Genomic DNA, 288,358 nt, shown 5'->3' with positions numbered 1-288,358 from the left:
AAATCTAGGAACCAAGATCAGTTAAAAAATAAATAAAAGGTTGAATATAGAAAATTTAGTTATATTTGTTTAAAATTTTTAATACATTTTCTGATCATAGAGATAATGACATTATTCTAACACATTTAGGCAATATTAAATGTCAAGAAGAAGAATTTCTGTCCCTTATAGAATTGCTAATTACATGTTAACAATTTGTTCTGTTTTCTTCTGGGAGTATATTGGGAGTTAGCAGAGAGATGTATCTCCACAAACACTGTTGGGATTATATACTGTTGTGTGCTGCATGTGGTCTAATATTTAATATGAGAGCATGAACTGTCTTTGAAATTATTGCCAATAATTGCATGAGGAAATTCTAACGTGTGGATGTACCATAAGTTACTTAACCATTTACCTATTGTTATATTATTTTCCTTTTCCCTAAAAAAGAAAAAGAATAGTCATAAATGTAATTAAATTAGTTCATTAAAGAAAACTAAGTAGTTCAAGAATATACTCATTAAAAATTCAAACAAGGGCTTCCCTGGTGGCGCAGTGGTTGAGAGTCTGCCTGCCGATGCAGGGGACATGGGTTCGTGCCCCTGTCCGGGAAGATCCCACAGGCCGCGGAGCGGCTGGGCCAGTGAGCCATGGCCGCTGAGCCTGTGCATCTGGAGGCTGTGCTCTGCAACAGGAGATGCCACAACAGTGAGAGGCCCGTGTACCGCCAAAAAAAAAAAAAAAAAATTCAAACAACACAGATAAAGTGAAAGTCCCCTGTAACACTCCCAAGACATTCCCAGTCCCTGCCCCAGAGATAACTACGGTGATCAGATTGGTGATATGTCCTACTGTACATTGACATATATGCTTGCTTTGTCAGAAATAGGTACTTTTATTTCCAGAACTTTTTTTTCTAATACAAATTATATATTCATTTAGTAAATCAACAAACATTTATTGAGCACCTACTATATCCCAGGCAGTGCTCCAGGTACTGAGTAGTATCTTGTAGAACAAAATAACCAAAATCCCCATCCTCATAGAGCTTATATTCTAGTGAGAGAGCCCAACAATAAGCAAGATAAAGAAGTAAAATATAAAGTATGTTTGTTAAGTGCTAAGAAGAGAAAGGGTAATATGAAATGCAAGGGAGGGGAACATTTGAAATTTTAAACATGGTGGCCAGGGAAGGCCTAGCTGCAAAGGTACATTTTGAGTAAAGACTCAAAGAAAGTGAGTGAGTGAGCTACCTCTTGAATGTCTGGGAGAAGCCCTTTCTAGGCACATTAATAACATGTGCAAGGGACCTGGGGTCCATGTCTCAAAGACAGCAAGGAGGACAGTGTGGCTGGAGCCAAGTGATGAAGGGGGACAGCGACAGGAAATGAGCAGTGAGGGTACAGATCATGTCACATAGGGCCTCGTTAGTGAGGACTTTGATAAGAAGTCGTTGAAGGATTTTGAGCAGAAGAGTGACACAATCAGATTTACATTGGCACAGAATTATTGGTCTACCATACTGAGAATAGATTTTAGAGGGGCAAGGGCTGAAACAGGCCAGTTAGGACATTGCTGTTCTGTGGTACATATTGTTCTACAACTTGGGTTTTTTTTCACTAACAATATCTCTTAGAGATGTTTTCATGTCTGTATCTAGAGCTCTCCTTTATTCCTTTTATCTGCCTCATGTTATTCCTTAGAATGGATGATATTGTCATAATTAACCATTTCTTGGTTGATAGACATTTTGGTAGTTTCCACTGATTTACAAACAATGCTATAATGAAAATCATTGTATATACCTCTTTATCTACATGTAGATATCAAGAAGTGGAATTATCAAATGCAATGATGAATGCTGTTGGTATTTTGATTGGCACTACACTGAATTTAGTTTATTTGGTGGGAAATTGATATCTTTACAACATTAAGTCTTCACATCTAGGAACATGACACATCTTTCTATGAGTTATAAATTTTTTTCACATAAGTCTTACACTTACTTGAAATATGTCAAAGGTTATTAATTTTCATGTATTAAATTTGTTTGATCCTCAGATGTTTCTTTTATTTCCTCTAGTGACTTCTTACTGCTAGTTTTGAAAGACATTGTGTTGCAGAGACCAACTCTTCAAGTTATTCTGATGAGTGCAACTTTAAACGCTGAGCTCTTTTCAGAATATTTTAATTCCTGCCCAGTTATCACTATACCAGGTGATTAAAATCCATCATTAAATATGTATTGTCCTAATAAGCAAATATAATTATTTTAAAGTTCATTTGAGATATAAATGAATGAGTAGTTATATCTGTTTCTAGAAAAGAATTGATTATTTTATAACAAATAAAATCATAACCATATAATGAAATTATTAAAGAGTAATGTTATATTCATTTGCTGGGAGATTTCAATTTATATGTGCTTTTAAAAAAAAAGTCTAGGTTATTAGGATTTCTAGCATTCTGTTGTGTTTAACATCAAAATGTGAGTTTATAATGGTAATCTATCATAAAGGGAAAAGTTGTATCTGTGTATAGCATATTTGTTCATTGCTGGATTCTGCTAAACTTCTGGATGTTGGTCCACTCTGGGACCAAGTGAAATTGGACAGTCTGTGTCTTCTTTTGGTGCTTTCACAGTCTCATTGTGGGATTAATTTATCACCTTGGGCTTTGGTTTATCATTCTGCAGTTGATTGGTAAAGAACAATTTGGAAACACTGAGTGGTGAATAATTCGTTCTAGTTATAGAGGATATCGACAGTAGATTTAAAGATGAAATTATATGCTTGATCTAGAATACAATTGTTGACTGTTTAAAGGTCCCCTGCAGGGAAGCAGAGGGGGATAAAAAGGTTTAACAGATTTTTTTTAAAAAGAGGTTAAAAAAAGTCTTACTAGCAAATGATCATCTCTCCAACTATGCACTTCTGTTTTATTTACTAACTAGAACCTACTCCTTCTATTTTTATCATGAAAAGCTTTTTCTGAATACTTGTAAGACCACAGAGTAAATAGTACCTTACTGTGCCAGGCTTCGTTTTAAGACAATTTTACATATACAAACAGTTTCAAGATAGTTGAACGGGTATTCTGAGACTTTTCTGTTTTATTTTCTTGTTTTCCTAGGTCGTACATTTCCTGTTGATCAATTTTTTCTGGAAGATGCAATTGCTGTGACAAGGTAAGGAAGATATTAAAGTTTGGTGAAAGTCCTTGAAAACAGAATTACTATTTTACCTCCGTGTGCCTGGATGCTAATAAACGGGTTAATTTTTCTTCTAATTTTTCTATTTGAGCATTTTGTTTTCCCCTTTCAGCGAATATTTATTATACAAATTATTTGAATTCAAAGGCAATATTATATATTAAGAGTACTGACTCAGGAATCCCTAATGTAGACTAAGGACCTTGGGTGATAATGATGTATGGATGTCAGTTCATCAGTTTTAACAAATGTACCACTCGGGTTGGGGATATTGCTAATGGGGGAGGCTATGCGTAGGGCAGGGAGCAGGGGGTGTATGGGGAATCTCTGTACCTTCTGCTCAGTATTGCTGTGAACCTAAAACTGCTTTAAAAAGTAAAGTCTGTTTAAAAAATGATGGGGAATTCCCTGGCGGTCCAGTGGTTAGGACTCGGTGATTTTACTGCGGCATCCTGGGTTCAATCCCTGGTTGGGGAAACTAAGATCCCACAATTTTTGTGGCATGGCCAAAAAAATAAAAGAAAATAAAAATAAATAAAAAATGATGGACCAAATCTATGGAGAATTTAACATGGAAAAAAAAAAGTACTAATTCTGCAGACAGACTACTAGTATTTAAATCCCTCTTCTTACCAACTGTAACATTGGTGAGTAGCTTAATCTCTCTGTGACTTAGTTTCATCATATGTAAAGTGTGCATATTAAAAGTAGCCTCTTCAAGAGTTATGAGGATTAATTAATATTTGGAGTTAATACTTGCAAAGGGCTTAGAACTGTGCCTGGCATATATCAAATGCTTTATATATGTTAGCTATTATTATCATTATTATTCTGTCTTCAAGGAGTTTGCAGTACATATGAGTGTATAAGTTCTGTACCGGATAGAAGGTGGTAATGTCTGTTGGATATCAACAGATTTCTCCCCTCTGAAAGCTCTGTTTCCTCTTCCTACTCTTTGACCTTGAAGATTCCCCAGGGTTTTATCCTTGCACTGTTTCTTCTCACTGTTAAATTCTTGCTTGGCTCTCTAAGACTCATGTGATTTCAGCTGTCACCCCTGTGCTGAGAACTCCCAGATTGGTATCTTCATTCCTGACCTCTGAGCTCCAGAATGGAAACAACTTTGATGTCTGACACCTTAAACTCAACCCAGAATTTTTTCTTTCTCTTTGCTCCTTCCATTCCTATTAAGCCCCCTCCTAATTCTACGTTATTTAATGATACACTATTCTCAAGCTAAAAACCCCGAAACAGTGGCTCTCAAACTTTAGTGTGCAGTAAGCATACTTGGAGAGCTTATTAAAATTGTTGTTTTGTGGGCCCAATCCCACTTCCATTGAATGTGAATCTCTGGGGAAATCATCTTTCAGCTAGTTTCCCTGTCTTTTTTCTCTCACTTTTCCAAATTCACTGCCTCCAGAATTATCTTAAAACAGAGCCAAAAGCATTCCAGTGTGTTCCCCACCAGCAATAGGGCACGGCAGACAGAATCCTGGACTGGTGGAAGAATAGCACTTGAATTGGGCAGAAGCAGAGCAACATTCTGCTGAATGAGCACGGAAAACAGGTGAATAGTGTCATTCCTCACCAACAGACCCGCATCCACAACCACACATTTCTTTGTCTTCTTTCCTCAGGTATGTGTTGCAGGATGGGAGCCCATATACGCGCTCCATGAAACAGATGTCAAAGGAGAAGCTCAAGGCGAGGCGCAGCAGAACCGCGTTTGAGGAGGTGGAGGAGGACCTGCGCCTCTCCCTGCACCTCCACGATCCGGATTCCACCAAAGATGCCGTGCCAGATCAACAGTTAGATTTTAAGCAGCTCCTGGCCCGCTATAAAGGTAATGTGCTTCCTGGGGGGAATATTACAATTATGCCAAAGATAACTAGTTTTTCTCACGCCATGATCCAGAAGAAGAAAAACGTGGCTCTTGTTTCATAGTTACCTTGTCTTTAGTTCATCAGAACAACCTTAAACTTAGAAAAATAACAGTTCTAATACATATGAGATTAAAATTGTTATTATATTTACCAGTGGGTTTTTTCCTGATTGTAAATGTGTTCATCATAGAAAAATTGGGAGGTAGTAAAATATAAATGATATTCTTGAGTGTTTTGTAACTTTGCATTTTGATATGATTTCGAATTCAGAATTAAAAATTTGCAAGACTACAGTGAACTCTCATATATCCTTTACCCTGATTCACCAATTATTAACATTTTGCTTTATTATTTGCTCTGGGTGCATATATTTTTTTTTTTCCTGAATGTTTTGAGTGTAAATTGCAGATATGATGCTCCTTAACCCATAATATTTCAGTATGTATTTCCTCAGAACAAGGACATCCTCTTACATAACAATAGGATATGGGAATTCCCTGGCGGTCCAGGGCTTAGGACTCTGCCGCTCTCACTGCCGGGGCCCGGGTTCAATATCTGGTCGGGGAACTAAGACCCCACAAGCTGCACGGCATGGCCCCAAACAAAAACAAACAATAGGACATGATCAAAATGAAAACATTAACACTAATACAGTACTACTGTTTAATCCACAGTCCATATTCTAATTTTGTCAATTATTTCAATAATGTACTTTATTGCTATTTTTTTAAATGGTACAGGAACCAACCGAAGATTACATATTGCATTCAGTCATCATGTGTCTTTAGTTTCTTTCTATCTGGAGAAATTTGCCAGCCTTTATTTTTCTTCTATGATTTACATTTTTAAGGAGTTTGGGCCAATTATTTTGTAGACTGTCCCTCTGTTTGGGTTTATCTAACGTTGCCCCATGATTAATTTTAGGTAATGCACTTTTGGTTAGAAAACCACAGAAACAATGTTGAGTCCTTCTCAGTGCATCATATCAGGAGGCACATGATGTTGGTTCGTCCCATTATTAGCAGTATTAACTTTGATCATCTGGTTAAGGTGATGCCTACGTTTCTCCTCTGTGTAGTTACTATTTATTCCCTTTGTAGTTAATTAAGTTAGTTGTGGAGAGAGATTTGAAACTATTTATCCTATAACATCCTCAAAATTTCACCCACTAGTTTTAGCATTTTTCAGTAGGCCTCGAAAATGACATCTTTTTTCAGGGCCCACCCTGAGCTGAGCATTTTTATATATGTTGTTAGGTGCTCCCTCCTCCCATGCCGGACTCCATGCAGCTTTGTTCCTAGATAGTCTTCCATACGTTCAGCTGGGCTGAACCCATAGAAACCCTAAGGTTACTACTTTTGCTTTCTTCCTAAAGCCTAGACAGGTGTCAGCTGCCTTTCCTGCTCTCTTTTCCATGGACTGCCACCCCAACTCCTCTTGGTCCTTCCAAAAAAAAAAACAAAGGTGTTTACCTTTCAAGGAGTAAGAGCCTCCAACCCCTGTTACTGTGCTTCTATAGCAGAAAAGGCAAGTGAGTTTTCCTTTTTTCTCCTTCCACCAAAGATGCAGTCCTGCATGGGAAATGGTAATCATAAAGGAATTAGGGCATTAGCCATTTGTTCTGCTGTTTAGGAAGATATACGTGGCTCCCAAACATTTCACTTAATCTTCCCAACATCCTGAGAAGTAAGGTTAAGAACATAGACATGTATCTTACAGGCTCTCATAAAACCAGTTATATGCAAGTTCCTCATCCTCTCTATTCCTCAGTTTCCTTACCTATAAAATGCCGTTATTTAGGAGATTAAATAAGAATACAAATCCACAGCATAGTGCCCAGAGCTAGTAAGTGCAGATTTGTGATTCTCATGAAAATGTCTGACTCAAATGTGTTCTTTCTGTACATCATACCAGCTGACAATTCCCATTTCCTTATTCTATTAAATTAGTTAACAGGAAAATCTCTTTTGAAATTCCAGAGTTTTCTTTAAGAATTATGACTGGATCTAAGCCACGGTCTTTCTAATGTCAAGCACAGAGATATCAAAGTTCAGAAAGCACCTCTGAGAACTCTTTTCTAAGGATTTGAGGTTGGGAAACCTGGCTCTACCACTAGCTTCTGTATGATGCTGGGCTGATTGATCACTTAGCTTCTCCGAGTCTCCTCTTTCCTATGAAACAAAGACTTTATCTAGTTGATCTCAGTGCTCTCTTTCAGAAAATTAAACAACGTTCCCTAGCTCAATTTTTAAAACTTTTTCTAGTTAAAAAATAATAATAATCAGTCTTTTAAAATATATAAATGATTAGTAAAACCTGCCAAAGTATAAAAAAAAATTTTTTTTAATGATTTTCGTTTCCCTTTTTCTCAGTTAGCTGATTCTTTCTCCTTTTTGAAAAGTCTGGCTATTTGGAATCTTGGCAAATAAAAATGATTCCTGCTCTGCCATCCACACCCAACCACACTTTTGCTTGTGTAGCTTATTTCTTCCTTTCTTTCATTTTTTACCAACATAGGGTTCATTCTTCAGAACAACATTGTTTAGCAACTGCTTTTGCCTCTCTTCAAGCTTTTCAGCAAAGCGTAAAAAACTTCCCTTCCTTCATACCAACTACAGTTATTTTGCTCCAGTTAGACTCTATTTCAGGTGATGGGTCATTAGAAAGAACTAAAAAGAAAAGGCAGCCATCTTCAGAGAATTAGTCTCCCCAGGCATATGCTGTTTGTTTTTAAAAGAGCTGAGGCTTATAGTACAACACAAGGAAGTATGTCTTTTACTGGGCTTCCGATGAATTAGAAGATTGTAGACCCTGAACCTGAGGGTCGATGGGTAGACTTCAGGGGTATTGGTGAAGCCATTAAAATCACATGTATTTTTCAGGGAAGATTCATAACTTTTATGATTTTCCCAAGGAACTTAAAAGTCACTGTTATAAAGTTGCTGCTGTAAAGTCACTGTTGTAAAGTAAAGCTGTGGCCTCTGTGCACTGATTTTCACAGTTACTGTTGCCTGGACTTTTGGCTGATCTGACTCACAAGTTGATTGAATCTGGAAAGGTTTTCTGAAATATATTTGATATATTTATATATCAAATGTATTTGATATATATATAGAGAGAATATACTTATATAATATATAAATATATATAATATATATCTGAAATATATATAAAATATATTTTATATGATAGATAAAAGGGGAAGGAAAGAGAAAAGTTAAAAGTTGCTTCTCTCGGCCTTTCCAGCAGGGGCAGGAGCCTGCTCTTTGGGTCATTGTTCAAGCAAAAAGTGCTTCTAGTGAGCCTGTATTTTCTGAGAGACTGAAGGAAAAAAGTTCATTTCAGTACATTAAATGTGAACATCTGTGTTATTAAATCAAATCAAGACACCCACTTAGTTCCCAGGCATATTTTCTTCAATAAGGTGTAACTATCCTGATTTTTACCTTTCTTTCAGGGGTTAGCAAATCAGTCATCAAAACAATGGCCGTTATGGATTTTGAAAAGGTTAATCTTGAATTAATCGAGGCCTTGTTAGAGTGGATTGTGGATGGAAAGCACTCCTACCCTCCAGGTAACTGCTGCCTGTCTTAAGTGTGAGACGGCAAAGGGCAGGGAGTCTACTTCCTGAGATGGTGGGGATTGTGGGGACAGCCTCTCTTCCTGGAGCCCTCGCCCTGGTTCCTCACCTTTTCACCCCCAGTTGTGTGTACAGTTGCTTATTAGGTTTTTCAGGAGGAAATTTTACCATTTACCTTTTGAGAAAGTTTTACCTTTTACCCACTGAGCACAAAGATGTTAACAAGACAAAGTCCAAAATGAAGAAGGCTGAAAAGAAGGCCTGGGTGTCCACATGTCAACACTCAGTCCCTGGCTAAATGAGAGTCTAATAATGAGTGTTTGAATCATGTGAAGACTATACCCGGAGGCCACAGGGCAATGGGGTTAAGAGAACAGGCTTTGGAAAGTCTGATAAAATTCCCTGCTACTCCCGAGCTCTGTTACCTTGGATAATAAAGTCCTTATCTTTTCTATGCCTCAGGCTTCTTGTTTGTAAAATGAAGACAATAATAAATCCTCTATGTTGAGGATTAAAAGAAACCATATACAAAGCGCTTAGCACAGTGCCTGACATATATTTAATGCCCAGTAGCTACTACCCGTAACAATATTATAGTTATGCTAGTATATTTATCATTGTTATTATTATCACTGTTACTACTACTACTCCTACTGTTATAACACAGAGCAATCCCTCCCTTCCCCTTGCTCAGTGTCTTCCCAGTGACCTCTTTACCTCATTTGTAGTCCGTTATCTCCGGAATGAATGTCCCAGATCTTCTCATAACTGAATCCTTCACATCATTCAGCTTTCCAACAAATGTCTTCTCTTCAGAGGAGTCTTCTCTGACCACCCTATCTGTTGTCTGTCCCCTCACTCTATCACAACATCCAAAAATGGTTTTCATTTTCAATATAGCACTCAACACTATCCAAAATTATAATTCTGCTTACTGATGGTCTCCTTCAGTAGAATGTAAGCTCTTTAAGAATAAGAATTTCTCGTGCACCACTGTATTCCTCAGACCCTAGAACAGAACCTGGAATCTTTAGGTATGGAGTAAATATTTGTTGCATGAATAGATGCAGCCATTGTTGAGTGATAATTAAGTGGAATCGTAGATCAGAAAACTACATTATATGCTCACTACACAGTGCTTAATGACTGCCCTCTTCTGATTAGATCTTAATCATTATGTGGTATCTTCTAAGGAAACGTGTGAGCCACATAAAATTATTGAAGTGCCTTGTTTCTCATTCCTTGGCAAGTAGCCATTGTTGGCTAATGCATTGTCACTGGATGGAATATCTTATTTCATCCCAAAGGAAAAGACTATTACTGAAAAAAATCAAGTATAGCATCCAAAAAGAAATGTTAGAAAATTATCTGAATTCAAAGCAAAGTTGATGTAGTGATTAGGCAGTTGGTGAAATATTTGTGAATATTAAAGATATCCTTGATACAGATGGCCAAGCCATGAGGGCAGAGCAGATCAGAAGGCACAGAAAAATACAGACAAATTTTTTTTTCCATCCATATAGATTATTTTACCACTCTTAAATTTTGTGCTACTTTAGTGGAGAGAAGCGTGGGGTAGGTAATGGAAAAAGCATGGATCTGGTACCAGAAACCCTGTATTTGTTTTCATACTCCCCTCTTATTAAGTTCTGTGACCTGACCATGTTACTGAGTCACCTTAAGGGTACTATTAATCTTCTTAACGGGTGGTTATGAGGATCAAATGAGATAATATATGTGAACATTCTTTGTAAACTATGAAGTACAGTATTAAAACCAACCTTGAAAGATAATCTTTTGTCCTTCTTCAGCATTCAATTTTTGTAATAATTTAGTTTCCTTATTTACTTAGTGGGGAGAATAACCATGATAAATTATTGGTCATGAGTTCCTTGTGGGCAGATCTTTGTTTTATTTTCCATTGTACCTAGCACAGAGCTGACAAAGACACTCAATAAATATTTGTGGGATTAAAGGCGGGGTTAGTGAAGACAGTGTCAATTTCCTCTGTGAATAAAGCACAAAAGGAGGTGACTATTGCTGAGTGACTGCTCTTGGCACAGAAATACACTATAATCAGTTATCACTGCTTATTTTCTTTACTGTAAAATCTTAAAGCCCATAAACCATTATTATGGCATGGTAAGTTAATATACTGCCTCTTCAACACATATCTAAATTTAGATTACCAGATTGGCTGGCCAATTATAGTTTCTTTTTCTCATTTCCAATAAAATGTTTATGGATTTTATTTACTAATGGGGAGAAGAGTCTTCCTGTCATATAAGATTAGAAGGATAACTCTTTCTATAGAAACAGAATGTCAGTGGCCAGTGCACTGAAGAAGTATGTTTAAAGAGCTTTGCTAATGATTCTTGTATAACGTTAGGGCATTATATATTTCTACACATCATTTCTTTTTCTGTTTTCGAAAGATATAGTACCTCATTCATTCTGTAGTTATTAAGTCAGAAAATATATTCTAAAAGTTTGTTTTCCATTTAGTTCCCTGGGGACTTTACAAAGAAAAGAAAATTGACTGTGAAAAATCTCAGATTATTACATTTTTCGTTTAAAATTAAATCTGTATTAGTTTTTTCTTTTTCACATCTATCAGATTGATTCTTTTTATATACCCAGGTGCTATACTTGTATTTTTACCGGGACTAGCAGAAATCAAAATGCTCTATGAACAGCTACAGTCTAATTCTCTATTCAACAACAGACGTAGTAATCGGTAAGTTAATTGCTTTCTATATTCTTAATCATCCATTGCAGTTATGTGTGAAAATGAATAACCAGGAAGACCTCTTTGACTGTCATCACCCTCTTTCAACCCTGGTGTCACTGCTCAAAACTATGTTTGTTTATGCCAGCTGGGAATAGACAAAACAGTTTGTTCCAGGGAGTCAGTCATTTCCATTCCATTATATAAAAATGTTTCTCTTCACTTAGCGTAGCGACTCAGCAAAATTGCATGTGCAGTTAACCCTAGAACAACACGGGTTTGAACTGCATGGGTCCACTTATACATGGATTTTTTTCAATGGTAAATACTATAGTACTACATGATACATGGTTAGTTAAATCCATGGCTGCAGAACCACAGATACAGAGGAACCACATATACAAAGGGCCAACTATAAATTATACATGGATTTTTGACTGCTCAGAGGATTGGCCTTCCCTAATCCGCATATTTTTCGAGGGTCAACTGTAATTTCAGTTGCCAGATACTGGGGATTGGAGAAGCCAGTGTTAATAACAACAAAGAAATGTTACCATTTTGAGAAAAAATAATTTTCAGTGGTTCCTATTCCAGTAGTAAGACAGACTGGGTGTGTCTTCATATCTAAGGGGACACTGCTTGACAGATGAACACCCCCTAGAAATATAAGACTGAAGTTTCTTAGCATACATGACTGTCTCTGTCTCTCTTTCTCTGAATTTAAAGGTAGGGAAAAAAATGATTCTTTGTTGGTTAGTGTGCTCCAGGCTTGTTACTTGTAGAATTGTAGAATGTCAACTATTTAGTCCTCTTGATTATTTACTAGTGAATTACACTCCAGTTTTTCCCAAGTTGATACAAAGTTTTTAGTTCATAGAACTGAGTAAATATTTTTTAAGGGTCAGAAAGAGCTTTCCCATTTAGAAGACCTGGGCCTTGAGGACAGGTTGTGGAGAAGCTGCTGATTTTTGGAGTCACATTGTTAGTTTTAATAGAAATTCACCCATTATAACCCAATTTCAGTGTTTTGTACTAGAACACTAAATCCTTTTTTTTTTTTTTTAGATGTGTTGTTCACCCACTTCATTCATCTTTATCCAGTGAAGAGCAGCAGGCTGTGTTTGTAAAACCTCCTATCGGTGTAACTAAGATTATAATTTCCACCAACATTGCTGAGACATCCATAACCATCGATGATGTTGTCTATGTCATCGATTCTGGGAAAATGAAAGAAAAGAGGTATCCTCTTTTGGTGATGTAAGAGAGGGGCTAACGATGCCTCATTTGGAGCAACACAGCTGTTAAAGGCTAATGCTATTAAGCTACATGGATTACGTTTGACAAAATACTTTATGAAAACTCTGTAGATATGAGTGATTCTGTAGCTAGGATCATGAATCTTATATTCAAACAGAGGTAGAAATTTTAAGTTTTTACCTTAGAAATAATTATTTTTCCTTTTTCTTATATGCTTTACATGTGCTTGAATGAAAAAGAATTGGTATGGGAGGTGATGGAAATGTTAATTACCAAAAGGTTGGTAATCATTTCACAATGTATACATATATCAACACATCACATTGTACACCTTAAATATCTGTAATTTTTATTTGTCGAAAATAAAATGAAAAAAAAAATTTTTTTAATTGAATAAAGAAACTGTATGTAGTATATAGTACAGAAACCATTTAAATTAGCACAAAGTGCTCCCACCAGGGACTCAACTACCCCAGAACATGCGGGACACTGTCCTTCTACAGAAGTAGGATGGTTCATCTGTTCTGTCCATGCTAAGTAAAATTTTGGCCACATTTTTATAAAGTAACTGCTTTTTACCTTTTCTTTTACTTTATAGATACGATGCCAGCAAAGGGATGGAAAGTTTAGAGGATACTTTTGTCTCTCAAGCCAATGCCCTGCAAAGAAAAGGTCGAGCAGGTCGTGTTGCATCTGGGGTCTGCTTCCATTTATTCACCAGCCATCACTTCAGTCACCAGCTTCTAAAGCAGCAGCTACCAGAAATACAAAGAGTGCCATTGGAACAGCTCTGTCTAAGGTACATCTTGATCCTTGTGTTCCGCTTCCGAAAGGTCCCAACGTTTCTCACCCTAAGTTCCATGTTTTCATTTACTTAGTAGAAGATGTTTTGCTAGGCGTGGACTTGGATGAACTCATTCATTTGCAAAGAAAGAGCTCTTCAGTGTTGCCTTTACCATTCCTTTTAACTTTCTACACATAAAGATCTCTTGCATTGCAGAGGATGGCCCTAAAATAGAGCTTAAGAATACATTTATAAGTGAGGAAAGTAATCTAACTTATCAAGAAATTTCTGCTAGGGCAACACCAATATTAAATCATCACAGGGGGAAATCTACACCCTCATTATCAGTTAGAACAAAGTGAACAAAAGCAATTTGAAAACGCCGTTATTTACCTGATGAACAAACAAGAACAAATACCATAAAATAGGATTTAACGAATGAATGATTAAACTCAGTGTTATTGAAGCTGGAGAACCTTTGGTTCAACCTTTCTGAAACTTTGCGTAGCGTATATAAGAACTCTAAAACTAGGGGCTTCCCTGGTGGCGCAGTAGTTGAGAGTTCGCCTGCCGATGCAGGGGACACGTGTTCGTGCCCCGGTCCAGGAGGATCCCACATGCCGCGGAGCGGCTGGGCCCGTGAGCCATGGCCGCTGAGCCTGCGCATCCGGAGCCTGTGCTCCGCAACGGGAGATGCCACAACAGTGAGAGGCCCGCGTACCGCAAAAAAATAAATAAATAAAATAAAACTATCCATGCTCTTTGACCGAGTCATTATTTTGAGGGAGTATGCCCATAAAATGTTTACCCAAAGGGAAAAAAGTTACTTGTACAAAGATGTTACAGCTCTTCTTTTATCCAATAGGTGTATTTTGAGAGCCTTCCATTACATTAGTAAAAATGTAAAGGAATTATAAGTGAAATAAATAAACTTTATATATGTTAGATTTTTCTCTTTCGAAAATTGCCTAAATTCATAATTTAAAACAGCTTCTCAAGAGCTGTCACAAGGCAGGACACAATGCAGGTTAATTTTATAAACAATTATTATGCAATTTCAGATGTGGGAAAGAGAGTAGATGGATCATTTGAATTTTATTTCATGATTTGAACCCACTGTTATAGAAAAAAGCATTTTGGAAGTTTATAGAGAGAAATATATTCTGAATCTCAGTAAATTTCAGAATCTGAAAGTGTTTCTGTAACTTATTGCTAGGAGAAGTAAAAGACATAAGAGATTTTTTTTTAATTTATTTAAACTGGCATGGTTTGGTTTATGAACGCATATATCTGGGAAATTATAAATTATTTTCATTCACAGAAGAAGCTTACCTCTTTGTGTCATCCCACCAGAAATAAAAATGACAAATTGTTTTGTTTTCTTTTTTCAGAATTAAAATTTTAGAGATGTTTAGCACTCATAATCTCCAATCTGTGTTCTCTCGGCTTATTGAACCCCCGCACGCTGATTCTCTCCGTGCCTCAAAAATACGATTACGAGACTTGGGAGCATTAACTCCAGATGAAAAACTGACCCCTCTAGGGTATCACTTGGCTTCTCTGCCCGTAGATGTGAGAATCGGAAAACTAATGCTGTTTGGGTCTATCTTCCGCTGTTTGGATCCTGCTCTCACCATTGCTGCGAGTTTAGCTTTTAAGTCTCCTTTTGTAAGTAAACAGCATCCATCTGAACTGGAGTCTGTAAGTCTCTAAGGGGACCATGGGGGCTTCAGGGTTGTGTGAGCCCCTAATACTTTTCCTGTGAGTATATTATATGTGAATCTTTCAGGCACAATGTCTCTTAACTTTTATTGGATCCTCAAAGAAATCCATGCCCCAAATAAAGATTAAGAACTAGAGAGCCAGCTTATTTAAGTCATCTAAATGTGCTTTTTATGTATCTGCTTTACTTGCTCATTATAGGAAAACCAGAAAAGCAAGCAAGCAAAAAGTGCCCCTGCCTGATTTTAAAAAACAATAAATATATTGGAGTACTTTTTTCAACAGCTTTGTTGAAATATAATTCACCCATGTAAAGTGTACAGTAGTTTTTAGTATTGTGCAGTCATCACCCTAGTCAGTTTTAGAACGTTTTTAATCACTTCATAAAAAAAAAACCTCGTAGGGGCAGGACAGGAATAAAGATGCAGACGTAGAGAATGGACTTGAGGACACGGGGAGGGGGAGGGGTAAACTGGGACGAAGTGAGAGAGTGGCATGGACATATACACACTACCAAATGTAAAATAGATAGCTAGTGGGAAGCAGGCACATAGCACAGGGAGATCAGCTCAGTGCTTTGTGTCCACCTAGTGGGGTGGGATAGGGAGGGTGGGAGGGAGACGCAAGAGGGAGGAGATATGGGAATATATGTATATGTATAGCTGATTCACTTGGTTATACAGCAGAAACTAACACACCATTGTAAAGCAATTATACTCCAGTAAAGATGTGAAAAAAACAAAAAAAAAAAAACCACCTCTTAGCTGTCACTCTCCTGTTTCCCTCCAACCCCCCATCCACTCCATTCATAGATAACCACCAGTCTCCTTGCTGTGTTCATAGATTTGCCTCTTCTGGACATTTCCTATTAATGAAACAATATAATATATAGTGTTTTGTGATCGGCTTCTTCACTTAGCATAATGCTTTTAAGAGTCATCTATGTTATAGCATGTATCAGTGCTTCATTCCTTTTATGACCAAATAATATTCCTTTGTATGGGTATACCACATTTGGTTTATCCATTCAGCACTTGAAGGACATTTGGGATTGTTTCCACCTTTGGCTATAAACATTCATGTACAAGTTTTTATGTGAACATATGTTTTCATTTGTCTTGGGTGTATACCTAGGAGTGAAATTATTGGGTCAAATACTATTTAACTTTTTGAGGAACTTCCAGACTCTTCCAGAGTAGTGGCATTTTACATTCTACCAGCATTTTATCAGGATTATAACTTTTCCACATCCTTACTAACACTTGTCATTATCTGACGTTATTATAACTGTTCTAGGTGGTGTGAATTTGTGGTTTTTGATCTGTATTTCTCTAATGGCTAATGATATTAAACATCTTTTCAGTTTCTTATTGTCCATTTGTATATCTGTCAAGAAATGTCTATTCAGATAGTTTGCCCATTTTTTAATTGGGTTATTTGTCCTTTTATTATTGAGTTATAAGAGTTCTTTATATATTCTGGATATAAGTTCCTTAACAGATACATGATTTGCAGATATTTTCTCCTATACTATGGGTTGCCTTTTTCACTTTCTTGATCTGTTCTTTGAAATACAAAAGTTTTTATTTTTATGAATTCCAATTTATCTAGTTTTTTGTTGCTCGAGCTTTTGTTGTTGTCATGGTTAAGAATCCATTGCCAAATCCAAAGTCTTGAAAATTTATCCTTATGTTTTTTCCTATAAGTTTTATAGTTTTAGCTCTTACATTATGGTCTTTGGTCCATTTTGAGTTAGTTTTTGAATATAATGTGAAGTAAGAATCCAGCTTCATTCTTTTGCATGTGACTGTACTGTTGTCCCATCACCATTTGTTGAAAAGACTATTCTTTCCCCACTGAATGGTGTGAGCATTCTTGTCAGTAATCAACTGACCATAAACACATGGGTTTATTCCTGGATTCTCAATTCTGTTCCATTGAGTTATATGTCTATCCTTAGGCCAGTTCCATGCTGTCTTGATTCAAAATACAAAACTCTAGTTTTGTAGTAAGTTTTGAAATCGGGAAGTGTGAGTCCTCCAACTTTGTTCTTTTTATTAGTGTCTTGAGGATTTTTACATTCATAAGAGTTATTGGTCTGTAGTATTCTTTTCTTGTGATGTCTTTATCTGGCTTTGGTATCAGAGTAATACTGGCCACATAATGATTTGGAAAGTGTTCCCTCCTCCTTTATTTTTCTGAAGATTTTGTGAGAATTAATGTTAAGTCTTCTTTAAATGCTTGGTAGAAATCAGCAGTGAAGGCACTTGGTTTTTTCTTTGTGGGTAGTTTTTTTTTATAATTAATTCAACCTCTCCACTTCTTATAGGTCTATTCGGATTATCTGTTTCTTTTTGAGTCAGTTTTGATCATTTGCTTTTTCTAGGAATTTGTCCATTTCATCTAAATTACCTAATTTATTAATATATAAACATAGTATTTTATAGTCCTTTTTATTTCTGACAGCCTGTTAATAACATCCCCTTTCATTTCTGATTCTAATAATTTGAACCTTCTCTCTCTTTTTCTTGATCAATTTAGCGAAAGGTTTGTCAGTTTTGTTGATCTTTGCAGAGAACCAGCTTTTTGTTGGTTTTCCCTACTGTTTTTCTGTTCTCTATTTTATTAATTTCTGCTCTTTGTTTCTTTCCTTCTGTTTGTTTCAGTTTGTTCTTCATTTTCCAGTGTCTTAAGGTGGAAGTTTATTGATTTGAGATCTTTCTTCTTTTTTAGTACAGACATATACAGCTATAAATTTTCTTCTATGGACTGCTTTAGCTGCATCCTGTAAGTTTTGGTATGTTTTGTCTTCATTTTCATTCAAGTATTTTCTTTTCTTTTTTTTTTTTTTGGTGCATTGGGTTTTTGTTGCTACGTGCGGGCTTTTTCTAGCTGCGGCGAGCGGGGGCTACTCTTCACTGCGGTGCGTGGGCTTCTCACTGCAGTGGCCTCTCTTGCTGTGGAGCACGGGCTCTAGGCATGCAGGCTTCAGTAGTTGTGGCGCATTTCAAGTATTTTCTGATTTCCCTCTCTAGTTTTTCTATGACTCATTGGTTATTTAGGCATGTGTTGTTTAATGTCCACATATCTATGAGTTTCCCCGTTTTTTCCTTTTACTGACTTCTAATTTCATTCTGTTGTGGTCAAAGAACATACTTTGTATTATTTTAGTCCTTTAAAACTTACTAAGCTTTGTTTTATGGCTAAGTATATGCTCAGTCCTGGAAAGTATTCCATGTAGACTTGAAAATGAATATTCAGCTGTCATTGGGTAGAGTGTCACTCTTCCTTTATTTTCACCATGGCTTATCTCAGATAGATAGGGGAATAGATGTAATAATTTTCTTCAGTTTTAATGTTATACTTCATGGAATTATAAACTCACAGATCTGCAAAAAGATCTTAGTTTCAGCCCCCTCATTTAACAACAGATGACAAAACCAAGCTATAGATGTAGCTTGCTCAGAGACATACAGTCAGTATTATTGTGAACAAGACCTCCATTGCCTATTTCTCAAATCATCAAAATAACCTCTCACTGTCTGTTTTCTTTTATTGGAACGCAGAAATTGTTCATTAGAAATATTGATGTCATCCTTAGCCAAAACTGAACACCTGTCCTTTGCTGGGTTCTATAAACATAGTTAATTCCCAGATGTAATCCTTTTCCCACTAGTCTTCCTAAAAAGGAAGAAAATTTATTTTCAAATAGAAAATAAAATTTTATTATTGTTGTGTTAGCTATAAAGGTGTCCAAATATATGAAAATTAGAGAGAAGCACCGTAGTTGGTTTAGAATGACTTTCAGTGTGATACAGCTTGGGCCTCAGTGTAACTTGCTCTTGCTGGTGTCTTTAGTACATGTGTATGTTGCAGCAAGAGAAGGCAGTGAAAATTAAGTTCTCAGCTGATTTTACTAATTTGTAGGGAAAAGGAGGACCTGTAAACATTATTTTTAAAAGGAAAAAAACATGAATTATGGGCATAGAAATAGGGGAGACTTAAGTATAGAAGATGAATAAGAATCTGTAAAATAAAGATACCACAGAGTTAACAGAATCTTAGATTTTAGATGTAGCTTTTAGAATGAGTGGCTCTTTGATGACATCTTGCCACTAGGAAGTAAAAGACCCAGTAGAGGTTATTTTGGGTGGGCAGATGGACTCACAAGGACAAGTAGGACTGTTAGCTTGGCACTTAACCACCATAATTACTTTTAACCAGCCACCCACTGTGTACTCTGTTCCACACAAAATACTTCCCGAGGCACCTGGCTTCAGCAGTAGGAAAGTGCCATTTGGAACCCTGGGTAAAACGTGTCCTTCAAACCTGGTTCTCCTCATTTAGGTATCTCCCTGGGATAAAAAAGAGGAAGCTAACCAGAAAAAGCTAGAATTTGCATTTGCAAACAGTGATTATCTGGCCCTTCTACGAGCATATAAGGTAAGCATACAAGCTAATAGCTGAGATTTATTACCAGAGTTGGCACTAAAGACAGTAACATTTTGATTTTCTCCAAAATTTAGGGATGGCAGCTAAGTACGAAAGAAGGTATGCGTGCAAGTTATAATTACTGCAGACAAAACTTCTTGTCAGGAAGAGTTCTTCAGGTGAGTTGTTTCTGTGGAAATTTGTTTTCATTCATTTTCTATTGTAGCGCACCAGAGGGTGTTGCAACTTTATCTTGCTTGTCCTGCCTTGACATTGAAAATGTTATTTTTGGAATATGCTTGGCTTTACCACCTGGGTAAAACAGACTCCTGAACTATGACATCTGGCCTTTTGTGCTGAACCTTTCAACTGATCTGTTCTTCCTCTTTTCAGTGAATCTGTGTTTAACTTCTGTGGAGGCTAGAGGAATATAGGCACTCTGAAGATTACTGCTTACTGGAAGTCAGTTTTTTCCATAGTTATACCAAACATTCTTAACCCGGATCCATAAGCCCCTGAAACTGTATGCAAAGTCATACCCTTATACATAACGTGCAGTATTCTGGAGAAGGGGATCATAGCTTCATCAGATCCTCAAAGCGGTCTATGACCATCGCCAAACCCCTTACCCTGTCCCTAAAACCAAAGACTGAATACTGAACCAGATTTTCTTTGTTAATTCTTCTGTCCGTCAGAGGCTACTATGTCAATAACAAGTACACAAGAAAGAGAAAGAAAGGTTTATTATCTTCTGTGTAATAACAGGTAGGGCTCTGTCTTCTGTTGTAATAGTATTTTAGGCCGCCTTCCAAAGTGGCATGAAAAGCCAGAATAGGGCTTCCCTGGTGGCGCAGTGGTTGAGAGTCTGCCTGCCGATGCAGGGGACCACGGGTTCGTGCCCCGGTCCGGGAAGATCCCACATGCCGCGGAGAGGCTGGGCCCGTGAGCCATGGCTGCTGAGCCTGTGCGTGCTCCGCAGCAGTAGAGGCCACAACAGTGAGAGGCCCGCGTACCGCAAAAAAAAAAAAAGCCAGAATAATAACGGTGCATTATCTTTACAAAGCATCTATTTTGAGGCTCGGGAGGGGGAAGGACTTTATTTCTAAATTAGAAGATGTCTTGGACTAGAACACAAAATTAATGTTCGTAGTACTTACCACTACCTGACAGCTAGTTCTCTCTCTACCCCATAAGCTCCATCAGAGACGAGATTTTTTTTCTTTTTTTTTTTTGCGGTTCTGTTTTTTTGTGCTCCCGTTGCGGAGCACAGGCTCCGGACGCGCAGGCTCAGCGGCCATGGCTCACGGGCTCAGCCGCTCCACGGCACGTGGGATCTTCCCGGACCGGGGCACAAACCCGTGTCCCCTGCATCGGCAGGCGGACTCTCAACCACTGCACCACCAGGGAAGCCCCAGAGCCGAGATTTTATGTTTTGTTCAATACTGTATCCCCAGTGCCTAGAACAGTACTTAGCACATAGTTGATGCTCAGTAAAATTCATTGAATGCATGAATGAACGTTATTTAAAATGAAGTAAGAGACCTCAAAACCATCCCAGTATTTGCCTTTATTCTTCTCTGCCTTTAGGTATACTGCAGTGAGGCGTTTTGAGAAGACAAAGGCTCTAGCTTTATTCTAAGTACAACAAAAGCAATGATTTTCAATCCTGGCTACACATTAGATTCACCCGAAGGAGCTTAAAAAAAAAAAAAAGTAAAAATACCCAAATTCCACTCCAGGCCAATTACATCTGGATCTCCAGGGGTGGAGCCTGAGCATGTTTATTTTTCTTGTTGTTGAGTTCACCAAGTGATTCTAATATGCTGCCAGGGTTGAGAAGCACTGGTCTAAAGAGTATTTTATATGTAAGGTGCAGTAATATTTTCTTGAGTCATTAAGAGTTTTAAGTATAAAATAATATTTCTTTTAAATTACATTTTTTACTAAATTTATTCTTTTTCTTTAGGATGTGTGTAGATTTTGCTGTGATCTATGAGGGCCATCAAACAGCTACCTCTGGACTTCACTAAAGTCCAGCTTAGATTGTATTGTAGAATGTTTTGTGTTTCTTTTTTTAATCGACTTTTTTTTTTATAATTTATTTATTTTTGGCTGCATTGGGTCTTCATTGCCGCATGCAGGCTTTTCTCTAGTTGCGGTGAGCGGGGGCTACTCTTCACTGCAGTGCACAGGCTTCTCATTGCGGTGGCTTCTCTTGTTGCGGAGCATGGGCTCTAGGCCCCCCGGGCTCAATAGTCGTGGCTCGTGGGCTCTAGAGCGCAGGCTCAAGTTGTGGCGCACGGGCTTAATGGCTCCACAGCATGTGTATCTTCCCAGACCAGGGCTCGAACCTGTGTCCCCTGCATTGGCAGGCGTATTCTTAACCACTGCGCCACCAGGGAAGTCCTAGAATTAGTTTTATTAAGATATTAAAACCTTGTCGTGAAATAGAACTCTGGTATATTTAACTCCTAGTTATATTTTGCCATGTTATACATCTGTGATTGACAGTCCAAGAAAATACTTAAATTGTCATCAGATACAGGGTAGCATTGCTTAGCTTTCCATTCCTTTGTCATTATCTGCTTCTCTATTGTTTGATACACAGCTCATATTTGAACAGATGCCAGAGGTTTGTGCTTTTCATTCTCACACTTGTGCTCAGATGCAGAAAGGGGTTTCTAAATCTAAACCACTTAATAGTATTCCTATTCGTAGGGAAAATGTGAGCCAGCCAAGTTCACAAAGTAAGAGAAAGAGGGAAGGTTCTGAGGTGGGTGTTCTGCATCTTTTAAGAGAGAACACTAACCACTCTAGGCTCGGGTAAGGCACTAAGAGGACCTGAGCAGAAAGGAAGTAGGAAAAACCAGACAGTGTCACAGCACCTTGAGCTAGAGTTCCACAAAGTAAACTACGTTTTTGGCTGTCCTAAGAATTGCGAGGAAAATCAGACCTACCCAAAATCCAATTAATGGTGTGTTTGTTTTTTAACGTAATCTAGAATTAAATGATCTTTGGGTTTTCTGAAATTTGTGAATTTCTGTGTAGTGGTTTTACACTGCTGGTTTGTATGAGTGAAAACTGCCCTTTTGTGAATGAACAGACAAGATAATCTTCACACCTGTTTGGTAAACCCATATGAGTCTCATTACTGTACGCTGAACTAATTCGTTTTTGTAGTCATTCTTACCTTTGATATGTTGATGCCCCTGCTTAAAGATTTTTTCCATTTCTTTCAGGAAATGGCCAGCCTCAAACGACAGTTCACGGAACTGTTATCGGATATAGGCTTTGTGAAAGAGGGACTCAGAGCAAGGGAAATTGAGAAAAGGGCCCAAGGAGGAGGAGATGGTATCTTGGATGCCACAGGAGAAGAGGTAAAGAATGTGTAGTTAGTTCTTACTTCTCTTTGATGATCACACTCATAGTCTGTTACCTCAGGAACACTTGTAGGCCTTGTTCGCTTAAGCCCTATGAGCAGTGGGTTAGTGGCATTCTTGATTTTCTTTCCACAAATGTCAGCTAACACTCAGAAAAACAAGAGTTTTTTTGTTGATTGTTGCTTCTGTTTTTTTTTAATTTCACATTGGTTCTTGGTAGGTCCATCAGAGGTAGAACGGACTTTCCAATAATGTCTTCTTAATCAGACCAGCCTTTTTCAAACCCAGGATAGTTTTGTATGTAATAAGTATCAGAAGAACAATTCAAGATGAAACCTATGCCACTCTGTTCTAAGTACAGTTAGTACTTTCTGGAAATTGTGAACATCTCATGAACCAGAATCTTTCTCTCGACCGATCCTTAGGAACACTGGCTTTGTAACTGCTCTGCAGAGATCTAGAAAGTAACTGTGGACTTCTTGGAATGGGTACTGTGTGAATGTGGTCCAGTAGATTTTTTTTTTACTTAGAAATAATTTTTCTAGCAAAGTGATAGAAATGAGATGCTTTTTAGAAATCAAGAGAAATATAATAATTTCCAGGGATAGACAGAAATAGCCACATTACTTAAAAGATTAATGCTGTATTTCTTATAGGCTAACTCAAATGCTGAGAACCCCAAGTTGATATCAGCAATGCTGTGTGCTGCTCTATATCCAAATGTAGTGCAGGTAAGGAAACATTTTTCCTGGGTCCTCCCACTTCCTGTTTGATTTTAGCCAAGGGATGTAAGTTAAGACATGCACATTAATCATCTTAAAGACACACACACACAGCCTTTTAAACATAGTATATATTTCCAATTCTTCAGTTCCCCAAATGTGTTGATACATCATTCAAGAACACATTTATTGTATAAAATAAGGTGCCTTTTTAATCCTTCTGACATTATGACATTCCAGAAATTAAAATGGACATAAATGTCACTGTCAGCCAGTCTGTGCATAACTAACCTATGTTAGGTAGAAATTTGATTCTACTACAATTTCCCTTATGCCCTCTACTCTGGACTAAAATTAGATAAGAACAAGTCAGTGCCTTGTCACGGGACTGCCTATGATCCCCCTCTTCTGGAAACCCTACCTGAATGTACTGTCGGACTTTTACCTGAGATTTGATTATCCAGTCCTTGTCAAACTTAGAATGTGAATTTGTCGGAGTACTGAAGCATTTCTCACTTAACTTTTTGATAAATGTTCAGTTGATGTCTGCTGATTCATTTATGGCTTGTTTTTGCTTAGTGCTTGCATGCTTTTCAAATCATTTGAAATTTACTTTAAAAAAATCATTTGGAGAAAAGCTATGGAGACACTTAAAAAATCAGGGGTGAGGGGGATGAATAAGCAGAGCACAGAAGATGTTTAGGGCAGTAAAAATACTCTGCATGGTACCATAATGATAGATAACATGTCATACTTGCCCAAACCCACGGAATGTACAACAACAAAAGTAAACCCTAATGTAAACTATGGACTTTGGGTGATGATGTGACAGTGGGGTGCTGTATAGCCACTGAGAAGTATGTTTTAGGAAAATATTTATAGAAAATGATCCTATATTCGTTTTAATACATATATATTTATTTCTATATATAAATATAGCAGAAAACTAAAATGATATATGTCAAATATTAATGTTAGTTATTTCTTAATCATGGGATTACAGGAGTTATTATAGGTTATTACAAGGTATTGACTATTGGTCCCTGTGTTATATAGTAGCAATGTTATTTTCTACAGTAAATATGGAGGGGTGTGTGTGTGTGTGTGTGCACATAAGCTTTTCTTTTTTGTGTGTGAAACAATCTGTTTTTCACTATTTTGAAAAATTCATTTGGAAATGTTGGATTGGTATTGGAATTGTCAGCAGATTCCTGGTCCAGTGTTGCCAGCTGAATCTCTTTCCCTGATAATCAGGGCAGACCTGAAACATCAACGTGGTTTCTCCCCCACGTGGCTGGTGTGTGGTATAGTCACCCAGAACTACATTTACACCCACACCTCCTCATGGTTAAAAAAAAGAAAAAGAAAGCATGCTTGTACTGCTTCCAAAAGGAAACAGAGAGGGAAGCAGCAACAAGGACATTCAAACAAGACTTTTTTTGTCAAGGGATACATCCTACAATGGAAATACGTATTTTTTATATATAATTTTTTTTTTTTTTAACAAATACTTGTTGTTTAGGTGAAAAGCCCAGAAGGGAAATTTCAGAAGACCAGTACCGGAGCTGTCAGAATGCAACCGAAATCAGAGGAATTGAAGTTTGTCACCAAGAACGATGGATATGTACACATTCACCCTTCATCAGTGAACTACCAGGTCAGGATGGCTGGGTATACTTAACAGTCAGGTTCCACATCCACAGATTCAACCAATGCGAATTGTGTAGTACTGTAGTATTTAGTATTGAAAAAATCTGAGTGTAAGTGGACCCATGCAGTTCAAAGCCTTGTTGTTCAAGGGTCAAATGCATTTACACATGGCAGGTCCTGGGGTGAGAAACAGTCCCTTCACTTCAGCCAAACCTTGTTCCATCACTCACTGTCTTTAGCAGCATCACTGACTTGGGGAAAGTTGAATAAGCACAAATGTACTGGAAATTGAACTATTAAGCCTGCTTTCAGATATAAAATTGTTTCTTTGCGGTGGTGATTTAAGAGGTCATGATGTAATTCTCTCACTCCATCTGTGCCTTAAGAGGCCATGACCTGTGCTTGTCGATCCAACATCCTCAGCTCTCCTTCTTCCTTCAGCCAATTGTTGGGAGGCTTCTGCTCCCACCCCTCCACTAAATTCATCAAAAGTCATGAATAACCTCCTAGTTGTCAAATATAGGGAACAAATTCCCTGGCTCTCATCATACTTGACTCATGAAGTATTTGACATTGCTGACTTCCCTACCTCTTGACAATCTTTGATGCTTTTTGCTTCTGAAATATCACTTTCTTCTCTCTCGCTGATCATCCCCCTCTAGCCCCTTTACCAGATCCTCTTCCCTTACTCTGAAATCGTGGTTCTGTCCTTGTTCTCTTATTACAGTGTACATAATCTTCCTGAACCACCAGGGCACAACATCGTGGTTCTAACTGCCACCTACATGCTGACACAGACCCCAAATCTCTCTCTCTCGTCCTGGGCTTTTTTTTCTGAGCTGTCTTGCTAGAAATCACCACCTGGATGCCTTCTAGTCACCTCAAACTCAAAAGCTAAAAAATCAAACTCATTATCTCTGAATTCACTCCTCTGTGTTCCCTGTCTTGGTGAAATGGGACCATCCAAATCAGAACCCTGGAGTCACATGGACCCTGCTTCTTTTCTCCTGATGCCAGTCTAGTTGGTCACCAGGTCCCAACACTTCCACCTTTTGACATGTCTCAGATTTTCCTTCTCTTGTCCCTGCTGCTATTTCCTCAGTTCAAACCCCAAATATCTGTCTCTTGCCTGAAGTACTAATCTTACTTCTGGTGCTTTCTCTCTCCAACCTTTCATACTACTGCTGCCAGAATCATCTTTACAAAACACACATTTGATCATGCCATACCCTTGCTTAAAACTCTTCATAGATGGAGTCTACTGTAAACTCTCCTACGACCCTTCACATCTAGCCCCTTCTTAGCCCATGTCCCCTGCCCCAACCCACTCCTGTCATTCTTTATGCTCCAGCGATACCAGACTACCAACAGTGTCCCCCGGTGCCATGACACAGGACACACTGTCCTCTATGCCTGGAATGGCGTTCTAATTCCCCAGCAGGCCCCTACTTATCCTCTAGGCTCCCATCATATATCCCTTTCCCAGTGTCCCTCTCCTAGTTGCTCCTTACTTCCGTTCCGTCACTGTATAGTGTGCATTTTTCCACTGTTGTACTTATCACATTATTTTATAGCTTATGGTATGTCTCATTCATGGACATGTAAAATTCCTGAAGACAGGAATTGAATTTTATTCATCTCTGCCTTCTTGATGTCTAGCACGGTGCCTAGCCAGCATAGCTGAAAGCAGATGTTCAATAAAGCTTCATCTCGATAAAGAGATGAAGGAGGAAAAGAGAAAAGGAGAATGCAGGAAAAGAGTTTGAAGTGTTAGGGCTGGTCAACCTGTGAAACTACTGAGTAAAGTGTCAGCAAAGAATGAAAAGAAGTGTTAAGCTCAGAAGAGTCTGAGGACCAGGAAGTCATCTGCCCTCTTGGCTGCATGTGTACTTGGGAACCGGGGGCCCCAGTTACCTCCACTCGTCCTCTCCTGCGTTTACCATGACATTTCTTCAGTGAATCCAAGTCATTCATGCATCCACTCAGTATCTGCTAGCACCTCCTCTGTGCCAGGCATTGTTGCAGGCCATGGAGGACAGCGGATGAGCCAGGGAGACAAGGTCTCTGCCCTCAGGGAACTTACATTCTAATGGGGAAGACAGGCAAGAAATAAGTAAACAAATAATCTCAGGTTAATGACAAATGTTATGAAGGAAAAGAAAACCGTAGGAGATCGAGAGTGACAGAAGAGGGGCTTTTTTTTTTTAAACTATAGTTGATTTACAATATTGTGTTAGTTTCAGGTATATAGCATCAGATTCGTTTCCGCTATAGGTTATTACGAGATATTGCATATAGTTCCCTGTGCTATACAGTAATCCTTGTTATTTATCTTTTATATACCGTGGTGAATATCTATCAATATTAATCCCGTACTCCTAATTTATCCCTCCACCTCCCAAGAGGGGCTACTTTACATAGAATGACCAGGGAAGAACTCTCAGGAGAAAACAATTGAGCAGATCCTAAATGAAGTAAAGGGCAAGTCATGCAGGTATCTAAAGAGAGGACATTCCAAGCTGAGGAAATAAGTGCAAAGACCATGAGATGGGAGCATATTTGGTGTGTCCCAGGAAATGCAAGAAGGCAGCCAGTGCAAATGGAGGGGATGGTTAGGGGTGGAAGTGGTAGATGAGTTGGGACAAGCGGGCAGGGATCAGGTCGTGTAGGATCCACAGAAGGATCTGAGATTTTATCCTTGGGAAATCTCTGGAGGGTTCTGAGCCCTAACTGGTTTTTAAAAGATCACTGTGGCCTCTGTATGGAAAAGAAACTGTGAAGGTGCAGAAGCGCAGGTGCATAGGAAGCCGCTGCAGTGGCCTGTGAGATGGCAGTTGCATGAGGTGGCAGCTGCAGAAGTGGTGAGAACGTGTCAGTTCATCATGTATTTTGAAAACAGAGCTGGCAGGACTTAGTGATGATATAGATGGAGTGAGGGAGAGAGAGCAATCAAGGATGGCTCCCAAGTTGGGAGCGTGAGCAACTGGGTGCAAACTGGGTGAATGGGAGTATCATTTAATGAGACAGTGAACACCACAAGGAGGGGAAAATTGAGAATTCCTTTTGAACACAACAAGTCTGAGATGCCTGTTAGACGTCCGAGTACAGACATCAAGTAGGCAGTTGCACATACAAGGCTGGAGCTCAGGGGAACCTACAGGCTGAAGGTAATTTTGGGAGTCATTGGACAGGTGATGATTAAATCCCTGGGACTGGTGGAGTTCCCCTTATGTTGCCAGTGACATAACTGTCATATGTTTCAGGTCAGACACTTTGACAGCCCCTACCTGCTGTACCATGAGAAGATCAAAACCAGTCGGGTGTTCATCCGAGACTGCAGCATGGTGTCTGTGTACCCGCTGGTCTTGTTCGGAGGAGGACAAGTGAATGTGCAGCTCCACAGGGGAGAGTTCATTGTCTCCTTGGATGATGGCTGGATCCGTTTTGCAGCAGCTTCACATCAGGTAAGGGATAACGAGTCTGTCGCATGAGGCTCAGGCCATGAGGGGCTCTGATAATAGGAAGTATAGAGCATTTCTTCAGGGAACAAGGACCACAGAGCTGAGTAAGAGTGAATGGTGGGTCTGCAGGGGACACTAAGCAAGACTGAGGCTGAAGTGAGGCCGGGGGGGAGCCTTAGTAAGAGTTCAGGAAGCACACTAGGAGGGGAAGCCCAGGACAGCTGGTGTGAAAGGCTTCGGACAGAAGCTGTGAGGGAGGTGTTGGCACTTCCTAATTGTTATACAAATACAAGTTCAAAGAAAATCAAAATATAGATGAGCAGAACTAAGTAAAAATCACCCTGATTCCACAACCACCATTAAAAAAATGTCTCAATTATTCACTATATGGAGTCTCTAGAAAACGTTTAAGGGGGAGTATATTTAAGATATAAAAATTTTTAATATTTGCATCTCTTAGAAATCTTCTGTTGCAGGAGGCAGAAACACCAACTCAAACATTACAGTTAATTCCCTTTAAAGTCTGAAGCGGCACAGTCCAGGAGAAATATATGTGCCACATACCTAATAATTTTTTTAGTAGCCACATTACAAAAAAGTAGATAGGTGAAATTAGTTTTAATATTTTATATAGCAGAAAACATCTAAAAAGTTTTAATTTCAACATGTAATCAATATAAACAATTGAGATTTTTATACTCTTTTTTCATACTAAGTCTTCAGAATCTGGTGTGTATTTTATACTCACAGCGCATCTCGATTCGGATCAGGTACATTTCATGTGGTCAGGAGATGAGCCACATGGGACAGTACAGGTCAAGAGGGCCAGGCAGTGTTGGTTTGATTCAGCTGCTTAACAACAAAAGCCTGTCTGGCCCTGTGGTAGCAGGACGGCTGTAGCGGCTCCTGGGTCACGTCCGTGCAGCATATACTGTCCAAAAGGGAAGACAGAACGCTTCTTTCCTAAAAGTTCCAGCAAACCTCCTCTCCTAAACCAACTCCTGTGGCTGAAGAATGTCATGGACTCTAAGGCCTGGACCACCTGAACCATTCACTCTGGCAGGGCACATGGCGTGAGCCTGCGTGATGCAGACAGAGTCCACCCTGCAGGGTTGCCAGACAGCGGAGCAGCAGCCGAACAGATGCTGGCAAGACACGCACAGTGGCACTGCGTCAGCACAGGCAAACCGCCGTAAAACATGGAGGCTGTCTCCCAACCCTGTCCCCACCAACAAAAGCGGACAAATTCCAAAGTTAAAGAGATTTTTTTGGTTTAACATCTGCCATTTTTAATTCTCCATTTTCCTGCTTCTCCTCTCTGAGCAAATTGTAAAAGTCGACGAAGCTTTAATATGGAGCACACTATATAAAAGCCATATTTCCCGATTTAATCTTTCCTTTAAATGAGATGTGAGAGAGGAGGCTTTTTAAAATGGACCCCACTTAGTATATTACAGAGCTCACACTGAGTGTATGTTCCTATAATTGCATCAAGAAATTTTAGAAGAAGTTTTAGAAAAAAATGTTTAGTTCCCCCACCATGGAATTAAAATAGCAGAAATCTAGAATAATGATAATCATAACTGGAGAATTTCCTTTAATAACCTTTCCTCCCCTGTTGGTCGAAGCACTGCTTACATTGCAACTTTCATTTTAGGTGGCTGAATTAGTAAAGGAACTTCGCTGCGAACTTGACCAGCTTCTCCAGGATAAGATAAAAAACCCAAGCATAGATCTGTGTACCTGTCCTCGAGGGTCACGGATCATCAGCATGATTGTGAAACTTGTCACCACACAATAAAGACCAGGCTCGGGAGAGTGCTTGCTACTCACCTGCTTGCTCAGCTGGGAAATGACGGCAGCACCTCTACCTCGAGCTGCAGCTCCGCGATGGGGCTGCCCTGGTGAAGGAGCCCAGGGCAGGCACTGCCAAGTCAGCTGAGGCGATGCACACCTTTAGGGAAATTTTCCACACTAAGTATTTCTAACCAAGCAGTGGGCATTCCCAGCACAATTTGGAGTGTCGACGTGAGTTCGAAAACCAACTTGCCTGTATTTTTCTCTCTGACTGCCCTGGAATGAATGAAATTCATCTGATTAACAGGAAAGTGAATATTTAATACAATTCTGTTTTAATCTATGTATGTATGTATGTATGTATGTATGTATTTCATTTCGGCTACAGGCCATTACATAGACTTCATTCGTGAGGGATTTTTACTCATTAAAGTTCAGCTTAAAAAACCAAACTTAATGAGCACTTATTTGTTATCAGAATGTGAGCTGGTTTTATCCATAATACACTTCTTTTTTTTTTTTTAAATAAATTTATTTATTTATTTTTGGCTGAGTTGGGTCTTCGTTGCTGTGCACAGGCTTTCTCTAGTTGCGGCGAGCAGGGGCTACTCTTCGTTGTGGTTCGCGGACTTCTCATTGCAGTGACTTCTCTTATTGCAGAGCACGGGCTCTAGGCACGTGGGCTCAGTCGTTGTGTCTCGCGGGCTCTAGAGTGCAGGATCAGTCTTTGTGGCACACGGGCTTAGTTGCTCCACAGCATATGGGATCCTCCCGGACCAGGGCTCGAACCCGTGTCCCCTACATTGGCAGGTGAATTCTTATCCACTGCACCAGCAGGGAAACCCCACACTTATTTTTATTTATTTATTTATTTATTTTTTGCGGTACACAGGCCTTTCACTGTTGTGGCCTCTCCCGTTGCGGAGCACGGGCTCCAGACGCACAGGCTCAGTGGCCATGGCTCACGGGCCCAGCCGCTCCGCGGCATGCGGGATCCTCCCAGACCGGGGCATGAACCCGCGTCCCCTGCATCCGCAGGCAGACTCTCAACCACTGCGCCACCAGGGAAGCCCCCCACACTTATTCTTAAAAGCAGAATAGTCTGGGTGTTTTCATTCTCTTGTAGGTTTTCTATTTAGGAATCTTATGAACTCACCTGGATCTAATGGCCACATTTCACATTACCCGAAGGAGAATTTTAATGGTATTCTCAGAACAGAGTTGGCATGGTTAAGGTAGAAAAGGTTGCCATACTAGTGTCAGATTTGCAGCCATAAAAATACCTTCCATGGGACTGTTATTTTCAACCACCACTTAGGGTAATGGGGCACTAGCATTCTGAAAAAAAAAGTATATATATATTTATACTTTCCCTGGACATTTTTCAGTGTGACCAAGAAGAATCCCAAAAAGCTGGCTGGAAAAAGTATTCCTGTATTTCGGTAGTCCTCAGGTAGAGAGTTACTACAGGTTTCCCACTATACATGGAATTCACACTAACTCAACAAAACCACCTCAGTGAAGGATGTTCACTTTTCAAGGTATTTAAGTTCTCAGGAAACCACTGAAACTGTCCAAAACAGTCATTTTGAAGTGTGTTTAAGCTTCGGTGCACTTAAAGAGCTTAGGCTCTAAGCAGTGTTTTTAAAAGGCATTAATTCGGGCTTCCCTGGTGGCGCAGTGGTTGGGAGTCCGCCTGCCGATGCAGGAGACGCGGGTTCATGCCCCAGTCCGGGAAGATCCCACATGCCGCGGAGTGGCTGGGCCCGTGGGCCATGGCCGCTGGGACTGCGCGTCCGGGGCCTGTGCTCCGCAACGGGAGAGGCCACGGCAGTGAGAGGCCCGCGTACCACAAAAAAAAAAAAAAAAAAACAAAAAAAAAACAAGGCATTAATTCATAAAATCACTTTAAATAACATACATATGCATAGCACCCACAGTATACAAGTTCTGACTTGCTATTGAAACAAGGCTCATATTACAAAACCGATTAGGCTGGGACATTTAGGAGAAATGAAAGAGAAAACTGCACTAACCCTCTAAACAAGTTTTTTTCAAACCAGTTTTGACTGTTGGCGCTATAGCAGAGCTCATGCTGCCCTAACTAGAGCCATCTGCCCACGTGGACCTGCAGGTTTGAATGCAAGTTTGCAGCAGAGCACGCAGCTGCAAGGTAGTTAATAACGAAACTTTCCATTCAGAGTGCTGAGAAACTGCTCTCTCAGGGAAGCCGTGCTGGGCTGGTTACTTTCCACCACACACAAATGCACAAATCCATAGCAGCACTATTTACAATAGCCAAGGCACAGAAACAACCTAAATATCCATCAACAGATTGAATGGATAAAGGAGATGTGATGTATATAGACACAATGGAACATTGCTCAGCCATAGAAAAGAATGAAATAATGCCATTAGCAACAACATGGATGGACCTAGACATTATCATACCAAGTGAAGTAAGCCAGACAGAGAAAGACAAATATCATAGGCTATTACTTATGTGTATAATCTAAAAGAGTGATTCAAATGAACTTATTTACAAAACAAACAGACTCACAGACATGGAAAACAAACATAGTTATCAAGAGGATAGCCAGGTCGGGTGGGGTGGGCGTGGGGAGGAGGGATAAATTAGGAGTTGGGATTAACATGTACACACTACTATATATAAAATAGGTTAACAACGACCTACTGTACAGCACAGGGAACTATATTCAATATCTTGTAATAACCTATAATGGAAAAGAATCTAAAAAAGTATATATATGTATAACTGAATCACTTTGCTGTACACTTGAAACTAACACAACATTGTAAACTAACTGTAATTCAACCGAAAAAACAAAAAATGCACGAACCCTATCATTCTGTAGATGTGCCAGAATGTGAAAAATGTTGGAAAGCCTTGACTGAAGGAATTCATAAGGAAATCCTCACCCCCAAACTAGTTTTCTTTAAGTCATCATTAAAATTATGAAATAAGAAATGAAATAGGATTATCTCTTTTTGATTAAAGTCAGAATACAGTAGTATTTCAAGGTGAAACTGGATTTCTAAGCCCCAACAAGATGGTCAGAATTTAATGTTAATTTTATGGAGAACCCTGTAAATGTTTTCTTAAATATCTGTTTTACTGGAATCTAGTTAGGGAACAATATTAATGAAATACTCGCTACAAAATTAGTCTGCACTGCCGTTTTGTAGTACATGTAATTGGGAAGTTCTCAGGAAATGAGACTATCTCAACACTTACAGAGGGGGTGAGATTGATAAAACATTAGCTTTGTCTTCTTCCTCAAGTTCCATATCTGAATGTTACCATTCAAACTCGCTGACATGTAATGAACTTTGGCCTTTAAACTGCTCGGATAACAGAATGGGGAGGATAAAAGTATATCAAAGCATGCAGCCTGTGGATCTATAGGCGTGATCATTGTTTTTTCTTTCTAGGCAATGGTCTGAATATGTCCCTTAGAGGTTATCATCAAATAAGATCTTGTGAAAGTGAGATAGGCTGGGACCTGGGACCCTTTGCTGCCGTGCTTGCACCTGGACAAACATCTCCTCAAGCAACAAAATAAAAAAACAACTATAAGGGACTAAAAATAACTGTGTGCATGAGCAGTTGGGGCAAATTATGATCAACAAGATACAAGAAGACAAAAATCCCAACAAAAGCAGGGTGTCAGGAGCAAAAGCAGGGTAGTGCACATGCCCCCTGCACACGGCACCACCAAGGGGGTGAGCAGACCACCTAAGCCACCCCTGACCCGACCCCTGGACCCACGCCCCTACCCTCAGCCCCACGTAAGGGACCAGCTTGCACCCCTCAGGGAGTGAGCAAGGGGAGCCCCAATAAAGCCTTGCTTGAATTTCTTGTCTGGCCTCTTGTCAATTTCTACTGATTAAGGAGGCCAAGAACCCTGGTCGGTAACATAGGGACAGAAAAGACTGAAAAAAGAGAAAGAGAGAGATTGTCGTATCAACCCACTCCCTGTGGGTATCTATTCAGGCACCAACCTGTAAACTTCCAGAAAGGGCCAGTGAAGGTGGCAGCACCCTGTCCACTGCCCACCGGGGTGATCAAGCCTGGAAACCAGCCAGCTGTATGTTGTCTGTGGGACTCTGAACCACAGGTGGGACTCACCCACGCATACACCAGTATATAGAAATCTGCCTTTTCAGCCTGTTCCCAATGGGACTTCTCTTGGTGGCAGAAAATAAAGGAGAGAATATTGGGACAATCGTACTTCCAGACCCTACATGATATGAAGTTTGAAATCTATTACTCTCAGAAATCTCCCATCAGGGAGAGACTGCTGGACCGAGATCTGCAAAGTGTGAAAGGAGCCTCTCCCTGCTCTGCTTGTCACCTGCCAGCATGAGCTGTTACCTGCCCGAGGGAGCAGGTCTCACAAGCTGAGAGGAGTGATGCTGTAGCTGCCTGATGTCCACTCTCTCAGGATAGGAAAGAAGAGACGACAGAGAGAGGAGAAGTAGAGAGGTTTCAGGAGAGGGAAAGGGACAAAGGGGAGGGGAAAGTGGTGAGGGGAAAAGGACTAAGGGGAGGGGAAAGCGTTTCCTGAATGAGGGCACTGAGGCCCTCAGGGGCCAGGAAGGCAGACCTACCAAACGCGGTGACGCTGAAACAAGAGGTTCAGGCAGCTTTGTAAATTCAGCACCTGCGGAATATCCACATGGACAACGGGTGCCCTCGCAGCTGGGACAGGTCTGGCCTTAGCAGCTATGGGCTTTGTGGGCATGTACATGCAGGGGCTGGGCTGGGTCAGGGTCTGAGCTGCCTCCACAGCTCCCATAGTGGGCCCAGGTGCGTGACTACTGCAGTCCTAGGACCGGCTTCAGTGGATTTGTGCTGGTAGCCTTGTGAAAACAAAGCCTGAGAGGCACCAGGGCCAACCGCCAGCATACAGTGGACCTGGGGCCAAGGGCAATGCCAACAACAGTGTACTTTGTGAGCCCACACAACGGGTTGTGAAAGGTGACACAACAGAGTACAGCCACAGGTGAACAGCTCCAGCAGAGGAATACTCAGTGGCTCCTGGGAGTGCTCCAATCCCACCTACCTTGCACCACAGATTAGAAACTCAGCTCAGAATGGACCTGGCAGCTCCTACTCCATCAACTAGGGAGCAGACCCTGCTCCTGACAGGGCAGTGACAACCACAGAGCAAGGAGGAAGGCCTGCTCAATATCCAGTGCAGGCTCTGGTCACCAGGACATCATTCACACCTCCTATCAAGGGGATAACGGCCAGTATACAATGAAGAAAGAAGCGACAGCCACCCATACTAAAAACAGCCCTCGCACCACTAAATATTAAACCCACACAGGCTACACAGGAACATTCCCACATAAAAATAGCCCTCCAAGACCACAGTAGATAATTGTTTCCCCTAAACTCATAGAGCAAGAGAAATATAAGTAAAATGAAGGAGGAAGAGGAACCACTCCCAATTAAAAGATCGAGAGATTTCCCCTGAAAGAATAAAACAGACCTCTTCAGTCTAACAGACGTTGAGCCCAAAAAGGAGATAATGAAAATACTGACAGAATTAAGAAAGGCTACCAACAGAAATGCAGATTACTGTAAAAGGGAACTAAAAACTATAAGCAGAAGCCAAGAAAAGTTAGAGAAGAAAGCTGAACTAAAGTCTATAAATAGCAGAATGAATAATGCAGAAGAATGAATATGTGATCTAAAAGATGAATAATGGAAATCACCCAATTAGAACAGCAGACAGAAACCAAAATTTTTAAAAACTGAAAGCAATATAAGAGACCTATGGGATAATATAAAGCATGTCAATCTACACATAATAGGGATCCCAGAAACACAAGAAAGAGAAAAAGGGGTTTAAAATGTATTTGAAGAAATTATGGCTGAAAACTTCCCAAACCTAAAGAAGGAAATAGATATCCAGATACAGGAAGCACAGAGGGTTCCGAACAAGATAAACCCAAACAGACCTACACCAAGATATATTATAATAAAAATGGCAAAAGTTAAAGATGAATAGAGGATTCTAAACGCAGCAAGAGAAAAACAAAGAATTAATTACAAGGGAACCCCCATAAGTCTATCAGCTGATTTCTCTACAGAAATGTTGCAGGCTGGAAAGTAGTGTCAAGACATATTCAAAGTCCTGAAAGGGAAAAATCTGCAACCTGAGATACTCTACCCAGCAAGGTTATCATTTAGAATAGAAGAAGAGATAAAGAATTTCTCAGACAAGCAAAAACTAAAAGAATACAGCAATACTAAACCTATCCTAAAGGAAATATTGAAAGGTCTTCTCTAAATAGAAAAGTAAGAGTACAGGAAAGAGAAAATCACAATTAGAAAGTAAATCACTTAAATAAGCCAGTACACAGATTTTTTAAAAAATCAAAAAATTTCTGTGAAAGCAATGATAATCACAATGAACAGCAAAAGGATGAACATGAAGATGCAAAAGAGGACATCAAAATCATAAAATGTGGGAGAGGAGAGTAAGAAAATGTAGATTTTTTTTTTTTAGACTGTGTTTAAGTCTATACAGGAAAGGGTTAACATACTTGAAAAACAGGGCAACCACAAATCAAAAACACACAACAGATTCACAAAAACCAAAAAGAACAGAACATACACATAATACAAAATAAAATCATCAAACCACAAAAGGAAAAAGAAAAAAAAAGGACAAAGAAGAAATATAAAATCAATGGGAAAACAAGGTTTAAAACGGCAATAAATACATATCAATCAATAATTATCTAGAGAGGACGAGGGGAAGATGGTGGAAGAGTAAGACGCGGAGATCACCTTCCTCCCCACAGATACACCAGAAATACATCTACATGTGTAACAACTCCTACAGAACACCTACTGAACGCTGGTAGAAGACCTCAGACCTCCCAAAAGGCAAGAAACTCCCCACGTACCTGGGTAGGGCAAAAGAAAAAAGAATAAACAGAGACAAAAGGATAGGGACGGGACCTGCACCAGTGGGAGGGAGCTGTGAAGGAGGAAAGGTTTCCACACACTAGGAAGCCCCTTCGCGGGTGGAGACTGCAGGTGGCGGAGGGGGGAAGCTTCGGAGCCACGGAGGAGAGCGCAGCAACAGGGGTGCGGAGGACAAAGCGGAGACATTCCCGCACAGAGGATCAGTGCCGACCGGCACTCACCGGCCCGAGAGGCTTGTCTGCTCATCCGCCGGGGTGGGCGGGGCTGGGAGCTGACGCTTGGGCATCGGTCGGAGCGCAGGGAGAGGACTGGGGTTAGTGGCGTGAACACAGCCTGCAGGGGGTTAGTGCACCACGGCTAGCCGGGAGGGAGTCCGGGGAAAAGTCTGGACCTGCCGAAGAGGCAAGAGACTTTTTCTTCCCTCTCTGTTTCCTGGTGCAAGAGGAGAGGGGATTAAAAGCGCTGCTTAAAGGAGCTCCAGAGACGGGCACGAGCCGCGGCTAAAATCGCAGACCCCAGAGACGGGCATGAGACGCTAAGGCTGCTGCTGCCGCCACCAAGAAGCCTGTGTGCGAGCACAGGTCACTATCCACACCCCCCTTCCGGGGAGCCTGTGCAGGCTGCCACTGCCAGGGTCCCGGGATCCAGGGACAACTCCCCGGGAGAACACACGGCACGCCTCAGGCTGGTGCAAAGGCACACTGGCCTCTGCCACAGGGTCGCCCCGCATCCATACCCCTCCCTCCCCCCGGCCTGAGTGCACCAGAGCCCCCGAATCAGCGGCTCCTTTAACCCCATCCTGTCTGAGCAAAAAACATGCCCTCCGGCGACCTACATGCAGAGGCGGGGCCAAATCCAAAGCTGAACCCCGGGAGCTGTGCGAACAAAGAAGAGAAAGGGAAATCTCTCCCAGCAGCCTCAGGAGCAGCGGATTAAAGCTCCACAATCAACTTGATGTACCCTGCATCTGTGGAATACCTGAATAGACAACGAATCATCCCAAGTTGGAGGTGGACTTTGAGAGCAAGATTTATGATTTTTTCCCTTTTCCTCTTTTTGTGAGTGTGTATGCTTCTGTGTGAGATTTTGTCTGTATAGCTTTGCTTCCACCATTTGTCCTAGGGTTCTATCCGTCCGTTTTTTTTTTAATGTTTTTTCTTAATAACTAATTTTTATTTTAATAACTTGATTATATTTTATCTTACTTTATATTATCTTCCTTCTTTTTTTCCTTCCTTCCTCCCTCCCTCCTTTCTTTCCTTCTTTCCTTCTTTCTTCCTACTTTTTCTCCCTTCTATTCTGAGCTGTGTGGATGAAAGGCTCTTGGTGCTGCAGCCAGGAGTCAGTGCTGTGCTCTGAGGTAGGAGAGCCAACTAAAGGACACTGGTCCACAAGAGACCTCCCAGCTCCACATAATATCAAACGGCGAAAATCTCCCAGAGATCTCCACCTCAACAGCAGCACCGAGATTCATTCAACAACCAGCAAGCTACAGTGCTGGACACCCTATGCAAAACAACTAGCAAGACAGTAACACAACCCCACCCATTAGCACAGAGGCTGCCTAAAATCATAATAAGTCCACAGACACCACAAAACACACCACCAGACGTGGACCTGCCCACCAGAAAGACAAGATCCAGCCTCATCCACCAGAACACAGGCACTTCCCTCCACCAGGAAGCCTACACAACCCACTGAACCAACCTTAGCCACTGGGGACAGACACCAAAAACAACGGGAACTACGAACCTGCAGCCTGCAAAAAGGAGACCCCAAACACAGTAAGATAAGCAAAATGAGAAGACAGAAAAAAAAAAGCAGATGAAGGAGCAACATAAAAACCCACCAGACCCAAAAAATGAAGAGGAAATAGGCAGTCTACCTGAAAAACAATTCAGAATGATGACAGTAAAGATGATCCAAAATCTTGGAAATAGAATAAACAAAATGCAAGAAACAGTTAACAAGGACCTAGAAGAAATAAAGATGAAACAAACAATGATGAACAACACAATAAATGAAATTAAAAATACTCTAGATGGGATCAATAGCAGAATAACTGAGGCAGAAGAACGGATAATGACGTAGAAGATAAAATAGTGGAAATAACTACTGCCGAGCAGAATAAAGAAAAAAGAATGAAAAGAACTGAGGACAGTCTCAGAGACCTCTGGGACAACATTAAACACACCAACATTCGAATTATAGGGGTTCCAGAAGAAGAAGAGAAAAAGGGACTGAGAAAATATTTGAAGAGATTATAGTTGAAAACTTCCCTAATATGGGAAAGGAAATAGTTAATCAAGTTCAGGAAGCACAGAGAGTCCCATACAGGATAAATCCAAGGAGAAACACGCCAAGACACATATTAATCAAACTGTCAAAAATTAAATACAAAGAAAACATATTAAAAGCAGCAAGGGAAAAACAACAAATAACACACAAGGGAATCCCCATAAGGTTAACAGCTGATCTTTCAGCAGAAACTCTGCAAGCCAGAAGGGACTGGCAGGACATATTTAAAGTGAAGAAGGAGAAAAACCTGCAACCAAGATTACTCTACCCAGCAAGGATCTCATTCAGATTTGATGGAGAAATTAAAACCTTTACAGACAAGCAAAAGCTGAGAGAGTTCAGCACCACCAAACCAGCTCTACAACAAATGCTAAACGAACTTCTCTAGGCAAGAAACACAAGAGAAAGAAAAGACCTACAATAACGAACCCAAAATAATTAAGAAAATGGGAATAGGAACATACATATCGATAACTACCTTAAATGTAACTGGACTAAATGCTCCCACCAAAAGACACAGATTGGCTGAATGGATACAAAACCAAGACCCATATATATGCTGTCTACAAGAGACCCACTTCAGACCTAGAGACACATACAGACTAAAAGTAAGGGGATGGAAAAAGATATTCCATGCAAATGGAAACCAAAAGAAAGCTGGAGTAGCAATTCTCACATCAGACAAAATAGACTTTAAAATAAAGACTATTAGAAGAGACAAAGAAGGACACTACATAATGATCAAGGGATCGGTCCAAGAAGAAGATATAACAATTGTAAATATTTATGCACCCAACATAGGAGCACCTCAATACATAAGGCAAATACTAACAGCCATAAAAGGGGAAATCGACAGTAACACATTCATAGTAGGGGACTTTAACACCCCACTTTCACCAATGGACAGATCATCCAAAATGAAAATAAATAAGGAAACAAGCTTTAAATGATACATTAAACAAGATGCACTTAATTGATATTTATAGGACATTCCATCCAAAAACAACAGAATACACATTTTTCTCAAGTGCTCATGGAACATTCTACAGGATAGATCATATCTTGGTTCACAAATCAAGCCTTGGTAAATTTAAGAAAATTGAAATTGTATCAAGTATCTTTTCTGACCACAATGCTATGAGACTAGATATCAATTACAGGAAAAGATCTGTAAAAAAATACAAACACATGGAGGCTAAACAATACACTACTTAATAACGAAGTGATCACTGAAGAAATCAAAGAGGAAATTAAAAAATACCTAGAAACCAAGGACAATGGAGACACGATGACCCAAAACCTATGGGATGCAGCAAAAGCAGTTCTAAGAGGGAAGTTTATAGCAATACAATCCTACCTCAAGAAACAGGAAACATCTCAAATAAACATCCTAACCTTGCACTTAAAGCAATTAGAGAAAGAAGGATAAAAATACCCCAAAGTTAGCAGAAGGAAAGAAATCATCAAAATAAGATCAGAAATAAATGAAAAAGAAATGAGAGAAATGATAGCAAAGATCAATAAAACTAAAAGCTGGTTCTTTGAGAAGATAAACAAAATTGATAAACAATTAGCCAGACTCATCAAGAAAAAAAGGGAGAAGACTCAAATCGATAGAATTAGAAATGAAAAAGGAGAAGTAACAACTGACACTGCAGAAATACAAAAGATCACAAGAGGTTACTACAAGCAACTCTATGCCAATAAAATGGACAACCTGGAAGAAATGGACAAATTCTTAGAAATGCACAACCTGCCAACACTGAATCAGGAAGAAATAGAAAATATGAACAGACCAATCACAAGCACTGAAATTGAAACTATGATTAAAAACCTTCCAACAAACAAAAGCCCAGGACCAGATGGCTTCACAGGCGAATTCTATCAAACATTTAGAGAAGAGCTAACAGCTATCCTTCTCAAAATCTTCCAAAATATAGCAGAGGGAGGAACACTCCCAAATTCATTCTACAAGGCCACCATCACCTTGATACCAAAACCAGACAAGGATGTCACAAAGAAAGAAAACTACAGGCCAATATCACTGATGAACATAGATGCAAAAATCCTCAACAAAATACTAGCAAACACAATCTAAAAGCACATTTAAAGGAGCATACACCTTGATCAAGTGGGGTTTATTCCAGGAATGCAAGGATTCTTCAATATACGCAATTCAATAAATGAGATAAACCATATTAACAAATTGAAGGAGAAAAACCATATGATCATCTCAACAGATGCAGAGAAAGCTTTTGACAAAAATTCAACACCCATTTATGATAAAAACCCTGCAGAAAGTAGGCATAGAGGGAACCTTCCTCAACAAAATAAAGGCCATATATGACAAACCCACAGCCAACATCATCCTCAATGGTGAAAAACTGAAAGCATTTCCACTAAGATCAGGAACAAGACAAGGTTGCCCACTCTCACCACTCTTATTCAACATAGTTTTGGAAGTTTTACCCACAGCAATCAGAGAAGAAAAGGAAATAAAAGGAATCCAAATCAGAAAAGAAGAAGTAAAGCTGTCACTGTTTGCAGATGACATGATACTATACATAGAGAATCCTAAAGATGCTACCAGAAAACTACTAGAGCTAATCAATGAATTCGGTAAAGTTGCAGGATACAAAATTAATGCACAGAAATCTCTGGCATTCCTGTACACTAATGATGAAAAATCTGAAAGTGAAATCAAGAAAACACTCCCGTTTACCATTGCAACAAAAAGAATAAAATATCTAGGAATAAACCTACCTAAGGAGACAAAAGACCTGTATGCCGAAAACTATAAGACACTGATGAAAAAAATTAAAGATGATTCAAACAGATGGAGAGATATACCATGTTCTTGGATTGGAAGAATCAACATTGTGAAAATGACTCTACTACCCAAAGCAATCTACAGATTCAATGCAATCCCTATCAAACTACCACTGGCATTTTTCACAGAACTAGAACGAAAAATTTCACAATTTGTATGGAAACACAAAAGACCCCGAATAGCCAAAGCAATCTTGAGAACGAAAAACGGAGCTGGAGGAATCAGGCTCCCTGACTTCAGACTATACTACAAAGCTACAGTAATCAAGACAGTATGGTACTGGCACAAAAACAGAAAGATAGATCAATGGAACAGGATAGAAAGCCCAGAGATAAACCCACACACATATGGTCACCTTATCTTTGATAAAGGAGGCAGGAATGTACAGTGGAGAAAGGACAGCCTCTTCAATAAGTGGTGCTGGGAAAACTGGACAGGTACATGTAAAAGTATGAGATTAGATCACTCCCTAACACCATACACAAATATAAGCTCAAAATGGATTAAAGACCTAAATGTAAGGCCAGAAACTATCAAACTCTTAGAGGAAAAGATAGGCAGAACACTCAATGACATAAATCGCAGCAAGATCCTGTTTGACCCACCTCCTAGAGAAATGGAAATCAAAACAAAAATAAACAAACGGGACCTAATGAAACTTCAAAGCTTTTGCATAGCAAAGGAAACCATAAACAAGACCAAAAGACAACCCTCAGAATGGGAGAAAATATTTGCAAATGAAGCAACTGACAGAGGATTAATCTCCAAAATTTACAAGCAGCTCGTGCAGCTCAATAACAAAAAAACAAACAACCCAATCCAAAAATGGGCAGAAGACCTAAATAGACATTTCTCCAAAGAAGATATACAGACTGCCAACAAACACATGAAAGAATGCTCAACATCATTAATCATTAGAGAAATGCAAATCAAAGCTACAATGAGATATCATCTCACACCAGTGAGAATGGCCATCATCAAAAAATCTAGAAACAATAAATGCTGGAGAGGGTGTGGAGAAAAGGGAACACTCTTGCACTGCTGGTGGGAATGTGAATTGGTACAGCCACTGTGAAGAACAGTATGGAGGTTCCTTAAAAAACTACAAATAGAACTACCATATGACCCAGCAATCCCACTACTGGGCATATACCCTGAGAAAACCAGAATTCAGACAGAGTCATGTACCAAAATGTTCACTGCAGCTCTATTTACAATAGCCCAGAGACGGAAACAACCTAAGTTTCCATCATCAGATGAATGGATAAAGAACATGTGGCACATATATACAATGGAATATTACTCAGCCATAAAAAGAAACAAAATTGAGCTATTTGTAATGAGGTGGATAGACCTAGAGTCTGTCATACAGAGTGAAGTAAGTCAGAAATAGAAAGACAAATACCGTATGCTAACACATATATATGGAATTTAAGGAAAAAAATGTCATGAAAAACCTAGGGGTGAAACAGGAATAATGACACAGACTTACTAGAGAATGGACTTGAGGATATGGGGAGGGGGAAGGGTAAACGGTGACAAAGCGAGAGAGAGGCATGGACATATATACACTACCAAACGTAAGGTAGATAGCTAGTGGGAAGCAGCCACATAGCACAGGGCGATCAGCTCGGTGCTTTGTGACCGCCTGGAGGGGTGGGATAGGGAGGGTGAGAGGGAGGGAGACGCAAGAGGGAAGAGATATGGAAACATATGTATATGTATAACTGATTCACTTTGTTATAAAGCAGAAACTAACACACCATTGTAAAGCAATTATACTCTAATAAAGATGTAAAAAATATATATATATATCTGAATACTATGAACCTTTAAATTAAAAATAATAATAATAGTAATTATCTGTCAGTGGACTAAATGCTGCAATCAAAAGACACAGAGTGACAGACTGGATACAAAGGCAAGACCGTACAATATGCTGCCTACAAAATACCCACTTTAGGGCCAAGGACACACATAGATTAAAAGTGAGGGGATGGGGCTTCTCTGGTGGCGCAGTGGTTTAGAGTCCGCCTGCCGATGCAGGGGACTTTGGTTCGTGTCTCTGTCTGGGAAGATCCCACATGCCATGGAGCAGCTGGGCCCTTGAGCCACAGTCGCTGAGCCTGCGCGTCCGGAGCCTGTGCTACGCAATGGGAGAGTCTACGGCAGTGAGAGACCCGCGTACCGCAAAAAAAAAAAAAAAGTATTATAAAAGTGAGGAGATGGAAAAAGATATTTCATGCAAACAAAAATGACAAGAAAGCAGTGGTCACAATACTAATATTAGACAAAATAGACTTTAAAACAAGGCTATAAACAAAGATTAAAAAGGACACTATATACTGATAAAGAATCAATACAAGGAGAGTATATTACACTTGCCAACATATATGCACCCAATATATGAGCACCCAAATACATAAAACAAATACTAAAATACATAAAGGGAGAAACTGACAGGAATACATTAATAGTAGGAGACTTTAACATCCCACTCATGTCAATCGACAGATCTTTGAGACAGAAAATCAATAAGGCAACATAGATCCTACATGATACAATAGAACAGTTAGACTTAATTGATATCTTCAGGACATTACAGACAAAAAAAAAGCAGAATACACATTCTCTTCAAGTCCACATGGAACATTCGCTAGGACTGACCACATACTAGGACACAAAACAAACCTCAACAAATTTAAGAGTATATAAGTTATTTCAAGCATCTTTTCTGATCACAACAGCATAAAACTAGAAATCAACAACAGAAAAAGAAAGGAGAAAAAAAAATTTCATGGAGAGTAAACAACATGCTACAAAAAACCAATGGGTCAACGATGAAATCAAAGAAGAAATTAAAAAATAACTTGAGGAAAATGACAAGGAAATACAACCGTACAACATCTACGGGATGCACCAAAAGCAGTTCTTACAGGGAAGTTCATAGCGATACAGGCCTTCTTTAAGAAACAAATCTCAAACAACATAACCCACCACCTAAAAGAATTAGAAAAAGAACAAACAAAACCTGAAGTCAGCAGAAGGAAGGAGATAATAAAGATCAGAGAGGAAATAGAGATTTAAAAGAAAAAATAGAAAAGAAAAATCAATAAAACCAAGATCTGGTTCTTTGAAAGGGTAAACAAAATTGACAAACCTCTGGCCAGACTCACCAAGAAGAGAGAAGACCCAAATAAACAAAATAAGAAATGAAAGAGGAGAAATCACAACAGATACCACAAAAATATAAGAACCGTAAAGAGTACTATGAACAATTATATGCCAACAAATTTGACAAACTCGAAGAAATGGACAACTTTCTAGAAACATACAGCCAACCAAAATTGAATCAAGAAGAAATAGATAACCTGAACAGATCAATCACTAGAAATGAAATAGAATCTGTAATGAAATAAACTCCTTATAAACTAAAGTCCAGGGCCAGATGGCTTCACTGGGGGATTGGACCAAACATACAAAGAAGAACTTCTACTGATCCTTCTCAAACTCCTGCAAAAGACTGAAGAGGAAGGAACACTCCCAAAGACATTCTATGAAGCCACCATCACCCTGATACCAAAACCAGACAAAGACACTACCAAAAAAGAATATTATAGGCCATCTTTGATGAATATAGACACAAAAATTCTCAACAAAATATTATTAAACCAAATCCAACAACACATAAAAAAGGTTATACACCACAACCAAGTTGGATTCATCCTAGGGTCACAAGGACAGTTCAACATATGCAGATCAATCAATGTGATACACCACATCAACAAAAGGACAAAAACCATATGCTCACCTCAATAGATGCAGAAAAAGCATTGGATAAAATTGACCAAAACTCTTAAAGTGGGTAGAGAGGGAACATATCTCAACATAATAAAAGATATTTATGACAAACTTACAGCCAATATAATACTGAACGGTGAAAAGCTGAAAGCCTTCTCACTAAAATCTGGAACAAGACAAGGTTACCCACTCTCACAACTTCTCTTCAATATAGTACTGGAAGTCCTAGCCACAGCAATCAGACAAGAAAAAGAAAAGGTATTCAGATTGTTAAGCAAGAGGTAAAATTGTCATTATACACAGATGACATGATAATATATAGAAAACCCTAAAGACTCCACACAAAAACTATTAGAACTGATAAACGAATTTAGCAAGGTAGCAGGATGCAAGATTAACATACAGAAATTGGCTGCATTTAGTGCACTTTACATTAACAATGAAATATCAGAAAGAGAATATAAACAAACAATGCCTTTTAAAATCACAACCAAAAAGAAAAAAAAATACTTAGGAATAAACCTCACCAAGGAGGTGAAAGACCTACATGCTGAGAACCAGAAAACATTAATAAAGGAAATTAAAGATGATTCAAAGAAATAGAAAGATATCCCATGCTCTTGGATTGGAAGAATATTGTTAAAATGGCCATACTACCCAAAGCAATCTACAGATTTAATGTGATCCCTATTAAATTATCCATGACATTTTTCACAGAAATAGAATAATACTAAAATTTATATGGAACTATAAAAGACCCAGAATTGCCAAAGCAATCCTGAGGAAAAAGAACAGAGCAGGAGGCATAACCCTCCCAGACTTCAGATAATATTACAAGGCTACAGTAATCAAAACAGCATGGTATTGGCACAAAAACAGACATACAGATCAATGGAACAGAATAGAGAGCCCAGAAATAAACCCACACACCATGGACAATTAATCTTCAACAAAGGAGGCAGGAATATACGATGGGGAAAAGACAGTCTCTTCAGGAAGTGGTATTGGGAAAGATGGACAGCTGCACATAAATCAATGAAGTTAGAACACACCCTCACACCATACACAAAAATAAACTCAAAATGGCTTAAAAACCTAAATATAAGACAAGACACCATAAAACTCCTAGAAGAGAACATAGTCAAAGGATTCTTTGACATAAATCGTAGCAATGTTTTTTTAGTCAGTCTCCCAAGGCAATAGAAATAAAAAAAATAAACAAATGGGACAATCAAACTTAGCTTTTGCATAGCAAATGAAACCATAAACAAAAAGACAACCTACAGACTGGGAGAAAATATTTGCAAATGATGCAACCGACAAGGCATTAATTTCTAAAATACACAAACAGCTCTCACAACTCAATAACAAAAAAAACAAACAACCGAATAAAAAAATGGGCAGAAGACCTAAATAGACATTTCTCCAAAAAAGACATACAGATGGCCAAGAGGCACATGAAAAGATGCTCAACATCGCTAATTATTAGAGAAATGCAAATCAAACCCACAGTGAGGTACCACCTCACACCCGTCAGAATGGCCATCATTAAAAAGTCTACAAATAACAAATGCTGGAGAGGGTGTGGAGAAAAGGGAACCCTCTTGCACTGTTGGTAGGAATGTATTGGGCTGGCCAAAAAGTTCATGTGAGTTTTTCCGTAACACCTTACAGAAAAAACGGAATGAACTTTTTGGCCAACCCAATAAATTGGTGCAGCTGAGACAGGCTGGGACCTGGGTCCCTTTGCTGCAGTGCTTGCACCTGGACAAACGTCTCCTCAAGCAACAAAATACAAAGAAATTATAAGAGACTAAAAATAACTGAGTGTATGTGCAATTGGGGCAAATTACAAACAAGATACAAAGACCAAAAGAACCCAAATGCCATTTCTGAAGAGCCTGGAGCAAAAGCAGAGTACTGTGCCTGCCCCCCGCACACCCACCACCAAAGGGGTGGGCAGACCACCTAAGCCAGCCCTCCAGCCCAACCCCTGGACCTGCTCCTGTCCTCACCCCATAGAAGGGACCAGCTCGCACCCCTCAGGGAGCGAGCAACGGAACATGTTACTTGTTTTCACTCTCTCCTGCTGCAGCAGGAGCCCCAATACAGCCTTGCCTGAATTTCTTTTCTGGCCTCTTGTCAATTTCCATTGATTAAGGAGGCCAAGAACCCTGGTCGGTAACATACTTTGTGATGACAGCTTGCAGGGACAATTGTCCCCTTCCCAGGAGAGGATCTGGGCACCTCCGGGACGACCAAATGCAGCTTCCCCGTGGGTGACAAGTGGCTGCCTGAACCTCTTGTTTCAGCGTCACCACATTTGGTAGGTCTGCCTTCCTGGCCCCTGAGGGCCTCAGTGCCCTCATTCAGGCAACGCTTTCTCCCTCCCCTTTGTCCTTTTTCCCTCACCACTTTCCCCCTCCCCTTTGTCTCCTTTTCTCTCTCCTGAAACCTCCTTCTCCTCTCTCTGTCCTCTCTTACTTCTATCCTTCCGAGAGAGTAGACATCAGGCAGCTACAGCATCACTCCTCTCAGCTTGTGAGACCTGCTCCCTCTGGCAGGTAACAGCTCATGCTGGCAGGTGACAAGCAGCGCTGTGACAGGCTCGCCTTGCACTTTGCAGATCTCGGTCCAGCAGTCTCTCCCTGATGGGAGACTTCTGAGAGTAATAGATTTTCAAACCTCATATTGTGTAGTGGCTGGAAGTCCGATTGTCCCAATATTCTCATCTTTATTTTCCTGCCACCAAGAGAAGTCCCATTGAGAACAGGCTGAAAAGGCAGATTTCTATATGCGTGTATGAGTCCCACCTGTGGGTCAGAGTCCCACAGACTACGTACAACTGGTTGGTTTGGTACCTGAATAGACATCCACAGGGCATAGGTTGAAAGGGCAATCTTTCTCTTTTTGAATCTTTTCTGTCCCTCTTCCCTTTACCTCTCCCTTGGTCCTCACCCCTAAAATCCCACCTCCTTTATCCTAAAGGCTTCTTGTCTCTAAGTTTCTGTCCCTGGCGTCTTTGTTTTATGTAGTTTTGTCTGTCCAAATGCTCCTGCAAGTCTCTGCCGAAATTGTGGGCAGGGTGGATCATTTAATTCTTGAAATACAAACACAGCCCACATTGCCCAAACTCTAGCCTTGGGTTGCTTGGTGGTATTTTAAAGAGGAAAAACTAAATAAGTAAATAAAGAAGAGGAGCTTGCATCTCTCTCCTCTGCATTTGCAGTGTAACTATTCTGCCTGGGCTCTCAGGAACTACCTGATCCATCTGTAGCCTCCCAGACTGAGGGGCGGAAAAAAAAGAGGCTTTTTAAATTCAAGCAGGAAAACTAGGAGATCTCTGGTTCTGTCTTTATGTAAAAACTAACTTGTAAATGAGCTGTATTTAATTGGCTTAAAGGAAACTGAGTGCTTATATACATTCTCAGAAATATAAAAGAAACTCACCAGAAAACATTTCAGGTTCATGTGATCTGGGAAATATTCAATATTAAATTAATATCTGGTATTAAAGGTAGCTTGAGCTTATGGGTTTAATTACTACAGACCTGTCTTTAGAGTCTTCAACATTAAGTATACTTTTAATGTACCTAGGGTTACTGGAAGTCAATAAGTGCATATTGTTTATGTTATAAAATCTGTCAACAAGGAGAATAACCTGATATGGTTAAACTTTTAAGTAAGTATAACTGGGATAAGAATTTTTTGGTAAATTCTATAGGAGTAATTATATTTTGGAAATGTCCATCTAAAATAGTCTCTCCAGATTTTGGTAACTTGAAACTAAATTAAGTTAAATGATAGAAATTCATTGAATAAATATCCAGGCCCTTTCAAATAAGATGAAATATTGGAACATTAATTGTTGAACAGGTCTAAATTTACCTACTTTTGTCTTCTTGTGAGAGGGAAACTAAAGATGTTTGTAGGACTTCCCTGGTGGGCCAGTGGTTAAGACTCCACGCTTCCATGGCAGGGGCTGCAGGTTCAATCCCTGGTCGGGGAACTAAGATCCTGAATGCCGTATGGCCAATCAATAAATAAAGATGTTTGGGTTTATTAGACACGTGTCTTGGACCACATACTACATTGAGGAAATTGTGCTTTGGGATGATGCATGTTTCTAGAGGTTATGGGATATTCCAGTCAGGGAATGCTAATGTAAAAGACAGTTCATGGTTGCTTAAGGAAAGTAGGATGTATGTTTTCAAGAAAAGAAGGTATGAGGAATATTTTGTTAAAAGAAAAAGGGTGATTTTGCCCTAGAGCTCATTATTTCTGAATAGGAAAAGAATAAGGGAGAAAATATGGCTAGAGAAAGTTCCAGAAGGTTTGTGGAAAAGGAACATTGGGAAAATAACTTTTATGTGGTCAGGACTTTCTAAGTTTGGATTAAATTTAATTAGGTGAATGGATTTTGTTAAGAGTAGGCTGATGCAAGACTGGATTTGGTTTCTCTCTCTCGTAAGAGAACAAAGTTTTCCTGGAATGCTGCTTTTGATAACAGAAGGTGTGAGTTCCTGTGACAAGTTTAGGGATGACTTTATCAGGCTGGGGTTGACATTCTCTCTTACCTGGCAGGACATCATGGTTATTCTGGCCCACTGTTGCACCTCGGATGAAAAGGAGTGTATATTGAGAAAGGCCAGGGAACACACAGATGGCCTACTGGCCACCAATCCACACCACCAAATTTATCAGGTAGATGGGAATGCAATCCCAGAACATGACCCACACTGGGACTCTGAAGACTGTGCAGGCCAGGCTAGTACTTGTCTATCAGAGGGAATGAAAAGGTGTATGGTGAAGCCTGTAAATTATGATAAGGTCCAAGAGGTTACACAAGAAAAAAAACAAAACAAAAAACCGGCAGTCTTCCTGAGCCAGGTGACAGAGGCATTCAGGAAGTACACGAATACATAACCTCAGTCCACAGAAGGGAGGACACTACTGGCCATGCATTTTATCATCCAGGTTACTCCTGATATCAGGAAATTACAAAAACTTGAGGCTGGGTCCCAAACACCGCTGTCAACCGTGGTAGAGGAGGCCTTCAAGGTCTATAACAACCGAGAGTTAATGGAGGAAGGTAATAAGGACAAGAGGCTAATAAAGAAAACACACCTTTTGGCTGCTCTGATTTACCCACCACCCCGAGGGGACCCTGGAGGGCCGAGAAGACTGGACAGACCACCAAGAAGCCGCCTGGACCCAAACCAGTGTGCCTTTCGTTGGAAGGAGGGGGGCAGTGGAAAGGGGAATGTCCTGAACGCCCTCCTGTGGGATTAGGCAACCCCAACTGGTCCCAGTTCCTTGTGAATCTCTCAAATGAGAGATTCCCGCACCCCGACTGACGGGACCTGAGTGCCTGCCCAGCTCCAGATCACTCGATCCATCCTCATCACTCCAGCGGGGCCTCAGGTCACCCTCAATTTGGCAGGTAGGAGAACTGAATTTCTTGTAGACACTGGAGCCACCTGCTCTGTTCTGACTTGGCCGGCTGGCCCCCTCTCCAACCGGGACGGTACTGTGCCAGGAGTTGATGGACAGACAAAGGTAGGACGATTTACATCTCTCCACGCCTGTGGCATCCAGTCCATTATTATTCTCACTCCTTTTTGTATATGCCAGAATGCCCTGCCCCTCTCCACAGGAAAAAATTGCTGAGTAAGTTAGGAGGTAGAATATTCTTAGGCCATGGCGAAGTCCAAGGAGGTATTCCAAAATATAAGTCCAAGGAGAATTCAAACAGAAAATGCATCTATTAGTAGCCCCAGATGACCCACCTGCTGGCCATCAAAATATTCCAAGACATCCCTCAAGAAATTAGAAAACAAGTAGATCCTGCAGTTTGGGATACCTCAGGGCCAGGAAGGGCAAAACGCGTTCCCCCAATAGAAATAAGATTAAGGCCTGCGGAAAAATACCCCTGGAAGAGATAACATCGTTTAAAGCCTGAGGCCCTGAGGGGAATCCAACCGCTGCTCACCAGATTCCTAAAACACGGACTCATTAGGCCCTGCCAATCCCCTTACAACACCCCGATCCTTCCCATTCAGAAGCCTCACAAGGAATATCAGTTTGTGCAAGACTTACGAGCAGTGAATAGGGCCGTTATCCCTATACATCCACTGGTGCCAAACCCATACACCCTTCTTGTCCAAGTCCCGGGAAGCGCTCAGTATTTCTGTTTTTGACCTCACAGGTGCATTTTTCTGTATTCCCCTACATCCAGACTCTCAATACCTTTTTGCCTTTGAATGGAGGAACCCTGACACCCTGGAGGCTACCCGATATACCTGGACAGTGCTTCCACAGGGATTTCCAGACAGCCCCCATCTTTTTGGGAACGTGTTAGTAAGGGAACTGAGGGAACTGGGCCTTGAGAAGGGAACTCTGCTTTAATATGTTGATGATTTATTGATAAGTAGTGAGACCAAACAAGATTCAGATCAAAATACTGTTAGGGTCCTAAATTTTCTGGCAAAATGGGGATATAAATTCTCCCCAACCAAGGCTCAGATCTCTTAGCAACAGGTTCAATATTTAGGTTTTGTTTTGACCCCACGGGCATGAACCCTGGCCATAGATGGAAAAACAGCAATTAGTGCATTACCATCTCCAACCACAAAGAGGCAGTTCTGAGGCTTTCTTGGGATGGCTGGGTTCTGTCGTAGTATCTGGATTCCACATTATGGCCTTATAGCTAAACCCCTATGTGAGGTTCTAAAGGGAAAAGAAAGGGAACCCTTTCAGTCGAATAAGGACCATCAGCGGGACTCTGAAACTCTAAAGACTGAGTTGAGTGGAGCACCACCACTGGGGCTTCCAAATTTGGACAAGCCCTTTACCCTACAAGTTCATGAGAGCTCAGGGGCAGCACTAGGAGTCCTGACCCAAAAGCTGGGACCGAATCAGAGACCAGTGGCTTGCTGTTCAAAACAATGGACTCAGTAGCCCTGGGACGGCCAAGCTGTCTGCAGGCGGTAGCAGCCACAACCCTGTTGGTTAATGAGGCTTCCCGCTCACTCTGGGACAACACTCAGATGTATTAACCCCTCATCAGGTACCATCTGTGCTGGAAGTCAAAGGACAACATTGGTTGACTGGAGGATGGTTAACAAGATATCGGGCCCTCATAATGGACACCCCCGACATTACCTTAAAGGTGTGCCAAACGCTGAACCCAGCAACTCTGCTTCCATCGGCCGACAGTGAAGCCCTACTGCATCAGTGTATAGAGACCAGAGAACAAACTTACTCCAGCAGGTCTGATCTTCTAGATGAACCTCCTAACAGCCCTGAGGTTGAACGGTTTACTGGTGGGAACAGTTTTATAGAGAGAGGAACCCAAAAGGCGGGTGTGCCATAGTTAGTTTAGATGAAGTCATAGAGGCCAAGACCCTGCCACCCCAGGCACTGGCCCAGAAGGCTGAACTTATTGCATTAATGAGAGCTTTGCAATTAGGGAAGGATAAGCAATTAAATATTTTTACTGACTCTAAATATGGGTTCCACGTGCTACATGCTCATGCTGCCATTTAGAAAGAAAGAGGAATGTTAACCGCCTGAAATTCCCCCATAAAACAAAGATTCGTTTCTGGCTCTTTTAGAAGCAGTGCAGGGGCTTCCCTGGTGGCGCAGTGGTTAAGAATCCGCCTGCCAATTCAGGGGACACGGGTTCGAGCCCTGCTCCGGGAAGATCCCACATGCCGTGGAGCAACTAAGCCCGTGGGCCACAACTACTGAACCCACGTGCCACAACTACTGAAGCCCTCGCACCTAAAGCCCGTGCTCTGCAACGAGAAGCCACTGCAATGAGAAGCCACTGCAATGAGAAGCCCGTGCACCGCAACGAAGAGTAGCCCTCGCTCACCGCAACTAGAGAAAGCCAGTGCACAGCAATGAACACCCAACGCAGCCAAAAATAAATAAATAGATATATAAATAAAATTTAAAAGTTAAAAAAAAAGAAAAGAAGCAGTGCAGCTCCCAACTCAGGTAGCAGTAATCCACTGTAGGGGCCATCAGATGGATGGAGCCTTTGTGAGCCGAGGGAACAGCAAAGCTGATCAAACTGCAAAACAGGAAGCTCGACTGCAGGAGCCTGAGCAAGTTATGGCCCTAGTGATTGGCCCCCCTGAAGTCCCTAGTCTCCCCCAGTACTCCCGAGGGGAACAAGAAAATGCTGAGAAATGGGGCTATGAGAAAGGAAGCACAGGCTGGTATAAAAAGGAGGATAAGTTTCTAATCCCTGAGGCCGGAAACTTACTAAGAATTTACATGATGCCACCCACTATGGGAGGGATAAGGCTTGATACAAAAGGCTTTTCCAGGGAAGGGGCTTAAAAGAACAGCAAAACAAGTAATGCTTGCCTGTGATTTAAGTGCGCATAATAACACAGGCCTATCCAAGCCCCCCTTCATTACTCAGGCCAGAGGGACATGTCCTGGGGAAGACTGGCAGCTAGATTTCACCCAAATGCCCCCACGATCAGGACATAAATATCTTCTGGTGTTTGCTGATACTTTCACAGAATGGGTTGAAGCTTTCCCCACCTGATCTGAAAAGGCTATGGAAGTCTGTAAGCCCCTTTTAAAAGGCTATGGAAGTCTGTAAGCCCCTTTTTCTTTAAAGAAATAATTCTCTGGTTTGGACTTCCAAAGTTCCTCCAGAGCAATAACAGGCCCTCTTTTACAGCTGAAATTACACAGGGGCTCAGACAACGGCTCTAGGGATAGACCACACAGCTTGGCACGCCCAGGCTTCAGGGAAGGTAGAGAAAATGAACCATAAAGAAAACCACAGCAAAGCTCTGCCAAGAAGCTCATGCCTCCTGGACCAGCTTGCTTCCTGTTGCACTCCTCAGGTCCGTGTAGCCCCCAGGAGTGGTCTGAGACTCAGCCATTTGAAATGACGTACGCAAGGCCTTTCCTTACTACTAACATTCTGCTGGGTGAGGAAGTGAACCAGGTGCTGAGATATATTACTAATTTAGGACAAGTTCAGAAGGCAATCCAGGACTAGGCCCACAAGGCACTGCCAGCTCCCAATAAAAATACAGATGCAGGAGCATTTCCTTCACAAATGAACCCTGAGGATCAAGTTCTTCTTAAAACCTGGAAAGACAGGTCCCCAAAAGACCAAATATTGCCAAAATGGAAGGGCCCCTATAAAGTAATTTTAGACACCCTCACTGCTATCAAACTGCAAGGGATATCTAGCTGGGTACATTTGTCCAGACTAAAGCTTTTACTTCCAGAAACCCCGCAGGTCACAACAGAAGAACAATATACCTATAAGCCAGTGGGAAATCTTAGACACCTATTCAAGACAGGCACCGGGACTTCCCTGGTGGTCAAGTGATTGGGACTTTGCTTTCCAATGCAGGGGGTGGGGGTTCGATTCCTGGTCGGGGAGCTAAGATCCCACATGCCTCGTGGCCAAAAAACCAAAACATATAAGGGACTTAAAATAGCTGTGCATGGGCAGTTGGGGCAAATTATGAACAACAAGATACAAAAAGACCAAAACCCCACACAGCAGCACCAAGGGTGTGGGCAGACCACCTAAACACCCCCTCTGGCCCGACCCCTGGACCCGCCCCTACCCTCCCTCCATGAAAGGAACCAGCTGGCCTGCGGCTGGGAGGGAGTAAGGGAACCTGTTACTTGTTTTCCTTCTGCCTGCTGGCAGCAGGAGCCCCAATAAAGCCTTGCCTGAATTTGTCTGGCTTCTTGTCAATTTCTATTGATCAAGGAAGCCAAGAACCCTGGTCTCTAACAAAAGTACTTCGTAAAATTAAAATATAGCTAATGTAAGCAAATTAGGACCGAGGGTGTGGTTTTCAGATGCAGCCCAGGCTGTCTCTGTTGGGGTGCCACTCTGTTGTGTTCTCAATTGCTGGGCTGAGAGCTGGTGAGCTTGGGCTTCACTTTCTGAGGGTGTCTTGTGGGTGTCACCCAGTTGCCACATACATAATGGATTCCTGGGGACAGCAGAGTATGCTCACAGTGCCATTATTTTGCTTGAACAAGCCTAGGCAGACGCTGGCTCTTTCTTCCTAAATCATGCTAGAATTAAGCATAATTCCTAGGGTTTATTTTCCCCAAAATGCAGGGAGAAAGTTTGCTTAAAATAATACATACAAGGTGAGCTGCTGTCTTCAGAAATTAGAGCTTGATCGTGAATCTGTGTCAGTCAGTATTTGAGTGACACATTCTTAGAGTGACGGGCTTCTTCCATGTCTGAAACCGCAGTGACTGTGTGAACAGTAAACCACATGAGTCATTAACACGTAGAGACTTTTCTTGCCATTTCCAAGTTATCACCCCCAAATGGTATATCAAAGAGACTGGTCTTAAATAGGATTTGCAGTCAATCACTAATCCTTAAGGTGGTTTAAAATCTTTTTCATAATTTGTTTTATCAAACAACAGAAAAGGAATTCTTTTGAAGAATAACTCGAGCCCTGTATGTGAACCATCAGGAAAGCACAGAATCAACGTTTCATAAATATACAGGACAGCAGCCCAAACATGAACTTTTTCCCACAGACAGTTTGGCCTCTGCTCCATCTGTGCCTGAACTGGGCCGGCTCCAGGTCTGCTCCGGAGTCAGTTCTAACCCAGCTGCTTGGGTAAACAAGCCAGAACACAGTGCCCCAGCAAGATAGCTAGGAGGAGGATGGCTTAGAATCAATAAACTAGGTTTTTTCACCTCTATTTTAACCTTTTCAGAAAGAAACAAATGGCAACAAAAGCCAGCACTAGAGGGGTTTGTTTGGAAAAGCAACTACCCAGGGGTGGCCTTGGAAATTCAGCCCAATCCCATAACTACCAACAGTGAGAATCAGTGTTTAGGATGATGACCCTGACATGTTACAAATACACTATTGCTAAAAATGGTATCATAAAGTATATAGTAAAGTGATTTAACATTTCAACAGCAGCATTTCAAAGTGAAGTTTTAAAAAATTATGCCTTATGTAGAAAATGCAGTTACTGCTACCTCTTCTAACCTGGCTTTTACTAAAAATGGCCTGAAGGAGTTAATTTTCCTTTTATGTTGAATGATTTTACTTTCATCAAGAGACTATCCATAGCTGTTTTTTTCTACGACAATTAAAGACAGGATAACTTAGCCAAGAAGACTCATGTACTTCATGAGAATCTCCTTTTAATAAGTTTTGTCTCATTCCATCCCTGGGTTTCAAATGTGTTATTTGAAAGGTTAACAGACACTTTTGTTGTAAGACTTTACTTGTCCAGAGAGGTTGATTAACTGTAACAAATACAGGACCTTATGTACAAAAACTGAAGAAGTTTCCTCACAGGAGAAAATGTAGTTTTTGTTTTAAAATCAGTGGTTCTCAACTGGGGGCAATTTTTGGAGATCTGTCACAACTGAGGGGGGAGAGGGTATTTTCGGCAACTAGTGGTTAGAAGCCAGGGATGCGGCTAAACATTCTACAATGCACAAGACACCCCAACAAAAAAATCATCCAGTCCAAAATGTCAGTAGTGCCAAGGTAGAAAAAACCAGTCTAAATAAAATGAGACAGGGCTTCCCTGGTGGCGCAGTGCTTAAGAATCCGCCTGCCAATGCAGTGAACATGGGTACGAGCCCCAGTCTGGGAAGATCCCACATGTCACGGAGCAACTAAGCCTGTGCGTCACAGCTACTGAGCCTGCACTCTAGAGCCCGTGAGCAACAACTACTGAGCCTGCGTGCTGCAACTGCTGAAGCCCACGTGCCTAGAGCCTGTGGTCCACAACAAGAGAGGACACCGCGGTGAGAGGCCCGCGCGCCGCCACGAAGAGTGGCCCCTGCTCGCCGCGACTAGATAAAGCCCGCGCGCAGCAACAAAGACCCAGTGCAGCCAAAAATAAATAAATAAATAAATAAAAATGAGACAGGTAACTGCTTATAAAGTTTAACTGTTATTAGTCAGATATAGATTATGCCCATAGTTGTCTTTGAAGATGTAGATATACTTGGACTAACAAAAGCAAAACCTCCGCCAAATCAATTCTAATAAACATGTACTATGTGAAGAGGAGCTGGAGAGGACATGATTTTATAAGAAAATAGAGTACTTGAGAATTTGAGGTAAATGTATGTATGAATGGCAAAAGTCAGGCACAGATGGGTAGGGATGTATTTCCTTTAAAAACATGTTCCACCATCAAATTTTGTTTTTGTTTTTGTGTCCTTTTTGGCCACACCTTGCGGCATGAGGGATCTTAGTTCCCTGACCAGAGATCGAACCCATGCCTCCTGTATTGGGAGCGCGGAGTCCTAACCACTGGACCACCAGGGAAGTCCCGAAATTTTGTTTTTTTAAGTCACTTTTTTTGAAAATGTGAAAATAAGTCAAAGCATGCTTTTTTGAAAATGTGACTTGTATGTGACACTAGTACTGCTAGCACTTTCCACTGCAAAAGTTCTCATACTTAGGCCCACATTAAGATGTTTAAATCACACACACACCCTTACCTTATCTTAGTGTTATTTGAAGAGTCCAACCTAGTAGACTTTGGCCAATAAGCTAAAACACAAATAGTGTTAATAAAAGGGGGGATGGGAGTACACAGCACTACAGGTGTATGACTGTAAAGTGTTTAAATCTAACATGAAGACTAATTAGGAACTATAATTTCTATGCTCAGTAACCCATCTCCCATAAATTGAGCTGGAAAAAAAATCACCTTCTGTTACGACTTATTAGTAAGATTACCAGACTGAACGTCAAAAATGTGTTATGTGTTTTAGAAGACAGATGTCTTTACAAATCAGAGGCCACGCTATACCACGGGCACCAAGGGACTATCCCATGTGAGGAAACTAATCCACTACTTATAGACTCAGCACAAAACAATCTGTAATTAAAGACATTTCTGTTAATGCCACCCTTCTGTCTCTGAAATTCACCTGCGCACTTTCCCATTTCAACTCAAGCTGTCCCCATTATTTCTAGCCCATAAATCTTTATACCATCCTTTTCCACAGTAAGCATGGCTAAGCCTGGATTAATTGAAGCATGCAATCTGATTAGTTAACAAGGCCGATTGTCCACTTTATAACTAATGTGTGCTACATAGCTAGTTTGAGACCCATACTGGGGTTGCAGAAATTCCTCCCACATTTATTTACACTCATAATTTCAATATAACCAACTTATTTTAATCAGGTGCTATGTGCCAGTCACCTTAGGAACTCTGGATACAAAGAAACAGGCACACAGGAGAAACAGGACAAGAGAGAAATAAAGTTTACTTGAATAAATTCAATCAGGAACTAATTTACCCCCCTACAAGAACCTCTGAAGGTTGCAAGGAGACGGGATGCCTGAATGTTGAAATTAAAAGAAATGGTACTGAATGCTTCAACCAAGCCCCTTAATTCTGTTTTTCGAGACTCTCATCTCGTTCAGCAATTAGGTGTGCTTCTTTAAACTTTGTGAACGACTTCTGCATATCAAGGAATCTGTAGGGAATGAATTTATGGCCTACTCACTCTTCAATATGTATTTGGATAATGTTAAGTAAATAAAGAGGAATGCAAAAGTGTGTGTGTGATAAATGAGCAAGGCCATGGGATACAAGATCAACATACAAAAATTATTTCTATATACAAGCAATCAATAATTCAAAAATGAAATTAAGAAAACAATTCCATCCACAATGGCATTAAAGCAATACCAGGAATAAGTTTAGCAAAAGTAGCGTGAGACTTGTTCACTGAAAACTATAAAACACTGTTGTAAGAAAATTAAAGATCTAAGTAATAGAGACATTCCAAGTTCATGGAGTGGAAAACTCAGTATTATTATATAAGATGACAATTCTCCTTAAGCTGATCTATAGATTCAACACAATTCCTATCAAAACCCCACAGGTGGGACTTCCCTGCTAGCACAGTGGTTATGAATCCACCTGCCAATGCAGGGGACACAGGTTTGAGCCCTGGTCTGGGAAGATCCCGCATGCTGCGGAGCAACTAAGCCCGTGCACCACAATTATTGAGTCTGCACTCTAGAGCCTGCGACCACAGCTACTGAACCCACGTGCCACAACTGCTGAGCCCGTGCACCTACAGCCCGTGCTCCTCAATAAAAGAGGCCACTGCAATGAGAAGCCCGTGCACCGCCATGAAGAGTAGCCCCTGCTTGCCACAACTAGAGAAACCCCGTGAGCAGCAACGAAGCAGCCAAATAAATAAATAAATTTATTTTCTTAAAAAAACCCATAGGCATTTTTTCCAGAAATAGACAGCTTCATCCAAAGTTTGTATGGCAATGCAAAGGAGTCAGAATAGTCAAACAACCTTTAAAAAGAACAAAGTTGGAGAACTTATATCAAATCTCTTACTGTAAAGCTATAGTAATTAATACAATGCATTACTAACATAAGGACACACAAATGGATCAATGAACACAATTGTAAGCCCAGAAATAAACTTTTATAGTTTATCATCAACTGATTTTCAACAAAAGTACCAAGGCATTTCAATAGAGAAAGCAATCTTTTCAACAAATTGTACTGGAATAATTGAATCTCCTCATGTAAAAAAAAATTTAGACCTTTACATCAGACCATACACAAAAATTAACTGAAATGGAGCACAGGACTTCCCTGGTGGTGCAGTGGTTAAGAATCCACCTGCCAGTGCAGGGGACACAGATTCAAGCCCTGGTCCGGGAAGATCCCGCATGCCGCGGAGCAACTAAGCCTGTGTGCCACAACTACTGAGCCTGCGCTTTAGAGCCCGTGAGTCACAACTACTGAGCCCGTGTGCCACAACTACTGAAGCCCACGCGCCACAACTACTGAAGCCTGCGTGCCTAGGGTCCGAGCTCCGCAACGAGAAGCCACTGCAATGAGAAGCCTGTGCACTGCAACAAAGAGTAGCCCCCGCTCGCCGCAGCTAGAGAAAGCCCACATGCAGCAACGAAGACCCAATGCAGCCAAAAATAAAATTAAAAAAAAAAAAGAAATGGAAGATAAACCTAAGTATAAGAGTGAATTAAAACATTTAAAAGAAGAGATAGAAAATCTTTGTGACATTGGGTTAGACATAAAATTCTTAGCTTTGAGACCAAAAACATGATCCATAAATGAAAAAAATTGATAAGCTGCACTTAATGCTATTTCTGAAGTGCAAGAATTTTTTGAATTAAGAAAACTCAACCTACTGTATAGCACAGGGAACTCTACTCAATATTCTTTAATAACCTATATGGGAAAAGAATCTGAAAAAGAATGAATATATGTATAAAAATCTCTTTGCTGTGTACTTGAAACTAACACAACATTGTAAATCAACTATACTCCAATATAAAATAAAAATTTTTAAATAATAAAAAGAATTCAAGACAAGCCACAGACTGGGAGAAAAAAGTGCTTTATCAGATATTTAATTTGCAAACATTATCTAGTATATAAGAATTCTTACAACTCAAACTCACTTTTTTAAATGGGCAAAAATTTGAGTAAACTTTTCAGAGAAGACACACACAAATGGCTTAATAAGTACATGAACACCACTGAACATCATGAGTCATTAGAGAAATGCAAATTAAAACTACAAGGAGATACCACTTCATAACCACTATAACCACACTAACAAGTGCTGGTAAGGATGCGGAGAAATTGGAGCCCTCGTGTATTGCTGATGGAGCGTAAAATGGCGCGGCCACGCTGGAAAATAGTGCGACACTTCCCTGAACCGTTAAACATAAAGTTACTATATAACCCAGCAACTCCACTCCTAGGTTTTTCACCCAAGAAATATGAAAATATATGCCCACACAAAGACTTGTCATGAATGTTCACAGCAGCATTGTTCATAATAGCCAAAAACTTAACAATCCTAATCAATCCATCAACTGGAGAATGAATAAACAAAATGTAGTATATTCATAATGGAATAGTATTCAGTAATAAAAAGAAGCCACTGATACATGCTACAACATGGACATCAAATTCAAGATTTAGGGGAATATCTTAGTAAGTTGTGGTTCATCAACACAATAGGATATTGTCCTAAATATTCTATAAGTGAATAAATTTAAGTAGAAGGAGCCAGACACAGACTATATGTTGTATGAGTCCATTTATAGAAATGTACAAAAAAATCAAATCCACAGGTACAGAAAGTAGATTAGTGATTGCCTGGAGCTGAGGGCGGGAATGGGAATTGACTGCAAATGGGACAAGGGATCTTGTGGGGATGGTGGAAATGTTTAAAAAATTAGATTGTGATGATGGCTGCACAACTCTGTAAATTTACTAAAAAAAAAAGTCACTGAATTATACACTTAAGGTGGATGAATTTTATGTTAATACCTCAATAAAGCTTTTAGAAATATGTATGAAGATGCCTTTGATTAGGAAGAAAAAAATAATTACAGTGGAGAAATCTGACGAACACCACCTAAACCAAGTAATCACAGTTAACATCACCAAATATGGGACAAATCAACATCATATGCCTCCTGATAATGATGCACTGAGAAGAACACACTATCATTTCCAGGGTACTCCCACCCAAAAAAATGCATACCGTATTGGATCATTCGGAAACAGACAAACCTGAATTATGGGATATTCCACAAAACAACCAGCCTCTATTCAAAACCATCAACGTCATGAAAGTCAAAGTAAGATTGAGGAGCTACTCCAGAGTAAAGGAAACTAAAGGCACATAATAACTGAATGTAATACATGATCCAAGTAAGTCTTTTTTTGATACAGTGGACACTGAACAATAGGCAAAATCTGGATGTCTGTATTACATCATCCTACTGTATCAATGTTAGTTTCCTGATTCTGATAACTGTACCGTGGTTATTTAAGAAAATGTCCTCATATTTCCATCATGTCCACAATTTATTCTCAAACAGTTCAGGGAGAAAAATGAACACACTCATACACGTGCACAAAAAATGCAAATGTGGTAAGATGTTAGCATCTGCTGGCTAGGGATATATGACAATTCTTTGTCCTGTTCTCGCAAATTTTCTGTAAATGTGAAATTAGCTCAAAATAAGTTAGAAGCAATGCATGTATAATTACAGTTGCTCATTAACATATATAGCCATGTAGTAAAAATTAGAAACACAAACTGATGACAAGATAAGTATGGGGGAAATAACTTTTTGAAAACGAAGATTAAAAAAAAAATAAAGATGTGAATCAAACAGTTCCCATACTGGAAACACATGGAAAAATGCTAATAAATACAAATTAAAGCAACTTTAAAACACCATTTTATGTTCAGTTGTCAAAATTAAACAAAATATTAATACTCTAAGGGTGTAATGAAATTTGTATACACATTATTGTTCTTGTTGATGTAAAGCAGCATAAAATATTTAAAGAAGAAAAACCTACGTGTATTCATACTCTTTCACACAGTACTTTCATTTCTAAGCACTAGCTTTCGATAATAGCAATAAAGACATATTCATGAAGATATTTTTTAGCACCATAATCTATGATAGCAAAATGAACAAATGTTGGGACATCCCTGGTGGCACAGTGGTTAAAACTCCGTGCTCCCAATACAGGGAGCCCGGGTTCAATCCCTGGTCAGGGAACTAGATCCCACATGCATGCTGCAACTAAGAGTTTGCATGCCACAACTAAGGAGCCTGCCTGCTGCAACTAAGACCTGGTACGACCAATTTTTTTTAAAAAAAAAAGAACAAATGTCAAAAATCTAAGGAAATGTTTTAGTAAGTTGTAGTCCAACAACACAATAGTCTTAAATATTAAAATTATGAAAACTACAGAAACAGAAAACTAAACTGTATACATTGATTACAGTTATGTAGACTTTTAAAGGATTCTACAGTAACATGCAAAAGTAAAAAGCATGTTTGGGTAATGGTATAATTTTTTTAATAGAAATCCTTTAATGTCTGAAAAATCAAAACCAGTTGTATAATAATAAAGGCAAGAAAAGCTGTTGGAGGTAATGGATATGTTTAGGGCATAGATTGTGGGGATGGTTTCATGGGTGTATGCTTATCTCCAACTCATCAAGTTATATACGCTAAATAGGTAGCTTTTGTATGTTATTCTTACCTCAGTGGTTTAAAAAAAAAAGATTGTATTTGGTAGTGGAAGCAATTAAGTATGTTTAATTATAGTCCTTCACTGTTCCGATTTCTCCCCAAATTTATAGTAATCCATAGCCTTGACCCTAGTATTCTAGAGTCTACTTCAAGAAGCAGCATGAAAACTCCACCAGTTCTCAAGTAAAACTGCGAATGCTTTAAATTTCATTAATTTTATTGAAAACAATTCATGGAAAAAATCAATTTCAGCCATAACATTTGGAAGAAGGTGGAGAGTTTTAGGAAATCAGATGAACAATGGGATAGCAAGATACACCACAGAGGCTGGAAAGTTTGCTCCAAGATCAAAAGATACTCAGTGAAAGTCCTAACCACCTTTTGTTCTGAGAAGTATCATTCACACCAGCTGTGCTCAAGGACTGCCCTGGCTACCGCCTCCAGCTGGCAGAGCCAGCTTTGGGGAAGGATCTCCCTCCGGGAATCTGGAACCAGAGGAGGGATCAGAAACAGGTGAGTTAACTCCTAGGGAGAATCTGAGCCGAGGGACTGGCTGGCCCAGCTCCCTAAGCAGGCAGGTTTCCATAGCAGAGCCAGATCATGTACCCTTCTTTAGCACTCAGGTTTTGTTCGCAAGGCAAATTTTTAAACAAATCAGATGACTCAGTTGCCAAGAAAGTCTCTGTCCCCAGCTCACTAGTCTGACAGCAAATAAATCCACCAACACCAGCGCACCTGTCCCTAGGTCAAGGTTCACTCCTGACCAAACACTGGATAATTTCCTACAGGTCTTCTTTCAAGGCCTCCCTCATTTTGCCGGAATCCTTGCCATTTAAATTTGTTTTTAGGGGCTTCCCTGGTGCCGCAGTGGTTGAGAGTCCGCCTGCCGATGCAGGGGACACGGGTTCATGCCCCGGAGCAGCTAGGCCCCTGAGCCATGGCCGCTGAGCCTGCGCGTCCAAAGCCTGTGCTCCGCAACGGGAGAGGCCACAACAGTGAGAGGCCCGCGTACCGCAAAAAATAAAAATAAATAAATAAATAGATAAAGAAATTTCTTTTTATTCCCTGTCCCCTATCTGCTGTCCAAGGACATTCCAGGGCTTGAGGGGAAAGGCTATGACCTAAATTTCACTTTTAAGATTATGGAACTTTACAAAGTTGTGAGGGAAGGCCTTTCTGTTCCCCAAAGCTTCTAAACTGCTTTTGCAAGTGTGATCTGGAACTGGTAGCACTACCATTATCTGGGAGTTTGTTATAAATGCAAGTTCCTGGCCCCTTACTGAATCAGAATCAATTGCTGAGACCTACTCCCAATGTGTTAAACAAGCCCTCCAGCTGATTCTGATGCTTGCAAAAGTGCAAGAACCACTGGGTTACATCCTGTTATTAGACAACTATGCAGGAAAGTAACAGCTATGTTATCAAACTGCTTTCAAAGACCCCCTAAAACCTGAATATTTTGAAGTATTTCTTCCAAAAATACCACAAGATTCTTTTTGTATGGATGACAGGGGACATAAGTCCACCTTGACCCCTGGCAGACCAGGCTAGTTCAAGGATCTCCTAGGGAAAACCTAGGAGAGAGCCATATCTTTCTGTAAATACAAACCATATCGTTTCTGTCAATATTCAACTCTGCCACTAAGGCTCAAAAGCAGCCACAGACAATACACAGACCAGTGGGTATGACTGTGTTCCAATAACATTTTAATAAATGGAGGCAGTAGCCTGGATTTGTCCCCATGGCCTGAAGTTTGCTACCCCTGTCCTAGGGAATAAGCTGCTTGGGGTTTTAATCTGATGAACCCTGGGGTCAATGTAGACATTCCCCTGAAAAGACCCCACAGGCATGCAAGCCATGTAGTTGCCCAGCTTTGAGTCCAAAGAGAGAGCCCGGAAACAGCAACAGAGACATCAATGGTTTAATAGATGGGGATCTTACACATCTGAAGCAAAGTCCTGGAGCGACACCCTCACTGTGCATGGCAGACGGCGAGCAGGACATGGTAGCAGTCTTTGCTACACAGGGGAGGAGGCTACCATTTATAGGGGGAATTGACGTCAGGGTGGCTCATCAGTTACCAGGGAAACCAGCAGCTGAGACCCATCCCTTGCAGCCCCTCAGGTTAATGACCAACAGGAGGGCAGATGTTTCCCTTTAATAAACTAGCAGGTGGAGCCATTCTGGACTAAGGCTTAGAACAATCACTGGCGGTGGCAGGGGGCGAGCACGTCCAGGTGAGCAGGGTGTAGGCGCAGCAGGGACTGGTCACACAGGGCATGTACAGAGAGCAAGAGAACAGCCACCTTGAGCCATCTGACCACACGCTCCACCCCTACACACCCTGCACGACCCTTACCATCTGGGTCAGCCCCTCTTATGCGATATTCCTGGGGTCAGGTACCTAGAGGGGCACTGCAGCCCAAATACCACACATGCAGTACACACAATAGCAGCCGAAGAGTATCAAGAGTGCAAGACGTGGGCAAACTTTGAGGCCAGGCACTTTATCCCGTCAATTTTTCATGGAAATCCTGAGGAGGACATTTTGCTGTAGATCCAGCAATCAAACTCATTTCACAGTGAGGCCACTGTTATCACCCAGTCCGCGAACAGATTACCTCTGCTCGGACCAGGGACAAAATGTAATAAATGTTTAACAGGCACAGGAGATCGTGACCATTAACGAAAATACAAGCAGTAACAGCATTCTCAGGTAACACCACCCCTGCCTGTGATTTTTGTTCTGGCCTGCAGTGCCATTCCACCTGTCCACCCTCAGTGTCCATAGCCAGTGCCAATACAGGCAAGGTGTAGAACAGACCTCGAGGTTAATATAATGGGGCCTTCCTCCAGTAGGGGCCTGGGTTAATTACCTTAGTAGTGGTAGGTGGGGCGGGTAGAAGACAGGTGAAATCTGTAAGTCCCTTTCTAATCCTATTCCCCACAGGGCAGCAAACCCAAACCATGGGGGACTTACCTGCCAGTCCCAGAGCCATTTATTTTATTTATTTTTATTTTTTTTAATTTTTTTGCAGTACGCGGGCCTCTCACTGCTGTGGCCTCTCCCGTTGCGGAGCACAGGCTCCGGACGTGCAGGCTCAGCAGCCATGGCTCACGGGCCCAGCTGCTCCGCGGCATCTGGGATCCTCCTGGACTGGGGCACGAACCCGTGTCCCCTGCATTTGTAGGTGGGCTCTCAACCACTGCGCCACCAGGGAAGCCCCAGAGTCATTTATTTTATAATGTGTTCCCCTGGAGGTAGATCCTGTGGCGGGGGCAAACGTGAATTATCACCCTGACCAGTAGTTGGCAATGGTCCCTGCAGTGGTTAACAGGTGAACTCCAATGGTGCTGACTAGTTGATTCTGGGTTAACATGGAGTAAGCACTGAGACGACTGCTCCTGGGATCTTCAGTTATAGTTCGTAGGGCCTGAGTTAGCCTCCCAGTCCACACAGAGAGCGGTTTTCCCGTCTCAGCTGTAGTCCACTCATCCTTTCAACTAGCCTGCTAGCAGTGGGGGTGCAGGGTAGGTAGAAATGACAGTGTGTCATTTCATTGGCCCATTTCTGAATTTCATGGCCAGTAAAGTGGATTCCTTGGTTGCTATCCATGTCCACAGAGGTCCTATATGTCACACACAGCTGTTCTAGACCCTGAATAGTGGTTTTTACATTGCTCCAGGACTCGAGTAGGCCTTTTATGTCTTCCACCTGTTATAACTCTCTGTAGACTGCGTATAGCTACTGTTCCATCACACTGCATCACTGCTTTGCCCCCTTCCATAGCTGGGAACAGAAGCCCAAGGGTACTCTTATTATTTTGCCGTTGCCATAGGCCTGAACCAAACCCTTCCAGGTAACTGGCCATGTCCAATTCACAAACCTGTCCCTAAGTTAATACCCCTAAAGCCTGTCTGTAGTTGTTTAAGGGTGGTAGGTTGGGGGTGTACTTGCCCTTTGTGGATAATTCAGGTCCTGACGTTTTGTCTGTATTCACCAGCCATCCCCGTGCAGTCAGATGAGCCACGAGCATAGCGCTGCTACTTTTAAACTCAAAAGAGACTTGAGTGGGCAGAGACTAACTGGTGGCGGAGTGGTTGAGGGTCCGCCTGCCGATGCAGGGGACGCGGGCTCGAGCCCCGGTCTGAGAAGATCCCATGCCGCAGAGCGGCGGGGCCCGTGAGCCATGGCCGCTGAGCCTGCGCGTCCGGAGCCTGTGCTCTACAACGGGAGAGGCCACAACAGTGAGAGGCCCGCGTACCGCAAAAAAACACAAAAAAACAAAAAACAGACTGAGTTTAACAGGATATCATCAATACAATGGAAGAGAAAAAACACCTTTCACGGTAGTCAGCTGCCACAGGGCTCCACATGTTAGTGGGCGGCCACCTTGGGATCACCCCCCGACTCCCCACTGCCTCCCGCAACTTTCCGTCCCCGTCCTTCCTTCGCTACATCTTGGCACTCACGGGAGTTCCCTAGGCCTCCTGGCTGGGTTGTGAATTGTTGGGCTGCACCTCGCAGGTCTGCAAGCCTTGTGGATGACCAGCCTCGAGGCCAAAGAAAGAGCCCAGTGACAGCGCCAGCTTATTGGACAGGGCACCTTACACGTCCGAAGCAAGATCCTGGAGAAACACCTCCACCGTGCGGGGCACACCGCAAGCGAGACGCAGCAGCCTTCACTACTGGGAGGAGCAGGAAGCTACCTTTTACAGGGGGAACTGACGTCAGGGTGGCTCATCAGTTACCGGGGAAACCAGCAGATGAGACCCAACCCTACAGCCCCTCAGGTTAACTAGCATCATGGGGGCAGGTGTTTCCCTTTAATAAACTAGCAGGTGGAGCTGTTCTGGCCTAAGGACCAGAACAATCACTGGCTGCGGCAGGGGGCAAGCACATTCATGTGAGTAGGGTGTAGGCGCAGCAGGGACTGGTCACGCCAAGAGCAAGAGAACAGCCATCTTGAGTGGCATGACCATACAACCCCCAAACTAACAATCTGAGGTGCTTTTGTAGGCCAGAAACCTCCCTGACTGGCTTCCAAGGGGTAGAATCAGATGTAGTTAAGTGTACTTCCTGCACTGTCTCCCCTCAGTGAAGCCTGACAAGGGGAATAGAGACTGTAGGAAAAAAGCACTGTGACCCAGAAGCCTGGGCTGAACCCATCAGGCAAAAGAACTGGGTTGAGCTCAGCAGCAGAATACCTGTCACACTTACCTCTTTCCTCAGAGATATCAGCCAGTGCTCACTTTTTAAGGCTTTGAGAGTTTATAAGGTTTATGTGTTAAGATTTTACCAAAACGTTCAAGTTTCAACCAAAAAAAAGAATATATTCTGATTCAAATGCTATAACATCATTACATCAAAAAATTTTTTAAAATAAACGTTTTAAAACAGACACATCTAGTTAGTGCAAGGGATGTAACAAGACTGTGATTTTACCTTAGCATTTATATTGAATCTAACATGTTGCATCTTTTTCACATACATTTCTTGCCTAACAGAAAGGGAGGTGTGGGCTTCCCCGGTGGCACAGTGGTTGAGAGTCTGCCTGCCGATGCAGGGGACACAGGTTCGTGCCCCGGTCCGGGAAGATCCCACATGCCGCGGAGTGGCTGGGCCCGTGAGCCATGGCCGCTGAGCCTGCGCGTCCGGAGCCTGTGCTCCGCAACGGGAGAGGCCACAACAGTGAGAGGCCTGCGTACCGCCAAAAAAAAAAAAAAAAAGAAATGGAGGTGTATCCCCATCAAAAGGAAAGGCTCTTATAATTCTGATGTCCCTATGTTAATTTTATTTGTGATGTCATCCTTGCCCAGTTCACTTATTAGCACTGATAATCCCCATCTTTGATTTTACCAAAAACAACAAAGAATTTTCAAAAAATGAAGTCTTATTTCAATCAGTGCATCCATAGTTTTGGCCTCTCACTGGGAAGCTGCAAGGTGTCCTTGAATAAGATCCTGAACACGGGACAAAATAATTTCATTAGAACTGTTGCAATTTTCTGGACCATATGGTGGATCTATAGTCAAGACCCCAGCCACACAGAGAGTCCTTCGTGAATCTCCCTCTTCAGTGATGGGGATGTGGTTCTTCTCCAGCCATTTCTTCAGGCTGTTCTTTCTCTTTTCCAGATCCTCAGGGCTGTACGCCTTACAGTCTCCAGACATGAACAAATCCATCAGCTTCTCTCTCACGCTATGGTCCCCTTCATTCAAAATTTCAACAGTCTGCACAGCATGTCCCATAATTCCGGTCACAGACATGCTGCCATCTTCAAGGAAGTTCACAAGGACAATACTTTGGAGGAAAAGTAAGTTCAGAGCACAGTTGCAAAAGAAAAACCAAAAGGCCTATAAAACTATGGAAGAAGCAGTGAAATGAGAGTCAGCATCAACCCCCAACAGGTCACTAGAACAACAGGGAATGCTCTTCCCCGTTTTAAATTACTCCTCTCACCACCAAATGTTTTCACTTGTTCAATACGAATTCTCTGATGGTCCTAAACATCTAAGGCTTTTGTCCAGCCTAAAGCTAATCATTGTGGGATGTCATTAAAGCATTACTTAAAGAGTTATGAATGCTTTAAATGTGTATTAGGAAAGAAGATAGGGTACAGATTTAACTTTTAGAGTTAAAAAGCAACTGAATAACTCTCCTTCAGAGCAGACCAAAGAAAATAACACAGCACAAAATTAATGAGAGAGAAAACAAAAGAGTATGCAACTAGAGACTGTCATACTAAGTGAAGGAAGTTCAGAAAGAGAAAGACAAATACCATATGATATCACTTTTATGTGGAATCTAAAACATGGCACAAATGAACCTATCTACAACACAGAAACAGGGAATTCCCTGGTGGTCCAGTGGTTAGGACTCTGTGCTTTCACTGCCAAGCACATGGGTTCGATCCCTGGTTGGGGAACTAAGATCCGTAAGCCACCTGGCGTGGCCAAAAAAACAAACAAACAAACAGGAAAACAAAAAAACACAGAAACAGACTCATAGCCATAAAGAACAGACTTGTGGTTGCCAAGGCAGAGGGGGAGAGGGACAGGGATGGACTGGGAGTTTGGGGTTGGTAGATGCAAACTATTACATTTGGAATGGATAAACAACAAGGTCCTAAGGTATAGCACAGGGAACTATACTCAATATCCTGTGATAAACCATAACGAAAAAGAATATAAAAAAGAATGTATATATGTGTATAACTGAGTCACCTTGTTGTACAGCAGAGATTGACACAATATTGTAAATCAACTATACTTCAATTAAAAAAAGTCAAAAAAAAAAAAAAAGTCAATAAGGATCATCAAAGCCAAAAGCTGGTTCTCTGAAAAGGATATATAAATTTCACAAAACTCAGGCAAGATTAATAAAAAGAGAAAGAAGGCACATATAAATAATATTAGGAATAAGGTAGCGAAAGTTAATAGTATAAAATATTAAGAACAAATTTAGGTAAATAATTTTGAAACTGAAAACAGAAAACTTCCTAGAAAATATAAATTTCTACTACTGACTCAAAAAAAGAGAGAGAGAGAGAATGTAAATAGTCCTATAATCTTTTTTAAAAAACCTGAAATAACCAGTTTAAAATCTTCCCATGGAGGGGGAAAAAAAGGCCCAGACAATTTTACCAGGAAGTTCTATAAAATTTTCAAGGACCAGACATTTCTAATCCAACCAAATTCTCCTATGGACTATAAAAGGGAGACTATGCCTTAACTCATTTAATGAGGCTAATATAACCTTGAGACCAAAAGCAGAAAAGAACAGGATTAAAAAATAAAACTATAAGCTAATCTCACTCATGAATACAAATGGAAAAATCCTAACTAAAATATGATATGATATGGTGTATGACATGATGTGATGCAATGTGACGTGATGTGAATTTCATTTCTGTGGTACTTTTCCCAAAAACCTATAACCCCAGTCTATGAGAAAACATCACAGGGAATTTCCTGGCAGGCCAGTGGTTAGGACTCTGCGCTTTCACTGCCGAGGGCCCGCATTCATTCCCTCGTTAGAGAACTAAGATCCCGCAAGCCATACGACACAGCCAAAAAAAAAAAAAGAAATCATCACACAAACCCAAATTGAGAGATATTCTATAAAATACCTCACCAGGACACTTCAAAAGTGTCAGGGTCATGAAAAACAAGTAAAGACTGAAAAACTGTCACATATCAGAGAAGACTAAGGAGACAGGATGCCTATATGTAATGTAGGACCTTGGACTGGATTCCAGAACAGAAAAAGGCCATTAGTGGAAAAATTGATAAAATCCAAATGATTGTAGTTTAGTGAGTGTAAATTTTTAATTCCAACAAATGTTTGACAGTTGTGTAAACTGTTAACATTAGGGGAAGCTGGGTATATAGGTACTCTCTGTACTTTCTTTGCAATTTTTCTGTAAATCTAAAATCATTCCAAAATAAAGTGTGTGGATCACCACCTTTAAAGTTGCCTTGCAAAAAATAAATCTGATCCTAATCAAACCTCTAGTTATGAATACCAGTTTACAGGAAATACGAAGGATAAAAGAACATGTTAAACTATGCCATGATAAATGCAATGAGCTAAATCCAGAGTGTGTTGAATTCTATAGACAAATGATTCCATTTCTTCAACAAATAAATGACATGGAAAACCAAAGAGAAAGTACAGTTATAGATTAAGATTCTTCAGAGACATATCAACAAATTGATACGCTTAAAAAGATACATTGGAGACAAACAGGAAAATCTGAACTCAAACTAGGAATTAGCTAATATTAAAGTTATTATTACTTTTGCTAGGTGTTATAATGGTATTGTGGTTACATTTATTAGAGTCCGAATCTGCTAAGAGATATATTGAAGGATTTATGAACAAAATTATGTCTGTAATTGGCTTTAAAATATTTGGAAGGGGGAATAAGATTAGTGTTCATTATACTACTCTCTTCACATTTGTGTATATTTGAAATTTTCCAATAAAATGTAATATAAAAGGAGTGTCCCATTTCTACGAACTTGGCTGGTCTGACACAAATCTATAATTAGAACAATACTTAGCTTCAAAGGAAATTAAATTCTTATGTGGGAATAATTAGCCTTTCATTTATCTGCTTTCTTAGTATGGATGTAACAGTGCAAAGGGGTGATTTCTGGGAAGCAGGACCCATACTCACTTGGTAGAGACTGGGTCTATGGTTAAAACCCATCCTTTATACTCCTTCTCACTGGCTGTCACTCTGACTTCTTTGTAAGTGTAATCTTGCCATTCTAAGGGGCCTTTCTTCATCCATTCATTCATGGTTGCCAGCTGGCTAGATCTAAAACAACCACCAGTTCGGATTAATATATATGTTCCACCCAGGCAAATGTCTTACTCCAATCTCCATTCTAGAGGTAGAGAACACCTGCAATTTGCCTCAAGTTCCATATCAGAAAGACAGTTAAATTTTACTATTCAGTCTGAAAGCCACGGGGACATCGAGTTGCCGCGGGTCCCAGTCTGGGATAACTTATCTGGCACACTCCTATTTCACCTCCCAATCCCACTCCAGATCGCCTTCACGCTGGCTTTGATCTCCAGTCTACAGATGCTCAAATCCTTGAACTCTACTCTCCTTCCATCAAAGGAGCTCACGCCACACGACTCTTAGCCAAAAATGAAAAAGAAAACTCCTCTGATATCCACCCACTCCCTCTCTGGCTCTGTGTCTCCGCTGGATCCCGCCAGGGAGAGGCCCCCGGATCTCTGACACTTTTCATCTTAAAATTTGTTTGGAGGATGCGTAAACGAAGGGGCAGCAGCTAAGGCTCTAGAGCTGATGCCCTGGCGTAACCCGAAGCCGCATGATACTTTGAGCTGTACTCAAGCCAGGTGATACTTAGCGTGTAATCCTGACAAATGAGAAAAATACCAGTTAAATCTCCTAGCACCGCCAGGTCCTCAGCAGCCGCGTTGGAAGGAAGGAGTCTCTTGAGCCGAGCCTGCCGGAGTCCAGCGTGCTTTGCGCCGTGTCGTCACTTCCTTCCCCCAGAATTCTCTGTTTTGTAGTCCGTGGCCTTGGTCACAACTCGAGGTCTGAGAGTCCCGAGGCCTGGGGTGATGAAATTGGGGTTCAGGGTGTGGAGCGGGGCTAAGATTTTTTGTAATAATAATAATATTTCTTGTTCGCTGGGGTCCGCCTTTCACTGCCACATTGTACATTTCAAGATAAAAATTTTAAGAGGGAAGACTCGTGCCACCTCTTCCTTGACAGTGGAAGTGGAATTCCGCTTTTGCCATGAACCCTCCAGGTAAATCCTAAAGCTCTAGAAGTGTGAGGTGACAGTGCCTTGGAGAAGAGCCACAGAACCAATGTATTTCTTCTTTGGCCTGTGTAAGGCAATTAAGATGCCCACTCTTTTGGGATGTGCCTTTGGTACAGTCCTGAGGGTGTGCAGGAGCTGGAAAGAAAAGCGTAGGATTGGGTTGAAAAAACGCAGGAGTGGAAAAGTGCAAGAGACTCGCTTCCACCACAGATTTCTGGTCACTGGAGTACTTCGTTGGCTTCTGGCATGGTCCAGAATTTTTTCCGGACTATGATCCTGAAAAATGGTACAAGGTGGTAAATGCTGATTGAATTCCTGCAAATGTGAACACGAAGGGAAATTGACAAAAACTGAGTTAGAGGACTGTCAAACCACGGAACAGAAAACACCGACAGTTAATCCGCTTTACCCTTGCTACTTGGGATTTGAGTTGCATATAATACTTGAAGTTTTTGTTTCTTAATGTCATCGTTTCAAAAATCCTTCCCCAAACCTTCACTCATTGAATGATTGGCTTATGATATTAATGTGGCTTTCATAGATTAGATTTTGACATCTAATCTACAAAATCTAATTTATCAGTTAAAGTCCTCTATAGATCTACAAAGAGGTAATATAAATAGCAGTTATCATTGTTATGGTACTGTGAAGTAAAATATTTGAACTCATAAAAATTCAGTCTAGGGCTTCCCTGGTGGCACAGTGGTTGAGAGTCCGCCTGCCGATGCAGGGGACGCGGGTTCGTGCCCCGGTCCGGGAAGATCCCACATGCCGCGGAGCGGCTGGGCCCATGAGCCATGGCCACTGAGCCTGCGCCCGGAGCCTGTGCTCCGCAACGGGAGAGGCCACAACAGTGAGAGGCCCGCGTACCGCAAAAAAAAAAAAAAAAATTAGTCTAAAAGAGATACAACCAATTTGTGACAATTGGTCATTTGCATTTTAAGCCTACTATCTATACTGCAGAATGAAAGACTTTGGCCTTTGTTTTCTACAGGTAAAAGCTAGCCTCAAGCTTAAAGTTACCCCCTGTAAAGCAATGAGTGAGACAGGGCCATTTCCCTCCCTTCTCTCCCCTCTTCCTTTAGGCTCCTAAGTAAACTAAAGTCTCATTCCCAGTATCCACTGATACAAATCACTGACTTCTAACAGAATGAGTCCAGCGCATTACCTTATACAAGTTCTCAGAAAGACCCTCTCCTGCAGCCTGTCCTCACTGAGTTCAGAGAGTGCGGCACTTCCTTTCCCTGGTCAACTCCTGCTCTTGGTACCCCTGGAGCCTCCCTCATCTCCAGTTGATGTCCCTTCTCTCACATTCTCTACTCTTCTCCCTCTCTTTCCCCACCCACTCCATCCATCTCCTTCCTAAGATCTACCTCTCTCTCAAACCTTCACATTTAACCCTTTCCTCTGCCAAGACCAAAATTGCTTATTTTAGATTTTGGAGCACATTTCGTTTAGTAAGAAAGACATTCTAAAGAAACTTTTCTTAAATTCCCTGAGGAAAATCAGAAGTTAAAAACATTGTCAATAGTCTTATGCTGTTTACTTTATCATAGTGCAAAGATAAACCTGCCCTGCCCTGGCTAAACTATCACAAATTTCAGTTCACAGTGTTGAGTCTTAAAAGTAGGTAAAAAATGAAGTGGGGGTGGGAGTGGTAATTTACTGAGTATATTTCATGAAAGGTAAGGTCAGAAGAAAATAACCCTGGTCATTTTCGCCCAAGATTTTTTTAGTTTTCTTGCTTTCTCATTCATTCAATAAATAGAACCCATTAGAAATATCCATTCTTTATCTCTGTTTATTCATCAAGCATATATTGTGTACATATACATGCTACGCTTTCTGTTGAGAACTAGGAATTAATAAACTAATTGTAAGAATGTTTTGCCTTTGGGGAGTTGATAATGTCTTCTTGTACTTGTAACCAAGTAAGCTAGCATTCTACCTGGAGGTGGTAGTAAATGTGAAGGGGTGGGGAAGGCATTCTTAGAAAAGCTTTTTAAACACGTACCCCTTGGGCTTCCCTGGTGGCGCAGTGGTTGAGAGTCCGCCTGCCGATGCAGGGGACACGGGTTCGTGACCCGGTCCGGGAAGATCCCACATGCCGCGGAGCAGCTGGGCCCGTGAGCCATGGCCGCTGAGCCTGCGTGTCCGGAGCCTGTGCTCTACAACGGGAGAGGCCACAACAGTGAGGGGCCCGCATACCGCAAAAAACCAAAACAAAACAAAACAAAAAAACCCAACAAACACGTACCCCTTGGACTTGATTTATAGGCAATGAGACACACCCACAAAAAATTCTGTGTCTATGGGACACAGAACCTGATCAAGGGCGGTGTGGGTTGGATTGAAGAACAGTGGACAGGGGGTTTTAGCAACACTGGTTTCAATTTGGTTAAATCCTGTAGTGTCCTGGCTCCTGCACACCACTGACTGAGCTGTATGATTTTGAAAGTCATTTGCCTTCTTAAATTTCAGTTTCCTCATCCATAAATGAAAACATGGAATTAGATGATCCAAGATCCTCTCAGCACTAAATTTTCATGACTGAGACATACACAGTCACTTAGGAAAGCCCTGTAAACTCTCAGGGCAGGGGCCATGTCTGTTTTATTCACTGCCATATACACCACCTCTAGCAGATTGCTTGGTATATAGTAAGATGCTCAATTTGAATTGAATTTTTATTTCTTAATAAAAATTATATTTTATTGTTATATAGCACCTAATATGTGCCATGCACTATTCTAAGAACTTTCAAATATTAACTCATTTTTATGAGTGAATAAACAGACCAAAGACAATGGAAGATATGTGCGTAATGGAATGATATGGTTAAATTGGTGTATTAAAAAGGATGCAGAGAAATTGGATGTGGGGAAAATAGGGAGGTATAGAGCATATACAGCATACAACTTTATGTAAAATGTAGCCTTTCTACTAAAACAAAGCAGTGGTATTAGGTGGAAAAAATTCCAGAAGCAGTTTCCAAATGGAAAGTCAGTTTTTGGGAGGCAGCATCTCCAAATTGATTCATTATCTGACTAGCCCAGCCCAGCCTAGCCCTACCCAGCCCTGTCTACCACAAAGAGGGCAGATCTGTTTTCCCAGCAGTAGGGTGAAGATAGAATTTTTTCCTAGGATAAAAACGATTTGAACAGACTCTGGGGACTCTAAAGAACTAAACAAATGTAAGGCATAAAAGTTTAGAAAACTGCTTCTGTACTGCTGTATCTCAGATATGCCCAGATAATAACTTTATGGCTAAAAATCAGTGCCTTTTTTTTCCCATTGAGTTCCTCTTATTTAACCAAGTAATCAATCTAAATGGTAAGATGTACATGTTTTACACAGATTTTTTTAAAATTTTTATTATTTTTTGGCTGCACTACACAGCATGTGGGATCTTCATTCTCCGACCAGGGGTCCAGCCCGCGCCCTCTGCAGTGGAAGTGCAGAGTCTTAACCACTGGACCACCAGGGAAGTCCCGAGATTTTATTTTTATTTGAAAAAAGAAGTGGAGTTAACCATTTTAATTTTTCCCTGGAATTGCCTTGGAACAAAAAAGGATGTTCGGTACTGAGTTCCTAAGAACTACTGCAGTAGTCCAGACAGGAAATAATAAAGTCCTAGCGTAAGTTGATAGCAGTGGAAATGAAAAAGAGAGAAAAAAAAGAATAGCTTCAACAAATATTTCAAAGGAGAAATCAAAGGATTTAGTGACTGTTTGGGGGCAAGGACATGTTGAGAACTTTGACACTAGGCCTTTAACAGAAATTCTCTTTGTTCTTTTATTCATTCATAACTTCCTCTTCCTTTTTATTTTTCAAGTATCTCAGGCCTCCGAATAGTTATCTACTAAATTAGATAAGAAAATTTTATCATTAAATTAAAAATGCTTCAATAGGCCTATACCTGTGTTTATGACACAGGAAGGCAACAGTGAGGTACCTCCTCCAAGCTCTTATAAACTAACCCTCAAGATTAAATGGGTCTGATTAGATCTGATACATTTGCACAAGGAGACCATCTATTATCTGGGTAACTAAGAATGTGGAAATGACCAAATTCCAAACTAAGTGAGTTTGTTGTACCCTCTGGAAGCAGGACTATATTTTAGTAAATGGAAACAGTTATATTGTATCCTACGTAGACTGAGTAACCCAGGGTTGGCAGAAGGCATAGAAGAAGGAACGTCAGCAAGCAAAACGCTGGGAGGTATTTCTTAGAGACCCTGAATCTGGAAGGCAGGGGCTTTCCAGAGACGTATGCATATTGTGGGGAATGGATGATTCATCAAGTCTCACCCTGGCCTGGAATAGATGTTTCTGAAACTATCTGCCTCCTTATACTCAGATTCCATGCCCACCAGACTGCCTTGTGACTCCTCTACTGGTTTTCTAGGTACACAGTTTATCAGGAGAGATGGTTCTCGAGACAGAAACATGAACACTATAGGGAGGGTGGGAGGGAGGGAGACGCAAGAGGGAAGAGATATGGGAACATATGTATATATATAACTGATTCATTTTGTTGTAAAGCAGAAACTAACACACCATTGTAAAGCAATTATACTCCAATAAAGATGTTAAAAAAAAAAAAAAGAAACATGAACACTTTCTAGTCAATAGAAAGGAATAGACCAGAATTCACAAACCAGGGCCAAAAAGTCTTATCAGGAAGTGCAGATACGTTTAATATCTGCACAGTGTTTAATTTTGTCTTTCAGTTTGAAAGCCTTTAAATAGGTTTTCTCTCTCTTCTTCACAACTCGTTTCCACCACTTTTATTGTTTTACACTTGGCTGATTCATAGGTTTACATTACCTGCCTGATTCCTACAGGAAATTGAGTTTTCAACTCTGGAATAGTCCCTACTACAAATGAATAAATTAGCGGAGTAAATTATACCTTAATCTCTGGTGAGTTTGGTGAGAATCAGCCTCAATGTGTCTAGTCAACTCTTGGGCCAGTAAAAGGCCAGAACCTGGGCTGTGGGTAGCAACTTCAAGGAAGTGCCAGTTGCAGGATTTCCTGTTAGATCTCCATACAGACTTCTCCAGGTGATTTCTTGATCGCATTGTCGCCTTGCCCCCTTTTCAACTGTGCCCCTCTGATACCATTTTGTAGCTTATTGTTATTCACATGTGTGCTGTGGCAGTTACTGTAGGTTGGTTCATTTAACAGTCCTTTCCCACAACCTTCTAATGAGGCTTGAAAGCTAAAACTTAATCTCCAGCTTCCCTTGCTGGGAGAAGTGACCATATGAATGCTTCTGGCCAGTGAGATATACATGGACGTCCCTAAGAAGGCTGTCCCTTCTGAAATAAAAAGGCAAAGTCTCCTAAGAAGGGGAAAGCCTTTTTGGTCCTTTAACCATTTCTCCTCCAGCCTGCCTGGAGGTGAGGTAGCCTCTTTCCACCACAAGGAGAGATGCATGAGAAGGCCTATAGGCCGCACGGAAAAATAAAAGAAAGAGAAAGAGACACAGCAGACCTGAACTGCCTACCTTTGTATTTATTTTGTTTGGGACAAATAAACTCCTCTCTGTTTAAGCAACTGTTTCAAGTGTTTCCACCCCAACAAAATCCTTTTCTAATTTATCTCCCTAATAAAGTCCTCAGGAGAGAGACCATGCTTTATCTTTATATCCTCAGTACCCTGTTCAATAACCGCATATAGTAGGCAGTCAACATAGATTTGTTTAGCCAATTAATAAATTTGCTATTTTGGGGGACAAGCTGGGACAAACAGAAAACCATAATTTAAGCAGAGAGTTACTTATTTCATAAGTGACCAAGATAAACTAAGAACAGGATAAGCAAATTGACAGGTCAAGTTTTAGATTGGCAAAGCAGGTAACAAACGGACCTTTGCTTTTTTCAAAAAAGTAATTTAAATCCTCTGCACTGAAGATTACAATGTATCACCATCCTTATTAGTAGTAGTAGTAATAATAAATGCATATTAACTCAACCTTAATGAACATAGAAAAGCCATGAGATCAGAACTCTTATTACCCTTAGTTTACAGCTAAGGAAACTGAGGCACAGAAGTCCAACGCCACATAGCTAGTTAGTGACAGAGCTAGGATACAAACCCAGGCAATCAGGCCAAAGCCTAAAAGTCTATTTTTAGTTAGTGAAGAACACGTTTTTCCAAAGTAAGAGTTTCTAACTCCGAAATACCAGCTCTTCATTGTGCTCCAGTTGGTTGTCTGGACACCCAAAGCATTAAGTTAATGTGTTTCACCCATGTGTTCTGGCAAAGCAAACTCTCCCAGCAACTTCTACCTCCAAGCGTGACTGCAAGGAGGATACACACAGCCAGAATTAATGGTCTGGAAATTAGGGACTGATTTTATCCCTAAAGCAGGTGAAGCCATACAAAGCCCCATTCCTACAGCTGCTGTTAGCTCTCAGTTTAGCCCATGAACAATGGCAACAGGGTAGATGCAAGCAGTTCAATGATGTGGAAGAGCTGATCTTAAGAGGAATTACACCTTACGGAGGGCAACTAAAGAGAGCGCTATGCGGTAACTAAACTCTCCTGCCTACAACCTAATCTTTTCTTTTTTTCTACCCAGTGAATCTGTTCTCTTGTCCTCCTCCAATTATCTTCAAAAGGTTTATGTGTGTGTGGAAGGGAGGCCTCTTTCTTCTCTATTCTGTGGCAAATTATAGGCCCATATTTGAGCTTCCTAATGGAAAAGGGTAAAATATACCACTGATCACACAGGGGAAGATATCTTCTCTGGTATAAAAAGCCAATGAAGGGCTTCCCTGGTGGCGCAGTGGTTGAGAGTCCGCCTGCTGATGCGGGGACATGGGTTCGTGCCCCGGTCCGGGAAGATCCCACATGCTGCGGAGCGGCTGGGCCCGTGAGCCATGGCCGCTGAGCCTGCACGTCCAGAGCCTGTGCTCCACAACTGGAGAGGCCACAACAGTGAGAGGCCTGCGTACCGCAAAAAAAAAAAAAAAAAAAAAAAAAAAAAAAGCCAATGAAAAGCATTGTGTACAAGGGAAAACCATTCAGAGTCTATGCTATTCAGTACATCGTTTTGAAATGTAAGATCTTAAAGTCTTTCTTCTTTCTTTAACGATTAAATAAAAACATTCATAGGGCACTGGGATTCCTAGTATAGCTACTTTCCCTATTTTATTTGTGAGCTGTATACATTATCTAGTGAGACGTCAAAAATATTTTTTGTTTTTAAAAATGATGTCTAACTTAATCGATAAATTCATAACATATAAGAGAGCCAGTACATTTTATAATGTACCTCATTTGCCTTCTCTTTTTCAGAAATGCGCATCCCTCCATTTGCCAGTCTAAGACATTCCATTTTATTGGTATGCAGAAGGAAAGAGGGAAAAGTAATGGCCAATTCATTTCTTCCTGGTTACTGGTCAGATTCTTAGCAGCTGCCTCTTCTTGGATTTCTTCCACAAAGAAATTATTTTTCTACCTGTTAATTACCTTGCTGACTGTAGATACTTCACCCATTAAAAAACAAAACCACATTTTGTGTCTAAATCACTTTTCTTTAGCTATTTGTTCAAGGGCTATGTGAGCCCTAAACTGTAATCGGGCTTCCACGGAATAGTCTTTGTAGTTTTTTATGTTTTCTGGGTTTTTTATTGCACTGGCATAACCTCCTTTTAGATAGTATAGAATTCCCAGTTCATGGTATGAATACGGCACCAAATAGTGGTCCTGTTTTAACAATTTCTCCTTTTGAATGACATGATTAAAGTAGTGCTCGGCCATCGAATATTTGCCTAAGTATTTCAGGCACAGACCTTTCAGTAAATTTAAGAAATTTATGTCATCTGTGCCATACTCTTTACTTGGATTTTCTTGTAAAAGTTCTCCTCCTTTGTCCATTATTGATAGCCAGGTTGAAATAAGCTCTAGGTTTTTGCTCATGACTCGGAAACCACTCCAGGCATACATGAGTTCCAAAATGGGCTGTGCTGTAAACCAGCCTGCAGTGGTCGCATAGCGCTGACCCTTCTCAGCAACAAACTTTTCTATTGGCACAGAAGTTCCTAAAATTCTGATTCTCAGGTTATCCACGTTTAAGAAGAGAGAGCTCATGTCCTCACTTACCGATTTCACAAAATCAGAAGGAAGCACGGCCAGTAGGGAAGCTTTAGCGAACGAATACATTGCCTTGGACCACCTGCTGTGTTGAAACAGTAGCTCAGCAGAGCGGTAAGCCTGCTTCCAATCCAGCAGAAAAATGTGGTACCACATGAGTTCCCAGTAACAGAGGTGATGAACCTGCTTCCATTCGTTCTGAATAAAAACGCACTCCTCTAATGTTAATTGGGCAGGTTTAAAATATCCTTTCAACATACTAAAACATGCATGAAAAAATTGAAGTATGACACAGTTTGGAAATTTCTGGAGGTAGATTAGGGAGAGATTCTCTGCAGCAGAACTGTGGCTCTTTCAACACCAAAAGCTACGGAGATATAACTGTAATAAAAGAATAGAGTCACAACACTTAAGATATTATTTGTATGGGATTCAGATGCACTGTCATGAAGCAAAGTCAAGCCTACCTCTCTATTGCCGGAATATCAACAACATTGAGTAGTTTAAGTGTCTTTCGTGGCACAAGTGATAATATCAAATTGAATACTCCAAGTCCAAATTTTATGCCTCCAACCAGGTGTCTGTAAGTTTTACTCTGGTAATTAGGTATCTGTGTTAATACTCGCTGACAGTCTTTGTATATTTGGCAACTTAACCCAACGTTGATCCCGCTTTTAAGAAAACGAAGCACACTGTCATCCTGTATAAACGTTACAGTGGATGTCAAGATCAAACACTCAGCATAGCAGACTTCTGCATGCAATTCCTCTTCTTTGATAGCATTTATTCCCTGCTTATTCACTAGACGAGAAAAACTCATCATCCTAGATTTTCTTCGGTAACTATTACAGGTTCTCAAAGCTTCCTTTGTGGCAGTCATCCCAATTTCTATCTCCTGTGGATCAAAAGTCAAGAAGGCCTTGATGACCGTAAGGATACCATAAATTCGGGCAGGGTACACGCTGTTTTTCGACCATGGATAAATGAGGTGTATGGCATCTGAGAATCTGTTATTTAGAAGTAAATACAATCTAGTTGTGCATTCCTCCAGGGAAGATATTAGATCCATTGTTGTTGCTGCGGGGATACTTTCATAGGCATCTTTGAACTTGTCCTCCTTATCATTTTCTCCCTTACTAAATGATGTAAGGCCATCCTCATTATTTTCTCTTTTATTCAGAGGAGGTGACATATTTATTTCCTCCCTTTAGAAATGAGAAATATCTGAAGTGGAGTGATGTGGCTGCAATGAAGGTAGCTCCTGCTCTCCAGACTGGGGTCACTTCCTCCACAGCCTGAAGTGTTGCTGTTATAACAGAGGCAAACAAACTAATAGTTGTGAGGTGTAGCATTAGGATATTCTCATCTCTGTCGGACAAAGGGGGGAAAAGGACAATTTTATTTAACTAGATGAATTTCTGAAAAGTTCAAATCATCTGGAATGTACTAAAGAAAACATGCTCTTTTAGAATACTGGGAAGCAAATCCTTTGTAAACAGAAGACCTCTTTTGTTAACCATCCCTCTAGACTACCATTTTCAATAGATCATTCTTTTGTGTATTTGTGTTGTAGAACTGTACTATGACAGCTGTACAAAGAGAGTGAATTCTCTACAGGAAGACCTTGGGGGCAAGAACCTGGTGGGAAAGAAGAATGTATTTGCATAGGTCTCTAGTTAAGACTAGAGGAAGGGGTAAGTTGTCCAGATCAAAGACTAGAGATGATGGGAATTAAAAATCCACCCCATGTTATTCTTAGTACCACTGCTGTGCTTGTATATATTTTCGTAGAAAACTAGGTCTTGATAAAATATTACGGTTAGTTGTATAGGACTCTGGACATGGACAGTGCTGTGTAAACTAGAAAGATTTCCTCGCATTGCTGCAATTAGGAAAAGAACTCAAATGTAATAGTTTTGATCACAGCGTTACTATAGCATCTTGGTAGGAAGGTGGGGTGAGGGTGGGCACAATGAAAAACCAATTCCAACTAGCAAGCTACTTAATATATTCATAATAATACAATAGGTTCAATTAATCTATTTGTAAAAATAGAAACCGCAAAAAAAAAATAGAAACCACAGACAAAATACTTCAATAGTAAATTTCACAATGCTTAACAATAATTACAAACAGTTTAAAATGTACTTTAATTCTGTATTTTTATATGTTAAAAGACAGGAGGGGAAAGTAAAACAGAGGAGAACATTCAAAGGAAAAGAGAGAGAAAAGCAGAAGAGATGCAGGTTTTTACACAGAGGGAAGAGAGAAAACAGAGGGAAAATAAGTTATATATGAGAAAAAATGAATGGGGGAGGACAGCCTCGAAGATATTATTTTAATAAAATTGCTTGTTTTTACACCTTAAGGTTTAGTTATGTTTCAGTATTAGCAACTGTAATCACTATTCGTTGAAAAGCTAAGTTAATTACACATTTAACTAAAAGGCTCAGCTCTGACTGGAAAAGCTCTGAAGCCCATTAAGAGTAAAATTATTTTGGGGACTGCAGTAGTGGCTAGATTAAGGTTGGCTGGAGAAACCTAGATGAGGGCCATACTTAACCCAAGGACAAAGTTTCCTTTCCTCTGGCCTAATGCTTTCAAATTATATTCCCTAGAATCCCTATTCCCCAGCGAAGACGGCTCAAATTTTACTTTTTCTGAAACCTTACCTAAGTCTGTCAGCACAATCTCTCTGATGGCATGCTGTATATATCTTTATTAGTATTTATCTCACTGCACTGTAATTATTTATACACCTGCTTTCACCACTGGCCTGGGAGCTTCAAGGCATGATTTGTATTTTATTCAGCATTATATCCCAGTTCTAGTACAATCCCTTGAACAAAGTAGGCATTAATAAATGGTTGCTAAATGGATTCGGGTGCCCACACCTTTCTAGGAATTTCTTGAAAGAGAGCTGTGAACTTACCTTTCTGCTACTTAATTGCTAGGTTTGCTACTCCCAGAGTCACCATGTTACGCATTAGAGCCTCGGACCTTATTCATCTTATAACTGAAAGTTTGTACTCTTTTAACAACCTCTCCCTATTTCCCTCACCCCCCTTATTCCCTATTCTTAATGTTCCCATAAGGAGACTTTTCTGCTAGAGAAATACTCCTGGCTGGTGGGCCTACTTCTGGCTGGGAGTTGATAGAAGGAACTAGGGAAGTGTCCTTCTATGCCTTCTGAATTCCTTCTTTTGGAAACAGCCTGTGCAAAGTCTGAAACCAAAAAACAGGAAGTTTGTTTTCTGCTCTCCAGCTACATGTGGGACCAGGTGGGTAAATTTGTTTAATTAAGGGATGGCTGCATAAGTTAGCCCGCGTGGCAGCACATCTGAAGTCACGATAACTATCAGCTTAGTCAAAAAGGTCATGTTTTGATTTCCTTCTGCCTCACTCTTGCATCTGTATCTCATTGGTTCTGAACCCAGGGAAGGAAAAGGGATGTTATTTGCTGACTCCCAAAACCATCTCCTTCTCCTCCTTCTCTTGTATTTCCTATCTGGATGGTTGATGCCATCATTCACCGTAGACTCTTTTTTTTCCCCTCCCGTATCCATCGGTGACCAAACTCTGGCAATTTTACTTTGCTGAATGAGGTGCCTCTCTCTTGTCCTCCAAATCACCCTGGGCATACTTCTTTAACAAGGCTTATCCCTAAGGTTAGAAGATGGTAAAATGCAAAGACTGTGAGTTAGGCTGCTAAGGTATGAATCCTGATTCTCCCACTTGCTTGGCCTCTGTTTTCTCATCTGCAAATAGGGAATAATAGTACTTCTACCAAAAAGTGGTTGGGAGAATTAGGTGAATTAATACTTGAAAAGCAGTCGGGATAATATCTGGCATATATAGTAAATACTCAATATATTATTCTATACCCATCCCCCCAGAGCCTGGAATATAGTAGGTGCTTACTGAATTTTTTAAATGGGATTTAGGATGCAGACTGCTATGTTTGGGAGTCCCAAAACTTTTGGTGATAGAGGCAGAGTCATACTCCTATCATTCTTTTGCTTAAAATGCGCTATCTGAAGTGTCTTCTTTTTTTTTTTTTTTTTTTGCTGTACGCGGGCCTCTCACTCCTGTGGCCTCTCCCGCTGCAGAGCACAGGCTCCGGACGCGCAGATTCAGCGGCCATGGCTCACGGGCCCAGCCGCTCCGCGGCATGTGGGATCTTCCTGGACCAGGGCACGAACCCGTGTCCCCTGCATCGGCAGGCGGACTCTCAACCACTGCGCCACCAGGGAAGCCCTGAAGTGTCTTCTTTACTCCTATCTGCTTGTCTGTGTTTGGAAGGATCACTCTAGTGATTAGGAAAGGCTAATGCTGAGCCAGGAAGATCAGACAGCTAGGACGCTCGAGTAAGGTAGAGAAGGAAAGGCTGAAGATACAGAAAGGAACAATTCAATAAAAAGGAGGTAGTTGGGGGTGCACAGAGCACAGCTGAAGGGAGGATAAGATGAGAAAAATCTCTTCCACTAACACAGAAGAGTCTTCCTTCCAGTCATTCATTCAGTACATACTTAACTGAGCTCTTTCCACAGGCTAAGCACTATTCTTGGTGCTGTGGGTACAGCAGTGGACAAAACAAAGACCCTGCTGTTGGGCTTCCCTGGTGGCGATGTGGTTAAGAATCTGCCTGTCAATGCAGGTTCAAGTCCTGGTCCAGGAAGATCCCACATGCCACGGAGAAGCTAAGCCTGTGCACAACTACTGAGCCTGCACTCTAGACCCCGCGAGCCACAACTACTGAGCCCACGTGCCACACTTAAGAAGCCCGTGCGCCTACAGCCCATGCTCCGCAACAAGAGCAATAAGAAGCCTGTGCACCGCAACGAAGAGTAGCCCCCGCTCACGCAACTAGAGAAAGCCTGCGCACAGCAACGAAGATGCGACGCAGCCAAAAATAAATAAATTTATTTTTAAAAAAACAAAAACAAACACCCTGCTGTCATGGAATTAATTTTCTTAGGGAAGAGACATGAGGGAGGGACATCGTGATGGGGGAGAAAAGCAATAAATAAATGAATAAATAGCATGTCAGCTGGGTTCTTTGAGAAGATAAACAAAAGAGATAAACCATTAGCCAGACTCATCAAGAAAAAAAGGGAGAAGACTCAAATCAATAGAATTAGAAATGAAAAAGGAGAAGTAACAACTGACACTGCAGAAATACAAAAGATCATGAGAGACTACTACAAGCAACTCTATGCCAATAAAATGGACAATCTGGAAGAAATGGACAAATTCTTAGAAATGCACAACCTGCCAAGACTGAATCAGGAAGAAATAGAAAATATGAACAGACCAATCACAAGCACTGAAATTGAAACTGTGATTAAAAACCTTCCAACAAACAAAAGCCCAGGACCAGATGGCTTCACAGGAGAATTCTATCAAACATTTAGAGAAGAGCTAACACCTATCCTTCTCAAAATCTTCCAAAATATAGCAGAGGGAGGAACACTCCCAAATTCATTCTACGAGGCCACCATCACCTTGATACCAAAACCAGACAAGGATGTCACAAAGAAAGAAAACTACAGGCCAATAACACTGATGAACATAGATGCAAAAATCCTCAACAAAATACTAGCAAACACAATCTAACAGCACATTTAAAGGAGCATACAGCTTGATCAAGTGGGGTTTATTCCAGGAATGCAAGGATTCTTCAATATATGCAATTCAATCAATGAGATAAACCATATTAACAAATTAAAGGAGAAAAACCATATGATCATTTCAACAGATGCAGAGAAAGCTTTTGACAAAATTCAACACCCATTTATGATAAAAACCCTGCAGAAAGTAGGCATAGAGGGAACCTTCCTCAACATAATAAAGGCCATATATGACAAACCCACAGCCAACATCATCCTCAATGGTGAAAGACTGAAAGCATTTCACTAAGATCAGGAACAAGACAAGGTTGCTCACTCTCACCACTCTTATTCAATATAGTTTTGGAAGTTTTATCCACAGCAATCAGAGAAGAAAAGGAAATAAAAGGAATCCAAATCGGAAAAGAAGAAGTAAAGCTGTCACTGTTTGCAGATGACATGATACTATACATAGAGAATCCTAAAGATGCTACCAGAAAACTACTAGAGCTAATCAATGAATTTGGTAAAGTAGCAGGATACAAAATTAATGCACAGAAATCTCTGGCATTCCTGTACACTAATGATGAAAAATCTGAAAGTGAAATCAAGAAAACACTCCCATTTACCACTGCAACAAAAAGAATAAAATATCTAGGAATAAACCTACCTAAGGAGACAAAAGACCTGTATGCCGAAAACTATAAGACACTGATGAAAGAAATTAAAGATGATACAAACAGATGGAGAGATATACCATGTTCTTGGACTGGAAGAATCAACATTGTGAAAATGACTCTACTACCCAAAGCAATCTACAGATTCAATGCAATCCCTATCAAACTACCACTGGCATTTTTCACAGAACTAGAACGAAAAATTTCACAATTTGTATAGAAACACAAAAGACCCCGAATAGCCAAAACAATCTTGAGAACGAAAAACGGAGCTGGAGGAATCAGGTTCCCTGACTTCAGACTATACTACAAAGCTACAGTAATCAAGACAGTGTGGTACTGGCACAAAAACAGAAAAATACATCAATGGAACAGGATAGAAAGCCCAGAGATAAACCCACACACATATGGTCACCTTATCTTTGATAAAGGAGGCAGGAATGTACAGTGGAGAAAGGACAGCCTCTTCAATAAGTGGTGCTGGGGAAACTGGACAGGTACATGTAAAAGTATGAGATTAGATAACTCCCTAACACCATACACAAAAATAAGCTCAAAATGGATTAAAGACCTAAATGTAAGGCCAGAAACTATCAAACTCTTAGAGGAAAACATAGGCAGAACACTCTGTGACATAAATCACAGCAAGATCCTTTTTGACCCACCTCCTAGAGAAATGGAAATAAAAACAAAAATAAACAAATGGGACCTAATGAAACTACAACGCTTTTGCACAACAAAGGAAACCATAAACAAGACCAAAAGACAACCCTCAGAATGGGAGAAAATATTTGCAAATGAAGCAACTGACAAAGGATTAATTTCCAAAATATACAAGCAGCTCATGCAGCTCAATAACAAAAAAACAAACAACCCAATCCAAAAATGGGCAGAAGACCTAAATAGACATTTCTCCAAAGAAGATATACAGACCACCAACAAACACATGAAAGAATGCTCAACATCATTAATCATTAGAGAAATGCAAATCAAAACTACAATGAGATATCATCTCACACCAGTGAGAATGGCCATCATCAAAAAATCTAGAAACAATAAATGCTGGAGAAGGTGTGGAGAAAAAGGAACACTCCTGCAGTGCTGGTGGGAATGTGAATTGGTACAGCCACTATGGAGAACAGTATGGAGGTTCCTTAAAAAACTACAAATAGAAATACCATATGACCCAGCAATCCCACTACTGGGCATATAACCTGAGAAAACCAGAATTCAATAAGAGTCATGTACCAGAATGTTCATTGCAGCTCTATTTACAATAGCCCAGAGATGGAAACAACGTAAGTGCCCATCATCGGATGAATGGATAAAGAAGATGTGGCACATATATACAATGGAATATTACTCAGCCATAAAAAGAAACGAAATTGAGCTATTTGTAATGAGGTGGATAGACCTAGAGTCTGTGATACAGAGTGAAGTAAGTCAGAAATAGAAAGACAAATACCGTATGCTAACACATATATATGGAATTTAAGGGAAAAAAATGTCATGAAGAACCTGGGGTAAGACAGGAATAAAGACACAGATCTACTGGAGAACGGAATTGAGGATATGGGGAGGGGGAAGGGTGAGCTGTGACAAAGCGAGAGAGAGGCATGCACATATATACACTACCAAACGTAAGGTAGATAGCGAATGGGAAGCAGCCGCATAGCACAGGGAGATCAGCTCAGTGCTTTGTGACCGCCTGGAGGGGTGGGACAGGGAGGGTGGGAGGGAGGGAGATGCAAGAGGGAAGAGATATGGGAACATATGTATATGTATAACTGATTCACTTTGTTATAAAGCAGAAACTAACACACCATTGTAAAGCAATTATACCCCAATAAAGATGTTAAAAAAAAATAGCATGTCAGCTGTTGACATATGCTAGAAGAAGAATAAAACAGGTTAAGACAGAATAAAGAATTTAGAGACGGATGAGGTGTGAGGTACTTGCTAGTATATGGTGGGGAGCCAGGAAAGGTCTCCCTGATAAGGTGAAATTTGAGCAGAGATATAGAAGATGTGAGGGTCTCTTGATTTCTTCTTTCAGTCTAAGATAAGTGAACATCCTGTGTGTTCCTATGATGCCCTGTGCTTACCTCTATCATAGCACTTGATATATATATTTTTTCAAGTATCTGTCTTCTGACTGCATCTTTTATATATGTCTTCATCACACAGTACAATGACTGGCACTTAGTCATTAACCTAAATGAATATTTATCACATGGCTATAACAGTTTTCAATTCACATACACTAAGATAAATTCAGGATGAAGTAATCAATCAACTGTTAAAACTGTAAGTGTCTGCACAGATATAGAGAAGAGACTTGTGGATGCCAAGGGGGAGGTGGGGTGGGGGAGGAATGGATTGGGAATTTGGGATTAGCAGATACAACTACATATAGAATGGATAAACAACAAGGTCCTACTGTTTAGCACAGGGAACTATATTGAATATCCTGAGATAAACCATAATGGAAAATAATGTAAAAAAGAATGTATATATTTATATATATGTATAACTGAATCACTCTGCTGTACAGCAGAAATTAACACAATATTGTAAATCAACTATACTTCAATTTTAAAAATTTGAAAAAAAGAGAGAAAAAGCTAAACTTGTAGCAACAGAGGTTAGAATGGTGGTTACAGGAGGATGGGCGGTAGGGGAATTGGAGAAATGTTGTTTAAGAGTATAAACTTGCAACTGGTAGATAAATAAATTCTGGAGATCTAATGCACAGCATAATGATTAGAGTCAACAATATTGTATTATAAACTTCAAGATGTCTGAGAGACTAGATCTTAATTGTTCTCACCACAAAATAGGAATGATAATTATGTGACATGACAGACATGTTAGCTAACACTACAGTGGTAATCACACTGCAATATGTAAATATATCAAATCAACTTATAAATCTTAAACTTACACAATGTTATATGTCAATTACATATCAATTAAAAAGGTAAGCTTCTGAAAAAAACTATAAGAGTCTGGAAAATTTAACAGTGAACACAAATAATTGAAGTCCTTAATAAGGTAAGAGTTCCTATGAATCAGTAAGATAGAAGAAACACTCCAACAGAAAAATCAGCAAGTGACATAAACAAAATGCCAGTGAGCATAATGTTCAGTCTCACTGTAAATCAACAAAATACAAATGGAAAAAATATCCATTAAAAAATCAAACTTGGCAGATAAAAAATTTATAACATCCAATATTAATGAAGGTGCAAAGAACCAAATATCCTTGTGTGTTACTTGGTGGGTGTATAAATGACTATAACCCTTTTGGAGAGCTACTTGGCAACATGTTTTAAAGCTTTTATATTTTTTTATACTGTTTGATCCAGTAATTTCACTTATGGAATTATTCTAAAGAAATAATCAGGGATATGCAATTTATACAAGTTGTATACACTTCAGCATTATTTATAATATAAAAAAATGAAAACAATCTAAATTTCTTACAACAAAGGATACCCATACAATGGAATACCATGCAAATATTATAAGGTTGTAGAATTATTAATGACTTGGAAAATTGTTTATGGTATAATATACCATATTAGTCAGGGTTCTCCAGAGAAACAAAACCACTACCAAATATCTGGCAGCATAGTAAACATATAAAGGCCATATATGACAAACCCACAGCAAGCATCATACTCAATGGTGAAAAGCTGAAAGCACTTCCTCTAAGATCAGGAACAAGACAAGGATTCCCACTCTTGCCACTTTTATTCAACATAGTTTTGGAAGTCCTAGCCACAGCAATCAGAGAAGAAAAAGAAATAAAAGGAATCCAAGTTGGAAAGGAAGAAGTCAAACTGTCACTGTTTGCAGATGACATAATACTATACATAGAAAGTCCTAAAGATGCCACCAGAAAACTACTAAATCTCATCAATGAATTCAGTAAAGTTGCAGGATACAAAATTAATATACAGAAATCTGCTGCATTTCTAAACAGTAACAATGAACTATCAGAAAGAGAAATTAAGAAAACAATCCCATTTACCATTGCATCAAGAAGAATAAAATATCTAGGAATAAACCTACCTAAGGAGGTAAAAGACCTGTACTCAGAAAACTAGAAGACACTGATGAAATAAACTGAAGATGACACAAACTGATGGTAAGATATACCATGTTCTTGGATTGGAAGAATTAATACTGTTAAAAATGTTCATACTACCCAAGGCAATCTACAGATTCAATTCTATCCTTATCAAAATACCAGTGGCATTTTTCACATAACTGGAACAAATAATTTTAAAATTTGTATGGAAACATAAAAGACCCAAACAGCCAAAACAATCTTGAGAAAAAAGAACAGAGCTGGAAGAATCACACTCCCTGACTTCAGATTATATTACAAAGATACAGTCATCAAAACAGTATGGTACTGGGACTTCCCTGGTGACGCAGTGGTTAAGAATCCGCCTGCCAATGCAGGGGACACAGGTTCGAGCCCTGGTCTGGGAAGATTCCACATGCCACGGAGCAACTAAACCTGTGCACCACAACTACTGAGCCTGCGCTCTGGAGCCCACGAGCCACGACTATTGAAGCCCACGCACCTAGAGCCCATGCTCTGCAACAAGAGAAGCCACGAAAATGAGAGGCCCACACACCACAACAAAGAGTAGCCCCTGCTCACTGCAACTAGAGAAAGCCCACAAGCAGCAATGAAGACCCAACACAGCCAAATAACAAACTAACTAAATTAATTAATAAAAAAAAAAAAACCAGGGACTTCCCTGGTGGTGCAGTGGTTGAGAATCTGTCTGCCAATGCACAGGACACGAGTTCAAGCCCTGGTCTGGGAAGATCCCACATGCCGTGGAGCAACTAAGCCCATGTGCCACATCTACTGAGCCTGCAGTCTAGACCCCACGAGCCACAACTACTGAGCCCACGTGCCACAACTACTGAAGACCATGTGCCTAGAGCCTGTGTTCTGCAACAAGACAAGCCACCGCAATGAGAAGCTCACGCACCACAACGAAGAGTAGCCCCCGCTTGCTGCAACTAGAGAAAGCCCGCACGCAGCAACAAAGACCCAATGCAGCAAAAAAAAAACAAAACCCAAAAAAACCCAGTATGGTACTGGCACAAAAACAAACATATAGATCAGTGGAAAAGAATAGAGAACCCAGAAATAATCCCATACATTTACTATCAATTAATCTATGACAAAGGAGGAAGACTATACAATGGAGAAAAAGTAGTCTCTTCAATAAGTGGTGCTGGGAAAACAGGACAGCTACATGTAAAAGTATGAAATTAGAACATTCTCTAACATCATATACAAAAAATAAACTCAAAGTGGATTAAAGACCTAAATGTAAGACCAGATACCATAAAACTGCTAGAGGAAAACATAGGCAAATCTAGAAAAATGGTACAGATGAACCTGTTTGCAAGGCAGAAATAGAGACACAGACATAGAGAACAAACGTATGGACACCAAGGGGAGGAATGGGGCTGGGATGAACTGGGAGATTGGGATTGACATATATACACTAATATGTATAAAATAGATAACTAATGAGAACCTGCTGTATAGCACAGGGTCTACTTAGTGCTCTGTGGTGACCTAAATGGGAAGGAAATCCAAAAAAGAGGGGATACATGTATACATATGGCTGATTCACTTCACGGTACAGTGAAAACTAACACAATATTGTAAAACAACTATACCCAAATTAAAAAAAATAAAAAAAACAAGAAGTGATGACACACACACACACACACACACACACACACACAAAAGAAAAATACAGGCAGAACACTCTTTGACATAAATCGCAGCAGTATTTTTTTGGAGCTACCTCCTGGAGTAAATGAAATAAAAGCAAAAATAAACAAATGGGACCTAATTAAACTTAAAGCTTTTGCACAGCAAAGGAAACCACTGATAAAACTAAAAGACAACCTACTGAATGGGAGAAAATATCTGCAAGTGATATGACTGATAAGGGGTTAATATCCAACATATATTAACAGCTCATACAACTCAACATCAAAAAAACCAAACAACCCAATTTTAAAAATGGGCAGAAGACCTGAATTGACATTTTTCCAAAGAGGAAATGCAGATGGCCAGCAGTCACATGAAAAGATGCTCAACATTGCTAGTCATTGGGGAAATGCAAATCAAAATCACAATGAGATATCACCTCATATGTCAGAATGGCCATCATCAAAAAGAACACAAATAAGAAATGTTGGCAAGAATGAGGAGAAAAGGGAAGCCTGGTACTTCATTGGTGCGAATGTAAATTGGTGCAGCCACTATGGAAAACAGTATAGCAGTTTCTCAAAAAACTAAAAACAGAACTACCATATGACCCAGCAATTCCACTCCTGGCTATATATTTGAAAAAAACAAAACCACTAATTCAAAAGACACATGTACCCCAATATTCATAGCAGCAGGATTTACAATTGCCAAGATACGGAAGCAACCTAAGTGTCCATCAACACATGAATGGATAAAGAAGATGTGATGTGATACACACAAACACACACACACACACACGCACACACACAATGGAATACTACTCAGCCAAAAAAGAATGAAATGTTGTCATTTGCAGCAACATGGATGGAGTTGGAGGGCATTATGCTAAGTGAAATAAGTCAGACAGAGAAAGACAAGTACTGTATGCTCTCACTTTTATGTGGAACCTAAAAAATAACAACAAACTAGTGAACATAACAAAAAAGAAGCAGATTCACAGACACAGAGAACTAGTGGTTACCAGTGGGGAGAGAAAAGGGGGGAGGTATAAAATAAACTACAAGGATATACTGTACAACATGGGGAATATACAATATAGTTTTACATTAACTATAAGTGAATTTTAACCTTTAAAAATTGTGAATCACTATATTGTAATCTGTACCTTATATAATATTGTACATCAACTATACTTCAATTAAAAAATAATTTTAAAAATTCTAGGATAAAGTAGACTTGTTGCTTTAAATACCAACGGTGTCCTACAGAAAAATGGTAGTACATCTGCAGGTTTCACAGGCACATTTTTATAACATAAAACAAATGTTTCACTGCAACTCTCAGAGTTGATAAAAAGCCAAAACAAGTTACTTTTAGGGAGGCAGTATGGCTCAAAAGAAAGCTCTATGGACTGAGAGAATCAGAGGTTCAGATTTGGACCTAAATAGCTGTATAACCTTGGGAAAATAATTTGTAAATATTAATCGATCAACAACCATGTGAAATAGTTTCTTAGTAGAATTCATTAATGCTACAAATATTACTGAGAAACTAGTACTCCATAGGCCACGCACAGCGCCAGACAGTAGGAATGTATCAGTGAGTAAAACAAAGTCCCTGCCCTTGTGGATCTCACACTGTGAGAGACTCTCACAGAATAAATGAAGAGTCAGAGGTGAGAAGAGCTATGAAGGAAAATAAAGGTGAGTAAACTGTATAGAGAGTGCGGGAGAAGCGCATATTATAATGTTGAAGCACTATTACAAAAGTACTGTATTTGCTTAAAAAAACACAAAATCTTCAAACAATACAGAAGACTACGCTGTACAGTTAAACGACGAAGGCTCCTTTCTGTCTTCAACCAAATTCCACTTCCCAGAGGCAACCACAGTTAACAGTTTGGGAGTATACATATTAATGCTAGATTCTTCCCATATTAACTATCCCGTTTAATTCCCCCGTTACTACTTCCACTTAAGATATTTATATTTATTTATTTATATTTAAGATTACATTTAATTTTTTATTATAAGTAATACAGGTCATAACAGAAAAAAATTTTTAAATAACTAAAACTCATGTAAACTACATTCATAATACCACCCACCCACAGATAGCATCATTAAAACCTCCATTTTCTTCTGTGAAATCCTGAGCCTACAATGACAAGTATAGTAACATGTTCCAATTAACACTACTAAACAGTGATTCTCAGTTCAAACTTGGAATTCGTCTGTCTCCAAGCCTCTCACTTTAAAAAGAAAAATTATAGAAAACTGTAAAATACAGAAAAATAAAATAAGAAAACTTAAATTACTTTCATTAATGATTTATTTTTACAAAACCAGAATTATTCTGTACATGCACATTGTTTTGAAATCTGCTTTCCTACTTAACTATATACCATTAACATTTTTCTGACATTACAGTCTTAAACAATGTGGGGTTTTTTTTAAGTAAATTTTTAAAATTTATTTATTTATTCATTTATTTAATTTTTGGCTGCATTGGGTCTTCGCTGCTGCACGCGGGCCTTCTCTAGCTGCAGTGAGCAGGGGCCACTCCTCGCTGCTGGGTGCAGGCTTCTCATTGTGGTGGCCTCTCCTGCTGCAGAGCACAGGCTCTAGGCGCGCGGGCCCCAGTAGTTGTGGCTCGCGGGCTCAGAGCGCAGGCCCAGCAGCTGTGGCGCACGGGCCTAGCTACTCCGCGGCATGTGGGATCCTCCCGGACCAGGGCCCGAACCCCTGTCCCCTGCATTGGCAGAGCGGACTCCCAACCACTGTGCCATCAGGGAAGCCCCTACAATGTGGTTTTTAATGGCCATAACATATGTAACAAATTTATGTGCCATAACATTTAACCAATCCCTTTATGTTTGATTTTCAAGCTATTTCCAATTTTTGACATTATAAATAAGATCCTACCAACATTTTTGCATATAAATCTTTATGCATATCTATGATTAATTCTAGAATGAATTCTAGGAAATAAGATTGCTAGGCCAAAATATACGTACAATTTAATAATTTTAAAACATTGCCAAATTGACCCCCTCAAATGTATTATTTCACATTCCCATTAGTCTGTGTAAGTGCCAATTTCACTGCACTCCTGACAAAAATAGCATGTTGTGTTAATTTGCATTTTTGGTAAGGTTAGACATTTTTTCTTTTTAAAAAATATTTTTTTAAAAATTTATTTATTAGTTTTGGCTGTGTTGGGTCTTCGTTTCTGTGCGAGGACTTTCTCTAGTTGTGGCGAGCGGGGGCCACTCTTCATCGCGGTGCGCGGGCCTCTCACTGTTGTGGCCTCTCCCGTTGCGGAGCACAGGCTCCAGACGCGCAGGCTCAGCGGCCATGGCTCACGGGCCCAGCCGCTCCGCGGCATGTGGGATCTTCCCGGACCGGGGCACGAACCCGTGTCCCCTGCATCGACAGGTGGACTCTCAACCACTGCGCCACTAGGGAAGCCCCTTAACCACGTTTTTTATCTCCTGATACTTCAGCTTCCTTATCTGCAAAATGGGGTTTAATAATAGTACCTATTTCAGAGAGTCGTTAGGATTGGATGAGGTAAACCAAGTATATAACATTGCACGGTGTCTAGCACACTGAGTGTTCAATAAATGTTAGTAGTAGGAGGAGTAAGTAGCAGTAGGTTGACTAATCTTTGTCATTTGCTAAAAATTTGATATGATCCAGCGCATGGACGAAATTGAAGTTTCATCAAAGCTGGGGAAGAAACTCCGGAACGTGGTGGTGACCAGCCTTAAGTGGCCACTCCTAAAATGTTTTTGTCTCTTCACTCGATGACTTCAGTAAGGGAAATTGTCACTTTTCTTCTTTGACCCAGTCCACACAGAGAAAAATAATCTGACACATATAACACAAAAACTCAGAAAAAGCAAGTTTCTTCATGAAAAGTAAATCCCCAGGAATCCCAAAATCACATGCTGAAACGTTCTTAAGGTTTCTGTGCAACGGTATTTTCCTGTGGAATAGGGAGATATGTGTTCAGGAGCAATGTGGAAATTGTCACTTTTATTACAAAATTTAGTCTTGGAGGCTAATATCTGTGAGATTAGGTATACTTAAAAAAAACCCAGAAAAACAAATAGGGACTTCTCTGGCGGTCCAGTGGTTAGGACTCAGTCCTTCCATTGCTGGGGGCCTGGGTTCGATCCCTGGTCGGGGAGCTAAGATCCCGAAAGCAGCACGCCCAAAAAAATAAAACAAATTAAAAAAAATTTTTTTAAGCAAATAAAATCTACTTCAAATCGTATGACAAATGGATACATACACTGTAACTCTCAAATAGATAATTAAGTTAAAACTGCATATGAAAGAAATGGCTTGAAATTCAGAGATAGGAGGACTTTTGTTAGATCACTAGTCTAACAACCTCATTTTTCAAATGAGACTAAGACCTAGAATTGCAGCATGATGAGTGCAGTGTTCCCAAATCCTGCTACAAAGACTGTCAGTCTGTCTGAACTTCAATGAAAATTTTTCCCATCTCAGAAAAATATAAACTATTGCCAACCACTCTTTCTTGGGAAAAACCATCCTTTATTCTGTGACTATGTCTTTCTTTTTTTTTTTTTTTTCTGGTAAAATGCTCCTCCCCCCAATTTTTTTTAAATGAAAGGATTCTGAGGATATTTTTTTTTTAAATCTCATGTGTTTTCTTGATAGAAAAAGTTTGTCCCCTCCATCCCCCCAATTTTTTCAGATCTATCTAGCTCCCCAAATTCAAGAATCTAGAATCTCTAGTAAAGAAAAAAGCATGACTCAACCCCCCCCAAAAAATTGAGAAAAAGTCAGAGAGTAAGAAAATTTTAAAAAGAAGAGGGCTTCCCTGGTGGCACAGTCGTTGAAAACTTGCCTGCCAATGCAGGGGACACGGGTTTGAACCCTGGTCTGGGAAGATCCCACATGCTGTGGAGCAACTAGGCAAAACATCAAACAAAGTCTCTAAGTACAGCTGAGAGATGGTCAATAACATAGATTCGCTCCTTCCAAGATAGTGCTAAGTGCTAAACTCAAAGTCTAAGGTAGTCTAGCTCTCTCTAATTAAGACACCAAGCTGACCAAGTCCCTTTCATTAATACTCTTCCTTTAGAGAAGGAACAACGCAAGTGATTGTTTTAGGACTTGATAATATTACGGTTTCTCACTTTTTAATAAAATCAGGCATTCCTCAGAAAGCCTCCCTCTTCCTGGATTGCTTTACATGCCTAAACCATCCATTTAGGTAATATTTGTATCAGTGGATCACTCTTGCATCGCAATTTTTCCTAGTTTACTCCTTGCAGTTGGTCAAAGCACTGGTGCTCTTTAGCTGTTGCTCCCCTCTTCCTCCTATATACTTCAGTACTGATTGCAGCCCAGTACTTGGCTAATGAGAAGTTAATTTCTTTACACGATATGAAAGACTTATAAACATGCCTCTAATAATTTTTCCTTCCCAGAATTTAAAAGTATTCTAGAGGGAATAGAAGAGTATGAAATGTTGAAACAAGAAAAGGAAGTTGTGATTGAACATAGCTGTTTGGATTGACCTACAGTACAAACATACACAGAACATACATAAATACATATTAAAAGACTAGTGTTGGGGGAATTCCCGGGTAGTCCAGTGGTTAGGACGCCACACTTTCACTGCTGAGGGCCTAGGTTCAATCCCTGGTTGGGGAACTAAGATCCCGGAAGCCTTGAGGCAAAAAAACGAACCAAAAAAAAAAAAACTACTGTTGGTAATACTATTCTAATAAAGACTATTCTAATAAAGACTGTTTTTTATACTAAAAAGTAATACATGTGCAAAAGGTCTAAACTTGTTTTTCTTGTTTTAAAGTTTTCACATTCAAGCTAAAATGGAGACAATGACTTAAAAGTGAAACTAAAAATTAAGATAAAACGTGAGTATTTCTTTAATGCTTCTCTGGAAATAGTGAATCTAGGAAATGCAGATAAAATTTGAAAGCTGCAGCTTTCAAAAGAATTACCCCTCTCTTCATAAACTAATAATATTATCAATATTTAACAACAGAAACTTAAGAATTATTCAATGGATATTAGGAAATATTAGGATATTTGTTGAATTGAATTAAGTAACTTTCACATTCAAACTGAATCTGGAAATGTGACATTAATTTAACCCAAAATTCTAGAGGCAGAAAATTATGTATGTGAAACTGATTTCAGAAGAATCAGCAGGAATACAGGAACTCTGTACAAAAAAAATCTCCCTGCTTGGATTGACATTTAGTGAAAAGAACTGGTTACATGTTCTTAGAGAAAGGGTTTTCAGTATAACACTGTACGAAAGTAGTATATAGTACTATTATTTTTTCATGGCAACAAGGTTAGTAAAGCCCAGCCTAGAACTGGCCCTCCTTTAATGAGAGAGAAATAATACTTAGGTACAGAGGCAGGCAAACCAGTCGAGGTTTACCCTTTTCCCCTTAACGTGTTGAAATCAGTTTGTTGTAAGTTGGACAATTGCTCTTCTTATTGTTTACACTATTATTTGCTTAAAAATTCTCTTTTGTACAATAGACTTTGTATTCAGAGCCAAAAAATATTTATTGAGGCCTATGAGGAGGTATGCAGTATAATAAGCACTACCTTTTTTTTTTTTTTTTATCTGTACGCAGGCCTCTCACTGTTGTGGCCTCTCCCGTTGCAGAGCACAGGTTCCGGACGCACAGGCTCCGCGGCATGTGGGATCTTCCTGGACCGGGGCACGAACCCGTGTCCCCTGCATTGGCAGGTGGACTCTCAACCACTGCGCCACCAGGGAAGCCCAGCACTACCTTTTAATAAGTTACCTACACTTTGTACCTACGCACTTTCTATATAAAGAATATATAAAGGAGTATATAAAAGTTCTTTATTCTTTAATCCTTTTAAGAAAAACCCTGTTAAGCAGATAACAACAAAAAATAAATAAGGGAGAACAAATATAACAGACTATAAACTTCTATTTTCTTACTAGAGGTTTTCTTGAAATAGACCAATTTCTTCCATAATTCGAAAAATTATGGAAAAAAATATAAATTCGCAGCATTACTCTGAGAGAATTCATACTTTACCTGAATACACGCTTATTTAACTAAGCCCCCTTTCTCCTATACTCTGTATCCCACACCTATACCTACCAAGTGAAGTTACAGCAGATGAAAAAAATAAAAATACCTAAGAATTTCCCCTTGTTTTGTGGAATATTTCCAACTCGTGTATTCCAAGTATTTATAGTGTAATGTCTTTTTTTTTAATGGATGGTAAAAAAAGAAGTTAAATCTGTATTTATACAGCTGGTATCTGGCAAATACATTGTATAAAGTTGAAGCTGGATTTTTAAGCGATTCTCACAAAGAAAAGATTTTCATTTATTGAATATACAGAGTGGCTGAGCAGCAAGGCTGCTACTCAGAGAAGACAAAGTCCTCGTCCTCAGGATCTGAATATTAGTGGATGAGATGTGGTACTACAATACAACGCAGAAAGCACTAGAAAGGAAGCACAAATACTCTGTGCTTCAAATGCAAATAATTTCAGAATTGCCACTACCAAAAAGATTTAAGGATTCAGGGCAATATAACAGTGGGAAAAAACACCCTCTATTCCTTTGTCCTCCTGACTCCAAGAACTCGGGCCGTGTTGCTGAACACTGGTGGCTGGTTCTGAAGTGGCTGGATGGTCGGTGCAGGGCGGGCGGTCCCTTGAGGGCGTCACCCCTTTAGAGGCCTGTGGTGCAGAGACCACTACTCACAACGGCGGGGTTCATGGAGTTCTCACCCTGGCCAAACTCCCGATTACCTCTGACGAGCCCCGAAGATCAATGAGTAGCAGTCTAGGCCAGGTTCCCCAGCAGAAAGGCGGCGACGGCTGCAACATCAGCGGTTAAATTTTACAGCCTTTCATAAACCCGGTCTCGTGCACCTGCAGTAAGATTACCAGGGCTGAGGGTTCCTAGATTGGGGAAAACGAAAGCGTGGACGGAGAAAGGAGGAAAATAAGGAGGGCACAGGGAAAGGGAAGGGGGCGGGCTTACAGGCGAGCTCTTGGCGTTGCCATGGGAACGTATCCCTCCGCCAGTGATTCGCGTCTTAGCCTTTTCAGTTCCCTCCGCGCCGCTTCTCGGCTGTTTCCTTCCTCCTTTGTGCCGCGCAGAACGTCGAGATGACGCATGCGCAAAGAAACCCAGCCGCCGCATATATAAGCGCGAACCCAGGCTTTTCCTCGTAGTGCCGCCGGGACCGTTGGCGACTGTTGCTGCGTTGTAGGCTTTGTAGTAATCGATCTCTGGGCGCTGCGAGCTGAAAGAGCCGAGCTCGCAGGCCAGTCATCATGTCGCGTTACGGGCGGTACGGAGGAGGTAAGAGGGTAGGGGCCAGTGAGGGACGTTGCTGTGGGTGTAGTGAGTCTTTAGAGCCGTGAGGTTGGCGCGGCGGCTGGGAGACTGTTATTCCGCGTGCGTAATGGCGGCTTCGGCGTACACCATACGAAGCCGGAGACGGCAGGGGCGGGGTATCGAAGGAGGACAGGAGGTGGCTGGGGTAGGTCTGTGCCGGGGTTGATATCTGTTCTTGGGCATTTTCGTCTCCCCGCCCAGCCCTCGATCCCTGTTTTGTTGTTGCCCTTCGAGCCGCCCGCCCGTACCTCACGCCCCCCCGCCCTCGGCTGCCATTTTGCGCACATTGACGACCATGGTGGCGCATTTTCTTGGCGTTTTCCCGCCACTTTGGCGGACAGATGTGGTCGCAGCCGTAAAAGGAGTGAATTTAAGACTGAACAAAACTGTGGCAGTTTCGAGCTGCGCGTTCTCGTTAGTCGGTCGGACTGCTGAGTGGGAATGGAGACATAACATCTTTAGGTCTGGCGGCTGGTGCCTTTTTCTCTTGGAGCTCTGTCGAGCGCGATTTATACTCTGGGGCGGGGGACTTGGAGTCGTGGGCGAGCCTGCGCCTGGGGCGGTTGCCGCGGACGATGAGAGCCGGCGCAGCCCCGCTCTCCCGGTCTGGCTTCCGCCGGGGCCAGCTCGCCGCCGACGCCGTTGCCGCCGCCGGCCCGCGCGCGCTCCTGGCGCGCCTGGGCCTGCCGGGCCGCGGGGGCGGGGGCGGGGCCGGGGCGGATCCCGCCCCATGCCTCGGAGTGTCCTACCACGCGGCTGTGCTTGTGTTTTTTGGAGGTTCCCCTCCACCGCCCCCATTTGAACGTTAAGAACTTTGTCGTACGCTTAGCTTTTCAGAAATGTACGGACCTGTTGGTTTTAAGGCCAAAGTCAATCCTTGACTTTAGCGTTAAACATGCTTTGCAGTCTTAAGGATGGACTCTTCTAAGGCAAAGAATTCAAACTTAAGCCCGTTTTTTCATAACATACATTTTTTTTTCTATTTGCGTTTTTAAACAGAAACCAAGGTGTATGTTGGTAACCTGGGAACTGGTGCTGGCAAAGGAGAATTAGAAAGGGCTTTCAGTTATTATGGTCCCTTAAGAACTGTGTGGATTGCCAGAAATCCTCCGGGATTTGCCTTTGTGGAATTTGAAGATCCTAGAGATGCAGAAGATGCAGTGCGAGGCCTGGATGGGAAGTAAGTAACATGTCGGTTATGAAACTTAAGTGTTTGTGAGAATATTCCTGTGCTAAGCTTGGATTCTGTTGTCTGGAGGAGATTTTAAATAGTCATTTTATGAAGACAGGAACTGGGGAACAAAGGTGGAGTTTGAAAGGCTTCTAAACGTATATAGCTGAAGCTTGTGAGGGCAAAGAGTGGTTGGAAAGTTCTAAATATAGGAGTCACGTGTTTTGTTTTGTTTTGTTTTTAAGCATTAGAATTTCGTTGTTTTTCTTTTATAGAGTGATTTGTGGTTCCCGAGTGAGAGTTGAACTATCAACAGGCATGCCTCGGAGATCTCGTTTTGATAGACCACCTGCCCGACGTCCCTTTGATCCCAATGATAGATGCTATGAGTGTGGCGAAAAGGGACATTATGCTTATGATTGTCATCGCTATAGCCGCCGAAGAAGAAGCAGGTATTTATTTTAATAAAGGAGTGGTTGGTGTACTGGTTAATCAAGTTAATTTTCTTATTAGCAAGGCAGAAACTAGTATTTTTCTATAAACTTGAATGTTAATTGTACAGGTGTATTTTACAGTTTTTGTTTAATTAAATGTTAATGTATTAATAATCAACCTGGTCAAAACCTTTCAGGTTTCTTCGTTTGAGTCAGTCGCCTTGATTCAGAATGTCACGAGCCTTATGATATCATGCTGAGGCGCCTTGCAAATCCGACAATTAAGATCCTCCTAGACCTTGAGGTGATCAGCATAAGAGGCCAGATCCCCTCGAGTCATCTACACCTAGCTTCACCTTATTCTTTAAAGGGCAGAAAATTTGAGACGGTGATCGCCGTAACAGTAAATTTGGCTTACAATTGGGGCCCCCTCCGGTTTAGAAAGAGGAACACCAGATTGACCACATTCCCAACTAGAAAAATCTTCTTGCGTCAATCAAGCCTCACCTGGCTCATTTGGCTGTCAGTTTGATCGTCGTTAGATTGAAGAAAACATCTAGATGCAGCGATCGGCTATAGATACTTCTAGATCGTCTAGATCTACTAGACCATGGGCCAAAGAGGGTCGACCTGCAAACTTGCAAGGTTTATTTTAAATACACCTTACAGTGTTTTATATTATGTAATTCTAAGATGTAATTGAGCTTTTAACAAATCTTTTTTTAGGTAGTTAAAAAAAAAAAAAGACAACTAATAGGCCCAGAGTTTATTTCCAAATGAGACACTAAGTTTAAATAGTTTTGAGATTTGATTTCAGCAGAGGCACACGAACTCTAAAAAGAAGTTGCCATCTAACATTTTGCTTTTTTCTGACTTGAAAAATAGGTCACGGTCTAGATCACATTCAAGATCCAGAGGTAGGCGATACTCTCGCTCTCGCAGCAGGAGCAGGGGAAGGAGGTGAGAGATGTTGCTTAATTCAAGTTTTAACAAGAGATAAAAAAAAAAAAACTTTAATTGGAAGTGGACTTAAACAACTTTGATTTAATTTTTAGGTCAAGATCGGCATCTCCTCGGCGATCAAGATCTGTGTCTCTTCGTAGATCAAGATCAGCTTCACTCAGACGATCTAGGTCTGGTTCTATAAAAGGATCGAGGTATTTCCAGTATGTAGCACCTTTTTTTCCCCTTATTTGTATTTGGATTGTCACGTCTTAATGACAGCAGTGGAGTATCTTAAGGACCTAATTGACATGGAATGCTTCAGGAAAACGTTGAATGTGTACACGTCCAGATGAAGAAAAGCCCAACTAAAGACTTTAAGGGCTGTTACAGAGGTGATAGAGGAGGGTCCAAAGCACAAATCCTCAAATCATTCCAGTGAACACTCTGGGTAAACATGTTGGAAACTTTTCTGGAGTCAGCTTGTATCTGTTGTATAGGTAAATGATAATAGCACTAGAAGATGATAGTTGCCAGATACCTGGTAAGAAACCCTTTAGAACCAGGAGGAGATTTATTTAGAGTTAGAAGCAAGTTAAAACAAAGTTTCTCTTTGGAATGGTGGGGGTGAGTTTGAGATCATGGAAAGTTTGTTTAGGGTAACATACATATGGATGAACATGGCCTGTTTAACCAGATACTTGGGTTAGACACTGAAATTTAAAAAGTTAAAAATCAAATTAGGCACCTCTGCATTTTTTACTTCCTTTGTAGAAGACCTTAAAAGGTGATGGAAATGGATAAAATTCTAGATAATGAGTTGATAGTGCTACTCATGTGTCAGTGGTAGGGAATGCTACTGGGAATTATTACTATTCAGTAATAGCACAGTCTTTATAAATTCAGGGATTCAAAAACCTGTGGTCCAATTGAAAAATCTCTGGACTCTATAGATAAATGCATTTAACTTGGTTGCAGGACCTCAAGATGTGTATGTCGGCCTGATTTGGTTTGTGTGACAAATGGATGGCCCTTGAACCATGACAGTTTGTTGGTGATCCAAGAACAAAGCCTTACCCAATCGTGGCTTTTCACTTAGCTTACCACCTGAAGAAATGGTTTCAGTTCAGGGGGTTGCTTTGATTCTTTTAAGATAAAATACCAGTTTTTCAAATGAACACCATATATTTCTTTTGGATACTCTACACTGTTTAAGAATATACCTCTGTACAGGAACTGTGACAACCCAACTCATGATAGATAATTGAAAAGGTGGTTCTTTATTTGATAACAGAACTTACCGAAAGCAATTACTTGTCCAGTCTTGGACTGATATATGGCATCTTGCTCTGTTTTAGCCACTATTCCTAGCCTATCTAATAAGGTACTCAGTAGTTGCTGAAGGAAATTACTCCTATGGACTAATTGGTATAATTGTATTTCTGTTTTTTATTAAGATCCCGATCCAGGTCGAGATCAAGATCCAGGTCTCTTTCACGACCAAGAAGCAGGTAGGGTAAAAATCTCATTGATGCTCTTCTAGTTACATGGCACCAATATCCAAAGTGTTTTTGAATTGCTGACATTTCAAGTGTTAGCTGTAAGCTTAGGTGTTGAGTAGGAACACAATACCTTATTAATAAACCAAACTTTAGTATTTCATTTATACATGGCCTCTTCTGGCTGACTTCCTGGACAAGGGTGTGTCAAGCTACAGTGAAAAAGAAGTTGGTGAATTTGGGGTTATAGTAAGTCCTGTGTTAGAATTGATAGATGCATGGAGAAGCATTCTGAGTTCATGGTGCTTAGAGTAGAGTGTAAAAGATTATTTGTGATAAAATAAAGCAGTTCGCTTATTTTATGAAGAACAGGTGTTATAAGATTAGCTTTTGTTAGTGAGAAATTGGTAGGTTCATTTTCAGTTTAACTGCAGGACAATTTAAGGTCAAGACAGTTTGGGGGTTCATTTCGTGGTATTGTGACTTAAGGGGTTGGATAGTATTTTTTTCTTAATAGAATTTCTCTTTAATAGAATTTATTAATAGAATTTCTCCTGTTTTGACAGCCGATCGAAGTCCAGATCTCCATCTCCAAAAAGAAGGTAAGCTAAATAATTTGTTGCCAGATCTTAACTGTCAGGTGTGGCCTCTGCAGAATTGTTTGCTTACTGCCTGCTTTCCGGGCTTTGAGCTCTTTGGAGAATTGGTGCTATATATTAAAATACTAGATGCAGAGTTTCTTAGGTGATCCAAAAAAAAAAAAAATCCCCAAAATTCAAGTAGTTGTTCTCTTTAACTAAATTTTGTAATATTCTTGAAGAAGCTATTAAGCCTTACGTAATTTTTTAGACTTCTGCTGTAGGAATTTACTACTTTTGGCCACCTTTGAATTTATTGAAACTTGAGTTTTGCCTTGACATATATGCAAGAAGAGTTTCAGTAGACACTAATTGGTTCCAAACCTAATGTTTTTCTTTTTAGTCGTTCCCCATCAGGAAGTCCGCGAAGAAGTGCAAGTCCTGAAAGAGTGGACTGAAGTTCTCAAGTTCACCTTTTAGGGAAAAGTTATTTTGTTTACATTATTATAAGGGATTTGTGATGTCTGTAAAGTGTAACTTAGGGAAGGGTAATTCAACCATCTAATCAAAACGGATCTGGACTATTACTCTGTAAATTCACAGCAGTAAGGTAATATAAATTTTTGTTGAATGTATTAACATCCTATGGTCTGAAAATGTGGGTTTTTATTTGGCACATTTAAAATAAAATGTTTCTAATTAGATTTTTGATTTGTGTTCAGTATTAATGCTCCTCAATTTGGTAGCCTTCAGGAGTCAACCTTGATATTAACCATATTCATACAGACCTACATTCAAAGTTTAATGGTGTTATTTAAGTTTTGAACATCACTGAATAGTATATATACACTTGGAAGATTCCTTTCTACACTTAGAGTTTTGGGTAAGATGGTAAGAACTCGAGTGAGTCCCCCTTAGCATGAATGCATCATGACAAGTCCCTAAATTAATCTATTGGAGTTGGCGTCATTAGATGTTATCAGGCTAATGATCTCTTTTGTCAGGCTATAGGGACCACTGACTTGCTATAAAGTGAGCGCAACAGGAACTGAGCAAGAGTAGCTGGACTTAATGCTGGAGAAACTGATTTTTCTGAAGCCTATTTAAGTATAGTAACTAATTGAGGTTTTCAGCCTATTAGATAGGATGGTGTCAAATTCGAGTTCTCCATTCTAGGAAGTTATACTCAATGTTCTTTTGTTTCTTTGTTTTCAAACATTAATTTTATGCCAAAATTTTTGCATGTTTGAAGAATTGTCTGAATTTGGGACAAAACATCTTCATGTAAACCAGCTTTGCAAAATTTTCCAGCCCAGATATTCTCCTCTGTCTCTTCAAATGGATTGCCTTATTCTGAGCAGAGATCTGTTAATTCCCAAGTTAGGTTTTTCAGTTCACGAACACCAACATACTTTATCTTATTTTGCCAGGCTGGTGCAAAGTAATTAAAGATGTCAATCAGAAATGTTAAAAAAGACTAAAGTAGTTTTGTAAATCGAACCTATATTTAGCAACACCTCATGTAGTTATTTTTTGGTAGCATCTGGTAAACTTCAGAATGTTAGAGCCAGTAGATTCTTTATTTGGACTTTAAATATCTTAAGTATCGTAGGGCAGTAACAATTTTGAGTTTTCTGGTCAAGCTTTTGGTGCAAAAAAAATTTCATGCTGGTGGCACAGCTGTCTGCCCGTGCTTCTTATGCTTTTAAACAAAGTTATTGGATAACTTTACAATTTGGGAATACTGATCTGCCTCAAATTTATTTACTGGTCTGAATGATCATTAGTATGTTGGAAGTTTGGATGTTCTGTTTTTGGAATTTTGACAACTGGCTGCGTTATATGGTTGGTACAAAGCTATGTGTGTAATCAGCAGGCTTATTTGTTGCACTTGGTCAGCTTTAATTGTTCTGTATTATATAAAGATAAGATTACTCAACAATAAATCTGCAGAGAATAAACAGTCCTGATATTCAATTTTTGGAAGTGGGAGTTCTGAGCCAAGAGTAGGAAACATCCTGTAGCTTTGGGATGGATTACTAGCAGCATCCTAGAGATTAGTGTGAAAGGGTAAAAATGATATGGAGGAGGGGTTAGGGAAAAAATTATTTTAAGAAACAAGCACAGAAAATTCTATTTACCCTTATGGGAAAGAGAATACTGGGTGTATAGACCAACACCTTTTGTACCCTTGACTGCAAGTCCTGTACCCGTGTTTAGTATACCTCTTAAAATGATACATTTGTTTAGTGCACCTTTTTTTTGTTTAGAGGTTGGGACTGCTAAATTGATTGTGATTGACTTGATAAGTGCTGGTCTAAACTCATTGCTTCTAAATTATTAACCTGGCATTGATTGGTAGCTGATTGGACACGTCAGACATTGAGTGCTTTGGGCAATGAACCTTACCTTGGTTCTCTCTCCTAGGTATAGAGGTAGGTAAAGCATAACTCATGACTTCACTTTGGTAGTTCTCCTTTGGGCTTTGAATTAAGCTAAGTATCAAGTTAAAGTGTAGTCCTACCATTTTACCATGTCCCCTCTCCTGAGGACAAAATAAAATTTGAGGGGGTCTTGAAATACCATCAATTTGTGACTTTGGGTTAAATGAATGGTAGTGTGGGATTGTGGTTTTTGTCTTTGTGTAGCCTATCTCAAAGTCTCAAGGAACACAGTGATTTCCAGGATATATTAAGCTTAAGTAGGAATTGAAAGCTCTGAAACTGACATGTTGGCAATGAGTTATCAGTGAAGGACAGGAGCAAAGAATTCATTAGATCTGGCTCTGAGTGAGCAACAATTGCTTGGAGACCTTTGCAGGGGAGTGCTGTATAGTATAGCCTAAAAGATGTATGCATAATTTTATAGCTGGGAAGACACGAAGGCAAAGAAGGTCAAAGTAGCAAGAAATACTCGGGGCCTGGCTGGTATTGGAGTGTTCGGAGGGTGGTGAGAACTGGTGACAAGCCGAATAAATGAGACAAAGGTGCCTAGGTTTAAGGTATGGTAGTATTAAAGCTGTTGTATCCAGATCTAAAAGATGGGGAAGAAAAGCACCTTTAGGCGGTTTCAAAGCCTGTTAATTTTTTTCACAACTTAATAGGTTTACAGATACCATTCTAGTAAAAAATGTCAAAGGATATTGTCACTTAATCCTCACAACAAATTAATACTGTTAAAAACCCCATCTCATACAAGAGGAAATGGGCTCAGGGAGATTGGTAACAATACTGTACTATTAACCAGCTAAAAGGTAGGAAAAGTTTGATTCCTACTTAATGGTTTCAAAGCCCTAACTTTTAATAAAGCACCTTACTGCTCCCTTAAAATAAGACCACATTATGGAAAAGTCAGGAAGTAAAAGAACAAAATAACTCTTGGTCTTAGTTAATAAACTTTTCTTTCCAGACTTAATGGGGAAAAGATGCTAGATAGAAGGGTAATTCTAGAGCACAGCCCTCAAGGCCACTTCTCAAACCTAATGCTTTTTACTTTTCCCACAGGCTGCTGGCCCAACCTATTTTCCATTTTTTGATTTGGTAATATACTCGATGTGTATACAGTGAGAAGGCTCCCAACCCCTAACTCTCAGCTGCCCACTTACCTCCCCAAAGGCAACCATTGTTGTCAGTTATATAGCCTGAGTACACATAGATATTTTCTCTCTTTTTTAATATTTAAAAAAAAATTTTTTTTAGCCACACCACGTGGTTTGTGGGATATCAGTTCCCTGACCAGGGATTGAACCTGGACCCCAGCAGTGAAAGCTCCGAGTCCTAACCACTGGACTGCCCAGGGAATTCCCACTTTCCTTTTTCTTTTAACACAAAATACATACACCTTGTTTTTCTCATTTAATATCTTGGAGATCTTTCATATAAGTAAAACTGGCACTTTTTTTTTTAAGTTGCATACTGTTTAGTTGCTTGGATTGTGCATAACTTATGCATTAAACTTTTGTGCCCCTTCAATGTGCCAGGTACTACTAGCTTTGGAATATAGAAGTGAACAAAGTCTTTATCTTCATGGAGCTGGAGCTCTGGAGAGACAAAATGAACAAATATCAGGTGGGTAATAACTGATAGGGAGAATGATGAAACAGAAAGGGTAGGGGATTGGTTGCTGTTGTGTAAAGGGTGGTCTAAGGAGGCCTCTGATAGCAACATTGGGGCCAGAGAGAAAGTTACACCAGCTTCTGAGGGCACAGTCCATGCAAAGGCCCTAAAGTAGTCTGAGCTGTTGGAGGGTAAGGAAGCCCGTAGGAAGTGAACAGAGGGGAGAGTGGGAAGAGATGGCATAGGAAGGGAGGGGATGTAAGATATAGATCATGGAGGACTTTGTGTCCTTTGGGAGGGACTCGCTGTTTTCCTTGGAGAGTTTGAGCAGAGTGACAGGAATTGAATCAATTCCGTACAAATAGATATGAGGGTGGTTTCTAATTACTATTATAATGCTGCAGTAAATAACCTTGTACAATACATTGCACATGTGACCCTGTATCTAGGATAATTCCTAGAAGTTGAATTTTTGGGTCAAAGGCTCCAGTGCATTTATATTTTTGCTAGGTACTATTTGCCCTGGTGGAAATGGATAGGAGTGCCTATTTCTCTCTGACATTGCCCAATTGGTACACATGGTGTAACCACATGGTGGGCTGTCAACCTTGTTGATTTTTACCAGTCTTGTGTTGAAAAATGGTGTCTCAGCATAGCTTGTTTTAATTGCGGTAAAATACATGTTTTCCTCCCACTCTAAATTGCCGTGTGTTCAAGTCTGGTTTAGGTTTCCTTGCTCTCAACACACTGTTTATAGTAGGAGACTGTAATTGCCTGTTTACTTTTCCGTCGCTATTCTACCACAAGACAAGTTGTGACAGCAGGTACTGGGCCTTGTTCTGTTTCTTCATTGCCTAGTGCTTATTAACACTTAAATATCTGATGAATGAAAAGTGAATTCATGGATGAGTGAATGAATTCTAATCTGTTAAACCAAACAGAAAATTGGAACCTCCTCTCTTCTGTGAGACCCTTATAATTAATCACCATTTCAATTAAAAGTCCATATTTTCAGTTTAGCAACCTGTAAGACTGACTCCTGTCTGATCTGCCTGCAGGGGATTTAGATCCTTAGGCTGCTATTTACAATGCCCAGCTCTACTCTGCAAATCTAGTGCAAGGTTTTTATCCCCTCATCTGGGTTAACGCTGAGAGTTCTGCTCAGAAGGGGTGTGGGGAATTTCTGTGCAGAAAGTTCTCTGCAGAAAGGGTACAAACTTACTAACACCCCAAGAACTGGTGAGCCTAGGTGAGTCAGCCTAACCTACATAAGGAAGGTCAAGTCATCCATTTCTTAATGACTGTCAGATGCCTAAGGTTATGTCCTATTCACCTCTTTAGATTCCCTGGGTTCTTAGTGACTGAAGCTCGAAGATGGCTGGATGTGATTCTATACAAAGACCCTGTTTTTATCTCGGTTTATAATATATCTCTAAGAAATCTGGATTCTAGGAAATGAATCCTTTCGCTGCCAAGGATAAAAAATCTGGCTGTAAAGAAATAATCTCTCTGGCAGAGGTAAAGGTAGATGGGTCTGTTTATCTTGGTCATTGACATTGTTGGACTATCACCAGAGTTCCTGGGCCCCTATAACAAGAATTCCTTTGCCTAAGAACGGGTACCCTGTGACTTTTTGTGTTACAGTGGCTGAGTTGAGTAACTGCAGACTGTAAGTGCCACAAAGCTTAAAATATTTACTCTCTTGACCTTTAAAGAAAATGTTTGCCAACACCTGGTTTAGACATTTCTCTTTTCTCTCTCTTTTTTTCTTTTGGCCACGCTGCACGGCTCTCAGGATCTTAGTTCCCCGACCAGGGGTTGAACCCACACCCTCATCAGTCAAAGCCTGGAGTCCTAACCACTGGACCACCAGGGAATTCCCATGTTTCTCTTTAACTGTTCACAATCTTCAAAATAATTATCTCTGAAGATCTTGAGTACCAGGATTATTGGTAGGGTTGCCAGGGCCTTACCAAGACATACTTTTGATCTGGGAAGATTGTTTCTCTGTGACTCATTCTTGAGGAAGTACTTCCTGAAGCTAGAGAGCAAATTCTAGCTAAACACACTAATGTGCTTAAAATACTGGTGAATGTTATGAGGCAATAATGAGGAAAGCTTTTACACTAGGGCAGTGGTTCTCAGGCCTGGTTACAAATTAGGATCACCCAGGGAGCTTCAAAAATATTCTAATGAAATCAGTTGCTGAGGGTGAAGCTTGGGCATTAATATTCTAAATATCTCCCTTGGTGATTCTAATATACAACCAAAATTGAAAACTGCTGCTTAAAGACTAGTGCTAACCTGCTCCAGCTTCACTAGTTATTAGACAGACTGGCCTAGCTTATTGCTATTAGAAAGCAGCACTCACATGTGATTCAAAGGAGGATTCTACAATACATCCTCTAGGATTCTCTGATCCTTTCTCTAACCAAATGACCCTATGCGGGAATGGAACCTTTCTATGAAAAAGGGGTTTATATTAGTACCAGTAGAGGTCACTGTGCTCAAAGAAATACTCATTTTTTAAAAAGTTAGCATTCTGTTCAAGAGATTTGAAGGAGTATTTATCAGAACTATTGGGTTATATCCAACACTAAGTCAACTCCAGACATGGCCTCTCGTCACAATTGCTTCAAAGCATCTAAGGCTCTATTGCATGCGTACATTTATATACATTTATAGTTGTTATATCTTCCTGATATATTGATGTTTTTATCCTTATAAAATATCTCTCGTACTATTTCTTGTTTTTTTTTGTTTGGTTTTTTTTGCGGTACACGGGCCTCTCACTGTTGTGGCCTCTCCTGTTGCAGAGCACAGGCTCCGGACGCGCAGGCTCAGTGGCCATGGCTCACGGGCCCAGCCGCTCCGCAGCATGTGGGATCTTCCCAGACCGGGGCACGAACCCGTGTCCCCTGCATCGGCAGGCGGACTCTCAACCACTGCGCCACCAGGGAAGCCCCTATTTCTTGTTTTTAAGTATTTTTTCTGATATTAATATAGCCACTCTACCTGTTTTATGATTAATGTTTGTGTGGTATATTTTTTCCTTCCATTTACTTTCAGCTTATTGGTGCCTATACAGTTGACCCTTGAACAGCGTGGGTTTGACCAACATGGTCCACTTACACGTGGATATTTTTTCAATAGACTCTACATACCTATGTGGTCCACAGATGCAGAACCACAGATGCAGACGGCTGACTGTAGTTATATGTAGGTTTTTGACTTGGTGGTCATAGTGGTGGGGTACTTCAAGGATCAACTATAGTTAGTTGCTTGATCTTGCTTTTTAATTCAGTCTGACAAACCACCTTTTGGTTTGTTTAGACCATCTACATATAGAATATTGATATGGTTGGATTTATAATTGCCATTTTGTTGTTTTCTATATGTCTCCTGTCTTTTTCTCTTCCTCCTTTTATGGCTTTCTTTTGTATTAAACATTTTTTTAATGAACTATTTAAATTCTTTTTTTTTTTTTTTACTGTATTTTTGAGTTATTTCCTTAGTGGTTGGCTCTTAATTTATCATAATTTACTTCAGATTATTTATTTATTTATTTTTTGGCTGCGTTGGGTCTTCGTTGCTGCTCGGTGGCTTTCTCTGGTTGTGGCAAGCAGGGGCTACTCTTTGTTGCAGTGTGCGGGCTTCTCATTGAGGTGGCTTCTCGTTGCGGAACATGGGCTTGCGGGCTTCAGTAGTTGCAGCACGCAGGCTCAGTAGTTGTGGCTCTCGGGCTCTAGAGCACAGGCTCAGTAGTTGTGGCACACAGGCTTAGTTGCTCTGCGGCATGTGGGATCTTCCTGGAGCAGGGATCTAACCCATGTCCCCTGCATTGGCAGGTGGACTCTTAACAACTGCGCCACCAGGGAAGTCCCTACTTCAGATAAATATTCTGGTAAAATATAGAAATTTTGCTCCAGTATATTTTCTTTTCTTGAACTTCCTTCCCTGTGCTATATTGTATATTATAAACTCAATGATACAGTGTTTAATTGCCTTATACAACCTTATATCTTTTAAAGAAAAGACGAGAAGATTTACTGTTTCTGATATTCTTCATTTCTTTCCATGGATTCAAGTTATTGTCTTAATTTCGTTTCAGCATGGAAGACTTCCTCTAGTATTTCTTGTAAGACAGCTCTGTTAGCAATGAGTTTTCTAATTGTTTATCCTGGAATTTTTTTCTTTTTTTTAAATATTTTTTTTGATGTGGACCATTTTTTTTTAAGTCTTTATTGACTTTGTTACAATATTGCTTCTGTTTTATGTTTTGGTTTTTTGGCCCTGAGGCACGTGGGATCTTAGCCTCCCCAACCAGGGATCAAACCCGCACCACCTGCATTGGAAGGCGAAGTCTCAACCACTGGACCACCAGGGAAGTCCCGATCTGGGAATGTTTTTATTTCACTTTTGCATTTGAAGGGTAGTTTTGGGTGATACAGAATCCTTGGTTTTTAAGCACATTGACTATGTCATTCTACTGCCTCCTGGACTCCATTGTTTCAGATGAGAAGTCAGATGTTAATTGTACTGGTGGTCTTCTGTAGTGACAGGACTTCTTTCTCTTGCTTTCAAATTTTCTTTTTGCTTTTTGTCATTTAACAGTTTAAATGTGACGTATCTGGGACTTCCCTGGTGGTTCAGTGGTTAAGAATCCAGCTGCCAATGCAGGGGACATGGGTTCGATCCCTGGTCCGGGAAGATCCCACATGCTGCGGAGCAACTAAGCCTGTGCACCACAACTACTGAGCCTGCGCGCCACAACTACTGAAGCCCTTGTGCCTAGAGCCCATGCTCTGCAACAAGAGAATCCACTGCAATGAGAAGCCCGTGCACCACAACGAAGAGTAGCCCCTGCTCACCACAACTAGAGAAAGCCCACATGCAGCAACAAAGACCCAACGCGCCCCCCCCCGCCCAAATAAATAAATATGATGTATCTAGGTGGGGATCTCTTTGTATTTATCCTTGTTGGAGTTATTGAACTTCTTGGATGTATAGATTAATGGTTTTCATCAAATTTGGGGAGTTTTTGCCATTAATGTTTGAAATATTTTTCTGTCCCTTTACTTTTGGGACCTCCATTACACATATGTTGATGTGCTTATTGTTGTGCCACAGATCTCTGAGGTTCTCTTCCATTTTCTTCAGTCTTTTTTTCCTCTGTTTTTCAGATTGAATAATTGCTATTGATCTGTCTTCAAGTTCACTTTTTTTTTCTGCCATCTTTAATCTGCTTCTGAGCCTCTCTAGTTGGAATTGTCATTTGTTACTGTACATTTCAACCTCAGAATTTCACTTGGTTTTGTAATCTCTTCAGTGTTTTTTGTTATTTCTGAAAACATTCTTGTGTTTATTTTTAATAGTTTCTTTTTCTTTAAAAACAAGTTTTATTTCCTACAGCAGTGGTCCCCAACATTTTTGGCACCAGGGACCAGTTTTGTGGAAGACAACTTTTCCATGGACCTGGGGTGGGGGTTGGGGGGTGATGGTTCAGGCCGGAATGCAAGCAATGGGGAGCGGCAGATGAAGCTTTGCTGGCTCGCCCACCTGCTGTGCAGCCCAGGGGTTGGGGACCCCTGTCCAATAGGACTCCTCAGAGTTTTTCTTTTAGCCGTGCCAAGCAGCATGCGGGATCTTGGTTCCCTGACCAGGGATTGAACCCATGCCCCCTGCAGTGGAAGTGCAGAGTCTTAACCAGTGGACCATCAGGGAAGTCCCTGTGTTTATTTTTAAGCTCAGCTTTGTAGGGGTTGCCCTGTGCATAGCTTGCTTATGGTCAGCAACTGATAGTCGTGCTCAGACACCTCAACCAGATTTCTGCCGTCTGCTGATGGATCTGTGTGAAGGTAGGGAGTTGATTCAGTGTTTAGGCTGTTCTCAAGTCTGTTTTAGCTTTTTGCTAAGTCCCTTTTAACTTCCTCTGCACATGCATGCGGCCTCAGGGTTGGCTAGGAGTGTATGAATAGCTTGGCCCTCTCTGGTCTCTGCTATGTATGTGTGTAGCCTCTGATCACCCAGAAGTCTGCTTGCTCCAACCATAATTGCAAACTCAGGCTAGTAGAGCCATCAACCCTCCCTGCTGTCGTAGCACCAAGATTATTTTTATTGACAAAGCAGCTGGGCATGATATCACCTACAGCTCCAAAATGAGAACCTCCCCCGCCTTCCGACCATAGCGATCTCCTGGTCTTCTGTTCTGTTTTGCTCTGGCAGAAGCTCCACAGTGACTGAGCTGGGGGAATAAAGGGAATGGGAGCAGCCCCAGGCAAGGATGCCACAGTCTTCCACTGTTCCTACTCAAAGTTCAGCAGTTTTTCAAACATAAACGTGTCTTGGGTGGTTGTATGTTTTGGGTCAGTTCCCAGAGCACTGGGAACTGTTTTGTCAATTTCCTTCTACATTTGAAGAGAGGATTTGCTGACTTCCTTACACTGCCAGCTATAGCTGGCAGTGCTACCCAGACCATCTGAGAGTTTAATTATGATTTGAGTAATTGGAGAAGTTGGAACTTAAGGAAGATAAATTCCTCAATTGGAAAAGGACTGCAGTCCTGTCGAAAATATCCAAAAAGCCCATTGCAAACTTGTGATCCAGTTGTTTAAAATGGTTATAACTGCTAATGGGAACTAGCTAGGGAAGAGGGTATATGCTGTGCTTCCCTCCTTTCTTCTGCTGGTAGTTCTGTATTTTTTCCAAGTTCTACTTTTTTTTTTTTTTTTGCCCACATGTGGGATCTCAGTTCCCCGACCAGGGACTGAACCTGCACCCACTGCACTGGAAGTGTGTGTTAACCACTGGACCGCATCTTACCTTGTTAGGCAAAATGAGTGGGAACTGGAAAAATGAAAATCTCACAGTTAATAATAAGAACTTGTGTCATATGAATTTGAAACAAACAGGAATCCATAGATCGTTGAACTGGAGTCAATAATATGCTCACCTGTGAAAGATCAGTACTCAGAATAATACAGCACTAGTCTGATTGTGGGTAGAGGGTTGTATGGACTCTACAAAGAAGGCATGGACTCCTGGGGACCTGGAGACTTACTCTTGGGGGAGGGGGTTGCATTTGAGTGGATATTTGCATTTCAACAAGGCTTTAATAATTCTGTAGTTATATATGGTGTTTTCCCTATTGAGTACCATGTTTGTTTTCACCACCTCACATGAATTGCACTAGTGGCTAATTTAGTTCCAGCCTGCAGACATATACTCACCTTCCAGATAATTACAGTCGGATCCCTTTGCTTTACAGGTGAGAAAACAGGCCAAATGAAATTAGATTGTTTGCCCATGTAGTAAAAGCCAGGAGCAAAGTTAGTGCTCAGGGCTCCCAGCTCTGTCGTGGTGCAATTCTATATCATCTGGTTGTTACTATTAGTCTTGTTTTCCCCAGAGAGACTGTGATATCTCTAAGGAACATAACTACATCTTGGACATTACCTGTTGAGCCCCTTAAACCCAGGAGAGAACCGTGTACACAATAGGTGCTCAGAAAATCCATGCTGAAATGAATTAAAAAATAAACTGGTTTATTTTTGTTGCTAAGAGAGAGGGGAAGTATAGGAATTTCCATAGGCTGCCATTTAAGTAGTGTTCCTCTAGGAAGATGCTGGGGCTGTATTGGAGAGTATGGTAGAATCCAGAGCACCATTTATATTTGGTCCATTTCCCAAAGGTCCATGCCTGACAGATCTAAAGTGAAGAAACTGGGAGTTTTCTGAAGATGCAGATTTTGATTTTATTTCAACCGATTATTAGCGTATAATAGTATAAGATACATTTCTTTAAAACCCACCAACCCAAACCCATCACTGATGATTCAGTTATTCAGGAAAGGAGGGAAGCCCAGGCTCATCTACATAACACAACATCTGTTCTCAGTGCAATGTGCAATCCTCAGTCAAGGCCCTCCTCACACTAACACAGCTCCTGTCTCCAATGGCTTCCTTCCCATGCCTTGGCTGGGCTGGGCTTTCTCAGTTAACCGCAAAGTCAGAGAATCAAATTTACAGATTCTTTCTGGACATTTTGATCTTGCACTTTAAGTCACACCATCTGTAAGGCTCAGAGGCAGACTAAAGCTTCTTATAAAAGTGAATCTGGGAAGAAAGGATGGCTCTAACAGAGTAAGGGTCAGATCCCCCTTTGCCCATCAGTGATGCTCGGAATGCTCTGGAAGATGAGTGGAGGCAAAGAAGGGGACCTGAATTCACATGACCTGACCTCGAGTCCTGGCTAAAATTTTTCCTAGCTCTGTGCCTCTAGGTGGGTCATTTATCCCCTCTAAGCCTCAGCTGGCTCACTTCATCATCTGTTGCTGTATCGGGGCAGAGAGGTCCCTCTGCCAGCAGGTTGAATGAGTTAAGTGACCTCTGAAAACTCCAAAGTGCTGCACAGTGCAAGGTGGTGTGAGGTAGAGAAGGAGGAAAAAGAAAAGGAATGAGAGTAGGATCAAAGAAATAAAGGGTGAAAAGTAGAAAAGAAAGAGGCAGAATGGAGAGACGGAGCCAACACAAGGAGCTCAGTTACCACTTCTGGGCTACGGTCAAGGCTTAGATGACATTGATGGCTGCGTCCTCTTCACTGCACGGAGAATAGAGCTGATCATTAGACATGGCCTGGAGCCAGTCTTTGGGAAGGAAATCTATTCAGACTGACTATCATGACAGCTACCATTTCTATGATTTTAATTCAGAGGATCACTTTTAAAGCCTCTAAATCTTCATCTCTGCATAGGTGACAGGCTGCTGAAGGGGCTCCCAAACCTAGCCCTGGAGCAGGTCATATCTTTACACTTCCTTAAGCCACAGAAAACTTGAACCAAGTGGTGTGGTCATACTCCTCACCAGGCTTCAGCAACACAGGAGGGAAGTGGGGCTGTGAAGGGGAAAACAATACAGGTTACACCTTGCCAGCCCAGGTTGCACCCTTAACCATTCAGGATGGCTTCTGGACTGGTCTCTAGACCAGTTCTGTGAACCAGTTGCCAGTGTAAGAACTGTTTATTATTGGTTTGCAATGAGATAAAGAACTTGAACCAGAATGAAAATCACATCCCTAAACACACTTTATCACAGCAAGACTTTCTTAAGGAAGCAGGGTTGATTTACATTCTGGTGCAAGCTGCAAGCATCTTATTATGGGCTGGAGCTTTGAGGAGCATTACTCTACGCAATAGCTAGAAAAGAAAGTTATGGGGAAGTAAACAGAATGAAAAGATTTGGAGGATCATCTTAGCACTGTGGTTGCAGAAAATAATAGATTTTTTTTAACATGTAAATGCCATTTTAGTAATGTGGTTAAGAGTTTCCTGTGTTATTCATGACTTGGAGAAGAGGAGAAGAGAACACACACAGACTTTTGAATCATACAGACCAGGTCTGACTTGAGTGTTATGACCTCTGTCATCCAGTGTGACCTTGGACACACCACCGCTCTAACAAGCTGGCTTGTAGACTTACCTGATTGACTGCATCAGGCCAGTTCTGGGTCTCAAGGCAGAAACCGGAGTGTTTGGGATAGAGTGCTCCGTGCTTGCCCTTCAGTGTGCCATCCAGGAAGTTGCCCGTATAAAACTGGACCCCCGGCTGGGTGGTGTACACTTCCAGTACCCGCCCGCTCCCAGCATGATGGACCCTAGGGATAAAGCCAGACCACATATATATAGGTCCAGGGTGGAAGAGCAGACAGGGAAAAGCTGAGAAGCAGTTCTGAGACAGGAATTAGACCCAGTCACAGAGCAGGGACAACATATATGGAGGAGACAAAGGTAAGAAGAGCATGGAGGGAACTTCTGGCAGCCTCTCAGGTGAGGCATGAGTAGGTGGTTTTGAGGATCCCCAACAGCAACTTCTCACTCTGAGCCTGGCTTCTCTGGGGAAGGGCAAAAGGGACTCACCCCAGTCAGCTACGTTTGTGTGTGTCGGGGGCGGCCAGGTTGCAGACAGGTAGTTAGGCTGGGATACTTCCTCATAAAGAGGTGGAGCTCTCTGCTTGGTCTGGCAAGACAACCAGCTATGTCTTCTGAAAGAGAATAGATGCTTCTCCAAATTAAACTGCCTGCCACCCTTGGGGCTAGAGCAGGCAGGGCTATTTCCCCCGAGAATAGATCTGTTCTGGGTTTCTGCCAAATTGTTTCCTTTTTTAAAAAAAACAGGCCTCTACAGATGGGAGAGTACCTACCTGGTCCTATACTTGGGGTCAAAGGGATATATAGATAAAGAAAGGCTGGGTCTTACAGACTTACCGAGGTAAGACATCCCCACAATGTGTAGTCAACCAAGAGGTTCGGGGAAACATGTTTGGAAAGAGAAAGGCCAGGATTTGAATAGTGGCGGGGAGGTCGGAGGGTCTCCTCACGTGGGGGCCGTGGAAAGAGAAATGTGAATAGGAGGGACAGAGGAGAAAAGCAGTCTTTTCTCTGCTTTATTTAAGACCCGTTCATTCTGCGAACATTTATTATTTGCTAGTGCCGAGCATGGTATTAGGGTGTTAGGGTAAAGGTAGAGATTCACAAAGATAAGATGGCACGAGGTACTTGGAATTTAGTGAGAAGGAGAGTGTGGACACAGATGCCTGTCAGACAAGGCTGGAGGTGGTGAGTGCTATAAGGGAAATGCAACCTCCAGCTTGCCATGGAAGTAGGCAAATCATACATCAAAAGTCAAGAAAGGACAAAGGGCTCTGGAAGTTCACGGAAAGCAGAGGTGACTTCAGTCAGGAGGAGTTGGGGCTTCTAACAAAAAAAAGGGCCTTAGAGAACAGGCAGAGATGGGGAGAGGGGAAGCAAAGAGACAGGATGCCAGGTAGGGGCACAGGGAAAACGGTATGAAGGGGGAGGGGGGAAATGTATTCACCTATGGAATAGGAGCTTTGAAAAGGCACATAGGATGTGGTAGTTGGTCCCCTGTAGCAGAGTAAATGGCATTAATATGGCAGAGGAAAAGCTCCTCAAATAGGAGTTGGTATCTTTTCTTCCCAGCAAATGAAAGGCAAATGAAAAGTACAGGCAGCAAATGAAAAGTGCCTACCGTGCACAAAAACGCTTTTCTTTAGATCCCTTCAGACAGAAATTGTGGTCAAAGCCATTCATGTGGAACTCCTGCAGGTGTTTTCCAAGCTCCACTGGCTTCCTCAGGTCAAATGCAGTTCCCTGCACTGGAGCAACTTCTCCTGGTGGGAAGAGGAAGAAAAAAGAATGACAAATGCCTAAATAAAATCTTTATATCCTAAAGACCCACTGGTTCTAGCCTCCCAGCCTTCATTTCAAGTTGTAAAGGAGGTAGGAGTCCAGATCCTAAGAATAATAAATTATTGGATCTCCTTAATTGTAAAATGTCACTGACTGCAAGATGCAGTAGCTATAACACTCAGAATCATTCAAGTGTAAAAAAAGTACAAAAATCAAGGAAACGCATAATTTCCGTTAAGGAATAAGTTGGATAAAGGGTGATAGTTGTCCTAACCATTGAGTCAATCACCTTGTTAACATTTCTTGCTTTAATGCTGAAATATCCCAGGGCTCATAACTGAGCATTAATACCTGGTACTGGCTAACCAGATGCTAACAGTGTCCCTGAGATTAGTGATTTTCGAACCATTTGGGGCCATTATTAGCCAAAGTGACACTGGTAGCCACTCTTCCTCAATCACTTCCCTGATCAGTCTGTAGACTTGAAACATAGAGGGAACTGTTAATAACAACACTGGGACAAATGAGTTAACCGGGACAGTTGGGGGGAAACTAGAATGTATGGCCACTCTACTATTAGCCAATTTTAGAGTCAATCCTTTGTTTATTTATTTATAAATAAACATTGCTGCATTGGGTCTTCCTTGCTGTATGCGGGCTTTCTCTAGTCGCGGCGAGCAGGGGCTACTCTTCGTTGCAATGTGCAGTCTTCTCATTGCAGTGGCTTCTCTTGTTGTGGAGCACAGGCTCTAGGCTCGCAGGTTTCAGTAGTTGCGGCACACAGGCTCAGTAGTTGTGGCTCACGGGCTCTAGAGCATAGGCTCAGTAGTTGTGGCACACGGGCTTTGTTGCTCTGCAGCATGTGGGATCTTCCCGGACCAGGGCTCAAACCCGTGTCACCTGCATTGGCAAGTGGATTCTTAACCACTGCGCCACCAGGGAAGCCCAGAGTCAATCCTTTGAATGAAAGCTTTGTGTCTCTAGGAGTGCTTCTTGGAGGAGTTATAGTTGGCAAGCACCACCCCCTTCCTATGTGTAAGCCAGATTCCTCAACCTCTAATAAGTATATTTGTTCTTATCAAGGTGGGGACATTCTGAAGCCTCTTCTCAGTGATGTGGGTGGGTGACCAGTCCTGAGGGAGGACACTGCAGTGTGAAGACCCTCAACTCTTAAAGGGCAAAGCACAGAAGGAATCTGGATGGGAGCCCCATTTTGGTGGTTATTACACAACAAATGATGCCCATTCAAGACTATCCCTTCGTGGTGTTACAGAACTCAAGGGTGTTGGGACCAGAAGGGTTCTCAGAGCTCATCTGGTCCAAACTGCTCATGTAACAGATAAGACTGAGACCCACACAACTTGATATCATCAAACAACAACCTGTGATATTGATATACCATATTTCCTCAATTTAAGACACTCATTTTCTCATATATATATATATATATATATATATATATATATATAGTAATTCCACTCGGCTTGCAGAACCTTAGTTCCCCCCACAGGATCGAACCTGGGCCCCGAATGTGAAAGCGCAGAGTCCACTGGACTGCCAGGGAATTCCCTCATTTTCATATTTTAAAATCTCTGAAATCATGTCATGTCATGCTTTAACTGGCAGAGGTGTTTTTTTCCTTCATGGAATGTAAAATAATGGTGAACTTTACAACTGATGGCATCTTAGAGTTGATAAAATATGTGAAAATAATTTGCCACATCTTCTGCTCTACTAAAACCACTGAACAAGAAATCAGGGCTTTGAGGAAGTTCCCTGGTGGTCCAGTGGTTAGGGCTCCACACTCTCATTGCCAAGGGCCCGGGTTTTGACCTCTGGTTGGGGAACTAAAATCCTGCAAGCCACGTGGTGCAGCCAAAAAAAAAAAAAAAAAAATCAGGGCTTTGAGGGTTTAAAAGAGGAATCAGCGTTATCTTGTGAGTAATTTCTCTGGAGGTCCAAGGGAGAGAGCAAACTTCTCAACAGACAGTCCTCTAGACATGTTTGCCAAAAGGCTATAACATGGGTTTTACATTCTTCTGAATATTGTGCCATTTTGCTTTATCACCTTTCATTCTCTTCCCAACTTTCAGATCTGTTCTTCCCTAGATGCTAGGCTGAGCCATCTGAAACAACGTACACAAATATTTTGAATTTAGCTCAGTTAAGAAAGCCCAGGGAATGTGTGGAAGAATTCCTCCTCATAGGCATGTTCCTGGAATATGACAGAGCCAGAGCAATGGACTAGGAGCCTACTCACAGTCACTCTTCTGATCGATCAACACATTAAACACCTACTGTATGCCAGGCACTGTGCTGGGCAGAGCTGATACATAGATGAGACATGACCTGCCTTTTTAAGCCGCTTGCAGTCTGAAGGAGGGAGAGGACACATAAGCCGCTCATAACCACAGAGTGTGAAGAGTGCTCCCAGAGGCACAGCTGTAAGAAAGAAGACAGGCGGTATGACTGGGTTGGCTTAGATGTGGCGGACTGGGGAGATTTCATGGATAAAAGTTTATTAGTTGAGCTGAGACTTGAGGTGAGGTCATGGTAGGTTGAATGGGTGAAGAAGGTTGAAGAATAATCGATGTGGAGGAAACAGCTTAAGTACAAGGTGGTAGTGTGTGTGTGTGTGTGTGTGTGTGTGTGTGTGTGTGTGTGTGTGTGTGTGTCCTGTAATAGTAGCAGCAGCAGCAGTAGTAATAGCAGTTGTAGGGTAGAATGCCTCAGATGAGGAAAGAGATTAAGTAAAGTTAGATGAAATCACTTCTCTGAGCCTGGGGTTTTTCATCAGTACAACAAATAAGCTGGACTAAATCACTGACTTTCACCCCCTACCCCATTCCTGCAGAATTTGTTATTTCAGAGGGAAGCTCAATAAACACAAGTGTGCACACACACACACACACATAAAATAAATATACATATACCGTTGACCCTTGAACAACATGGTTTTGAAATGCATGGGTCCACTTATACATGGATTTTTTTCAGTAATACATACTACAGTACTATACTGTCCTTTTTTTTTTAAATTCTTAATTTTATTTTTTTTGGCTGCATTGCTGCAAATGGGCTTGTCTAGTGTGGAGAGCAGGAGCTACTCTTCGTTGCAGTGCGTGGGCTTCTCATTGCGGTGGCTTCTCTTGTTGTGGCTCACGGGCTCTAGACGTGCAGGCTCGGTAGTTGTGGTGCACGGGCTTAGTTGCTCTGCGGCATGTGGGATCTTCCTGGACCAGGGATCGAACCCGTGTCCCCTGAATTGGCAGGTGGATTCTTAACCACTGCACCACCAGGGAAGTCCCTACACTGTCCTTGATTGGTTGAATCTGCAGATCTGGAGGGCCAACTGTAAAGTTATAGGTGGATTTTCGACTGCATGGAGGGTTAGTGCCCCAATCTCCACACTGTTCAAGGGTCAACTGTATACAACATAAAAAACATATATATAAAAGCCAGAGTGAAGCCAGTATAAGCTCTGAGCAGCTCACCTAGAAAACCCTAGGAACAGATGACAGCAGAGGTGCACCCCATCCCACCCCCTAAAAGTATGACCCACTTAGGAGTGAGAAGCCCCTGGTCCTAGGATCTTCCCCAAATACAAAGAATCCCAGGTTCCTCTGCAGCAGGCCAGGCAATCTGGCCAGTCTTTCTTGAGGGGGAAAGAGGAAAGGGACTCTGTTTCAGAGCCTTACACAATGATACAGTTTAGTACATTTAAAAGTTTTTGTATTGTCCCAGAACTGAATCATATATTTTGAAGGTAAGTACAGACATTAGGTGTTTAACATACTCTTTCAGGGTGAGAGTTATTTTTCCTTTCACGCGGTCAGATGGATAATGTTTTAGGAACTTGGTTCCTGCTATTTTTAGAGGAGAGATATAGCATGCAAAGTGGGGCTGGAATCTTAGGAGGCTAAGAAAAATGAGGAACTTGTACCTTACCATTAAAAAATTAAATAGGAAAAAGAACTGACTTTTAGCCATTTAAAGCATTTGGTTCTGCTTCTTTGAGTTCCTAAATACTAAGAAACATGAATGTCCTGTCTTTGGGTGAAAAGAGGGTATCCTTTTCTTAACTCAGAACTTCTGCTCAGAAATGTAGTCTTTTTGGCACGTGAGGACTGGGGTCTTTGAGTTCACACAGAGCCGCGAGGGTGCCTGGGTTCCAGAGCTCCTGAGGGAGACACGGAGGCCTGGCTAAGACCATCCTAGTGTCTGGTGTCCACTGTTCAACCAAGAGGATCCTTCTCTTACCAGAGTCAGCTTTAGGAAAGGTTAAGTGGTATTCTTTTTGAAACATCCTTTAAAAGCATCTATTTCCTTTGTCTTGGTTCTACTTTTCCAAAAATGAATTCTTGAGTAGGTAATATTTACACATGTAATCAATTTAAAAGATATCAAATGTAAAAGTTACAAAGTCGTACTCTACAGTGAAAAGAATTTCTCTCGTCGTTGTTCCCTACAGATGCAGTTTCCTTCAACAGAAGCAACCATTGTCACTTGTTTCTCATGCACCTTCCAGAGATACTACAAGGATATCCAAGCATTTAAGTGCACGTCCATGCACATCCACAAACTCACAGCCCGTTTCCACCTTGATCTTTTCACTCAGTTTATCTTGGAGGCTGTTGCTAAATTTATTCCTAGGTATTTCATTAGACAACTCCTTATGCACTCATACTTTTCTCATTTTTTCTATGATAATCTATTTAAAATTTCTGTTTGAGGTCACAATTACAAATTTATATATTTTCCTAGAAAATTATCCATTTCATCTATATTACTCTCATGTTTATTTGCAAAGAGTTGAGGAAAGAAATAATTTATGATCCTTTCAGTTTCATCTGTCTGTGGTTATTTGCCTATGCTCGCTCATATCTAATTCTGTGGACTGAATAGATTAGCTAATGCTATATCTATTTTATTGGGGTTTTTTTTTCCCTCCAATGAAGCAGCTCTTGGATTTATGAGTACTACCTTTTCTGATTCTTTTCAAAATTATAATTTCTTTTATTTTTGTTAATTTTTCTTTTGTTCTCTTGGGTTTATTTTATTATTCTTTTTCAAATATCTGCATTAGATGCCTAATTCATTTAACTTCACAATTTTTGATTAATATAAGTAGTGCTAAAATTTTCTGAGTATTACTTTAACTATATCACATGTAGGAGTTTCCATTATAGATAACTGTAATATAATATTTGTTTACTATATATTCCTATATATTATTTATATATTTCCACATAAATAATTATATTTTTTATTTTCTAAATATCCTTAGTTTTGGGGGTTGACTTCCTTTTTGATCCAAGAATTATTAAGAGACAGTTAAAACATTTCTAGGTCAATATTGGCTGTGTTGTATTTTGTGAAACTGCCCGAGGTTTTCTTCATGGTCTTAGATATAGTCATTTTTTGGTGAACTTCCGTTGTGAATTGCATCCATTGTGAATTGCATCCTTTAGAAAACAGAATGCTTTCTGTCATGAAGTCAGCCTTTTCTGATGTTCAGATTGAGACCCCCTGCTACTTTGGCTTTCACTTGCTCGGTTTGCTTTTGAATTCTTGTATTTTCAACCTTTCTGAGTCACTTGGTTTGTACACAGCATCCTGTTGGGTTTTGCTTTGTGATTTAATCTGAGAGACTGTTTAATAGGGGCGTTTTATGGCATTAAGATGAAACGTATATTCTAATTGTTCTTACTTTGTCATTATATTTTATGGTATGCTTTCTGTGTTTATGAATTCTAGTCACTTTAAAAAAAATCTTTTACAATATGGTCTGTGTGTATGTTCCTGATAATTTAGAAAGTTTGTGTTTTTGTTTTAGTGGTTACATCTATATACAAGTCACTTCAATATAATATACTTAATTCTCTGTTTCTTAGAATCTTCTGAACTTCTCCCTCCCCTTTTCTCTGGGTTTCTGACACATTCTAATGTAATTCTAATAAAGGCACTTTTGTTTCCCAGTAGATGGCGCTAGAGACACAATGTAAAGAGCTTGCTTTATAAACATACACCTTGTCTGAGTCCAGTCGGTCCTCTAAACCCCGAGCAGTTCTGGAGGAGGGCTGAACTTTTTGGATCTCGAAGGCCAAATCCTGGATGGTAGTGACCCACCGAGGCGCTACTGTCCTGTGAAGTCTGGGTGACCAACTATATCCCACACTGACTTTAAAAAAGACAACAGAGTTTCCTTAGGAAACAATTAGACTGGGAAAAAGAAGCAGCTGTTAACATGGGCTCAGGAAGATTTTAATCTTACTAACCCATATTCCCAGTGGTATTTATGTTATGCTTTCTTCCCTAACTTTAAATGGTGCTCACAATATTTAGTTCTTTCTTAAAGCCATATTTGACTCAAAATTGAACCCTTAAAATAGTCCCAATGTGATTGCCCGGATCAGTCAATCAATTACTTACTTTTCTTGACTTCAAAGAAATAAGAAAGTCATGGAATTTTCATGAAGGAAGGACCCAGGGCATATTTCATGTCTATTAACCTGATACTGAGCAATCTATGATATCGAGCAATCAATGTTTACTCTAGCTTTTCTCTCTGTAAAACAAAGCTGCTATTATTTGCCGCCCCATACATTACATGGAAATATTTGATAAATGATATGTTTGAACATTTTCAGGAGGATGGCATAAATAAAAGGGCTAAATTTCAGGAAATATATATATAACACAAAGCAGAGCTTAGAGAGGGTAAGACTTCAAGAACGGCAGAGAAGCCCTGACTTAAAATTTAGACACTTGGGAAAATTGTAAAAAGAGATTTTTGCTGAATGAGAAGAAAAAGAGAAGGTTCCAATCTGTCTTTTCCAGCCTCATGCCCTGACACACTCCCTCATGCACTTACTGGTCAGGCAAATGGGAAACTTAGAATTTGTCTCCCAGATTCACTATGTCTTTGGACCCTTTCTTGTAACTGGAATGACGTTTCTGGGCTCCCCTACCCCACTCTGGCAAAGCCCACCAGGTCATTTAAGAATGCTTATTCTCGGGATTCCCTGGTGGTGCAGTGGATGGGAATCTGCCTGCCAATGCAGGGGCACGGGTTCGATCCCTGGTCCAGGAAGATACCACATGCTGCAGAGCAACTAAGCCTGCGTGCCACAACTACTGAGCCTGTGCTCTAGAGCCCGAGAGCCACAACTACTGAGCCTGCGCTCTAGAGCCCACGTGCCACAACTGCTGAGGCCCGCACGCCTAGAGCCCATGCTCCACAACAAGAGAAGCCACTGCAATGAGAAGCCCGAGCACCGCAACAAAGAGTAGTCCCCGCTCGCTGCAACTAGAGAAAGCCTGCGCATATCAACGAAGACCCAACACAGCCAAAAATAAATAAATAAATAAATAATGCTTATTCTCTAATGCTATTTCCTCTGTGAGGGACTGTATCCTCCACAGCTAGAACTAATCCCCTTTTCTACTTTGTTCATCCCACTTTGAACATACTTTCCCCAAGACATTCATCCCATTAAGGCATAGCTATAAGGTTATATCAAGCTTTCTATCTGTAAGGAATATGAGCCCCTAGAGGGCTGGGATTGTGTCCTACTGATTTTTGACCCTCTGAGCATTAAACAGAGCCTTTACTTGACTGAAAACCTGATGAATGAATGAGGTAGAGGGAAAAAAAAGAGGGCAACTGTGAATGTTGTAGCATCCTGTGACAAAGTCAGAATGAAAGATCTAGAAAGGACCTTAGGAATTACCTCATCTAGTACCCCCGCTTTGCAGATGAGGTTGGAACCCAGACGGCTAAAGGGACTTGCCCAAGGTGACACATCTGCATAGTGTCACAGCCTCCAGGCCCCTACTCAGGCACTCTCCACCTCACCCTGGAGTGACTTGGGTACAGCCCCTCCCACCCCCAGCCCTCAAGTACTCTTGATTTTTCTAAGACTTTGGAGAATGAATGTGCAGTTCTTTCAATTTTGGTTTATGTGTGAGTTTGTGCTTTGGTGCTAAGAATAGAAGGAGATGTCAAAATAGCTGTCTCAGCAACACTGAGTGTACAGAAAATGAAGCCGAAATGGAAAGGGTGCCTTCAGAGAGGATGTCACATCACCAGACTGGTTTTGAAGCCACCAGAAAGCTGTGGTGTCAGCAGAGAGAAGCCGTTTTCAGATGAGGATTTCTTATTGTCCTGAATAAGGTTGGCTGGGTGTGCGTTTAGGTCTGAGCAGCAATGCCTGGCAGATGGTGGGCTCTGACCCAAAGGTGTGGGGTTACAGCTCTGGGGGAGTGGCCTGAGGCAGTACTTCTGCTTCCCCATTTCAGGGAAAGTCTGACTGCAGGTCCCACTAAGGACCCACCTGAGGTTACTGTCATGAATTTTGAGTGAGACCAGTAGCTGTATGGTGGCAGCTGTAGAGGGTCTGGGGGGGTAGGATTAGTCAGGGTTGGGCTTTGTTAGGAGAATACAAAGAAAAAGGAGAGGGCAAGGGAGGGGAGAGCATATGAAAAGGGGTGATTCTAATGATGGACTTTTGATCTTAGTAGGGGAGGAGGTGAACAGTGAAAGGGTGGTAGGATCAAGTGACTATAGGTTCTTGTGGCATTGAAGAATTATTGAAGCTGAAACAGACATCTTAAACAGTGATCATAAAAGGCTGCAATAAGAGGTAGTGACAAAGTCAAGGGTATGACTCAAAGATCATAGGAGTGAGTAGCTGGAAACCTTGGAGGACGAGATCATTGGGAGAGGACGTCAAGAAGCTAAAAGGTCAGGGTATCATCCATATGGATAATGAAATAACGTAGAATTGTGATGAGAGTAATGTTGGAGTGTCAGTGAGCCAGGAATAAGGTCAAGTCTACAGAGGACCTCAACAAAGAGAGCTCACATGAGTGTCACCCTGGCAACTACAGCTGACTCATTCTTGCAAGAAGATGATGTAGACCTGAGCAGTGGAAACAGGCCTCTAACATTCCGGATGCCTGTCACAAGGCCTTAAATCTTCCTCTAGCTCCTCATTCCTGACAGAGTTATAATTACCTGCCCTCCGGAAGTACAGGAAAAACTCACTGCCTTCATGAAACCCATCTGCTTTGATTCATATCTCTTATCTCACATGAAGGAGTCTTACAGGCGCTCGACCTTTTCCCCATGACTGCTTGTGGCATGACGCATTTTTCAAAGATGGCCACACCAGGATATATTCATCCCACAGGCTCTACTTACAATGTGATGGTGACACTCCTTCAGTGAGAGGTGAAGTCTTTTTTCCCTCCCTTAAGCCTGGATGGACCTTTGTAACTGCCTCAACCAATAGAATGTGGTACAAGTGATGCTATGTGATTTCTGAGGCCAGGTTATAAATACAAAGTGGCTTTGGCCTGGCCCTCTCTGCCTCAGGACATTTGCTCTTGGTTCCGGCCGCCATGTTGTAAGGAAGCTCAAGTCACATCGAAAGGCCATGCGTGAGGTTTTCTGGCTGACAGCATCCAGCCAATAGCCAACATCAACTGCCAGACATGCAGGTGAATGAGCCTTCTGATGATTCCAGCACCTGCTCTAACCTTCCAACAGAGGCCCTAGACATCATACACAGAGACAAGATATGCCCTGTCTAAATTCCTGACCACAGAAGCAGTAAGAGATAATAAAGTGGGAGTAACTTATCACATAGCCATAGATAACCAGTATACTGCCTTGGGATGTTTTCACCTCTTGGCACTTGATTTGACAAGACAGGAGGTGACAAATTTTGACAGAAGTCCCTTTAGATGATTCTACCTTAAGAACACTAATCCTTGCAATTACTTTTGGATGGGGGAAAAACAAATATAAATTTGCTAGTTCACCCATTTTTGAGTATCTTTTATGCACCAGGCATTAAACTGACCCCAGGGAACTTAGAATCTGATGAAAGAGACAGACAAAAACATAAAAACTTACAGGAGAGTATGACAAATGCAACGAGAATGGCATTCAAAGGGCTCCGATGGAGCAGGGAGCAGCAGCACCTACCTAATGCAGCCAGGAGGGTCAGGAAAGGTTTTCCAGAGGTGGTGACAGGAGGCTAACCTTGAAAGGTAAGTCAGGATTGGCTAACTGGACAAGGCGTAGGACTACTGTCCTCCGTGAATGACAAGAGTGGTCATGTGAATATCACTCTGGCAACTACAGCTGCCTCATTCTTGCAAGAAGATGATGTAGACCTGATTATTGGAAACAAGATTCTCTAACATTCCAGATCCCTGTCACAAGGCATTAAACCTGTCACAGGAATGGACTCTTGTTGTCCGTATTTGGGGTGAAGGCAAGACAGTTATATTACACTTGTCCTCTGGGCTCCTAGCTCTGACTTGATTTTTTGGGCAAAAGACTTAAGAAACAGAGTAGAAGGTAAATTAGTCCTTATGAACTCCTGATCAAACACTGACTACTGACATGGTTTTCTATGTAACATCATCTGGACATGAACACTCTTCTCAGTATCTGACTGAGAAAATTCACCCGGGGTGAATTTTAATTCAATGCTTTTAATTTCGCATCATCTGAAATAGCTCTTTTCCCTACCTGGTGGCCCTAGGGCCTGACTCTCTGAGAAGATGAACAGATGGTCGCTGCAAGAGTCACTGAATCTTCATGTTTATTCATTTTTTAGCCCCTCTTTCCTGGCAGGTCCCCTTTCTAGCTCATCTTCACACAACCCAGTAACACAAGTACAGTGTTATTGGAAGAAAACCAGAGTCCCTCCAGACAGTCCTCAGCACCGGTGACTCCTGTTTATAATTACAATTAAAAATCATTTTGAGAAAAGAGAAAAGAAAGCAAAAGAAAATCTGGCACAGACTTTGTAGAAAAGTTTGGTGGAGGGAAGAAATTTTCTCCAATAATTTTTTCTCCCTTAAAAAAGAAATGTTTCTGGGACTTCCCTGGTGGCACAGTGGTTAAGAATCCGCCTGCCAATGCAGGGGACACGGGTTCGAGCCCTGGTCTGGGAAGATCCCACATGCCACAGAAGCAACAAAGCCCAAGTGCCACAACTAACCACTGAAGCCCACGTGCCTAGAGCCCGTGCTCCGCAACGAGAGGCCCCCGCAATGAGAAGCCTGCGCACCGCAATGAAGAGAAGAGTAGCCCCCGCTTGCCGCAACTAGAGGAAGCCCATGCACAGCAATGAAGACCCAATGCAGCCATAAAAAAAATAATTATTTATTTATTTTAAAAAAGAAATGTTTTTTAAAATATTAAGTATGTTATTTGAAAACTATTTTCTATGATTTGTCCTACATGTTGATTACAAATCTATGTAAGATGTCTTAGGATTTCGACAGACTTGCTAACTGACCTTGGTAAGTTTCTATGCCTCTGTAAGATTCAATTTCCCCACTTATAAAATGGAGCTAATATTGGTATCTACCTAATACAGATACTGTGATGTTTAATTGAGAGAATGCTATGAAGGAGGTCGTATCTCTAGACCAGCACCTGGCACATAGTTAGTGCTCACTCTGTTACACATACACACACACACACACACACACACACACACAAACACTCCAGAAATACAGAGAACAGAGAAAACAATTATTCATTATAGTTTAAGTCATTAATACTAAAGGAAAGTGCATTCCTGCCTCCAGGGGGCATTGACATTTTCATTACAAAGGATTTTTTAAATTTTGTTTTTATTTTTTGAAACTTTCTCTCTTAGTGATTTTTAAATCTAGAACAATGGTTTTTAAAGTGTTTTCTGAATCATGGACTCCTTTGAGAATGTTATAAAAGTTATGGGCTCTCTCTCCAAGAAAATGCACACACACACACACACACACACACACACAATGTTTCCAGAACCTCTGAAGTCCAGTGATGCGTGCCTGGTTAGGAATCTCTGATCTATAGGCTGGTAAGTATTTTCTGCCTATACCACTACTTGTCACAAAACAAGCTGCCCTCTCATGACCTGATACTGAAATGCACATTTGGAATGTTGCAGTCACATAACCTGAGGTGTCTGGGCAAGAAATGCGGACTGGGAGTTTCCTCCTATAGCAATGTGGCAAAGGCTTTGCATAACACATCAGGGCCTTCTTCCGGACGGTTTATGATTTCTCCATATTCTTGCAGCATGGACAACAAACTAACACGTGAAAGGGTACAGAAGCTTGTCTTAATCTGAGCAATTCAACAGCTCAAAGAAACCGCAGGAAAATGAAGTATCAGAGAAAGTGCAAATTGCCCCAATGACAGCTCAGAAAATGCGGCTGATTAGGCAAACTGTGTTCCCTGGTTGCAGGACATATCAGCAGTCATCATCCCCAATTACTGTTATCAGCTTCAGGAGCATCCTGCTCACCTGGTGGGCAGTTAAACTCAATAGACATTAGAATGGATTTTAGGGTCAGGCAGGCCTGGATTTAAATCCTGACTTTCTTTGCTGTAAAAAATTGTGGAGGTCATTGAGCTTCTCTGAATCTTGACCTCCTCATCTATAAAACGGGGATAACAAGAGTGTCTACTCATAGGATTATGGAAATTAAGTGAGATAAGGCATGCAAAGTGCTCCTACCCAGCACATAAGAAATACTTAGTAATACAGCTGTATTATGGACAATAGCTGAGGACAATAACAGCATAGACATTGGAGTTGGGGAGACTGGCTCCAAATCTTGACTCTGCCAGTGACTTACCCGTTTAACTTTGTGCAGGTTACCTGACCTCTCCAAATGCCCGTTTCTTCAAATGAGGCTTAACTGAAGCATAACACCTACTTCAAAGGGTAGTTCAATAAGCGAATGCACGTATATGCTTAGCTCAGTGTCTGGTACATATTAAACACTCAGTAAAAATGGTGGTAATGATGATAATGATGATGGTCATAATAATAGTTAATACTTACAAAGCTCTTAACTAAATGCCAGGAAGTGTTCTAAGCACTTTACACGTATTATCTCATTTAATCGTCACAACTAATGAGGTAGGTCCAGTTACCGTCTCCACTCTCCACTCTACACATGAGGCCCACAGAGGTAGAATAAGTTGTCCAAAATCACAGAGCTGGTGAGGATTTAAACCTAAGCAGTCAGGGTTTGAGTCCGTGCCCTTAACTACTGTGTTTTCCTGATGATGATGTGTCAAAATCAGCCCTTTTAAACAGCCATTCAAGGTCATACTAAGGACTCACTTCACTAAGGTCAGAGGTGCTTTCCACTTCTCTGGCCAGGACTCGCTTGCCTGCCCCCATCAGTTTTCATGGCACCCCGGGGGGACCCACTGCCCAAGAGCAGTGCATTGCTGGGGCCGGATGTTGATCTATGAGAACCAAGACCTCCTTCCCAAATCCCCCTGGATCCACTGGACTCGGTCTGCCAATGGCTGTTAACTGCTCTCGTGTGAGAGGGGCAGCCCTTCTGCCAGTGTTCGGGGTTTGCTTGATGATTTCAAAAGGGGAACACGTTGGGGCAGAAGAATTTTCCCATACGCTGCTTCAGAGCAGCTCGAGCAGACTCCAGCGACAATGGAGGCTCATTGGAGACCCCTGGCCTCCACTCTTCCCCGAGAGTCACAAGGCTCCCACAGTGACGGTTCACAGGAAGCCAAGAAGAGCAGCAGGGACAGGTCAGCTGATATCCTGACACCATGAAAAAGACAGTAGTTGAACATAGATAGCCAAATTATGTTAATGGCCTAGGGTCAGAGAACGGAACCAGTAAGGGAGAGAGGGGAGAAATCAGTCCAGCCTTTCTGGTCAGTTGACACAGTGGCAGTGTCAAGAAATGGCTTTATGTGGGAAATTTAGCCCCTCTGATCTCCATCAGTGCTGCCACTTCTCACAAATCATCCCAAACCAACATACCACCATCTAAGTTTCGAGGCATACCCCGGACACCCTTATACTGAGACTGCCGCCCCAAGCCCTCCTACACAGAAACGGTGGTCCCATCACACTTGCTCAGCCTCCTCTAGTTTAGTCTGGACACGGAAGTTGTGTGTTTGTACTAGTGGAGCTGGAGGGCAGGCAGCCTGGAAAGGCGGGGCCGGCCTCCCCGCTCTCACTAACTAACGTGCAGGATGTGGTCGTGTATCCTCTCTGGGAATGTGTGCGCTGCAGACCCAGAGTCCTATTTGCTCCTTGCGTCTGGCGCTGCCCACAAGAACAACTTCACACGCTACGAATTTAGGAGCAGTTCTCTGTCCTGGGAAGAATTCTGGAATGGAGACGGAAAAGGAAGGAGGAAGCCTGCTCCCCCCAAACCAAACACAGACGTATTCAAATACAAACCATTCCTGGCCACCCCCTAGGCTTCTCAGACTGGGTCACAAGGCTGGTGGCTCACGGAGCTTGGGGAGATGAAGCATCTGGGCTTCAGTGAGCAGGCTCTGTAGGGAGTTATCAAATGGCCTCTGATCTGTGGCTAATCTAGATGAAGATACAGAAGGTATTCTCCTCAGACTATGACAGCATGAAGCTGGGAGGCAGATACGCTTGGGATAACAGAATCAGGAATTCAAAAGAAAGTATAAAGCAGGGGGTAAAGCACTGGTTACAAGATGAAATTTATGGATAACAGGAACAGATAGGGTCCTGCACCTGTGTCTGAAAAAAAAAAAACAAAACCCCAAACCAAAGGACACCAGCTAGGTTTCGATTGTAACCCTAACCCCAGGTACAAAACAATCTTCTGAGGTTCTATTTCTTTACTTGTGAAATTGGGACACTATAGCCCCTCCCTCATTAAGTTGCCATGAAGATTAAGGACAGTTGATACAGGGTAAGTACCCAGCACAGCGATGTGATGGTTCTTCGTACAGTGCTTCACACACAGACGGTCTGGTTCCAGAGCCTTTGTTCTTAACCGTCACGTTACATTTACTCTCAGAAATGTTAAGTCTAGTTACTACAATTATTACCTACTAGGGAGAGATGTAGCTGAGCCACAGGTTGTATGAAAATGACTTTAAGGATGTGGTTGGCAGTAAGTTCGATGGAAGTCACAGAAAGACTGTAATGAGGTGTTGGCAGCTCTGGGTTACTGTCTGCAGCACAGGCATCACAGGATGACCCGAGGATGTTCTGCCTCAAGAAGAAATGACTTGGGGGCGACATGACAGCTGCCTTCTAAGGTCATAAGCCTGCTCTTTAGGGACCCGAGGCCCAGAACTAAGCCAAGTGGGGGTCGGCTCTAGGTAGACGGATTTCAGCTCGATATCAGAAAGGCCTTTCCTACGTGCTGGCCCAGGATGGGCAGTGAGCATCCTGGCCAGAAGGCACCTGAGTGTCAGCAAAGCCCATGGTTCTGAGATTCAAATACTCAACTGGTGGGTGGTGGTTGGAAAAGATAAGGTCCTTTCCAACTGTGACATTCCAGGACTATAGGTCCAATGGCCCATGGGACAAACACGGTGAAGCAAGTTGCTCCCTTCGGGAGCACACTGTGATATTTGGTTAATTCTCTCTCTTTTTTAAATAAAAATTTCAGCTTGTCTTACCTAAGGAAGCCATTGGCTGAGAGCAGCTCTTTGCAGAATGAGCTGTAAAGAATGGCTTTTGATAAGAGAGGCTGAGTCAGAGCGTGAAGTGTTGGAGCGGAAAGGGGAATAAAGGTAGCTAAGGGGCAGCAGGAGGACCCAGGGTTGTTGGGGAGAGGAGCAAATGGGCAGAAATAGGTGTCAAAAGTGGGGGGAAAGCAACAAAAGTTACTAGAGGTTACACAGAGCTCTTTAGAGCCTTTTCAACAGCTGCTCAAAGCACGGACCAGGACCATCAGCACAGGCATCACCCGGTCGGTGCCTGTTAGAAACAGGCTCCACCCCACACCAAGTCAGAATCTGCCTATCAACAAGTCCCCCAGGTGACTTGTGTGCACTTTAAAGGTGAAAGGCAGTGATGTGGAGACCATCTAAGGGAGACCTAGGCTCAAGTGTGCTGTACTTTCACCTCAAAAATAAAAGGGGCAGGGGGAGGTGAGGAATGCTGGGGCACGAGGAGGAGTCTGGTCTCTATGGGGACGGCCCAGCTATGCTTCCAGCCCAGCTGCTCCAATTATGTCTGTTTCTTTAGTCAGGTTCAGAACAGTCAGTCAAATTTGCATAAGGAAACCAGCGGTAATGGGGCTCGTGGGCACAGGTACTCATCTGACACCTAATTAAGCCATCTTGGTAAATCATCTCTAGAATGCCTGTTATTATTTTAGGAAACAACATAAAGAGAATGATAATTAAAAGTAACACCCTGGGTGGGAATTTTGACTTCATTCCAGTGGTTGGCAAGTTAAGTACCTTGGGATTTTTTTTTAAGGTAACATTTCTATAAATTTTCGTAGATCACACGACCTCAAAGCTTGTCTCTGCCGCAGTTTTTTCCTTTTCCTCTGCCAATGCTTCAATTTTGCGGCTTTATTCTACTGCTGGTTTTTATGTACTTATTTAATTTTTCCCACTGAACACTTTTTGGTTTTGACTTGCAGTGGGGGAGGGCATTACTTCTGCATATTACATGCCATCGGAAGCATAAAATGCTAAACATTGTTGCATGATGTTTTCAGGTGAGAAGACAGTTTAACATTTCACAGTTGGGCCCACGTGAGGCATTTTCATGCGGGGAATTTTTCCATCCTAGACTCTCATCAAGATGGTATCTGGGGATTTGCTGCCAGTGTAAAATTCACCCAACTGTCTGTAGCCTCCTAGCCTTCCCGCTAGACCTGGTCTCCTCCTGAGTGCCGCCACGTTCCCCTGGACTTCCAGGTGTGCACGAGGGCCCTAACATCCTTTGTTACCTTCCCCGGGCCCACTGTCTGTGACCTGAGCCACTTGGTTAGTAACACCCTTACTGACCTGCTTTACACCCTGTCCTCTCCTCCTGCCCCTCCTTCCAGATAAAACCCAACTAGGGATCATCCCACAATCCACCTTCTCTGCTTCTGACTCCAGCTGCTAAGAGAAACACTTACTGGGGTGGTATTTGTAAAATGCCAGTCTTGCTAGGTCAATCCCCTGACTTAAAATCCTTCAAAGTCTTACATGATTTAAAGATAAAATCCTAGCTCCTTACTATGGCCCAGAATGCCCATGAAGACTACGCTCAGCTACAAAGCTGGGACCAGGATGAGGCAATCTAGCACCCAGGGTGCAAAATTTAAGGAGACACTCGCTCTCAGGTGCTGACCCTGCGCCTGCATGACCCTGAAAGTGAGTGCTGCCTTAAATTTTGCACGCTAGGTGCTGCACCTCTCTTGCCCCACCCTAGCCTCCATCCTGCCAAACTGTCTCTGTAGCTTTTGACTTAACAGCCTACCCTCACACCCACATTCCGTGCTTATTAGTACTCTTACTCTCCTTGTTGCTAGACCCTCACAGACACTAGGAAGCTTCTCGAAGCTCAGGGTGATATCCAGAAGGCCTCTTCCTACCCTCGCCTCCACGCTCCCTTAGTCCCACGGGCATCACCTCTACCACTGCCCTGACTACATTAGATTCTTCACTCCCTGTGCGCCTCTCAAGGGCACGGGTAGTGTTTCTATGGCCAGTGCCCCAGGGAGCATGTAGCAATCACTAGGTGTTCCACAAATGTTAGCTGAACTGAACGCAAGTCTGCTCTGAGAACTTGCTTGAGTTAGCCTCAGGCCCATGGCACAAAGCCCACAGTTACCTCTCATCCCTTTCAGAAAGGGGTGACCTCTAAGGATTGTTATGCGCCAGGTATGAACTCGAGCCAGGCCCCTGTCCAGACCTAGGGTGGGGGAGGGGAGTTGGTAAGCCATAAGCTCTTAAAGGGTGGTAGTCAGAGTTCTAGCAAATAGCTCCCCTTCTGGCAAATTTACTTGCTGTTACTCTGAAATGTTCACAGGAATTATGCAATGTCTGGCCAAGTGCTAATTTCTGAGCTTTCTTCCTGCCAAATTTCCACCGCGCTGGCTCATGTTTGCCAATCTCGTAGCAGTGATATTTTCCAGGAGGGAACACGAGGAGCTTTGCGAGTATTCTGGAGTCCCATAAAGCTGTTCTTGGGGCCGTCTTATAAGGTGGGATTCGGTAATGCATCCCCTTGGAGGGTATCATTGCTACCAGGAGAGTTCCTTGGAGTTGCTGTATTGAACTTTTGTAGACACTGTCTAGGAGGGACCTGTCATATAAGAAACAGCTCTAGGGTAAATAACAGCCTATAAGATCCAATATCACCAGTTTTACTCCTTTAGTGTCATTCAAGTATTTTCTTAACTGTAGCCTTATTTCTTTGAGGACAGGACAGGACCTGTGCTATGTATGTGGCTGTGTGTGCTCCACGCTGCCTGGGTGTTCCTATTTTGCTTGACATTGCTTCCCCAGGGCTGCATAGTACCTGGTGCATAGTAGGTACTTGATCTCAGCAGGTGATGGAGCATGGGAGAAGAAACTTGGGGGATACACTTGGACCTGGAGGGGCTAGTCTCCAGAACTGCAGAGCTGAGGGTAACAAACACAACACCATGCTCTGGCTTTCCACTTACAGCAAGGCCCCAGCATGTCTGCCTGTTCCCACACTCCACAGACTGATGACCAGGCCTGGAATCCTGACTGCACAAGGGCTGGTGAGTATTAGAAGACAATTTCATTCATCTGATTAAGCAGAAACAAACTCCGGCCATCCAACCCAGAGTGTTGGCTGCTGTAGCTCCTCTGGGTAGGACCTTGGGGAAGTTGCTCTTTCTGGTGTGCCACCTTCTTCCTCTAGCTAGCCTTCTAGCTCCCTTTAGGGAATTTAATGGTGATGAATTAAAAAAAATAAAATTTATTTTTAAACCACCCTGAAGATTACAAAGAGGGAAATACACTATTGCTAGTCTCAAAAAAGATGACTATCTTGCAAACGATGCAACCGACGAGGGATTAATCTCCAAAATTTACAAACAGCTCATGTGGCTCAATATAAAAAATACAAACAACCCAATCAAAACATGGGCAGAAGACCTAAATAGACATTTCTCCAAAGAAGACAGGGCTAAGAGGCACATGAACAGATGCTCAACATTGCTAATTTATTAGAGAAATGCAAATCAAAACTACAAGGAGGTATCACCTCACACTGGTCGGAATGGCCATCAACAAAAAATCTACAAACAGTAAATGCTGGAGAGGGTGTGGAGAAAAGGGAACCCTTCTACACTGTTGGTGGGAATGTAATTTAGTACAGTCGCTATGGAGAACAGTATGGAGGTTCCTTAAGAAATTAAAAATAGAGTTACCATATGATTTAGCAATCCCACCCCTGGGCATATATCCAGAGAAAAACATGGTTCGAAAGGATACATGCACCCCAATGTTCACTGCAGCACTGTTTACAATAGCCAAGACATGGAAGCAACCTAAATGTCCATCAACAGATGAATGGATAAAGAAGAGGTGGTACATATATACAATGGAATATTACTCAGCCATTAAAAAGAATGAAATAATGCCATTTGCAGCAACGTGGATGGACCTGGAGATTATCATACTAAGTGAAGTCAGACAGAGAAAGACAAATATCATATGATATCGCTTATATGTGGAATCTAAAAAAAATGATACAAACGAACTTATCTACAAAACAGAAACAGACTCACAGATTTAGAGAAAGAACTTGTGCTTACCAGGGGGGAAGAGGGATGGGGAGCGATAGGTTGGGAGTTTGGGATTGACATGTACACACTGATCTATTTAAAATAGGTAACCAACAAGGACCTAGTGTATAGCACAGGGTACACTGCTCAATACTCTGTAATAACCTAAATGGGAAAAGAATTTGAAAAAGAACAGATACATGTATATGTATAACTGAATCACTCTGCTGTACACCTGAAACTAATATAACAGTTAATCAACTATACTCCAATATAACAATTAAAAACCAAAACAAAAGCAAAAAAATATGACTATCTTTATGTATAATAATACATAATGGGGCAACCATAAGTTATCATTACCTCAAAAGGGAAAACAAGACCAGAAAATCCCTCTGTGGACCAAGATGATGTGACCAACTCACACAGAGTTTGACACAGAATTTCAGGGGCTGGGGACTTCCCTGGCAGTCCAGTGGTTAAGACTTTGCCTTCCAGTGCAGGGGTGTGTGTGTTCAATCCCTGGTCGGGAGCTAAGATCCCACATGCCTCCTGGCCAAAAAACCAAAACATAAAACAGAAGCAATATTGTAACAAATTCAGTAAGGACTTTAAAAAAATGGTCCACATCAAAAAAGTCTTAAAAAAAAAAACAGAATTTCAGGGGCTCATGAATCCCTTGAAGTTCTTTCATCATCTTCCTAGACCCTGGTATGGACCCTGGTTAAGAATATCTGGGTTAGAAGTTCCATGTGGTCTTCGAATCATTGTTAGAAACTAACAGGACCTCAGAGTTCAACTAATGTATCCGTCATCTAATGAGATTTTACAGATTAGGTTATGAGGGCCAAAGGTTTTCATGGCTGACTTGAGAGCAAAGATGGTGGGTAGCAGAACTGAGACCTGCATCCAGGTTTGCTGAATTCCAGTTATCACATGGTATTGCTTTAATATACTATGTTTAAAACAAGTGTAAAGAAGAGAGAAGAGTGGAAAAAGACTGACAAGGGGTGGAGGGGGAAAGGAAGGAGTAGTTGTTCATAGCATGTGCAGACTGGCTGCTACTTGGTTTCACTTTTCTGTTTATCATAGATTAGTTTTCTAGCTTCAAGCCAAAGAGACCCGGCCTGAAGCTCCCTTCTAGCTTCCTACTTTGGATCTGTAACTAGTAAGTCCTGATAGAACATCTGAGGTAGACTTAATGTTGAGAAAGATAAGGGAGCCTGGGCACACTCTAAAACGGATTATGTCATTACGAAAACCCCAGAGCAGCAAAGAATCCACTGTTTCCAGGAAGTGGGGGAAACATTTCTAAGGAGAAAGTATGAGTCTTGAGGAGAGTAGGGGTATATGCAGCAAGGAAGGGGTATCGAGTGGTCCCTATGGGTGGGAGGGGGATGCTGAAACAGCGTGAGGTGTGAGTGAGGCACGCTGGGGGATGGGTCTGGGAGGCAGCTGGTGTCTGGCCTGGGAGCCATCTAAAAGTTTTTTTAAACTGTAGAGTATCAAAGTAAGATTTGCATTTTAGTTAGATATCTTTAGTAACCAGATGGAGGATAGATCTAAAGAGATTTTTTTTCCCCTAGTTAGAGAGCTGTTGTCCAGATTCATTTGTTCATTCACTGATTCCCAAATTATGAAGCTTGTAATATAAACCTGGTGCTGATCTAGAGAAAAAAAGACAACCTACACTGGGACAGTGACGATGGAGATGGAGCCATATAATCAATGATACATAATGAAGAGACAGATTCAAGGAATATTAGTTGTTAAAAATCATCAGGAGCTAATGACTAACAATATGGGGATGGGTGCGGGGAGGGACTGAAAGGGAAAGAGGAAGCATATTGACGGATGGTTGAAACAAATTCAGAGGATTTTTAGGGCATACTCTGTATGATACCATAATGATGGATACATGTCATTATACATTTGTCCAAACTCATAGAGTATACCACACCAAGAGTGAACTCTAGGGACTTCCCTGGCGGTCCAGTGGTTAGGACTCTGTGCTTCCACTGCACGGGGTGTGGGTTCAGTCCCTGGTCGGGGACCTAAGATCCTTCAAGCTGCGCAGCACGGCCCCCCCCTCCAAAAAGAGTGAAGCCTAATGAAAATTACGAACTTTGGGTGATAAAACATGTCAATGTTGGGTTTTTTGTTTTTAATAAATTTATTTATTTTATCTATTTATTTTTGGCTGCGTTGCATCTTCGTTGCTGCGCGTGGGCTTTCTCTAGCTGCGGTGAGCGGGGGCTACTGTTGGTTGCGGTGTGTGGGCTTCTCATTGCGGTGGCTTCTCTTATTGCGGAGCACGGGCTCTAGGTGCACGGGCTTCAGTAGTTGTGACATGTGGACTCAGTAGTTGTGGCTCGCGGGCCTAGTTGCCCTGCAGCATGTGGGATCTTCCCAGACCAGGGATCGAACCCATGTTCCCTGCATTGGCAGGCGGATTCTTAACCACTGCGCCACCAGGGAAGCCCCTCAGTGTAGGTTTATCAATTATAACAAATGCACCACGCTGGTGGTGGGTGTTGATGAGGGGGAGGCCGTCATGTGTGGGAATGGGGGTTATGGAAAATCTCTGTACCTTCTGCTCAGTTTTTCTGTGAACCTAAAACTTCTCTAAAAAAAATTAAGTCTTATTACAAAAAATCAGCAGGACCTGACGATGATATTGAGTAGGGTGGGGAGGTGGGATGAAAAGGAAAGAGGAAGCATATTGATGGAGGGTTGAAACTAATATTATATCCACTATTTTAGAATTATATAAAGTCTAAAGGAGTTTTCTGTAAGAAGCTCTGCAAAGATTAAAACACGTAGATCAAAACAGTCTTCATCTGCACCATCTTTGAACTGGGAGACTACTTTGGAATTTGTTATTTCTCCAGGTCAGAGACTTAGACCTGTCCTAGGGAAGTAATTATAAAAGCTACTGAATTGTAGGTTGAACCCAGACAGGTTGAAATAAAATACAAATGTCTTGCTGAGCTTCTCTCCGCAGCCTCGTGGTAAACCTTTCCTACCAGAATTCTAATTTTGTCAAAATGGGGTTGCTTTCATGTAATTTTAGTAGGACCTTTCAAAAATGAAAAGCAGCAAGAACAGCTCTCCACAAGTGAACACAGATGCACTGGGGGACAAAGTGGATTGGGTAAATTTTTATAAAAATAGAAGGTATCTCATCTCAAGGAAGAGAATAAGATGGGATTTTACTAATGTTACTTTAAGAGACAAAAGACCCAATCAAATCATTCATTTTTGCTGTCTTAATTACTTATCTACTACGAGTAAAGAATAGCACAATTAAAATGAAAAAAAAAAACACCTATGTGCTGTAAATGCCTATAAAGACACATGCTTAGTTTTGCACTGTGCTGTATACATCATAACGTTTTGCTGGGCTGGTGGCCCAGATCGCCTCCAAGTCTCACAGTTCTGTAAGGCGAAAGGATGAAATGTAATATTTACAACGCTGGGAATGAATTAATCCCTGGAGAAACAGGGATTTTCTGTTTCTCACCTGCTCACGTTCAGCTGGCTTAGTACCTGAGCAGGGTACCAGGGACTGGTTTCCTCCTGTTGCCACAGGGCAGGACACCAGACTCAGGCCTCGAAGCTAAATATCTGACATGTCAGCACAGAGACCTGGCACTGGAGTGTTCTCTCTCTGTGGACGTCTACCTGTCCTTCCTGGTAAACAGCTTCCAGGAGTTCCACCTCTGGGAAACTACAGGGAGAGCCCTGACAACAACATGGAAAAGACACTCAAGGTGACCTGAAGGTGCCCCAATAACAGATTATGCGCCCATCCTAAGTAGTAGCAAATGCTATGAGGGCTGCACTTTTTTTTAAGTTGAGGAAAACTGCTCAGAAAAACCAAAGCTACGCTAACTGCTGACATGCAAACCCAGTTTTGACAGCTTAGCTGCAACTCTGCTCCTGGTCTACAGGTGAAATGAGCTCTCAGCCTTGCAGAGACCTTCTATTGGTGCAGGAGACAGGTGCCTGTGAGCAAGGACCATAGCTCACATTTGCTGAGGCGTTTCAAATGGGCTTTGGGAAAAGGACAGCCTTTTACCAGAGCCGAGAAAGGGGAAGAATGAAGAAGCCACAGAGTACAGGCTGTTGTCTTCCAGGCTTTCTTGGCAGACAGGGCTGACGACATTTTATATGCTCTCCCCAAAAGTGTCAGGAGGAAGAAAGGCAGGAGTGAAACAGGTGCCCAAGGCTGCTGGGGGTCTGTGGCCCTGCCTTGGGTAGAGGTTTAAATGCAGCTATAGGTTTAAGACGAAGGGATCTCATCATATTGTGCTTGCTTTGGTTCCCTGAAACTCTGTCAAGGTATCCCTTTCCTCTCTATGTAATAATGCCCAGTCAGTAAGCCTGTGATAAACAAAATGGAGGACAGGACTTCACCTCTCCCCCCAGACATACATGGGGAAAAGGTCCCTTTTCACCGAGTACCTCGGCCACAGTATTACAACTACTGTAAGATAAGAGGTGCTACTTTCTCATACAATGGGTTTTCCCATCACCTGAAAAATTATTTGCTGAGGGTCTGTAACCAAGGTAAAAACACCCCCAAAGTTTAGATCTGCATTAGCATTTCCCTTAAGAACTCAGGTCACAGCTTTCATGAAGGGCAAACAAAAAGGAGGTGAAAAACAAATATAAGTATAAATTAACAGCCACAAAAGATGGAGACATGGCCTCTATCTTTGTCTTTCTTTTTTGTTTTTCTCTCTTTTTTTTTTTTTTTTTTTGCGGTACGCGGGCCTCTCCCTGTTATGGCCTCTCCCGTTGCGGAGCACAGGCTCCGGACGCACAGGCTCAGCGGCCATGGCTCACGGGCCCAGCCGCTCCGTGGCATGTGGGATCCTCCCGGACCGGGGCACGAACCCGCGTACCCTGCATCGGCAGGCGGACTCTCAACCACTGCACCACCAGCGAATCCCTGTTTTTCTCTTTTTAAATATAATTTGAACAAACTTGTTTGCTGTTTTCTTTGCAGAAAATAAAAAGCAGAAATAAATTGAGAAGAAGGAGAAATGGGAAGGAAAATAGTGAGAGAAGCTGGGAGGCCACCTGTATAAAAGGTGGCAAAAGAATGAGAACTGACAACTGTCCAAAGCTCTATTTATTTATTTAGTTTCTGGCTCCCTGTTTCTTGGCTATATGGTGATCTTGGCTATCTTTATAGTCAAGAAATTCATTTGGGCTTCCCTGGTGGTGCAGTGATTAAAAATCCGCCTGCCAATGCAGGGGACACGGGTTCGAGCCCTGGTCCGGGAAGATCCCACACGCAGTGGAGCAAATAAGCCCGTGCGCCACAACTACTGAGCCCGCATGCTGCAACTACTGAAGCCTGTGTGCCTAGAGCCTGTGCTCTGCAGCAAGAGAAGCCACCACAATGAGCAGCCTGTGCCCCCTAACAAAGAGTAGCTCCCACTCGCCACAACTAGAGAAAGCCCCCGTGCAGCAACCAAGACCCAACACAACCAAAAACAAATAAAATTAAAAAAAAAAAAAAACCCATTTAATTTTCTTTTTTTCTCTCTTTTCTTCCTTTCCCCCTCCTCCATCTAACCAGGTCTAGTTAAGAGCTTGAGTTTTTTTTTTCTTTGCGGTATGCAGACCTCTCACTGTTGTGGCCTCTCCCGTTGCGGAGCAGAGGCTCCAGACGTGCAGGCTCTGCGGCCATGGCTCACAGGCCCAGCCACTCCACGGCATGTGGGATCTTCCCGGACTGGGGCATGAATCCGTGTCCCCTGCATCGGCAGGCGGACTCTCAACCACTGCGCCACCAGGGAAGCCCAAGAGCTTGAGTTTTAACACCAGACTACCTAGGTTTGAATTCCAGCTTTCTACTGCTCTTTAACTGAGTGGTCCTCAGTAAGTTACTTAAACTCCTTGCGCTACAGTTTCCACATCCGTTAATGATCAGAATCTACCTTATAGGGTTGTGGTGTGGATTATTTATAAAGTATCTCTGAAATACCAGCTATTATTATCATAAACCCTCACCTCATCTCACAGATAAACAGTATCTTCCATTTTCTCAATTCAACACAACCTCAGTCTCTAGATACTGCATATCAATTCCCAGAACCCTTAACAAGTGTGGCTGGTCTAACAGGTTTCTTGCAGCACGTCTCACAGAAGTGGGCTTGGAGTTCAGTCCAGTCCAGTTCTGGCTGAATATCTGGTACACCTGTGAGTCTGCCCTGTGTGGATTGGCCTTGAACTCCAGGCCAGCCTACGGTCATCCAGGGCCACCCCAGGGATTGCAGCCATATCAGAGCCTGGTGCAGATGTGACCTGGCCCCAGCCAACTGCTTATTGGCCCATCCATTTTCTGCCACCAAAAGCATGCCCTGAATGCTTCAGAAGCCCAGCACTTCCCTGGGGACCATCCTGCTGTCTCCTGCACTGCCCATTCTTGTTCATCTCCATAGAAAACACATTTCTCCTCCTCACTGCCTGGCAAAACGCTACTCGCCCTTCCAAGTTTTATTTCATTCTCATCTCCTCTACCTGGGAGCCCCCAGGCAGTGCTTTCCTTCTGTACCAAGTCTCTTAGTTACATCTACATCTCTTAGTTAAGTCTACTTAGTTACATCATTGACATGATCTTCCAGGTCAGTGGATAATATTCTGGCTGATTCCTCCACTGGACTGTCAACTCCTAGCAAGCCCAGATACACTGGGGAGGCATTTCTGAATGACCAAATGACTTTGGACTCATCTCAGTTAAGCCACTTGCTCGTGGGCTTTTGCTCAATGTTAAGAGTCAGATGAAATCTGAGCTCCTAGAGATTTCCTCTCTGCTGAAAGTGGGCCAGACATGTGAATTCTTACATCACTGAAGGGTACAGTAGAAGTTACTGCCCTTTTTGAGGAAGTTACAAAGGAATAATATAATTATTTGTTTCTTAAGCATTTCTGAGAAAGGAGGAAGAAAAAAAACTCTACAATTTCAGTTTGTGTCATTGGGCAAACAGATATAATCTATGAGGGACCAGCTAATGTATGGATATGTAAAAGATAATTACAAATTTTTCATGAGCTCTGAAGTTGTCGCAACTTATTTACTTCTGTAATAGAGTTCTAATGAACTTGAAGGGTGCTGGAGATAGCCGTAAAATGTTACACTAAGAGCCTTGTAGAATCACAGAATATAAGAGTTACAAGTGACCTTGCAGACCAATTATTGGTTCTTAATCATGAGTGCATAATAAAATTTTCACTGGTCCACAGAAAACTGAGATAGATTTGGATAATCAGCTGTCACATTTCTTTAAAAAGTAAGAAAAATTGGGCTTCCCTGGTGGCGCAGTGGTTAAGAATCCCCCTGCCAATGCGGGAGACACAGGTTCGAGCCCTGGTCCGGGAAGATCCCACATGCCGTGGAGCAACTAAGCCCATGCGCCACAACTACTGAGCCTCCGCTCTAGAGCCCGTGAGCCATAACTACTGAGCCCATGTGCCATAACTACTGAAGCCTATACGCCTGGAGCCCAGTGCTCTGCAACAAGACAAGCCACCGCAATGAGAAGCCCCCTCTCGCAGCAACTAGAGAAAGCCCGTGCGCAGCAACAAAGACCCAACGCAGCCAAAAATAAAAGTAAATTAAAAAAAAAAAAGTAAGAAAAATTCAATTTAAAGGGTCATTTTCTATTCTGAGATTAAATTTTCCCCACTTTTATGGTGTTAATATATTCTTTCTTTTATGAAACATGGTGATTATGAATGGTAGTTTCAGCTTTTTTTTTTTTAATGTAGCCTATTTATCTCTGTTCCTTATTATTATCCCAATTGGTTAAATTTTTAAAAATTGAAATATAATATGCATATATTCCCAATTAATTTTAATAGCCCTGTATTTGTAATAGCTTTCTAGCTTGGCAAAATGAAAAGTTGGGCAACCCCAGATAAGTTTCCCAAACGGTTTTTTAAATAAAATTTATGGGTCTGATTTATGAAAATTTATGAACCCTGATTGAGTTCAACCTCCTATTTGCAGAAAAGGAAATAAGCGTCTATAGAGGTTAAATGTTAAAGCATTATACATGCACCCAAGGTCCCCTAGCTAGTCAATAGCAAAGCCAAGACTAGAACCTGGGCTCTTGCCTCGCTGAAAGTCCAGAGATCTCACAGCCAACTCAACTTCACAGGTGTTCAATATTAGTACAGAGTGTAGAATTTGATCCTAAAGCCACTTACAGTGCAGAACTGAGATGAACATGAGTTTTATGCAGTCAATTAGATTGCATGTTAAGCTGTACTTTGCTTTGCCACAATTATCTCTTACAATCATGACAAATAATCTTTACCTGGTATGAGTTATGCATTTTTGTGATTTTCATCTGATCAAAACTCAGCAGGATAGCATAAAATTTTATAAATATACAGAAATAAATATGCCCTTATTTCATCACCTCCATTTATAAGCTACTTAGTTCATTTTCTTCCTTATCAGTCACAAAACAGGAGCTGCCACCATTTTCCCCTTGCAGTTCACATCACATAGTTCTAATGCAATAATTCTGCATCTAGGACAAGATGGGCCAGCTTATTCACGTCCATCTATTGAGCCATGTCAATATCAGAAGATAACACATTACCAAGACAAACATAAAAGCCCTGGAGCCAGAAAAATATTCAACACTGTGACGCCAAAAAATTTTTAATCCATGTATCTTGATTCCTCATTATTATTCTAATTAGTTTTGTAGTCGCCTTGTTTATGGGAGTTTCTAATTCCTGCTGTTAACTGAAGTTGCTGTTCAGTATGCAGGCTCACATTCTTTTTCCCCTTAAGAATTCTGAACTACCAGCCATAAACACAGCCCTATTGCTTTAAAGATGCCGAAATAAAGATGCTCAAACAAAAGCCCTTACCTAAAGTAAGGCAGGTGCCCAGTAAACTTTAGTATCTTACTTGGATCCCTGGGTCTTTCTTTTTTTCCAGTTTTGAAAATTTGAAATAATTTTAGACTTACAAAAATGTTGCAAAAATAATACATCTATGTGTACCCTTCACCCACCTTTCTCTGCCCTTTTTCTGCCTCACGATCCAGTCTAGGATCCCATGTTGCATTTAATTATTGTATCTCCTCAGTCTCCTCTGTGACTGCTCCTCAGTCTTTTTTTGTCCTTCACGATCTTGATATCTTTGAAGAGTACTGGTCAATTATTTTGTACATGATCCCTCAATTGGGTTCATGTCATGGCTTCTCCTGAATGGACTGAGGTTCTGCATTTTTGACAGAAAACCACACAAGTGATGTGCTTTTTTCAGTGCATCATATGAGGGGGGTGTAATGTCAATAGTCTTCTTACTTGTGATATAAACCAAGTAACTAACAAGGATGGTGCCCTTGGCTTCTAATTGCTCATATTCTATCACCTAAGCTCTTTATTGGAGCAGAGGTGACAACTAAGGTACTAGTACCCTTACACAGGGTGGGAACAGAAGGGACAGGTCTTCCTGACCTTTCACACGTAGCTACCACAGCAATGGGCTTCTGGAGGGCTGGCGCCCTAAACAGAAGCCTGAGAGAACAGACCACAGGACATAAGCCATCTCATAAAGGAGCTATGAGATAACACATCCGAGAAGTCAAGTCACTGTCAGACACAGGTAAGAGACCTAGATCAGGCAAGGGCAGCACGAAGGTGGCCCTTCCTCCAGAGGGGGAACTGATACAGAAAGTGTTTGTGTCTTTCTAGACTTCTGTTCTTCCTTCCCTTCATCCTCTACTTTTGTTTACTTTAGTTTTCTTTGATGATGCCTTCTACATTCAGCTGATCTCTGATTTTAACAAAATCCCAATAAGAATATGTATCTACTGCTTTGCGGATAATTATTACAAGTTAATTTCTATAAACTGCCACAAATAACAGCACCCCTGCCGTTCATCTTGTCATCTATCTGTCCCCGGGAGCCAGATGGGGGTACACGTACAATCTAGTACAAAACTATACCCCTCAATCCTGGAGATAACACATGAACCAAGGTTCTTTCTTTCCTTTTTTAAATTGAGATATAATTCACATACCCTTTTAAAGTGCACAATTCATCAATGTTTAGTATATTTACAAGGTTGTGCAACCAGCACCACTGTCTAATTCCAGAATCTTTCACCCCAAACAGAAATCTAGTACCCATTGTCACTCCCCATTCTCCTCTGTCCCCAGCACCTGGCAACTCACTAATCTACTCTCTATCTCTACGGATTTGCCTATTGAACCAAGGTACTTTTGATCCCAAATAATAATGACCAAAATGATCTCAATCCAGTAAACCTAGGAGACACACACACACACATACACATGAATTTGACTCTGCCAACACCTCGCCTTCCCTTTTGGTATGCAGAACTCCTCCTTCCACCCCATCCCCCTAACTGTGTCTCGGAGGTGATGTATCTGTATTTGTCCTCCTCAGCGTACAACCCGTCCAACCCTTTCCTTTTCTGTCAAAAACCATGACATGTTCTATCAGCGTCCTGCATCTGTGAGGTAATGCTTAGGTAAATTTATCTCTGCTAAGATGCTAAGGAGTAACAGATTTACATTTTAATGCAGAACTTCTGGAGTCTATGGCTCAGCTAGGATGACCATCTGACCCAGCTTTTTGGGGTTATCTCAGTTTATGCCTGTTGCCCTGGCAAAATTATTAATAGCATCCCCTTACCCTCTCAAGAGTGTCCTGGTTTGGGTGTTTAAGTAAATGGTCACCCAACCATAATCAAAATAAATGACTAATCATGGTAATTATGGGCATTGTGTCAGGCCAACAAGGGAAATGTATTTAGGGAAATGAAGTTTTAATGTTTCTCACACTGCACCACAGCTCTGCATTCCCATAAGAGGTTTAAATTCACCAACCTGTAGGAATCAGGGTTTCATCCACAGGCAAAAAAGCATCAGCTTCTATAGTGACTTCATGGTCGTATATATTCGGGGAACCCTGGGAGAGAAAAAGTAGAGAAAGAAAAGAAGGTTTAGTGCTCAGTCTTATTTTATATATTTGCTTTATAACTTCTCTTGCAGAAATGTTTTCAAGTATTGACGAAAACTTTAGAAATCCCATTTGACCTATGATGATGATTAATTCGTTCATTTAAGTTAGGTAGATAGGGGCTCAAACATAGCAGCCGATACATTTGGAAGAAATTTTCGTGTGTGACCCCAGCATGCATGTTCTTTTCTGAATGGAATTATGAAAGTGGAAAGTCAGAGAAACAACAGTGGTTTGAAAGCCTTTTGGATTTTGACTTATTAGCAGAGGGTTTTCTTCTACTGTCCTCACATGCCAGGCAAACAAAAGAGCAAGGGTCAGTGACCTGTAACACACAGGTGGACAGCCAAAGCATCACCTCTAGGCTCACTAGGGGTGGGCCATATCACCCCTTCTCTGGCCTAGTTCCCACTCAGAGGACCCACTCCCTCCTCCATGGCAGAAGCCTGGAAGTCAGAACTGGGGTCCCATCTCCCCTGTAAAGATGCAGCCTGACCTCCTGGTGGAGTCAAAGGCTGGTCCCTGAAGCACTGGTCAGTGGTCAGAAAGGCCCGGGGTCTATTTCCTTCAGTATAAAATCGGGCTGATGTCCCTATTCTGTCCAGGGTTCTTGGGGAACAGTTCAGTAAGGATGTGTTGTGTTGCTTACAAACTGGAAAATACACATACATGTTTCTAATAAAAAGGATTACATTTTAATAGCAGTATTTTAAAGCTTCACAGCAAAAGATGTGGAAAGGAAACCAAGTGAGGGCTTTTGCTGAGTGAATGCTCAAAAATAAACGAACGCAGTAGTTTTCAGCTAGGGATGTTTTGCCCCACAGGTGTCTCGAGACATTTTTGTCACGGCTGGGGGTGGTAATGCTACTGGGGAAGCAGTCATGTGAAGAGGCCAGGGATTCTGCCAAACAGCCTACCATGCTCAGGTCAGCCTCCGCACCCCGGCAACAAGGAGTCATCTGGCCCCAAATGTCAACAATGCCAAGGTTGAGAAGCCCTGAGCTCAGCTAAACTGAAGGCTCCGAGGGGTTCCTGAGAAGTGAGCAGAGAGAGGCAGAGTGCTCTGGGTTAACTGAGAACATATTCTACTGTCAGAAGGCCTCAGCCACGAAATCAAATGGAGTCGTCCAGAGGACAAAGGCCAAGATTTCAGAGGCTGTGAGAATCGATGTCTAAACATGACAGAAATTGGTTTATTCACGCTACCAGGAGGCTCTGTTTCTAACGAACTATGATTCTCCTGTACTGTCCCAGCGGTCAAGGGTAGGAGTGGGTGGGAGACAAGGCTGGGGCAGAGGCTTCTGCCCACACTATCTTAGCCACTTGTTTGGTCCCTGATCTGACCTGGGAAGGCAGGTCCAAAATGGGAGTGGCCTGCACCCCCGCCTAGAGCTGTTCCAGCCTAGAGGGGTCTCTCTCCTGTGTGGCTCTCCCTACTGTCCCCTCAGGCCTCAGGCTACTGCCAGTACCAAAGAGGCCCCTGGGACTGAGGGTAGCAGCTGTGAGGGAATGAGAATTTGGGACTCTTTCTTTGGCTCTAATTGTTCAATGCTCAGTTCAAGATTGAGTAGTATTCCATTGTATAAATATATCACAACTTATCTGTTCTCCTATTGATAGATTTTTGGGTTGTTTTGAGTTTTTTTTATTATAATGAATAGAGCTTCTTAGGAATTTCCTTGTTCTGTTTGTTTTTTAGCACTAGGGCAGGAAGAAAATGATTCAGTGTGAAAATCACACACCACTAAATTGAGTCCAAGATGTTGGGAAGAAGCCTGGGAGGAGAAGGAAAGGAACACTGACTAGGCACCCACTCTCTGAATTGCTGGGTCATTAAACAGCAGTAACATTCCTTCAGTAAAGGAAGCACGCTTTTCATTTTATGACTCTTCTGACCTGGAATAATGCAATGTCTACTCTGGTGGAATATTACTGTTGGATTCTTTTCCTTTTCAGGCTGATGAAAACTTGGCAAGGAATGCTGATTCACAAACAGAACTGAGGCCCATCTCTGAGTTCAGTGTTTGCTTTGGTTAACTTTGGCTGCTACTATTTGTAACATTAACCATTTATAAAGCTCACTGTGGCTTGGATGGGGCTTTAGAGACCTTTTTGTGCGCTGCCACTACCACTTCCTTACTTCAGCTCTTATCACCTCTAGCAGGATATAACAGACACTATTGGTTACTACCCAAAAGCTATCTCAACTCCATTATCAGCACCCTCCCTTTCCCCTGGCAGAACACTGACTTGTTGATTTAGCCTATGTGAGGATATATTCAGGGAAAGGAACCCCACCCAGGCCCCAGAGGGCAAACTTTGATTTGTCTAAGCCAACCATTGTAGTCTAATTCCCTTGCTGGTGATTGGGTTAAGCAGAGCGTAAGACATACTTCTGGCCAACAGAACGTGAGGAAAGTCTGCTGAGGAGCTTCTAGAAAAAGTTTTGCTTGTTCTTAAAAATGGAACATTAGAGATATGAAAAAAAGAATAGTTCCTTTTTTTATGTCTGGATGTGACTATATGAAGAGGTGATTCATGGAGCTGTGGCAACCATCTTGTGACCAGGAGGGGATTAGCTGGAAAACAAAAACCATAGCACTGAAGAAGCAGAATGGAACGATGGAGGAATTTGGGTCCTTGATGACATACCTACACAGTCATACCAAAACCTATTGCTTTTCATCTCAAATTGCCCCAGGCCTGCTTTCATAGATCTTTAGATAAAGTTTCAGTTAAAAAAAAAAAGTTCTCCCAGTTTTGTGTTAGATAAGAAAGGAACGGCCAAAAAAAAAAAAACCAACCTGCAACCTACATACCTTTTCCATTCTTTGAAAAACACAGTGCTCTCCTCCCCCTAGGCCTCCAACACTCAAACTTAGAAGTGATGAGTCAAAGTTTGACCCCCAAGTAGGACAAAAATACTGCTTATTAAATTTAAAAAACAAACAAAAAGAAAATATATAAGATGAGCTGACTATTGTAAATATCAAGTTTCGAGCTATTTACCTGGGGAGGGTTTAAGACATACAATAATGCTTTTCCAGGTAGGGCAAGAGATGTTCTGAAAATGCAGGGAGACCCCTTGACCCCAGGCCAGATAACTGCCTACCAACCCTTACCTGATGCTCCAAAAGGCTGGTGGCCCTCACCCACCCCATCCCTGAAGCTAGAGGCTGTGGATGTGAGCTGTACTTACTAAGACAGCACACAGAAGGGAGTTGACCCTGACCGCCCTTCTGTGTGGGGTCTGTGATCTGGGAAACTATTCAGCCTCTGGAAAAAAATTTAGAAATTTTTAGGAGTCACTCCAAGTCCTTGTAGGATTGGAAGGGTAGAAAATTCTGGTCAGGAGGGTCCTCCTCTCACATAAGCAGAAAGAGCCTTAGTGAACATTACATTCCCATTTTGCGTCCTACATTGGAACACATTGGCAGAGTAATACTTCACGCCTAATTTCTTTTTCTATTTCTGAATCTATTCCTTTAGATCACCCCCTTAGTTACAAAAATGTGGAAAATAGTGAAAAATCACCATGATCTATTACCCACATAAAACCATTAATATTTTGTTCTATTTCTGTCAAGTTTCTTTCTGAACTTATTTTAAAAAGTGGGGTCTTCCACCTCCTAGAGAAATGGAAATAAAAACAAAAATAAACAAGTGGAACCTAATGAAACTTAAAAGCTTTTGCACAGCAAAGGAAATCATAAACAAGACCAAAAGACAACCCTCAGAATGGGAGAAAATATTTGCAAATGAAGCAACTGACAAAGGATTAATCTCCAAAATTTACAAGCATCTCATGCAGCTCAATAACAAAAAAACAAACAACCCAACCCAAAAATGGGCAGAAGACCTAAATAGGCATTTCTCCAAAGAAGATATACAGACTGCCAACAAACACATGAAAGAATGCTCAACATCATTAATCATTAGAGAAATGCAAATCAAAACTACAATGAGATATCATCTCACACTGGTCAGAATGGCCATCATCAAAAAATCTAGAAACAATAAATGCTGGAGAGGGTGTGGAGAAAAGGGAACACTCTTGCACTGCTGGTGGGAATGTGAATTGGTACAGGCACTATGGAGAACAGTATGGAGGTTCCTTAAAAAATTACAAATAGAACTACCATATGACCCAGCAATCCCACTACTAGGCGTATACCCTGAGAAAACCAGAATTCAAAAAGAGTCATGTACCAAAATGTTCATTGCAGCTCTATTTACAATAGCCAGGAGATGGAAACAACCTAAGTGTCCATCATCAGATGAATGGATAAAGAAGATGTGGTACATATATACAATGGAATATTATTCAACCATAAAAAGAAACGAAATTGAGTTATTTGTAGTGAGGTGGATGGACCTAGAGTCTGTCATACAGAGTGAAGTAAGTCAGAAAGAGAAAGACAAATACCGTATGCTAACACATATATATGGAATCTAAGAAAAAAAAAATGTCATGAAGAACCTAGGGGTAAGACAGGAATAAAGACACAAACCTACTAGAGAATGGACTTGAGGATATGGGGAGGGGGAGGGGTAAGCTGGGACAAAGCGAGAGAGAGGCATGCACATGTATACACTACCAAACGTAAGGTAGATAGCTAGTGGGAAGCAGCCGCATAGCACAGGGAGATCAGCTTGTTGCTTTGTGACCACCTAGAGCGGTGGGATAGGGAGGGTGGGAGGGAGGGAGATGCAAGAGGGAAGAGATATGGGAACATATGTATACATATAACTGATTCACTTTGTTATAAAGCAGAAACTAACACACCATTGTAAAGCAATTATACTCCAATAAAGATGTAAAAAAAAAAAAGTGGGGTCTTTATGCTCATGATTGCAGAGTCTCTTATGGCTTGTGTGTGCTTATTTTTTGGTTTGTCTTTAAGATCTCAAGAAGGATGGTGGAAGTTCCTGAAGATAAGGAACAAGCAAGTGAAGAACCGTCTTTCTTATTTTCAAATTATGTAAGAACCAATTAACTCATGCTATTTGAAAAGATTCTACAAAAGAAATCAGCATATCATCAACAAAATCCTAAAAAGTGTAAAAATGCAAGATATTACTAGCTGGCTGTGAACATCATTTTGTAGTAGGAAATCATGCCAAAGCGATTCAAGTCTAGTATACAATGATGAGCTTCTTAGATGAAGAGAAAGTCATAGATAGAATCTACAGATTTTAGCTAAGCCTTTTTTTTATTCTGTCTCATGTAATAGCCTCCTCAGCAAGCTAAAATATTATCATTAGGAGGTAGTTTAGAGGGAATTACCTAAGGGGGGCTGTCAGTGTCTCCACACCACTCCTAGGGTGGGCCGTACAGAGGGAGCACACAAACATTGGCAGCATTTATCTAAAGGGGCTGGGCTAAGCACATCTTCAAGGATCCAGTGATGGAAAATGCCTTAATTGGAAGTAATTTTGGTGGGGGGGTGGGGTGAAACTGGAGTGAAACTGGGGAAGCAAATGTAAACACTTGTTACAATTAGATGACAGGGAGTTCTTTAAATAGCTTGTTACCTGTCTGAGCGTGTGGGGCAGCACAATGTACTCATTTCCCTATAACTTCCATTTGTGGACCACCTATTATGAGTCAGATGCTTTGCTGGGCACTTTTCCTCATCCCAGGGTAATTCCATACTGGGTTAGTCTCTCCAGTCACTCCCCCAGGTCATTCCACAAAGCACAATGCAGGAGACAAGAGGGAAGTGGCACTTCACACTACAGCAGGTGATCAAAGGCAAGTTCACCTACCTGGCCTGCCAGGTTGAAGTAAGAATGGTTGGTCAGATTGACCGGAGTGGTCTGACTGGCCTGTGCTCGGTAGTTGATCACGAGCTCCCCGCCATCCAGTGTGTATGTCACCCAGACTTTTAACTCTCCAGGGTAGCCTTCCTCACCATCTGGACTGACCCGTGAGAACTCGACTCCATTTGACAGCACCTGAGGGGTCCACAGGACCTGGAAGAAAGTGTTTTTGAAGCTGTTTAGTCACTCCAATCCCAAGCTAAATGCCACATTTCAATATTTAAAGACAACTTGGAATCTGAAAAATAAAACAAACTAGTGAATATAACAAAACAGAAACAGACTCACAGACACAGAGAACAAAGTAGTGGTTACCAATGGGGTTACCATAGGGGTAGGGGATTAAAGGTACAAACTACTATGTATAAAATAAATAAGCTACAAGGCTATATTGTACAGCGTGGGGAATATAACCAATATTTTATAATAAATTTAAATGGAATGTAATCTTTAAAAATTGTGAATCACTATGTTGTACACCTGAAATGTATATGTAATCTTATATGCCTTATCGAGTGCCCATTATGAGCCTAGGCTCTTTGCTAGAAACTTTGCAGACACTATGTGTCTCAGGGCTGACGTAAAGCAGGTGCCATTATCCTCATTTAAAGATGAGAGGATGGAGGCTCAGAAAGGATAAACTGCTTGTCCCAGGCCACACTGCCAATAAGACAGTGGATTTGAATCAAGCTGTCTGATCCTGAGCCTGCTTCCTTATTCTACACCATCAGAGGACAAGGTAGCCAGAGACCCCCCAGTCCCTTTGGGGGAGCTCTGGGGTCACTAGGAAAGGGGCCCTTTGCAGACATGAGACCTCCATTTGTTGGGTGCTCACCAGCCAGTCACTGACCTGGTGCTTTACATAAACCATTTTATAAGGTAAGGATTTAGTTGAACCAACCGAAATTACCATCTTTATAGATCAAAACAGTTGAGCACTGGCAATTTCACCTGGCTCCAACTAATATTACTACCCCCATTTTATAGATGAGCAAATTGAGTTCAGGGGAGCTAACTTGCCCACTTCCACCTCCCACATTCCAGGGGATGGAGTAGAACCCTGTCATAATTCATGCAATTGTTTAAAGGGAGAAATAACTTGTTTAAAGTCATACATGTAATTAGTGACAGAGCTAGGATTCAAACTTAGCCTGACAGTCTACACTATTCCACATCTTACTTTCAGTCAATGTTTTGTTCCAATCTTCGTTTCCAACAGCAGAGTTGAGGCCAAACACTGTCATTGCAAATAGAGTTGGAAGATAATAACTTCTGTGGGTCACAGGAATGGCCCACGAGCCCAGGCTCTGCCCACCCACTCCTGGCATGGCCTGGATCTCTCTCACTGACACTGCATTCACCAGGAAGAGGAGCCCAGTGGGAACGGAGGTCTCTGCCTTCGCCTACAGTGAAAGCAGCTGGTATTTGAAACAAATTCGCTGACTTTAGTAAAAAATTAATTTTACACCCTAATTATCTCCCGGAAATGTTGCCTGGTATATGTGTGATTAAATAAAGAAAAAGGAATCCCCCAAATGGAAAATTTTAGGAATAAAATATTTGAAATAAAATCGTCTTAACTTGCTACCTAGTTTTTTTCCTTTAGAGAAAGGACACAATGGAAAGATTTTTGTGTAAAGCAATATTATCAGATAAAGTGGAAAGTATAATTCCTATTCACGGGAGGATTTCCCTGACCCTATGGTTTCCAAATTTCCTGAAAATTTCCGCATTTGCATCTCTAGGCCTACTTACACCATTTCTAATCCTGTCAGGTTGTTCAAATTTCATCTTTAAAAAAATGTGTTGGAATAAGTAGAAAAACACATACCTGCAAACCAACAATTATTCAGTAATTGTTGAAACCAAATGCAACTTAAAACAAAGTCCATGTGATACTGCTCATGTTGCTACATGAAAACCTAGTGGCCTAAAACTTTCAGTGGCTCCAAGATTGCATTCCAAGTCTTTCCCCACCCCTCTGTGGGCTGTTGCACAGCCACTCTCCAATATCCACTTATTAAATGACATACTATCTTTTCTTCAAGAACAGTTCAAATCCAACCTCCCCAGTTGCCATTAATTTGTCCATACCCAGTTCCTGTAGCACACCCCTGGCATCTGTGTTATGGGGCTTGTTGCCTGCAACAGTTATGTAAGAATCCCTCACTATACTGGAGTCTCAGGAATCCCCATCCCCCTGGTTCACAGAAGGGGCTCAGCTGACACACTGCATAGAAGGACATGAATACTATCCTTCTGCGTTTGTTCATACAGGGCATGCCCCATTACACACCACCACAGAAAATTCCATGTGGAACAGGAACCATGTGAGCAGGAACAAGCTAGAACAAGGTGCTGAGGCTCCTCCGAAGATCCCTGGCCAAACAGAGCTGGGCCTAACTTCCTCTGGCTGGGGTTTGCCCATGCACCTAGCATATTCCAGAGACCCTCTGCCTTAATATTGCCAGGACAGAGGATACCCTCTGCCTTCACGTCTCCCTGGCGTGAGGAGTTCCATCATGGAGGAAAGGGGAAGTGATGGGGCAGTCCGGCTCTAAACCACAGACAGGAAGCTGGTAGGACAGGGGAAACAGAGAGTGACCAACTTCCTTCAACAGCATGGGTGGCGGTAAGAGGTAGAAAAGAAAACACTGTGATTCTTAACTGCCATACATGTTCCTGTCTTCTCTGGCTTTTTTCTAGGAAGTAACCTGGGTGGTATAATTTAAAGGAAAGCTAACTACCAAAATTACCTCTCTGAAATTAGACTAGTAACAGAATCACTGGGGTTCACCTGCAGGCTCCTACGCAGCTAGGAAACAGGAGGGCAGGCATTCCTACCTCAGGGAGAAGCTGTTTGATCAATTTGTTTTCCTAACCTGGTTTTCCAGGGATTCACTTTAGGGGATGGGAGTTTTAACGTGGAAAGGGGGAACCGGGGAGAATCGAGGTCATTTTGAGGCGTGAGGCACTTCATTGGAAGGGCAGCCTGGATGCAGCGCCACAATGCATAGGGAGGGGGCTCACAGACAGATACATGGGGTGTGTTGGGTTGGGGGCACCCACAGCAGCCGTGGCGGACATCAGCAGTGGTAGTATAGGAATGAGGGCTTTGGGTCAGGCAGCCCAACTTAGGAGCTGTGTGGCCTTTCAGGGCCTCAGATTTCTCATTTGGTGACAGTACAGGGTTCTAGTGAGGGTGGGAGATGATATATGCAAATGCCGTGTGCAAGAAGTGATGGGTATTATTTTCAATCCGCTTTTCTGTTGTGCCTAAGATCAACCAACTCTGATGCCAAAACTGTGAGAAAGGTGCTCCCTGTCTTTCCTAAGGGCTGTCATCCTTTCACTCAGGGCTCTCTTGCCTATTAGAGTCAGATGAGCTAGTGAAGAGTGGCTCCTGGAACACAGCCGGCACATCTGCTCCCCCAAACCATGGGAGCAGCCTCTTTCCTGTATCACCTTACCATGCATTTGCTCTAGGGCCTAGGATTGTGCCTGGCAAACAGAAGGTATGCTTGAAGGTACTCAGTGAAGTGTGCCAGGTGAGGACTCTGTCCGATGCCCCCAACTCACCTTATCAAACCCTCTGACTCCTCCATGCAGGCTGTTGGGCCCATTGTTAGTGGCCAGCTGATACTCCTTCCCGTCCAACGTGAATGTTCCTTTGGCAATTCGGTTGGCCACCCTGCCAACCACTGCTCCAAAGTAGGGCTGCTTTTGGAGGTATCCTGCAAGGGTATGGGATGACAGAGTTTTTTAATAACTTTAAACCAAAGACAAGGCTCACACCGCTGCCCACCACTTCCTTCTGAGGGCAGCTGCAACTTGGGCATATCTGCGTCCGCAGGGAAGCAAGGAAAAATGGTGTTCTTTACACATGACCTTTTCCCTTTCCAAAAGCAATTCATGTTCTTTCCGAACATTTTAAAAGAGCTTTCTAGGGCTTCCCTGGTGGCACAGTGGTTGAGAGTCCGCCTGCCAATGCAGGGGTCACGGGTTCGTGCCCCGGTCCGGGAAGATCCCACATGCCGCGGAGCAGCTGGGCCCGTAAGCCATGGCCGCTGAGCCTGCGCGTCTGGAGCCTGTGCTCCGCAACGGGAGAGGCCACAACAGTGAGAGGCCCGAGTACCGCAAAAACAAACAAACAAACAAAAGAGCTTTCTAAAGCACAAAGAAGAAACTTAAATCATCCTGATCTCAACACTAGAGAGGACTGTTAGTATTCTTATGTATATCTATGTATGTATACCTTTCCATCTTTTAGTATATGTGTGCATATGCTTTTCTTCTTATAAAACTGAGGTCTTCATATATATGCTGCTCTGTAATTTGCTTCTAGGCCAATTTTCTTAACTAAAAATTATATTTTTGTGTAGTCTTGAAAAGAAACTATCTTATGCTTCTTTTTCTTTTTTAAAAATCATACAATTAGTACATGAAAATTTCCTTTAATGAGCATTAAATACCCAAGTATATAGAGTGGCCTTGCTGGAGGAAACACAGGACACCTGTTAAATCTGAATTTCAGATAAACAGTGAATAACTTTTTAGTGTAAGTATGTCCATATTATTAGAATACATGGGACATTCACATAAAACATATTTATTGTTTATCTGAAACTCAAATTTAGGTGGGTGTCCTACATTTTTATTTGTTAAATCTGGCAAGTTTAATAAAGAGTAAAACATGAAAACCATCCTTCATTTCTCAACTCCTCTCCTTCCCACTGATAATCACTGCTAACAATCTGGGATATACACTTCCAATTGCTTGTTTTTGTTTTTTAAATTAGCTACATATAAGCACAAACAAATACTCGAATACACACATATTCTACATAAAGAGACAAACTACACATATTGTTTTGCAACTTTTCATTTATCAAATGTCTTAAGATCATTCCATGTGATTCCATATCGGTCTACCATATCCCTTTTGATGGCTATATGGCATGCTGATGAGCATAAACTGTTGTTGGGCTTTTCTGGGGGGACGGAGGGTGGGGCGGGGACATAAAGAGTAGTGTAGCCAGTGTCCTTGTATGCACAATGGTATGTGTGGGCATATTACAGTAACTTCCTTGTCTTTAAGCTCCTCTATGCTATAATCTTTTAGTTTAGATCATCATGGCAGAGATTAAGGTTTGGAGGTAGTTCATTTTTTTCTATTATTGCTACGATTACTTTCTGCTCTATTTTTCACTCAGTTGTCCTTGGAACTCCATCCCCCCTTCATGTGGTACTCTGTATCCATCACACCTACTGTGGGTCAGAAGAGTATGTGATTCAAGTGCATGAACTCTTTTTACCATGGCTGGAGGGGCTCTCAGGATATGGGCCCTGAACCTACCGGGCCAGTTATAGGTCACACATTCCCATTACTCAACTGGTTGGGCATAAGTGAAACATTAATCACTCTCTTCCAAGTCTCCCCTGGTTCACTTCCTTGCCAATCTGCAGGTCCTCAGGGTCCTGCCCATTGACTCTCACAAGAGCTAACGGTTATTGACCGCTTCCTAAGTCTCAGCCGCTTTCTAAGTGCTCTACATTTAAATCATTTCATCCTCAGAATACTGCTATAAGGTAGGCAGTATATTACTCTCATTTTACAGGCATGGAAATTGACGACAGAAGGTTAAGTAACTTGGCCCAACACACACAGCTAGTTAGTGGCAGAATCGGGGTTTGAACCCAGGCAGTCTGGCTCCTGAGTACATGTTCTTAAGCATCACATTATTTGGAGGGCACAAGGCTTTCTGGTTAATTGACCTTACCACCATCTCTCAGCACAGGCAAGGCTGAGTCTCCACCAGCTTCCACCTCTCTCCCCACCTTCTTCTCTGAAGCTGTAGCTTTAAAACCCCTTACATTGAGTAACAAAAAGGAGTCTCTAGGACTTCCCTGGTGGTCCAGTGGCTAGGACTCCACACTTTTCCTGCTGAGAGTGTGTTCCATCCCTGGTCAGGGAACTAAGATCCCACAAGCCGCGCAGCATGGCCAAAAAAAAAAATAACTAACTAATAATAATAATATGCCTCAATGTTGTTTTCATTTGCATTTCCCTGATGACATATAACTTCATTTGCTAATCGGGAGCTCAAAAATGTGAAGAAAAGCAGAATGTTTGTTCAAAAATTGTTTGGCTCTATCTCTTTTTGACTCCTACATTGATCCATTCAACAAGCGTACGCCAAGCCCCTACTCTCTGCCAGCCCCATGCTTGGCATCAGAGACAAGGACGAATTCAACAGCAAGGTTGCTGCCTCATGGGCTTGCAAGAATTCCCTAGGAAGGGACCACTTTCTGGCAACAATTAATAAGCCAATGGACGTAAGAAGCCCTTGGTTTAGATGAAGAGTTTTTAAGGATTAAACCACAAGGACAGCAGAAACCACTGCTCTCAACTGTCTCTGAGAAACTCTTCAGAACACATGAATTTTATACTATTTTCACATGTTACTAAGCTTTTAAATCAAGTGAGAATTACAAAACGTGATAGTCCCCAAATTCTGATTAGGACTAAAAAACTTGTTTTTGAAATGCAGAAAATACTGTTTTCCATGAAAAAGGGCAAAGTTTCTAGGTCGACAGGAATGCTGATTCAGTCGTCAGTTGCTGATGTAGGATAAAGGGTAGACAAAAAGTTTGTCCCTTTTTCTGGGCAAGGGACTGGCCAGAATATATTAATAAATGCTTAACCATGGGGTATGGCCCTGTCCACTCCTCAAACATCCCAAGGATCCCAGCTATGACACCCACCTCAGACAGCCCAAACTTCAGCACGAGTGCCCCAAATCTCAAATAAAATCACTCAGGATTCTCAGTCAAAAACTCCACACCTGAGTGACTTTCTTTCGGCTTTCTAAGGAAAATAAACACTAGTTTAATTGACAAGCACTTTTAGCATCCCAAATATTTTATATATTTTTAGATGGCTGCTGGTTGTCCCAGAGGAATCTCCATGCCATTTTGTGCACAGTTAACAAAGTGAAATAAAAAAGTTCAAGGAGTAAGAGGGAAGATATTTGGGGGCAAAGGAAGGAGAGGAGATTAAAATGATTAATTGTTCACTATAGTCAGACATGATAACAGCCAATAGCATTTTAATCCATTTGGTTCAAGTGAGGAAACAGATCTAGAGAGGTTAAATAACTTGCCCAAGGTCTCATAGCTTTAAGGGACAAAGCAGAGATTTTAAACTAGGAATCCTCAAAGCTCCTACAAGGACATTCTTGGGCATCTGTAATATTAAACTGCAACCTCTAAACTGGTCTCTTTTCCTCCCACCCCCTCTTATAAACGCAGGTGTTCTAAGAGCACTAAGTTTATTTTTTTCTAAGCTTTCCATAATGGCTCTCATGGCAGTAATAGCTGGGTGTTGGTGGCAACTGGGCAGAAGATGAAGGGGGAGGAATAGCATTGATTGCATGGGTAGGTTATTTACACCTCTGGCTTATAAGCAAATATCCTCATCACGGGTTTTGAAAGAAGTCATAATGACTGCAGGTGGGACCTGCAGATGAAAAACATTAAAAAATATTTTTAATACAAAAAATGGCAGAAAAAATACTTCACAGGAGGCATTACTGATTTTTCTAGCCTATAACTAAAGATCATATGATTTACCTCTTTAGAATTCTACAGAAGAAAGATCTCATTTTCCGAGGGAGAATTTGAACTATTCTGACCTCCAGTCATGGCCATCAGCCAAGTAGTTTATAAAATCTATCTGGGAAATTAGAGGTAGTTCACATCTAACCTGGCAATTACAAAAGGACCATGTCTCATGGAATTATCCATGCTTAGCTCTTCACCTTGGCTCAAAACATTTTTGGAGCATGGTAATGTGAAGATAACCCTTTACTCACTCTGTCACATCTTATTGCTTTAAATTATTTGCCTCAGTTTGTTTATATAATACTTACATACTCAGACGTTCTAAAATGTACAGTGAAAATCTAGCCTCCTTCCTGTCTCTGTACCCCAGCTACCCAGAGTCCCTTCTTAAAGACATCCTCTGTCGCCAATTTCTTAACATGGGTTTTAATACACTAGAATTGATCAAAATAGTAGCGGACCGCCATTTCACACTATTCTGATTGAGGCAGTTATGCTTCCTGTAATGACATATATGAAGTTCAACCTCGAAGATGGCTAAACATATCAGAAAGCCTCACTTGACATTCTAAATGCTTCTTTATCTTTTGAAAATAGCTTGCTCTCCTTTTTAAATAAGTAATTAAATTATCTAAATTATAGCATAGGATTGAAAATGTCTATCTTGATCTAGCACCTAGAATATTTTACTTTTTTTTTTTTTTTTTTGGCCACGCTACTACGCGGCTTGCCGGATCTTAGTTCCACGACCAGGGATGGAACCTGTGCTCCCTGCAGTGGAAGCTTGGAGTCCTAACCACTGGACCACCAGGGAATTCCCAGCACCTAGAATACTTTAGATGCTTTGATTCGGCCTGGCATTTTGTGGTGACTGTGACACATCCTGATAAGAGAATGCTATTTAACTTTCTCAAGAGACGTTAATAACATGGGGAACAATAGTCAATACAAGCTAGACCATTGTAATCTGAGGGGGGTCTATTTTTTTCTCCCTTTTAAGAACATTTGGGGATAATACTTTCTTCCACCTAGACTCCCACAAGATTCATAGACTCACAGAGACGACTGTATTCTTGCCCTCACAAAATAGGCACTTCTATGCCTGCTAAGAAACTGGTGCTTCCCAGGTGCCACATCATCATGGCACACGTTTCATATGAATTCCACAAAGATGCCTTGTGCTTTAAGGTCCATGTGACTCTTATATGAGAACTAAAATTAGTAAGAAGTGAGTGTGTGTATGAGTGGGAGGAGGGGAGGGGGAGGGTAGTTACCTCCTGAATGGTGAGAAAGAAGAGATGGAAATGGGGTGATTAAAGCAGATGCTCACTGCTTATCAACTCCAGTGCTTTACTGGCTCCGAAATTCTAGGTCATCTATCCAATTCTCCTTGGACTCCACTGGGCAATTTTGCACCAGTCAAGTTATCTCTTTGTGATTCTGGTTCAGCCTAGCAAATGGTTATGCTACTAACAGAGAGAGGTGACTCAGCAAAAGTGATTCTAAAGAATCCTCTTTTGTCACTTGTCAACTCTCTTGCTTTCTGACTCTGAAGACAGAAGATAGGAACACCACCCCCAGAAGTAGAAGGGGGCGTGGAGAGCAAGGGTAAGAGGAGCTGATTTCCCCCAGCCCCTGCACCTTCCTACCAGTGAGTCTCCTATAATAGACTCGCTGAAATCACCAAAGAAATTCTGCTGAAGGTTACCTACCTCCTTCTCCGAGCCAAGCTGTGGAGCCTCCAAAGGAGCTAAAGACAACCAACCAGAGGGCAAGGAATAGGATCCTCAGAAATATTTTTATGATACATTTTGCTAAGGAAATGAGCCAGTTTTATCCTCCTAAGGGAAAACCAATACTCTCAGGTTTCTTGACCTCCAACAATGAGCTATGTTACATATCTAAAGAACCAAACAGACAGTAAAACAGACACCTAAAGGAAAACCTCAAGCCTCCTCTTAACAGATTTCTCCCGTTGTGGAGCACAGGCTCCGGACGCACAGGCTCAGTGGCCATGGCTCACGGGCCCAGCCGCTCCGCGGCATGTGGGATCTTCCCGGACCGGGGCACGAACCCGTGTCCCCTGCATCGGCAGTTGCACTCTCAACCACTGCGCCACCAGGGAAGCCCCTCTTAACAAATTTTGTCCATGCCCCTACCACTGAGCAGAGAGAATTAATTCTCAAGCAGTTGCCCTCTGCTAACTTTATTTCAACCTCATTTTCTGTCTAGCTACTCGGGTGTGCCAAGAGATAGCAAGCACTATGTACATTTTCTTTTGCCCCAATCAAACTGCACTGTGAGTTATTTATTTACGCAAATATTTGGCTAAGGTCTATCTCCACATCTACGCTGCAAGCTGCATGATGATGGGGACCTGTCTCATTGAATGAGACAGTTGGATCAACAGTGTTTGAATGCAGGAATTAATACATGTTCTTAATTGTCTACGGATTCCCACAGAACAAAGTCCACCCTAGCTATAAGGAGACTCGTTTCTCGACAGTAAGTTGGTCTTCCTCATTCTTTCAGCACATAGTTATTGATCAGCCAGGGGGTGATCACAGACCAAAGCGGATAAGCTTCTGCACCCACTAAGCTTACCTTATGGAGCATTTCTGAAACAACCAGACCTCAAAGAGAATCTGATCAAGGAGAAAGGAAGTAGAAGACGCACGTCTTTGATCATTTTCCTTCTTCAGAAAGGGCAGGAGGAAGAGCAGGGGGCAACACCCGCTCTGGTCTGCACTTTCCCCTCCCCCCCTTACAAAGATCCGGCAGCTCAAAGATCGCTCCAGTGTTGCTGGAGTTTATCTTACCCTCAACTGACTTTTTAAATAAGACAAAGCCTGAATGTATAACCAGAGGCCCAGTCCTACGTCAGTTTCTATTCATTTTGTCTTTTTCCAAACACTGGATGGCAACACAGTGAGTTAGCCGGATCCAAGTACTCCTGATGGTCACAAGCTCCGTACTTCCCCTGCATCCCTGCATCCCGGGCAGGCTGTGTGGGGCAGTGTGCCAGGTGGAACTGGGGCCCGTCCGCAGCCCGGGGCGGAATTCAACCCACCTTCCAACTCAGCAAAGCCGAGCACCAAGTCTGAGGCTCTGCCCTGCCTGTCTTTAACCTCCAGGGCCGTGATGGTGCAGCCCCAGGAGATGATGTCTACTCTCAGCTGGTCTGACTGCAGCTGGAACTTCTCCACCGTCCCTGCCCCCAAGGGCAGGTCTCCAAAAACGGCTCTGGTCACCGAAACCATGGGGAAAGCCAGGGGTGTGCAGCTTCTCCAGGACCTTCGAACTCCCGCCGCCAAACCTGGAACGGCAGAAGTTTACTGGAGAAGGGGCGGGACACGGCTCAGACTCCTCCCTTTTCTTGCCTGGATTTAGGAAGTGACCGCTCCTGCAAAAAATATCCTCTGGGAGCTTTCTAAATCATTCCTTTGCCTGAGGGTGGCACGCAGGCAAAGTTTCCAGCCAGGCTGGCAATTTCCAGCTAGTTCCTTTCCTTTACTAACGCTGACTGCATTGCATGTTGGGAATGGTAGTCTTTGGAAGGTGAAATTGCATGTTGGGGCCTGTAGTCTTTCTAAACCCAAATCGTGAATCTGCAGGGTTCTGTTGCCTTCGCTGACACGAGGTTCTCAATATGCAATGATCTGCTCATTAATGGTGGCTAACTTTCAGATAAAACGCTGATTAATGAAGAGATCAGAATTAGGAATAGTGAGGGAAGGAAAAGTTGGGGGAGATTTTGGTTTTTAAGTTAACTCTTTGATCCAGACCGGAAAGAAGTATGGAGGTAATTTAGAGAAGGGGTAAATAATTGCAGGTTTCTCTGCACACTGACTGAAGATGCATTCTGTTTGTCCCGCACAAACAACTCTGAACATGTTTCTGCTGGAGCCACTGCCAACAGCCTGGACAGGGTCATGTGTAATGGATTAGGGCCTAGTTTATATGGAGGCAATCTCTGACTTTCTTTTCTTCGGGGAACCGGGAAAGGACCTTGGGTATATACCCCTTCTTGTTCCTGAAATCCAAAGTTCCTTTAAGAAGGGATTAAGGATAAATATTTATTAATGTCATATACTGTACTTTTATTATCTGCTTTCCATAAGCAGAAAAAGGCTTTAAGTGGGACTTCCCTGGCAGTCCAGTAGCTAAGACTCTGCGCTTCCAATGCAGGGGATGTGGGTTTGATCCCTGGTCAGGGAACTAAAATCCTGCATGCTGTGGGGCGTGGCCAACAACAACAACAACAAAAGGCTTTAAGTATGCACTGCTAGAAGGGAAAAGACACAGAGGTCATAAATAATAGTTATGCTTTGATGTGCCTCAGAATTATCTACAGAGATTTTTAAAATGCATATCCCCAGGCCCATACCTGGAATTATGGATTCTGTGAGTCTAGGGTGAAACTCAGGAATCTGCTTTTTTCACAGGTTCCTCAGGTTATTCTTATGCAGTTTATCTGCGACCAGACTTTGAGCAATATTGCTCCAGCTTTTGATGGCTAATCTCAGATTTTTTTTCCCTCTGATGGCAGAAGACTAAGATAGAGCTACCAAAAGCCTTAATAGGATTGTCAGATAAAATACAGGGGCCTGGGTTATTTCTTTGCTAAATCTGTCCAGATAGTACTGGGCCTAGGAAGGCGGAGGATTCTGGAAGCCTGACGACATGTTTTACTTGACCATCTGTATACTCAACTCAACTTTGCTTGACACTGCTTTTGATTTGATTCCTAGATACTTCAGAGGGGATCCAACTAGACTGTGGTGAACGCCAAAATGCGTCTATGACTAGGAAATTAGGAGAATTGGGATCCCATTCCTGGAATCAGATGCTAATAAAACATAACAGTCTCTCAGCCCTGTCTGTGTAGTTTGAAGGAATACTTAACATTCTTGCCACAAAGCCTCAATTCTCATTCATGAATCAGGGGAATTCTGATAGCAAAGGAAAAAGAGAGCTTGCAGCAAGCTTCAGTGAAGCATAACATATAATAACAAAAAGACCCAAACAAGTCAAATTATAGACTGCACTGCACTCATACAATAACGGGTAGGCACTCCTGGTGCTGCTTCATCAGAAATTCTCATAAACTCTGCCACCCTCATCAGCCCACTTAACATTTATGTGTATGCTGATTCATACACAAGCCCTTTCTGCAATGCTGTATTAGCAAGGATGTCTTAGAATCTCTTCTGTGAGCAGGAAGACCGAATTTTCTTTTCTCGGCCACCAGTTCTCAATGTTCTGCCAAGCTCATGTTGTCACAGAAATAAATAAATGCATCTGGATGGCCAAAGCCAAGTGTCACCAGTGGGTGTCTTGTAGCTTGGCTTGTTGGAAAATGAAACATACCATGATGTCTCTCTAAGAGCTACACTTCTTGATTTCATTTTCCTTTAGCTTTGAAGGGTTTAACATATTGTCCCCAATAGGACTACTTTGTGCTAAGTCAGGTGTCAGGCACAAATCTTGATTTTTCTTACCAAAATATCTTATGTTCTTAATCTCACAGTGCTAATTTAAAGGAATATCTGTGCACTTAAAAAGGAGAAGAAGGGGCTTCCCTGGTGGCGCAGTGGTTGAGAGTCCACCTGCCGATGCTGGGGACGTGGGTTCGTGCCCTGGTCCGGGAAGATCCCACATGCCGCGGAGCATGAGCCATGGCCGCTGAGCCTGCGCGTCTGGAGCCTGTGCTCTGCAATGGGAGAGGCCACAACGGTGAGAGGCCCACGTACCGCAAAAAAAAAAAAAAAAAAAAAAAAGGAGAGGAAGAAGGAGGAGGAGAAGAAGCTGAAATCTAAGGAAATATTCTCCATCCCAAATGTTGGATTGGGTTAAAAGCAAGGTAGTAATCTTGAGAATGATGAGAATGAAGCATTGTCAAATTTAGGGGGTATTTACATTTATGTGGGGGATAGGGGCTGAGGGTAAGGTTATGAGGCAAAGGGAGTAGGAACTGTGACATTTAAGTCAAAGAGGAGTTACTTAAAGTGGATACCTTTTCTTTCAACCAGAGAGTGAGGTATCAGGGTGGACAGGTCAAGAATAAGGTCTGTTTTTCTTCTCAGCTGGAGGTTAGTCCCCAAAGCTGAATTCTAGGAGAGTCAGGAATGAGGAATCAAGGCCCTTGCTCCCTGGGCCCCACCTCCTCTTTCTACACAGAAACTGCAGGTGGGCTGTTCCTAGGACCCATTAGACCCTGAGTCCATAAAGATGTCTCCAAAACCTTAAGCTATTGACAGCCTGCTATGCAGAGCAAACTCTCTGAGATATAATAATAGTAAACTCTCTGAGCTATAATAATAAAACCAACTCACAATACCTCACAGTTTGTCAAAAAAGAGACCTAGAATAGATTCTCTTCAGTCAGGTTGATACATTACCATCCTCCTGTTTCCTTTCTCTTTGCTCAGAACTCCAGTGATGTTTACTGTCAGTTCTCTTTATCAGGTGCTCAGTATACACTGTGTTAGATCATCCCTGATCTTTCCATGAATACATTTTGTTGTTGTTATTGTTTATTCAACTGTTGGCTCCCTGACTCAGTTTTTTTACATATATGTTTTATAACCCAAACAACACTATATTTGGTTTCAGATGAAAACTACTTGTATCTGGAAACCAGGCAGACTTGGGAGAATGCAATCAAGTTCATGAGAGGTAGGATTCTTCACAGTTCAATTCATCTCCATTTCATCAACAGTTTTGAAGGAGCTGCTGGGGAAGGTATTATGGGGACAGGTGAGAAGTTGCTGAGGAAGATAGATAAGTTTTGCTGTATGACATGTTCATTTATCAAATAGTCAATAAGTATATGCCAGGCACTGTGCTAAGTGCTGGTTGTACACTGGTAGGTAAAACATGATCTTTGCCTTCAAGATGTTTACAGTCTAAAGTGATATAATGTTCATCTCTATCTTCCATAAAAACTTCAGTAAAATCTTCAAAATTCAATTCATAGTCAATGCTAGATGAAACAAAGTACTGGGACTGGCCTCAAGATAGCTATAATTTCAGGCTTGCCCAAAGATGATCAGCCATATTGGGAATATTTTAGAATTCCCTAGCACCAAGAACAGTGACAGGCAATTTTAGATGCTCAATAAATAATTATTCAACAAATACATCATACATTTATATATACAATTTTCTAGTGGAGAATTGGTTCTGGTGCCAGAAAACCCAGGTTCATGAGGCAACAGAACTTACTGTCTGGGCAATTTGTTCAACCACTTTGGACCTCAGTTTCCTCACCTATGAAATGGGAATAATATCACATGTTTGACCCATCCAATTGTTAATTGATCACTAGTAAATATTAAGTACTAAAAATTTACTGAGCACCGTGATAAGCACCCCTATGAGTCAGACACTATTACCTTATACAGAAATTGAGACTTAGAGAGATTAAGTAACTTGTTCAAAATCACATGGGTCAGGAAACCAAGATTTGACCCCGGGCTCCTTGACTACAGAGATAGGAGCATTTAACCACTTCCTTATATGCTGCCTAGAATTGTGGTCAACTGAGAACATGGATTCCAAAGCACTAACTGAATACTAAAACGTCACACTAATGTAAAATATTCATCTTCTAATTTTATGGTAATTGCAAGTTTTAAAATATCAGTTTCTGGAATTAGGTCACATTGGGTTCAAGAGGGCATTGTATTCACTTACTGTAGGTAAAGAAGGACCCAAGGAGAAGAACTAGTCCTTGGCACCCAAAGACTCTGGAAACTAGGCACTCGTCACCTCTGGACCTATTATATATTCATTTTTTATTTGTTATTATGTCTCCTGCCAAGAAAATGAAGCTCCAAGAGAGCTGGAAATTTCACTGCTGCATCCCAGTACCTAGAACAGATTAGTAGATGACTAAAAAAATATTTGTTTAGTGAATGTTTGAGTGCTAGAAAGGATGTGAAGCATCTCTTTTACAAAGCTGGTGAAAGTCTCAAGTGATAAAACTCTGGAGGACAGCTTGTCAATATCTAGTAAAGTCAAAGTACATATAACTCAGCAATGGTCCATAACCAAGCAATTATATTCCTTGGAATATACCGTAGATGATCTTTTGCATATAGGCATAAGAATATTTATGGCAGGGTTTCCCTGGTGGCGCAGTGGTTGAGAGTCCACCTGCCGATGCAGGGGACACGGGTTCGTGCCCCGGTCTGGGAAGATCCCACATGCTGCGGAGCAGCTAGGCCCGTGAGCCATGGCTGCTGAGCCTGTGTGTCCAGAGCCTGTGCTCCACAACAGGAGAGGCCACAACGGTGAGAGGCTGGCGTACCGCAAAAACAACAACAACAATATTTATGGCAGTAGTATGCATAAGAATGAAAATTTGGTTAAAAAAAAAAGAATAAAAATTTGGAAACAACCTAAGTTCCATCAATTGAAAAGTGAGTAAAAATATTGTGGTAGGGGACTTCCCTGGTGGTCCAGTGGTTAAGAATAGGTCTTGCAATGCAGGGGACGCTGGTTCGATCCCTGGTCAGGGAACTATGATCCCACATGCCCCAGGGCAGCTAAGCCCTCACTCGCCGCAACTACTGAGCCCATGTGCTCTGAAGCCTGCAAGCCACAACTAGAGAGAAGCCCGCGCACCACAACTGAGAGCCCGCACGCTGCAACAAAAGACCTGAGCTGCAACTAAGACCTGACGCAGCCAAAATAAATAAATAAATATTTTAAAAAATATATTGTGGTAGATCTATGTAATGGAATATAACATAACAGGAAAACGAATGCACTAGGGCTCCACAGGACCTCAAGCATGAATTTCATATTTATGATGTTAAGGGAGAAATAAATCACTGGCAGAAGGATGCAGATATATCATTTATATCAAATACAAAAATTTGTAAAATAAACTAGATCTCCCAGAATTTGAGCCATTAGTCCAGGGTCATTTAGCTTGGTAAGTTGTACAGCTAGGATCTGAACCCAGAGCACTTTCCATTATATCAAAATGCTTCTGGTAAACACTGAAAGGCAGATATGGATTAGACCTTCGCAGAGCTCTGGCAACCTTATTGATTGATCTTTTCTTAGCTTGAGTCAGTTGTGGTGCCAAGCGAATGGCCTGGAGGGTGAGGTATTTTCTTCTCCTCATTCTTTGATATGAATAATAGATGTTTAAGCAAAATTACGTAAAGCAGCTTTAGAACAAGTCCCTCATCCATTACCTCTGGCTTGACTGTAGCACCTATTTATATGAATTCTGGAGCCACAGCTAGCCTGAGCACATTCTTTGCTTTTATACAGACTAGATAGCCACTTCTAGGTAGCTTTTGTGACAGCAATACCTTCAAGAGTCAAAACTCTTTTATTTCTCAAGGTATAAACCACCTCAAGCCTGGCTTAGGCAAAAAAGGGAATTTATTGGCTAAAGATAGCGAAAAGTCTAGAGATGTTCAGGCATGTTCAGGTATGGCTGGATCTGGGTTAAAACTATGTCAGTAGGACTTGGTATTTCTCTTCCTCTTGGTTCTGTTTCCACTGCATTGGCCCTATTTCCAGGACTGCTTTTTCTATATATGATTTCTAGCATCCCCAGGCTTATATTATCCTATGATAGCAATCTTAAAATAAATCAAACTTCACATTCCCAATAATATCAATAAAAGTCCCAGTACTGAATCTCACTCGGTCATGTGCTCTTCTGAACCAATTACCTGCTGCTTGGTAGGGTGAAGTCAGGCTGACCCAACAAAATGGACTAGGAAAGTCCGGGGGTGGGAGGGGGAAGGTAATTCCCCAAGGAAAAATCTGAATGCTATTCCCAAAGAGAAAATGGGTGCTGATCAGGCAAAAACAATGTGTGTCCACCAAAAAGAGTAATGTCATTAGAGTGTTAGAAGTTGGAAATAAAAAATAACTACACAGGGAAGAATGTAAATTGATACAGCCCTTATGGAAAACCGTATGGAGGTTCCTTAAAAAACTAAAAGTAGAACTACCATATGACCCAGCAATCCCACTACTGGGCATATACCCAGAGAAAACCATAATTCAAAAAAAAGGATATGCACTCCAGTGTTCATAGCAGCATTATTTACAATAGCCAGGACATGGAAGCAACCTAAATGCCCATTGACAGAGGAATGGATAAAGAAGATGTGGTACATATATACAATGGAATATTACTCAGCCATAAAAAGGAATGTAATTGGGTCATTTGCAGAGATGTGGATGGACTTGGAGAGTGTCATACAGCGTGAAGTAAGTCAGAAAGAGAATAGCAAATATTGTATAATAATGCACATATGTGGAATCTAGAAAAATGGTATAGATGATCTTAGTTGCAAAGCAGAAATAGAGACGCAGACGTAGAGAACAAATGTATGGATACCAAGGGGGAAAGGGCTCGGGTGGGAGGAATTGGGAGACTGGGACTGACACATATACATTATTGATACTATGTATAAAATGGACAACTGATGGGAACATGCTGTATAGCACAGGGAACTCACCTAGTGCACTGCAGTAACCTAAACGGGAGGGAAGTCCAAAAGGGAGGGGATATCTGTTATGTGTATGGCTGATTCATTTTGTTGTGCAGTGGAAGCTAACACAACATTGTAAAGCAACCATACTCCAACAAAAATTAATTTAAAAAGATAACTACAAGGCTTCCCTAGTGGCGCAGTGGTTGAGAGTCCGCCTGCCGATGCAGGGGACACGGGTTTGTGCCCCGGTCCGGGAAGATCCCACATGCCACGGAGAGGCTGGGCCCGTGAGCCATGGCCGCTGAGCCTGCGTGTCCAGAGCCTGTGCTCCGCAATGGGAGAGGCCACAACAGTGAGAGGCCCGCATACCGCAAAAAAAAACAAACAAAAAAACACAAAAAACTACACAGGGAATTCTTGTAGAGAGTTCAAGCATTTAGAATATTTTGACACATCAGAATACCTGTGTCTCATGAAGAGCTTTCAACATTTTGTCAGTGCTTTCAGTAGCAGGTGTTGCCACATCCTCACATCTATTCTTGTTTTACTTTTGCCTTGGTCTCTTGACTAATGTGGTACTGACGCAAACTTGCTCGTAACTTTCTCAACATTTCTCAATTACCCTTCGGTTTTTCAAAGGACAAGAGCCACCAACATTCTAGAAAGAATGTTAGCTTAGATCCAGTCTAGTCTGAAGCACATTAATCTTTGCCTTGTCTGAAGACAAGGTGGATCAAGGAATTGCTCTCCAAGTTTATCTGAACTCCATCCCTCATAATATGGAAACATATCAAAAATCATGGGTGAATATAATTCTTGGCATAAAATAGCATTCAAAAAACATTTTAAGGGACTTCCCTGGTGTCCAGTGGTTAAGACTCCACGCTTCCACTGCAGGAGGCACAGGCCCAATCCCTGATAGGGGAATTAAGATACCGCGCTGCGGTGCGGACAAAAAAAAAAAAATTTTTTTTAAGATATCTTACTCAAATAAATGTGGAACATTCGCTCTCATGATCTTGCCTGCCTGATTCAGTAAGCTTTGATTCAGTCCGTTCCATATCTGCTAACCATGGGAACCAGTCATAGTGTGATCTTAATTCCTTAATTCCTATATGCTACGTCACTTGTTCAAGAGGTCCCAACACTTTTATAATTTCCTGCTTTTGAATGGATCACATTTGGCTCAGCTTGAATGATAAATTTCTGACAAGATGTAATAAGCAGTTTTTTTTTGCCAAATCAGAACTTCAAAAAATTACTCTTTGATTCGTTAGAATTATATTTGGCTGCCTGTAACAGACATCCAAAATGATAGTGGCTTAAAAGAGATACAAGTTGATTTCTTTCCTAAAAACAGTCCAGTGGTAGGTATGTGAAGTTCTGGGGGTTTACTTTACTTGAAAGCTAATAAATTGCTGTTTCGTGGATGCTGGCTGAAGATACAAGATTCCTAGGTCTGAGACAAAAAATTTTATTACTCACTGCATCCAAGCATCATGGGCATCATGTAGGTGCTGGTTCCTCATGCCTTTCAAAACCCACGGAGGGGTACTTCCCTGGCGGTCCAGTGGTTAAGACTCCCAGCGCAGGGGGCACGGGTTCAATCCCTGGTCGGGGAACTAAGATCCCGCATGCTGCGTGGTGCGGCCAAAAAAAACCCATGGAGGCAGCATGGAGGGACAAAGATGGACACTCTACATATAGTGGGTTTGCATTTCAACTGAAATCTACCACTTTTACAGTGGCTGGTAAGCAAGCCTGCTCTTTGTCTGAGAGAAGACGTTACATTATCTCTTGAGCCTGTTGATTGCAAACTCAACTCTGAGAAATGATTGGCTAAAAGCAGTCAAGGTCTTGCATTGCTGGCATACCCAAAAGGGATGTTCAGGGATGCTCAGGCTCACCACTGCTTGTTTCAACAGGTGGTCCAAGGTTGGGATGGCAGCTCTGCTCAATATGGTCATCTGGGACCTAGGCTCCCTCTAACTTGTTGCTTCATCATCTGTAGGGTGTGGCCTAAAGTCCACTTGGCCAAGGAGATATGCTACCATGTCCACAATTAGAGGAACAGGGTGGAGGAGAGGAGACAGGGAGAGGAACTGTTGGAGAAAGGGCAGCCCCCCTCCCTTTAAGAACACATCCTGAAAGTTCTATACTTCACTTCCCTTCATCTCCCATTGGCCACAGTGTATTCACATAACCATATCAAAGTTCAGGGTATGTTGGGAAATGTATAATCTTTATTCTAGGTATTCTATTAATGTAGTATAAAGGAGAAGACATTGGAGAATAAGTGGCACTCTGCCACATTCTTTACTAAAAGTTGGTGGTATTTAAATAAATACTTTCCAGGGACCTTAGAGGGTTGCTAATCACCACTTCGTTCCTCCCATTCTTTGTACATAATGAGAATCTGACCCTGTGGCTTGGGTGGGTACTGGTCGCAGCCAGATATCGATGAGTACACACTCGGGATGGGACTACAGGTATCAGATACTCTACAGGCACTGCCCAAAGTGAGAACACAGAGGAATCATATGACTTCCAAGGATCTGGAAAATGACAGAGATTTTACTCCAGATGATGGTGTGTTTGTGAGTATGGTGCTAGAGACTCCAAGGATCAAAGTTGCAAGGTCTGGAAGAGCTCTACTTGGAGAAGTTTATTATGCCCAGAAGGTGGGTGGTGCAGCTTGGGAACCATTTTCAAGAGCCCAAGCCACACAGGATTTCCCCCCATCCCTCACATAAGTGGATCCTGTAAAAGACGTGGAGAACTCCAAGTCAGTCAGCCCAGGACAAGGGCTATTTCTGTCATGGAAGAGGAGACAGAACCACAGTTGGAGGGAGGGATTTCCAAGAGTCAGTGTTGACGCAGTATAGTGACAGTAAGGAATTTCCCAAGGCCATCTGACTGGGAGTTGCTTGGGGCACTATCCTAAGTAGTACCCAGCTGAGGTCCCTGGGATGACCTTGTAGCTGGCAGGTGTTCTCTACTAGTTAGTGGTGGCTCTGGCCTTCTAGTCTCGGGGAAGCTTCTCCTTCATGGAAGACTTGAGCCTCTGCTCAAAGTAGAAGCATTTGGCCAGTTCATTCTACTTGGACTTCAGCACATTGCCGCAGTCACCTCCCTTGATTTTGTACCATCTCTTACCAAACTGACTGTGTCTCTCTCCCTGCAGGTGGGTAAGACAATTATGGACCAGGTTAACTTTGTCCTGAACAGGGTTCTGGCAGAAGAAATCCTTGTCAAAAATTATCACATATTAAAAAAAAAAAAAAGACTAAGAATGAGGCCCTTAGAATGGTCTCAGGTACATCAGCAGATATACCAAGATGTGTGGCATTGACTGATGAAACTATGTGGGTTCTCTAGGAAGAGAGAGAGAGCAGAGAAGGCAAGGAAGTGAGGGGATAGCATTTTAACAGCAAACGCTGGGGGCACAGGAGGCCTATCAGATGTGAGGCCAGGATGGAAAGGCTTATCAGAAAAGACTTTACCTGGACTCCTGGGGCACATTCCAGTGGAAATTGCTATGTGAGTTTATGGCAGCAACTTTGGGGCACTGGTAAATAGCCAAGAGGAACAGAGGCAGAGAATCTAGCTAGAGGGAAGGGGCCTGGCAAACACTAATGGCCAGGCTCCAAAGGTTACGGGGCAGCTCAGGCAGGGTCCAGCCAGAGTCAAGGCAGTCAGCTAGTCCATAGATGATTCCAGTAGATGAGCTCGTACCCTACTGTAAAGCGGGCCTTTTGCTCCTTGGTTTGTTGGAGACTGTCTTCTGGGCGTGCTGTGGATTACAGTCAGCAAGTCAGAAGCCTATAGGCAAATTCTGCCCTCCTTTTGGGTAGGCTTGAACAGGGAAAATTTTAGCCCTACTTCTATTCCTCTTCGAAAGGTCAACACTGAATTTAGGTCAGAGAATTGCAGCGGAATTGGCTGTTTCTTCTGGGCTCAACCACATTCTATAAAGAAGTGTGGTTATACAAGGGCCAGGTGAAGTCAAGAGGACACAGAATGTGACAGGCCCCTGTGTAGTGTTTTTTTTCTGACACCACTTCTGATACGAAATGTGTGCTGTTTTTCCACATACCAACCAATTCTATGACACTAATTGAGTGCCCAACAATTCAATTCAATTCTGACACTAACTACCTAGAATTAGGGTAAGGTCCCATGAGTTAAGGGGCTCACTCCCACATGACTGCCCCTACTTCAGACCAGCTGCAAATGGGGTATGCAGGCTACCCACTCTTCTGCCTGGCTAACTACAGATTTGGGAGTTCCCACGAGCTCCCCTCAGGTTTTTTTTTTTTTTAATTTTATTTATTTATTTTTTTATACAGCAGGTTCTTATTAGTTATCTATCTTATACATATTAGTGTATACATGTCAATCCCAATCTCCCAGTTCATCCCACCACCACCCCCCCGCCACTTTTCCCCCTTGGTGTCCATCCCCTCAGGTTTGATAATATTCTAGAATGACTCATAAAACTCAGGAAAAACACTTTACTTACATCTACCAGTTCCTTATAAAGGATATAACTCAGGAACAACCAAATGGAAGAGATGTGTCAGAGAAGAAAAAAAATTTCCCTTACCCTTCTAGGTTCTTCTGGTTGGTCTAAGAATTAAATTGACATGAGAAAGATTAACAGGAGAAAATCAAACAAAAATTTAATAACATGTATACATGGGAGAGGCCAAGGAAAACTGAGTAACTCACCAAAATGGCCAGAACCCTCACCTTAAACACCATCTTCAGTTAGAGACAAAAGAGGATGTTGGGGGTAGTGGTTTGGGACTCTAAAGGGGAGGAAGGCAATTAGCATGAGGTGGAAAAGCAAATGTTTGTTGGTAAACAAATGTTTGCTGGGCCATGCAGAGACAGTGGGACACAGAGAGGAATTTTAACAAACAGACTTTGCTAGGTTCCTCTCTGCCAGTCATACTTAGTTCATGCTATAGTTATCTATGGTGATAGCTCCCTCCCTGGAACAGGGCCTCTACATTCTTTAGGCAGTTAGGGGGAAGGTCAAAAGTTCTTCCTAAGTCTTTTGGGCCTTGATAGTTTTCAGTTCAGAATAATCTGCATGTCAAGAGATATTTTGGGGTGGCAAATTTTGCTCCCCTACAGATGCATAGGGCCAGTTATAGGGGATGGGGGTGGGGAGTGGGGATTGGCACAGAGCTTCCATGCTCTCTCCTGTCGTGCCATCTTCCCAGCACATGAATGTGTTCACCAACTTGCAAACCCATGGAACTTATTTTTTAGGTTTTTAATCAAGGGTTTATTAGCTAGGCATGATTAATTAAATTACTGGCCATTGGTGATTGAACTTAGTCTCCACCTCTCTCCCTCCCTGCGGAGGTCAGGGGCTGGGGCTGAAAGTCTAGCCCTTTCATCACTTGGTTGGTTTTTCTTGTGACCAGTCCCCATCCTGAAGCTATCTAGTGTGGGTCCCCCCCACTTAATCCCCCTAAGGGTTACCACATTAGCATAAGACACTCATCACTCAAGAGAGTCCAAGGATTTGGGAGCTTTGTGCCAGGAACTGGAGACAAAGACCAAATAATTTTTTATTATTACCACAGCCCTCAACTGGGCCCCACCACCCACTCTGTCTACCAGAATAACCAGGTCAAGGAGGAGAAGAGAGAAACTTCCAGACAGGGCAGTGATTCTCATACTTTGGTGCACATTAGAATAATCTTGGAAACTTATTTTTATTTTTTATTTTTTTGCGGTACGCAGGCCTCTCACTGTTGTGGCCTCTCCTGTTGCGGAGCACAGGCTCCGGACGCGCAGGCTCAGTGGCCCTGGCTCACGGGCCCTTTGCGGCATGTGGGATCTTCCCGGACTGGGGCACGAACCCATGTCCCCTGCACCGGCAGGCGGACTCTTAACCACTGCGCCACCAGGGAAGCCCTCGGAAACTTATTTAAAATGTAGATTCTTGGGTCTGACTCTCAGTGACTCAGTGACAGTCACTGAGAGAGGAACCTGAGTATCTGTATTTTTATTTATTTTTAAATTTTTATTTATTAATTGTTATTATTTTTGGCCACTTGGCATGCACAATCTTAGTTCCCCGATCAGGGAAAGAACCTGTGCCCCCTGTAGTGGAAGCGTAGAGTCTTAGCCCCTGGACACCGGGGGAAGTCCCTGTATTTTTAATAAACTCCCTAAATGATTCCCATGCTCGCTGAAGGTTGAAAGCCAGGGAGTGAGCATTTCCTTTAGTCTTACACCCAACCCCAAAACTATTCCTTTCTATAAGCTTGTCCAGTCAGAGCTCCAAGTCTGATTGTAGGTTACCACCTTTCCCTGACTTAAAGATGAGGAAGAATTACAATTGAGTACAAAGGACTCCCAGGTAAAGCAGATTTTTAGGATCCTGGAGATTCTGCCTCAGGTTGTAATCAGAATCTCAGCAAAAGGAATCAGAATTAACACTGGTCAGTGTCTGCTGTGTCAGGGATGTGCATGCAGTTTATCTGTGAGGAAGGTATAGCTGTTATTATTTCATGGCTGGGAAAACCGAGACTCAGAGAAGATGTGGCCAACTATGTATGGCCGGTATTCAAACTCAGGCCTGCCTGGCTCCAATACCTACCTCAGAATGGTAAGTAATTAAAAGGGAACATGCTGAGCTGGTGTGACTTAACTGTGGGCTGGAGTCGCTGCAGCCACAGTACAGAATGTCAGTCACTCCATAATCACTGCTACGGAAATGGCAGTGCTGACATGGCAGCACTGTGCTGCCAAGTAGGAAAAGCTTCGGCCTACAAATGCTACTTACTGAAAAGCTACTTTCTCAGAGCCTCCCTGGGAAATCACCAGTCCTGCTGAATGTTTTCCTGTCTTTTTGCTGAACTCAAATCCCTGTGGTAGGAGAGCCCAGCCAACGGTTCTGGAAATTGCTGGGATCATCACATCTTGGGCTGAATCTGGTTGAGTCCAGCGTGGTTGAGTCTAAGTTGTTCCTCTTCTGACAGGAGGAGTGTGCCCTGGAGAGTTCTGTGCATCTAAGTTCTGTCAGCAAGGCCAGGGCAGGCCTAGTGGGAGAGTAGCCCTTCAGTTCATGGCTGGGGTAGAAGGAGACAGGCTGAAAAAGGAAAGGTGTCACCCAAGGCTTTTTGAGTTAGCCAAGGTCAAATCCAATGGGAGCAGTGGGGAAATAAGTAGGAGAAGGAATATAAAAGTCAGCAGCCAGAATTTTTTAGTTGGTCAGAAGGAAGTAGACCAGGTGATGGGAAGTGGTTCAGGGATGAGTCACTGAATGGACAGCTTGGCCACCACACCTGGAGTGTGTCATGGGGCAGGCATAGGACCTTAGAAGAAATATGTGGATCTGGCCAGATTCTGTTCTGCTTCCATGTAGGTTCTTCTCCTTCTCAATTGGAGTCCACAGTGTGACATGACATTGATAGAAGGGGCAGGACAGGGAAATACTGGTGTCATCAGGAGAAACTGGCCAAGCGATTACCAGGGTTTGGATTCACCCATGAGCCCAGAGTCTAGTCCTCGGCCTTTCAGGCAAGAAACTCAGTCCATTTTTTTTTTTTAATTTACTTTTTCAAGTACTTTTTGGAGTTTTTTGGCTGTGCCACACGGCTTGCGGGATCTCTGTTCCCTAGCCAGGGATTGAACCCAGGCCGCGGTAGTGAAAGCCTGGAATCCTAACCAGTAGGCCACCAGGGAACTCCCTATTGAAGTACAGTTGAATTATGATGTTGTGTTAAGGAAACGCCATCTTGTTAGAGCCCCAGGATGAGTCCTGCTTAGGGCGACTAATACCAGCTACACTCTTATGAGACTGATGTATAAAATAAAAGCCCATTCTATTTCCTTAAAGGGAGGTTATCCTTTTCCACTGCCAGCCTCTAGTATTGAAGAACTAGTGATGATGAATTAATAATCAAGGACCATTTGATAAGCATGGATTGGAGCAGAAAGCTGGAGAGTTTGGGCCAGGGCTAGGCCCCCCAAAATGTACTTGCTCGTAAGTGGGAGTTGTCTCTGATGACTGGATTGCTGACGCCCCACGGATTCAGTGCCTCCCATGGTGGGTGCGGCATATAACCAGCCAATGTTTGTATTTTCGATTTGGCTTTTTTTGTGTGCTTCTGATTCAGAGTGTATAATTCAACTTGGTTGTGCAGAGAAAATGGATTTTCCTATTATTTTGTCCATAACTGATGTGGTCTTCTCTTGAGCTCCTACCTACTGGTTAGTTGTTTGTGGTGGTGATGATTAGCCAAACGTCCCAACTGGTTTAAAGCATGGTAATGCTGATAACTGAAATGAGCCCTTTACGTGTGTTAAAAGACACAGTGAGGCATTTAAAACTTTTTAAGAGTTTGTTTGAGCAAAAATGGATTGGCATAGGGCACCACCAAACTGGAAGTGGTCAGGAGCTCTCCACTAACAGGAGCCTGGAGAGACACTTTTATAGAAAGAAAGTGGAAGCAAAGTAAGGAAATTATTGATTGGATATATATATATATATATATTTTTTTTTGGCTGTTCTGTGCAGATTGTGGGATCTTAGTTCCCCAACCAGGGATTGAACCCAGGCCCTTGACAGTGACCGTGAGGAGCCCTAACCACTGGACCGCCAGGGAGTTCCTGATTGGCTGTATCTTAAAGCCCAGTTGGCTATTTGTGACTCATCCTTAGGTTTCAATTTCCTAAACTTGAGGTATTGACAGGCTTAGATTTTGGTTTGCTTACATAGGCCCCCATGGCATTAGAGCCACCTCAGTTTAATGGATTCCTTGCTGAATTAATTTAACAGGTATGTTCAGTTTCTCTTGCATTAAAAAAACAGAAAACAAATCCCCCTCCCCCCAAAAAAGCAACAACAAAAAAATCCAAACTCTCAGATAACCGCCCCTCTCCCTGCTTCTTTTTCTAACTTGTTGAGCAGGTGTTGAGAAGAGGGAGGGGTATGGCTTACGAGTACATGTCACAGCAGGAAGAGCCAGGGTCCTCGGCTGGGGGTCCCTTGCCTCCTCTGCACCCATGTTCACTTGTTTGCTATGGGCCTCATGGGTTTCCAAAGCTGCAGCCTGCTGCAATTAACACGTGGCTCTTAACAGCCTTGGCAATGCTTCCTAGGAATGCTGACCCCCCCTTCTCCCTTGCAGACTTGGCCTCCACTCAGCTTCCCCTGACTGTGAGCCTCTGCTTCAACCTCCATTGGCCTGCTGCCCTGGGGGTCCCCTGCAGCGTCTGCAGTGGGGTTTTCTTAATGACCTTTATCCTCTCTCATTAGTTCTACTGCAATATTCTCCAAATAGCCTCTATGGCCTCCTCCAATCTGTTTTTCTTTCTGAAACACCCACATAATCACGTCACTCCCTTCCTTCAAAACTTCTAAAAGCTTCCAGTTTGCTGTAGGATAAAGTTTAAACTTTAGTGTGCTTAGTCTGGTATATAAGACTGAACAATTTGACTTCAATTTGCTTTCCAGCCTCATCTCCCCTTCTCCGGCCTCCCACGCCCACTTAACACATCATGCCCTTTCATGCTTCTGAGTTTATGTATTCTTCTGTCTGGAATTTTCCTTTCTCTACATTCTTTAAGGCCTAGCTCAAATGTGTTTCTGTGAAACCACGTTTTCTTTCTCTTCATCTTTGCGTAGATCTCTATTATGGCACTTATTAGATCTTTAAGGAAGATAAAATATTTTAAATTAAACTTAAAGGCTTAAGGAAAATTTGTGTCTTCAATAAATTATATAACAATTTGAACCCAGATTAACTAAAAATGGTCTTTTCTGTGTACAACAAGCAGCCCCTGGACATTAAAGTAAACCCACTTTGACATTGACATATTTAGATAATTTTTAAATATAAAAGTCTCATAATTGGCTTGTTAAAAGTGCTTGTGGTTGCAAGTAATAGGATACTTGTTTGCAACAGCAAGTCATAGTAGGTTAACAAAAAAGAGTTTTCTTTTTCTCACATAATGAGAAATCCAGAGCTGAGCAGTCCAGCACTGGTACAGCTGCTGAGAAATGCTGACAAGGACCAAGTCTTTCTGCTCCACCTTCATTAGCTTATGGGCTTTTATTCTCATGCTTGTCCTCTCATGTCACCAGCTGGCTGTTCCATCTCCAGGCCTCATGCCTGCTTTCTAGGCAGGAAGAAGGAGGAAGAGACAAAGGAACAAAAGGGCTCTGCCAGTTGTGATTACCCCTTTTAATCTGTAAATAAAACTTCCCTGGAAATTTCATCTGAGAGAGTTCTGCTTACATTCTATTGACCAGAATGAAGTCATACAGCTGCTTCCAGCAGCAAAAATGGAAAAAGAAATATAGTCGTTGGGGGATTGGTTCCAGGACCCCTTCGGATACCAAACTGTGGATGCTCAAATCCCTTATACAAAATGGTGTAGTATTTGCACATAACCTACTCATATGCTCCCTTATACTTTAAATCCTCTCTAGATTACTTATAATACCTAATAAATGCAAATGCTATGCTAATAGCTGTACATACAATGTAAATGCTATGTAAGTAGTTGCCAGCATGTGGCAAATTCAAGTTTTGCTCTTTGGAACTTTCTAGACTCTTTTTTTGCTTTGAATATTTTCAATCTGAGGTTGGTTGAATCCATGAATGCTAAATCCATGGATAAATACAGAGGGCCAACTGTATTTTGCTCTCTAGCCCCTATAGTGGAAAAGGGTGGGAGAAGAGGACATTGTGAATGGCTTTTGGGTTGCCAATCCCTGAAGTCTATCACAGGGCTCCACTGGGTTATATTATTCATGTGATAAATTATAAAGAAGGATCTTGATGGAAGGTAGGGAGAGAAAATGGTGGAATATTAGGATATATTGAATCAAAAACCTCAGGTCTGACCTTTGTTTCCTGGCCTTAAAGCTTTGGCAAAGAGATTACTCAAATCCAAGAGACTTCTCTTTATGGCACTCTTCTCTTTCAGATTCCTCCTGCAGAACAGATTTTTAAAAAATCTTTATTGAAATAATCTGCAAACCATAAAATTCATCCATTTAAAGTGTACAATTCAATGGTGTTAGTATATTCACAGAGTTGTGCAACCACCATCCAAATCTAAGTTCAGAACCTTTTTATTATCCTAGAAAATAACCCCCTACCCAGTAGCAGTCACTCTTATCCCCACCCCTAGCCCCACAAGCCTAGGCAACCACTAATTTACTTTGAGCACACATTTTTAAAAGAGTGATTTTCTGCTGGAAAGTCAGTAGGAAGCACTACAAAAATGAGCTTTGGGGGTAGGTAATTGGATGTAAATATATCATGGAAGGCAATTCATCTGCTGTAGTAGAGTTTTCTCTGTGTGTGTGTGTGTGTGTGTGTGTGTGTGTGTGTGTGTGTGTGTGTGTGTGAAGGAACTGATGATGCAGTACTGCACCCAATGAAAGCAGAACTTTTAAGCACCTCATCTCTTTCCTCATTTTGTCCTATAGAATCATGCTGTTTTCTAAATCTTGTCTCTTATATTTCAGCCTTTCTTAAAAGTAAGTGAGATTTATAAAGACATAAATTAGATATAAAGTTACAAAACTCAAAATTCAAATGCAAAATCTCATTAGTGGGAAGCTTTTAATTAAAAAAGAGAAAAGGAAAAAAAAAAAAAAAAACCTAAGGCCTGAAGGGGCCAAACATTTGCTGATTGAAAGTGATAACTGAGCCAGGTGCCTTTCTTCTCCCCTGGTACGGGTACAGCCCCTGTACCTCTCTGTGTTATTTGCAAGAGAGAATATCTTTTATCTACTGAAATGAAAATGAGCAAATGGGCCTAAGACTCAGAGTAATTGCTTTCATTATTGTTTGCAGCATTCCCTCTAACTGTCATATCCTGCTCTACTTCATACCTGTTGTATGTATCTAGATGAGAGAGAAAACAGGAAATGAGGCAGGTACTGAGCAAACAACTATCACCAGAGAGGTCTAGAACGAGGGCTTTCTGACCAGAGGTCTGAGGAACTTTGGAAACAGAAAATTTGTGCCAGATAATATTGAGAAAAGAAAAACCGTGCCCAAACAGAAGTGAAGGAACATTTCAATGAGACAGATTTTGATATTGGGTTACGTTCCACTTAAGGTAGAGATCTTACCCCTGAAGACTGCAGATTTGAATGTTGTTCATTTGGTTTCAGATACAATCAAATTATCAAGTTTCTTTTCCTCTTAGCTACATTTTTCCTTTGCCTTTAATTACTATCACTATAGCAGGAAGTCATTTTGTACCAGTTTGCTATTAAAAATGGTGTACAGTTAAGTTAGCTTTCTGTTTATTTTTATCTTATTTTTTTGAGATTTAAATAAATCAACAGCTGCGTGGATGCTTTAATAACCAATAATTTCACCTCCGAAGAAAAGATAAATCCCTATTTTAAAATCTTTTTCCAATTTATAAAGTTCATAGGACTTCCCTGGTGGTCCAGTTGTTAAGACTCCGCACTTCCACTGCAGGGGGCATGGGTTTGATCCCTGGTTGGGGAACTAAGATCCCGCATGCCGCGTGGCACAGCCAAAAAAAAAAAAAAAAGTTCATAAATGGGAAAGTAATATTTCTGGTTTCTAGAACAGTACGATTTCTTCATAAGCACAGTTTTTAATTCTCTGCTTAAAGTTTTGAAGCATGCAAAAAAATAGAGAAAAATATAATAAACAGTCAAGTTTCAAATCTTGCTTAAGCAATAAAACTTTGCAAATACAATCGGCCCTTCTGTGTATTCTTCACCCAGTGCATTCCTCACTTTTCCCACAAAAGAAGAAAATTCATACCTGAATTTGGTTTTTACTCTCAGACATGCCTTTATAATTGTGATACATGTCCATGTAATCCTTGTTAAAAACAAGACAATAGGCCCAAAATGGAGTCACTTAAGCTAAGCCCTCAGTTTCTCAACTGAGACTTAACTACAGTTTGGCTCTCCCAGAAATGAAATCTTAAACCAGCCAATTAGGAATCAGCACTAGTTAGGTAATCTGCCTGACAGAACCCCTGTCATCTGCCTTTTTGCCAAGTACAACTTCCTTGTACCTGCTCCCTTCTACCTATAAAAGTCATTCATTTTGTACCACTCCTTGGAGCTCCTTTCTATCTGCTAGATTGGATGCTGCCTGATTCATGAATCATTGAATACAGCCAATAATATCTTTAAAATTTATTCAGTTGAATTTTGTTCTCTAACATCCTTAAACAAAATCAGGTTTTCTGCATATTTTAAACTTTTCGGAGTGAAGGAAGCACTACAATTCTGGCAGCAGCTTTGGCTTTGGGAAGGCCAGATAGCTGAATCCTGCTTCAAGATCATCTCTGGCACCCAGTTCAGGGATCAAGGCATGACCAATGATCACATGATCTTGTAGTTAACTTTATAGCTAATCGGTGCAGCTATAACAAATTACTTGAACAAGACGTGTAATTTGGATTTATTGTTAATATCTGGAAATTCCTTTTCAAATATAATTTAGCTTTCTAGATATAAGTTGGAGTGAAAAATCTCTTTGTACGCTTTTGTATGTTGAAAGTCTATCAGTCTCTGAAGTAAAAATATGTATTTATTATTGCAAGAGGAATATGCCAGAATAATTAATGATGATTATTAAAGATGTTAATTTTATATGAAAATTATTAAGAACTTTTCAATAGTTAAATAAATAGGGAAATAGATGGACATTTAATACAACTATTAAGAGTGCATTTGCTAGACTGTTGTAGGAAGAACAATAGATTTATATTGAGTCAATAAATGTAAATCCTTATGAAAATAATAATACAAGTCAGAATAATAAAGATTATATCATAATTTTAATAATTGTGCAATTATTTGTATACTGGTACAAAACATTAAATAAAATAATCTTTAAGAACTCTACTGTTGAGTTCTTAAAGGAGCGGCTGGGCCCATGAGCCATGGCCGCTGAGCCTGCGTGTCGGGAGCCTGTGCTTTGCAACGGGAGAGGCCACAAAAGTGAGAGGCCTGCATACCGCAAAAAAAAATAAATAAATAAAATAAATAAATTTAAAAAAATAAAATAAAGACTGTTACAAGAGACAAGGAAGGACACTACATAATGATCAAGGGATCTATCCAAGAAGAAGATATAACAATTATAAATATATATGCACCCAACATAGGAGCCCCTCAATACATAAGGCAAATGCTAACAACTATAAAAGAGGAAATCGACAGTAACACAATAATAGTGGGGGACTTTAATATCTCACTTACACCAATGGACAGATCATCCAGACAGAAAATTAGTAAGGAAACACAAGCTTTAAATAACACAATAGATCAGATAGATTTAATTGATATTTATAGGACATTCCATCCAAAAACAGCAGATTACACTTTCTTCTCAAGTGCACATGGAACATTCTCCAGGGTAGATCACATCTTGGGTCACAAATCAAGCCTTGGTAAATTTAAGAAAATTGAAATCATATCAAGCATCTTTTCCGACCAAAACACTACAAGATTACAAATCAATTACAGGGAAAAAAACATAAAAAACACAAACACATGGAGGCTAAACAATACTTTATTAAATAACCAAGAGATCACTGAAGAAATCAAAGAGGAAATCAAAAAATACCTAGAGACAAATGACAATGAAAACACGATGACCCAAAACCTTTGGCATGCAGCAAAAGCAGTTCTAAGAGGGAAGTTTATAGCAATACAATCCTTCCTCAAGAAACAAGAAAAATCTCAAATAATCTAACCTTCCACCTAAAGGAACTAGAGAAAGAAGAAGTTAGTAGAAAGAAACCAAACCCAAAGTTAGTAGAAGGAAAGAAATCATAAAGATCACAGCAGAAATAAATGAAATAGAAACAAAGAAAACAATAGCAAAGATCAACAAAACTAAAAGCTGGTTCTTTGAGAAGATAAACAAAATTGATAAACCTTTAGCCAGACTCATCAAGAAAAAGAGGGAGAGGACTCAAATCAACAAAATTAGAAATGAAAAAGGATAAGTTACAACAGACACCGCAGAAATACAAAGCATCCTAAGAGACTACTACAAGCAACTCTATGACAATAAAATGGACAACCTAGAAGAAATGGACAAGTTCTTAGAAAGGTATACCTTCCAAGACTGAAGCAGGAAGAAGTGGAAAATATGAACAGACCAATCACAAGCACTGAAATTGAAACTGTGATTAAAAATCTTTCAACAAACAAAAGTCCAGGACCAGATGGCTTCACAGGTGAATTCTATCAAACATTTACAGAAGAGCTAACACCCATCCTTCTCAAACTCTTACAAAAAATTGCAGACGAAGGAACACTTCCAAACTCATTCTATGGGCCACCATCACCCTGATACCAAAACCAGACAAAGATACTACAAAAAAAGAAAATTACAGACAAATATCACTGATGAATATAGATGTAAAAATCCTCAACAAAATACTAGCAAACAGAATCCAAAAACACATTAAAAGGATCATACACCATGATCAAGTGGGATTTATCCCAGGAATGCAAGAATTCTTCAATATATGCAAATCAATCAAGGTGATACACCATATTAACAAATTGAAGAATAAAAACCATACGATCATCTCAATAGATTCAGAAAAAGCTTTTGACAAAATTCAGCACCCATTTATCATAAAAACTCTCCAGAAAGTGGGCATAGAGGGAACCTACCTCAACATAATAAAGGCCATCTACGACAAACCCACAGCAAACATCATTCTCAATGGTGAAAAACTGAAAGCATTTCCTCTAAGATCAGGAAAAAGACAAGGATGTCCACTCTTGCCACTATTATTCAACATAGTTTTGGAAGTCCTAGCCATGGCAATCAGAGAAGAAAAAGAAATAAAAGGAATACAAATTGAAAAAGAAGAAGTAAAACTGTCACTGTTTGCAGATGACATGATACTACACATAGATAATCTTAAAGATGCCACCTGAAAACTACTACGCTAATCAATGAATTTAATAAAGTTGCAGGATACAAAATTAATGCACAGGGCTTCCCTGGTGGCGTGGTGGTTGAGAGTCTGCCTGTCGATGCAAGGGACACAGGTTCGTGCCCGGGTCCGGGAAGATCCCACATGCCACGGAGCGGCTGGGCCCGTGAGCCATGGCCGCTGAGCCTGCACGTCCGGAGCCTGTGCTCCGCACCGGGAGAGGCCACAACAGTGAGAGGCCCGCGTACCGCAAAAAAAAAAAAAAAAAAAATTAATGCACAGAAATCTCTTGCATTCCTATACACTAACAATGAAAGATCAGAAAGAGAAATTAAGGAAACAATCACATTTACCATTGCAACAAAAAGAATAAAATACCTAGGAATAAACCTACCTAAGGAGGTAAAAGACCTGTACTCAAAAAACTATAAGACACTGATGAAAGAAATCAAAGATGAGACAAACAGATGGAGAGATATACCATGTTCTTGGATTGGAAGAATCAATATTGTGGAAATGACTATACTACCCAAAAGAGTCTACAGATTCAATGCAATCCCTATCAAATTACCAGTGGCATTTTTTACAGAACTAGAACAAAAAATCTTAAAATTTGTATGGAGACACAAAAGACCCCAAATAGCCAAAGCAATCTTTTTTTTTAATATCTTTATTGGAGTATAATTGTTTTACAATGGTGTGTTAGTTTCTGCTTTATAACAAAGTGAATCAGCTATACATATACATATATCCCCATATCTCCTCCCTCTTGCATCTCCCTCCCACCCTCCCTATCCCACCCCTCTAGGTGGTCGCAAAGCACCAAGCTGGTCTCCCTGCGCTATGCGGCTGCTTCCCACTAGCTATCTATTTTACCCAAAGCAATCTTGAGGGAAAAAAACAGAGCTGGAGTAATCAGACTCCCTGACTTCAGACTATACTACAAAGCTACAGTAATCAAGACAATACGGTACTGGCACAAAAACAGAAATATAGATCAAAGGAACAGGATAGAAAGCCCAGAGATAAACCCGCACACCTATGGTCAACTAATCTATGACAAAAGAGGCAAGAGAATACAATGGAGAAAAGACAGCCTCTTCAATAAGTGGTGCTGGGAAAACTGTACAGCTACATGTAAAAGAATGAAATTAGAACACTTCCTGACACCCTACACAAAAAATAAACTCAAAATGGATTAAACACCGAAATATAAGGCCAGACACTATAAAACTGTTAGATGGAAACATAGGCAGAACACTCTATGACATAAATCACAGCAAGATCCTTTTTGACCCACCTCCTAGAGAAACGGAAATAAAAACAAAATAAACAAATGGGACCTAATGAAACTTAAAAGCTTCTGCACAGCAAAGGAAACGATAAACAAGACGAAAAGACAACCCTCAGAATGGTAGAAAATATTTGCAAACGAAGCAACTGACAAAGGATTAATCCCTGAAATATACAAGGTCTGGGTACATTGACAAGATTTGTTGCCTGAAAGACTTTGCTGTAGAATGACTGGGTAGTGAACTAGCCTTTACTGTCAGTGTCTGGAGGTCTCTTCTTTGGGAATGTCTACTTCCCCTATAGGAGAATCTCTGATTGGGCAAGGGTTGGGGCTAGGTATATGCTTGGTTACTGACATTCTGGGAGCAGGAAAGGGACATGCCTGGAGCTTCCATAGTTCAGTATATAGCTTCTTACATAATATACCAGTTTTCAACTCTATGACTTATCCTTGCCCTGCATGTGGCTTAGTCTCCAAGTCCAGAGCCTTTTGGGTTGATTTCTCCAGAGTTTGAACTTCCATTCTCCTGTGCAGTGGTGAGTAGAGAGGGGAATATTTATCTGGCTGCTTAGAGTTAGGATGGGGACCTAGGACTAGAGGTCCAACCATTTTCCACACATATAGTCACCAATCCCACTAATTTTAGAGTCACATCTTCATTTCTACCTTTTGTGGTACTTGCTGCCTCCAAACACTGAGACTTTCAGTTTCTAGCTCATTCACTGGAATTCCCCTCTGAGATGCTTAGATTTCACCTTCCTCTCTTCTATTAAGTTAGTTATAACTTCATTTACTTTCCATCTTCCAGTTTGTTGAACATTCTTTGTTTCTGTTTCCTTTCCAGTGTTGTTGGGGGTGGTGCCTTTTTATTGTATATTCCTTTACTTTTATTTTATTGGTGCTTGAGAGGAAGAACAGACATGTGATCACTCTGCCAAGTCTTTCTTCCTTTATCTAGTTAACTTGATTTTGAATCCCAGGAATTATGGTAGTGAGCGTTCCCGATAATTGGCTGTAGGAATAAAAACCCCAGAGAAAGGTTTTATTTATTTATTTATTTATTTGGTTGCTCCGGGTCTTACTTGCAGCACGTGGGCTCCTTAGTTGCAGGAGGTGGGCTCCTTAGTTGTGGCACACGGGCTCCCTAGTTGTGGCATGTGAACCCTTAGCTGCGGCATGCATGTGGGATCCAGTTCCCTGACCAGGGATCAAACCTGCGCCCCCTGCATTGGGAGTGCAGAGTCCTATCCGCTGCACCACCAGGGAAGTCTCCAGAGAAAGGTTTTGAGTCACTTTTTAGTGAAAGAAACCCTGTGCAAACAGGCTCAAGCAAAAGGAGAACTAATTGGCTCATGCAAGTTGGGAGGTTCAGCGGACTGAATGAACAACTTTGGTCTAAAAGAGAAATTCAGAGAAATAATCTATTATGTAGGAGGAACACAAGCTGTCTATGTTAATTAGTATAAGTAAAATAAGTTAAATTAATAAATTCAGGACAAAGTGAACATGTCAGCTAGAAGTTTTGGAAAGAGACAAAACGAGAAGAGAAATGGGTAGGAAATGCAGAATGCCTATATTTTTGTGAACACAAAAGCAAGGGCAGTGAAGAACACAGTGGAAATTGAATCTGGTGTGGTTCACTCAATTGTGATATGTGTGCTCTTTCCCCACAGTTCTGGCAATAGGACATTCTCTTTATAATAATGACAAAGACCACATGCAAATGAAGTAAATAACTAGTAAGGGCAAGTCATAGGTAGTCCAGCTAACTGAACCTTGGGGGACTATTTATTATTTTTATTTTATTTTTTTTTTTTCGGTACGCGGGCCTCTCACTGTTGTGGCCTCTCCCGTTGTGGAGCACAGGCTCTGGACGCGCAGGCTCAGCGGCCATGGCTCACGGGCCCAGCCACTCCGCGGCACATGGTATCTTCCCGGACCAGGGCACGAACCCGTGTACCCTGCATCGGCAGGCAGACTCTCAACCACTGCGCCACCAAGGGAAGCCCCCTTGGGGGACTATTTAGAGAGGAGTTTTTGGAAGTGATTTGACCACAGATAAAAGAGTAATATCATGAAAATAATTTGTTTGTAAAAAGGATTATCTAGAGGAAAATAATTTGTTTGTAAAAAGGATTATCTAGACCCTGTGGGCTTGAGAGAGAGCTTCTAGGTACTTCCAACCTGTTATTTTTCTCCCTGACTTTGATCAAAGTTAACGAAGACAACAAATCATGTGCTTGCATATTCTTATTGTCTCACCAGTTGTTTCATTGGCACCAATGCCTGAAGGAAACCCTAGGAATCCAGGACTGGGAAATAGTGGGAGTTTCTACTGCTGGTGAGCTGGGTAAATTAGTCTGGGACTGGAGGAATTGAGCCTACTGCTCCAAAGCAGATGGTAGGAGAAAAAATGAGTTAACATGGAGTTAAAACGAGTTAGGTATAACTGGATCCAGGGGCTCAAATGATGTCATCAGGGCTGTTTCCCTATCTCCTAGCTCTCCTTCTCTCTTGCAGTTTCATTCTGGGTTTCTCAAGTCCCAGTTGCTTATGCTCCCAGCTTACCAAATCCAGCAAAAAGAGCCGCCTTTCCCAGTAGCTCTGACAATAAACTCCTGAAGGTGATTCTGGTATGTTCTGCTAGGTCACCTACACATCTATGAAACAAGCAATGACACTAAGGAAATGGGGAACTCTGGTTGGCCTGGTCTGGCCACTAGTGTGCTCTTGTGATGATGATCATGTGGCCCTGAGGGAAAGTTCAGCCCCAACTAAGATACCTGGATTGGATTAGGTTCCTTACAGGAGAGAAGAGCTCTATTATAAGGGGGAGGAACCAGACTGTTAAAAACAAGATATGTCCCTTAGAGGTTCATTTGTCACTGATGGAGTAGAATCTTATCCTGTGTGCTAGCCAGTGTGGTCCCTAACAGAGATTACATCATTTGATATAAAACGTTCCAAGCTTTTAGAATAAATAGGGAATTAACTTGTTCTAAGTAATATTAAGTAAATTTTAATTTAGTGTGACAATCATAGTACCTGCAGAAATGATGCGATAGCCTCATTCTTTAGGCTTCATAAGTATGAGCTTAAAAAATTGGCAGCTGTGAACATGGAGACCATGGCAGTGGCTAACAGTGGAGGAATAATTTCAGAGTAGGGGATGTGTCCCTGTTGGCTTGACAATGCCCAGACTTCTCCAACCTAGCCTTCATCTTAATGCTCTTCTTTGGGGACTTCCCTGGTGGCGCAGTGGTTAAGAATCCTCCTACCAGGGCTTCCCTGGTGGCACAGTGGTTAGGAATCCGCCTGCCAATGCAGGGGACACGGATTCAAGCCCTGGTCTGGGAAGATCCCACATGCCGCAGAGCAACTAATCCCATGCATCACAACTACTGAGCCTGCGCTCTAGAGCCCGTAAGCCACAACTACTGAAGCCTGTGCACCTAGAGCCCGTGCTGTGCAACAAGAGAAGCCACCGCAATGAGAAGCCCGCAAACTGCAACGAAGAGTAGCCCCCACTCACCGCAGCTAGAGAAAGCCCGCACAAATAACGAAGACCCAACACAGCCAAAAAAATAAAAAAATAAAAGTAAAATAAAATAAATAAATTTATAAAAAAGAATCCTCCTGCCAATGCAGGGGACACGGGTTTGAGCCCTGGTCCGGGAAGATCCCACATGCCGCGGAGCAACTAAGCCCGTGAGCCACAACTACTGAGCCTGCGCTCTAGAGCCTGCGAGCCAAAACTACTGAAGCCCACGCTCCTAGAGCCCGTACTCTGCAACAAAGAGAAGCCACTGCGATGAGAAGCCCGCACACTGCAATGAAGAGTAGCCCTCGCTCACCTTCTCAACTAGAGAAAGTCTGCACGCAGCAACGAAGACCCAACACAGCCAAAAATTAATTAATTAATTAATGAAAACCTTGAGGATATATATAAAAAAAGCTCTTCTTTGTTTTTTTTAAAAAAATATTTATTTATTTATTTGGTCTTAGCTGTGGCAGGCGGGCTCCTTAGCTGCGGCTCCAGGACTCCTTAGTTGTGGCACGTGAATTCTTAGTTGCAGCATGCATGTGGGATCTAGTTCCCTGACCAGGGATCAAACCTGGGCCCCTTGCATTGGGAGCGTGGAGTCTTATCCATTGTGCCACCACACATTGAGGGAGTCCCTCAATGCTCTTCTTTATCAAGTTTTTAATCCAATTTTTTCCTGACTAGAAAAGAATATAATGGTTCCGTGTATGTAAATGATACCTAAAAATGGCCACCTATGAGAAAATAGAGTTTTACCTATCAGAAAATAGTCAACTTTTCTGAAATATTTATTTTATAAAGTGAGGACTGCCTAGGAAATATAAAACTGGGAAATGGCAAGGTATTTTTTTGTAAATCAGATGTAGTCTGAATGTTCTCACACCTAGTTAGCCCGTGGGAACCGAAAAAGTCACATCAACAATACATGCCCACCTGAAAGACTTCAATAACTTCTGCTCCCAAAATCTTCACCAGTTAATTCGGGAGCTGTGAGCGGGTTTCTTGCATGTGCTTAGGAACAAACCTGCTCATGTTCCTGTGGTGGCCCAATGTCCTGGTAGGAGTCCTTTGTTCAAAATCTGTTTGAAGAAGGCACCAACCCTGTTGCTGGGACCTGCCAGGTAAATTCTGCTTTTCTGCTGCAGGATCCTACATAGCACTTGCTGTACTTGCTTTGCTCCACCCATTCAGAAATGAAGACGATACCCCCAGCCCACTCTGTTCTTTATTACTTGGGTCTCAAAATAATACTGTACATGCCAAGTCTGACAAAATATCATGAGAAAGTTTCTTCAGTTTCGGATTCAGACTCTTCTTTGAGGGACCTAGTGGCTCAGGGTGGAGTAGAGGTGGAGGGGTGAGAGGCCATGCCTTCCACTCTACTCTTTCTAGATTCTTGTTCACAGTCAACTCTCTTTTCCTTTCTTCCTCAGCTTTCAAATCCCCCAAGCCTCCAGGCATAACTCTCTGAGTCAACACCCCTGTGTTTGTTTACAGATTCAAATATAGGCCCCAGAACAGGAGACGGTGTATGTCAACCATTGCCCTCTCTGACGAAGCGTAGGTCCACTGGATCACCTGCTTCTCAGATAGATTGCTTTTCAGAATAATGTCATCAAAACTTTTAAAAATAGCTTTTAATCATCTGTACTAATGGATCAGGGGACAGAATGGCTATATAAATGTTGACAATGGTTTTATTCTTTCCTAATCCTACAGTGGTAGAGTAGCCTACACTCTTCTTTGTCCTATATTCTATACTAGCTGTGTTACTCAGCACATGTTCATAACTGAAGTTCTATTTCTTGTGCTCACTTCCATTAAATGAGAGAATGAATGCTGTAAAGTATTCTGCAAATGTTAGATGCTGTAATCCCTAATACATTTTTAACAAAATCGGGCATTGTCAAAATGTTTTCAGTAACTTTCCCATTGAAGCCAAACGTACATTAAGTTCTTACTCAAATCCAGTGATGGGGATTGGTCATGAAATAATTCTGAATTCATTTTTTTCTTGTATGAAGTTTCTTTCCTTTGAAATCAGTGGCAATTCTGAATGTGGGCTAAGTCCAAGAAGCATTCTGCAGAATAAGAATCACATCCAGTACTAATGAGTCATCCTGTCCTTCTTCCTTATCTGAATCACATATCAATTTGGCTTTATGGGTTTTTAAAAAATGATTTTGTAACCATCTAAATAAAGTTTCTTTTGATGATATGCTTATAGTGGGGAGATTAAAATTATCTCTAATAATGAAATGTATAATAATCTTTAAAGATTAAAACTCCTTAGAAGAGTTTGTGAATCATAACAGTACTTAATTTTATTTTAACCCTTGTGGTTAGGGCTCCATGCTTCCACTGCAGGAGGCACGCGTTCGATCCCTGGTTGGGGAACTAAGGTCCCACATGTCGCACAGCGTGGCCAAAAAAAGAGAAAAAAAAAAGCCTTTAAAATTTTTTCCAAATTTCCTTCCAGCTTTGTCTATACGTGCATATATTTTATATAACTGTGATCACAGAATATACACTATACATGTAGTTCATCTAATGAGGATTCTCAAACACGGGTGATTCCCCCCGCCCCCCCCCCCCAGACAGTTGGGAATGTCTGGAGACATTTTTGATTGTCCCTACTAGGGGCAGGAGTGCACTACTGGCATTTTGTGGGTAGAAGCCAAGAATGCTGCTAAACATACTACAATGTATAGCCCCCTCTCAAAAAAAGAATTATCCAATCCAAAATGTCAACAGTGCCAAGATTAAGAAACCCTCATACACACACATTTGTATTATGCTTTTTTTTTGTATTACGCTTTTTTTTACGCTTTTTAAAACTTTGTTAATATATGCTTTTTTATAAAAAGATTCTTGTAATTATCCCTTATTTTATCTATTTGACAATCATAATTTATCTAATAATTTCCCCTCTCTCAGATGTAAATAATGTTATGAACACCTTCACACATACAGCTTCTAAATTAGTTTGGATTAAACTTAAATTCTCATGAGTAAAATTACTTTGATAAATGGTATTATCATTTTATTGCTCAAACTTGGTATAGGGACCTTATAAACATTAACTTGGGCAAAACACATTCATTATTAATTGCTTATTAAGAGAAATAAAGTTTGCCTTTAATTACTGTTTCTAATGCTATAACTTTGTAAGTGGGAAGTAATGGTGCTGGGGGAGGATTATGTCTGACAGTTTTAGCTTTTTGAATAGGCAATGTGATTTCAGGAGCAGAGGATATCTCTTTATCCATTTTTATGTTCCCCACTATTTTTTGAAATCTCACTTAAGTCTGTGTGTGTGTGGGGGGAAGGTAACCATGTGCCTTAGCCTCCTTTAAAACATAAATACAGGGAATTCCCTGGCGGTCAAGTGGTTAAGACTCCGCGCTTCCACTGCAGGGGGCGTGGGTTCGATCCCTGGTTGGGGAACTAAGATCCTCGTGCTTTGTGTTCCCATAAAACCATTAGCATTCATGTTGTGATTGGTTCTTATAGTTATCATTATACTTAATGATTTAAGAATTGTTGCTCTTGCTATCATACTCCGCTAGAAATATCTCCTAAGGGTGCTGGTAGAAGCCAAGATATTAAAGGTCTGGGAACAAACACATGGCTCTTTCTCTCAGCCAGCATGAAAAAGCACTCTCTAGCAAGATAATATTGGTTTTTGTTTAATTTAACAGGGACACAAGGCATTAAAAATTAATGAACTGATTGAAATTTTTTTTTTTTTTTTTGCGGTACGCGGGCCTCTCACTGTTGTGGCCTCTCCCGTTGCAGAGCACAGGCTCCAGAGGCGCAGGCTCAGCAGCCATGGCTCACGGGCCCAGCCGCTCCGCGGCAGGTGGGATCCTCCCGGACCGGGGCACGAACCCGTGTCTCCTGCATCGGCAGGCGGACTCTCAACCACTGCGCCACCAGGGAAGCCCGACTGATGAATTTTTAATAACTAGGGAATACATATACATGGCACAAAAGCTGAAAAGTATAAAAGAATGTATCAAGTTTTTCTCAAACTGGGATTTCCAGCAATCTAGTTTCCCTCTCTGGAGGGACTAACACGGATATGCTAGGTATAGGCTAGAAACTGCCATAAACAACAGGTCCCCAAATAAGGCACACAGGCAAAATAGAAGTTCATCTCTCTCATGTAACAGTCTGGAAGTACATGGGGATGGCGCTGCTCCATAAACATCATCCCAGGATCTGGTGCCTTCAGTCTTGCTATTCAGCTCTCCCTTTTAGTGTTGCACATGGTGGAAGCTAACTCAGCACCACATCTGTACTCCAGGATCAGGAAGGGAAAGAAAGGTCATGGAAATCAAACAATTTCTTTTTAAGCAAATGGTGCAGAAGTTGCACCATCATTTCTACTTATATTCCATTGGCAAGAACTTTTTTATATGGCCATGCCAACTGCAAGGGAGGCTGGGGAATGAAGTTTTTAGCTGGGTGGCTGTATGCCTAGCTGAAAATGCAGAAGAGAGCTTAATTTGTAGCTATGGGGGTCTATAAATAAGAATCCTTTCATAATGTGGCAATGGTGTCAACTGGATTATGAATCATTGAATCTGTCCCAGTAGTGAACTGTGAAGTCTGGCATGTCACAACTATATCTCTCAAAAATACCAGGAGATAAAGTAAACAGCAATCAACAGAGACTTGATGATTCAATACAGTTCATTTCTAGATTGTCTTCTTTAACCCATTCTTCTCTTTCTTATATTTGAACCTCTAAGACTGGGGCATGATAGTCTAGAGGTCACTGGCAATCCAATCTTCCTTCTCCACTACAACACCTGGCAGAGTTAATCTTTTAAAGTTGTGAAGTAGGTGAAATTTATCTCTGGTGATCTTAGCTTTCCTTGCCCTCCTTCCCTTGACATACAATACCCAAGGTGCCATGACCATTCAGAACCCCACACCATAATACATACAAGACTGCTCTCCATGTAAGGCTGTGGTTACAAAATTCTCTTCTTTGCTCACCTGACAATTACCCCCTTAGTATTCCACCTCCAGCTGGTTGATAGTATTGAGAAATGGGGGGTATAAAAGGGGTTTAAGGAGTGGTCGAAATGTTACCACTTGTGAAAAGAACTCAATTTGATTAGGTAGAACTGTTGCCTTACCTAGTTTAAAATGACTTGAGTTTGTCTTACTGTTTCCAGGACAAAACCAAAAAAAAAAACAAAAACAAAACAAAACAACCAAAAAAACCCCACAACCCTCCCAAACATATATTTATACACAAACACACATGTATCTATCTATCTGTCTATTAAGATGTCTGAATTGTACAGGTACACATTGGTATTTATGCAGAAACATTTCTAAATACCATTTTTGTAAATTTTCACTTCTTTTCACTTTGCTTTTCAAAAGCATTGCACTATGGAAACAATCAAGCAGATTGACTTTCTTCTCCCGTCCTATGGTCATTCTGGTGTCATTGGCGGAACAGCTGAAGCCATCTTAAGATTTGCTTTCAGAATGAGATAACATACTGTATTAGTACTTTCTTTTCTCACTGTACATCTTTATTACAAGATGTAAATCAACTATACGTCAATAAAAAAAAATTTATTACAACAGTTAATTTGGTGATATGTAAGTTGATTATTTCTATTTTTAGTTCTCTTAATTTGTTGAAAGAATACTTAATATTAAAAAAAAAATCTGTGACTAATAGATTCCACAAAGAGCATATATACTGGCCAATACTTGACCAAGACTCAATAATGGACATATTTATTCAAACATTTATTCAAATGCTTCCCACATCACAGCACAGGTAGAAAATATTAATATTGCACACTGATGTAAGCTGGAGCCATCTGGTCTGGAGGCTCTGCCTGCACCTGGCCTAACCTAACTGCCCCTAGTGTTGAAGGGAATCATTATCTCAGCATACTCCATTCATTGGGCAACCTGGTTGGAGAGGGCTTATAAAATGCTATTCAAAATGTGGTCTTCACATCAGCAGCATCAGCATCACCTGGGAGCTTGTTAGAAATGCAGAATCACAGGCTCTATTCCAATTTACTGAATCAGAATCTGCATTATCATAAGATTCCCAGGTGATTTATGTGCACATTAAAGTTTGAGAGTACCGATCTAGAAAATAGTGGGTAATAATACTAGATAGATGGGAGGCAAAATAGCCAATCATTAAAATGTTTTTTCCCTTGCAAGAAGTTGTGCTAAAATGGCCTGCCTGGGATCTGAGATTTGATCATACAATTTTTCTGTCATCATGGAGCTTTATATATATATAAATTATATATACATATATTACATATATGTATAATTTCAGTGTTCTATAAATGTGCAGCACAAAATGCGTGGTCTACTTAAACCAAACATTCATTTTTTTTAGGTGAGTATGGAACATAAACAGGCTTGCACCTAACAGCCATTTCATCCTCCTTCAAGCTTCAAGTATGCTTCCTGTAGGGCAGAGGACTGGTAAGCCAAAAATCACATTCTCCAGACTCTGTTGCAGCTAGTTTTATGGAAGTATGTAGGTTTCAACAAACAAACACTTTCGTGTAAGATCTGGAAGTCTGTTTCTCTGATAGGCATAGCTGTGGAGAAAATTTTTTCTTCTGTATCAGAGATAACAGAGTTCTCATTGTTCAGTCATTAGCTTTGTGAACATCAAGAAGCATGGGTGGTGCAACCATTTTGCTGGTTCAGATTACAGTTGGTAAGGTGTGACTCTGGAGCTGGCTGTGGAAGTGGCAGCTTCTTGATTCTGGTAGCTTCCAGACAGTGGCTGTGGTGCCGTAGTTCTGAAGATGTCAGGTTCTCAATGAGGAAGAGCACAGCTCTTTTGGTATCTTAGTTCTGAGGTGTGGTTTTAAGAATTGTTCCATTAATATTCTCAATTATTCTCTTCAAGTGTATTAATACTTCCTGCTAAAACTAACTGGAGTATATTCTGTTCTCTGCAACCAAACTTTGACTGATATAATCTGCTCAATATGTTTTCAAGACCACTCATTTTTCATTGATTTATTTAGCAAATATTTATTGAAGGCCTTCTCTGAACAAGTGTTGAGATACATATTAAATATATATATTTTTTCAGATGTGTAAAACAATAGTTTTAGTTCACACAAATTACATGTTGCTTTAAAAATTATATTTCCAGCAAAGTAGTTCCATCCAAATAGAGCAAAAAAATTAAAAGTTCCATTTCCAATCTAATCACCATGGATAGTTCATATGTCCTCATTGGTATAATGAAAAGATGATGGGGGGACTTCCCTGGTGGCACAGTGAATAAGACTCTGTGCTCCCAATGCAGGGGCCCAGGTTCGATCCCCGGTCAGGGAACTAGAGATCCCGCATGCATGCTGCAACTAAGAGTTCGCATGCCACAACTAAGGAGCCCAGGAGCCACAACTAAGGAGCTTGACTGCCGCAACTAAGACCCCACGCAACCAAATAAATATTAAAAAAAAAAAAGAAAGAAAAGATGATGAGAATTTAGAGACAAAAGATTAGTCTTTCCAAACTTCATCTAACAAATGGAGGCAGAAAGGACCTACCCTACCTCATAAGGTTTCTGTGAGAATCAAATGAGGCAAAGTATGTGAAACTGCTTTATACATTGTAAAAGGCTACACAGTGCTGGTTATTTATAATTAGTAATAATAGTAACTTTATCCTACAAAGTTTTCAACATTGGATGCTTATGATAGCACCTTTAAAGACACCTATTTTTGTTTGCCTAATTCTCAATTCAGTGCAAATTCTGATTTTCATATAAAGGTGTTCTTAAAGATAAATCAGAGAGTGACTACTCACTTTGGGAAAGGAATTTTCACTTTTGAAAAATATTCACAGTAGGAAATCTTTCATTAAATGTGCCTCTGTCTCACATTTAATACAATTGTTGATTTACAAATTTAAATAATACACATTTTGGTACATTCAGTGTACAAAATGAGCTATATTTGTTTAGTTGTGTGAAAAACAGAATTATATCTTACAAATGATCTCATTTCATATATGGGTAAGGAGCAAATCAAATTACAGATCAGTCTCTGAGACACCTACATAGTCATAATTTGCCATGTTCACATGCTTTATTTTATGCGCTTCTTTTTCTTGAGCTATGCGAAAGAGAAGCTTGATCTAGATCAAGAAGTGTCTAGTTAGGGCCTCCTATGTACCAGGCACTGTTTTAGGTTTTGAAGACACCAAGATGAATGAGATACAGTCATCCCCTATGTTACAGTTCAGTCCAGCACTGTCCAAAGCAGCAGCCAATTGTATATGTAGCCATAGATCACAAGTGTGGCTAGTGTGACTCAGAAAATAAATTTTACATTTTATTTAATTTAAATTAATTTAAATAGCCATGTGTGACTGTGGTCACCGTGTTGGAGAGCACAGGTCTAGGCCAAACCCAATAGCTAATTTGTGGTTACCAAAAAAATAAATAAATATAAGATGCATGGGCAAGACCCTTTTCTTCTGTCTTAAAATAAAGGTGGCCTATTAATTTTCTGGTCTTGGGGTGGGGGTGGGGAAAGTGCTGCAATGGTTTGGAAAAGTATATAGCAACAAGAGAAAGTTATACAATTCTGTTTAAAATCTGTTCTCTTTGATTAAAATATCCCCTAACATGTCTAGAATGAAAGACATTGCCAGGCCAAGAAAGCTAAAGACAACAAAGGTCAAAAAACTGAGGTCTAATTCCATCCAAAAACAACAGAATATACTTCCTTCTCAAGTGCTCATGGAACATTCTCCAGGATAAATCATATCTAGGGTCACAAAGCAAGCCTTGGTAAATTTAAGAAAATTGAAATTGTATCAAGAATCTTTTCTGACCACAACGCTATGAGACTAGATATCAGTTACAGGAAACAAACTGTAAAAAATACAAACACATGGAGGCTAAACAATATGCTACCAAATAACCAAGAGATCACTGAAGAAATCAAAGAGGAAATCAAAAAATACCTATAAACAAATGACAATGAAAACACAATGGCCCAAAACATATGGGATGCAGCAAAAGCAGTTTTAAGAGGGAAGTTTATAGCAATACAATCCTACCTCAAGAAACAAGAAAAATCTCAAATAAAAAAATCTAACATTAACACCTAAAGGAACTAGAGAAAGAAGAACAAACAAAACCCAAACTTAGTAGAAGAAAAGAAATCATAAAGATTAGAGCAGAAATAAATGAAATAGGAACAATGAAAACAATAGTAAAGATCAACAAAACTAAAAGCTGGTTCTTTGAGAAGATAAACAAAATTGATAAACCATTAGCCAGACTCATCAAGAAAAAAAGGGAGAAGACTCAAATCAACAGAATTAGAAATGAAAAAGGAGAAGCAACAAATGACACTGCAGAAATACAAAGGATCATGAGAGATTACTACAAGCAATTATATGCCAATAAAATGGACAACCTGGAAGATATGGACAATTTCTTAGAAAAGCACAACCTTCCGAGACTGCACCAGGAAGAAATAGAAAATATAAACAGACCAATCACAAGCACTGAAATTGAAACTGTGATTAAAAATCTTCCAACAAACAAAAGCTCAGGACCAGATGGATTCACAGGCAAATTCTATCAAACATTTAGAGAAGAGCTAACGCCTATCCTTCTCAAACTCTTCCAAAATATAGCAGAGGGAGGAACACTTCCAAACTCATTCTATGATGCCACCATCACCCTGATACCAAAACCAGACAAAGATGTCACAAAAAAAGAAAACTACAGGCCAATATCACTGATGAACACAGATGTGAAAATCCTCAACAAAATACTAGCAAACAGAATCCAGCAGCACATTAAAAGGACCATACACTATGATCAAGTGGGGTTTATCCCAGGAATGCAAGGATTCTCCAATATATGCATATCAATCAATGTGATAACCATATTAATAAATTGAAGGATAAAAACCATATATCATCTCAATAGGTGCAGAAAAAGCTTTTGACAAAATCCAACACCCATTTATGACAAAAACTCTCCAGAAAGTAGGCAGAGGGAACTTTCCTCAACATAATAAAGGCCATATATGACAAACCCATAGCCAACATTGTTCTTAATGGTGAAAAACTGAAACCATTTCCACTAAGATCAGGACCAAGATAAGGATGTCCACTCTCACCACTATTATTCAACACATGGTTGCCACAGCAACCAGAGAAGAAAAAGAAATAAAAGGAATCCAGAGCAGAAAAGTAGAAGTAAAACTGTCACTGTTTGCAGATGACATGATACTATACATAGAGAATCCTACAGATGCTACCAGAAAACTGTTAGAGCTAATCAATGAATTTGGTAAAGTAGCAGAATACAAAATAAATGCACAGAAATCTCTTGCATTCCTATACATTAATGATGAATCATCTGAAAGAGAAATTAAGGAAACACTCCCATTTACCATTGCAACAAAAAGAATAAAATACCTAGGAATAAACCTACCTAAGGAGACAAAAGACCTGTATGCAAAAAACTATAAGACACTGATGAAAGAAATTAAAGATGAAACAAACAGATGGAGAGATATACCATGTTCTTGGATTGGAAGAATCAATATTGTGAAAATGACTATACTACCCACAGCAATCTACAGATTCCATGCAATCCCTATCAAACTACCAATGGCATTTTTCCCAGAACTAGAACAGAATATTTTGCAATGTGTATGGAAACAAAAAAGATCCCAAATAGCCAAAGCAATCTTGAGAAAGAAAAACGGAGCTGGAGGAATCTAGCTCCTGGACTTCAGACTACACTACAAAGCTACAGTAATCAAGACAGTATGGTACTGGAACAAAAACAGAAATACAGATCAATGGAACAGGATAGAAAGCCCAGAGATAAACCCACGCACATATGGTCACCTTATATTTGATAAAGGAAGCAAGAGTATACAATGGAGAAAAGACAACCTCTTCAATAAGTGGTGAACAGCTACATGTAAAAGAATGAAATTAGAACACTCCCTAACACCGTACACAAAAATAAACTCAAAATGGATTAAAGACCAAAATGTAAGGCCAGACACTATCAAATTCTTAGAGGAAAACATACGCAGAACACTCTATGACATAAATCACAGCAAGATCCTTTTTGTCCCACCTACTAGAGTAATGGAAATAAAAACAAAAATAAACAAATGGGACTTAATGAAACTTCAAAGCTTTTGCACAGCAAAGGAAACCATAAACAAGACAAAAAGACAACCTGAAGAATGGGAGAAAATATTCGCAAACGAAGCAACTGACAAAGGATTAATCTCCCAAATATACAAGCAGCTCATGCAGTTCAATAACAAAAAAACAAACAACCCAATCCAAAAACGGGCAGAAGACCTAAACAGACATTTCTCCAAAGAAGATATACAGATAGCCAACAAACACATGAAAGGATGCTCAACATCACTAATCATTAGAGAAATGCAAATCAAAACTACAATGAGGTATCATCTCACACCAGTCAGAATGGCCATCATCAAAAAATCTACAAACAATAAATGCTGGAGAGGGTGTGCAGAAAAGGGAACCCTCTTGCACTGTTGGTGGGAATGTGAATTGGTACAGCCACTATGGAGAACAGTATGGAGGTTCCTTAAAAAACTAAAAATAGAACTACCATACAACCCAGTAATCCCACTACTGGGCATATCCCCTGACAAAACCATAATTCAAAAAGAGTCATGTACCACAGTGTTCACTGTAGCACTATTTACTGTAGCCAGGACATGGAAGCAACCTAAGTGTCCATCGACAGATGAATGGATAAAGAAGATGTGGTACATATATACAATGGGATATTACTCAGTCATAAAAAGAAATGAAATTGAGTTATTTGTAGTGAGGCGGATGGACCTAGAGTCTGACATACAGAGTGAAGTAAGTCAGAAAGAGGAAAACATATATCGTATGCTAACTAAAAAATAATCTAAAAATAAAATAGTTCTGTAGAACCTAGGGGCAGGACAGGAATAAAGACACAAACACAGAGAATGGACCTGAGGACATGGGAAGGGGGCAGGGTAAGCTGGGAAGAAGTGAGAGAGTGGCATTGATATATATACACTACCAAATGTAAAATAGCTAGTGGGAAGCAGCCGCATGGCACAGGGAGATCAGCTTTGTACTTTGTGACCACTTTGTACTTTTAGAGGTGTGGAATAGGGAGGGTGGGAGGGAGACGCAAGAGGGAGGGGATATGGGGATATATGTATACGTACAGCTGATTCACTTCGTTATACAGCAGAAACTAATACAACAATGTAAAGCAATTATACTCCAATAAAGATGTTAAAAATAATAATTGTGGAAAAAAAAAAACAACTGAGGTCTAAACAACCTAGTTTAGGGAGTTCCCTGGCGGTCCAGTGGTTAAGACTCTGAGGTTCCACTGCAGGGGGCAAGGGTTTGATCCCTAGTCCAGGAAATAAGGTCCCACATGCCACATGGCATGGCCAAAAATATTTTTTTAATTTTAAAAATAAAAAATAAAACCCTAGTTTATGTGTTATCGTTAGCATTCCTTGTCATTTTTATACTGGTCTCAACATCGACAATCAGGCAAGGATGAGGTTATTAGTGACTTGCTTACCATGGAAACTTCCTTGATGGGGGGGGTGGGCCATACCCAAGATATTTTTTTACTCAAATTTAAAAAGAAAAGGAGAACTGAGAGCTCATATAACAAAAAGTTATTACATGCTACTGATCACTTATAATTGGGAGTGGTCTGTAGCACTTAATACGTTTTTGTTAAACGTTTGAGCAGCTACCAGTTAATTTTACCTATATTTTCATATGCAAGATGAATTTACTTTGATAAATTCTATTTACTCTAAACAGTGGATGCTATGATTTTACTCTTTTTATTTATTACAATTATTTTTAAAGATGTCTAAACACTATCAATTTATATGAGTCAAAGAGAAAGGTGAAAATAAATATTATTTCTAAGACTAAAGGTAAGTGGTTATAACTGATAACAAGAATATGAATTTTACCTGTCATTGTCTGGTCATATACCAGATATCCTTCTAGGGTCAATATATTTATTTTTGCAGATCTGTCACAAATTATTATTTTTTTGAAGAGGCCAAACACAGTGGCAGCTCCAGCCCCAAAGCAGATGTGCCTGATAACAGCATCTGAAAGAGAATACCATTGTGGTTACACTTGACTACACAGTGAGCTAATAGTGCTTGAGGCACTTCCTGCAGGGTGCATCCTCCTGGAACGCTGGTGTCTTATCACCATAACTAATCAAATGTGGACTGAATTAAAGGGGCTAGTTTGGGTAAAAGCACCATAGTGCTCGTTCTTGGTGATCTCTAACAAGGAAAGTGGTATCATCACAAATAGTATACTCTGGATTTGACAAACTTTCATAGGAACTAATTGATTTGTCTCTGAATGGACTTTGTTCTAAGCTGGATTTCATGTTAAACATGTCTTAATTAAAATACATCTCTAGGGTTCCAATCCTTTGGAAATATTGCTCACAAGTAAGCTGAAGGTTTTATTTGATTTTTGCAGAAGGTGAGGCAGGAAACAAAAGTTTTGTATATTAAGTGAAATAGCAATATTGGAAATTGAGTTTGGGTATGAATATCTTATAATTTGCATCTCTAGTTGTTCAAACGATGCATCCATCAGAAAATGGTGAGAATTTCCTTTTTATTTCTGCGCCTTGTCTATAGAAATTACATTTTAAAATGAACACTAAAACAGTGTATTATATTTAAAATTTCCTATGGAAGCTAATTGAATTTCATTATACCAACGAAAAAACTGATAATTATAACCTATTTATGCCTTCCCAGAGTTACAGCTGTATAAGCTCTAGTAGAAATTAATGAATGAATAAGTATCATGATAAATGATTCTAAATTTGATCTGTATGTCCGTGGCAGTAAACAATGCAATACTTAAATCATCATTCTTCTCTACGAAGAGTACTGGCTCTGGAATCAGATGCTTGGGTTCCAGTCCTGGCTCTCTAGTTTACTAACTGTGGCTCTAGGGCAGGTCTCTTAACTTCTCCTAGACTTTCTATAATTGTATAACGGCCATAGTAATAATAATGCCTCTGGCTTTTGTCAGAATTTATTGACATGACACTTGCAGTGGTGAGCACAGTGCCTGGCACATTGTAAGTGGCTGCTGTTATTACATGTATGTTAGATGTGCCTTGTAGCCTCTCTTGGGTATGTGCCCTGTTTCCTCAACCTGATGGCAAGCTTTGAGAAGACAGATACCAGGGACTTCCCTGGTGGTGCAGTGGTTAAGAATCTGCGTGTCAATGCAGGGGACACGGGTTCGAGCCGTGGTCGGGGAAGATCCCACATGCCGCGGAGCAACTAAGAAGTAGCCCCGCTTGCTGAAACTAGAGAAAGCCCGCGCCCAGCAACCAAGACCCAACGCAGCCAAGAATAAAAATAAATTAATTAATTTAAAAAAAGAAGACAGAAGCCAGCTCATATATTTTTCTAGTCTCTTCATTGCCCAGCACAATGTCTTATAAATTACTTTACATAGGTCAGCAATGAGGTTTAAAACTGAAGGGCAATTTGGGGCTAGATTATAAAGGACCTTGACTATCAGTTTCCCTAGACCTTCGCTGGAGCTCTCTCTCACTCTAGTATAACCCCTAAGTCCCCTTTGAGCTGCTGCGTCAATGGGAATTCATGGCTGATTGCCTACCCCAATCAACAGCAGCCAATCCAATCAAGCATTCAGACAATTTACCAAAGGCCTGAGGCTGTATGTACAGTAGTGCAAAAAAGAGATTCCAGGTTGAGCTAAGTAACTGATTATTTGCACGCATTTAGGAGCTGTATCTGAGTTTTAAAGGCATTTCTGGCTAACTGGGAAGTGTGTAATTTCTTGATCTCATCTAAGTTAAATCGTGCAGAATATAATTTATGCCCTCCTTATTTAGCTCTTCTCATGTTTTAGTGATGAGCTAGTTAGCCTTTTCCATATCTAAGAAATTACTGTCACTGAACAATTCATCTGCAATAAGCTCAAAGGTCAATGTACTAACGGATGAGTTTTAAACAAGCTTCCTGAGTTTTACTTCTTAGTCTTTTAAATTAACAATTTGATTTGAGCTGTCCGAAAAAATAATTAAGTTTAATACTAGTACGTATTGACTCTAACCTACTTTTAGTGAAGTAAACGCTGAGTATAGTAGCAAGGTTCAGCAAGGCTGGGCTTCCTTACCAATTGATTGGTGTGAGAGCTGCATTTTAACCTGGTATAATCCATAGGTTGGATGCAGGCTTTGAGAATTTTAAATATTTTCACTATCACACAAAATATTTGGGAAGTTTGTACAAGGCCGTTCAGCTCTGCTCACTGCTCCCAGTGCTCTGGCAACATTTCCTCATCTGCACCCAGCTCTGCAGCTCCCTCTTGGATACTTCTACTTCCATTTTATCATAATTTAGAAAAATAAAATTCGAATTGTTTTTTAGTTCTATTTTGTCAGTGTACACCTGCAGGCGCACACGAATTTGATTATAGCTGTACGGTGTTGTAAAGAAGCTTGCAAATGGATTCCGAAACGACAGGCAGTGTAAATTATAAAAGTAACAAAACAAACGTAGGTTAAAGCACTGTCAGCAATAAATACAAATGGCTTTTGGGGGGGGAGGAAATAGCTTTGTAAAGAAGCGACAATAGGCTGGGGGAGAGAAAAATTCACCCCATTAGGAAAGGAAGAGCCACACTTAGGGACGCATCTGAGGGACAAGGACATTAGAAACACTTAAGTGACTCTTGATCCTCGGCAATCCTCCAAGGGTTAGAGTCACAGAGGGCAGCTAGGTTGCATGAGATCTGCCAGTTCCTCTTCTGACACTGAACCTTTATTTCCCAAGGCCCACTCGTTCAGCCTTGTTGAGCAGGGAACTTGCGCCCGGGACTGTACAGGAACTGGGTTTGCAAAGATGAAAAGAGCACACACAGTTCCTGTCTCCAAACGCTTCTAGTCTTGAAAAAAAGAACATCCTAGTAGGTGGGTATAAAGGGCCCTGTTGCAAAAAGAGAGGGCAGTAACTAGAAGCTCGCGGAGGCCTCAGGGCTCCACAGAGGAAATGAGCTGTGTGTGGTCCAAATGACAAACACTTTTGATAGGCTTTCATATCTTTCAAAAATAAATGGTGTGAAATAAATAGATCGCCTAGAAAGGAAGGGGTTGGCATGCAGGAAGAAACTTTATGTGGAAGGTTTAAAACACATTTAATGGGAGCTGGGACTTGATACAAGTCTCCCGTAATTGTCAGGAAAGAAGGGTCCAGAAGACCCGAGTGCTAACCGATCAAACGAGCGGCTTTCTTCACACTTGCACCTCAGTAAATGTTGAGTGTTCTGTAATATCTACTTAGGGGCGGGGAGAGAGTCCATCCACTTGTATCAGATTTTTCACACAACATAGGGAGAAGGCTACTTTCACGATTCTAATCCCTTTTCTCCCCTCACAGCCTGTAGTTTCAGGGCTGCGAGATGTCTCTGCAGGGATTTTCTCTTTTGAAGAGAAGTAATAAAAGCATTTAAATTAACGGGAGGGCGGTTAACACCGCAGTCCTGGACCCACCGCACGCCTCCTAGTTCGCCGAGGTTCACTCCGCGCCTCACCTCCGGTTGGCCCAACAGCGCTAATGGCCGTCGGGTAGCCACGGCTCCAGATCCGCACGCTGCGGGAATTGAGCGGTCAGGACTAGCAAACCAGCTGAGAGTTCGGAAGGTGCAGGGAGAGGGGCGAGGCCGGGCCGTGGGCGGTTTTTGACGAACAGCCCTTGCAGCCAATTGGAAGCCTGGTCGACTTTTCTCTCTGCCAATAGGGAGCGAGGCCCGGGCTTGGGGGGGGCGCTTCCCGCGGGCTGAGGCTGGATTCGATCCTGCACGGCGGCCGCGAAGGTGGGGGTGGAGGCTCGGCCTGGGCGGCGAGGAGTGGATTAGGGGAGGAGGGAAGACCGGAAGCCACGGTCGCGTCCCCATCCTTAGATTTGCTCCCCGGGACTGGGAGCGGAGACGGAGGAGGAGGGAGAGGCTGAATGTTGGCTCCGTGATAAAGGGGAGCGGCCACTCCGGAGCCTCCTCCCGGGGCGCTCTCCTCATCCCGCGCACTCTCCGCACCCACCCGGCTTCTGGGCGCGCGGCCCACGCGGACAGCCGGCCCGCGCAGACCTTCGCTGAAGAGGCGCTGCCCGCGACGGGGACTGGCCGGCGGCGTCCGAGGCCCGCGCCCCGCCGCCACCCCCACCCGTTAGCCGGCCGGTCCCTCCGGCCGCCGCCATGTCCTCTTCTTCATCCTCCCCCAGGGAGACGTACGAGGAGGATCGGGAGTACGAGAGCCAGGCCAAGCGCCTCAAGACTGAGGAGGGGGAGATCGACTACTCGGCCGAGGAAGGCGAGAACCGCCGGGAAGCGACGCCCCGGGGCGGGGGCGATAGCGGCGGCGGTGGCGGCGGCCGGAGCTTCTCACAGCCGGTAACAAAGCGCGGCGCCCCGACCGCCGTGCCTGGCGGCTCCCCGGGAAGCAGGGCCCAGCGGCAGGGACTCGGCCTCGGGGCCTCCCGCCCTCCTCGTTTTCCCTTTTCGCTGCGCTGATCGGGTCGGGAAGCGCTGGCTCTTCTCTTTGGGGCTTTTATTCTTCGCCCTACCTGTTTCCAGCAACCCGACCGCGGATGCGGTCCCGGCCTGGCCGCAGGCCCCGCAGCGAGTCCTCTGCCGGCCCGAACTTGGGGAGGGTCGCGGGGCGGGGGCGGCGGGGAGGCGTTGCTTCCGCTCCGGGGGGCTCTGGTGCGCGATTAGCCCTTTGTTAGTTTTCACTCCTCGGGCGGCTGGCCGGCGTCTGACGACCCGCTCCCTTCAGCCCCCTGCCCGCAGCATCCGCGCGCTGGTCACAATCACGGGATGGTGGCATTGGTTCCGCCCAGGGCTCTCTTCGCCTGGGTCCTGAGGAGAGCCGCCGCTAAGTGACAAATTAAGCTCTGGGGCTCACCGCCCAGTTCCCCTGAAGGTTTAATTAAAAATTTTTTACTCTTGGCAGGCCTGGCGCGCACGCTTTGCTCCCCAGTTTCCTGATGATTGCTTAGTATAGTGTTTAGCTCTTCGGTTAAAAATAAAATGCGTTGGCAGGTGTTCGCACACGCCTACTTACAAGTAAAACGAAATCTTAAAATCACCTCAGTTCTTCATGGGCAGTGTGTTCCCAATTCGTTCCACAAAAAGAACTGAACTCAGGACTGCATCAAACACACGTTCCTAGATTCTTGTTTCTCTCATCAGAAAGCTTAGATGGAGGCAGAAGGAATGTGAAAATCGTTTTATCCACAGCAAGTGGCAACTCAGCTTCAGCTGGATGGAAACTAAGGAAACAAAGCAAAGGAAACGTTTTTGCCCTTTTTGGTGCGCTTAAGCTGTTTTAATGACTGGATGGTCTTTAAACATTTAACACATTCTAATTGTGATTTTTTTTTTAAAGCAAACTTAACCCGAAATTTACGAAATAGTGCACATATATTCTAATATTAGATTAAAATGTTTTTCACTTTTAATAAGAGGGAAATTAGAAGTCTTTTAGCTCTTGTTTGCATTTTAATGTAAAAAATTCTGGTCAGTAATCCCCGGTGTTAGAGTTTACAAATACGATAATGTTGCAACACATTTTAAAAAGGAGCTTCTTCTTCCTCTAAATAAAATAGTTTATTTTTTAAGTGAAATTTTATTTTTATTTATAATATTTATTTTTTTGGCTGCACTGCTCTGCATGTGGGATCTTAGTTCCCTGACGAGGGATCGAACCCGTGTCCCCCTGCAGTGGAAGCACAGAGTCCTAACCACTGGACCCAGGGAATTCCCAAAAATAGTTTTATTATGGCTAGATATTGCTTTCTACTTCTGTTCCTGAATATTTGGAGTATTCAAAATGCAACTTGAAAGTGTGAATAAAAAAAGTGCATTTTTTCTTAGGAAGTTTCAGTTCAAAGCTAACTCCATTGTGGAAATTGAAAACACAATTGGAATATTGGACTCTTATAACTGATATTTAGATGCATTGGATCAGTGTATTTCTTTTGCCAAAAATTTGCTCGAGTTTTTATGCAGTAGCATGAAATGTCTTACATTAAGTGTCTTGGAAAGATACTTTAACCAGTTTACAAAAGTTGTTTTTGAAAACATTAAATATTAAGCCAATAGTATTATTTTGGATGTTGGGAAGAAAATAATGTATAATTAATACATCCAAAGTGAATTGTATTTAGCAATGGAAATAGCACTGGACAGGTCTTGGGGAGAGTCAGGAGTCTTAGCTAGCATACAGTCTGTGTGACCTTGGGAAAGTCAGTTAACTACTGTTCTGAGTTCTCTTACAATGTAAAATGTGAAAGTTGAACTACACGTTTTCCATACCTGAAGTTGTAGTTCAGTGATTAATGTCATGCAGCTTTTAAATTACCCAGGCAGGAACTAATGTATGCAGATTGAGTTATAAGTTCAAATTTTGTTTATCTTATTGCTGTTTTTTCTTAGGAGCGGGTGAATTGCTTTTATTTAACAGTAGAACCAGTATTGTACTGTGAAATCTAATGAAGGATTATTTTTCCTGTTTTTAAACATTTTTCTTCGTGTAATTTTGGGTGCTTGTTTGAAATCATTGCAACTATGGAAACCTGTGCATAATAAATTTTACTAGGACAGGAATGCCCTGAATAGAAGTTTACTGTCTAGTGCGTCATCATCGAGAAATATGGTAACTCATCTAACGGAAAAGGATTTGACTCAACTTCAGCCCAGCCCCTTTGTACAAAGTGTTTAAGTAAATGCAGATCAAGTACAATGATAGGTAATTCTTTCAATGCTAGTTGGAAGTTTGTAAAAGCGTACAGTAAGACTTCAATGATTTACATTGTTTGGCTTTTCATTTTCCTTGAGTTATTTAATAATAACTAGATTTAAAGAGGAATGTGAGTATTTAAGAAAAACTGTTTCTACAAATGCTCCTGATTTAAGGATGAATTGTGAATGATGTTTTAAGGTGTAAAGAGAAATGAGTTTGTAGTTTGGATATGAGAAGTAAGACACTCTTCAAATTTGTGTCTTCTGGTATTAATTTGAAGAGCAAAAACTCGCAGAGTGTTTCAAATTCTTTGGGCTGCATTTTGAACAAAGCTTAATTATGGAGGTTCATGCTATGTATTATACAATTACTTTACTCTTGTGGAGTAAATTGTGTTCTTAAATTTAACAGGCATGATCTTCAAGATCATAATAGTAAACTTCTGTATCTGCTAACTTTTATGAAAGCAGCTTGACTTCTGAATATTAGCACTTCACTTGGCAAAACCGATTGAGGAACTGAATTGGGAGTTTACTTACAAAAAAAAGTCTGCTTTTATAGAGATTGGTATCAATAAAAATTTATGGAGTACTAATGCATTTTAGAGACTTAAGTTTTTCTTTTACTCTATTCTGCTAGTGACTAAACAGGCAAATCAAAGATTGTTAAAGTGATTGCTGATGAGGTGAAAATTTAAGTTTCTCAACTTTTAATAAATAGACTTGTAAGATGGCAAAATGCCAAGATAAAAAATATGGATCCTAGGATTTCCAAACAAAGGAATATGCATTATATAGAGAATCTAGTTTGAATTTAAGATATAGTTAAACTTTAATGATCTGAATTACAGAGATGATAGGACTATTATGATGGCTTATTGGGATGAATATAGAATGGGAGATGGGATGAAGGCACTTTGTTAGCTTAGCTCCCACAGGAAAAGTTTAGAGACTGTGACAGTGAGCATAGTAACTACACTGTGGTGTGTACCTCAGAGGTAAGTGCCAGAGCCTTGAGGCTTCTGTAAGGGTAATGTTCTGTGTCTTATTTAGCTAAGCTGCTGCAGTAGAGTGAGAATTTTAGGCTTAGTTTTGGGAAGTAAATGAAAAGTAGTAGGTTTTACTATCTTTTGGTTTTAACAAGTGACAGTTTCTTCATGTTAGTACATATAGTGAAAAGTGCTGTTAATAGAGCCCTAAGCCCAACCAGAGCAGGTGTCTTGGCTCTGCTACCAACATGCTTTGTGACTTAACCTCTTTGGAACTCAACTTGCTACCTATCACATGAGATGGCTGGATTAGATGATCACTGTGATCTCTTAGCTCATTAAAAAAATAATACTTGAGCCCTGTCATGTGCTAGGTGCTGTTCTTGGTGATGGGATATAATTTACAAAAAAAATTCCATATCTAAAAATCTGTGATTCTACATCATTTAGTGCTTTATTTTATAAAGGAGTGAAAATATATATTTTCCCTCTATGAAATTGAATACAACTTTCAAAGCTTGCAGTTGCAGCCACAGCACCAACTCAAGATGAGCTTAAACAACAAAAAGGGGGCAGGGGTAGGGAATTTATTGGCCCGAATAACTATGAATGCCAAGTTGTAGCATTAGTTTTAGGCATGGCAGGATCGAAGGTTTTAGATGATGTCATAGGGACTAGATTCTGTCTCTTTCCATGTTTCAGCTCTATTTCCTCTATGTAGTGATAAAGCTAGGCTTACATTTTTATAGCTAGTAAATAAAGAAGAACAGTCTCTCCCTCAGAGTCCATAGCTATCCCCTCTGATCAGCCATTTTTTATATCTCCCTACCCCCAACTAGTCACTGGACTACCTCTGAAGTTGGGGAGTTACGACTGTGTGACTGAGAATACCAGTGGAATAATATGGGGTTGAGGAGTTTTTGTTTGTTCGTTTGCTTGTTTTTGTGTTCAGCCACAAGAAGGGGGAAGGAGTTTTGGGTAGGCAAAACCAAAGGATTTCTACCACATGAGCAAAAAAAATAAAGATTACTTTTTAAGAAGTTATTTGAATCAAAGTTATTTTTGTTATGTGATCAAATGTTCCTTAAAACATTTTAGGATAGGAAAATTAAAGGATTTCCTGTGTTTTGGATCTGCTCTATTAAGAAAAAGATCAAGTAAAGAGATGTGATTGTTTAATTTTAAGAAAAACCGGGACTTCCCTGGTGGTCCAGTGGGTAAGACTCTGTGCTCCCAGTGCAGTGGGCCTGGATTTGATTCCTGGTCCGGGAACTAGATCCCACATGCATGCTGCAACTCAGAGATCGCATGCTGCAACTAAGACCCGGTACAGCCTGAATAAATAAATAAATATTAAAACAAAAAAAAGAAAAACCATGTACTAGTTAACTCTAAGTATAGTGTGAGTTAAAAGCTATTTGCAGCTGTCCCTTAAAACTAGTTTGTCCTTGATCTATGTGAAGTATCCAAAGTAAAAGGGGGGATAATCTTAAGTATCTGGAAATCTGTACTCATTTCTTGGTAGTACTTTGATAAATTCTAATGTATCCAGAAAATGATTACCAGAATAGAGAAGGCACTCAAGATCATATCATAAGAGGAATGACAGAAGACTCTGGGGGACATTTAGCCTGAAGGGTAAACTTAGGTGTGATTTAAGAAATCATTTCAAATTATAGGAAGGTTACATAGCAGAGGGAAATGAAGATAAGGATAGGTAGGAGGTGGCAATTAATGTTTACCGAACCCTGTTAATAACAACATCTAGCACGGTGCTAGACATTTCATATTTGTCCTATTTGTTGTAATTTTAAGTGATGAAGATTTTGTTTTATTTTTTATTTATTTAAAAAAAAATTTTTTTTTTGGCTTTGTTGAGGCTTCATTGCTGTGTGCGGGCTTTCTCTGGTTGCAGCAAGCGGGGGCTACTCTTCATTGCAGTGCGTGGGCGTCTCATTGCGGTGGCTTCTCTTATTGTGGAGCACGGGCTCTAGGCACGCGGGCTTCAGTAGTCGTAGCACGGGGGCTCAGTAGTTGTGGCTCGTGGGCTCTAGAGCGCAGGCTCAGTAGTTGTGGTGCGCGGGCTTAGTTGCTCCGCGGCATGTGGGATCTTCCCAGATCAGGGTTTGAACCCGTGTTCCCTGCATTGGCAGGCGATTCTTAACCACTGCGCCACCAGGGCAGCCCTGTTTTATTTTTTTTAAAGTGAAATTGAGGTTCAGAAAGGTTAAGTAAGTAACGTAGCGTAAGATCGCACAGCCAGTAAATGTCCAAATATTCAAACGCTTGTCTGACTTCAAAGGCCATTTTGTGTAGGAAGTTACAGGGAGACAGATTTGGATGCGTATTATGAAGAACTTTCTAAAAATATAGTAGATTGTCTCACAAGGTAGTGTGTTTTCCTGTCATTGGAGGTGATTAAGGAGAGGCTGATAATCACTTGCAGTGGATCTGTGCACGTTTGGTTTTGGAGGATGAATTATTGAATTTGAGCTTGGTCTTTTTTATATATTTATAGGAGGGTAGAAAAGGCTGTTCAGTGGCTGTTGAGCACGTGTTATGCGTGGAGATGTTGGGAAAACAAAAAGCCTGAGGACATTGTGCATTGCCTTTGTGAGTTTACAGTTTTACTATATCGAGAGCTTTAATGGGCCCTTCTCATTCCTCTCATATGGAAGCTTCATTTATATTCTATTCTATTCTGAGCTTCCCTTCTCTTTAGTTAAGCCTGGTTTTCAGTCTGCAGTCGTCAAAATTGGCATTCAAGATGGATGTTATTGGAGTTTGTCTTTGAGGTAGCCTTTGAAGAGGGGCTGGGGGTTTGTAACTGGTCTGTAGCTTGCAGTGAGGACCAAATAATGTCTTCATTATAGTTGATCCAGCTTACTTAAAGAAGGGATTGAGTAATTAAAAAAGAAAAAAGTATACGGAAATTGCAGGTATGCCTCCATTTGCTGGGTACTTATTTGGAATATTGTTTCTAGTCTGATAAATAATAGATATAAATAGACCAGGAGAGAGCCTAGATAACTAAACATTTGAAATGGAAAGAATTTGAGCTTCTGTATGAGAAAGGATTAAAAAATACTCCTTAAGCTTTAGAAGACGTGGTCAAAGTATTAATATATGGATGGAGTAAACAATACTGACTATTCACCAATTTAAGATTCAGATGCATAGTATGATGCTTACAGGAGGTAATTTTAGGGTAGTAAAAGAAGCTCTGAAGATGATTTCAGATTTCTTATCACCACCATATAGTATAGGTAGAGATAAAATGTTGATTTAAGAAACATGTTAGGGGCTTCCCTGGTGGCGCAGTGGTTAAGTATCCGCCTGCCAATGCAGGGGACACGGGTTCGAGCCCTGGTCGGGAAAGATCCCACATGCCATGGAGCAACTAAGCCCATGCGCCACAACTACGGAGCCTGTGCTCCAGAGCCTGCGAGCCACACCTACTGAAGTCCGTGCGCCTAGAGCCCATGCTCGGCAACAAGAGAAGCCACCGCAATGAGAAGCCTGCACACCCCAGTGAGGAGTGGCCCCTGCTCGCCCGCAGGCAGCAACGAAGACCCCAACACAGCCAAAAATAAATGTAAATAAAATAAATTTATTGTTGTGATGAATTGGGAGATTGGGATTGACATATATACAGTAATATGTATAAAATGGGTAACTAATAAGACCCTGCTGTATAAAAAAATAAATAAAATTCAAAATAAATAAATTTATAAAAAAAGAAACATGTTAGTATTTGTGGGGAAAAAGAGGGGTGGTGAAAATATAGTTTGAAAAGATAACTTTAATATATCAGTTTTATATTTGGAAACAACACTAGGGTTTTTTAATTTTTTAAATAAACTACAGAAAGGATGAGAAAATTTTAAGTTCAAGAAAAGGGGACAGGGGCTTCCCTGGTGGCGCAGTGGCTGAGAGTGTGCCTGCCAATGCGGGGGACACTGGTTCGTGTCCCGGTCTGGGAGGATCCCGCATGCTGCGGAGCGGCTGGGGCCGTGAGCAATGGCCGCTGGGCCTGCGCGTCTGGAGCCTGTTGCTCCGCAACGGGAGAGGTCGCAACAGTGAGAGGTCCGCGTACCGCAAAAAAAAAAGAAAAGAAAAAAGAAAAGGGGACATAATTTAAAGATAGAGAAATATCAAGGTAGATAAACTCACGAAAGGCAGAGTCATTGAGTGGGAATAAGGGAAATACAGAGGGTATGGGATATATTCTCATCCTTGAGGTTGAGATAATCATATCTCCCCCTGAGTACCATATTGATTGCATTTAACATCTTTCAGCTTTTAAAGAATAACTTAAATCTTGATCTGTTTCATTTAAGAAATATAATTAAGTAGTAATGTATTAAAATCAGATCTTTTGAGAGATTTTTAAAATTGATCCTATAATCCATTTCTTTGTAAGAAGACCAGTTTGAAAAGTACTCATTTTTTAGCACTGTATTCAGGATAGTGGTTCTCTGTGTTGGGAAGGGAGGTAGGAAGAGGAGATGTGTTCAGCTCCCTCTTCCTAGTGTTTTATTTATTAAACTGGGTAGTGAGTTAATGAATATTTTTATATTCTTCATACCTTTTCGTAGGTCTTAAATGTATTATACAATAATTTCCCAATTTTTTTATTATGTAAAATATTTAATTACATATGCCCTTCACTTAGATTCAGCAGTTTTTAACATTTTGCCATTTGGGATTTTATCTCTATATGTGTATATATTTATATACATACTTTTTTTCTCTATACTATTTGAAAGTAAGTTGAGACACCATGATAGTTCATTCCTAAATATCACAGTTTTCCTAAGAATAAGGATATTCTTTTCATATAGCTATTGCCATCATAATGGTACCTAAGACAATCAAAAACATCTTACAGAAAAACCCAAATGAACTTTTTGGCTAACTCAGTAATATCCTGTCTATAATTCAATTTCTCCAATTTTCCCTAAGATGTCTTTTGTAGCAGTTTTTATCAATTGTAAAATGAAGGCTCACATACTGCATTTGGTTGTTGTCTTTACTCTCAGTCTGAAATTTTCCTTCCACTATTTTTTACTTTTGGAGGAGCCCAGGCCAATATAATTTTCTTTTGCATTTTTACCTTTGCTAGCTCATTTCTAAGGACCAAAGGAGATGACTGTCTTATTTCTTGTAGTTTATTATTGTCTAATTATTTTTAGAGTAAAACTTATTATTTATACTTTAAATGTTTTCTCTAAGTTAGGTTTTTAGGTATTATTTAGAGCTTTCTTCCTGTGTTATTGTCATCCAGTAATTAAGAGCTTAATGAGGATAATGTACATTTGGTTGTTGAATTTCACCGAGGCGGTCGTATTTTTTAAAGTTGCTAATAAAGTGTTGGTATACATAGGGTACAATCAGAATGGTTCATTTCAGACTTAGTGGCATGTAATGAATATCTGTTGAACCATAGAAAAAACTCAGCATAAGCAATTCAAATAAAATTCCAAGGACTGAATTAGTATATGCAAAGGATTTAATTTATTTGTTGGATTTGACAAGAGTGTAAGAATAGTCTCATGGTTACTTTATATACTTAAATTAGTTCTATTTTAAAATTCGGACATTTTTTTATTGGCATGGCACAAGACTGTTACAGTATTTTCTAACAGTCTTTATGATAATAAAGCAAAGTTGGTGAGTCTTTAAAAATAGCCAAAAAGGGATTTAATGTTCCTAAAATGATTCTTAAGTTTTAATGGTAAAACATTTGTGTTTTTAGATTAGGAGGAAAAACCCTTTTTTCCTGATTATAGGAGAAAAAAACCTTTCCTTTAATAGATTTTTTTGGTATACGTGTGAATTGTACTTGGAATTCATTTCTTTCCTTTTAGAAATTACTTTTTAATTGGAATATAGTTGATATATAATATTATGTTAGCTTCAGGTGTACTGCATAGTGATTTGACTTTGCATACATTATGAAATGATCACCATAAGTCTAGTAGCCATCAGTCCCATACAAAGTTATTATAATATTATTGACCATATTCCTTATGCTGTATATTACATCCCATGGCTTATTTATTTTGTAACTGCAGGTTTGTACCTCTTAATCCCCTTCACCTGTTTCACATCCCTCCCCCCCAACCACCCATTTGTTCTCTGTATCTGTGAGTCTGTTTTGTTTTGCTTGTTGCTTTATTTTGTTTTTTAGATTCTGCATAATACCCTTTAGATCCAACCATGTTGTCACAAATGGCAAGATTTCATTTTTTATGGAGGTCATTTCTGAAGTGATGCAAGAGAGGTACCCAATGGCTAGTTGTAAATACAGATCTTTGTCTTAATAGAACTTGAATAAGTAAATGAGAGCTATTTTCATTTTCAAGCTAATTCTCCTACATAGTCCCTTTTAAAATAAAGTTTAAGACCATATGTTTTAAAACTTCTTGCTGGGCATACTCAAAGATACACAGTACTTCACAGAAGCCCAGGAAGGCTTGTTTGTTTGTTTTTTTTTTTGGCTGTGCCACACGGCTTGTGGGATCTTAGTTCCCCAATCAGGGATTGAACCCAGGCCCTGGCAGTGAAAGCACCAAGTCCTAACCACTGGACAGCCAGGAAATTTCCCAAGGCTTGTATTTTTGAGTACTCCTTGTTCATCAGCAAAGATGGTATCTTGTATAAATTTAAGTTGTCAGGTGTACTGAGTAACTTCAAATTATTGTGGGACTAGGTAACCAATTAAACAAGGACAAATGATGATATTAATCTATATTGCAGGAAAAATAAAGTATATAATCTTTATATTAAAGAAGAAATTTTAATTGGGACTTTTTGTTCATTTGGTCTTCTTGAGATTTTGATTTTTATGGAAGTGAAATTATGAATATAAAGTATGTTTCCAATTGTAGCATGTAGCATGCTCTGTGTATCTGCTGACTTTTTTTCTGAGATTTTCTTGAAGTTGAAGGCTATTTTTTTATTGAAGTATAGTTGATGTACAATATTATGTAAGTTGAAGTTGAAATGAGTTATTAAATAACTTATCTGTAGTTCTTATTGAGAGAGAATGCTCCCTTTTAAGAAATCAGAATTTTCATGCCAAACATTTAATTAGTGATTTTACTCTCGGGTCCTTCGCTAACTTATGAATTGCAGTTTTGTTTGGGATTTTTTTTTTTTAATGTTTGCTTTTTAATGCAGAGATGGGTTTACTAAAAGAGCAATTTATTTAGACTTTTAAAGTTTTTAACTAGAAATTATTTTATCTTGCTAGGAGGCAGGTGGAAGTCATCATAAAGTTTCTGTTTCACCCGTTGTCCATGTTCGAGGACTCTGTGAATCTGTGGTGGAAGCAGACCTTGTGGAGGCTCTGGAAAAATTTGGGACAATATGGTAAGGCCAATAGGGGCTTCATACAGATTGTGAAAACAGTATGGTAGAACAAACTTTGCTTGCTTGCTATAAGCCTTGATGTTTAACCATAGTGTATATTGTTTGCCTATGATCGTATATCTTTGAAGCCTTCTGAGGCTTTCTGGGATTATGCATGGATGAATTTTTGTGTATCCATGATCCCCTCTCACTCCTCAACCAGGTTGTGTGTAAAATTGATTATTGCATCTTTCATCTGATTTTCAAATGAATCCATGATTCCTTCTTAAACGCTGCTTTTAAACCATTGAGTTAATTATGCCCTTCATCTTCAGAATTTCAAATAGTGGTACTTAAATACTGATTTTGTTTTGTTTTGTTTTGTTTGAACTATTTAAGAATTAGTTGGCAATGAAAAGTGTGTAGATTAAGGGTAGGCATTATTTGCTTAGGTGCGTGTTGCTGTGAGTTCTTATGCAGATCATGAGCGTCAGTGTGTTATCCTAGCTTGTCTTCCTTTTGTGTTTTATATTCACTCAGGCTCCTCCTTTTTCCACAGCTGGTGTGTACTTAAGAATATTGACTTAAATGAAATATATAATTAGAAAAGTGAATCTGCTGCAAAAATAGACACTCTAAAACATTTTGTAGATTATTTTTGGAATATGCCTGGCTGTTCTCTTCTTAGTATGGATAATCTAGAGTTTATTTTATTATTATTTTTTCCATTGATGAGTACATTTGGGGTTTTTGTTATAGGCATCAGACACAGACTAAGTCATAATATGTAAATAGAGAAATTTCAATATACTTGCTGAGATTGCTTCAATTTATAAAAATTTATGTGGAGTTTTGAGTATTGAAAGGATGGTGAATAAATAGATGGGGAGGGAGTGATCAGAGGTTTCAACAGAGGAATCATTGCTTCAAAGGAGTAGGGGTTGTGTTACCTTCCATCATGGGATCTTTTTGATTAATTTCCTTGGTGACCTCATCGAGAGATGGATGACTTAGCAAACTTGTTACCCTTAACTTATGTACCTCAGAAACCACTGTTAACATATTGTTGATCCTTGGAGGTACAAATTGGAAATCCACACAGGCATTAAAAAAGCCCATTTCTTGAAATATCACTAAGATAACTATATCACTTCTTAGTCATTTGGAGTGGATATTGGAAGTTAAGTTTGTCTGGACAGTTACATAGTATTGAAGCAGACTCCTTAGGCTATATTTATTTAGACTTGCATGTTGGTACTAGTCTAACCCAGTCACTATAAGGACCTTCTAGGTGGTACACAGTCTCATGGAGTTATAAAAAGATGGTTATCTCTGAATTATTACTTTCTTCTGTTCTTATATATTTAGGGGTTTTTTTGTTTGTTTGTTTTTTTCTTTTTTTTTTTCTGCTGTACGCGGGCCTCTCACTGTTGTGGCCTCTCCCGTTGCAGAGCACAGGCTCCAGAGGCGCAGGCTCAGCAGCCATGGCTCACGGGCCCAGCCGCTCCGCGGCAGGTGGGATCCTCCCGGACCGGGGCACGAACCCACATCCCCTGCATTGGCAGGCGGATTCTCAACCACTGCACCACCGGGAAAGCCCCATATTTAGGGTTTTTAAAGTTATTTTCTTAGAGCCAAGAAATACCAAAGCAATATCAGAAAACAAGTTGATGAGCAAATACAGTTGGAAACTTCAGGGAAATAATAACTATATTGATATTTTGATGTTAATTATGACCATGACCTGAATGTTGGGGATTAAAGAAATAGAACTATTTGTTTAAGTTTGTAAGTAATTTGAATTACTTCTGAGTGGCCTGTCTGTTTTTATTATTTTATTTATATACTTAAAAAAATTATTTATTTATTTGGTTGTGCTGGGTCTTAGTTGTGGCAGGCAGGCTCCTTAGTTGCAGCTCGTGGACTCTTAGTTGCAGCACACATGTGGCATCTAGTTCCCTGACCAGGGATGGAACCCGGGCCCCCTGAATTGGGAGCTGGGAGTCTTATCCACCGTGCCACCAGGGAAGTCCCAGTTTTAGACTCTATACTGTTCGATACTTAGTCCATGGTAATGTGTTCCATATATGAATTTTATTTAGTTAATTTGCATATTACATTGTTCTGTCCTCGAGATTGGTAGTTATGTGGTTAGAAAAGTCATGAAATAATCGGAACAAATTAGTGTATAATTACGAGCTTAATTGGCATAAATATGTATAATAGGAGTTTCAGTTGTGTGGAATGATCTTGAATAAGAGGTGGCTGCTACTAAAGCTAAAAGAACCTTGAAGAGCCTCCTATGAGGAGTAGGTGTTTTGCTTCAAAATGTTGCATTTATAGAACCTTTCCCTATTTTTTTATTTGTTGATTTATTTAGTGGTGTGGGGGGGGAGGGAATTATAAAGATTATAAAGAAACTGCTCGTCTTAAATAGGTGAGTCACCAAGTTCAATATATAGTAAGTTGATACTTAAAAACTAGATGTATAGGAAAGAAGTTCAGGAGAAACTATAACAAGATCTTGAGAATGGTTGTGTCAGGATAATAAAATTGCTATTTTTTTTGTCTTTATTTAATCAAAAGAATATTTAGAAATACATACTGAGTCGCTTTTCCTCCCTTATCCCCTCTCATTAAAGGAGAGGATGCTAGGTAGTGATTAGCTATACCAGTTTAAATTTTAAAACAAAACTTTTGGGACCTAATTTGTGTAGTAAATCTCTTGCTTCCTCCTGTTTTTATTTAAAAATTAGTAAACATGTTTTAAGCTGTTAAGTTGAAAGCACCCACCCTACCTACCATGTTCTTTAGACTTTTTATTTTTTCTCTCTTTGGTCTTCCAGTCTTTCTCATACTAATGCTTTAAAAAAAATTTTTTTTTAATTATGTGCCAGGGCTTCCCTGGTGGCGCAGTGGTTGAGAGTGCGCCTGCCGATGCAGGGTACGCAGGTTCATGCTCCGGTCTGGGAGGATCCCACATTCCGCGGAGCTGCTGGGCCCGTGAGCCATGGCCGCTGAGCCTGCGCGTCCGGAGCCTGTGCTCCGCAATGGGAGAAGTCACAACAGTGAGAGGCCCAAGTACCGCCAAAAAAAAAAAAAAAAAATTATGTGCCAGGGGCTTCACTGGTGGCGCAGTGGTTGAGAGTCCGCCTGCCGATGCTAGCGGACACGGGTTCGTGCCCCCGTCTGGGAAGATCCCACATGCCGCGGAGCGGCTGGGCCTGTGAGCCATGGACGCTGAGCCTGCGCGTCCGGAGCCTGTGCTCTGCAACGGGAGAGGCCACAGCAGAGAGAGGGCTGCGTAACGCAAAAAAAAAAAAAAAAAAAAGTGCCAAACACTTTAAGTGAATTCTAAAATGTCTTTGTGACATTCTAATTTTCCCTTCCCTATCTTCATATGATGCCACTTTTCCTGGGTAACCTGTTTAACTTTTAGCTCTGTGCTTCTAGCTTACTTCTTATAGTAGTTAATGACAGTACTTTTTACTACAAACAGGTGAGTCTATTTTAATAGGCCAATAAAGAATTTAAATATTTTTGGGCCTTTATAATTTTTCTGTGTTTCCAAAGAGCCAAAGGGCATTATTAACATATTTACTTGGTGATATCATTTAGCTATAAAACAACTTATTTGTGAGAGGAGAATATTTATTATTCCTTAATTTCTTTAGCGTAGACCTGATTCCAGGGTTTTCTATGTTTTTGTATGCAAGACTTTAGAACTTTAGCTAGGAGTTTGCATTTCTAAAACGAATGTTTCTCTCTGGGACTTTATATCTTGCATTTATAAACTAATCCCAGGCGTTATTTTTTCTGTGTTTTATTCTTTAATTGTGAATGATGTGGGTTGAGAGAACTAATAAGCCTCATAGACCAACAAATATTGATTGAATACCTGTCATGTGCCAGGCTCCATTTCTAGATTCTGAGGATGTAAAGATGATTGAGGCAAGGCAAGCAATATGTATGCAGGAACTGTAATCTTGATGATAATCCTCCCAGTTGTATAAATTAGGAAGCTGAAATTCATAAGAAATTACATAATTTGCCAGGCTACAAAGTGGTCTGTTTCTTACTAAGAAACACTTGCTAGGTTTTGAAGTTTAGTGGTTGGTCCTGGATGTCTGATTGAGAAGCAGTGCTGTCACTGAGTACCTGACCTGATGTTATTTCTCTGGCCTTCTGCTATTATAAAAAGCACATTGATTGTATTTTAAAATATTTTTAAGGTCCTTGTTCCTGTGAATAAAGGACATGTTTCCCTGTTCTGATCCATGTGTTCTGATTTCTCGCTAACCTCCCTTCCTTCATTTCTTTATTTTTCATTTCATGTATTAAAATATATTCCCCTTCCCAAAGAGTATAAAATGAAGAGTAAATACTTCATTGTCTTGGCCATAGCATCCATGATTACCATATTCTAGTGAATATCTTTTTATGGATTCTTTAATATTTAAAAATATTTAAGAATTTTAGAGGAGATTATTTTATGAAATTTGGTCTGTTTGTAGTTGCTTCTTTTTGTCTTTTGGTTCTCTGTTTTTAGTAAGAGAAATGGAAGTGTAGTCATTTCTTAGTGTGGCGGTTACTTGTTTGCAAAATTCAATAGAGATGGTAGTTTCTGTTGTCGAGGAGATCCATCTGCTAACCTTCTCGAGTTTTATCTCTATTGATTTCTTTTTAAAAAAATTTTTTTATTGAGGTATAGTTGCTTTACAGTGTTGTGTTAATTTCTGCTGTTCAGCAAAGTGGCTCAGTTATACATATATATTCTTTTCCATTATGGTTTTTCACAGTATGTTGAATATAGTTCCCTGTGCTCAGTAGGATCTTCTTGTTTCTCTACTGATTTCTGTATCTAGGTATTTTCTAATGCTGCTTGGAAGTGGCAGCCTGAGGAATAAACTGGATGGCATTATTAACAACTGGTAACAGAATTGTGCTTGAGGAGGGCATGAGGTAGTTAAAAGCTTTCAGTCACAGGAAGAGGAGGTTTCAAATATGTACAATCTACCTGGTATACCACAATTTATTTGGATAATTTAAGAGTTGACTAATATTGGATACAGGTAGTGAAGACTACTAATCTGTATGATTTGAGACATTTTTATTAAAGTCTGCTTTTACTTGATTGAGAAAAATAATGTTAATTGAACTTGCTATATTATTCTTTTCCAATCTCCCTTTCAGCTATGTGATGATGATGCCTTTTAAACGGCAGGCTCTAGTGGAATTTGAGAACATAGATAGTGCCAAAGAATGTGTGACGTTTGCTGCAGATGAACCCGTGTACATAGCTGGTCAGCAGGCTTTTTTCAACTATTCTACAAGCAAAAGGATCACTCGGCCAGGAAATACTGATGATCCATCAGGAGGCAACAAAGTTCTTCTGCTGTCAATTCAGAATCCTCTTTATCCAATTACGGTGGTATGTATTTTAGTAAGACAAACTAAATTAAAAGTGATTTTGGAATTTGTCTTGAGTGACTAATCTGTAGTTTTCTTCACTGCCATATAGATATTTGAAAATAGTGGATTTTTAAAAAATAATTATTAAAATTAATTTTAATTTTGACTATCAAATTTAATGAACAAAGACATGGTGAGCACTAAAGCTATAAAAAGTCAGAAGCACAGTTGTCATAATTAAATAAGCACATTAAATTTTTTTATTAACATCAGTGTTAACTCTCCTTCTGTTAATAAAGCGTTAGACGGACTTGGTGGAAATGATCCAAGAAATCTCTCTCTAATATGCCAGCACATGTATTAAGAGCATCTACTAGGTAGTGACAGAATTCCATAGTACAATAAGATACATTTATCATTATAAGCTGTTTAGAGATAGCTTGTTAAAAACTTCTCTGATTTATCTAAAAATTCCCTTCTTCACTCTTTAGAAAAGTGATATTAAAATTTAAAAGGATTCATGTTCTTGAACCAGTTCAGTTTTCTACTTCATGATAATCACATGCTGTTTAATAATAAACTAGTGATAAGGACACTGGATTTTTGTAATGAATAAAATATCACAATAAGAAGAGCTTCATTTAGTATGATTTCTAAGGTATATGATATTTGGACATAAACTTAAAGCATAAGACACTATTTAAATTTAGACATTATGTATCTATTTACTTTTGTAATATGTATAGACTTATTAATAAACAATATTAATATATTTACAATATTTGGTGTTTTAGGAGAAAGAATATAACTAGTACAAGTACTCCAATTTGTTTACTGTATCCTTAGTACCTAATGGTGTGGCTGTGTAATTGTAGGTACTCAGAATTTTGAAAGTTGAAGAATTGTTCCTAAGTGGGTATTTAGGGTTCTCTCTTAGATGATTCAGGCATCTTGTTTGGTGAAATTTAACTCAATATAAATGATCTTCCCTGGGTCTTTTATCTATAGCCATTGTCCTTGAAAATAAATACTGAGTTGTTCTACTACTACTCTTTAATAAATATTTATTATTATAATTTAAGTGATTATAGTATTAAACATTTCAGAGTCACATTTGGAAAAAAACAAAGTGATTACAGCTTTGGTTTATTAATTGTGTATTGTCAGAGATTCTTTTAGGTACCTGTTAAGAAAATAAAAATTGAGGATTCATTTAGGAGATTAAAAATAAGTAATAATGCTTTTCAGATGTTTCATTGGAAGTTCTCTAATGTGGGTATATTGTGTAGGTGAAGAAATAACTTTAGATTTATTAAAGTGTTGCAGTTTTTAAAAGTTTAATTAATACTTAACAGAAATGACGTCTTGACAGTTTTTTTTTAGTAAAACAAAAGAGTATAGCTTTATTATTTTTCTAAGTATAAAATGTGATGAAGTCTTGTTTTCTTTACTTCATAGGATGTTTTATATACTGTATGCAATCCTGTTGGAAAAGTGCAACGTATTGTTATATTCAAGAGAAATGGGATACAAGCAATGGTTGAATATCCTTTATTTGTAAATTTTTTATTGATGTGTGTGAATACTGTGTAATATAGATCTTAATTTTTCCTGTTTAATCATTTCTAGACAAGTGATGTTTATTCTCCCCACCATCCCCTATATCTATTTGTCTTTGATTTAAAGAATGAAACTGCAATACCCACAGAGAATTTTACTATTTTTGATAAAATAACTTGCTACCATAAAATAGTCCATTGTTTCATCTTACAGCGTGCTTTGCTGTTTTAATGAGGAAAAAATAACACTGTTTGATAATATGTTCACTTGTACCTTTTTGAAATTTTTCCCAAATGGACTTTTCTGAATCTCTCTTTAAAATAGGCAGCTTGGAAGTATCAAAACGTTGGAGTTAATAGACCATTTCTTGCCTTTCTTCACTGAATCTTTTAAATGGTCATGGTTTATGTAAGACCTGCTTCCCTATGTTAAATTTGTTATACATTGAGTAAAAAGAGCAAGTTGCAAAATAGTACATATAGTACAATCCCATTAAAAAATAATAATTTTAAAAAGACGTAACTTGTGTGTATGCATAGAAAAAGGTTGGGATATACAACAAATGCTTTTTTTTTAATTTTTTAAAAATTTATTTTATTTATTTAATTTTGGCTGCATTGGGTTTTCGTTACTGCACATGGGCTTTCTCTAGTTGTGGCGAGTGGGGGGCTACTCTTCGTTGTGGTGCACAGGCTTCTCATTGCGGTGGCTTCTTTTGTTGTGGAGCACAGGCTCTAGAGTTCAGGCTCAGTAGTTGTGGTGCACGGACAGGCGGGTTCTTAACCACTGCGCCACCAGGGAAGCCCTATAGCAAACCCTTTATGGTGCTTACTCTGGCAAGTTGTTTTTTTTTTTTTTTTTCCTACTACTTTTGTGGTTTGATTTTTTAATTTTTTTAAACAATTACAAACTTAAGTAATTTTTAAAAACGAGTAAAATGAAAGATAAAGATTATAAACTCAGCCTTCTCAGAAATATATAAAAATCAAGTATTTCTTTTGTATTATATTGATTCTTTGTAATGTTCTTCCTACTTTATTTATTTATTTATTTTTGGCCATTCCATGCAGCTTGCGCAGCTTGCAGGATCTTAGTTTCCTGACCAGGGATTGAACCCACGCCCTTGGCAGTGAACGTGTGGAGCCCTAACCACTGGACCACCCTGTTCTTCCTACTTAAAGAGTAAAATATTTCCTGTTTCAAGATAGAAAGCTGGCCTTTGCTAGGGAATGGGACCATGCTCCATGCTCCCTCCCACACACCCCCAAACCACAGGTTATAAAGTACTTCTGATGACCTAGAAGCATTAATGTATTATAAGTAGTTTTGGTTGTATTACGTTTTCTTTGGTACCCTTGATCTTAAAAATAAATTCTCCTACTAAAATTCATAGAAATTTTATTTGGTAAAGCATTTTCAGAAGTGAGAAAGTTATTTCTCATTTTTTTCAGTCCATTTCTTATGGAGTGAATAATGGTAAATTTTGGACACCTTAAACCAAATTTCCTTAATAGAGCTTATGTTTGAATCAGTCCTTTGTGCCCAGAAAGCTAAAGCAGCACTCAATGGAGCAGATATATATGCTGGATGTTGCACACTAAAAATTGAATATGCAAGGGTAAATATTTTTTTTCATCACTTCACCAAAGAAATATATATGCTTTGGATATACAATGTGAACTTACTTTCTTTTTAATCTTAACAGCCAACTCGTCTAAATGTTATTAGGAATGACAATGACAGTTGGGACTACACTAAACCATATTTGGGAAGACGCGGTAAGTATTTTATGCATTTTAGATGTACTTACATCTGCTGTCAAATTTTTACATGCAGTTAGAGTCCTTTTTCCTGAGATGAGCTAGTTCATTCAAATGATGAAAACCTTGTTGGTGAAGCTTTTGTTGCAAAAGACCTTGTAATGCTGGAAAAGAACCTTGAACATTAGTGCCCCTTACTGGTATGTACTGAGTTATTTATATGTAGTTCAACAAGGAGCCCACACATACAGGCACGCCCGCAGTTCAAGGACTTGCATTTCTCCAAGCAGCTCTCTCTCTTTGGAGGAGAGGAAACTGATTCAGAATATTACTTACAAACTGCAGACTTGCACACTGCTTCTCTATGGAAAGGACTTTTCCCCCAAGCTGGACGAGGCATTAAGAAGGATAGAGGACTCCAGCAGGCTGACTCTACACTTCATCACGCACAACATCGGCATCAGCAAAAAGCCCTCTGAAAAACTCAGACTTGCAATTCACCTTGACTGCATACTGCATGCACCATCACCCCAAGTTTTTAAAGGAGGACACTTAACAGTACTTCAGACTTGCATGGGATGAATACCATGATAGACTGTGCCCACTTATTCAAGTTGTATGTATATATTGGTTTGACTTCCCTTAAGGTTTCAGTTGTAGAATTTAAAACTTTTCACTGACGGATACTAGATTTTATAACAATGTTGTAAATCTTAATGCCCGTTGCTGTAACTGTTAGCAGCTTAGATTCAAATTGTTAATTGACAAATAACCAGGGCCAATTTATCTACAGGTCTTGGGAATTATAATGCTCAACCAATCCACACAGATATTAAAGATAAAAGGATTAGAAAGGTGCATACTTGCTGCACTTTAAGTTTACTTTTTTTTTTCCCTCAATTGTGGACATTGAATAGAATAACATAATAATGAAAAGATGCATTATATGTAAAAGACAATTTTCTGTGTGGTTTGATTTTTGTAAAGTGGCTGTTTATAAGTTGTCACTTTTTGTAACAATTTAAGGTTATCACTCATGTTAATTTGTGTAACTAGAAATTTTGACATTTCAAGTGTAGGTGAAAATACCATGTGTGTTCAAGGTAGAATATATTTAAACTTGATAAATCTGAAAATAGGAGCATTTCATTTGAGATGCATTTTCACCTATAACTTATAAATGCTAGATTTCATGAGCATAGATTTGACTGATAAAATTGTTCAACTAACTGTATGGCAATTCTGGAATATACAAATAAAAATGTGGATCTTGTAAAAACAAGGGGGCTGCAGTATTGGCTACATCTCAACTACAATATCAGTGTCTGAACCATGTGTTGGAAAAACTCACCAAGATGAGTATGTCTGTAGAAGTCAGTAAAGTAGGAAAAAATTTTATGGCATTCAAAATATCTTGGGCAGTAGGGACTCCATAGTGCATGTACTCTTGCCAAAAGAAAAAAATGAGACAGTGTGGTGATCCTTTGCATGTTTGAATATTTAGGACTTTTGGATGATTGGCTCCTTTAATTCTTAGTTCTCGGGAAATCATCTTGCCTTATGCATGGGGTTGCAGACAGGTTTGTTTAGTAATGCAGCTTTGGCTGGACCCCACATTTTTCACTATCACAGAAATCTGCTTGGCAGAGGCTTGGTACAGTTGAATACAGTATTGAAAAACAAAGCCTTAGTACTCAAACAACAGAACAAGTGGTTGATGAGAAATCTCTCACTTCTGTTAAGTTACAGTTACTGAATATTCCGTTTTTTTTTTAAACTCATTTGAAATAGTTTTGATTACATTTCTCTTAATGTCTCTTAAAGCATTTGTAGTATGCCTCTTATTTTAATAGTGTTTATTCTTTTTTTTTTTTTTTTTTTTTTTTTTTTGCGGTATGCGGGCCTCTCGCTGTTGTGGCCTCTCCCATTGTGGAGCGCAAGCTCCGGACGCGCAGTCTCAGTGGCCATGGCTCACGGGCCCAGCCGCTCCGCGGCATGTGGGATCCTCCCGGACCGGGGCACAAACCCGCGCCCCCTGCCTAGGCAGGCGGACTCTCAACCACTGCGCCACCAGGGAAGCCCAATAGTGTTTATTCTTTTAAAAGGTCTGAATTTTACAAAAGCCAGCTTAGATTTTTATACAAGGGATTACAGTCAGAAAGTTTAGAAATGTGTAAGGTAGATATTTAAATAGGGAAATATAATTAAAGGAGGTAAAACAGAGTTTTAGTTATTTATGCTTTCAAGGGAAAAGGATTCTTGTTTTCTAATTCCTTACAGGTAGATACTTGTCTGTATAGCAAATATCATATGGCAGTTTGGTTTTTTGTAGTGACTTTAGCTTCCACTCACGTTGATACTGAATTGTAACTTTTTCTACCCAAAAAAGAGTGATTTTATAAATATAACCTCATTTCAAAAAGTTCTTTTCAGCTCAAATTACGTTTTAGTGCAAAGAATTCGTAGCCTAGACTCCAGAGAATCCCTCCAGAAATGTTAAGCAACACTTGTGTATGTGTGCATCTTTTGGGGGAGAAAAAGTCCACAGCTTCCAACAGATTTCAGACTGAATCCATGAAAAGTTACAAACCACTATTTATAGATCGATATATTCAGTGTTTGACTCTTCCTCACCCTTCTTTATGTGACCTTATATTAGGTAGTAAATGCTTCCAATAAAGAGAGTTATTGAAGAGAAATTACTATGAGAAATACATTATGAAGAGAAATTATTCAAGAGAAGTAATGACAATGTTTGGCTGAAAGATACCTTGGAGATCATCTACTCTAACTTCTTCACTTTATGAATGAAGATTATTTCTATGATTATATAGCAAATTACTGGTTAAGTTGAAAATTTATGATTCCTGATTCAGTGCTCTTTCCTTTATAGCACACAGTTAACTATATCAGTAAAACTAAGCCATGAAGACTTTGTGGTGGTTTTGGTTTAAGATTCTTAGATCAGATAAGGACTTATATTTACCATTTGGTGGCATGCTTAAGCAGAGGAACGTTAGCAGAATGGAACAGCAGACTGGATTGATTGAAGAAGAGTGAGACTTAAATGATGATGCTGGAAGCCATGTAAAGAAGGAACTGTGAATGTTTAGACTGGAGAAGAAATGACTTTGGGGAAATGGAGGATCATAATAACTTCTAAGCATCTGAAAGGGTTCTTGGAGGAAGACTAAGTAATGAATAAGGCTGCGAGGCCCTAAATGGAGTAGAATATATGTAGAGGACAAATTTCTGTACAATATAGAAATTAATTTTCTCATAATTTAGAACTAACTGAAAATGTAAGGGAAAGTAGTGAGTACCTTGTTACCAGTGTTGGGTAAGCAGAGGCTAGATGGTCCCAATTGATGGTCTCAGGGATGATGTAAAGAGAATTTAACACTGAATAAAAGTTGAACTAGATGACCTCCTAGGTCCCGGACTTTCAGTGCTATGATAACTTGGAATAGGTAATTAAAACAATACTTCTGTAGACTGAAGTGAAAATTAAAGTATTTCTCATCTCCCATAAACCTCATTTGTTTAGGTGACTAAGGATATGTAGAAAGCCTTTCTCTTTGAATTTTCAAAGATGAGAATGATCAGACTCTTTAGATACATTTAAAAAAATCTTACTGAACACCATAATTTGATCAGCAAACTTTCCCAAAGTATTATACAATGATTTTTAAAATTTACTAACATAGGATGTGCTATTTTAGAAACTTAGAAGTAATTTTTTTATTGATGTCTCAGATTTGGGAAAATTGGCATGCCTTCCCTAAAAATGTAGTTAGCATAAAAATTATCCTTTAGGAGTATTGTAGTACTCTCGTCCAATAATGTAGCCCCCTTGGTTAGCTTTAACTTGACATATTTAAACTTTGGGGAGTGCTTCTAGTTCTGCCTGGTGTTAAGGTCTATAGACAATGGCCGTCCATGACACAATATGGACCAGTGATGTGAAAATTTCCAGCTCTCCAGTCAGTAGGTGTTTGTAAATATGTGTATATACATACAAAATACTCTGTGTTTACTGATTGTGAAACCATGTAATACAGGTTGTTGTTGGCTTATGCTGAACTTCTTGAAAGAAGCCCACTTTGAAAATGTGTTGCTGTTGAAGCTAATAGTATGCATCAGGTACTGTCTTTCAAAAGTACTGCACTTAAAGCTTGTTTTAAAGACATGTATTGGTAAAAACTTCTGTACAGTGTCAAACTCTAGCATTGTATACATCACCTTCTGAAAAGTATCCATTCTTTCCTTTAATTTGAAAGTGTGATTGTATTTGGCATTTGCCAAAAAGATATTCTCAAGTTAAGTGGAATTTGTTAGATAGAATTATTTTCTTAAACTTCTGGTGTTTGTATTTAAATTGGATATGAATGGATGTTTAACATTAACCAGGAATCATATTTCTCTTATGAATTGTAATGGATGTTTTGAATGGGTGTTTCCCATGTGAGAACTCTGTTAAGTACTTGGGTCAAAATTGTTAAAACCATGTTTCTACTTTTGTGTCAGATAGAGGAAAGGGTCGCCAGAGACAAGCCATTTTGGGAGAACACCCTTCTTCGTTTAGACATGATGGCTATGGTAAGTTTGTCAAGGCAGAAGGAAGGTAGTATAGACAAACTATTAGAATTTTTGCATTTCTGATGAAGAATGGCACAATTCTTGTCTCTATTTTTCCTGCTCACCTGACTTGGTTTATGGGATCAGTCCCTTATAAATGTACTCCAAAGGAGTTGTCCCAAATCCTTTGTTTTTTTAGGCTATTGTTATATCACATAATCTTTGATATAAATGAGATCTATTGTTTGGGATTGAAAGCTTTTTTACCATTATATTTTGTTTTGTTTTGTTTGGGCCTTGATTAGTAAGGGGCTCTAGTCTGTCAGAGGACCAGAAAGAAGTATAGCTCAGTAAGTGTATTTTCTTCCATTCTAACAGTTATGAGTAAAGAGGAATTTAGAGTAATAAAAGGCAGAGAGAATGAGGTATTTGTTGAAAGGAAACATGTTTTTGGTTAGATCCTTAATTCTTTTAGTTCTACAGTTGGTACTTCAGCTTTGGTTAAATTTGTATTTAATTCTTTTTTAAAAACTTCTCAGTTTTAATGTTTGCTATGTTGATAAGTTAAGATTATGAAAGCTAGAATAATAATCTTCCCCAGGAAGAAGTTAGGTATCAGACTGTTGTCTTTGTTAAGTAGATGTTGAGAATTGTTATTGATAAAAGTTTAAACTGGTTATAAGTTCTGTGTTTTTAAATATTTTTTTTAGTTTTTAGCTGTAGTTATTGACCCACCTATTCTGTGGTTTAAAGTTGCAGTACAATTAGAGGTACTGTTAGAAGTGGTAGAAAATAGAAATTGCTATGTTGTACTCTTGGGAGTTATTATCGAAAAGCCACCAGTGTTTCCTGTTGTCCGAAATATTTTCAAATTGTGTACATGTTTGATGACCATTCTTAGCTGTGAGTTTTAGCTTATTCCCTAGTGTCTTTATTTGAACTCCAGGAATTTATTAACCCTGTGTGTGTGTGTTTTTGTGTGTATGTGTATTTGTTCAAGTTTCTGTGGTAGTCTGTATTGCAGAAGAGATTATGAAACAATCTCTATGTTATGTCAAAACAGTAAGTGTGGTATAGAAGGAAAATCTTACTACAGTCGTTTTCGTGTGTTCCTTGTTCATTTTTCTTAGTTGTTTCTTTAACAGAGTAAATATTAAATATCGTCATACAAGTAGTTTTCTGATCCTGCAATGAAGAAACACTTATTAGGAATCTACTGTGCATTGTATAATGGAGGATTTCAAAAGAATGGCTAATCAAAGTTTGTAGTATAGTTGTAGAGTATGTAAATGTGTCATGGCAGTTAGCTTAAGGCCAAAAATTGGTTAAATGTTCTGCTAAAGGGGGTTAGAAAAATCTGTGAGCATATAAATGAAGGACAAAACTCTACTGTAGTAATGTTGACACAGGCTGTTTTCTCAGTATGGCTTTTCAGTTTTGTCTTCACTTAATAAAATACAAGAAAAATTGCATAAACAAGAATATGTTATATGCCCTAGAAGAACTTTATATTTTCTAAAAGCCTATTGTGAAGTTGTGTGTCAGTTTCATGCCCTTATTTATTTAGAGTGTGTGTGTGTGTGTGTGTGTTCACGTGCGTGCACACGTGCGTGTGTGTATAAATATTAAAATGTAAGCTTACTTAAAGAGAGGTGCAAAATTCTTCGGAATGACGTTTCATTCAGGTTCTGGAGAGTCCTGCTGAGGAGGAATGGTTATGGTGGGGTTGTGTAGGGGCGTCCATTCTGAGCTATGTCCATTGAAACATTTAACTAAGGAAAATCTGTTCTACTTTCCTAGGGAAGTAAGCAGAACAGGATATAGGAGATAGTGACAAATAAAGATTGATTGAGGAGAGAAGTAAGATGAGGAAACTGGGGAAAAAGCAAAGATGACAGTGGGTGCTAGTGATATTAGCCTTTTTACAAATGCTTCAAATCACAGCTGTATCCCTTCAGATCAGCAGTTCAACAAAACAGGTTTATTTGCATTTTAGTGTCATATCATAGGTAGCTTTTCCTTTATAATGGTATGTGAGAAAGAAGGAATAGAAAAGGTTTATTTAATAGATTAAATTTATTCACATAGTTTATTATAGCAGTATAAATTTGTGCTTTCAGAATTCTTTAGATCTTTTAATTTGGGAAGCCCAGCCATGTGAGATGAACTGATAGAAGCCCTCATATTTGAAAAGTGGCAAAAAATAATGTACAAATTTATTTGCTCTGAGCACAAGAAAAATTTCTATATTAATTGTTAGCATCTTTGGATATGGTTCCTGGACCAAAGATATTTTAAGTATCAAAGATGGGAAAGGCCTTCAAAATGTTCAAGATGCTGTTTATGTAGCATTTTTCCATATAAGTGAATTTTTTAAAACCTGAAGCAACAAAACATTTTGCATGAACTATTTAGTATAGGAAGCTTTTAAGAGACTTTTTTTTCTTATCTTCTTAATATAGGTAACAATTTAAATAGTGTAAGTAACATAATTTAATACTTGTGGCCCAATGTCATAATTACAAACATCAGGTATTCTTTTGCACTGAATTTAATTATTACCTATGGCAGTAGATTATAAGAGTTTTTGGACCTTGGTCAACTTAAGCAGAGTGTAAGTTTCCACTGCCCATCTACTGTACATTTTTCAACTTACTGTAAAAAAATTTACTGATAATAGTGTAGTGTCATTACTGTACTAACAAATGGTAGTAGTGGGGGTAGGGCTGGGTGGAGTATAATATGCATGTGTATTTTTGCAATAAGGGTAAGAATGATTGATATTTGACCCCAGTATAGGTATAATAGTCTAAATTAGAGGCCAAAATACATAATTACAAGTAACTCATCATGAGCTATATTGATTGTCTTGATAAACTAGATTACCAGCAATAAGAACAGTTGAAAACCATGACCAATTTAAGGCAACACTGATGATGATGTATTGATAAAGTATGCCTCCATAAAATTGCAGAATTTACACTATATTTGCGTGTGCTCGGTGGTAGTGTTGCTGTGTTGTTATGAATGGCAGCTATATTTAGAATACTGAATTGGAGTCCACATAAGCTGTAATAATGTGCTATGATATCAAAATATAGTAGTTCTTAGTAACTCACCTAGTAGATGACAAGTGTCCCTTAGTCTAACATAAAAATGAAAGCCAGTAACATTACATATTATTCTTAAGAAATGAGGAAAGAACTTGGGTTTTTGGATTGGTTTCTTGCACACCAGGAGAATCGTTGCATGCACCCCAGAGCATGCTTCTCTAATCACTGACTCAGGAGTGCCTAAGATGTTGGTTTATATTTTTGGGTTACGTATCTCCATCTTAGTTGCTTCTTCTGAGTTCTTACGCCTCTCTTCTTGCTACTGTAAATGTGCCCTGTGCAGACTTTTAGTATCACAGTTTCTCCAGACTCCCTCATTCCCATCTCTTCCATTCACCCTAGCTTTGTTTTTCCTCTTACTTCTAATCTATTATGGATGGGAAAACAGGATAAATTAAAGTTGTTTTGAACTACTCTAGAGTTAGCAAGTTGATTCTTAGTAAAAATTCTTAGTATAAGAGCTGGATTTGTTTGTGTTTCTGTGACAGCAGTTTCAGATACTCAAGCATTTTTTTCTTCTGGATTCTTGATGTTGTTTCAAATAATAGAAGTTGCTGAATAATGACACCTCTGAGTATGTGTGTGTGTGGGGGGGTTATTAACTAAATCTAGGGTTTTAGTTTCCTAAATTATAATCAGGGGAATAAAATACTAACCTGCAAGTACATTAATAGTAAAATATATTCAAGGGGACAGCTTTTCAGTGGAACTAAAGATGTTCTTTTTGTTATATCTGTATATAGTTTACTAGATTTCACTGTAGATTTTATTATATTATCCTCCAAAAGATGTTGGCAGAAGTTTTTTTTTTAATTTTGAAGTATAATTTATATATAGTGGCCCAAAGTTTTACACTGATTCCTCCTCTATCTGTAGCCTGATCTTGTATACTTTTTTGTTAAACTACTGTTTTTTAAAAATAAGGACTTAAAGCCTGGTATATGCAGGTGTGTGCAGGTCAGCGTTTATTGGATCTGGTGCAGTAAATACAGATTTTTGTTAATTCCCACAGGTTATATTTGAATATTCATACGTTTGAGTTTTCCTTGGATATACATCAACCTAGCTAATATTAAGAGTTTGTTTTTGTGTGCGGTGAAGTGTGTCTGCTAAAGTTGTGTTTTGTTTTGTTTTGTTTTGTTTAATAGGATCCCATGGTCCATTATTACCTTTACCAAGTCGTTACAGAATGGGTTCTCGAGATACACCTGAGCTTGTTGCCTATCCATTACCGCAGGCATCTTCCTCTTACATGCATGGAGGAAATCCCTCTGGTTCAGTTGTAATGGTTAGTGGATTACATCAACTAAAAATGAATTGTTCAAGAGTCTTCAACCTATTCTGCTTATATGGAAATATTGAAAAGGTGAGTTTTCATTTAAAAAAATTATTATTTGTTTTAAGTTTCATTTTATATGAGCTTCTTTTGCTAGGATATGTAGTAGGAAAATCTGAAAAGGCTGCAAATATGTGTGTCTTCTCACACACAAGTTCTTTCAGTAGTGATCCACATAAGCTAAAAATTCATTAGGTAGGAATTCTAGAAATTATTTTTTGTAGGTAAGTGATCAGAATAGGATGTTGGTACTAAAAATATTTTTTAAATTACTAATATAAGTCCAAAACAGCAAGTAGTTTAATCAATTACTAGCATATTATAGGCATAAAACCTATACATTTTTTAATCATTTCAAAGATATTCTAACATTTAACATGTTGAACTGTGGAATTTTGAAAAAGCAGTTACTTTCTTGGAGCTAGGTATATATAAACATGTCTCAGAGTTTGACAATAGCTATGAATTTTAGGAGAGTTCTCGATTCATATATTTGCCTCCCAAATATTAGAGTTCTAGTATCTTCTGAGGAACAACATACTTTAACCTCAGTCAGTATTTGAAGTTGATCCACTTTGATAGAATGTGTCCAAAACTTTCTGTCTGGAGGCTTACACTCAAAACGTAGCAAAACATTTAAATTTCACACATTTTGAAGATCTTTAAAATTGTAACTTTATTTTCACCAGATAACTCTGTGGTTTCCCCAGATCTGTGATGTTTTGTTTATTTTTTTATTTATTATTTTTTTCAAAGAGGTCTTTATTTATTTTTGGCTGCGTTGGGTCTTCATTGCTGCGCACGGGCTTTCTCTAGTTGCAGTGAGCAGGGTCTACTCTTTCTGTGGTGTGTGGCTTCTCATTGCGGTGGCTTCTCTTGTTGCAGAGCACGGGCTCTAGGCGTATGGGCTTCAGTAGTTGTGGCACACGGGCTCAGTAGTTGTGGCTCACAGGCTCTAGAACGCAGGCTCAGTAGTTGTGGCACGCGGGCTTAGTTGCTCTGCGGCATGTGGGATCTTCCTAGACCAGGGCTGGAGCCCGTGTCCCCTGCATTGGCAGGTGGATTCTTAACCACTGCGCCACCAGGGAAGTCCTGTTCAATGTGTTATTAATGTTAATGGTACTTAATAGCTATTTAGGGACTTTCCAAGGTGTAGGCACTATCCTGAAAGATAGTCATACTTTATTCCATCTAACCCTTACAGCATTATATACTAAAATTGGAATAATATAAGAGGATAAGTATGGCTCTGTCAAAGATGTCTTGAAAACTTGTGAAGTGTTGCCTATTTTTTAAACTGCCCCTCCTTGCCTAAGCCTTCTTACTGGCAGTGCTGTCTCAAGGCCATCTTGTGTTATTTCTTATATAGTATCTTGTTTATTGCTTAAAGCAATAAATGGCACTCTGAATAGTTGGTAATTACTATTTACTTTAAAATTTCTGACCTACCTACTGGAATATAAGCTTTAAGAAGACTGTGTCTATTATGTTTGCCATTAAATCCCCAGTACCTAGCACAGTATGTTTATTAGAACATGTTAGGCACTTAATAAATACTTACTGAATGAATAAATATTGATGAGTCCTGCCAAATGTTATTATTATCTCCATTTTAAAAGGAAGTCTGTGGCTCAGAGAAGTGAAGTAAATTGCCCCAAATCACACAATTAATAAATAGCAGAGTCAAGGCAAGCCTATGCTCTTCTTTAGTGTGCTGTACAATAGAACTGTAGTCTTGCTTTTAAACTATTGAATTTTGGTTAGAATGTCTAATAGCAGAGCAGAATAAAGTTAAGATTCCAGGTGATCTTCTTTATTTGATATCAACCACCTATAGTACCTTTTAGAAATTCTGTTACTGTAAAAGGGAATTAAATGTTCACCTGTTTGGGATTTTGTATTTACAGGTAAAATTTATGAAGACCATTCCTGGTACAGCACTGGTAGAAATGGGTGATGAGTATGCTGTAGAAAGAGCTGTCACACATCTTAACAATGTCAAATTATTTGGGAAAAGACTTAACGTTTGGTAATTATTTATCTTAAGTGGTAAATTTAAAAAATACTTATCCTTTTTATTAGAGACATTAATTTCCATTTTAGAATATCTGAAACTAGCAGCTATAGTGATGTCATTTTAGACACTTAGGGTCGTATAATTTAGATTTTCCATATTATACCTAGTTTTAGTTTTATGGTCATAAAATAGCATGTTAAAATGAGCAAGTTTTTTTTATTAAAGTTTTCTAATATGAAAATATATTCAATAGATTTTTCTTTCTAAGTGATGTCTAAACTGTAAGAGTGATTATAACTCAAACTAAATTTAAATATTAGTAAATACTGAAACTGTAAATTGCTACATATGCCTTTTTTGTTAAGATTGATACAGGCCTTTATGTTAACATTTTGAGACTGCCTACTTGCTGCTTTTTATCTAACAAAGGTATGTTCTGTACCTCTTACCTTTCCGATCTTTAGTGTGTCTAAACAACATTCAGTTGTTCCAAGTCAAATATTTGAGCTGGAGGATGGTACAAGTAGCTACAAGGATTTTGCAATGAGCAAAAATAATCGCTTTACAAGTGCTGGCCAAGCATCTAAGAATATAATCCAGCCACCCTCGTGTGTACTGCATTATTATAATGTTCCATTGTGTGTCACAGAAGAGACCTTCACAAAGGTAGGCACTGGAATACAAATTGTGTAGAATGTTCCTATTTCCTATTTTAAAATATATCATGTTTTAGCCTCATTTTAAAGTCTTGCTCTGTTCATCTTCTGCTTTTGATATTATTGGTATTCTGTTACTTATTTGGTACTTAATCTAGTACATCCTTTGACCATTGTACTTTTCTGGCCTCCATCCTTCACTGGTCTCTTTGTTGTTTTGTGGCTCAGTCGTTTTGAGAGTTGGAATTAGAATGAGGTGCCCTTAGTCCTGCATTCAGAAAGTTCTTTTACCATGTCCTTAGATCTCACCCATAACAAAATTTTATATATCCCTGCATTTTTCCCTAACTATAGGAAATGCTTCAGAAAAGAATTGATTTTTCTGGAACACTACTCCCTATCTTAGGTACTCGATAAACCCTGGTCAGCTTTGAGAATATATATTTCAGTTACAAATCTTGTTTTTATTGTACAACACTAAAATTATATACATAGTTTATAGGATATCACTATTTTAATTGATTTTCTCATGCACCTTGTTAATCTAAAAACATATTTGATTTAATTCATTCATGCCATACTCAAAACTAAAATGCTACCATAAAGTTTACTTTCTGGGGGGAGAAAAGGGTAGGAATCTTTATTTTGGCTGTATTTTTAATGGAGTTTTACATTTCTTTGACAGTTGTGTAATGACCATGAAGTTCTTACATTCATCAAATATAAAGTATTTGATGCAAAACGTAAGTGCACATTTTCTCTTTTTAAGTTTCCTGGTTAATTTGATAATAAGCAAATAACAACTGAAGTTGTGTTTCTTTGTTTTGTTTTAGCTTCTGCCAAAACACTTTCTGGGCTGTTAGAATGGGAATGCAAAACTGATGCAGTAGAAGCCCTCACAGCACTAAATCACTACCAGATAAGAGTTCCAAGTAAGTAAAATCGTGTCATAATTATTCAGTGGGAGTTACCATCAGAAACATTGTTGATAATTTAAAAGTAATATTTATTGGTTGTTTTTTAATACAGAGAAGTTTGAATTTTAAAAAGCATATAAATCCCACAACCCTCATAATTCTTACATTAGTTACCTCTTGCTGTGTAACAAATTATTGCAGTATTTAGCAGCTTAAAACAGCAAAACATTTATTATCTTACTGTTTCTGAGGATCAGTAATCTGTGTACAGTTTCGCTGGGTAGTTCTGGCTGGTAGTTCAGCCTCTCATGAGGCTGCCTGCCGTCAGCTATAATCTGCAGTCATTTCAAGTCTTATGACTGGCGGCTGGAAGATCCACTTCCACGCTCACTCATGTGGTTCTTTGTAGGGACAGTAAGCCACATTGGCCATTTCATGGTAGCTCTTTTCTTTCCGAATGAGTGATTCAAGAAAGATGAGAGCAAAAGGCCAAAAAAACAAAAGCCACAGTGTCTTTCATAACCTAATACCGGAAGTAACATACCATCACTTATGCTGTAATCTTGTGGTCCCACTAACCAACCATGATCCGGTGTAGGAGGCAGGGAACTTTGGGGCCATCTTGGAGGCTGACTTCCATAATTCCTGTTGATCTTTTTAGAAGAAAGCGATAAATATATATGGTTAAAAAACTCAAACAGTAAATACTGGTACAAATGAAAGTTAAAGCTTTCTATAACCTCTAACCTTTCTTTTTCCTTTTATTCCTCCTCCCCAATGTATATATCTACATTTTAAAAACTTACACAAAATGGTTCTTCTATACATACTATTGTGTGCCTTGCTGTTTTCACTTAATATATCTTGGAGCTGTTTTCTCTATCAGCAGGTGCAACGCTACCCTGGTTTTTTTTCCCCCACAGAGTAGCTATTTTTAGTAGAGATGTACCACAGTTTATTCAATTTATCCACTTCCCCACTGATGAACACTGGTTGTTCCCAATTGTGTTTTTCTATTAGTGCAGTAAACATCCTTATAGTTGCATGTTTTGTGTTTGTAGGGCAGTTTCCTCATAGTGGAGAGCAAAAAGGTTTATATTTTGGTAAATGTTTCTAGATTGCCCTTTACAAAGGTTACACAACTCTACCACCTGTGGTATATGAAAATGCCAACTGCCCAACACTCTTACCAACACCGAGTGTTGTCAGACTTTGAATTTTAGCAATATGATAGATGAAAAATGGTATTCTACATTATTTTAATTTGTATCAAATGAAACTGTCACTCTCTTTGTTTATTCTCTCTATAATGGTAAATGGCCTCTTTTTTACAGTGCAAAGAACACTCAAGTATTTAACTTTTGAAGTTTGTGCTGTGTAATTTACTTTGATCTTGGATCTGAAGAGTGTTGAAACTTTATTTTTCTAAATGATAGGAGAAAAAATAGTATTAATTTTATTAGGTGTGATGATGAATGATTGTGGAAGGGGAAAAAAATGAATACACACTGAAGGATTTATGGGTGGAATAACATATCTAGGATTTGCTTTAAAATATTCTAGCCCCGGGCTTCCCTGGTGGCACAGTGGTTGGGAGTCCGCCTGCTGATGCAGGGCACACGGGTTCGTGCCCTGGTCCGGGAAGATCCCACATGCCGCGGAGCGGCTGGGCCTGTGAGCCATGGCCGCTGAGCCTGCGCGTCCGGAGCCTGTGCTCCGCAACGGGAGAGGCCACAACAGTGAGAGGCCCGTGTACAGCAAAAAAAAAAAAGTTAAAAGATATTCCAGCCCCTCAAGAGTGTGTGGAGAGTAGGTAGATGAAGTAAGACTGCCAAATGTTGACAATTATTGAAGCTATGTGGATGTTTATTATACTGATCCATATACTTTTTTTATGTTTGAAAATTTTCTTACTAAAAAGTTAAAAAATAAACAAGTAGGAATACCTCTTTTCATTTTACCTTTAGTCACAAAAGCAAATTTTAAATAGTCAGTCAACACTTAATTTTTGATGGAAAATTTTAAAAGACTTTATATGTATATTTGAGATATATTCAAAACAGTGTATGACTTGCAAACTCCTTGGAGACAGGTACAATTATTTCTTTTTTTATCCTCTGCAGTGTCTTGCAAATATTTGTTGATGTATATGCTTTTTCTTTTATAGGAATTTTTTTCCTTAAGGAGCGATAACCTTTTTTTTTTTTTTTTTTTTTTTGCGGTACACGGGCCTCTCACTGTTATGACCTCTCCCGTTGCGGAGCACAGGCTCCAGACGTGCAGGCTCAGCGGCCATGGCTCATGGGCCCAGCCGCTCCACGGCATGTGGGATCTTCCCGGACCAGGGCACGAACCCATGTCCCCTGCATCGGCAGGCGGACTCTCAACCACTGCGCCACCAGGGAAGCCCAGGAGCGATAACTTTTAATACTAAAATTCTGGTACATTAAGATACCAGAATTATTTCTGCCTGTTCTGAAAAGTTAAAGAGGAATGTATAAAATGGAAGTATTTTTGTGGATTATACCTTTTTTTTTTTTTTAACAATTTTAAAATTCATATGCCCCGTTGATGATCAGAGATTTAATACTTGCTCTCCTGGAACTTTTTCAGCTCATTGATATCTTCTTATACATTTCAGTCTTAACCCATTTCCCAAGCTATATTTGAATTAACTTTTATAGAGTAATTACCATTGGTAATATTTTCTGCAAAGTAGTTTTGCTGTTGGACTTAGATAAGCCTAATCCTGATACTATTTATCTGTAATGTCTAATTCACTAAAAAAAGATTGTGGGAGCCTCCTATGTGTCAAATAATGTGTAGAACAATAGGAATGTAAAAATGGACAAAGTTCCGGCCTTCATGGAGCTTACCTGCTAGTAGGTATGAACGAAAGAAATCTTGCCCTTACCTTACATAAAAATTTTCCTTCTTCCAGTACTATAAAAAGGTGAAATATTGGGTCGGTTAAAAAGTTCATTCGGGTTTTTCTGTAAGATGTTACGGAAAAACCCGAATGAACTTTTTGGCCAACCCAGTAATTTACTCCGCTAACTCAAGGTAATCATGAAAGTTTAAGGGAACTATTAACTTTGTTTTTTAATTTTTACAGATGGTTCCAATCCCTATACATTGAAGCTTTGCTTTTCTACATCATCCCATTTATAAGAAGAGAAGAGCATGTTAGAATTTATGTTTACCTTTATTACAACTTCAAAGCTACACTTCATTTTAAAAAAGAACTAAAATGGTTCATCTAATGTTGCCTTGCTTACTTTGATTCAATATCCTGTCCTGTAATAAATATTTTGCCTTGAGTAAATTTGTTGTAAACTTAAATATTGAATTGCTTTCATTTTAAATAGAATATCATAATGTAGACTATCTACAGCTTTCTTGTAGATTACATAAATATATCATTTCTAATCTTATTTTTCTTTCACAGTGAAAATATATTTGCATTCTTAATGCTAATTATCTGCAAGTATTTTTCCATTGTGTATGAGATTAATGCAGGTGAAAGTATTGCATTTTAATATTATAGAATTCCTATTATATGTTTAGATGTTTAAGTATGTTGCAGTTATTCGTATTAAACATAACTTGTATTTATTAAGTATTTTAATCAAGTTTGAGAATAACATTGCATATATGAAATTTTAAGTACTACAGATTTAGCTGATTTTATATTTCTGAAAGGCTAACAGACATATGGATACACTTGTACAATATGCACTCAAACTTATTTAAACTGTTTTTTTTTTTTTAAGTCATTGTCCATTTGTATTGACATGCCTCTGTTTCTAGTTCCAGTTTGGAGATTTTATAAAGTTACAACAATGAGTTAATGTGTTCATCTTCATTTGTTGCATGTGACTTGATCTTGAAAACACATCTGGTATTTGGCATTGAAATTTTAATAGAAGTTATGATTAACAGTTCCTCTTCTAGGTAATGTGAGATCCACGGATGGGCTTTAGGGAGTCTGTGAACTCCCTAAAATTGTATGTAGAATTTTGGGTACTTGCATTTTTATTTTTTACTCTTAAATCCATCAGTAATATATGTATTTTTCTACATGGTACAAGGTATAAGGATCTAATTTTATTTTTATTCCAAACAGAGATATCTATTTCTTTCAATACCATTTATTAAACATTCTTTCTCCCACTGGATCTGTTTTTTTTTTTTTCTTTTTTTGGGAAAACAACATAATGCATACATAGGCAAGTAAGATATAAGGACTAAGCATTGTATTGAGAGACTATACTATAACACACATGTTATCAGGTTCACAGCTTTTTAATAATAGAAAACTGAGCTAGCCATTTTATTTTCATCTTTAAAAGAAGGGAGAATATGTTTTATCTACCTAGAGTAACTGTGAAGTCTATAGTTGGCAATAGCAGTTTTGTGATCCTGAGAGTTTTAAACAAATTTGTATACAGAAGTTTCATTTAGATCTTTTGAAAAAGCTTTATTTTGAATTTTAACAAAATTCAAAAAAAGCAGTTTGCCTTAATCCTTTTAGAAATGATGCAGGGGTTTAAAAAATTTTTAAGAGCTATTGAATAGAAAGTTTAGATGGAAATTAAACACACACGTTAACATTTATTTCTCATTGAATTTTGACAGCAATGGACCAATGTCCCTTTAGCCCTCTAGATCTAGAAAATCTTAAATTCAATCTAGAAGCATTTTAGACCCTTATCATGGAACCCAATAAGTTACGCCAAAGGTAACCTGTGAATGAACTATAAATGTATGATACTGGGCTGTGTACCTAAGTTTACCTGACTTTACAATAAATGAAGCTTTTTTCCCTCTTCTATAAGTACTTTTCTACATTTGTTGCAAAATTGCTATGTCTTAATTTTAAAAGGTAACTTGTGAGTTTATGCAATAGTTGTCTCCTTCCCTTGCCCTCCTCTGAAAATGAAGATGGATGTCAGTGTTATAGATTATTTTGTGCCTAAAAGTTTAGGAGACAAACCTGTGGATGGTGACAGGGCTTATTTAATTTATATTTGCTTTAAGTAGTATTGGCTTTTAGATATGAATTCTATCTTAATGCTTTCTCCCCACCAAAGTGACAAGTAAATTCTTCAGATGTAACTGAGTTGGTAGGTTGGGCCTTGCTGATTTATGCACTGGTGTGTCAGTCCTACTCTGTTGCTGTCAGTAATGTCTTTGACAGTTTACTTGGGTATCACCACTGTTTTTAATCTTTCACTTTTTAAAAAAAATTAATTTTATTTTTTGGCTGCATATTGGGTGTCTGTTGCTGCTCATGGGCTTTCTCTAGTTATGGCGAGCAGTGTGCGGGCTTCTCATTGTGGTGGCTTCTCTTGTTGCGGAGCACGGGCTCTAGGCGTGTGGGCTTCAGTAGTTGTGGCTCGTGGGCTCCAGAGCGCAGGCTCAGTAGTTGTGGCTCGTGGGCTCTAGAGTGTAGGCTCAGTAGTTGTGGCGCGTGGGCTCAGTTGCTCCACGGCATGTGGGATCTTCCGGTACCACAGCTCGAACCTGTGTCCCCTCCTGCAGTAGCAGGCAGATTCTTAACCACTGGGCCACCAGGGAAGCCCAAGAATATCACCACTGTTAATGGAGTTTGCTTTGGCAACACCAGCAACATTTTTCCCTTTGTTATCTTTCTGCTTTTAAGAGAACATTAAAGATTAGGTCTTATAGCTGTAAAGAAATAGTAGTTTTGAATTTATTTTTTTAATACTGAAATTCTATTCCATATCCAAATCCCATGAAATATTTGATAATAAATCTACAGAAGTGATTCACGGAATATAAGCTGCCTTTTAAAATTCCTACTTTCCTGCAGAGGGTATTACCCTACCAAATAAAAAATATTTGCAGTTGCAGCTGACATGAGACTTAGCAGCACCTTAGTGATTTGATTTATCTAAACAGTATGTTTTCTAGGACTGAACTGAGAGATGAGGATAAGAATGACTAAATGGGGTCAGTTATGTTTCATATTTTCTTTACATTGCTATCTGGAGGAATAGATAGGTTGCTGGGTAAATGCTTCTTAGTAGTTATCAGTGATATTCTCTTTCTAGAATAAAGAAATTTTGAGTGCAGAACATTCTTCCATAGTTAGGAATATAAAGCACAAGATTTGCTTTACTTAAAAAGTTCAGGTGACAAAGGTCCTTGTACGAAAGGTAGCTTACAATAACCTTCCTGTCTCTATATGGCTGTCTGGCCCAAGAGACTTTCAGTCCATTTGAGGGGCCATGTAAAGAGAGCCTTCTTATTCATAGTACTGCTGGTTGGGCTCATAGAGTTAAGCCTTAAAAAAACAAGGCCATTTGATGAAATGAAAATGTAAGGTTCATAGGTTCTGTCTCTCAGCATATTTTATTCAGAGTTTTTTGTTTTTAACTATAATGATTTCCAATATCAACCAAAAAAAGTGAGTGTGCAGACATGATTCTTGTTTAAGCCAAAAAAAAGTTGCTGGGGATTTTAAATCTAGTGGCTGTTTAATCTGTGATGTCATTGCTTTTTCCTAAAACCTAGCATTTCCACCAAATGGATTCAAGTGTTAATTAAAATGATCTATTTTATTTTAGTAAGCTTATCATTTTCCTTGCCACCTCAATTTTAACATGCTTTGAACTTGAACAAATACAGTGGATTTTGCTTTACTAGTAAAAGTTTCTTCAATATAAAGCCTCTTATCTGAGGGAACACTTGAAATTCTCTTAGGTTTAATTTATGAATGAGGAAGTTAGAAATGGTAGGTATTGCTGTGCCTCCGCCCTTCCCTGTTATGTAGAGTAATCAAGGTTTGAGTGAGCCTGACTGAGTCTTGTCCCTCTAGCCAGTCTTTTTTTTTTTTTTTTTTTGCGGTACGTGGGCCTCTCACTGTTGTGGCCTCTCCTGCTGCGGAGCACAGGCTCCGGACATGCAGGCTCAGCGGCCATGGCTCACGGATCCAGCCACTCTGCGGCATGTGGGATCCTCCCGGACCAGGGCACGAACCTGTGTCCCCTGCATTGGCAGGCGGACTCTCAACCACTGCGCCACCAGGGAAACCCTAGCCCAGTGGTTCTTAATAACAAAGGTACCGCCCCCTTGGAGGACATTTTGACAGTTTGTAGGGGTGCTTTTTCACAGCATGGGGGATACTATAAATATTTGATTGGCAGAGATCAGGAAAAATCGTCCCTTGCCCTACAATGATTTTCCAGTATCCCGTCAGATATTATCCTAGAAAGTAATTCTCTTTTATATTTGTAAACACAAAATATTTTTGTATACAGTACACTGAATTTTCTAGGAATGCAGCTATCTAATAAATCAAGGAAAGAGGATTGTTTTATTTGGAATATTTCCAAGAGTTGTTCACCACTTTGGAAAATTACATCATCCAAGTGCTATTTGAGTTGACATTGCAACGTATCAGGGTCAGTTTTCATCTGTAGTGGTCAAATTCATCTCGTTTTGTCTTCTGTTGTAGCCATTCCTGAGTATTTATGTATCACTATGCATTTTATTATAATTTTATTTCTCCCTTATATTACAGTTAGGGTTTTGTTTTGTTTTTTCATTAAATGGTGTGTGTGTGCGTGTGTAGGTAGTTAGGTAGGTATTATCCAAGAATTTTATTTCAGCATAATAAAAGGGTGTCAGATTGTCTAGGTTGGGAACCGTTGCTTTAAGCAGAGTAATCTGGGGACTTCCCTGGTGGTCCAGTGGTTAAGACTTCGCCTTCCAGTGCACAGGGTGCGGGTTCGATCCCTGGTTGGGGAGCGAAGATCCCACATGCTTCGGGGCCAAAAAACCAAAACAGGAAACAAGCAATATGGTAACAAATTCAATAAAGACTTTAAAAATGGTCCACATAAAAAAAAAAATCTTAAAAAAAAAAGCCCACAGTAATCTTGTTCTGGGTTGAGGAAGTGAATCTAGGTTAATCCAAAAATAGTGAAGCCTAGGATTTGTGGTAGAGTCGGTGAGGAGAAGCTCTCCCAAAGGGACATGGTTTGCATGTGTGAGGTCAGCCTGGCTTTGCTCTAGTCATTTTGCTCTCTTGAGAGAAACTAGCTGGAAGAGAAAAAATGATACACAGAGGAGGATAGAACTAAAGTCACCGTAATTCAGACAGCATACGAAAACCACTGTGAACATAGGTTACTTTGATCATACAGTATTAGCTGTATTAGCCCAAACCAATTGCTCTGGTAAATGGTTAGTGGTTACCAGAGACTGGGAGTGGGGAGAATAGGGAGTGACTGCTAATGGGTATAGGAGTTCCTTTTGGGGTGATGAAACTGTTCTGGAACTAGATAGTGGTAATTGTTAACCACATTGTAAATGTACTAAGTGCCACAGAATTGTACACTTTAAAATTGTTAAAATGGTAATTTTATGTTATGTGTATTTTACTACAATGAAAAAAAGTCTGGCCCAGAAATCTTTCCACTCAAACAAGGGCCAATACAGTGCTTCTCTTTAACCTGGCTAGATACGTTGAGAGAGGGGTGTGGGGATATAATTCCAGGTCTGGCTTATGGTTATATTGCTGTGGTGGCTGACAGCTTCTGTGCTCCAGTCACCCTGGACTGTTTATCAGGGGAATTGGGGCCAGAGGAGAGACTGGGGTCGTGTGCACAGTGAGAAGTTAGGAAAGGATCTGAGATGGGGAGGGGATGATTCCATGAGTAGAAACTAGAATTTCTCTGTGTTCTTAAACCAAAGTAATGCACTGGCTGCACAGTTCAGGTTCTGCTGGGACTCTACTATGTTTTGAGCTACCCTGACTTAATGAGTCTCAGCCTGCAGGAAGACATATTCGTGAATATGTCTAAAATTTCCTTGAAGATTAAGAAACTATTTTACCCACTCTACCCAGTTTTATTTAGACTTTCACCTGTGTGCTAACATGTATAGCTGCTTCAAAGTCTTGAAGAGGAATTCAGTAAGAGATTGATTTACATAGAAAACAATACATAGAAACAAAAACACTTATATATGTAAGTTCTTCAGAGGGCATTAGGAGCCTTTTATCTAAAATTGTTACCGAACCAAATTTGGATCCACTCGCCCGCACACTGTAAAGCCAATCTGCTGACGCCAGATTGTGGTGAAGGAAAGTGCAGTGTTTACTGCAGGGCGCCAAGCAAGGAGTCCAGGCAGCTAATGCTCAAAAAACTGTAACTCCACAATGGCTTTCAGGCAAAGGTTTTTAAAGACAAGGTGAGGGAGAGGGTTGCGGTGTGTGTGATCAGCTCATGGACATTCTTCTGATTGGTTGGTGGTGAGGTAATCGGGGATCAACATCATCAACCTTCTGGTTCCAACCCATCTGGGGTCTACATGCTTGTGGGCAGCATACAGTTAACTTTTTCCACCTGGTGAGGCTTTCATTATCCACAAAACAGCTCAAAGGTTATGGCTCAGAATATTATCTATAGCCCTTGAGGAGGAACTAAAGGTCCTTGACTTTGTTTAATGGCTAAACTATTATTATTTTGTCTTGCTTGACTGTTTTCCTTTGTTTCTGCGTTTTCTCACTTCTCTGATTAAATTTATTCTTTGGAACTTGGGAAAGGCCTAGGAGGCTAAAGTTTTTCTGCAAAGGCAGGCAGGGGACTTCCCTAGTGGTGCAGTGGTTAAGAATCCACCTGCCAAGGCAAGGGGACATGGGTTCGATCCCTGGTCCGGGAAGATCCCACATGCCGTGGAGCAACTAAGCCCGTGCGCCACAACTACTGAGCCTGCGCTGTGGAGCCCGTGAGCCACAACTACTGAAGCCTGCGTGCCTAGAGCCCGTGCTCCGCAACAAGAGAAGCCACCGCAATGAGAAGCCCGCACACTGCAACAGAGAGTAACCCCACTCGCCGCAACGAAGATGCAAGCAATGCAGCCAAAAAAAAAAAAAAAAGCAGGCAGAAGACGGGTCGGGGGTGAGGGGTGGGGGCTGGGGGTTCTGTTCTAGAAAGGTTCTGCTTGGTTACAAAATGAGAATGCAAATGCGTTTGTTTTAGGCCCTTGTGTGATATGTGATAAAACCTGAACTTTTCTGCCTAATACAAAATAGGACTGATGCAAATGTCAATGACTGCAATCATGGTAGAGCTTTTCTTATTTAGACTGTTACAAGTAACATCCACAGTACTGTTGCTAGCACAAATTCAGACTTGTCCTACAAAGGCCTTATATGCCATGATACCTATCAGCAAAGTGCTGATATCTGTGCTGAAATTTCCACCCTTGACCAGAGAGACTAAAATAGTTCTACCACCTGTTGTACTTCTTCCTGCTGTGTAATCTTTGCTCCCTACAGTTTCTGCTCAAAACACCAGTCTCCGAGTCAGTAAAACCTGTTATTTTCCTTAGTTTATTTATGTTTCTGAGGAAGGCGGGACTGCTTTGGGGAGTTATTTCCATCACGTGTGACTGAGGACCACGTGGTTTATAAATTCTAGAGAATGTACAGGGATAACATCTTGGAGCCTCAGCCTCAACCTCCTCGCCACCAGGTGTGACATACTGGATTGATCTGCAACCTAGAGCTGTATCATGGGCCATGATGCTCTTCCAGTGAGGAGCAGGTAAGCATGTGACTGTGTATAAGGGAAAGGGCAGAGACTGTGAGATAGGAGAGACCTGTACTGCAGTGATGGTTCCTAGTCTAATTCCACATTGATACAATGTAGAGTTTAGGCTAGATGACATAGTTTGCTAAAGAATACAGTTTTATTCAATGGTGATATTTTTTCTGATTCTTTTTTGACCCAGCAGTTACCACTTGTGGAAAGGGGCTGTTGTAATCAGTAGGGACATAATACTGTACATCAACTATATTTCAATTTAAAAAAAAAAAATAACAAAGAGCTTCAGTAGCTTTAGAGCTGCTTCTCCCACTGCACACAGGCAGGGAAACTAATTTATAGCCCTGGTGATTGCCGAATACAGCCTTCAACCTGCCGGACCAGGGAATCTAACCAGAGGATATGGGAAGCTGTGTAGCCCATCCAGTAGCTCTACATACAGTGGGACTTGAACAGAGAGCACGGCCCATGGCTTTCCCCATCTGCAGAGCAAAACTTGTGGCCTCACCTGACCAGGGAATTCAGTACACGCTTGCCTGATTCAGGTCCCCAAACAACACGCCATGCAGGCCCTGGCTGCTCTCCTGCTGCTCTGCCAGCACAGGGAAGCTAATTCATAGCCCCGTGTACTACCAAATATAGTATCTAGTCCCAGCCACCTAGTAAGCCTGACCAGAAAATCCAGACGACAGTGAGGCCCATCCCTTAGCCTCACTTGGGAAGTGAGCAGTTCTATCCAACTGTTCTCAGGGCAAAACCCCCCCTTCCCATCCTCAGAAAAAAAAAAAGATCAATAGGTAAAACTGTTAATTGAGTAACAGTTTTATTTTTGCCTGAATTATTCAGATAGATTTCTTAAATTGATCAGGTTAGTTATTCTCTAGTCATTTTGCTTTTGTAGCAGTCTTAGTGAATAAGGGAAAGGATTAGGCTACCCAGTATCTTGCATCATGAATGCTCATGTGATGATCCTTTTTTAAAAGTTTTTAATTATAATTGACATATAGAAGGTACACAATGAGTTGATTTGATACATTTATAAATTGCAGTATGATTATCACCACCATCGTGTTAGCTAACACCTCTGTCACTTCACATAATTATCATTTTTTCTCTTCCAGTTTTGAGATATAATTGACATGCAGCACTATATAAGTTTAAGGTGTACAGCATAATAATTTGACTTACATACATCATGAAATGATTACCACAGTAAGTGTAGTGAATGAACATTGATCACCTCATATAGATAGAAAATAAGATGTAAAAAAAACCTTTTTCCTTGTGATGAGAACTCTTAGGGTTTACTGTCTTAACTGTCATATATAATGTACAGCAGTGTTATATTTATCATGTTGTAGCTTATACCCCCAGTACTTATGTATCTTATAGTTGGAAGTTTGACTTCCTTCCTGACCTTTTGACTACCTTAATCCATTTCCCCTTCCCTCGCCCCCCATGTGACGAACCTTAAAAATGGTTTAGGTCAGATAGCTTGGATTAGGGTAAGAACTTCCCATCCCAACATAAAGCTAGCTGAGGAGGTGGTTGCTAACAATAGGGGTTCCATTCCATGGGATTCCCAAATGCCGCCAACCACCTGTTGCTTAGATTGTGGGTAAGGTGGATGGGCCCAGGATATGGGTTGGGTTGCCATGATGGCGGGCAGGGAGTGACTGTGTTGGCACACCTAGGTGTTAGGTTTGGATATCTTGAAAACTGCTCTTCAAAGATGAGCCTGTCTGAACTTGAAGAAATATCTTGAGTACACAGATCCTAACTTCGAGACTTGGAGAAAAGAAGCATGGTAGTTAAGCAAGCTTCAAGGAAAAAGAAAATTCTGTGTGGCTTTGAGAAAAATCTAGACATTTGTAGTCACAAGAAAATCTCACTGTGCCATTGGCTATCTAGAGGTGAGAGGGATTGATCATAGGCATTTAAAAAACATCTCCATTAAGTGGGAGGGACTTTACTGGGAGAACCTGGATTATAGTCTGTCTGGACTAGAGTCATACAATATCAACCAAAAATCCTGCTTTGACTGTGTATACATATTGCCAGCTCCCAAAGCTTCTTGAAAGAAATATCTGTGCTGGCAGACAGGTGGCTGAATAAACTGCAAGGAAGAGTGGTATTTTTCAATTAAGGCACAGTTTATACACGTGCCAAGATAATATATTGGAATTAAGAAGGGACGGAAACAAACTCTTATTACATTCTGGTTGTTCTGGATGAGTCAAAAATAATTCCTAATAACTTTGAAGGTAGTATTGTGTAATAGAGCACTGGGTTAGAACTTGTAAGGATTGACTTATCCCAGCTGTGCCACTAACAAGCTGTGTGACCTTGAGCAAGTCATTTTTAAAGGAACTTTTAAACCTTCGATTCCTTTTGTGTAAAATGAGAACAATAATATCTGACCTACTTATCTGACAATGAAAAAATACATATAAAAAAGCACTTTTGGTGATGCTCATTATAAATCTTCAGGAGAGATGGGGCACTTCCATTTGAGAGGGCCTCTACACTGTCATGGGATTGACACGTGGGAAGGAAATATAGGCTGCCACAGCTCAATCATTGCCATTTTAAATCTGTTCAGCTGCTCCTTTGAGAATTTTTCAGCAATATAAATGAATTTTATAGATTAAAAGTAGTGTAGCTCAGGTAATAGAAGATCCAGCAAGTTGATGATTCAAATTATTTCAACCTATCTGGACAGGTTTTTTTGTTTGTTTTAAAAAAGACTTGGCTCACATCTGGCTTCTCTTCTAAATGGGAGAGAAGGAGTTTAGCACAGGCCCAGGGGCAGCATGGGGCACTTTCCCCATAAGTGCAGGCAGCCCTGATGATAGACTAACTAACAAAGAGTATAGGAGGGACAGAAATCTGGTGAGAACCCTCAAACACAGCTAAGCCTCCCATGGAAATCTTTCCTGAGACCTGCTCATGACATCAGAGCGAGAGGTGGAAGCTGCCTTCTCCATCGGCCCGTCCCCTCCCTTGTGTTGAACAATCCATGTCCAGATCAATAAAAGTCCTCCTAAATTCTAGAGGCAGGCAAAGTTAAATTTAACTATTAGTTTAAAAGAAGTATATGATAGAACTTTACTTTTAATATTGAATATATACAAATTATGTATATTTGTATACCTATCTTATAATAAGTGGAGATCTCTTATACAACCAGGATGTGGTACACATAGACCCTTTTATTTTTAGTGAATAGGGAGTTTGGAAGTGGTAATGCTGGAATTTAACACTGTGTTGGCCATATCTGATTTATTTGACAAATATTCCCTTGGTCAAGACTCTTCATCATTCTGGGAATTGGGAAACAATGCGAAAACAATTTAATTCCTAATGACCAATTTATAATATTTTCCAGAAACTCAGTGGTATGAAGACTGCCTGCCTGAATATTTCTGGCTACTTCATGAAAGTACAGAGGTTGTTACATTTCTTTTCTACTCTGTGAAGTAATTTTACAGGACTTTGAAAGGTACCAACTAGATTATAGCAAACAGTACCTGTCAGTTTTAGTTCTGTCTGTCTGGATTTGATAGAATTTTTTTTTTTCTCAGCTGTTAATATTTCTAGGCTGAAGAGTCACTTTTCTTTCTTTCTCCTTCCCTCCCTCCCTCTCTCCCTTCCTTCCTTCCTTCCTTCCTTTCTCTTTCCCTAGTTTAGTTTATTCTAATGAAGTAGCTCTGCTTTCACCAAAGTCCCCAAATTTCCATCATTTAGTTGTTCTTTTTCTCAGGTTCTGAGATGCGTCAAGCAGAACTTGATGCCAGCTGTGTAATCACTCCAGTTCATAGGAGGCTGTTTTCCATTTTGTTTTCCTTACCCTCAGAAGGAAGAGTGCTGAGGCGGAAGGAGTGTAGGATTTGGAGTCAGACATCCTAGGTTCATGGCCTCACTCTGTCATTTATTAGCTATATGAGCCTGAGAAAGTCCTTTAAAAATGTCCTGAGCCTCGGTTGTTTATTATCTATAAAATCGAGAAGTTAACATCTGTGTGTCTCATTTATCCATTTAAAATTAAATTGTCATAGAGTGGGTGTTGGGTACTGTTACAGTGACGCTATTTTTTTTTTTCTTTTGTTTGTGAAGGATTCATTAGACTTTGAACTCCATAGGGCAGGAACCTTTGTATTTTCTTTCCCCTTCCTATCAGTACCTCACCCATAGAGTCAGTCTCCCACATGAAATTATCTTCACAGTTGAGGGCTGTCTCCATTGGTGCCAAAGCCACAGCTTGACCTTGCCTAACTTTGTGTCTGGGAGGAAAAAGCAAGCATGCTTAACAAGGGGAAGATAACAGAAATCTAAAAGGAAGTTATAATACTGAAGACCACAGAGTCAAGGTTAAAAACTCTTTTGACAGGCTGTGGCCCTGGGTTGGAAACAAGGTGAAATTAAACTGTGATAAGAAAAGGTTCCTCATTTAAGTTTAATAATAATAGCTAATATTTATTGAGCATTTATGTATGCTAGGCATCCTGTTAAATATACATGTTATGTAATTCTTATGACAGTCAGATGAGGTAGGTATCATTATTATAAAGATGGGGATATTTAATGTAACCTATCCAAGGTAGCTCAGCCATTAAGTGGTAGAACCAGGATTCCAACCTATGAAGTTCTAAAGCACACACACTCAACTGCTGTGGCAGTTAAGTTAATGGTAATTTGTTATGGCAGGAATAGAAAACTAATTCTGTTGCATTCATTTCCCAACAGAAACCACAGTCTAAATATTAAACCACACTACGATGAGGCTAAAACAAAACTAACAAGGATAGAGAAGCATTAGTTTTCAGATCATGCCTTACTATTTTCTAGATTGGCCAGACTATTTCGGGAATATTGGGTCAATTCTGAAAGCCATATTTTGAAAGTCATCAGCAAATTAAAAGTGAATCAAGCATAAGAGTGATGAGCGTAAGAGTCACAAGATTTTAAAACTTTGGAAATTGATGCATTTTGTACACACCTAGTTTTGTCCTATTCCAGTATCTTCTGGGAGTATTGATGTATTTCATCAAAGTATATAACAGATTTTTTTGCTGTTTTTTTTTCTGATTTCAAAGATTATCAGACAAAGTTCAAACATCTCCAAAATATAAAATAGGTGACAGAAGTCCACTCGAATCCCTACTCCTCACCACTCTCAAAGCCTTGCAGGATCTTACTCTTTTTATTTATATGTCTATTAACCTATCTATATATGTGTTTATATTTTTGAGTAAAAAGCATCACAAGGTTTATAGATTATGAATCTTGAAAGACAAAACCTTTTCCAAGATTCTACAAATATTTTCCTACACTTTAATGGCTTTTTTTTTTAATTTAGATTTTTTGGTCTACTTGAGAATTTATTTTTGTGTACTATGTAATATAATGATCTAATTAAAATTTTTTCTGTATGCATAACTAATGGTCTTAACAGAATTTGCTGAATAATCCCACCCAGGTGGTGACCTTTACCATATACTAAATCCCCATAGTGCTTGTGTCTGGTTTTGTATTCTCTAATCTGTTCCACTGGTCATCTATTCCTGAGCCAGTGCTGTGCTTTTGTTTAGATATCTGGCAGAGTAAGCTACCCTCATTCATCTTATTTTTCATACTTTTATTTATTTATTTAAAATTTCTTTATTTTTGGCTGCGTTGGGTCTTCGTTGCTGCGTGTGGGCTTTCTCTAGTTGTGGTGAGAGGGGGCTACTCTTCACTGCGGTGCGCAGCCTTCTTATGGCAGTGGCTTCTCTCGTTGTGGAGCATGGGCTCTAGGTGCGTGGGCTTCAGTAGTTGTGGCACGCGGGCTCAGTAGTTGTGGCTCTGGCTCTAGAGCACAGGCTCAGTAGTTGTGGCGCACGAGCTTTGTTGCTCTGCGATGTGGGATCTTCCCGGACCAGGGTTCGAACCTGTGTCCCCTGCATTGGCAGGCGGATTCTTAACAACTGTGCCACCAGGGAAGCCCCACTTATGATGGTTTGACTTAACAAATTTTCAACTTTACAGTGGTGCAAAAGCAAAACTCAGTAGAAACTGTACTTTGAATTTTGGTCTTTTTCCAGGCTAGCAATATACCCAACAATACTCTCTCCTGATGCTGGGCAGTGGCAGCGAGCAGTAGCTCTCAGTCAGCCACTCCATCAAGAGGGTAAACAACTGATACACTTGCAGTGATTCTGTTCCCATATAGCCGTTCTGTTTTTCACTTTCAGTAACTGTATTGAATACAGTTATTTGTTGAATGTATTCAGTAAATTACATGAGATATTCAACACTTTATTATAAAATAGGCTTTGTGTTAGATGATTTTGCCTGACTGTAGGCTAATGTAAGTGTTCTGAGCACGTTTAAGGTAGGCTAGGCTAAGCTATAATGTTTGGTAGGTTAGGTGTATTAAGTGCATTTTTGACTTATAGTATTTTCAATTTACAATGGGTTTATTGGGATGTAACCTTTCAGTAAGTCGAGGAGGATCTATAGAGAAGCGTCAGACTTGGGAACAAAGGCAGAGAAGATGAGTGTTGAGGCACCATCCTGCAAATGAAAATTAAGTGAAAATCTACATATGGAAGGATGCGACTCCCTACACTTGGTCCTCATCCTGCCTCCTTTTCCTTCTTCAAACTAGGCTCTCTGGACAAAAGATTGAAGAATTCTCTGGAGAACCTGTCTGGCCCAAGGCAAAAATACCACAGCTTCTGACAATTTAGGGTTTCTTGGGAAATGGGCAGTTACCCTACAGAGATGGCTATTATTGAACCATCCTTGCCCGTGCATACAGAGCTTTTTAGTATCTCCCTCTTAAACAGTCCCTCATGGGCAACGGCAGAGAATGTGGTCAGGCTACAGGCAGTCCAGAGGCTGCCAGACCTCTCTATATAGCAGACGGTTTGTGGAAACACTGTACCAGCTTAAGGAGTCTAGTCCATATGGCATGTACAAATTTTCAATAAATGCCTAACATTTTTTTAAAAATCAGCTCTTTTGTATCTCCCTCTTAAACATGAATAGACTGCCAAAAATATAGTCCTTTAACATGAAAGACATAGACCCAAACAGAAAAAAAGAAGTCCAGAGAAAACAGACTACTAAGGAGCAGAAGAAAATTAAAAACAAAATCTTTTACATTCTTAGGGAAATGAGAACGTTTTGCATGAGTGAAACAAGTATGGAATACTTTTAAACAACAACAACGAAGAACAGAACCATAAAGAGCTCTAAGAAATTAAAAAATTAAAGTCAAAATTAAAGTCATGAATACTAGCAATGAATAATCAGAAATTGAAAATATTTATAATACCACTTTACAGTAGCATAAAAAATATGAACTGTTTAGGGAATAAACCTGAAAAAAGATGTGCAAGACCTGTACACTGAAAACAATGAAATGTTGCTGAGAGAAATTGAAGAGGATAAATAAATAGAGAGGTGTATTTTGTTCATGGGTTAGAAGACTGAATACAGTTTAAATGTCAATTCTCCCAAAATTGACCTATAGATTTAATACAATCCCTATCAAAATCCCAGCAGGCTTTTTTTTTTTTTTTAATAACCTCACTCTAAAAATTCACATGAACTGTGAAGGACCCAGAATAGTCAAAACAACTTGGAAGAAGAAGTACGAAGTTGGAGGACTAAAACGACCTGGTTTCAAATATTATGATACATCTATAGTAAGCAACACGGTGGTGGTGTAAGACAGGTAGATCACTAGAACAGAACAGAGTGTAGAAATAGATCCACACATTGCTGACTGATTTCTGACAAAGATGAAAAGATAACTCAGTGGCAAAATGATAGTCTTTTCAACAAATGTTGCTGGAACAATTAGATATACATATGCCAAAACCCCCAAAAAACAAACAAAAAAAACCGTAACTTCATATCTTGTACCGTATACAAAATTAATTCAAGATAAGTCAAAGACCTAAATATAAGAACTAAAACCATAAATCTTGTAGACAAAAAGAGGAGAAAAATCTTTGCGACCTTCGTTTAGGTAAATATTTCTTAGTTATGACACCAAAAGCATGATCTATAAAGAACAAACTCATAAATTGGACTTCATCAGATTAAAACCTCTGATCTTAGAGAATGAGATGACAAGGAGAAAATATTTGTAATGTGTATATATGATAAAGGACTTGTATATGGAAAATATAAAGAACTCTCAAAAATCAACAATAAGAAAACAACCCTATTAAAACGTTTCATCAAAGAAGATACGTGAATGATCAATAAGCACATACAAAGATGCTTAACATCATTAGTCAATAGGGTAATGGAAATTAAAACTTTAGTGAGATACCACTCCATACCTATTAGAATGGCTAAAATTAAGAAGTCTGACCATACTAAGTGTTGGTGAGGTTTGCAGAGGAACTGGAGCTATCATATATTTCTGGTGGGAATGTAAAATGGTACAACACTTTGCAAAAATAATTTAGCAGTTTCCTAAAAGTTAAACCATGCACCTGTCATGTGATCCAGCCATTCACTCCTAGAGAAAAGAAAGTATATGTTCATACAATGACTTGTACACAGATGTTCATAGCATCAATAGCTTTACTTATAAGAGCCCCAAATTGGAAACAGCCCCAGATGTCCATCCACAAGTGAATGAATAAACAAATGGTGGTATGTCCATATATAGTGTCAGTTCTGCCCTGCCCCAAGACCAACCAGATTCAAGGGAAGGGTACACAGACTCCACCTCTCACTGGCAGTAGTGTCAAAGTCACAGTGTAAGAAGAGCATGTGGGATGAGAGAGATTGTTGAACATGCCACAGTGTCTCTAGAAATACTAACCCTTTTTAAAGCCCTTCATCACATATCAAACTCAGAACACAAAAGAACCATTGTCCCATAACGTAGTACAGTGCCCCTGTTTGTTGAGAGCCCATTAACCAGAACAGCTCTGCCTCTGGTTAATGAAAGCTCGTTTCTGAGAGGCAACAGGGTGTGTCCTATCATACACTAAGTGCTCTTCAAGAATTGTCTGAGCTCAAAGAAATGCAGTACAGGATTGTGGCTTGAGGGTCAGATGTGAAAATTGTAATTAGTTTAGGTCAACACTTATCGTGGCTGCTGTTTTCAGTGGAGTATTTCTGGTTGCCAATCATGTCTGTGCATGGTGTGGCCAAACCTTTTGGCATTGTTCAGTTCTCCTCCAACGTCTAGACTTTTCTAGAAGATGCTCACTCTCTTTAAATTAGACCCAAGGGACTTCCCTGGTGGCCCAGTGGCTAAGACTCTTCCCTCCTAATGCAGGGGGCCCGGGTTCGATCCCTGGTCAAGGAAATAGATCCCATGTGCCGCAACTAAGAGTTCGCATGCCACAACTAAAAAAAAAGATCCCGCATGCTGCAATGAAGATCCCACATGCTGCAACTAAGACCCAACACAGCCAAATAAGTAAATAAATAAACATAAAAAAAAAAAGAAATTGCACCCAGGCAGCTATTAAACTAGCTCCTTCATTTGAAAAAAAAAAATTTTGTGGTAACCAAATGGCCCCAGTTGATGAGGAAAAATCTCTTTTTACCAAACGATATCTCCCAATAATGTAGTAGAGTTGATAGCAAATCAACATTCTATAACACCCTTAAAGTCAGGCAACAATTATCAACGGTGTTGAAAGCATCAGATTGATGGGAAACTTTTCATATAGAGCCAGAGTGATACCATACAGACTACTTCCCAGTTGCAGGGGAAAAAATGTAACTGTCCCATCATAGGATCACCTTCATCCAGTGGTTGATCTTAGCACCACTAATGGTAGGTCAACCAAATGTTACATGTTTTCTGATGTGCTACACAGATGAGGTAAACAACACTACCTATGATGTATAGCCAAACTTGACTCCACCGAACTTTAATCTCCAGTTGATAAGCAATACAGAAAACAGGAGAAACTAATCAACACTGTAAAGAAGTATCCAGAAAAATCTAAAAGATGGCACATCTGGCTTGGTCTGTTTAATAAATCAGTGTTATGAAGAGAGAAACTGTTACTATTTCAGAAGAGAAAATTATTATGATGCAATGTGTGGACTGTTTAAGCCAGATATATAGGACATTTTAGGGATGACTGAGGAAATCTGAATATGGATTGGTATTAGAAAAGATTAAATTTTATTTTTATGGAACAGTAGTAATCATTAAATAAAAATCCAGGTTATAAAATAGTATATATAATATGGTCTGACTTTGGTACAAAAAATACAGAAATATATAGTCGTCTCTTGGTATCCCAGAGGGATTGGTTCCAGGACCCCTTGTGGATACCAAAATCCAAGGATGCTCAAGTCCCTCATATAAAGTGATGTAGTGTTTGCATGTAACCTATGCACTTCCTTCTGTATACTTTAAATTGCCTCTAGGTGGGCTTCCCCGGTGGCGCAGTGGTTGAGAGTCCGCCTGCCGATGCAGGGGACACGGGTTCGTGCCCCGGTCCGGGAAGATCCCACATGCCGCGGAGTGGCTGGGCCCGTGAGCCATGGCAGCTGAGCCTGCGCGTCTGCAGCCTGTGCTCCGCAACGGGAGAGGCCACAGCAGTGAGAGGTCCGCGTACCGCAAAGAAAAAAAAAAAAAATTGTCTCTAGGGACTTCCCTGGTGGCGCAGTGGTTAAGAATCCGCCTGCCAATGCAGGTTGGATCCCTGGTCCGGGAAGATCCCACATGCCGCGGAGCAACTAAGCCCGTGCGCCACAGCTACCGAGCCTGCACTCTAGAGCCCGCAACCCACAACTACTGAGCCTACGTGCCACAACTACTGAAGCCCAAGTGCCTAGATCCTGTGCTCCGCAGCAAAAGAAGCCTCCGCAATGAGAAGCCAGTGCATCGCAACGAACAGTAGCCCCCACTTGCTGCAACTAGAGTAAGCCCGCGCACAGCAGTGAAGACCCAACGCAGCCAAAAATAAATAAATATTTTAAAAATTGTCTCTAGATTACTTGTAATAGCTAATTCAGTGTAAATCCTATGTAAATAGTTGCAAATACAATGTAAATGCTATGTATTAATATATTGTTGCCAGCATGGCAAATTCACGTTTTGCTTTTTGAAATTTTCTGGAATATTTTTTCCCTAATATTTTCGATCTGCAGTTGGTTGAATCCATGAATGTGGAACCCAGGGATACAGAGGGCCAACTGTATATGCAAATTGATTGTCTAAACTGAAACACTTAGGAGAATAAAGGGGGGCACTATTGATACTTATGCCAGGACAACAGATGTAAATTGGTTCTTCCAGGTGAGCCAGGAGAATGGCCATCCTAGAAGCAGCTGTTCTCAAACCTCATCGTTCTGTAGAGTTGCCTGGGAGTGGGTGGGTGTTGGGTATGTAAAGTGAAGTTTCTGAGGCCCCATTCCCAGAGATTCTGACTCAGTAGCTCCAGGGTGGCCCAGGAATTGGCCTTTTTCACACGTGCCCAGGTGATTCTCATGCTGGGACCGGTGAGAGAATGGAGCTTGGCCTAAAGCAGTTTTTCTGCTGATGTCAACACTAAGCAGGGATTGGCTAATCTTTGTGGATATATTTAACTGAATTCTGCTTTTTTTTTCCTTCTTGAGTTAATGACTCAGCAATCCATCTGTTGCCTATTAAAAGAGACAGGAAAGTACAGTGGTTAAATGAATGGCCTCTGCAGTCTGATAGAACTGGTTTGAGCACCAGCTTTAGCACTTATTAGCTGTATGACACTGGGTATGTTTCTTAACATCTCTAGGTTTGTTTTCTTTTAGGTAAAATAGGAATATTGATAAAGTTATGAGAATTAAATGAGATAATACATTTAAAGCATAAAGTAAGTCTCGATAAACAGTAGTTATGACTGTTATTATGATCACTATTACTATTACTGAACAGGCAGGCATTGCACTGGGCTGACCCTGGAAGTGCGTGATGTGTGTCACTGTCTCTCAAATGTAGGGTGTCCCCTGGAAAACAAAATGAACTCCTCTTTCCTGACCCGCACAGATGATTCATAAATGCTTGGTGAACAGCTTTACACTGCACATCTGTTCCCTGACAGCCTCTGAGAAGTCTGTGGAACGGTTTCCTGAGTCTTTGGCATGGGAGTCCTACACAGCACAGCTGCTTCAATATTGTGTTCTGAAATCTCGGTTCTGGTTACTGTGGAATAAAAAGCTGAGCACAGGAACTAGAGGGAAATTCTCCAGCCTTTTGAACTCAACTTGTCCTTTCTGGGTATGTTTTATTTCTTATCCAACGAAAGTCTAAGAAGGCAAGGTTTTCATGGCAACATAATGATTGCTACCCAATAAGGGAAGATGATTTCCTGAAAGATTCCTGCTGTTTTCTTAGCAGGTGGAAACTTCTGTGGCTGCAGAGGCTGTGTGCTGTTATTGTCCTTCCTGGACTCATTCTTTCCATTCTGAGACAGGAAACAAAACATCCAGAGGAAACAATTGGTAGTTCTGTCCCTATTTGTACTTACTGGTGGGGGGGAGGGGGGAGGGACACTGGTTTTTGGGGGGAGGGTTTCGCTTTGTTTTCTTTGTCTTTTATGCTTCCATCCTGTAACATTATCACCTATATTTTTTGAAAATCAAGATGCATCCTTTGACACATGGCCTGATAAAATATTTGAAACTGGAACTGTCCTGAAAACTCTGGGGCTTCTGGTTGCTGTGAGTACTTCCTCCTGGAGGGGTCTGGGCAGCTCTGTCCAGATCCATGTGAGGGATTAGAAAGGGTGCCCCGGGCTTCCCTGGTGGCGCAGTGGTTAAGAATCCACCTGCGAATGCAGGGGACACGGGTTTGAGCCCTGGTCTGGGAAGGTCCCACATGCTGCAGAGCAACTAAGCCTGTGCGCCACAACTACTGAGCCTGCGCTCTAGAGCCTGCGAGCCACAACTACTGAGCCCGCGCTCCTAGAGTCCGTGCTCTGCAACAACAGAAGCCACTGCAATGAGAAGCCCGCGCACCGTAACAAAGCGTAGCCCCTGCTTACCGCAAGTAGAGAAAGCCTGCGGACAGCAGTGAAGACCCAATGCAGCCAAGAATAAATAAATTAATTAATAAAAAAAAAAAAGGGTGCCCCAGGTATGTCCTACTTTACTTCATATAAGGCCCAGAGGCAATTTTACCCCTAAGCTTTAAGAAATTAAGCTTCTGCACCCCTCACTTGCCAGGGCCTTGTTCTTTCTAAGGCACTGGGAGGAGGCCTAGTGATGTGTTCATATGTTTGTGTATAAATAGCAAAAATAAGATATTTTGTATTGTTTTCTATTGAAGATGATCTCAGAAATTTTATAAGCTTTAGGCCCTACGAATCTGGATCCACTCCTGACAAGGATTTCCTTTCTGGCCACACCTTTACATAACCAGGTGGTAAGCAGCTTCAATTGCAGGCCAGGACACGCTGGAATGCCAAGGATTGAGGGGGAATGCAAGAACAGAGGAGTGTTCATCACTCAATTAGCTACTGGAATGCAGAGAAAACTGCAAGCTGAAGCAAGAGCATACCTCCTGAGGAAAAAAAAAGTTATAGACTCTGGTCTGGTGCAAAGGGTTCTTTCTTCAGAGGGATGGGTGGTTAAGTGGCACTAATCAGTTATTTGTTTAAAAGTCTTCGAGAAAAATTAGTGATCTACCTTTAAATCCTCCACATATAAAAATACCATTTCCCATGTGCTGTGCTTCAACCACCCCAAGCCCTGGAAGGGTTGCCTCCTGCAGTGGAGAGAACCCTCCAGTGGCTACTCCTAGCCCCAACTACTTTGCTAAGTATGTGACTTTGGCCAAATTATGAATCCCTCCAAACCTCACTTGGTTCATCTTTAAAATGAGGGTGTTGGATTAGGCAGCCTCATCCTGAAACTTGAATAATTTTATGGTATGCAAGTAGAAGTTAAATGTTTTCTATAGTGATACAAGGATATTTCCATGGGAAAATAGGAGGCACGTGTTGGGAGGGAGGTTGACATATGGAGAAAATTTGTACCATATGGGATTAGGAAATTAAAAATTATCTCCTCCTGCTCAGTAAATGTGCCAGATATGAGCCTCTCACCCTAAGAACTGGTTTTCTTTTAGCAAATGAGAAGAAGACATTACGAGCATTTCCAAAATTAATAAAATATTCATGTCACGTCAAATGTGAGATGGGTGTAGGCAGTGATGTGTTAGGTTCTAGGAAGGAAATTTGTATTTAAGAAGTGCTCTGTGTTATTTGGGAGACTACAACTAAAATAAGACTATCCCAGGGGGAAACAGTCATCAAACAAAGCTGATAAGACATAACCATGAGCCAGAATTGATAATGGGCTGATTTAGTAAATCATGGTGCATCCATTCTGTGGAAAACTATGTAATCATCAAATAGAATGAATCGCATTTATATGTATTGACTGGAAAGGTGTAGAAGACATATTGTCAAGTGAAAATAAGCAAGCGTTGAACAGTATGAAGGGAATGATCATGTTTTTAAAAAAGCAAAACTGAGACTCTAAATAGGCAGTTCTGTGTTTGTATAATAAAAGTATGGAATGATACACACCAACATCCTGCCACCAGTTACTCTAAGAGGGTGGGGTTGGACAGAGGAGGAAGAGGGAATTACTGTTATTTTTTTATCTTTCTGTAATTCAATTTGTTTAAATTGTTACAATAAGTGTGTATTATAATTTTTAAAAGTGCTTTTGTAAAACAAACAAAAAGCATAACCTTTGTTTCCTCAGGCCTCACCAGTGTGTGGACGTGTGTTGGCTCATACGGCTCCATCTTTCACTCTGCAGTACCCCCAGCTCTGCACTAAAACTCACCGGGTGACTTCAAGCCCAGCCCTCTCCTATTTGGGAAGGGGCCTTAGCACAGCTCTGAGGCAGATGCCTGCCCTGAGGGGGCGCTGTCCATGCTCAGCCCTCTGCCAGAGCTGCAAGGTGGCACCCTGTTCCCTCGGATTCCCGAAATCCCAGCAGTGCCTTTGTTGAGGAAGGAGGAATGCCTTTCCTCCCCCTTCTCCATCGCCCTTTGCTGGGTGGTCACCATGGGGGCCCGCCTGGGCTCCGTGAGCACATCAGCCCTCCCAGGCTGGTCCCACTCTTCAGAAATGCCTGGGCCCTCTATGTGGGATCCGCCTCCGGGGGAAGGCCCACACACCATGGATGCTAAGTTGTGTGGGGAAGGCAGAAATTCAGTGAAGGGAAAGGCCCAGGGTCCAGCCGGGGCTGGAAGTAGGGATGGAGATCGGGGACATCAAACTGTGAACCATAACGCCGGCCGTAGCGAGAGAGTGGAGCGAGAGTGAGAAAGGGAGAGGCAGCCGGCCCACCACTGTTGGCCAGTCTGGGGCGCACTCTGCTTAAACACAAACAGTCTCACTGAACATCTGTATCAGAGAAGACCACTCTGTGACCCTGATGGATCGAGACAAAAACAGAACCCCTCTGGAATCATGTCTGACCGTAATCAAAGCCAAGAAATTGTCCAGACCACAAAAATGGCCACCAAACATTCTCCTGTCCTGGGTAACATGAGTGACTTTGTCTTCTTTAGCAATTACAGCTGTGGGCTCGCCTTGTTCCTCCTGCCTTCTAGATGAGTAAGGTACCAATCCTAGGATCATCCCTGCTTCCTGACAACATCCAATCCAGAGCAGAGCCCCACTTCCTTGAACCCTCCCCAAAATCACTGAACACAAGCCCAAACCCTATCCTAAGCCCTTTTTTAACACCGTCTTACTGACGGTATGCAGTCTTCTCAAAAGAAGTGCAATTGTCGCAGCTGGAGAAATGAATGTCGGGGGCATGCCACGCAGCGTGTCCCATGCAGCAAGCCTTAGTGGGTTAGGGTGGGAGAAGAAATGATATAGTTAGGGACACTTCCAGAAAGTCAGCCAAACTCTGGGCTGGTGGGGACAGCAAGAGAAGCAGGTCTCCTCAGAGTGCAGCAATCAGCAGAGGGATGCCTACTTCTAACCCTTAACTCCATGGGCTATAACACCTTTCACTTGTGCATTGTTGCCAGGGCTTTGCCATCACACAGAAGGGCTGCTTCTAACTGGAAGGATGCTGCTGAGCTCTGAAGGTCAGTTCTGGCTTTCTTCCACATTTTACTGTACTTGAGTGACCAAGGCAGGCCATTCCACTTTGGCCCGAGGGCAACTGACTCCAAGGAGGAGAAAATAGATGACAGATGTCAAGAGCTGCATTTTGCAAGCAGTGTTTTCTCACCAGCGCTACCTCTGGTAGTTCCTGGATTTTATAGTTGATAGTACCCCAGTAGACCTTCAAGCTAGCACATCCCTCCCTTAGCAAGGAACTTTTGGATATGGAGCATTTGTATTTAAAAACAAGCAAAACCCAGCGTGATTTTGAATGACATTAAAAAAAAAATCCAACATGTACCATGCTGCAGATGGTGTTCAAGAGAGGAAAGTCAAGTCAATAGCAAGTTGCCCCTGTGATTTGAATCATCAAATTAACTAATGTTTATTGGGCACCTACTTTCTACGAGGCTGGCCACTGAGGAATTAAAAGATAACTGAGCTGGGCTTCCCTGGTGGCGCAGTGGTTGAGAGTCCGCCTGCCGATGCAGGGGACACGGGTTCATGCCCCGGGCCGGGAAGATCCCACATGCCGCGGAGCGGCTGGGCCCATGCGCCACAGCTGCTGAGCCTGCTCTCTGGAGCCCGCAAGCCACAACTACTGAAGCCCGCGTGCCTGGAGCACGTGCTCCGCAACAAGAGAGGCCACTGTGGTGAGAGGCCCGCGCACCGCAATGAGGAGTGGCCCCCGCTCGCCACAACTGGAGAGAGCCCGCGCGCAGCAACGAAGACCCAGAGCAGCCATAAATAAATAAATCAATCTATTCCAAAAAAAAAAAATCTAATGCAAAGGCATAGGAAATGTACACAGATCACCATGGTAATGGGAAGAAGGGGATGATTACATCTACTGGAAGGATCAAGGTTGTAAAGTTTGGATTTTAAAATCAGAAAATGATCATGAGGCGTTCTTGATCTGGGCTTCAGTTCATCAGCCAACAGCCATGGACATAACGGTCACCTCCTTGCCCCTCTCCTGGAGTGTGTGAGGGTCCTGGTCCCTAAGACATCCTCTCTGGCCCTCCACGTCTCTGCCTTGCGCGCCAGCAGCCTGATAGAAGGACAGATTCAGGAGAGAGGCAACTGCTGCTCAGCTCTCTTGATCCCTAAGGAGTCTCATCCCCAAGGTGCAGAGGCCGTAGGAATTGGAAACTGATCATTATGAGACTCCCAGAGACTGGAGAATAATGATCAGAAAAAGGGGTCACTAGTGTCAAAAGCGTAATTATGATAACTCATTCAGCTTGCTGAAAGAGAGTGGGGGAATTGGGAATTATGTCCCTACGCCTAGACAGTCTCCCTGCTTGATTTAACATGGTCACATTTTTTCCTGTTTTGAGAATGAGAGGAAGACAGATGCCTACTTTATTTTTATTATTATTATTATTTTTTGCGGTACGTGGGCCTCTCACTGTTGTGGCCTCTCCCGTTGCGGAGTACAGGCTCCGGACGCGCAGGCTCAGCGGCCATGGCTCACGGGCCCAGCTGCTCCGCGGCATGTGGGATCTTCCCGGACCGGGGCACGAACCCGTGTCCCCTGCATCGGCAGGCGGACTCTCAACCACTGCGCCACCAGGGAAGCCCCAGATGCCTACTTTATAAATATAAAAACACAGCACTAGAGGGAATTCCCTGGCGGTCCAGTGGTTAGGACTCCGCGGTTTCATTGCCGAGGGCCCAGGTTCAATCCCTGGGTGGGGAACTAAGATCCCAAGATTCCCACAAGCCATGTGGCATGCCCCAAACCAAAAACAACCCCCCTGCCCCCCGCCAGCACTAAGGTTTTTATAACTGTTGATTCGGTGAGGGAATCCAATTAGCCTGTTTAAACCACAAATTAAAGTGTGTGTGTGTGTGTGTGTGTGTGTGTGTGTGCGCGCGCCTTAAGTCAATAATTTAAAATGTTAACACATTTCCAAGGTGCCTTGAGGGGAAAAATTTGGTTAAATTTTCAGTGTGAAAGTGACATTGGCATTGTGTAAAGAACACTCCAGGAGACAGTAGTTCCAATGGTCCCCACCCCGTGCCACCCAGAAGTATTGGGTGTATATCCTAAAATCTTCAAGTATCTGGAAAAGTGGTTTCCTTCCTAAAATGGATCATATCCTGCTCTGAGTGCAGGAATCTGACTAATTAGGAGAAATCTTCCCCAACTGCGATAATTCAGCCTGGGGTGGGTCACCATGGATTAAAGAGCAGTCTTTGGATTCTCACTGGGAGGGAGCCAGGGCCTGAAAGCAATGTTCCTTCCGTAGAGAGAACACATCTCCTGAGAAGTGGAAATACTTTTCCAGCAAAGAAACTGCTGCTGATTCAATATTCAGTTCCAATTTCTGTGTCAAATGCTGGTGTGGAAAAGATTCTTGTGTTATGGGAAGTCTCTGGACTGATGACTACAACAGATTGTGCACAGAAACAATATTAAATAAACATTGAGCTTTAAAATTACTGTGAATAGTCAGGTATTTACAAATGAAGTAATGAGATGAGATTTGGGATTTGCAACTTACTGGAGGAGAGGATGTGGGGTACAGATGAAACAGAACTGGCCATGTGTTGATAATTATTGAAACTAGGTGATAGGTCCATGGGGGTTCATTATACTATTTTCTCTACTGTTGTAAACATTTGAAAATTTCCATATAGAAAGTTAACAAAATCCCCGAAAGTATGACTTTGTCTTGTTTGAATGAAAGATGTTTTTAAAAATAGATAATTTGGGACTTCTCTGGTGGCTCAGTGGTTAAGAATCCGCCTGCCAATGCAGGGGACATGGGTTCCAGCCCTGGTCCAGGAAGATCCCACATGCCGCGGAGCAACTAAGCCCCTGCACCACAAGTACTGAGCCTGCGCTCTAGAGCCCGTGCTCTGCAACAAGAGAAGCCACCACAGTGAGAAGTCCGTGCACCGCAACTAGAGAAAAGCCCACACGCAGCAACGAAGACCCAACGCAGCCAAAAATAAATAAATTTTAAAAATAATAAAAAATAAAAACAAATAATTCATAGAAATTGCTTACTGAAATATAACATATAGCTAACATCGGTGCTCACTGTGTGCTTGGCATATAACTTTATATTACGTACATATGTAATTATGTATTTTATGTAATGTATAGATATACATGTTATTTTAATTTGTATACATAATTTAATCTGTACATATATTAAATACACACACGTGTATGTATCAATTCGTTTAATTCCTGTCAACAACCCCATGAGTTAAGCTCTATGTAAATTACCGGTATTTGCAGATGAGGCAATGAGGTGATATGCAGGTTAAATAACGTGCCCAAGGTCGTTAAGCAGATTTGAACGCAGTCAAGACTCCAGAACTCACGCTCCTTCTTAAACAGCACCTCTGCTGTTGCCTGTATCCAAGCTGTTCTGTACATTTTCGCCAGCAACTTCCCGTATCAACTTATTTTTAATTTTTAAATTGATTTGGGAGTGGTGGATGGGCTGGAAATTTTTTTACAAGACTGTTCAGCAACTCTGCTGAAGCCGCCTGTGCCCCTTGGCCCCAAGCGCGGGTTTGGCGGGACCCAGCTCCCGGGGTGCGGTCGGGCGGGTTGGCCCACGAGGCCAGTTACCCCGGGTCCTCCGTTGCCGGACCCGCCCCCGCTGCTGGAGCGGCGCGCGGGCCGCCGCGTGGCGCCACCTGGTGGCCAGAAGCCCGGCAGCGGCGCCTGCGAGGGGCGGGGCCCGCGGTCCTCCCGGGGGACGAAGCGGAGGGGTGTCCTTGCGGTTAGAAACCCGGGGCAGATGGGCCGCCCTTCAACTCCTGTCTGAGTGGAGCAGGCCTCCGGAGGGCCAGCTGGGCCCGGCCAGGGAAACTGGGTGAGCCCTCCCTCCAAGCCGCCTGCCCAGCCCGAGGCAGGGCTCCCCTCAGAACCTGCTCCACCTTGGAGAAGTGGGAATTCATTTAAGAGGGGGTGATTTTGCCTAAGGGCTCTGAAAATGGGCCCTTAAACATTTCCAAGCACTTAAAATTCATGTATTTTTGCATATAGGCATACACTCATTTATTTGTATCCTCACCTCTTTCCAGAAAGGGTATTAAAGCTGGAATTACGTCCTACAATTTTTTTCCCTCACAACAGTCATTTTAGGCTTGTGAAGAGCAAGTGTGATGACCCCCAGAGCCCTGACCTATGGACTAAGCAATGCCGACCAGAGTGTGTGGAAGGGCATCTGGCCGCAGAATTGAGCACCTCCTTGACTGGCAGACCAGCCCTTCCCCCCGGCTCTGGATAAAAATGACACAACCGGAGAGGCAGAAGAGTACTTTAGGGCCCTGGCAGAGGGCACAGTGCAGAAGGTGCAGCCCCCATCAGAGCAGGGGCCTAGGTACCAATTCTCCCTCTTCCATTAGCCTGGCAAGAAGATCGGTGAGACCCGTGTAACTTTCTACCTGCACAAGGTGAATTCCCAGGACTTCATTGGCTACCTGAACCTGAAGGCAGCCCTCTATGGCACATGCTCCCTTTCCTATGGTTTGCACTGCCTTGGGGCTAAGCACATCCTGAAGGAAGCTCTTTCTTGGGTCCTCTTCAGCTTGCAGGCCACAGGCCACGTGCTGCTTGGCACCTCCTGTTACGTGAAGCAGGTCCTGGGTGCCACAGAGGGAAGGCAGCCCCTCCAAGGTGGCCCCTCATCCAGACCTGCCCAGAGATACTTCAGTGAAGGCCCAAGTGTATGGGGCCTTTCCTGGCCCAAGACTAGACTGGCCATCCAGTCTACTTTGTGAATACTGTGTTACTGTGCTTAAGGGCACCCCTCTCCATGAAAGGCAAGGTCCTATCTGAAGGGTGAAGTCATTTATTGCGTCACCCTGTTAAGGAGGAGGAACATTTCTCAAATCTGATCCTGAGATCTGAGCAGCGCATACTTGGGTGGGCTGCAGAGCCAGTGATCTCACTTTGTATAGAGATAGAGGATGTCAAGATTGCCAATGAGGGGACTAATGGGGGCAGGGCTGGAGAATGGTGTATAAATGAGGCACCCAAGAGGGATTAGTGAAGACTTGTTTCAGACCCTTTGGGCAAATGTGTAGGTCTCTCAGTTACTGAGTGAATTGGGGTTTAGTGCTGTGAACTCTGGGGACAAATTAGCTATGTTGGAACCAACCCCCAAACTGGCAATGCCACTTGTTCTTAGCAGAGTCAAGAGAAAACCAACAGACGAGGGAAGGTGTGGTTCTACTCTTAGACTAGAACTGGGACAGAAGCCTGTAGCCCCTGGGTACCAGTGCAGTACTGACTTGGTAACTGAAGTGAGAGCACCCAGAGGTTAGTGATGGAGTCGGGCCTCCTTAGATAACCATCCCTTCCTCTTTGACTTTTCCTTCTGATGCTAAACCTTGCAGGATCTAGGTTTGGTTTTATTTAGGAAAACATTTTTCCTGTCATCCATGGTTCTGATATGAGCCAACAGGGAAACTGGTTAAGAAGGTAAATGCCAAGTTTGCATTAACAGCAAGCACAGCACCTGGGCCAAGGGATGTAACTATCTCACTGTAGTATACTTATTCTTTGCTGGTTGTCACCATTCCTCTGTTGAAAGGAGGCGGAGATGGCTGGGTCTTGGCCAGCCCTCACGGCTGGGTGAGCTTCAAGCACTCCTTTTCCCTCAAACTAAGTGAAAAACCCCTTTGGCCCCCTTTATCTGACCTTTTTACTTGGTTGGTGAGAAGGCCTGGCAAAGCGACCACATTATTTCTCTTGGCCTAGAGTACAGCCCTAGGCCAGCCACTCCCTATCTCCTTCTCCTGGCTTCACCTTGGTCCTGCTGGCAAGGGCAGGTTCCATCCCCATGCAAGGTGCAAGTCCTGGTCCTTTTGACTGGAGGCATGTGCTTCTGCAGGATGGAGATCCTGAAAAGGAGAGTGGAAGAGGTCAGAAGAATGCCCAACTCCATACCCTCAACCAGATTCCAGCTGCCTCCTCTCCTAGGGTGGACTAAGGGAGCCTCAACTTTCCCCTCGTGGCTAAAGTGTGCCATGACTCTGGTCAAACCATCTCTCTAAAAAGATGTGTGTTCCATTAGCATACAGTTAGCCAAAAGGTCATCCAGATGACAGGCCTGGCAACCAAGAAACAGCTGTAGTAACTAAGGATGTCTGGTTTAGGATAAAGAAGGCATGCCAAGACCAGTCTCTCTTTTAAATATTCAGGAGTTTCGTGGAAGACAAGATTTTTTTTTGGGGGGATAGGATTAGAGGACAAAATTGGGACCGAGGAATAGGTACTAGGAAGTGGATTTTTTTTTTTTTTTTTTTTTTGCTTCAATAGTAAAACTAGCCCCCATGGAGATATTCAAGGAGGTGTTTCTGACCACGTGGTGGTGCCCTGGGAAGGAACGTCCTGCTGGAAAGCCATCCATTCCTGCATCCCTTGTCTCAGGCTTTCTGGAACAGTCCTATTTGCAATATTCTGCCTGTGACGGTGACTATAAACCATTACATGTCCCAGAAACTCCAGTATGCCCACATTCACTCCATACCCCTTTGAAAGCCTCCTGATCTTGGAAACAGAATAAGGATGTTTTGGCAAATATATTCTGACTTGTGGTTCGTAAAATATGGGCAAGGTGCTAGGGTTTTATCCAACTCTGACGGTCTGTAACCCCACATTTATCAGACAAGGTTAAGTAATCACTTTAGATTATCTAATGACATAGTGGCAGAATAGGAGCTAGAACCAAGGATCTGACTTCTCTTTGGATGTTATTTGAGGCTTTTACAAATTCTGGCTCAAGAGGGGCCAGCTGCCCGTGATGAGATACAGGACTCATCTCTTGGTTTGGAACAAGCTTTGCCTGCTCCATTCTGCAAGTCTTTACTCATCCCTCCCCCCTCCTCAACACATCTCCATAGTGATGGCTTTCATCTGTTAGTTCCGATGCCCCTGGCACAGTATGAGACCAGACAGAGTTCACTTCTGGGCTGAGCTGGTGTTTTTCCATAGGTGAGCTCTCAGCTGTATGTATATCCATCTACCCTTGGCAAGGACAAGCCCTGGTGCAATCCAGTGTCCCTAAGCTAGTGGTGTATTCGGACAGTCTGCTATTGCCTTGGAGGCTGTTAAGTCCTTGAGGGCAAGGCACACGGAATCATTACTCTGAATCTTCAGGCAGCTAATAAGGTGTTACAGCCTGCAGGCATTGGATAGATATTTGGTGTTTGCTTCTCTTCTCCCACATGAAATCTCAAGATTCCGTCATCTGGGGAGTCAGTTCCACCTGGTTGCTCCTCTTCCAAGCTCAGCTTAGGGAAATAAGGAGTGTGTCTTCCCCATACGGCTCTGTTTTCAACTTAATGTGTTTATGTGAGTACCTAGAAACCATGGTGACAGGCGCCATAGAAATAGAAAGAGCAGGGAGGTGGAATACAGAAAGGGAGGACCCCAGACACCAGGGGGCTGGAAGAAGTGTCTTTGTGACACCAGTGTTTATTTTGAGCTGGCAGGAGTATTTATCATGTCTTTGTGCACAGCCTCTCCCCTGGGAACGTAAATGCCATCCACTTCCTTATGTGCTTACATCCTCCTGGTCTCCAGAGGAGGAGAGACGCTACATTCAGTGTATAAGGATACACATCATCATCACTACTTCTTATCTTTGTGTCACTTGTCACTTTTCAGTGCACGTTCACGCACAGGGGTCAGAGCTAACCTTCAGCTCTGCTTCCTTGAGCGGGCTTCCCTCTGCTAAGATTGGGTTGTGCAACGATGGAAATTCAAAGCAGGTGGGACCGATGGCTAGTGCATTTTGGCCAGTGTCATTCAGGTTAGAATGTGCTGTGTGGAGTGATCTGAGTCATGGAGTGACAGCTGGCACTTCTGCAAGAAGCCTACAGAAAACGGTGATGGGCTGCAGGAGAAATTTTGCTAATTTTATGTCCCGAGACAAAGGAAAAAGTAAACCATAAATGGACCCTGTTTTCAAGGCCGATGGCTCCTTGCAGCACAAGTGAACTTCAGTGCTCTCAGCTTGATCTGCCTGTGCTGATCCTGAGAAGGGCCACCCAGCTGTCTCTATCCCTCCTCAAAGCAGACTGAGTCAAATGTGACAGGAAATAGAGTCTTGGGCGTGGCTGGGCATGTTCCAACTTCATATCTATGACCCCCTTCACGCACGTCCGATGTAGCTGAACGGTGCTGCCTACAAGTGCTGTAACTTCTTGTTCTCGTGTTACCGATCAGGACCCTATGAGGCCTTCCTGAGACACTTCTCCTCTGTCCCCCACCTGCCTATTGTTTGATTTGCGTACGCGAAGGTATAAGTTCGTATGTCTTGAGAATGAATTGTGGATAAGTTTGAACCACCAGAAGGATTTTTCATCATTGCTGAAGCCATTTTATAATGTAGAAATTTCTTTTTCCTATTTTAAGTAACCAAAGTCCATTCTTAAGAATACGTTGTCCAACAACTAAAACAGTCTCAGAATTTGTTACTTGTCTGTGATTTATACTGATTCCGTCTTCTGTTATCATCCGATACCCTCGGGGTCCATTTGAAATGGCATTCACTTTGCAGCAGGCATCTAGGATGCTTGTTCCAGCGTCAAGAACTAATTCAGAAGATGAAGCTTCTTTTAAAAACTCTAAAGGAGTTTGATCAGACATGACCTCTAGTGCATCTATGCTACTATGATAAAGGGCTTGTGTACACCTTTTAGCAGACTCCAGTCGTTCTTGTCCGTGAACAAGCTTTGTTACTTCTGCAGCGAGTCATTTCTGACCACCCTGCTTTTCTGGCTCTCTGACATGCAGCTACATTATGTGGTCAATCTCTGGAAGGTTCAGAAAAGTGAAGAGCTTCAGGGACCCTTCTACCAAATCATCTTGCTGCCTCACAAAGAATTGATACAGTTCAAATGGAGATGTCTTATCTGTTTAGCCAGACAGCATTGCCAGCGGACTTTCCCAGTTTTGCTCCAGTTGTAATTAGAGGAAGATTCTAAATATGTCTTCTCCGGTGAACTTATGGATGAACTCATATCCAGACATGATATTGCCCAGCTGATCAGATCCACCTAGTTGGACCCGGCATCCATAAGGCTAGAACAGGTAGTAGCAATCATAGGCCTGGAGCACCTGGTATTAAAAACTTGGCCAAACTCATGCCTTCCAGGCTCTGGAGCGGAGTCTGCATGCTCAGTCGGCTCAGCAGCGCACCCCTGCGGAAGTGGCAGCCCACTGCAGCTAGGAAGTGCAGCAGGTGATACTTCTGGGACCAAGCCGAGGTGTCCAGCAAGGTGAAGCTGCCCTGGGTCCGCGCGTTAGTGAAGAGCTGCTGGTGATCAGCCGCCAGGGCCTTGAGCCCTCGCTGCAGGGCGGGCGCGTTGATCTGCGAGTGCTCTGCGTCCGGTGCCTCGCGCTCCTTGGAACCACCGCTCGGGTCTCCCAGGCGCGCGCGCCGCGGCGCCTCCCACTAGCGTCATCGTGCTGTGGCCTGCTCGCTGGGAGTGAGACAGGCCCTGCAGCGCCAGCAGATGCCCCACGTGAAGTGAGCCGGCCGTGGGGTCGAAGCCGCGTGTGGAAGAGCTCTGGGAGCTCTGTCTTCATCCTCCTCCCGGAGAAGAATTCCTTGAACAGACCCCGAGCCTTCTGCACCACCAGAAACCCCTGAGTGCCCGTGTGGGCCTCACGCAGCCCCAGAGGCCGGACTCATGGCCCTCCTCAGGTACCAAACCACTGACCCTGGGAAATGCACAGCCACGTGGGCGCCGCCATCTTGGCGAAGCCCCAGGCTAAGAGGAAGAGGATGATGGGGATATGGAGATGAACACGATGAAGATGAAGGTGGTCCTCCTGAAGGATATGAGGAAGACGAGGAGGATGAAGAGGAGGAGGAGGAAGAAACGGTGCTGGTCTGGTTTGGTCTTGTCTGATCTTTGAGACGCCTCTGGTGAGTGGCAGAACCTCGAGCGTGAGGGTGTACTTACCTACTGGGATGCCTTGATTGGAGATTTTCTTTTTTGCGGGGGGGGGGGCAAGGGGAAAGGTGTGAGACTTGGTCACCTGGTTTTGAGCGGAGTGCCGCTTTAATTGGGTTTTCCCCTCTGAGGCGAGGCCCCTCTGAGGGGAGGAGTCCTTCCGCCGTTGGGCACCGCCTGAGTGGTGCTGGGAAAGTCCGGTAAGACTGAGGCTGGTCTGGACCCTCGTTTGGGACGGTAGGTAGGAAATTTTCCATTCTCGTGCTAGGGAACTGCGACCTTGAGAGGCCCGCGAGCTCTGGTTTATCTAGTTCTGGTCTGTTTCCGGTAATACAGGCCCTGTGAAAGAACAATGGGGAAACTGAAAGCCTGAATGATACTTTTAAAAAACAAGAGTTTCCGAGTATGGCTAATGTGGAGCAAAGTTCACTGGCCCGACTGCCCAGCTTGAGTAAACTTTGAAAGTTGGAATGTAGTGGCAGTATAATTTCTGCAGGCTTGAATATCCTGGCAGAGAAATGTCCAACTCTTACCTACCTCAATTTGAGTGGAAACAAAATCAAAGATCTTGGTATAGTAGAAGCTCTGCAAAATCTTAAAAATTTGAAAAGCCTTGACTTGTTTAACTGTGAGATCACAAGCCAGGAAGATTATAGAGAAATTATTTTTGAACTGCTGCAGCAAATCACATACTTAGATGGATTTGACCAGGAGGACAGGGGGAATCGGTCCCAGGAAGGCTCCATAGGGTTCTGCTGGGTTACAGACTCAGTCTTAAATCTGAAATGATCAAAGGTGACTGGAAAGCTATAGGATATGGCAAAGAAGTGACTCAGGGACCCACTATTTAGGAAAAGAGGGATGAGCCAATTTGGACTAGTTGGAGAGTAATTATAGGACCCCAAATCATGTTTTTATCTCCCAACTAGTTGACATTATTCAATAAAATCTTTAGAATTATTTTTGCACTTGGCTTATCTCTCTTTTTTAAAATTGTGGGAAAAAAAGCCATAAGATTTATTATCTTAAACATTTCTAAGTGTACAGTGTTAAGTATATTCACACTGTTGTGCAACCAACCTCCAGAACTTTTTAATCTGGCAAAACTGAAACTCTGTGCCCATTGAACAACTTCCCATTTCCTGCTGCCCCCAGCCCCTAGTTACTATCGATGGACTTTCTGTTTCTATGAATTTGACTTCTCTAGATATCTCATAGAAGTGGGATCATACAGGATTTGACTTTTTGTGACTGGTTTATGTCACTTAGCATAATGTTCTCCAGGTTCCTTTGTGTTGTAGCATGTGTCAGAATTTCCTTCTTTTTTGAGGCTAAATAATATTCCATTGTATGTATACCTACATTTTAATGATATCTGTCGACGGATACTTGGGTTGCTTCCACTTCTTGGCTATTGTGAATAGTGCTATTATGAAACATGACTACGCAAATATCTCTTCAAGATCCTGCTTTGGATTCTTTTAGATATACACCCAGAAGTGGGATTGCTGGCTTGTCTTTGTCTGTTTGGGCTGTTGTAACAGAATACCATATCCTGGGTGGCTTATAGACAGCAGAAATTTATTTCTCATGGTTCTGGAGGCTGGAAAGTTCAAGATCAGGGCATGATTAGGTGTCTGGTGAGATTTGCTTCCTGGTTCATAGACGACTGTCTTTTTGCTGTGTCCTCACGTGGTGGAATGGGTGAGGGAGCTCTGTGGGGTCTTTTTTATAAGGGCACTAATCCCATCATAAGGGCTCTGCCTTTATCACCTAATCACCTCACCTCCCAGAGGCCCCAGCTCCAAATGCCATCACAATGGGGGTTAGGATTTCAACATAAGAATATTAGGGGGAAACAAACATTCGGTCCCTTACAAGGGTCATATGGAAATTATATTTTTAATTTTTTGAGGAATCTCCATACCGTTTTCCACAGTGGCTGCACTATTTTACTTTCCTACCAGCAGGGCACAAGCGTTCCTATTTTTCCACATCCTGGCCAACAGTTGTTATTTTCTGTTTTTTTGGTAGTAGCCACCCTGATGGATGTGAGGTATTATCTCATGGTGGTTCTGACTTGCATTTACCTAATGGATAGTGATGGTGAGCATTTTTTCGTATGCTTGTTGGTCATTTGTATGTCTTCTTTGGAGAAATGTCTAGTCAAATCCTTTGCCCACTTTAAAATCAGGTCGCTGTTGTTGTTACAGTTGTTATAATTATTGAGTTGTAGAAGTTCTCTATATATTCTGGATAGTAACCCCTTACCGGGTACACGATTCGCAAATATTTCCTTCCGCTCCGTCGGTTGCCTTTTCGCTGTTGATTGTGTCTTCTGATGAGGCTCATTTCTTTCACCAGTCTGAAGTTTTTGGAGGGCGCGCTTATATATCAGGCGCATCTTCAGTAAATGGTTGTGGAGCGAAGCAAGGAACAGGCACTGAGGGGAATTAGACAACAGGCTTTTAATGAGATGGGATTTAAGTTTTGATGGGCAAGGCAGGCTCCGAGTGGAAATGCAGATGGCATTTGTGTGTGGCCCCCTCTTTCATCTGTTCCTCTCTGCTCAGGCATGAGGCTGTCTATCAGCAAGGTGATACCGAAACCCAGTTCAGTTTGACAAATGGTGTGGCAGGCACTGTGCTAGGGGTTACAAAAGAGAGCAAGGAAGGCAAAGCTCTACCCTTACCAGGTGCCATCCTGCAGGGAGATAAACAAGATGGGAACTTCAGTGTAATGTGAGGAGGATGCCCTCAGGTAGTGGTTACTCACTGTAGGAAAAGAGGCAAAGGAGGGCACCTAACCTGGACCAAGGGATGACGGAAACCTTCCTGGAGGAGGTAGTCCTGAGGTTGTTTGGCACCTGGCCTGGTTTGCCCTCAATAAAGGGTAGTCTTGAGCTCCTCCACTCCTCAGAACCCAGGGCGGGGGGGGGGGGGGGGGGGGGGGGGGGGTGGGGAGGGGCACCATCCAGAATCAGCCGGAAGAGGGCGCACCACTGCAGGAGCAGAGCTGCAGGGAGGATGTCAGGATCTACTGTATTGTGTTATATTTCCCCACTAACAAGCTCTCTATTTAAAGGTGCAAAAAAAATTCTAGACAGTTTATTGAGGAATTTCAATAAACTTTATTTCCTTTGGAAAACTAAAAGGAGCAATATATATGACTGATAAATTTATTTCAAAAATTAAGTGCTTAAGGGAATTCCCTGGCAGTCCAGTGGTTAGGACTCCACTGCTGAGGGCCTGGGTTCGATCCCTGGTTGGGGAACCAAAATCCCACAAGCCACACAGCATGGCCAAAAAAAGAATAATAAGTTTTAAAATGCTTAAAAAAAGATTTATTGTATTTACTAACATATTACGCTTCTTAGGTGCTAGTTACAGCTCTAAGCACTTTACATGTATTTAACTTACATGTATTTACTCACAACAGCCCTATGGGGTAGGTATTATTATTACTCCCCTATGAAGACAGGGAAACTGAGGCACAGGGAGGCTAAGTAACTGGCCCAAGGC

At 40.9% G+C, this 288,358-nt stretch overlaps 6 protein-coding genes and 1 pseudogene across 12 annotated transcripts in view; 3 read left to right on the top strand and 4 right to left on the bottom strand.

The window, feature by feature from the left end:
* Positions 1-30,922, top strand: part of DHX57 (DExH-box helicase 57) — a 56,464-nt gene extending 25,542 nt beyond the window's left edge. For all 3 annotated transcript variants that reach the window (XM_082851858.1, XM_082851859.1, XM_082851857.1), the window contains exons 10-24: positions 2,066-2,199; positions 3,115-3,169; positions 4,831-5,036; positions 8,534-8,650; positions 11,297-11,393; positions 12,450-12,623; positions 13,240-13,440; positions 14,817-15,093; positions 19,495-19,590; positions 19,674-19,757; positions 22,818-22,955; positions 23,615-23,689; positions 25,203-25,337; positions 28,594-28,794; positions 30,449-30,922. In XM_082851858.1, the coding sequence (XP_082707984.1) occupies positions 2,066-2,199; positions 3,115-3,169; positions 4,831-5,036; positions 8,534-8,650; positions 11,297-11,393; positions 12,450-12,623; positions 13,240-13,440; positions 14,817-15,093; positions 19,495-19,590; positions 19,674-19,757; positions 22,818-22,955; positions 23,615-23,689; positions 25,203-25,337; positions 28,594-28,794; positions 30,449-30,592 (2,134 nt within the window). In that variant the 3' untranslated portion in view covers positions 30,593-30,922. The remainder of the gene's footprint in view (positions 1-2,065; positions 2,200-3,114; positions 3,170-4,830; positions 5,037-8,533; positions 8,651-11,296; positions 11,394-12,449; positions 12,624-13,239; positions 13,441-14,816; positions 15,094-19,494; positions 19,591-19,673; positions 19,758-22,817; positions 22,956-23,614; positions 23,690-25,202; positions 25,338-28,593; positions 28,795-30,448) is intronic.
* Positions 30,923-70,049: 39,127 nt separating this feature from the next.
* On the bottom strand, positions 70,050-75,139 carry GEMIN6 (gem nuclear organelle associated protein 6). 2 transcript variants are annotated; one of them, XM_082851475.1, is made up of 3 exons: positions 74,495-75,139; positions 73,757-73,900; positions 70,050-70,875 (listed from the first exon to the last, which is right to left on the bottom strand). In XM_082851475.1, the coding sequence occupies exons 2-3, from the start codon at positions 73,879-73,881 to the stop codon at positions 70,500-70,502; spliced, it is 501 nt and encodes a 166-aa protein (XP_082707601.1). In that variant the 5' UTR covers positions 73,882-73,900; positions 74,495-75,139; the 3' UTR covers positions 70,050-70,499. The 2 variants fall into 2 exon arrangements, with proteins under 2 accessions (XP_082707601.1, XP_082707600.1); XM_082851474.1 differs by having other exon boundaries at positions 73,757-75,139.
* A 7,284-nt stretch (positions 75,140-82,423) lies between these two features.
* LOC309969943 (tetratricopeptide repeat protein 39B-like) lies at positions 82,424-84,186 on the bottom strand (the record flags this gene model as incomplete). Its single annotated transcript, XM_082852044.1, is given in 3 exon segments — positions 82,424-83,347; positions 83,350-83,481; positions 83,484-84,186. Coding segments are annotated over 3 exon segments (1,755 nt in total). The 3' UTR covers positions 82,424-82,427.
* Positions 84,187-103,298: 19,112 nt separating this feature from the next.
* On the top strand, positions 103,299-108,790 carry SRSF7 (serine and arginine rich splicing factor 7). Of its 3 annotated transcripts, none has more exons than XM_082852084.1 (8): positions 103,299-103,426; positions 104,462-104,642; positions 104,909-105,085; positions 105,953-106,027; positions 106,123-106,200; positions 107,467-107,520; positions 108,075-108,110; positions 108,490-108,790. In XM_082852084.1, exons 1-8 carry the CDS (start codon positions 103,399-103,401, stop codon positions 108,542-108,544), a joined length of 684 nt encoding a protein of 227 aa, XP_082708210.1. In that variant the 5' UTR covers positions 103,299-103,398; the 3' UTR covers positions 108,545-108,790. The 3 variants fall into 3 exon arrangements, with proteins under 3 accessions (XP_082708210.1, XP_082708209.1, XP_082708208.1); XM_082852083.1 differs by having other exon boundaries at positions 106,123-106,224; XM_082852082.1 differs by having other exon boundaries at positions 106,123-106,233.
* A 10,909-nt stretch (positions 108,791-119,699) lies between these two features.
* On the bottom strand, positions 119,700-215,388 carry GALM (galactose mutarotase). The gene is made up of 10 exons (XM_082851877.1): positions 215,318-215,388; positions 211,681-211,824; positions 188,735-188,823; positions 170,450-170,695; positions 163,336-163,490; positions 159,703-159,909; positions 153,801-153,882; positions 123,187-123,328; positions 121,618-121,792; positions 119,700-121,033 (listed from the first exon to the last, which is right to left on the bottom strand). Exons 4-10 carry the CDS (start codon positions 170,637-170,639, stop codon positions 120,956-120,958), a joined length of 1,029 nt encoding a protein of 342 aa, XP_082708003.1. The 5' UTR covers positions 170,640-170,695; positions 188,735-188,823; positions 211,681-211,824; positions 215,318-215,388; the 3' UTR covers positions 119,700-120,955.
* A 312-nt stretch (positions 215,389-215,700) lies between these two features.
* On the top strand, positions 215,701-253,122 carry HNRNPLL (heterogeneous nuclear ribonucleoprotein L like). Its single transcript, XM_082851940.1, has 13 exons — positions 215,701-216,172; positions 226,772-226,890; positions 232,063-232,300; positions 233,740-233,820; positions 235,358-235,459; positions 235,547-235,619; positions 240,129-240,200; positions 244,441-244,658; positions 246,536-246,657; positions 247,110-247,311; positions 247,987-248,044; positions 248,135-248,233; positions 251,334-253,122. Exons 1-13 carry the CDS (start codon positions 215,978-215,980, stop codon positions 251,387-251,389), a joined length of 1,635 nt encoding a protein of 544 aa, XP_082708066.1. The 5' UTR covers positions 215,701-215,977; the 3' UTR covers positions 251,390-253,122.
* A 30,117-nt stretch (positions 253,123-283,239) lies between these two features.
* Positions 283,240-287,241, bottom strand: LOC309969603 (tyrosine--tRNA ligase, mitochondrial-like; annotated as a pseudogene). Its single transcript has 2 exons — positions 287,109-287,241; positions 283,240-284,567 (listed from the first exon to the last, which is right to left on the bottom strand). The product of its transcript is annotated as a tyrosine--tRNA ligase, mitochondrial-like (transcript).
* Between the last annotated feature and the right edge of the window lie 1,117 nt (positions 287,242-288,358).

This window comes from Leucopleurus acutus, assembly GCF_964270905.1.
Source record: "Leucopleurus acutus genome assembly, chromosome: 12".
NCBI lineage: Eukaryota > Metazoa > Chordata > Mammalia > Artiodactyla > Delphinidae > Leucopleurus > Leucopleurus acutus.
Note: the sequence above shows the minus strand (reverse complement) of the source record. Positions and strands in the feature narration are given on the sequence as shown.

Excerpts from the sequence above, each read along its gene's own strand:
- GEMIN6 (XM_082851474.1), bottom strand. The coding sequence starts at position 73,881 with ATGAATGAATGGATGAAGAAAGGCCCCTTAGAATGGCAAGATTACACT. Across the intron at positions 70,876-73,756 it reads ATAGACCCAGTCTCTACCAA|TATTGTCCTTGTGAACTTCC; the intron begins GTGAGTATGGGT and ends TTTCCTCCAAAG.
- SRSF7 (XM_082852082.1), top strand. The coding sequence starts at position 103,399 with ATGTCGCGTTACGGGCGGTACGGAGGAG. Across the intron at positions 106,234-107,466 it reads AAAGGATCGAGGTATTTCCA|ATCCCGATCCAGGTCGAGAT; the intron begins GTATGTAGCACC and ends TTTTTTATTAAG. Across the intron at positions 107,521-108,074 it reads CTTTCACGACCAAGAAGCAG|CCGATCGAAGTCCAGATCTC; the intron begins GTAGGGTAAAAA and ends CTGTTTTGACAG.
- GALM (XM_082851877.1), bottom strand. The coding sequence starts at position 170,639 with ATGGTTTCGGTGACCAGAGCCGTTTTTGGAGACCTGCCCTTGGGGGCA. Across the intron at positions 163,491-170,449 it reads CGGCTTTGCTGAGTTGGAAG|GATACCTCCAAAAGCAGCCC; the intron begins GTGGGTTGAATT and ends ATACCCTTGCAG. Across the intron at positions 121,793-123,186 it reads GAAAAGCGTTTTTGTGCACG|GGTCCATCATGCTGGGAGCG; the intron begins GTAGGCACTTTT and ends CTTTATCCCTAG.
- HNRNPLL (XM_082851940.1), top strand. The coding sequence starts at position 215,978 with ATGTCCTCTTCTTCATCCTCCCCCAGGGAGACGTACGAGGAGGATCGG. Across the intron at positions 235,460-235,546 it reads TAAAAATTGAATATGCAAGG|CCAACTCGTCTAAATGTTAT; the intron begins GTAAATATTTTT and ends TAATCTTAACAG. Across the intron at positions 244,659-246,535 it reads TATATGGAAATATTGAAAAG|GTAAAATTTATGAAGACCAT; the intron begins GTGAGTTTTCAT and ends TTGTATTTACAG.